Below are 288358 nucleotides of genomic sequence, written 5' to 3' on the forward strand. Positions count from 1 at the left end.
AGTTGGGAGAAAGATCTCCCTATATGATTTTCTACCTTGGTGACTTGAAACCAGTTTGTGGAAGATTGTAAACATCCTCCCATCCTCTGCATCAATATACATGTACATATACATATACATGTGTACACATGTATATGCATATATATACATACACATACATACATATGTGTATGTATATGTGTGTTTGTGTGTGTGCATATGTGTGTTTGTGTGTATGTGTGTATATATGTGTATGTGTATGTGTATGTGTATGTGTATGTGTATGTGTATGTGTATGTGTATGTGTATGTGTATGTGTATGTGTATGTGTATGTGTGTACATATGTATGTGTGTGTGTGTGTGTGTGTGTGTGTGTGTGTGTGTGTGTGTGTATTATTGCAAGGTATGCACCCTTGGTCTTTTTGTGTTGTGCGGTGCAACACTCAAGTTTGTGACATGGCTTAACCACGCCCTATGGATTCTATAAGTCTAGTGGTTGTATCAGGCATTAACAGGTCGATCTTTTGGTGCAACAGAAACCACACTTGTAACAAGTGGTATCAGAGCTTGGTCATAGGTTCAAACCCCTCGCTTGCGCTGGGGGGATTGTTGCAAGGTGTGCGCCCTTGGTCTCCTTATATTGTGTATCACAATTCTCGGGTTTGTGACATGGCTAAACCACCTCCCATGGATTCTATAAGTCTAGTGTTTGTATCGAGCATTAACATATCAATCTTTTGGTGCAATGACAACCGTACTTGTAACATGTGTGTGTGTGTGTGTGTGTGTGTGTGTGTGTGTGTGTGTGTGTGTGTGTTTGTGTTTAGAATGGGTGTCTCAAACTTACTGGTTGAAATCTCATAATATGACTGTCATGTAATAGAGCATTTAGTTTCGTTGCATTATCAATAGAACTTGAGTTTTTGGAAAAGCTATTTTAATGTTGATTTACAATTTTATGTCGATAAGAAATAGTCTTGGTGGGGACCACGACTGAGTCACTTTTCTCTTCGATGAGATATTTGCGATAAGATTGTTCAGTGTTAGATGAAAGTGTTATTGTTAGAACTTGAGTTTTTGGAAAAGCTATTTTAATACCAATTTCCAATTTTATGTCGATAAGTGATAGTCTTGGTGAGACCATGGCTATCGGTATAACTTTAGTTTTTTGGAAAAGCCATTTTAAAAGTGTGATTGACCGATATGAGACTTGTTGGTGCCCAAAACCACAAATTGGAAAACCAAAGACTTGCCTAATCCTTAGTTGATCCAATCAACCCTAGCCAACTAACAGGGATGGTCGAAGACCAAATCCCTCTACACTTTAGGCTCCACTAAACTCAGATGGGTGTACCTTACACTCTCAAGCACAAAAGAGGTTTATTTTAAGTGAATTTAAACTATGGGAATTAGCAGTTGTTGGGATGGCAAAGGTTTTCCTGGAATTATGCTAGCAAAAGTGCTTTTTATTGAATACCTTTAGAACTGATAACATAAGTGTGAATATAGTTGTGATATGTAAAAGATTACTGTTAGGACTTTAAGCCATTATGAAAAAGAGAAGTACTGATAGAAATTAGAAGATTTTTTTCTTTGATAAGGACCTAATGCATACAAACCTATTCAACAAAGATTAATAACAGAGTAGTGCCTTTATCTGACCATTAATGAATAACTCTGTGGACAAGAATCACTATCACCTCAAGAGACAATTATAAAACCATCACTGTGAAAGTTTCATTATGTGTTGCATGAACAATAAAAACCCAATTTAACATTCAATACAACATCATGTGATGGCACATCACAACAAATCTAAAAGATTTATCAAGAGGGCATATGATTCCATCAAACACAAAACTACACACAATAGTCTGAAGATAGAAGCATGAAATCTTGTATATTAACTTTTGGAATAAGAATGTACACAAAAAATGCACTTGCAAATACTCCAATACATTCAATTTGCACAAAATAAACTCTTCATTCCTATTAGAATTCTCTAAAATGTAACACTTGTAGCCCAGCCAACGACACAATATTATCTATCTCGTGATACAAAAATGACTGACTACATGTATGTGAGCCAAATGATTCAAATGAAAGGACACACCCTTTCATCTTGTTAAACTAAACTTAACTAAAACCTAATACCTAACTGCCTAACTGACAGACATAAAACATAATTACAAACTAAGAAGTCAATTTTGGTCATCCCATAATGTGTTACATTTTTTAATATGTTCCAAATACTTGTTGTCCTGGTGAGTGTTGGTGTTGAATATAGTATCCTTGACAACGATCTCCACGGTAACCATTCTCTCCATCTTCTCACCTGTCTCCTTCATATCCAAAACATTTGCCCGGGCAACATTAAGGGCTGTGTTGAGTATATTCTGGCATTCTGCAATCCAAATCCCTTTATCCTTTAACTACTCTGCCTCATCCAAAATATCTAGTATACCATATCTGATAATATCCTTACAATCGGTAAATTCCTGCTCGATGTCCACACCAAATTCCTTATGCTTGTTCAACCTTCTCTGGATCTTCTCAACAATTTTCTTCTTGGCACTCTTCTCTTTTAATGATGCCTTCATCTTCTTCAAAATTCTTTCATGAGAAGACATATTATCCTGAGTCTTCTGACAGTTGGTCTAGAATTCTTTGAGAACTTCCAACAAATGCTCAAACCTGGTGGTCAACAAAACACAAGCAACAACGACCCTGGAAGTCCTAATTTGCCTTCTCAGCTTTATATTTTCTTTCATTTGGTCCTCATATTTATTTTTCCATTGCATACCAGTATTAGTTATCTATGGTACTTCATGACCACGACTTCTTAACAAGTCTCCATATAAGTTTTTGTATTTTTTACCCTCCTTTAACACCCACTGCATTTGGGCCTTATTCAGTTTTGCAATGTCAATCCCCAAATCTATAGTGACAATTGGATTAACCTCTCCCACTTTCAGCCTCATCATATGCCCGAATGCCTTATCTACATCTATAATCTTGGGTCTTTTATTTGGGGGGTATAGGGCCCAAAGCAACATTTCCTCTTCATTTGGATCATATCTTGATCCAATAAAAATGTCATCAACTCCCTGTATGTCTAATTTTACATCTTTTCTATCTGAATGCAACAAAATGTCAAAAATGAAAGATGCACTTAAATCCCATCCCGGGAACAAAATGATGACTGCCTCACTGAGAAGTTGGCTCCCTCTCTGTGGTGTCATTGTATCCACCTCTCCATTGTTGTCTTCCTTCAATCTTTTTAGCATCTCTGCTTCATTCTCAAGGGTGACATTTGGGATTCTCTCCCTCAATCTTTTCCCTTTGTAGTGGTACAAGAAGGAATTAAACTCTTTGGACTGTACAAAAACTTCATCTACAACAAAAGTTGCATGCTCTTCCATCCTCACATTTGTGTTGGTGTTGAGTCTCACCATAGCTTGCTCCTGACTCTCTGCCACTTCTTCTAGTTCAGGTTCTCAGAGCATTGATACAGCTATATTTTCATCAGACTCACTCTTAGAGTCTCCCTCTTCTCTCAGTTCTTAGAGCTTCTATTTTTTGTTCTTCTAACTTTTGGTTCAACTCCTCTAAGACTACATCAGCCTCATCCAACTCCTTGTTCCTAAATAAATCCTCACCCTCCATGGGCATGTGCAAATATTCTCCCAGGTTATGGCTCTTCCTGTAGTGGTGAATATATCCTTCTGGATCATAATTCTTCCGAGCCTGGTGTCCATACAGATTGTACTCCTCTACCAAATTCTTTTCAATCATTTCATATGCCTTGGTAGACACAATGGTGAAGTCTTTGAAATGTAAAGTGCCAGGCATGAATGTCTGTTTTAGTGCACCACCCAAATGCTTTGCATTTGACATACTAAGTTGTCTAACAATCTCTAGATATGCAATTCTATCAGGCACTAGTGTAGGCAGCATAAATGGAGCACCTTCAAAACCATAAGCCTTGAAAAAAGTGAAATTTTGGCACACAAACCAGTCACCCCAGTTGTGGTTGACCCTAGTGTCTCCAAAAGCATGGGGTCTCAAGAATATCTTAATCTCCTATGAAATAGACCTGTCACATTCTATCCCAAACAATTTGTACAAGGGCTTGACGAAGTATTCTTCAAACAACACATAGTGTAATTTGTCGAACCTTGAGTCCCATAGGGATACCCATAATTGGATTGGTTGGTCATGTCCCTCTTTGTTCCTGGAAGTCACTTTTAATTCTCCTGGCCACAAACTATGCATCTGACCATAAAACAAAACCATATGCATTAGCAATGAGTAAAACTTGAAAGTAGGGTTAGGCTCTATTTGCAAACTCAAAAATCCTTCATGCAGCTTCTTTTCCAAGTAGGTTGCATGATCAAATGGTCTCGGCTCATGCATTTGAATGTCTGTAGCCAACACCAATGGGCCTATTCTTGTAACATCAGGAACTTCTTTCCCGCAGACCTGGTCACATGCCCAATATGTGCACTACAGGTATTGTCTGAACAAAGTAATTTCAAAAGGAGGACCATCTTGCTCCATGAGTCGTCCCTTCTCCTTTTTGTGAATTGCCAACTTCAACACTGTGTGGGAAATGTCCATTTGGGTATACTCTCCTTCTAAGTCTGTGAAAGACAGGGGCATGTAAGGTTCATATGTCATGTCGAAAACCTCCTGAATAGATCGACAGATATCTGGATGAATGGATCCCTGTTGGGAAATTGGATGTATCTTTTTTCCTTGTTGTATTTCCTTGTGAGCAATTCCAACAATTTGAGATTCAGAAAAACATTTGGTACCACCAATCTGCCCAAATTTGTCATCCAAGGGTTTGACAATGACATCTCCTTGTTTCTCCTGAGGTAGTGATATAAAAACAATTTGTGGCCCCTTATGGTTTTCCATATATCCCCAACCCCTTTGTACTTATCTTCCAATTGATCCTTGGGCAAAAAAATTTTTTTAGACCTCCTCGACTTAGCACCAGATGACTCCATCTGGTCAATCATATCCTAGTTCAACTTTCGCTTCTGCATACCTTGCATAGACTTCGCCTTCTTTTATTTAGTTGACTGTGTATCTGAAATCTCTTTGACCTTTCTCTTTCCTTCTGACCCAGAAGCCTCCATGATTAAGTGCTTGAATTCTTAATTACCCGCACTTCTTGTCTACAACTTCAATGTTAATGGCTGAAGAGACTGTGAAAAATTCCTAGCACAAGAACTCTTTCTTTATGCTAGATATGCAACGGCTAGGGTCTGTAATGATAAAAAAACTCATCAATTTTGCTTCTTGCGGATCAAATCCTCTTGATCATGAGAATTAAATAATGGATGTCATATCAAACATTCTAACGGCTAATCAGCGTAACCCCACCCGATAATTCAATTATTTGGCACCATGCATTCCTTCAATTACCCTTTTGTCTTTCTAATCGACATAGGTCATTCTAATCAATCCATTTGATTTCACCCTGGCCGCTTTACCTTTTTCCTTAAGACTTGACTTACCCCGATGGGTCCACCCTTCCTTTCTATTAGTCAACTTTCCTTTATGTATCATCGGGGTATGTCTCTCTGATGAAACTTTCCTCTATTTATTTCTCCAGTCACTCCATCGGCCTTCGAGATGAAGTCACTTAATACTTCGTCTGATGGTCCTATGACATCTACCTTTCCTTTTGATTGGCGTAACTTTCACTAATTTCTTTATCGGGCGTTGGAGTAGCTTATTTCTTTTGCTCCTGATAGTTATAGTCTCCCCGATAGATCCAGCCTCTATGGCATTCTGCCCATCGGGCATCGACACAACTCTAAAGATGTTTCTCCAGTAGCATAAGCTATCCCAATGAGTCTTCTTGCACCTTTCCCTCCTTATTGGGTTCCTTTGGTCTATCATCGTAGTCTTTCCTGATGAATTCACTTTGTTTGCACCGAGCTCATCTTCCTCATCGAGTATCGGGATGACCCAAAACGCATCTCCCCGACAATGTATGTTATCTGGATGAGTCTTGTTTCCTTTCTTGCTTGGTACCGCCTTATCAGAGAAAGTCTCTCCGATAAGGTCGCCTTCTCCACTTGGTCCATCGGGTATCGGGGTAACATAAATTAGGACCTCCTGATAACCCGATGTCATCGCTACAAATAGATCACCTTGTCGGTTATCGGCAAGAGTTCCGTCGACAACCCCATCGGGTATCGGGATAACATTTTCTCCTCTTTGTCGATAGTGTATATTATCCCGATGACTCCATCTTCCTATTATATCATTGTCGTAGCTCGCCCTGATGGATTTTCACTTAGTCGCACCTTTTCCCGCCACTCACGCTTTAGGAAACACCGTCGCCATGAATTAATCTGATCAACATACTCGTTCCTCCTTAGGCAATCTCATCGAGATGACATGTTGATAAGAAAATTTTTGCAGTTTTTTGCAAAAGAAAGCCCTCTTTATGGATGAAACTTTTAATAATCATACTGAGGGGTTTCTCCTACACCCTTTACCTCTTTGCACATGCTTACAACCCTGCTCTATGTTGACCTTCCAAAAATTACTCTTGCAATGAGACTAACTGTGAAGATGAGGATTGCTAGAATGCCATCATACTCAACACTTCCCTTGAATATGCCCAAGTGATGCCTTTTTATGAAGACACTGCAACACATCACCTGCACATACAATCCAACAATAAGTGCTCTTATGATGAAACTATATGCAAAAGCCTCCATATATAGCACAAAAATATTTTGTAAAAATATGTGCTAACAAGACTTGTGAGGGGCCCATTGACACAACACTATTGGGGATCGAAGATCAGGTGGAACAAAGCATGATGACAATGAGAACTAATTATTTACACTTTCATTGGGTGGCAATAAGCCGATAAGCTTTGAGATGGCCTTGGTGGGGACCATGGTTGACTTGGTTTCATCTATTGAGTTGGAAGCTAGTGATTGGTGTGCTATGCTCAAATTCATCATTACAAAATAGGAAATAAGGAAAATCATGAATCCCTTAACTATCTAAGCAATTCGAACACAAAACCAATGAAATAGATGCAAAACAAAATGAAATTAAACAATGCAAAACTCCCTATTGTGCATCATGGCTTCCATTGTTCTTCTCGTCTTTGTGATATGGTGGCTCTTAGATATCATGTTGGCAACCTACAATTGACACAAAGATTCAAAGTTCGTGATTGTTGAAAATGGAGATTGAATGCTCAATTTATAGATTTTTGGAGGAGATTGATTGAAAGGTGGAACAGATTGATCAAAAGGTGGAACTCAGGTGAGCTCACATGAAGATTAATAGTTGAACTGTTGATTTGGAGGTGAAACTGAATAGATTGAATAGATTAATTAAGTCAACTGATTGCGAAAAAGCTGACTGAAAGAAGAAAAAGGGTGATTGGAGGAAAATAAAGAGGATGACAACGCTAACTAGAAGATGGAAATAGAGATTGCAGAGATAATTAATTAATTAATTGAATTAATTAATTTAGCATGTGCTTGCACTTTAACTTAGATTTTCAATTTAATCTTTGCATGAGATTTAATTCAAATAATTGAATTTATTTCAAATTCAAATTATTATTTGAATATATTTAGAACTTGACTTTGATTTTCAATTTGATTTTTGAAATCATGCACATGTATTTGAATTTAGAAGAAAATAGAAGAATTTGAAATTTGAATGAAATTATAATTTGGGGATTTGGAAATGGAATTAGAAGAATTAATTAGTTAATTAAATAATTTAAAGAAACTATTTAATTATGTAGAAATGGACTTTAATTAAATAATAAAGATTATTTAAATTAAAGGATTAAAATCATAATTAATTAAATAATAAATATTTAATTAATATTTAGAAAAGGGTTAATGATTAATTGATTAGAGATAGAAATTGAAAATAGAAGTAATTTATTTAAATAATAAAAATTATTTAAATTGGGGAATTAATCAGAATTAATTAAATAATAAATATTTAATTAACATTAGAAAATGGTTTAAATGATTAAATGGTGAAAGAATAGGAAATAGAATAATTAGTAAGATTATGAGGAAATATGAAATTAGAAGAATAAGATTAATTAACTTAATTAAATAATTAAAGAATTATTTAACTAATTAGACGAATAATTAGCACATGATCAATGAGACATTTTTAGGTGTCTACAATTGGTCCGAATGGGAACATTAGTCGATAATCTTTAGGATTCAATGGGGGCCATGTCCGACTAGTTTTTATGGTTTAATTGGATGCCAATAATTGGTCCAAGTTTGAGTCTAAGGAGTGTGGTTGGAATTCAATGTAGATTACACACCATTTTTTTGACGACTAAAGAGTCCCACAATTGAGCCATATAGAAATTGATTCAAACCGTTTTCTGACTGAGATATAAAACGTCTGAATAAACGGTTGTAGAGGTTTTTAGAAGTTGACAATTGTTTATCAGTTTGTCGGAGAAGTTAGTTTGTTGTTTGGTTCATGTTTTTGTTGGGAGTTGAATTGCAGAATCTATTGTGCTTGTAATCTGTGTGATCTAATTGGATCTGATGTTGTATGTTGCTTGAATAGAGATTGATTCAGAGTGATTAATCTATAACTTGTATGTAAATTTGATTTACTATAATACAAGAGATATTGCTTTGGTGTGGGTTTTTCACCCGTAAGGGTTTTCCCACGTGAAATCTGGTGTTCACTCTGTGTTTGCAAATCTTTCATGTTTGATATGTTTTTTCTGTTATGTGCATCTTAATGACTATAATTGGAATTAAAAGACACCCCTACTTCTCTCCCCTTTGAATTTAACATTTTGGAAGGCATTTTTCACACTATGCTTTCCTTACAAGTGGTATCAAAGCTTGGCCAGTTGTGTTATCCTTGTGGGTAGGATGGGTTTTTGTGTTAATTCTGTAGTGGGAGTTTTGTAGAGAACTGGTGATTGAATTTGCAGGTTGAGATGGTGAGCACATCAAGTATAGTAGACATTGATAAATTCAATGGTGGCAACTATGAGTTATGGAAACTCAAAATGGAAGACCTATTGGTGGATAGAGACCTTAAGGTTGTAGTGTCCGGAGTTAAACCATTAGGCATGAAACAAGAAGATTGGGATCTCACAGATAGGAAAGCCAAAGGATTGATTAAACTATGTCTTGCAGATTTTGTTATGTTGAATGTTCATGAGGAGAAGACAACAACTACTCAGTGGAAGAAACTTGGTGACATTTATCAGGGAAAGTCTCTAGTAAATAAGTTATTCCCGAGGAAAAAGTTGTACTCCTTGAAAATGAGCAAAGGTACATTTGTGGCAGACCATCTTAATAATTTCAACATGATTGTTGCACAGTTAACTTCTATGGGTGTGAAGATTGATGACACGAATTGTTGTATGCTTTTGTTATGTCCCTTGCCTAACACATGGGATCATTTTGTGATGTCCATTGGAAGTACAACAACCACCTTCAAAATGGAAGATGTGGTTGCTTCGTTGTTGTTAGAAGAGGCACGAAGTAAATTTTTTGAGATAGCAAAGGAGGCTCTTGTTGTTTGAGGCAGATCAAAGGAAAGAGGCAAGCAAAAGGACAAGAAGTCCAAATCCAAGTCAAAGGAGAAATTAAAGTCACTTGGAAAGAAGTCCAAGGTGAAGTGCTAGAATTATGGGCAGTTTGGTCATATCCAAAAGGAATGCAAGGAGGAGAAAAAGAAGAACAAGAATTCTTTTGACACCGAGTCTTCTCAGAGTGATGTTGATGCCTTCATTGTTGCCTCTGAATCTCAAATAATTGATAATGTCTGGTTGTTTGATTCTCTAGAAATGAGGAATATGATATGAGAAATATGATGGTCGAAAGGTGCATCTAGCTAGTGATTCATCTCTTGAAATTGTTGGTCGAGGAAGAGTCAAAATTCAGTTTCCTGATGGAAGAATTAAGGGAATTGATGGCATAACGCACATACCAGGTCTGAACTAGAATTTTCTTTATGTTGGTAAGTTGAATGATATTGGTGTACAAGTTACATTCTTGGTTGGTGGCTGTAAAATGACTAGAGGCTCAATTGTGCTGGCTAAGGGTGCACAAATTGGTAATTTGTTCAAGCTGGATGCACATTTAGTTCAATGTAACAATGCCTTTGGAAAGTCAGAGAAGGCTCCCTGGAAGGAGAACCTTGGAGGCTCTATGGAGGTCAAACTTCCTATAGAGAAAACAATGTTATGGCATCATAGACTTGGTCACATTGGAGAAAAGGGCTTAAAAGCTTTGAAAAATAAAAACTTGGTAGAGGGGCTCAATGATTGTAATTTTGAGTTTGAATTCTACGAACATTGCATATATGGAAAGCAACACCATGTTTCATTTTATTCTATTCCTCATAGATCTTCTGGTTTGTTGGATTAAGTTCACTCTGATGTATTTGGTCTAGTTAATGTTCCTTCGTTATCAAAATCTAGATACTATATTTCCTTTATAGATGATTATTCAAGAGGGGTATTTGTATACTTTCTGAAAAGTAAATTAGAAGTGTTCAATAGGTTCAAAGAGTTTAAAAACTTGGTTGAAAACCAGAGTGATATGAAAATTAAGTGCTTAAGGATTGATAATGGTGGTGAGTTTTGTTCTGCAGATTTGGAACAGTATTGTAAAGACCATGGAATTAAGAGGCATAAAAATACTCCTTACACTCCACAACAAAGTGGAGTTGTTGAAAGGTTGAATCAAACTCTGATGGAAAATGAGAGAAGCATGTTGAGTGGTGCTGGCTTGGAGCAAAAAATCTGGGCTGAGGCTGTATCCACGACGTGTTATCTACAAAATAGATCTCCCACTTCAGTGTTGGTAGACAAAACGCCTATGGAAGCATGGTCTAGTAAGAAGCCCTTTCTGAGACATATTCATGTCTTTGGCTATGAGGCATATGTGTATGCACCTGATGTAAATAGATCCAAGTTGGGGAACAAATCTTTCAAGTGTATCTTCATTGGCTATGGCATTGGTGTGAAAGGATACAAGCTTTGGAATATTGTCATTGATAAGGTGTTGTAAAATAGAAGTGTGATCTTCCAAGAGCTGAAACCTATCTCAGTAGATCTACAACCTAGAAAGACATAGAAAGAGGAAGCAACAGTTGAAATTCCTCTAACTCCAGAAAAGGAGGGACTGCGAACTCCATGTGTATCTGAAAGAGAGGAGAGATCAAGTGGCTCTGAGAGTTTTGATGAAGAGGAAGAGCAAGAACCTCCACCTCAACCATTATGGGGGTCTACACATGAGAGGAAGCAACCTGATAGGTATGGATATTCAATGTTGGATTCAAATTGTGCCTATGCTTTGATTATTAACACTGATGAACCTAGGACTGTGAAAGAGGCAATCAAAATGTCTGATTTAGATTCCTAGTTGGGGGCCATGAATGAAGAAATGACATCATTGAAGAAGAATGAAACCTGGGATCTTGTGCCCTTGTCAGAAGCTCAAAAACTAGTTGGCTACAAATGGGTATTTAAGAAGAAAATTGGTCTGGATGGCAGTGTGGAAAAGTATAAAGATAGGTTGGTTGCGAAGGGTTATTCCCAAGTTGAGGGAATTGATTATGGGGAAATATTTTCTCCTGTAGAAAAGCTGACATCTACCAGCTTTTTTTCGTCACTTGCAGCAACATACGACTTTGAGGTCAAGCAGATGGATGTGAAGACAACATTTCTTCATGGAGATTTGGAGGAAGAGATTTATATGTCCCAACCTAAGCACTTTGTTGAAAAAGGTAAAGAACCCTCGGTTTGCAAATTAAAGAAATCTCTTTATGGTTTGAAACAATCACCTAGAATGTGGTACCATAAGTTTGATACCTTTATGTTGTCATTGGGATTTGTAAGATCAAAATCAGATCATTGTGTATATTTCAAGACTGAAAATGGTCTTTTACTTATCATTTCTCAGTATCTGGATTACATGATATTTATTGGGAATGATAAGGGTATGATTTTTAATTTAAAATCTCAGTTGTTGGCTCATTCTGAAATGAAAGATTTAGGTGTAGCTAGCTAATTTTTGGTGATGGAAATTAGAAGGGATGGGAAGAGTATGAACTTTGGCTCAGCCAAACTAAGTACATTAGTACTGTCCTTTAGAGGTTTAATATGTCAGATTGCTAGCAGCTAGTTGTTCCAGTATTGCAGGGAATGAAACTTTCTATTGAGGATTTCCCAAAATATTCTACCGAGAAGGGGGACATGACCAAGGTGCCTTATGCAAGTATTGTTGGCAGCCTAATCCATGCAATGGTCTATACTAGGCCAGATACTGCCCAAGCAGTGGGAGTAATAAGCCGGTTTAAGAAAAATTCAGGAAGGCCGCATTGGGATGCTATGAAAAGAGTGTTTAGATATCTGAGAGGTACTTCTCAATATTCTTTGTGTTACCATGGGAATTTGGTTGGATCATAGAAGACTATCACCATTCAAGGATATGTGTTCTGATTGGGTAGGAGACATTGACAATAGAAGATCCACTAATGGATATGTATTCACATTGAATGGTGGTGCAATCAGTTGGATGAGCAAGTGACAAGTTGTAGTCACTTTGTCCACTATAGAGGTAGAGTACATGGTAGCAACTCATGTGTATCAAGAGGTTGTTTGGCTTAAGCATTTATATTCTGATGTTGGTTTTAATACAAGACAGATTACTATCTGTTGTGACCGTCAGAGTTCCATTTATTTGGCAAAAAATCCCACTTTCCATGCCAAGACGAAACATGTTGATGTGCAATATCACTTTGTTTGTGACATGGTGGAAGATGGAAAGGTTAGTCTAGAAAAGGTGGATACTTTGAAGAATTTTGCAGATGCATTGACAAAACCTATGGGAATGACTAATTTCAAATGGTGTGCTAACTCTATGGGCCTTGGAGCCCATGATTCTCTTTAGTCTCGAATGTTCTAGAGATACCAGTAAGTTCTTCGTCAAGTGGGAGAATGTTGAGAATGGGTGTCTCAAAGTTACTGGTTGAAATCTCGTAATGTAACTAAGTCATGTAATTAGGCATTTGGTTTCATTGCATTTGGTGTCAGACGAAAGTGTTATCAGTAGAACCTAAGTTTTCAGAAAAGCTATTTTAATGTTGATTTTTGATTTTATATCGATAAGAGATAGTCTTGGTGGGGACCACGACTAAGTCACTTTTCTCTCTTATGACATCTTTGCAATAAGATTGTTCCATGTTACACGAAAGTGTTATCGATAGAACTTGAGTTTTCAAAAAATCTATTTGAATGTCAATTTTCGATTCGATGTCGATAAGCTATAGTCTTGGTGAGGACCACGACTATCAGTAGAACTTGAGTTTTTTTGGAAAAGCCAGTTTAAAAGTGTGATCGACTGATATGAGACTTGTGAGGGGCCCATTGACACAACACTATCGGGGATCAAAGATCGAGTGGAATAAAGCTTAATGAAAATGAGAACTAACGAGTTACACCTCCATCGGGTAGCAATAAGCTAATATGTTTTGAGATGGTCTTGGTGGGGACCACGACTAACTTGGTTTCATCTACTGAGTTGGAAGTTGGTGATTGGTTTGAATGGGAACATTAGCCGATAGTCTTTAGGATTCAGTAGGGGCCATGTCCGACTAGTTTTTTCTTGCTGAATTGGATGCCAATAATTGGTCCAAGCTGGAGTCTGAGAACCATAGTTGGAATTCGGTGTAGATTACACACAATCTTTTTGACAAATGTAGAGTCCGACAGTTGAGACGTATGGAAACTGAATCGAACCATTTTCTAACAGATATAAAACATCTTAAGAAATGGTTGCAGGGTTTTTTTAGAAGTTGATGATTATTGATCAATCTATTGGAGAAGTTAGTTTGTTGGTTGGTTGATGTTTTTGTTGGGAGACGAATTGCAGAATCTGTTGTGCCTGTAATATATGTGATCTAATTTTATCTGATGTTGTATGTTTCCTGAACAAAGACTGATTCAGAGCGATTAATCTGTAACTTGTATGTAAATTTGATTTACTATAATACAAGAGATATTGCTTTGGTGTGTGGGTTTTTCACCTGTAAGGGTCTTCCCACGTGAAATCTAGTGTTCACTTTGTGTTTAAAAATCTTTCATGTTTTCTCTATTTTCTATTATGTGCATCTTAATGTCTGTAATTGGAATTAAAAAACACCCTTACTTCTCTCCCCTTTGAATTTAACATTTTGGAAGGCGTTTTTCGCACTTTGCTTTCCTTAATATACATAGATATAAGACACCATTCTGGTGATGCTTCGGTAAAGATTGATGATGTCTGGTGTATGATATTTCTTAGGAGTTGTCATTGATGGCAACTCAGCCTATTGATCTTATTTGGTATGGAGTTTGGGATGTCCAGATGTCTTGAGTAAGCTTTTGTATAAGTCTGTCGGTGATACTCAATGTACAGTCTCAATAAGCATTTCTCATTTTCGGTGATGTGTTTTTGGCTTCACTAATCTAAGTTAAGTTTATTGAGTATGAGAAGTAGATTATCACACAATCCTATCCTTCGGTGTTGTCTCTTAAGCATGTTAAAAGGTTTGATATTTGGTAGAGCACTATAACAGGGTTATCTTAATTATTGGTGGTGTATCGCGTGGAATGGATTCTTTGAGGGGATTCGAGTGGTTGGTTGTAAGTTCGAGGTAATTGGATCGACTTATGGGAAGTGTGTGATCATATCTTTTGGATCCAGAATATGGTCTTGTGAAGATTTGAGCCAACTTGAAGCTACACGTTTCATATTTTGATATTTTGAGAAGTCGATTTGTGGGAGATCAAATTTGTTAATGCAGATATAAGATCAAATTGGTTAATGCATTTGTGTGTGGATATGATGTGTGAGATGATTTCAGGAGCGATTGAGCATAGTTTCATGTGTGCACCCTAAGTTTTGTTGATCTAGTAATCAGTAGCAGAGCAATTTATCAGAGCAACAACAACGAATCACTTTGTGCCTAACCCGAACTGTTATTTGGCATAATTAGATGTTTTTCTTCAGTTCATTACTCGTTGAAATCATTCTAAATTAGCCTATAAGGCAGTGAGCCTTCCTCCAGGTTGTAGCCCTATTGTAATTGAGCTATGAGCTCTAAGGAGTGTGCTTGAATGCATGTGCATTCCAACTTTTGTAATATTGTTCTATTACTTGCCATAGTATAATAATATTGTGGGTACTCAATCCCATCGTGGTTGTTCCCTTTCTAGGTTTCCACATAAAAATATTGGTGTTATGTTTATGTGCTTATTTACTTTGTGTTTTTGCATTTTTGTTTCTTGTGCATCCGGTGGATAAACAATTAGATTAATAAATTTGTAATTACCGGAACACCGATTCACCCCCCCTCTCAGTGTTCATTGATTCCAACAATTGGTATCAAATCCTAGTTCCTTCAAGGAAGCCTAACAACTTGATGAAGATCTATAAGATTGAATCAACACTCTGGTTTGCAGAGACAACTTAGTGCGACACTTGAAGATCTTGATGCAACAATGAAGGAAAAGAGCAGCTTGAAAAGAAAATGTAGCTGAAGTCTTCATTAAAACCCTGAAAGATCAATTGAAAACTTCTTCAAAAAAGAGAAAGGAGTTGATGGACAAGCTGAAGGAGAAAGAAGAGAAAAGCATTGAAAATCAAGACAAGACTGATGAATGTGAGAAGCTGGCCAGGGAGAATGCAGTTTTGAATAATGAAATGCAATCTATTGTGATGAAACTAACTAAAGAGATTGAAGACCGAAAGAAGAATGAAGAAAGCTTGAATCAATCCTTGAAGGAAAGATCAGATGAATGTAGCAGACTAACCCATGAGAATGACCAATTGAAGCTTGAGTTGATGCAAACAAAGAATGATGGGCAAGAACTTGAAAGACAAATCATAATTCTGAGAGATGAGCTAACTACTGCTAATGAATACAAAGAGAATCTCAAAACTAGTTCAACCTGATTGGATGAGATGTTGGATAGTCAGAGACATGGAAAAGACATAAGAGGACTTGGATATGTGATGCAAGAGCACCGATGTAGTTCTTATCGGTTGGACAACTAGCAGTGAAGTTGCTTGGAGATCGTGGAATTTCTTCATGTTTGAGAGTTAGTGTTGTGGATTTGGATTTATTCCCTTGAGTTTGTTGTCTTTGTCGTGTTCAAGTTTCATGGCATTTGGATTTGATTCTGGTGAGATATTGATTCTGGTATTGGCCCGGTTGATATGTGGTTGATCTCCATGACTTGCAGATCATTGATTTATGTTCCTTGTATCTTTTCTGATGTTCCCGAAAGACTGCGTGATGTTTTATGCATTGGAAGTTGTTCTTAATGATTTGAGTTGACTTGTTATTGTTTACACGTTTCATGAACCGGTTGGTCTTTGGGCCAACTTGATCAAGTTATTACTATTTGTGGATGATATAAATAGAAGTTTGCGAATCATTTGAGAAGATAGAAGATAGAAGACAAAGTTAAGAGATCGAGCGAAGATGTAGAACCAGCAAGATTCTGGTCCGGTAGACTGAAGCTGGAAGGGCTGAAGTTCGGATTAGGGTTGAACTGACAGATTGTTTTCGGAGGGCGATTCGATATGTGGATGATTTGCAGATCTTATGTTTGTGTTGTAAGCATTATTTGTATCTTGGACTGCCTTCCAACATGTGGCATATGTAATTCATCAAATTGTTATAAGATTTGTTCATACTGTTCAATCTGTTATAAGAATTATTCATATTGTTTATTGATTGTGTATTTTGTGTTGTTACTGGTTGTTATTTCTGCTTTATCTGGTGTTGTGATACCGATTACCAATATATTTTGCATGGTGTTTGTGTTAGGCTGCAAGGATGGATTGTCCTTCATTAGATCTCCCTACTTTGACTGCATCAAATCATATCAAACCTAGTTTATGAACTTGTTGTTGGAGGAAGACCCGGTCATGCACTGGTTGGTTGGAGAGGAAGTTGCGGCAACTTGTGGACTTCTTTAGATCGTTGAACATGAGGCAGGGCAAGGTTTGCAGGTAGACCATCGATCCTAGAGCTTGAGGTATTTAGTAGGTGGAGACTTGAAGAGATCGCCACTTGAGGCAAGTTGCAGAGTGGACTGATAGATCATCATGGAGAGGCAACCGAAAGTTGTACTCAGATCACTGAACCCCCTGAGGTAGTTGCAAGTACCTACTGATAGATCATCGAACCAGATCAAGTTATGGGACTCACTTTTCAATTAACCCCAAGAGTCTGATGCAGGAGCACCCAGCTAGTTCTTACTGGTTGGACAATTAGCAGTGGAATTGCTTGGAGATCGTGGCATTTCTTCGTGTTTGAGAGTTTAGAGTTGTGGATTTGGATTTATTCCATTGAGTTTGTTGTCTTTGTCATGTTTGAGTTTTATGGCATTTGGATTTGATTCCGGTGAGATATTGATTCCTGTATTGGCTCGGTTGATATCTGGTTGATCTTCATGACTTGTGGGTCATTGATTTATGTTCCTTATGTATTTTTTTATGTTCTCATAAGACCACATGATGTTTTCTGCATTATAAGTTGTTCTTAATGATTTGAGCCGACTTGTTATTGTTTACATGTTTCATGAACCGATTGGTCTTTGGGTCGACTTGATCAAGTTATTATTATTTGCGGACGGTATAAATAGAAGTTTGTGAATTATTTGAGAAGATAAAAGATAGAAGACAAAGCTTAGAGATTGAGTGAAGATGTAGAAACAACGAGATTCTGGTCCGGTGGACTGAAGTCGAAAGGGCTGATGTTCGGATTAGGGTTGAACTGATAGATTGTTTCCAGAGGCTGATTCGATATGTGGATGATCTGCGGATTTTATGTTTGTGTTGTAAGCATTGTTTGTATCTGGGATTGTGATCCAACATGTGGCTTATGTAATTCTTCAAGTTGTTATAAGATTTGTTCATACTATTCAATCTGTTATAAGAGTTGTTCATATTGTTTACCGGTTGTGTATTTTGTGTTGTTACCGATTGTTCTTTCTGCATTATCTGGTGTTGTGATACCGGTTACTGATATATCTTGCATGGTGTTTGTGTTAGGCTGTAAGGATGGGTTGTCCTTCATTGGATCTCCCTACTTGATTGCATCAATACGAGAAAGGATAATCCTCCGGTCCTGGACTGAGAAATACAAAATCTAATCATCAACAGAACAAGAAACCTCCGATAAGATAACCTAATGCCTATAAATTCAATGGTAGATGTTTTACTTGAAATAAATTTAGTCGTATGGTAAATCAATGCAGAAGTAGGATTAATAATGGGATGATGAATAATGTGATGAATAATGGTCCTACCTTTACCAGTCAATATTTCAAATGCAACAATTTTGAACATAAGTCAAATATGTCCAGAATGATGATCGATTTCTAGAATAAGAGATGTTTTGCATGTGGGATGTTTGGACATATCCAACCAATGCAGGATGAGACCAAATGAAATGAACTTTAGGCCTATGTAGAGGAATATTGTTTGTAACAAAGTAGGTCATATTGCAAGGCATTGCAGAAACAAGAATGCACTGGTGAACAAGATCAAATTTGATGAGAAAGGCAAAGCAAAGGTAGATGAAATAAGAGATCAACATAAGAATATGTGGGTAAAGAAAGAAGATCAAAATGTGCAAAATGGCTCCACACCTGAATTCGGTGATTGAACATCATCCGGTAAATAGGGCATTTTTCCTTAGGGGGCAGATCATCATGCAGATCATTAAAACCCCATTTGTGGAGATCTGTAACCGACTCCAGAAGGTTGCAGAAGATCTATATCTGGTATATAGATGATATCCAGAAGATTTGTGACAGTTTAGTAATCCCTTGAATGAAATAATGAAAATTAGTGCAATCAGAAGCCTTCGTAGTTGAGCATTTATTACAACTGGAAATTAGGTTAAAAAGGGCATTTCAGTCATTCATTTCTCACACTACGAATGAAGAGTAAAGGAAGAAGAGCAAGGTGACCAAGTTTAGGCTGAGATAATCAAGCTTGAGGTGATCATTCAGAGATTTCTTGCGTCTAGTTAAGATCGAAAGAGGCATTTATCCATTTGCGAGCAATATTTTCATGTCCTAAATTCGTCATGGCATCTGCATCTGGCATTGCTACCCCTTTGGTTGTGGAAATTTCTGAAAGAGAGAGCCCTGTATTCAAGAGGCATCCTTTTAAATCTATTGAAGATGATTCAGAAGGAGCATTTTCTTCAGTTTCATACAGTGTCTTCATAATGAAGATGTTAGGGCTTATATCCATTGTAGCTTTGAAGAACTAGGTAATGTTGATATGTTAAAAATTTACAACAAGCATCTATAGGATAGTTTGGGCAATCTGAAGCCGAAATTCAAGGTACTTCAAGATAAGGGTTTCGTGCAATTTATCCACTTTCCGGTACTCACTGATGCAGAATGGGTCCGCTATGTTCCGAGCAAAGTCCATGATGAGTTCATGTGGCTATACCATCCTTACAAGATAACCAAACAATCTATTGAAGTAGTCACTTGTCTGAAAGCAATCGGTGAAGTTCCCGGATTAAAGAAAATTCAGAATACAACGCTGACAAAGATTACCAATTCTCAATTTGATAGCCAATTAATGACAATCAATGATATTATTGACCATGATGTCAAATTTGCCTCAATGGTGATTGGATACAAGGTATATCAATTGAGCAGGCTAAATTTTTTCTCCGGTATGACCATCTTTGCAGCCTATGAGATGTTGAAGGAAGATAAAAGGTATGATTTGTGTATGATAATCCTCAATGAATTAATGAACTTGAAGAAAATAAAATAGGATAAGAAACATGTCTTCAAGTTTGGATCCTTAATTGTGTGCTTAGCTCTCTATTTCATGAACAAGATCCCCAGAACTGGTAAAGTCCAATGGGCTTATGATAAACCGGTGGCAATGCAAATCAAGGAAGGATTGATGGGTTTGGGCGATAATGTAGTGCAAAAATTGGCCTTATGGGATTATTTAAAAACTCTCCAAGCCTTTATGAAAAACAGAGAGAGAATTCTCAAAGAGATAGTGGAGAAGTATGAGAAGAATATATGTTTCATGATTGCCAAGGATCAATGTCACATGGAGGCAGTTGAGCCCAAAACTGTGTGGATCATGCCCATGGGGTATGAGGTAGATGCAGTCACACTTGATGCATATGCCCAACACCTGTTAAGTAAACCAGTGGATTAGAAGGAAGAAAGGTTTGGAACTTTCCAGGAGGACTTAGACTTGCACAAGAAGTTCACTAGGCATAGAAGGAAAAGGAAAGTGAGAAAAGAGGTTGAGGAACTTGTTGAGTGGTAGGGAGGCAACCTAGTTTGCCATCAATTTGGTTTCTTTGATGGTTTTCTTCTATCCCTTTCTGGGTTCCAAGTCTACCCCTCTAGACTTCTAAGGGCTTCCCCACCATTTGTTTGGTTATCTCACCTTCCTCAAGCTCACAAAGTAAGCTTGTTCACTAAATCCTTGCAGGGGTTTAGGACACACACACATTCGCTCTCTTTTTGCAAAACCACCCATCTTGTTTGGTTTAGCAAACTTTTCCCTATGGTTACACAATGTCTCATTTTCAGGCTTGTAGCCTTCTGGATCTTTTCCCAGTTTTCAACAGTTTCCTTCCGCTGCAAGTTTCTCCTTCAAATTAATGATACCTAGTCGGACTATCACCAAGATCGCCTAGGCTCAGTATGCAGAAATGGCGATTGCCATTTCCTGGTCTCTTTCAAATGAAAACCTACTGTACATATCTGGCTCTGCTTGACAATCTCCAATGATATTGTGGAGTTTCAAGTCAGAGCAAAATGATTATTGAAAACAGGGAACAAAATTTGAAAGGGAAAGCTTTATTTACAGTTCCTGAATTTATTCACGGGTTCAAACTAGGAACTCACAAAATAGAGAAAAGAAGCATTTACATTAACAACATACGTGAACTTAAAGACTCTAAAACATTATTTGCAATTCACGAACATAAATTCAACTCTGAATTGGAAACTAGAAAATAGACTTCTCTTTTGCTATTCGGAAAAACAGATTTGTTCTCCGAGGTCATCAACCTCTTACAGATGCCCGTTGGGTCTTTTTATACATTCCATCCTCTATTGGGAACTCCTCCTATTGGACGAGATAAATCTCGTTACCAACAGTTTCCATTTGCAACCATTTCATAGGTTCCATCGGAACATTGGGGTAACATACAAACAAGGTTACCAATGTCCGATGACAACCTCCAACTCTTCGTACTTCCTATCGGGTCTTCGGTGAGACATCAAAATGGGGCTACCGATGACCAATGACAACACACATCGCTTCACATTTTCCATCGGGTCATTGGGGAGACTTCAAAACCTGTCTTTCGCGCTCTGCCACATGGCACCCCCTGATTGGCTCCGGGGTCCCTACCCTGCCACCTTAGCACGATCTCACTAATTGCCCAGAATGAAGCTCTTTTGCCATGCCCCACCTTGGTCGCCAAGTCGTGAAGGATAACCTTCGTACATCTCGCCATAGCGGTATAGCGACAATTGTCCGATCATCTCGGACTTGCTCACTCGTTAACTCGCCTGAGCTATTAACTTGTCGGGCCCCACCACTTGGTCGCCAAGCCGCTATGGATAATGTTCATGCATCTCCATCATGCGATATAGCGACAGTCGTTGATCCACCTTCAACCTGCACACTCTTTAACTCACCTCTTTTTTTTTTGCACGTGCTTTGTCGCCAAGTCATGAGGATTATCTGACGATCATCTTCCCATCGTGGTATAGCAACAACCATAGGATCATCCGTGAGCACCGTCCGAATACAGGTCAAGTTAAACATCGGGGTAAGACTTTTAGATCGGGGGTAGATCTTGCCGATAAGAGAAATTTTTAAAAACCGCAATTAAACTCACCATACAATTGGACTAGAGCCAGTCCTTATGTATTTGCATGACCACTCGAAGGTCTCACAAGCCAAAATTGGTTAAGGGCATTTCAACCCTTATGTGCTCCTGCACCATTGAGTAAATGGGCATTACCAGAGAAGCAATGCAAAGATCAGGAGAGAAAAAATTCTAAAGGAGGAAGATGTGGTGAAGCCACAAGCTAAACCGACTCCTCCCAAGTAGTCTGAAGCCAAGCCCAACAAATCTGCACCTACCTCCAGTGTGCAGAAGCCGGTATCTCCACCCAAGCCTAAACCAACAACATCTACAAGTGGAGCTAGGAGAGCCATCCAAAAGGACAAGGGCGAGCAAGAAGAAATTTGAGATAGTCGAGCTCTTAAGTCCAGTAAGCTTGAAGATCCATATGAAATTGTGCCTCCTACGACTTTGCAGTAGTTAATTAATGAGATTTTGAAAGATGAAAATTTGAAAAATGTCTCTATATATTATGAGAACTTTGAGGAAAAAAATCAGCGAGCTGTTGAAGAAGCAATTGTAGAATATATGGATAAAGTTAGTAAGGTCTTGATAGAATTATCATCTATGATCCCCAAGAGCCTGTATGACATTTTGGATGCAAGGAGACATACAACTTCAATTGAGGATGACAGAATAAAAGAATATGTGTTAGTAAATCTATCTTCTGTTATTTCTAGAGATGAAGTCACTCGGTCACTGAAACTTGCCAAGGATAGATTCTGAAGCAAGGGAAGGGTAAATAAACTGATGACAGGGAAGAAAGATGAGGTGATAAAGGAAACTGAAATAATTTTGAGACAACTTTTGATTGATCAGAAGGTTGATGTGAATTTGGGAGACTCTTCTCAAGAAAAATCTATTCCGAACAAGCAAGCAACAGTCTCCGAGCCTAACGATACTCCATCTATCCCAACTGCACCTGCAGATGTTCTCGGTGGACAACAAGATCAGTCATATGTGGATCCGGTTGGACAGGAAGCTCTAGTTGATTCCTCTGATAATCAAGCAATGGATAACTCTGATGAAGCTACTCAAGATCCTCCAGAGATTGAGATCATAGCAGAGATGATAGCTAAGGAGATGGGTGAAGTAGGAAAGGGTGATGGGAATGGGGAGAAAGGTCAAGAGGATGTAAATACATAAGAAGTTGTGAAGGAGAAGGGTGAAGAGCAAATTGTTGAGCCTCTGGTAATCATGACAAAAGATATTGTTCATGATAAAGGAAAGCGGATTGCAGTTGAAGATGATCTTTCTCATGGTCTGTTAGAGAAAGAGGTAATATCTTTGGCAACTGCAGTTTTGGAGAAAGTTTTGCTTAACCTTAAGTAGATTTACAATGAATCACCCTCTGGTGAGCTTAAGGATATGTTAAATAAAGTAGAATCTGATTTTATATCACTAGAGAAAGCTACAGATATAAAGGTTTTGAATAAGTTCAATGAGATGAGGCTTCAAACCTATTTGAAAACAATTGAAGCTGATAGAGAAGTTTTGAAGTCAGTGGTAAAAAGTGTAGAAGATGTATTAGATGAAAGTGACAAAATATTCAAATCATGTCTCTTTTTGCCCAAGTTTGTTGCTGATATTGATAAGCAAATAAGAGATCTTGAAGGGAAACTAGCTAGTATTGGTCATTCATTTGCCCCTCATTCAGTTTTTCCAAGTTCCCTTGAAGATCAAATAATGGATCTCACTGACAAAATAAAGGGTTTGAATAAAGAAAAAGAGCAAATGTTAAGCAAAGTGGGAGAATTGAGAAGTCTGATCGCTCCCTGGATGGACACCTTACTTGGAGCTCAACAGGATGCAGTCAGTGCTTTAGGTAAATCAGTGCCCTCAGATCTCAAAGGCATTGAAGTTCATGCGTACATGTTTAGTTCTCTGATTAACATTTTAGATTGTTTCCAGAGACGATGGAATGCCTACTTGAAATCCTTGAAGGTCACTTATGTGGACATTTTTAAATTCATGTAAATTATTGCATTCATTTGTACATTAGTTTTGGCGGATTCCTACCCTTTGCCATCGAGGAGAGAGTGGGAAGAGAGAAGTGAAAAATGATGCTCATTCTTAGGGTGAGTCAATTGAGTGTACAAATTTTAGATTGTTGGATTGCTTGTAGTTTTTGGAGTTTTGGAACACTTATCATTTTGCATAGTGTTGCCATCAATGCCAAAGAGGGAGATTGTTTGCATAAGACACTATTTTGGTGATGCTCCGATAAAGATCGATGATGTCTGGTGCATGAGATTTCTTAGGATTTGTCATTGATGGCAACTAATCCTATTGATCTTATCTGGTATGGAGTTTGGGATATCCAGATGTCTTGAGTAAGCTTTTGTATAAGTTTGTCAGTGATACTCAGTGTACAGTCTAGTTAAGCATTTCTCATTTTCGGTGATGTGTTTTTGGCTTCAGTGATCTTAGTTAGTTGATTGAGTATGAGAAGAATATTATCACACATTCCTATCCTCCGGTGTTGTCTCTTAAGCATGTGAAAAGGTCCGATATCTGGTAGAGCAGTTAAACAGGGTTATCTTCATTATTGGCGGTGTATTGTGTGGGCTAGATTCTTTGAGGTGATTCCAGTAATTGTTGGTAAGTTCAAGGTAATTGGATAGACTTATGGGAAGTATGTGATCATATATTTTGGATCCGGAATATGCTCTTATGAAGAATTGAGCCGTCTTGAAGCTACACGTTTCATATTTTGATATTTTGAGAAGCCAACCCGTGGGAAATCAATTTTGTTGGTGCGGATATATAAGATCGACTTGGTTAATGCATTTGTGTGTGGATATGATATGTGAGATGATTTTGGGAGCGATTGAGCACAGTTTCATGTGTGCACCCTCAATTTTGTTGATCCGGTAATTAATAACAGAGTAGAATAGAGCAGTTTATCAGAACAACAACAACAGATCACTTTGTGCCTAACCAGAACTGCTATTTGACATAATTAGATACTTTTATTCAATTCATTTCTCATTGAAATCATTTTGAATTAGCCTTTAAGGTAATGAGCCTTCTTCTGGGTTGTAGTGCTTTTGTAATTGAGCAGTGAGCTTTAGGTAGTGTGCCTGAATGCATGTGCATTCCAACTTTTGTAATATTGTTCTACTACTAGCCGTAGTATAATAATATTATGGGTACTCAATCCCACCGTAGTTTTTCCCTTTCCGGGTTTCCACGTAAAAATATTGGTTTTGTGGTTATGTGCTTATTTACTTTGTGTTTCTGCATTTTAGTTTCTTACTTGTGCATCCAATGGATAAAGAATCAGATTAATAAATTTGTAATTACTGAAACACTGATTCAACCCCCCTCTCAATGTTAATTGATTCCAACTATATATATATATGGTGAAAAGTGAATAATGGAAACAATAATATTGAAAGACTAACAAAGATCCAACCACAAAACCCTAGCCTAACAATGAAAATGATCCACCATACACAAATGAAGATACATAAGACCATGCAAATCAACAAAATAAAACAAAGTATACCATTCACATGTAAAGTAGGGTTTCAATCTCCATTGGTTCCTATCTCCATTTATCTTGTTTGATATATTTGCTCTCAGATTTTATGTGTGCACAAGAGCTCAACAAAGAATGAATCGTGGTTGATAGTTTGATCGCAAGAAGCCTTGATTGCATAAGATCGATTAGACACACCGATTAGCTAGTTGGATTGATTAAACACATTGATTGGGTGATTATACGATTATGGTTGATAATGAAGAGGGCATCCTCTTATACAGAGAACACTGTAAGAAATGAAATGATAAGATTAAAAGTTGTAAAGATAAATGGTCAGCTAGGATTAAAGGGTAGGTAGAAGAAATAGTTAAATGATAAAGGGGGTAAGCAAGAGAAGAATCAAGAGATGAATGCCATGTGTCATGGGTAGAAAAGGCTAATGAATCAATTAAATAAATAAAATATTTAATAAATAAAATAAATAAATAAAATATTTATTTAATTTAGGAAAAAGATAATTTAAATAAATAAAGGTATTTATTTAAATGAGGAAAGGCTTAGAAGAGGATTAACGAATTAATTAAATAAATAAAATTTATTTAATTAATAGAAGACTTAGGATAAAATAATTAAATAAATAAAATATTTATTTAATTTAGGAAAAAGATAATTTAAATAAATAAAGGTATTTATTTAAATGAGGAAAGGCTTAGAAGAGGATTAACGAATTAATTAAATAAATAAAATTTATTTAATTAATAGAAGACTTAGGATAAAATAATTAAATAAATAAAATATTTATTTAATTAGACAAGACAATTTTAAGTGTCTACTATATATATAAAAGGTGTAGTAGAGTGAGAATCGTGAATATATTTTTTTCTAAGTAAATGGTATTATGTATAATAATTAGAACATGAATCAAATTATTATGACATAAAGATTCATCAACCATATCACAAGAAGATAATAAATTTTATTATTCTCATCACTGAGCATATCATTAATGGACCAAAAATCACAAGGTAATGAACTACCACTAGTTACATGGGGGTAACAACTTTGTGAAGGTGAACCTAAACTTGAGGTGTATCATGTACAGGCACATCACTAGTAATAAAAGAAATACAATCATCATAAAAATGTCACTAAGATAACAATAATAATCTAGATATGTATTCCAAAATTAATAAGTATATCACTAGGCATGGAAAAAGGTGCACTATCTTCAAATGCAAATGAGCCTATGAAATGCATGTACATCTATCAAGCACACAACATTAAGCTCCCCAAGGAAAGACAAATGGTATCTATCATGAGAAGTTAGGGCTAATGTATCATCAATATGGGTCAAAGCGTGGGAAGAAAAAGTGTGCAGAAGTAAAACATTGCTATGCTCATGTACATTAATGTCATAATAATAGTAAAATTAAAACGAGGCTTGTGGACTAGTAAAAAAGTGTATGCAAGAGGAAAGGGAAAGTGCTAACCAACTCTATGGAGGAGGAAAAATAACAAACAATATGAAATAAAACCTCCATTGAAAAGACATCCCTACCCATAGGATGAAAAAGCATGGGAGTATCAAGAATGGAAGAATAGTATGTTACAAAGCATGCAAGTATATCCAAATCTATAACATAGGCATGGATAATAGGCTAAGGGCAATGAATTATGATAGTACATAATGTAATATGTATCACTGAGACACAAACCATGGGTGAGTGGATGCAATCAAGATAGATTAAATAATACAAGCCTAAGCCCTAGTAAAAATAAGTCAATGAAACACAAAAGGGCTGATTAAAACCCTAATCAAATATAGAATAAAAGATATAAAAAATAAAAATGTCAAATTTGAAATCCCAATGTAGAAGGACAAACTCTAAGGACAAAGCCCAAGGAATTATAGGAAAGGTGGGTCACCAAAATTGCAAAGGGATAAATCACCTCTATGTAAATTTATTTAGGCTATTTAAAATAGATACACCTAATAAATAAACATTTAACTTAAATAAATGATCTAGGATTGATAATTGAAATCATTCAAATTACATGCAAAAATCAAATAAATTAAATGCAAATATTTGATGTTGGAGATACATTGATATGGATGCTAGAAATTGATTCATAATAGTATTAGAGTTTTAAGGATTGGTTGAACAAAGATCTTAATGTTCGCAAATTAACTTTTTATTGCTCAACAAATGTAGATTTGATCTCTACAAATGTAAAATTGAATTGTAACTCATGGATTTAAATTGACAAAATGTGAATTGTTGAAATTCACTTGCCTTGTTTTTTAATGTTTAAATTGTTTTGACGATTGGTGGTGCACCTTTGGAGAATCTATTGTATTGTGAAAGTCAAGTTCTCCTTAGTTAGACACCTGGTTGGACCTATTCAATGATAATGAAGCAAGATAAGGGACAAGAAGTAAGTGTACACCATACCTATATGATGATGTGCTTTAACAATGCTATAATAAATGCTTCTAGGGTGTCCCTATAAATGTTGTAAATCTTAGAATGCTCGTATTGCGATGATCCTCAATATTTTCAAATGAGTGGAGGAATGCCTTTAAATACAACACACACAAAACACACAAAACAACTTTTTTTTGTTAAATTAGCTCATAACAACTAGTGAAATGGTTGACAATGTTTAAACTTGAATTTTGAAATTTAAAAGTTCAAGGTTAAGAGAATTGAGTTAAATTTTTGCCCATATATTTGATTAAAGATGATGAATAATGATCTAGGAAAAAAAACGAGAGTCAATGATAATAATATAAAGATATGATAATGTCATAAATTGAACTCAAACAAAAATATGCTACATATAAACTAATTATTACAATTAAAATGTTCTAATTAAAATTGTTTCAAAACATTAAATAAACCTCAAACATACAATCTTCACCATTACACTTATATGTTCTAAACATAAAAAACACTTAATTGTTTAAAAAAATCTAATCCAAAATCAATTAAATTTTTTCAAAAATACAAATAAAGTGAAGGATGGAGACAAAAAGAATCATTTTTGCAATTTAAAAATGAGGGAAGTGGCGAAGGAGGGAAAAGAATAAAATAAAGACGAAAAGAAAAGAAAGATGTCGAACATGTTGAAGAATAAAGCGGGTGGCATTCTCATAGTCAGATGGAGTAACAGTAAGGCACATGCACAGGAAGGAGTAACAGTAAGGCACAGGCAGCCGCAGGCATTGCTGAATGCGTTTCAATATGGATGTGGGTGAAGTTATCGTGCTTATATTGTGTGGAAGTATTATGTCTTCAGTTGCTCAGAAGCCAGGTAAATTGTAACATTTCTTTCCTCATCATATCACATTATATTTCAGAGCAGATCGGGGTTTATTTATTCTACTTCTTCTGTGAGATTTCATGTTATAATTAGCCACATCTGTATTCTAGTCCAGGTAAATAATCTAGTACAATTTTGTCTGGAAGAGTTTATGGAAAATTGCATGTATTCGGTAGTCGTAAACAGCTGGTGGAGTGTGGTATTTTGGGGATGTAGGTTCTTGCAGTATTGATTACAAAGCATTGGTCGTATTAGTTCTTTCTCTGTATTCTGTCAATCATTAATATTAAAAACACATCTAATAGTCTTATCCCCAAAATGAAATAATTTTGACAGCACAAAACATTCGTTTTATTCAAATTGCTAGACAGCAAACACAAAACATTCTTTTTATTCAAATTGCTAGCCTATGTAATAGTTTCTATATGCATTCATTCTATCATTGTTGCCCATCTAAACACGCACATTTTTTTGTGCTTGTATAAAAATGTTGTCTTTAGCTAGCTTAGCTTGTTGTAAGGGAGACTTGCATCGTGAAGTTACTATTGTAGGGTCTTTTTAGTTTCTCTCAAGGCCTCTAAATAATGAAGTACAACATTTTAATGAATAGTTTTTAGGAAAAAGCCGTGAATTCCGTTAATCATTAAAGTTGAAGTTTTCGATTACACTACTTGATCTATTGTCAAGAAAAAAGCAACTTTGACAATAAAATTATTATATTTGCAGTGCATTCTTTTTATTCAGCTTGCTAGGCTATGTGATAATTACTATACCCATTCATTCCATCGTTGTATGTGCTTGTACAAGAGCGACAGCCAACTTTGCCATTCGGGAGTCCTGCATCCAGAACTTACTATTGGAGGGTCTCTTTAAGTTTATTTTTTTCTCAACCTCTCCAAACATGTTATACGATGATGCAATGTTGGAACAGTTTGCTTATGTAGCAAATCACAAACTCAAAGTTTTGGAAGATATTGTTTACCCTCTCGGGTGAATAACTTAAAGTACGCAGATAAAACACGGAATGCAGAATAATAATGCCATAGATATCAGATGCAATATAAGAGATGTTATTCCATTCCTAGTCGTTCTTTGTCACAAGTTATATTCGGAAGTATATAAAGATACCGAGGGGGTGCGAGCAGCAACCGTCGCACCGCAACTACCACCCCACGGTTGCCAACTACCCAAGACAATTACAACTTAATTAACTAGTTTTATTTTCATGTACAATATTGCCGCCAACATCATCCCCCCCCAAAGAAAAGAAGTCGTCTCCGGACGACTTAATACAAAATAGAGATGACATTAAACAGAACTGCTGATGCCAGTCGAGCTTGGAACTTATACACCTGCTGCGTCCTCGCCTGAAAACCCTTTTCTGCTACCATCCGATACTCAAGTGCGGATTTCACCATTATTGCTTCCTTCGACATCACAGTCCTCCTGTGCCTAAACCAAACTTGTCTGCAAAACACGCATTTCAGTCTTAGCCTCCACCAACTGCTACTCAAATGATACTATCTCCCTAGCCAATTTGTCCTTGATAGCCACCCGCGCTGCCCTCTCGGCATCCAACACCTGGGTATGCTGAGCCGAGTCTCATGCTACTACTGTGCCTCCAACTTGGTGGTCAGCTCCTCCCGAGCCCTCTATGCATCCACCAAGGCAACCTCACGTCCAGCCGAGACATAATCCGAGTTCCTCAAAGTGTATCATTCATGCCTGGAGGTGCCCACAACCCTCTATCACAAAGGCTACGAGACACCTCAAATCCTCCATCACACTCCCCAAAGGCTGCTAACTGAACTGAATAACTCTCTGGTGTCATACGATTGCGCGAACCCGCAACGCCTTCCCTCACCAATGCTTAGCTTTAGGCTTCCTTCTCACAGTACGGACAACCACAACACTTACTGTGACATCTCTAATGCCCTTCGCCCAACTCCAACAAGTGTACTGTGGCACAAAAATAAACTGGGGGTCTGGGGGCAGCGCCCCAGCGGGGTCAAGGGGCAGTGCCCCCGCGGGGTCTAGGGCAGCGCCCCAGCGAGGTCGAGGGGTAGCGCCCCTCGCGGAGTCCGGGGGCAGCACCCCAGGTGCGCTCCCTGTCGCAATATAGGGCGGGGTCGAGGGGTAGCGCCCCCGTTGCCAACACCAATTTACAACCCTCAGAACCATACGAAAGTCCATGGCGCACATCATTTTCTGTGATATTTTAAGATGCAAAAACCCTTCTTCTCCACTCTAAATTTCCAGTGTCCTGGCTCCAAACTCCATCGAATGATTTTAAATCTGGTCGCCTTTTTTTTTTTGTTTTCCACTGTAATGTCCCCGATGGCACCCCAACCATACAACCTCCCCGTACGGTCAACAACAACACTGACACCTCCAATCGTACGGCCACCTTCCCGTGCGGTCAACACCCCTCCATCGTACGGCTATGTGTTTGTTTGTGCGGGGGTTGCGTGGTGCGGGGTTCCCTTCTTGCGTGCGTTGCGCGTTTTGTGTTTGCGGGGCTGTGCGGCCTTGTTTTTATTTATTTCTTTTAGTTTGCGTGGCTTTAACCCGCGGCGGTGTCCACCGCACGACGGTGGTGCCCATCGCTGGTGGTCCACGTACGGTGGTCCCACTGTACAGTGTTCTGCCGTGACTTTTTATTTTTATTTTTTTATTTCAAGCCGTACAGTCAACTGCCGTACGGACCTATATAGCCGTAATATTTTTTCTTTTTTATAATTTCCTAATTTAGTTGTCTAGAGAGTCTTCGGCTCGGGTCCCCTGTATCTGGGATCGCCCTTCATCCTTCTCGGTTTTCCTCGCCCAAGAGTCTCCCGCATTGGTCCCGTGCCTCTCAAGTCACCTGCCCAGCCTCTTCGGTCTCCTTCCATCCTATCGGGTTCCCCTTCGGACTCTCGGGTGTCCTTCCGGCCTCTCGGGTCCCCTGCGCGCTTCTCGTGGTAGGGTTTCAATTTGGACCCGTTGGTGGCAAGTCTATTTTCGATGGCCATCCGAAGACCTGGAACCACAAATTCTACAGGGACCACGGTCTCCTTCCCGTACATAAGAAGAAGAAAAATAATAAAGATTTTGAAGGCTGCGACCTTCCACACAGGGTTCCAATTGTTGCCCACACAAATGATCTTGGGATTATCTACGTCATCGAGGTTTGGGGCGTCTCCCTTCCAATATTCTTTGTATTCTGGTAGGTACACCTCCTTTGTTACTTGCTCTGGTTCCTCTACTTCGAACCTGTAGCTTTGGAACATTTCGTAATCCTCCATCTGCTAGTGGAAGAGCCCATTCAATGACCCTGTCTCATCTTCGGTGCACTCTCCTAGTTTGAGAATCCCTTCGTCGTTGGGCTCCCTGCAGCCCCGTCCTTCGTTCCTCAGGTTGCCTTCTCCTTCACCCTCCGATTCCGAAGATGATGCCAGTTCCTCACTAACCAACTGTGTCCCGAGGTCTATGATAAACTTCCTTCCTCCATTCTCCATAGACAGAGTGTTCTTCTTCCAGTTGTGGGTGGCCTTGGCTGCCACCAGCCACCCTCTCCCTAAGATCGCATCATACCCTTTTTTCTTTAGTGGGATTACCACGAAGTCCAGTATGAAGGGTTGCGTCCCGATGGTAACTTGTTGGCCCATCAGTGTCCCGATGGGTTTGATTCCATGCTGGTCTACTCCGAGCAGATTGAATGTAGATGGCCACAACGTTGGCTTCCCCAGCTTCCGCTAGGTTTCTTCTGGAAGAACATTCACTCTTGATCCACCATCGACGATGGCATCGGTTAGAATGGTGCCAAGGATACCCATCTCCACAATGGCCGGGTTCCTTCCAGTGTTAACTGGCAGCAGCATGGGGTCTATTGTAGACCCCCCAGGAACATCTGTGCGGTGGTTGGTATTGGTGCGTGGTTGGGAGAGATTATTTAGCAACGTCGTTCGTAATTGAGGCATCGTCTGGAGGAGGTCGTGTACCTTCACAGGCACCTCCAGTTTTAATTTTAAAATTTGATTTAGTATAGCATCCTCCGCCTCCGGTCGGCTGGAAGTACTCGCCGTACCCTTCGCCTTCGCCCTTTCTCGTATCTCTTTCTCAGTTTCTTCCCGTGCTTCTCGTGCCCTTCGCTTCTCCATCTTCAGGTCTGGGCACATTGTGTGTCTGGCTTGGGCGCGGGTTACGGCCAACACTTCCTCTTCTTTGGTTTCCTCGACATTGAGCAAGTTGACGCCGGACTTCAGGCAGGTGGCCTCTTCGTGGTCTCCCGGTCCACACCATTTGCACAAATATTGTGTGGCCTCTCCCTTCGGGCAGTCTCGGGCAAAGTGCCCCCACTGGCTGCATGCTCTGCATTGTACCATCGGTCGACCTTTGGAGTCGTATTGGATCCGGCTCCTTGTGTTGTTATTGTTGTTATTGTTGTTTCGTCCTCCCCACCGGTTATCTCAGTAGTCTCTTGAGGTTGCATTGTTGTTCGCTTGTTGGCCCGTACCCGCTGGTGCGGACGTTGTGGCCTACTTGGTGAACAACACCTGGTTCATTTGCGTATTCCGGGTTTTCATGTTGTATGGGCACTCCTTGGTGGAGTGTCCAATCACTTGGCAAATCTCGCAGAATGCCTTCTTCGGGCAAGTACGCTTTGTGTGCCCCTCCTCTTTGCACTCAGTGCACCATATGTCCCCTTCGGTCCGACCGGTGCTTCTCATTGTTTTTAATTCCCTCCTCATTCGCTTCATGTCTTTCTGGAGCGCTTGCACCCGTTTGCCAGCCTCGCTGTCGCTGCTGCTTTCCTGTGACGAGTCATCCTCCTCGGACGAGCTATCCTTCTTCTTTTTCTTCGATGTCTTGGTCTCGTTCTTGAGATCCATCACTCTATTGTATGCGCCTTCGTACGATGTAGGTGGAACAATTTTTATCTTCTTTCGGAGGGAATGCTTTAGTCCCTCCACGAACCATCGCTTTTTCAACCCATCTGCTGGTTGACTCTCCATTTTTCCCAATAGTTCCTTCAGCCGTCGACTATAGGCTCGAACAGTCTCGTTCTTGTTCTGCTTCATTCCATAGATCTCGGTGACTATTTTGTTGTCATCTCTCAGGAGGCGGAACTCTATCCCAAACTCCTTCTTCAGGTCGGGCCATGTGTCGACTTTGGCCTTGTCCATATCTGAGTACCAGTCTATGGCCACTCCTCTCAAGGTTGCTGGGAATTGTGTTACCCATTCGTCTTGGTCGGTAACACCGTTCGCTGACCATATGGTTTCGCACGTTCGACAGTGGCGGACGGGATCTTCCTTCCGGTCGCCATTGAACTTCGGCAGTTTTTGTTTACTCCCCATCGATGGGGGTCGTCTTCCTGGAGGTGGCTGTGGCTGTGTCTGGGCCCCTGCGCCGGTCCCTTCGGTCCCTCCGGTCCCTTCGGTCCCTCCGGTCCCTCCGATGCCGATGGTGTGTCCTGCGTGGGTGACTGGAGGTACGGTGTTTTGCCTGCCGAGTGTGGCACCTACCGTACGGTTATCCTCCCCTTCGTTGTCACCCGCGCCCACTCCTGGCTCCCTTTGGTGATCCTCACTTTGTGGTGTAAGGGATAAGTTTCTGAACCGATCCCAGGTCTCTTTGACTAGATCTCTCCTTAACCTTGTTTCCTTCAGAAACTCTTCGTGGCTCTGCACCCTACGGTGTTCTGGCAACGCGTAGAAATTTCCGTAGGCTTCTGCACCCTCCGTGACACCTCCTTGGTTCCCCTCGGGCCACCCTTCGGCAGGTCGTCCTTCGGCAAGTTGCCTCAGCCTCCGTCTACGTTCTACTTGCTGCTCCAGAATCAAGGCCCTCTGCGCGGCCTCCCACTCGTCCGTTTCTGCTTTTTTTATTTCTATCTTTATTTAATATATTGGGCATAAATCATTTCCGTACATAGCAAGCACACGCCATGTACACAAAAAAAAACAAAACTTTAATTATTTTTCCTTTCGGCCACAATTTATCTCAACATTGTGTCGGGATTATTACAGGGTTCAATTTCCCCTTTGCCTCTTGCCATCACGCTCTGCGTCCCACGAAGATTGTTCCGTTTGCGCGTCGTCGGCCTCTGGGTTAATCTCACTGACGGGTAGGCCCATCGTGTCCGTGCGCCGTTCGCGTCTTCCGTTCTCGAGTACGTCTAGGCAACGGCGCCAAATGTTTACCCTCTTGGGTGAATAACTTAAAGCAAGTGTGAATAACTTAAAGTACACAAATAAAACACGGAATGCAGAATAATAATGCCATAGATATCAGATGCAATATAAGAGATGTTATTCCATTCCTAGTCGTTCTTTGTCACAAGTTACATTCGGAAGTATATAAAGATACCGAGGGGGTGTGAGCGCCAACCGTCGCACCGCAACTACCACCCCGCGGTTGCCAACTACCGAAGACAATTACAACTTAATTAACTAGTTTTATTTTCATGTACAATATTGCCGCCAACAGATATTGATCACAAATAGGAACAGAATAGTCAACCAACTTCCAAATACACTCTGCATCAAATGCTATCTATTTTTCAGAAGTGTATAACAGACAATTGACTAAGACAATATTGAAAATGAAATTTTATTTTTGTTACTTGCTAATTAAAGTTTAATTGAGAGTTCCAAATGTTGCAAAAGAAAAGCTGCAATGCCCAACTTATGATAGCATTTTATATTGAAAATTGAGATTGTATGCACATCAGGAAACTTGAACGATTTGGAGAAAACAAAATTTGGCAGCAAATTCAGAATGAGAAAAATGTTTCGATGGCAATTAATTGGCGAAACAATTTAATACAAATCAGATCAATCAAGTGAGATAAGTGGAACTGCAAGAAAAAGCTATGTTCTACTGTGTTTTTGGGACTGGGGATGGCAGGAAAACTTGAGAACATGTTTCTGGGACAGCAGGGGACAGAGGCCTTTTTTTGGGATAGTAGGGAACAACAATTAGAAAAATAGATAAAATATAAAAATATTTTAAATTATCCATGTTATAAGGCATTGATCACATTCATTGTAAAACCATGGTCCATATCACTTAACAATAGAGTTGAATTGAGAATTCACATATGAATCGACACACAACTTAACAAAATTTAGTGGTTTTCATTTCCAATATACATATAAAATTAGAAACAGAAAAAAAAGGCCCAAAGGCTACAACAACAAAATGAGCATATTTTTAGTGAGTAGATAGTTCAGCTGTAGATAGTTTAGACAGCTGAAAGGTGCTTGACTGCACTTAGTATATAGTTGAGCACCAGGAATACCAAGCCTGATAAAGTTGATTAACATATTATAATTAAGTATTTTATCATATTGAGTGGCTAGAAAGATGTGGATTAAGCTGGTTCAAAGAATGGCATGATATCTACTTCAGTTTATGTTTAAAGGTTACGATCCAGAGTGATTTCTTTGATATAATAAAGATATTATGATCTGCTAAAGCAAAATGCAAAGATAACACTTATGCCACACAAAAATAGTTTCCATTTGAAGAATTTTTTTTGATCCGTAAGAAGTTGTGGACATGGGGTCCACTCCCATATAAAATAATGATAAAATAAGAAAAGCATCAGCTCTCTAATAGGGGTGCAACCAGATGGTTTCCAGCTGGGGATTTATTACATAAAAGGTCAATTAGGGCCAAATTAAAATGGTTACTGTTGCCAATAACAAGAACAAAACCTATGCTATGCTAAAGGCAAGCGGAAAAATGCTTGCTGCGACAAAGAACGAATCTACCAACCATCCTATGTGGCTGTGCTGGTTTGATTACATTTTTGTATTCTTTCCCTTCATGGCCAATCTTAGTGTCATTTGAGGGGAAGGTTTCTTTTTCTTCCTCTTAACTTCAGTCCACTCTTGGTTAGAAAGAGGAGGTGTCTCAAAAATTTGTTTTGGTGTCTCATTTGAATTGGCTACAAAGTAGCTTGAGTCAGCATTTACAAGAAGACTCAAGGGCTCAGAAGAATCTGTAATAATGTCTCTCTTGCTGGACTTGTTGGACTGCTGAGGAGAACTTGCCGCTGCTGAAATCTGAGATAGAACTATTATCAATGAGATTTGCACCCTGCTGAACTTGAAGAGTTCCACAATCACTTGAAACATGGGAATGATCTCCAGAGCGTGGGCGCTGATAATTGAGTTCAGACCTCTAGTATATTCCCTTCCATGATGTCATTTGCATGGGAGTCTTTGGCATATTCCGCAATAATGGAGTGCTTCCAATCTGCTGAGATATCTATTAGGGTACATAAATAGGGCCTTCTAGACAATGCATCAACTACTATATTATTCTTCCCTTCAACATATTCTCTGTCAAAATTGTAAGCTTGTAGTTTGCTTACCCACTTTTGTTGACGATCGTTAAGATCTCTTTGTTTCAAAAAGAATTGCAAGCTGTTATGATCTGTTTTGACCAAAAACTTTCCACAAACCAAGTATTGCCTATATTTTACTAAGGCATGAATGATAGCCAACATCTCTTTGTCATAGATGGAGTCTTTGTCATAGATGGAGTAGAACCTTTCGGAAGTAATGAGTTTTTTGCTTTCAAAGGCAATTGGGTGTTTATTCTGCATGAGGACTGCACCAATGCCCTCCCCGGATGCATCACATTGAAGTTCAAATGGTAAGGAGAAGTCGGGAATGGCCAAAACGGGACATGGGCTCATTACAACTTTAAGGATTTCAAAGGCTTGTTGAGCTTGTTCATTCCATCCAAACACTCCCTTTTTGGTTAGATCCGTGAGGCGGGTTGCAATTTTTGAAAATCCTTTCAAAAACCTTCGGTAATAACTGCATAGTCCAACGAATCCTCTTAGTTGAGTTAAGGTTGTGGGTCCAGGCCATTCCTTAATAGCCTTGATTTTCTCTTCGTCCACACTTACACCCTGCTCACCGATCTTGTGACCTAAGTATAGAATTCATTTTAGTCCAAATTCAGACTTTGAAGCTTTGGCATGTAATGATTCTTGCTCAAGAATCCCTAATACTTTGTAAATATGCTTAAGATGATCCTCCCATGTTTTACTGTAAATCAAGATGTCATCGTAGAATATTAACAAAAAATTTCTTAGTTGCTTCTTGAAGGTAAGATTCATACAAGACTGAAATGTAGCTGGGGCATTTGTTAATCTGAAGGGCAGAACTAGAAATTCAAAATGTCCATAGTGGTATCTGAAAGTTGTTTTTGGAACATCTTTCTCTCTCATTCTTATTTGGTGATACCCTGACCTTAAGTCGATCTTAGAGAAATACTTGGCCCCATGAAGTTCATCTATAAGTTCATCCACTCTAGGAATAGGATATCGATTCTTAATAGTCTTTTTATTCAAGGCCCTGTAATCTATACACATGCTCATTGTTCCGTCCTTTTTTACAAGTACAATTCATGATGCAAATGGGCTTGAACTAGGTTGAATGTGGTCCATTTTGAGTAATTCATTTATATTTTTGTCTATTTCCTCCTTAATTTTTTGTGGATGTCTATAGGGAGTGGTGATTACAGATTGTGCTTCCTTCTCCAATTCTATGATGTGCTCAAATCCCCTTTTGGGGGGTAGCCCTGGAGGAATGTCATTAAAAACCCTTTTATGCTTCATAAGAATGAGTATTATATCAATGTGTGTGGCCTTCTCCTGTGGAGTCGACTTGTCAAGGATCATACACTGAGCTGCCCATTCTCCTTGACCCTTCCTAAAAATTCTTTCCATTCTATTGCAAGAAACTACTTTTGGAGATCAGTTGGGAAGCCCTTTTAATGTAACTTCTTGCCCTTCATGTTGGAAGCGGATTGTTAAGTTTGGTAGATCGAACATGAAACATCCCAAGGAGTATATCCACGGGGTGCCCAATATTATATCAGTATCCAAGGGTACTGTTGTGCTCGCACATCACGCCTTGTTCGAGGGACCCCCCTCGCTCTACTCGATAGAGAGAGAAAGGCCTATGTCCATGATCGCATCGAAAAATCCCATTAGTGTTGGTTGAAAATTTTGTACACCTGGGGAATGTGCAAAATTGTGGTTTCAGCCACAGTGTGTGAGTATGATACTCTCCTAATTTAGGGAAGACTCCCCCTATCTATTAACTAATCTAATCTAATATGGGTGAGACAACAGTCTTTCTTCTTCTTTCAAGAAAAACTATATTCTTTTCTCTTCACAGAAATGTAATAGCAATTGGAAATAAATAAAACAATAATTTATAAAGCAAAATGAGAGAGGAAATAAAGTTTCCTCAAAGCACAAAGACTTCCGTCACTTCCTCTGGGACGGGAAAACAATAACAAGCACAAAGTCTTGAATATCTGAAATCCTATCTACCCTTTTATAATAATAGCTTCTAAGAACAAGAGCAACGTATAGTAGCGCAAAGTCTGCAAATATAGTGCACTTTGGAGACTAAAATGGGAATTATCACAAGCACAAAGTGTTGCAATATTTCTCAACTTTCAAATTACGATCTAAAACTAATTTCACCCTTGATATCTTCAACACAAAGTCTGCAATTATTTGGAGTGAAGCTCTTTTCAACAGCCTTCTACAATTTCAAGTAAGCACAAAGATACATCCTACAATGACACAAGAACACAATGGGAATCAAATAAGATCTCGACACAAAGTCTGAAATCCCACACTTCTTTATATTACTCAAAAGATGACAATTTACAACTATAAAGCTCAAAGTCTTGATGGGTATTAAAACCTACAGAATTTACTTGCTTGCAAAAAATATGAGAAATACAATAGACTCCCTCAAGTATATATAGGAGAGGGACTTTGAGAAAAAGGTGGGAGGATCCTAACCAACTTGAGAAATTCTCTCAACCACTATGACTTATTCCAACTACAGTCATAATCTAACTCAACTTGTAGTCGCTCAACATGTAATTACATTTTTCAAAAGTGCAAGTAAAAGATACACTTGCAATCACAAAAATCATCTTTACATGTAACTTGTCAAAAGCAAAATGCATAAAATAAAAACTATGTCCTAAGACACTCTTTATTCCTTTTCATTCCTAACCATGAAAGATTGGAAGTTGTTGATCGATCTTCGCAATTTATCTGGATTGGGCCTTGAAGTATTCTTGGCAACTGCAACAGTCTTGATAATCACATCATAATACCTCACTGTTGCTTCTTTATGTTCTTCAAGAACAACTTGCGTTTTATCATAAAATACCTGATAACTCAGAAACCTATGACTTGAATCCACAGTAATCTGTTATGCTTCTAGTTCCTTGCGGAGTCTTGAAACCATCTCTACAAGTTCCTCATCTACTGCAAGCAACTCTCCATCTGAATTTAGAATCTTACAAGACATTTTATCAAAATTAGAAAGCAAATCTTGTTCAACCTCGCCACTCATCTCAAGTGTTACCTGAACATCTTTGATGAGTTCTTTGACAACCAACGATTTGGTTGTCAAAAGTTCATCAAATTCTATGTATTGTTTTCTATTAGATATAATCATATTGTTGTATAGTACCTCTAACTTAATTTGATCCATTTGATGCCAGATCTTCAAATCTTCTTCAATTGAGCTAAGACTCTGCTCAAAAACTTCCAAAATCTCATTCAATTTGGTTCTTGTTACTCTAACGCTGCTCAAAACATGCAACGCCTTCTTCACTACTTGGGTACTTTGATCAATCAACTGATCAACCCAGGTATCAACTGCTCTAGCCTTCTGAGCAACCTTTTCTAATTGTTTAATGGATTCTTCAGAAGTAGAGGAGGTCAATGGATCAACTTGCTCTGAAGAACTCATTATCTTCTGAATTACTATAATGAGCTGTGAATTCCTCTCTTTAAGCTCATTCTTCTTTGTCAGTAATTCATCATAATTCTGAACCAAGAGAGCTACTGAATCCGTGGCATCATGCATGACATCTGTATGTGTCTGTTTACCAAGTTCTATCCTGGTGAGCCTACAGTCTGGCAGCTGCATCTCATCCGGTGGCTTCTCAACTAGTGGCTTTGCTACTTCTGCCTACTTCATCTTATCCTTGTCTACCATCACTCGCGTGACTGTTTTTGCTTTCTTTGCAGCTTTGGGCTTAAGTTTTGTAACTTTCTGAAAATCAAAGATATCAGGAGAAATTTCCTGCTTCTTCCTCTTAGGTGTGATTGAACTCAGCCAAGGGGATAATTCTAATGAGCTCGTATTTGAGACAACAATTGTGGTTTCTGAAGGAACATGTTCTACCTGTACCATAGTTGTGACTCGAGGAGAAGTTTCTGTTTGAACATCAACAATTCTTTGCTCAGGTGATAACTCATGACTTGCCTTTGTCATGAACTTCTCAAAGTTCAAAGCAAAAGTTCAAAGCAAAAGTATCAACCTCCAGAAGAGAAACATTGGACATGGCCACATAAGAGGGATTTATCTCAAAAATATTCTCAAGGCTGCCATGAGACATTTCAGCAGATAACCTTGTGTTAACACCAGTAGATGTACTCGGTTCTACAGGGTTTACATATACAGTGGAAAAAGAATCCACATCTGTGTCAACTGGAGACATAGGAACATCCAATGACAACTGGGGAAGGGTTGTACGAGGAGATTCTGAACCTACAAAAGGAAGTGATCTTGCAATGTTCTCCTCACGAGTATCATTGTTGGCATCTTCGATGACATGAATCTGTACTTCTAGTTTTTCCTTCCCTTTAAGTGATACTTCTAGAGGAGGGATAACCAAAGCTCTACTGACTCTCAACTTGATTCTCGTGCCGGAAGAAGAGGCACCTTCTTTGGACTTAATCCTGACCTCGGATCTTCATCCAATAGGTCCAGCTGAATCAGCTTCCGCTCCGCCTTTGATCTTGATAGTTCTGACATTGTTGTTTTTCAGCCAAGCATTGGTATTGGCGAGAATGGGCTGAAATCTATCAAAAATAGAGTCCCATTCCTTCTTGGACCACTGAGGAGAAGGAAGAGGAGCTTCAACAACTCTTTGTTCTACGTATTCTGGATCAAGGATCTTTCTATCATCTACCATGCCTTCTAGAATCCGAGTAAAATCTAGATCAATGATTTGCTCCATGGTGAGCCGACTGTAATCCATTCTTCTGATTTCCTCTTTAGTGCGAAGATCAACCCAGATGTCTTCTAGATGATGGTCGTGAGTGAAAGCCCTTTTGATCTTATCTTTCATTCCTCGGTAATCAAAATCTTTCCTCACAACGAACTTCTTCAATTCGATCTCTTGAGGTTCAGTCTCCATCGCTTTGGCTCTTGATGAAGTATTCAAAGAGTATTGACCAATCTGCAATGGATTGTGTGAAGAAATGTTGATTCCCAGCTTATGGTTGGCAAGTTGTACTGCAGGAACTACCATCAACTGTCTCGCCAACTCCATCAGAATGATTTTATCTGTAGGGTATCTTGGTAGCATGTAAGGTTGGCCTTCAAAACATCCGACTCTCATGTAGGTGAAAGTCGGGAACTGTAGGAACAGGCAACCATACTCACACCTTCTTCCAGGCTGCCTTAGAGACTCTCCTGTTCTTGAGGGTCTTATCAAAGAGACACATGAAGTGTCCAAAGAACGCATCCTACACTCTTCTATAATGAATTCTGTTGGGAATAAGAGTCAACTGATCATAATATTTCCATACAAGCACCAACGATCTGTCACCCTTGGTGGAAAGACTAGGAAACTGTCCGAGTGACGTTGCAATATATGCCAGATATGAATTCATATAGAAGGTGAGGGTTTTAGGAACTTGTGACAGCTGCTCACACAAGTTGTCGCTGATAATCTCTCCCCAGAAAATGTGAGATTGCCCCTTCCGCATGATCGCGATATATTTATACATCCAGATCTTGAACACATTAGAGTGTCTCAAACCCATAATCCTGCTGAGAAGGGTGATCATGTCACTAACTTCTTCAATGAAGTCGTAGCGATAAAGCTTAGGCCATCTGGAAAAGCAAGTCCTAGGATTCTTCAACCACTTAGCATTAATGTACCTGATACAATCTGATCTCCTCTGATTATAGTGATTTAGGGCACTCTTCATTGTGATATCTGCATGCACGGGGACCGCAAGGACTCTAAAAATCTTATCATTAGATTCTGCATTTTAACTTGATAATGACGTTCCCATCGTCATCTCTAATCGTTCTGGTTTCTTTATCAAAGTGGGATGCACATGCCAGCACAAATTCAAGTTCTAGGGCAGCCACCAGAGAAGATGAAACCAGATGAATATGGCTGCTCAAGAGCAGCTGCATCCTGTGGGTAGGTGTACCTTCTGTCCTTTCCAAGAATTCAGACATATCAACGTGTCCGATCTCCGTGTCTCGGATCTCATCAATGGGAGAGACCACTTGAGTGGGAGGAATCTCATTCTGATATTTGTTGTATTTGTATTTCATCTTTTTGTTAGGTGGAGATGCCGACTCTTTTGACATCGAGCAAGAATCTGCAACACTGTGATGAAAATTCAAAAGGGTAAGAACATCTTCAGTAGCAACTGGAGATTCCATAGTCTTCAAACCTTGAAAATTAATGCTCATAACACAACTTGGGAAGGATTTCATTATGAAACAACTTGGACTGACTCAAAGATGCTTTATGGATGAACTTGGACAGCAATAGGAAAGCAAATCGGATCTCGTGTGGGTGACTGCAAGTGAAATAACTTACACAGTTTGCACTTGTAATCATAACTTGCATTTATCGTTTTGAAAACCGATTTCAAGCAAACTGCGGGAGGGAAAAATAAAATGCAAAAGCATGCTTGTAGTCCAGTCTATAAGACTCGACTGCAAGCATGTTTGCACATATTTGCTTGCAACCATAATAACAATACCCAATTTGGAACAATACGTTACTTGTAGTCGGGTATTTGATACTTGACTACAAATCTTTTTGTAATTGAAGACTTACGGTGGAAGAGGAATGACCTGACTGATAAATGCAACGCATGAACACATGCTTGAATGCGTGGGATGGAAGAACACAAACTTAAGGATTGAGTGGAAAGGAAAACTCACAACGGAAGCTACATTCAGACGCTATCATGGCTCGATAGGGAAAACCGATGCTTATAGTTTTTGCCTTCACTAAGCCGATAAAGGCCTTTACTTGGCAAATTTCACTCAAACGCAATAAAAGGGGGGCCAATTAAAGTTTGAAATGTGTTAAGGCAAATCGCCTCCCCATGCCCTCATTCACCGACAAAATACCGAAATGAACAAGTTGCCTAAACAAAGGGAAAGTCGATAGAAAATGAAGTAAAGGGAGGATCAAATTTCTTTTTTAAATCAAGTCCCTTGCAATCCCCTTTCGTATACTGAAGTTTCCCCTTTAGATGAGCAATAAAAAAAAAATATAAAGAAAAGAAGGGGGCGTTTCAAAATGTCAAGCAAAATGAAAGCTTGCACTTTGCCTCTGAAGGCCGAAATTTTCCCTTATTAGGCAAACTGAAGAATTAAAATGGAAGGGAACTTTTTGCATTTTGCCTCAAAAAGCCTAAGTTTTCCCTTTAAAGTGACAAATGTTAAGTGAAAAGGGAACTTTTTGCATTTTGCCGCAAAAGCCCTAAGTTTTCCCTTTAAAGTGACAAACGTCAAGTGAAAAGGGAACTTTTTGCATTTTGCCTCAAAAGCCCTAAGTTTTCCCTTTAAAGTGACAAACGTCAAGTGAAAAGGGAACTTTTTGCATTTTACCTCAAAAAGCCTAAGTGTTCCCTTTAAAATGGCAAATGTTAAGTGAAATCATAAAAAGGGAACTTTTTTAGCACTTTGCCTCTCAAAGCCTAACTCTTCCCTTTAAGTGGCGCAATTTTATATCAAAAAGTGAAATAAGGAAAAGGGGATTCAAATTGTTTTAAAAAGTGAACATCTTTCATTTTTCCCTCGTTCGCCTAAACGAAGCCCAACATCACCTTGAAAATGTTTAATATTTGTTGAAATTACTTGAATTTTTCAAGGTGATTAAGTTAGGTTGAACTTGTTTTTGTAGATCAACGTCGCTAGAAAGAGCTGAGGGAAAGCTTAAAACGCATATTGAAGACATGATCGCGATTGAGGCTGGGAAGTGTAGATGCAGTGCGTAGGATCAAGATGGTCATTGTAGAACATTGAAGAGGGCACCATAAAATTAGCACCAAAGTGATGATGCTCCAAATTTTTGGAAGGCATCAATGAGAACAATCAAAATGGTACAAGATATGCAGATTCAGGAAATTACATAGCAAGAAAATCATTTTGTAAAAACTGAATTGCATTATTGTAAATAGCTACCTGTGGGCCCTATTTAATGCATTTAAAACAAGGGGACATAGGTCAGTTATTCCTCAGCTACTTGATTGACCAAATTGATGTCAAATAGTTGTCGGTAGCTGAGAAAGTGGTTGAATGTGGCGGTTGGGAAATTATAAGAAGTTACTTGGCATGGGCTAAATCAGCCAAGCTTCTAGAAGGCAGATTGCAGCCCTTGGATGCAGTCAATCTTGGCCTTTGATTCAAATTGTAAAATCTATAAAAGGCAGTGCCTCTCTTTTGTAAAGGGTTAGACCTTAGTAGTTAGATTCTAGAGTTTCTAGGTAGTTAGATTTTTTTTAGAAGTTAGAAGTAGCCATAATTAGGAGTAGAATATAACTGTTGGAAGGAGTTGTTGTAATGGCAGTTGAAATCAATATATGAACATTGAAGTATGGTGTTTGTGACTTTGTTTTCTTCTGCTTGCATGGTTTTCCTTCAGCTACTTAAGTAGAGTTAAGTGATTTTAATGGCGAAATGTGGGGGGTATTTGATGCATTTCAGGTTCATACCATTGGGGGCATGTTGATTGTAGGCCACCGTGTTTGGTTAGTCTGAACCCAAAACTGTGCTTAGTTCAACCGTAGGTACTTGCCTTAGGCTATGCCAGAATTGGGTGCCTAAATGAGTACCTCCAGTCTGAAAATCCTTCATTTCCTTGGAGCTTGCACTATCCTTGTTAAGTTGTGAGTATATCTCTGGCAAAGCAAGGGTTAGTTTATGGAAATCTGTCTACCCACAACACCAACCATTACTACCATTGCACTTAGGATCCCTAAACCCTTCTCTTTTGCTTTTATTTTCCGTAGTTTGAGAATCACAACATTGTCAGATGTAGGTTAGCTTGTTGTAAAGGTAAGCCCCCTTGTGTTACCAATAAAACACATCACCGCTGAGTTATCCCGTAGTCATGACCTGACATTTGGAACCTTGAGGTTATCCCCTTTGATCATCGAGAACAACATTAGAGATTTCCTTATTCAAGAGAGAATAGGATACTCAACTTTCTATTCTGTGTTGACCGGAGAGAGTTGATAATCCGACCTCAGACGCATCAACAGGTACTACATAAAAGTCTTCCTTGATGGGGTGTTCCCCTAGAAGCATTTCTACTTGAGGAACAATTTTGTGCATTGGACCATGGCTCCTATTGCTGTTGTTGTTGTAAATCCTTTAAAATTTTTAGTTTCCAACTTCCTTTTTGCCATCAATTTTTCATCTATGAAATTGTGAGAAGCTCCGCTACCCACTAAGTTGATGACTTTTTGTCCTCAGAGGGTGCTCTTAATGTGAAAAGGGCGGTTTTTGGAGGTGTGAGTGATAGTGGCTAGAATTACTTGTTCTTCTTCATCATACTTAGCCTTCTTGTTAGGTTTCTCTTCACTCTCTTCCTCAGAAGTTGCCTCCAATTGATGGGCTTGGCTTTTGCATTTATGGCCAGGTTCCCATTTCTCCTTGCATCTATAGCATGGTCTTTTCTTATCTGAGCCTCCTTTATGACAGCTGTGCCCTTTCTCCCAAGGTTCTTGACATTTGAAGCACAAGTTTTTCCTTTTAAGCTCCTTAATGTTTGTGGGACTCTTGTGGTGTTTGTCCTTTTTGTGGAAGGTTTTTGTATGATCATAGGGAGCCTTGTTATTAGGGGTTGATGGTTCCAATCTCAAAGCCTTTTCAATAGCATCATCTAGAGACATTGGATTGAGGGCACCCACTAATCCTCTTAATGATTCTTTCAGCCCTTCCACAAATAGGTAGGTTAACCTGTCTTCATCTATCCCTGCAACTCTTACTGCAACTCTTACTGCAATTTTTTGGAATTGGGTGACATATTCATCCACTGTCCCTAGCTGTTTTAGCTGAGTCAAATCCTTGAAGTCTTTTTGGGGATGCTTACGGTCAAACCTTTTAATTAATTTCTGTGAGAATTCTTCATAAGAAGTTATATTTTGATGCCCTTGTGTGAGGATCCCATGGTGGCATCATTCGTGGGCTAAGCCTTCCAAGTGTAGGATGGTGAACTGGACTGCATCCTCTTCCGTCACAGGGCTGAGAGACAAATAAGTATTTAATTTCTGCAACCAAGCATGGGCTGTGATTTTGTTTGACCCATCAAAGTTTGGGAGGGTTACCTTGTTTATCTTATGCTTCAAGTCCCCTTTTCTATCCTAGGGGTCTCATGTCTCTTTGCTTCACAAAACTCCCTGAATGGTACAACCCTTCTTATTTCAGGATTTAAGTTTGTGTATCCTTCTGCCAATTCCTCTGTGCTGTTATGGAGAGGATAATTTCTTCTTCCTCCCCTAGTTTATCATTTCTTGGTAGGAAGGATGGCTTTGGGATCCTAGGTGTAGATGATCTACTATTATTTTCTGAGTGATTTGTACTAATGTCCCTTCCACTAGAATTTGATTTAAGATCATTGATTGAGGTGTTCATATTTTGTAAGGCTTTCATGAGTACTTGGGTTCTTTCATTTTGTTCCATTAATGTCTGGGTTGTTATCTCCATAAATGGCCTCATCTCCTCACCTATTGGTTCAACCATTTTATTGTTTTGTCTAGGATTGGAGTTTGCTACAAGTTTCCTCCTTTCCCTTTCTAAAGCTCTTTGTGCCCTTTGGCTAGTTTGCATCAACCTAACCTCTCACAGGATGGCAAGATATGGCTTTGATACCAATTGTAATGTCCCCTGTTTAATCATATTTAATCTTATTTCAATATGACTTAGATTAGTTAAAATAAGAAACTGGTTCAGCAAAAATAATCAAATGTGTGTCATTCCATATTCTATTGATTTGATTGATTGATAAGTAAATTGTTCATTAATTAATTTAAGATGATTAACTTCAACAAATATGACCTTTAACCCTTGCATTACTCCAGTCTAAGAGGAAGAAAATGACTATGTTGCCAAGCCCTTTGATACCAATTTCAATAGGCTTCCCTCACAGTTTACAGATCCAAGCCCTTACCCCATTTTGGACCCTGTCCTCAAGGTTCTCGGGTCGCTGATCCCCACCCTCTCTTGGGAAACAACCAATTGACTGGATTTAGACTGCCCCTCTTGGAAACCAGTCCATCACGTATCCTTAGTTACTGGTAGTAATGGCAAGTATATATCAAAGTAATTCCACTATTATACTGATTGAAAGCAATTTCTCTTACTGTTATATAACTTAACTGTTATCATAATTAATTTTAAATATCCAGTTCTATTATTATGTATCCGACTGTATTTATGTTTGTAAATACCCAGTATAACATTGTATATTTTACTGCTATTCTATTATTAGATAACCAGTTAGTTTCTCTTCTAAGATATATATATTTTTTATTATATCGCATTTATTCTGAAATGTGATATTCATTATTCACTACATTCTATTCCTATCCTGGAACATGATTGTCATTGAACAATATTTAATAATATTAATAATTTATCATATGTTAAGATTTCCATTCTAACATCGGGTAGGAATACATACCACTGCAGACAGTCTTTCTGACATTCTGATTCCTTGTCTGCTGATCCTCTATCCCCCCCCTGGCTAGTGGTGAAAGTTCCTCTATACAATCCATGGTAGATGAGAGTCATGACTTCCTTTGTGAAGAGTCACGACCTATTGTGGCCAACAGTTTGTGCCTTATCGGGAATAATCTCCCCTCGATCAATATTAACAATATTGAAGGTTAATATTAAATTAATATTTAAACAAAGATTAATATATATATATATATCAAATATTAGTGACTGTTATTAAATATGAAAAATTAAACATTATAAATTAATATATAGACATGGATTATATAAAAGTATATAAGATAGAAATTATAAAATAATATTAATAATAGTACAATTAATTAATTGTATATTAATATGATTTTGGTGGGGCTTTGACACAGCAAATGATTTATTTGATATTTCTTCATCAAATTGCCTCTGTGAAAGCTAGTACTCGGCTTGAGTATGAGTTGAATGGTCATAATGCAAATTTTAGATGAAATTTGATGGTTGCTGTGCAAGTTTAAAGTCAATCAGATCTGTATCACCCTTTTATGAAAGTTTGAAAGTGCCTTCTATCAAAATATGCATTTATCCCTGTTTGTGCAAGCCTTATTAAGCTCCAGCAGTAATATGATGTTGATGTATTGAAGTTTGAAGTCTGTTCCCAAGGTCTGAAGGCTGCAAAATAATTCTGAGTGCCCATAATGATTATCTCAAATCTGGGATTGACATTTGATCCCATCCCATTCTTGGATTCTGAGTGGATGTCTTTGCTGCTGTTTGCATACTCTCATTATCAGAGGGTAATTTTCAGAACTGCATTCTTCAGGAAAGCTGTCCATTCAAGGTACTCTTTGATGTTTGCACTTTCTAGACTTATATCAAGTCATTCATTTTGTATTTGTCATTTTAAGCAATGAACATGCTTCAAGCTTTGCAAAGGAATTTATAACTGAATGCAATCTCTGTTTAAAACTTTAAAGAGACATGCAATAAACTTATCCCCTTCAGCAAGAACATCTTCACAATTGGAAAAATAAAAATAAAAATTGGGGTTAGATATTACAATAAATTTGCTACCAAATGGAAAATCCAAGTATGGGAACTGAATTTTTTAAGTCAAAACTGTAAATGAATAGAAATTTTACTTATCTTGGAAATCAGGTTTTGGAATGTCTTCCATACGTGTTGTGCTTTCATGAGGCTTGAAAAGTCCTTTGACACTACCATTGTGAGCTCTTAGTCTACTCAAATGTAACTTTATACACTATTGTAAATCTTAAATCTTAAACCAAAGTTCAGAATTAAACGGTGAAATATAAAATCGCTGAAACCTTTGTAAGTCTGAAATATAAAATTCATATAAAAATACTCTGAAATCTTTCTCTATCTTCCTCTATCTCTCTGAAGTGGTCTCTTGAAACTTGCCTTCACCTTGCTGATATTTTGTCTTTGGCTCCATGACTAGGGTTTGAAATCAACTTTAAAACCCTACATACTGTCTCTGAATACTTTTATAGCTTTAATTGATTGTAATTTTATGTATGCTGAGAGTGTAAATGAAATTCTGTTGAACTTAATTTTGAATATATGTGGTCTGCTTTAATCCTTTTTTATGATTGAATTACAATATAGAAAATATCTATATTTAACAATGTTAATGCTTCACACCTAAATATTCAACAGATAATTTGAGTCCGTAGGATAGAAGTACTGGGAAAAATGGCTTTGATCAAGTTAAAATTAATTGTAACTTTCTTCCTAGAAGCGTGTTTATGCTATTAAGAATTGTAGCTCTCTTGTTTGAATATATTTTAGTACTTGAATCTTGAATCCAATATAAGGTGTAGATTCATTCCTAAGAACTTGAACTGTGTGTACACCATCCTGTACACCAGTATTTGAGCCTCTTTGGGGAATTTCTTCTTAATGTTCATCATGAGCAATCACATATAACATATACACTGGGAAATCACATTATCAATGAAGCTTACATCGAGAAAGATGCTTTAGTTTTAGGCATTTAGTTTAAAATACTCACTACTGAAACTCACTTATTTCTTCTTGCACTATCATCTGTGGTGGAGCAGATTTTGTCAGTGTAGACTGTGGAGGTGAAGGTTATTTCACTGATAATATTACAGGGCTCCAGTGGATTCCTGATGGTGTATTCATAAGTAGTGGTAAAATTGTCAAACTTAATATTTTAAATGAAAATCGGCGACAGTACCAGAGCTTAAGATATTTTCCAGCAGATGATAAGAAGTATTGTTACACCTTGAGAACAATAGAGAGGATGCGGTACCTTGTTAGAGCAACATTTCTCTATAGCAATTTTGATAATAGCAGTGCATATCCAAAGTTTAAACTCTATCTTGATACCACCAGCTGGGCAACAATAACAATTACAGATCCAAGACAATTATATGTTGAAGAAATGATTGTGAGGGCATCTTCTTCTGCAATCAGTGTATGTGTTTTGGATGCTTCAACGAGCAATCCTTTCATATCCACCTTGGAGCTGCGTCCTCTGAATGGTTCTATGTATGCAACAGATTTTGAGGAGGATTTCTTCCTGAAGGTTACTGCAAGGATAAACTTTGGAGCTGGCAGTAGGGAACCCATAAGGTAAGTTCTTTTTCACGAGTTTTGAAATTTTGTTCTATTGTTGGAAGTCATGTCCCATGTTTTATTAAAAGCAATATTAGGAATGGATTCCCTGGGTATTTTGATCTCTCTCCCACTCTCTAAGACACACATTGTCTTCTGTTTTCCTGTTTTAAATTTGAACTAAGATTGGACTTTGTATTGTTTGCTTGTAATACATTTCTCCTAAGGCTATAAGTTATGAGGTGTAAATATAAATCAAATAACCTTTTTTTGCTACTCCATCTCTGGTTGAACATTTTCATATTAATATTTGTTGATTTTAAGATTCTAAGAAAGTAAAATCCCTTGTAATATTTCCTAGAGTTTAACTGTGCAATATGTGTAATCTCGAGGGATCCTTATTTATAAAATGATTTGGCAGCTAATCTATGAATGCATGCCTCACACTTGAGATATTTGCATTCTAGCATGGCTCTGTAGGCATGCAAATTTGCTAGGATCGCAAAAGTGAGGCCCTTCTTCTCCCAGTAATTGCTGGTGGTGTTTACTATCCACACCATCTTCAAAATCTGTTTTCTGTGCACAAATTATTATAGCTTCCATGTATGTTGGAGAACCATCAAACATGGAATATTATTGTCAAATGCTGGAAAAGAAAGTGTTTAACATAAACTTTTGTATATCTAAGAGTATTTTATCTTCCCGAGTCCAACTTATATCCTCCTTGTTTTCAATTAATTGGAAATCTTGATCTGCAACTGATGATATAATATTCTGTGTGTACAAAATTTGAAAATTGGTTTCTCGTAAGATGAAGTTGATAGTAGATGTTGATGTTTCAATAAATATTATAACAATGTATTGGCTTATGATATCTTGTAAAAGATTGCTTATGCTGGCTCTCTTTTTGTTGTATGTTTAAAAATAGACCAGACTTTACTAGGGGAAAGTCAAAAGAGCACTTTAAACACAGAATCAATGTGCTCCTGCTCTTGACTTTAACATCTTCAATGTAATATTTGGAAATCCCAAGACAAGTTTGTAAACATGATAAATCCTCTTAAGATTCGTGCTATCTTAACCTTGAGCCGACCTTTAGTTGTGGTCGTTTAGCGTTTTGTAGTGTTTGTGTTTTTTTCTATATGTGCACATCTTGTTCACATCTAAGGAGTTTTAGGTTTGGGCTTTCTAATTAATTGCGAGTTCTTGCATGAGTTTGGCTTTAAAATTCGTAATTTGCCCACTATATACAAGTGGCAAAATTTTACTGCAGAAACTCGGCAACCCAAAAAAGTATTTCTAGTACTTGGTAACTTGGTGACTAGTTGAACTATGATTGATATTGCCTTTACTTTTAAAGTTTATGCTCTTTCCAAAAGAAATAAATTATTAGTTACCTGTAAAAGGCATTTTGGGTGGTCTGCTTTGTATATTTTGGGCTAACTCTAAATGTATCGTGCCAAAGTCTGACATCGCCAGATTCAAATTTTCATAATTCATATTTGCATGTCTGAGAATTTCCAGCTCTAGCCTTTGGATGTTTTTCCTGGCCTCAATATTCTTCTTCCCTATGATGTGTGTGTCATGTATTAGTGATAAAGTGAGGTGATGAATGGGAAAAAAAAAATGGTATTCTAAGCTTTGGTAAAAGCTCATCCCTTGAAGGGCCAATTTAGAATTTGAGAAAACATGCCCTAAAACAGAAAAATGGTTGGGGAATGTTGTGGCGAGAAGAGAATTGGAGAGGGAAATACCCAAAGAACTAATAAACTAGAGAAAGATTTTGTAAACCAATGCATGCATTGGTTCAGCATCATAGCATGAGGGCTTGGTTGTAGGACTATTTTTCTATGGTAGACTGACAACGAGATGCTTCTGTTGACGCAGTGACCAATAATTTTGTGCAGGAACCTGGCCACACCTCTGTTAGAAGAAATTTTTATGATATATCATTAAACAGTTTCACTAATGTCATCATTGCCCTCAATCCTCTCATTGCTAATATTTGAATAAGCTAAGAGGTTGTGGAGAATTCTGAGAGGTTTTAATCATGTGATTTATTTCATTTTCTTAAGAGGAAAATTGTTTGAATAAAGTATACGAAAACTGTTAGTGTTAATTCATTAGGCTGTTAGTTAAGGTGGTAGTTAGTTAGTTTGCCAGTTATGCAACCACCCTTACGGTGTGTTTTCCATCAGATGCTGTTCTATTTTTTTGCCTTGTTCTGTTTCTCAAATCACTGCAATACAAACATTTCTTTCTGCAATTTCATTTGGTATCAGAGCAAGCAAGGGAACAGTGCACTGAAGGAAGGTGATTCTGTTCTGAGTCTTTGGTGCGTACAAAAGAAGCAAGTTTTGCAGTCGTTGGCTTGGCGAGCAGTGAATGTCGACAACACCTGAAGATGCATTAGTGTGGAGAGTAATCATGGAGCACAACAAGCTGTGAATGATAGCACAGGCTTCTATTTCGCTTTGCTTGATTCTCTTCGAAATACTGGAAACCTTGCGTTTGATGAATTAATCCGCAACGGACTCCTTGAATACTTTCTGTTTGATGTTCGTTGCCAAGCCAGACAGATTAATGTGCAACTTGAAGCCGGTTATGATGCAAATGATGAAGAAGAGGTAGAACGCTCACCAAAGCGTCCCCCTCTCACTGCATGTGCTTACCGTTCTCATTTTGCCTCTTGTCGTCTTTAAATAAGACTATTTTTCATACATGTATGTGGACTCTTCGTCCCTAAAATCAATACCAGCATAATAAAGCATTGTTGTGTTTGCTCTTTGTTATTATTGTTTTTTGTCATGTCTGCCCCCAAGATTCTTTTGTCCGACACTCAGCTTCTTAAAGGATCTAATTATGCTGCCTGGAAAACAAAGATGAGGACCATTCTTCAATTTGAAGAACTATGGGAGATTATCTCTGGTACTATCACATGACACAAAACTGATGCTGATGAACAAAAGAAGTTTGATAAAGTTGATAATAAAGCACTGATGCTTATCACTCTCAGCATCTTCGACGAGGTTCAACCTTATATTCGAGATGCAACTACATCCAAGGCAGCCTGGGATGCACTTTCCACCATCTTTGAAGCAAAGAATCAGACTAAAATTCTTCATTTGCAGTCTCAACTGCATACTCTTCTTATGTCAGCCGGTGAAAAGGTTGCTGATTTTCTCTGTCGTGTGTCTATTCTTCGAGCGGAACTGGCGGCTCTTGGTGAAATAGTGGAGGATAAGATGATCATTCCCATCACTTTACGTGCTCTTCCTTCCAAGTTTCGGACTTTTGTTACCACTTTAAATATCACCAAACAACATGTATCTTTTGAAGAGCTTGTCAATTTGCTTCAACAAGAAGAGGCTGTTCACTCATTGCATGAGGAATTTGAGGAAAAAGCTCTTGACTCTTGCCGACACCGACGATGATCTTCACAGTCTCAGATACAGTCATCACCACCTATGCCACCAACAAAGTCTTCCACTCGATGGTGTTTTATTTGTAATGCTCCTACTCATGATACTGATCGTTGTTGGTACAATGGTCTTACTCAAGGTGCATCCAGTAAAGAAGGTACATCTGGCCATAGTCATTCTCGTTCATCTCGTGGTCGACAACATCAGCAAGGAAATGTTGCTACTCACCAAGATGACATCTTTGATGGGCCCTTTGATGAAGATACGTCTGCTCCTGCTCCTACTTCTGCTGTGCATCCGAATCTAGTCTTGGTTTCTCAAACATCTCCCTCTTCACGGGATGTTTGGTTAATTGATTCTGGTGCTAGTAAACACATGACTGGAGATAAAGGTTTGTTTGATAGTTTGAATTCCACTCCAACTGGTGATCTCATTCGTATTGCTGATGATAAGGAATATGTTGCTGAAGGCATTGGTACTGTTACTATCCCTCTTACTGAAGGCAGTTGTTCTCTTTCCAATGTACTTTATGTTCCTGGTTTTACTAGCAATCTTTTGTCTGTTAGTCAACTTCTAAATCACAGACTTAAGGTAGAATTTCAAGTTCAAGATGGTATTAAGTCCTGTCTTATTTCTCGCGATGGTGAGATCATTGCTCGTGGTTTCAAACGGGGTCATCTCTTTGCACTTGATATTGCCTCTTCTCATGGAATTGCTCTTTGTGCTTCTACTGTTGAGTCCACTTCTCTTTGGCATTACCGATATGGTCATCTTCCTGCCCGCTCTCTCTCTCTTTTGCAATCCCATGCCATGGTTATGGGCCCACCACGCTTCCGTTGGCCCTATTTCGTGGATGAGTAAGAAACAGAATGTCACATCTCTCTCATCCACTGAAGCTGAATATCGAGCTGCCCGGGAAGCTGTCTGCGAGGTGGTTTGGCTCCGTCGCATTTTCTCCGATATGGATATTTCAGATGATCGTCCACCCGTACTGTTCTATGACAATCAAGGTGTTTTAAAACTTGTTAAGAATCCTGTCTTTCATGAACGCACCAAACACATTGAGGTGGATTGTCACTATATTCGGGAATAGGTTCTCGAGCACGGTATTCAACTCAAGTTTTGTCCTTCCTCTTCCCAGGTTGCAAATGTACTCACTAAGCCTCTTGGCAAAGTGCAGTTTGTATTTTTTTGTAGCTTTATTTGTAACCCTAATGTATTAAGGGGGGAATGTTAGCGTTAATTCATTAGGCTGTTAGTTAAGGTGGTAGTTAGTTAGTTTGCCAGTTATGCAACCACCCTTACGGTGTGTTTTCCATCAGATGCTATTCTATTTATTTGCCTTGTTCTGTTTCTCAAATCACTGCAATACAAACATTTCTTTCTGCAATTTCAAAAATATCATCAATTAGATTAAAAAAAATAATATTCTCTGAATTTTGAATGAGGAGTAGAAGACTTGAAGGGAATACAATATAAGTTCCAAACTTCCCCCTCCTTTCTCCTCAAGTCAGTATGAGCTGTTCCATGGGTGTAAACAAATCTTTTCTTTGTAATGCAATCAGGAGAGAGCATATTAGGAGAGAGTCGAGTGCAAACCAGAAAAGTGTGCAAATTCAGTTTACTGCTTCTGATTATATGAGAGGGAATGGGTTCATCTCAAATATGGAATGAAAAATTTACTTAGAATTTAATTTTTATTCTGATTTTTCTTTCATTAGCATGTGAAATCAGTGCATTGGTTCTTCTTTGAGGGCTCAAAGAATTCTCAAGCTTCATGTCAACTTCTCATAATCATTCTTTTTGTCTCACCAGCGACAATGTAGTTCTTCATTGGCCTAGGGTGTGATTAATAGACATTTTGTAAATATTCAAATTCCTGTTGTCCTCATTTTTTTTTCCAAAAATGAAGGACCATTACATAAAAGTTTTGTGAAAAATGAAAATTTTTACTCTATGGCATGCTTCCCGAGGCAGAATTTCAACTGATCTTTGGACTGGCTTAATCCTCAGCCCATCCTCGAACTATGTTTTGAATTTCGTCGCATTCTGGGTTCGTTTGCTATGTCTTTCCTTCAATTTCGGGTTTTAAAATCTCGACTGCAGGTGGAGAATTTTCTTCAAACTGCAAATTTTAATGATGTCCATTGTTTGGGTCTTTGTAGGGAAATTTTTAGCTTATTACATGTGCATTTCTATTAAAAGATGAATACTTGTAATTTGTTTTAAAATCTCCCCTTTTTTGTTTTTATTGTTTTTTGGCTTTTTTAGTTAAAATAGGGATTTTTTGGTTAAGTTACAAGTAAACTTGTAGTTCTCTCCAAAAACCCCTACTTTAATGGTTTTTACATGTAATAGGGATTTTAAACCCCTATTACATATGTGCAAGTTATAACTTGTTGTAGGGGTTTTATTTCCCCTGTACAAGTGCATAAAACTTGCATCTCTCTCCAAAAATCCCGATTTTGACTTGTAAGTGAAAAAGTGACAATTTAAAACTTGCACTTTGGTCTAAAAAACCTGATTTTGCTCATAAAGTGCATTTTTGACAATTTTAAACTTGCAATTCATTCCCAAAAACCCGAATTTGGCTTTGTTGAGGAAAAAGTGAAAATTAGAATTTGTCATATCTTCTAAAAAACCCGATTTTCACATACTTGTGCAAATTCGAACTTGTCTTTGTCTCCCAAAAACCCGATTTTCATTTGGAAGCAAATTTGATGAAGTTTTCAAGCGATTTTTGTGGAGATCTTCTAGGAAGGAGAGGCATTTTGGATTTCACCCTATTCTTATGCATTTGTAAACACTTATCATGCCATTTGGGGTTTGCATTTACTGATTTTTTGGTCTAAATCAGCAACCACGTGTTTCTTTGAAGCCACATTTTGGGGGATCAAGACTCCACGAAGTTGCAATCTCCTAGTTCGTTTTTACCTCTCTTAGCTAGGCGTGGAGTTTGTGACAAGTTTTCAGTCATTTAATGAGCCATTCAAGAAGGTTTTAATTCCACGTTTTTCTCCACGTGACCCTCCTTTGGCTGCATTTTGAAAGGATTAGACGCCATTTCTCCATCTCCTCCTTAGGCGTTTTGCTTTAACTCTCAAGGGTGTGCTCTCTCATTGGCATTTTGGCCCTCCAAATTTGGGATTGCTACCACGTTTTTCAGTTTGTGGCATTTTTGCAAAAACGTTACAAGGGTTTAGCATTGCGGATTGCTTCTATTTATTGGTTTGTCTTCTTCTTTCCAAAGATTGGTTGCATCTTTTGGAGAAGCATTTTCAGTTTCATTCAAGGTATGTTCTCCTTTCTTTCTTGTTTCATTTTATTATTTTCTTATTTTCTTAGTTTTCCTTCTTAGTTTTTCTAAATATATTGTTCTTCCCCCAAAAATCTGTTTTGTGAGAGAGATCTTCCCCTTGGTATGCAATTTTTGAATTGCATTGTTCTTCCCATATTCCCTCTTTACTTTGTATTCGGGATTTTTAATCCCGATTACAAGTTCGCTGGAAATTCTTGTTCTTCCCTTACGGTTAAGGAATTTAACCATTTTTGGTTAAAATTCCAAGTTGAAAAGTGTGAAATACCCCCCCTTTTCAAATTCGGGTTTTAAAAACCGGATTACATGTTGAAAAGTTCTTCCCATTTTCATGAAAATGACATTTCTGGATTTTCCCATTTCTATCCATTCATGTTTCCCATATCCGTACTTTTCATTTCCGTCATTTTCCGCAAGTCAAATTCTCATTTTCCATCCATTTCTCCATTTGCAAATTTACAAGTGTACTTGCATTCGGGTTTTAAAACCCCGATTGCATGTATGTTCTTTCCAACTTGTATACTTGCAAAAATTTCCCCAAGATCCGAAATTGGTCAAAGTCAAGATTTTCCCATTTCTACATATTTCCCCTCCTCTCACAAAATCGTGAAGTTCAAGAATCGAAGTTTTTCCCATTTGAATTCCCATTTGAAGAAGGAAGAATGATATTTGCAGTAATTACTTTTTACAAAAAATGCAAGTAAAGTGACAATTACAATTACAAATTTGACATTACATGTAATTTGTCAAAACAAAAATACAAATGCATAATTAATCTAACTGTCCAAAGACACGACTCCAACTTCATCATCCTTTGTTTGTGATGATCTTCATGCCGCTTCAGGATGCTAGAACTTGAAGTATTCTGAATTGGTGAAGACATCTTGAACTAGAACGGGAATTTGCATCCTTAATGATCTTTGTGTCCTTGGCCAACGAACTTCAACCTTATCTTCTTGCTTGGGGTATTACTGGCTTTTTAGGAGGGAAGTTCTTTGCAAGGCTGAAGTAAGAAGCCTATCTCTGTCTTGAAAGCATTCATATCACTTATCCATCTCCTTGTGTGGCTCCATCATGTTATTGTTCTTTCTTTGTATCATCTTCCAATCTTGGAATCTGCTTGCAAAATAAGGTCCATGCCTTAATTTATTGATTTGGTAGGGTGTGTGTGCAAACATGATTGACAAGGGAAGGGATAAATTGATGCAAAAATGGGCTCACAAGTGAATTTCGAGTTCTGGAAATTGCCTTACATGTGTGGTAAAACAAGAGCATTAACATGCAATTGTGGAGAACAAACATGCAACTTCATATGTGTAATGGGTAACTACAAGTTTGCACTTGTAATTGGACATTTAAGACTCATTTTCAAGTGTTTTTTGAGTGCATTTTGGACCAATTTCGGGTTCTGGAAGGCTGACTGCAAGTGAAGACACACCTGCAATCGGGTTTTAAAATTCAGACTGCAAGTAGACTTTAAATGGGAAAAATGGATGAAAGTGAAATGAATGGATGAAATGGTGAGAAAGGGATTTTGACATGAAGGAGAAGATGGCAAATTTGGATGACCATGTACATGTATGGGAAGGAATATTTTCAGCTTGACAACTTGGAAAAAGGGAAAAACTTCAACTTGTAATTAGATTTGTAAAACCCGAAATCAAATGAATAAGTCTCATGGCAATTCTTCAAAATTTGTAAATTTTGTAAAAAGAAGATTAACTCTTTTTACCAAAGGGGAAGGTCAACATTACCACAGTTACTTGTAATCGGGTTTTGAAAACCCGAATACAAGTAAATAGGAAAAATGAAAGAGAGGAAAATCTGGCACATTTACAACTTGCATTCAATGAACCTTGCTTGAAGAATGCCCTAGACCAAAACAAATGAGCTTGGGAAGAACCGAAATGCTCTATAAATAGATGAAGAAGCCACCACATTATGACTACAATCAGCAAACAAAATCGGTTTTGCCTTTAAACCTTTCCACCAAAAATGGCTTAGAAGGAGAAGTATTTTTGACTTCAAACACTCATCAATGGAGGAAAAATGCAAGACATGTTTGCAATGTGGCAACAAGGGCGAACTTCATGCTCCAAAACGTGGCAAGAACCAACAAAAAATGGATCCAAAAACGTCTTCAACAATGCCTTGAAAAATGCGAAACGTGTTTGCCAAAACCGTTGAATCTCAAAAACTTGGCACCAACCATCGATCTCCAGCAGCATAGCAAGAATGTGGGATGGATTCTGAAAGATCCCAAATGGATCCTTTTGCTGTTGCTGCTGTAAATTCTTAATTAAACATACTATATTTTTGTAATTTTCCGATGATCTTATAGAATAGACAGAAGTTGCAGAAAGGGATTGTTTCTTTTTGGGTTCTGATGTTATAAGTAAAGTAATTGATAAATAGCAACAACTGTGAAATAAAACAGTAAACAATGTTCATATGTAAGAACACTTAAGCAATCTGAAAATACTGCAAATCATACCAGGCAAATAACCTAGTTTTGTATTCAGCAAGAATCCATACATTTATTTGGAGCTGTTCTCAATTTGGATTGAAGCCAGATGGAGGAATATTACTGGCAACGAACAAGGAAGACCAAATAAGCTGAATACAACCCTTCAAGCCAACATACAAACAAGGCGTGGTTGCAAAGGAGGCGTGGAAGCTGCTGCAAATCACGTGCTAGCTGAAATAGACCAGCCGCCTTGTTGAAACCCCCAATATGCACGCTGAATCTTTAGGTCAAGAAGATGTGCCTTCTACCTCTGACAATCTCTGTGCAATCCTAGATAAATCCACTGTCAACTCCTGTTGAGGGCTACGTCCCAACAAGCTCAGACTTGGGGTTTGCGTCCCAGACCAAAATCACTCTTCTAGAGCAATTCCCAAATTCGCAAGTTTCAAAATGATCAAAGATGCTATCAATTAGGTTTTCATCTCCTTATAACTCCTTTCCCTTTGCAAGTCGAACCCTAAAGAATAATAAAGCTTGCGCTTTATAATTAAAGTGACACTTTCCCAATTATGGCGTCAAACTATAGAAAAATATCACTTTATTGGGAATAAATAGCTTCAAGCATCCAAAAAGACTCCGAGAGGTGAGAATCATGTAGCAAAGTTCAAGACCTTTCCAATGAGCTATAACACATAGGCATATCAAACCAGATGAAGCCAAAAACCCCTTATTACTCCGAAATGGCTATATACATAGCCTTATTTTAATTTATTTAATCGCTAACTTAGGAAATATTTAAATATATTAAAATATTTCCATAGATCCAATAATAGCCCAAAATAACCAACCAAACATGAATCTGATTTTGTCACCTGTCTGTGACTGATGCCGGACAAGATGGGCCAACTGGCAGTCCCATCCCTAAAATCTAGGGATACTCCTAGAAACTAGGAAACACACCCAATCTTCCTGAAACTGAAACCATGGTATGGTCCCGTGGAACCTCAAATATGGAAACTGCCACAACCTCGTAAAAAGTAGGGAATTGCCCTAAAAAGTAGGAACCTCTCTCCAAACACCTGTAACTGCTCAAAAGGATCCTGCTCTACTCCTTGGTCCCCCAGGTGGTCATTCAGTCAACTGCCAGTTCTCCCTAAAAAATAGGAACCGTCGTGTGCACATAGGGATGATGTATGTAGAAGAAATTCCACTGTTTGTGGTCTTATCTTCTTGTTATGATCCACCTCTTGTGGATTATTTTATTATTTCTTCTACCTACCCTCACCTACTCTTGTTTCTCATTGAGCCACATGTCGTGATCGTGTGCTCACATATCCATATGGCATTGCCTTTATAAGCAGATTCATTTACATTGTACTACGGGAACTCGAATGGTAGGTCAACCCTTGCTCATCTCATGTCACCTAGAAAAGGGGACATTACAGATTCAAGGGAATAATGCCACAAAAATCGGATTTGTGAGAGCAAGAATGTAGATCGGGTTCTTCCTCTCCAACTTCAAGCAAAACGTGCCCTCCAAAGATGCAATCGGGTTTCTAAAACCCCTTTGCAAGTTTTAAATTGCATCACTTTTACTTCACTTGGGCAAATTTGGGTTTCAAGGGAACAAAAGCACAAAAATAAAGAACAAAACAACTCATAATGGGTAAATAAAACCCCCATTATAACTAAAAGGAATAAAAAATAAAAACATGTAATAGGGAAATAAAATCCCCATTACAACTAAAGACATAAGACATAAAAAGACTTGTAATAGGGAAATAAAATCCCTGTTACAACTAAAAGCACAAAGTAGGAACTTTTATGAGAACTTACAAGTTTTCATTGAACTTGTAATTTTAAATTCACTTGCAATTTGTCCAAAAAGTTCCTACAAACAACTTAAAAGACAAAAAGGGGAAAGGGAAATAAAAAGCAAGTTACAAGTTACAAGTCTTTTATAAAGTTCACTTGTAATTGCTAAAAAAAAAAAAACAGAAAAACAAAAGAAAACTCCTAACTTGCAAAAGAAGGAAAATTTTCCACTCACAGTCAATAGGAAAAAACCCGAATTTGAAGGAAAGACATAGCAAACGAACTCGAAATGCGATGAAATTTGAAACATGGATCAAAGATGAACCAATGATCAGTCCAGTTCAACAAGAAGCAAAATTTTTGCCCCGGGAAGCGTGCCTTAAGAGTAAAATGTCCAACTTGCAGTGACTGCTCTGAAACCCGAAATTACACAAAAAGATAGGAAAATGAAGACCAAAACTCACCAAAACTTGGACAATGATGGAAAAGACACCCCCCAATGATTTGAAACTAACAAATGTGAGTTTTGCACCTCGTAAAACATGCCTTGGAAACAAAAATGACACATTTTGAGCAAAAAATTTTAAGGGTTGTCATATTTTTGAAAATTCAAAAATGAGGACAACAAGAAGAACTTAGATAAATGGAAAGAGGAGTTAAGTGAGGATGCATTGTTTCAAAGACATAAAAATCATAGCCACTAGATAAATGGAAAGAGGAGTTAAGTGAGGATGCATTGTTTTAAAGACATAAAAATTATAGCCACTAGATAAATGGAAAAAGGAGTTAATTGAGGATGCATTGTTTCAAAGACATAAAAATCATAGCCACTAGATAAATGGAAAGAGGAGTTAAGTGAGGATGCATTGTTTCAAAGACATAAAAATTATAGCCACTAGAAGTCATTAACAAAGAGATAGACTGCAGACTCAATGAAGAAGATTGCCTTAGATTTGTAGTGAAGAGTTTTATGACAGATTATATGAGAATGTGTCGAATTCTATGACAGCCTTATGAGGAGGTTGTAAACTGATTTGAGGCAGATTGCAAAGAAGAGATTGTGATCTCTTTGTATCAGACTTGAGACCAAATCCATAGCAGCTTCAAAGCATCAATGTATAACATTGAGGCATATATCTCAAATATACAAATCAGTAAAAGCTATCAAGAAGTTAAAAATGTTGTTTCAAGACTAAATGATGGTAAATCCCAAGAGGGGACATTACACACCATTAAAGATTGTAATTGATTTGATCTGTGAGGCTGGATTAGGACAGTAGATCCTAGCGGCATTATTCATCGTGGTTTTTCCCATCTTGGGTTTCCACGTCAAATCTTTTGTTGTTGTTCCATGTGTGATTGATTTGCATTGTTATTTCAATTTCAGTTTAAAAGCAATTTTACAAAAGGATTTAATTGATCAAAAAGTTTTAAGATTCATTTACTACTGATTCACACCACCCCCCCCCCCCCCCTCCCCCTCTCAGTAGTAAAACTGTGTTCTACAAGGAGATGTTGTTCATTCCAATTTAGTTATTTGTTTCTCTGCCGGAAGATAGTGAGTCTCTTGCCCTGAAATAGTGAGTTTCACTCTTGCAAGTCATTTGTATCTTGCGCTAAGGTTGTGCGCCTTAGTTCAGCAAGTCCTCTCAGGAGGCAACATTGTAACAAATTATATTTATATTGTGAGTTTGATTCTTACCATGGTTTTTTTCCTAATTGGGTTTTCCATGTAAATTTGCTGTTCATGTGTTTGTTGTGCTTCATACTTTCATAATTTGTTATTGCTGAGATTATATGTTTATGATTCAAAGTTTGAAGATCAGTATTTAAGTATTTGAAGGTTTGGACTGATTCAACCCCCCTCTCAGTCTTGTTGTGTGTTCAACAAGATTGAGATTTTCTACTTAAGCTTCCATAGAGGGTATCTCCAAGAAAGGATGTTGGGAGGCCATTACTGGTTGATGATTTGTGGGTAAAGTTATTATATTTTTCTTTATAGACTGACGAGCTCTTAATTTTGCTCTCTCTACCATACTATCAACTTCTTGTTCTCTAATTAATCCCGCTATTTGTGTGGCAGACAACCCCTTTTCATTTGGCTCTTCACACATTTTAATCCCTTTCCCAAGAGGGCCACAAAAGTGAAGTTTCACACTATAATAGAAGCACCTATAATTTGTTTTCCAATAATTACAATTCCAAATATATCCCCCACCTCCTAGAAGTTGTTCAAGCATTGTAGTATGATTCCATAAAGGAGATCCTTCATCCATTTTAAATTTTTGGTTTGGACCCCCACCACTAAACTCGAACTAGTTGCCATTCTTTACTATTATAACAATTTACATAATTTTAAATTAGAGAGAAATAAAAATGAATGGAAGCTTACACTATGTACAAGCTAATGAAAGTATAAAAAAACATTATAACAAATAGTAAAACATGTTTCTCTTTTTCTAAAAAAACAAAAAAACTTGAAACAATTCATCAAAAGCTTGAAAAAATTCATCAAAATCTTGAAAAATTTCATTAAAAGACTAGAGAATAGGGTTAAATGTTTAACTTAGATGAATCTCCTTTATGCAAGCTTTCGTCCTTCCTTAGGCACTCCATGATTGATCTCCTTTGAAAATAACTAGCTGCCCATCAAAATGCCAAAATGAGAAAAAGAGAGAGTGAAGCTACAAAATGAGAAAAAGAAAGAGAGTGAAATGATGCTTTAGGGGTCGGATTAGGGTTTACAAGGCAAAAAAAAGTTTTAAAAATTGCTTTTTAATAGAAAAAGTCACTTTTTAAGTGAGTAATTTGCTAGGACTGTGGGTTTGTGCTCAAGGTTGCCCGATTGTGCCCTAGGTGCACCAAGGTGTACCTTGGGCACACCCGGTGTGTGTGAGGTGTACCTTGGGTGCCCCCAGGTGAACTCAGTTCAGGTGCACAGACCAAAACCGGTGAACCTGGTAAAGTAGGTTATATCATCTTATTGTTATATCATATATCTACTATTGGTGCTTTAAGACTCAACAACATTCCATAGTATTCTAATATTTCTTTGCATTCTTGTTCTCATGTTTGCCTTTATGTCACAACGAATAGACTAGAAGTTTTTTTTGAGAATTACAACATGGCTTTTATCATTTCACAAACAAATGTCATTATGTTAAAAAATATCTAAAAACAAATGCTGTTATACACCTTTGCTATAAGGAGAAATATGCCCTAATTAAATATATCATTTATATCTATTTTAGCTTGAATTTCTTGTTATCCACTGGAGATTTATAATCTACAGTAAAGTGAAAATATTAGCAAAATGTAGAAGGCACCCATCAATCATTTCAAATACTCATTAACACAGCTACCATAAAATCTAATTTTTTACTGTTTTTTAGTTTGTTCATTAATGTGGCTATGATTGCATTTCACCCTTGTTTACTTTTTTGAGAGAGGGACAATGCTCAAAGGTTTTAGCTTTTGTTCATAGATTTATAATTAAAAACTCTCAAAATTATTTAGCAATGCAGAAAAGAAATAGTTATATCTACTATTACATGTAGTGGAAAGTCTATGATCTAATGAAGCTTTTTTTTATGACAGATATCCTGATGACCCTTATGACCGTATTTGGGACTCGGATGCAATTGAGCCAAACTATCTTGTTGGTGTGGCACCTGGAACAGCGGTAGTTAGTACAACGAGGAACATTTTTAGTAGCACACACGAGCAACCTCCAAACAAAGTGATGCAAACTGCTGTTGTTGGCACTAGTGGCAGTCTTACTTATCGACTAAATCTTGAAGATTTCCCAGCTAATGCTCGGGCTTATGCATACCTTGCTGAGATTGAGGATTTAGGTCAAACTGAAACTCGAAAGTTTACTTTGCAGAAGCCATATGTGCCTGGTTACAGTACTATAGTGCTTAACATTGAGGAGAATGTTGGCAGCTATAGTCTTTATGAGCCAAGCTATAAAAATATTTCATTACCATTTGTTTTGTCATTTGCTTTCATTAAAACAAGAGATTCTACACGTGGTCCAATACTAAATGCACTTGAGATTGGCAGATATGTTAGAAGGGCTTCCAAAACAAGCAATCGGGATAGTAAGTAAATCTTGTATCTCAATGTCATAGCATTCTAACTGGATTGCACCTCTTGTGTCCATTGATTGAATCTGGCAACAATTGGTTTTGCAGCTATTGCACTGATGAAATTCAAGGCCATGTCGCCAACAAGTGATTGGGCAAATGAAGGTGGAGATCCTTGCCTTCCAATTAAATGGGATTGGGTTGAATGCAGCTCAGATTTGCCGCCAAGAATCACAAAACTGTAATGCTAACTAATAGCCTATGATGTTATGCTGATAGCACTTTCTTTGCTGCTTGGTATATTTCAATTTCAATAATGTATCTGTCATTGTTGCATGTAAGACTTTATGCTAAAGTTTGCCATGCTGACATCTAGAAATGATCAATGATTATATGTAACACCTTAGTGATTTGAGGGGCTTTTCAAAATGTTGTTGGTCTTAAAATTTTGAATTAATAAGTATGTCAACTGTAAATTCTACAGTATGAAACCATGAGTCACAATACAGAAGTGCAATTGAAATTGCATTTGATAAACAATCAACAACATACAGAAAATATAGAACATAATGTTTTTATACCATAAATAATATTCAGCATGCTAAATAATATGCAGTACAATAATTAGCCAATACAGAGAGGGTCTGTCACAAATCTTTGTTATTCTTACACCAGCTAATCTCAAATGAGCTCATGACAATATCAACCTTATAAGTTACTCTATCCACTCCAATGCAAACTTATCATCATAAGACTTTTGTTGTTGGACTCAGCTTGTCCATTGCCTTGGGGAGATCAGAAGTTGAGAAAACTAAGACATAGTGTCATATTCAGTGCAGAATTTTGAAACTATGGCGTTCAGCAATCTTTTTGTTGGATTCTTCTTGATTCGAGCACTTGAGTAGCAGTCCACTAGGGTCTCTCCACATCAAACAATCATAGACCAACCCATATCTTTGGGATTGTAGCCTTAAAGTTTTTTGCTGATGTTTATTCATTCCAACAGGGTAGTTCATATTCAATAGGTAGAAAATAATATCCTTGTACCAACAACCATTTTTTAAAGGACAACAAATAGGCACAAGATTTTCACCATTTCCATTTATCTCTGTTGCTTTCAAGTTAGTACTTGTCATCATTTTGCTAGACCTTGATTTCTCACTAGTTTTGTTGCATGAACTTAAATATATACTCTTGGATTTTATTTATCCACCCACATACTCTCCCTAAAGCAATGTTACTGCTCCATCCAGAAAATACCTTGAGTCTTGGTTTGGTTCGAACCCATTTCAAGGTTTGGATTTGGTCCTCTCTGGGTTTGGACAGGGTTTTTCCCATAGACTGTGGGTTTGACTTGAACAAACCCGAACGAACCTAGGATGTATTTCGCCTAGTCACTTGCCATTCTGCCAAATTTGGAGACTTTTTTAATTTTGATAGTTGTGCATGAGATTTGCCCATTTTGTTTTGCAAATTCCTGTTGTCCTCTCATACGCACTCAAAACATTGCCTTGCAGAGAGTGGGCGATTTGGTGCCAAGCCTCACTTTTATTTCGCTAAGCTTGGCTAATAGTGGGTCAAAATGTGCGTGGTTTTGAACAAGCACTTTAATCTCTTCCTTGCTCCATTTTGGAGACCTACTCTTTCGTTTCCACTATGAAAGGGAATGACGCATGTAATAATGCTTTCTCCATCACTGCCCTTGTCTGATTCCATTGCTTCTACCAAAACTGATATGCTTTCTTTACTGAGCCCAAACAATTTTTACTATTGTGGACCAACTTCAAAATTGAAATTTTACCAACTTCAAATTTTTATATCAATATGGAAAAATTAATATGGTATGTTAGTAAAATTAATTATTAAAATATATATATATATATATATATATTATTAATAATAAAGATTTATTTAAATAAATTATTAATGTTACTATCAATAAAAAAAGATTAATGTATATGTAAATCAATTTTTAATATTAATTTAAATATTTTATTATTATTTGTTAATATTTTATATTATAATTAATTCTATTAAATATTATAAATATTATTATACATTAAAAACTAAGTTACCAATTCGGATACGGATTCCAGTTTGGGTTCGAGATGTTGTCCTCATTTTTGTTTTCAAAAATGAAGGACCATTACATAAAATTTTTGTGAAAAAAAGAAAATTTTACTCTATGGCACGCTTCCCGAGGCAGAATTTAGACTAATACTTGGACTGGCTTAATCCTCAGTCCATCCTCGAACTACGTTTTGAATTTCGTCACGTTCTGGATTCGTTTGCTATGTCTTTCCTTCAAAATTGGGTTTTTTCTCCTTGACTGCAGGTGGAGAATTTTCCTTGAACTGCAAGTTTTAATGATTTCCATTGTTTTGGTCTTTGTAGGGAAATTTTTAGCTTATTACATGTGCACTTTATTGAAAAATAAAAACTTGTAATTTGCTTTTTATTTCGCCTTTGTTGTTTTTGTTGTTTTTTGGCTTTTTCAGTTAAAATAGGGATTTTTTGGTTAAGTTACAAGTAAACTTGTAGTTCTTTTCTAAAACCCCTACTTTAATGGTTTTTACATGTAATAGGGATTTTAAACCCCTATTACATGTGTGCAAGTGAATTATAACTTGTAGGGATTCTATTTTCCCTTTACAAGTGATTTTAAACTTGCACATCTCTCTCCAAAACCCGATTTTGCCTTGGAATGAATAAAGTGACATTTTAAACTTGCTATTTGGTCTAAAAAACCCGATTTTGCCTATAAAGTGCATTTTTGACAATTTTAAACTTGCTATTTGGTCTAAAAATCCCGATTTTTGCCTTATAGTTGAAAAAGTGAAATTTTAAACTTGTTATTTCCTCTAAAAAACCCGATTTTCATTGTTTCATGCAATTCAAACTTGCTATTTGTTCCCAAAAACCCGATTTGCAAGGAAAAAAACGTTTTTTTGAGGATTTTTAGCAAATTTTTGTGGAGAATTTTTTGGAAGAGGAAGGCGTTTAAGATTCCTTCCTATTTTCATGCATTGGTAGACACCTTTCACACCATTTGGAGGTTAAAGTTGCTGGTTTCTTGGTTTATGACAGCAAACACTTTTTTACCAAAAACCACGTTTTTCTCCATTAAAGATGCCACGAATCAGCAATCTTATGAATTGTTTTGGCTTGGTATGCTAAGGCATTGAGGGTAGAAGGAGATTCAAACATCTTTCACACCATTTCTCTTGCATTTGCTGCCACGTTTTTCAGTTTTTGTCATTTTTGCAAAAACGTGGTTAGGGTTTGGCATTTTGGATTGTCTCTATTTATTGGGTTGTCTTCTTCAACACAAAGATTGATCATCTTTTGGAGAGGTATTTTCAGTTTGAACCAAGGTATGTTTTTTCTTCTTTTCTTGTTTCATTTTCTTGTTTTCTTGTTTTCTTAGTTTTCCTTTCTAGTTGTAATTTTATAAATATGTTGTTCTTCCCCCAAAAATCGGTTTTGTGAGAGAGATTTTCCCTTTGATATGCAATTTTTGAATTGCAATGTTCTTCCCCATTTTCCCTCTTTACTTGTATTCGGGATTTTAAATCCTGATTACAAGTTGGCTGGAAATCTTTGTTCTTCCCTTACGGTTAAAGAATTTAACAATTTTTGGTGAAAATTCCAAGTTGAAAAGATGTGAAATACCCTCCCTTTCAAAATCGGGTTTTAAAAACCGGATTACATGTTGAAAAGTTCTTCCCATTTTCATGAAAATGACATTCTTGGATCTTCCCCTTTTTATCCATTCATGTCACCCATATCCGTACTTTCCATTTTCATCATTTTCCGCAAGTCTAATTCTCATTTTCCATCCATTTCTCCATTTGCAAATTTACAAGTGTACTTGCATTCGGGTTTTAAAAATCCGATTGCATGTATGCTCTTTCCAACTTGTATACTTGCAAAAATTTCCCCAAGATCCGAAATTGGTCAAAGTCAAGATTTTCCCATTTCCATTTATTTCCCCTCTTTCTCTCACAAAATCGTGAAGTTCAAGAGTCGAAGTTTTTCCCATTTGAAGAAGGAAGAATGTTACTTGCAGCTGAATATGATGTTGCCTTAACACTTTTAAGTCTGCATCACAATATTCCAAGTTTTCAATCAATGTCAGATTTGTCGTCATCTCCAATTCCAAAAAAGATGAAGTACAAATATGACAAGTATCAGAACGAAGTTGCACCTTCCCAAGTTTCTTCCCCTTTGGATCGTATCAGAGATACAGAAATAGGGCATGTGGATATGTCAGAGTTTGTCAAGAGGTTGGAAGATCCACAAGATAACAATATGCAGCGGCTGTTGGACAGCCATATCCATCATGCATCTTCTCTCCCGGTGGCTGCCCTAGAACCTGAATTTGTTCTCGCTTGCACCCATCACTTTGACAAGGAGACAAAAATCATCAAAAATGATGATAGCGAAGCAATAATCTGCCTTGACGCAGACACAATTGAGAAGGTCTTTAGAATACCTCCCGCACCTGTTTACATGGAAATCTCCAAAGAAAGTGCAGTTGAGTATTATGTAAAAAGGGAAAAAGATTGTAAACGACATATCAACAGGTGGATCCAAGAGCCACGAGCCTCCTTCTCAAGGTGGGCCAAGTTGTACCGCTGTAATTTCAAATGGGAGATAGGAGACACCATAACCCTTCTCAGCAGGATGATGGGCCTTGAGCATTCTAAATGTACTAGTTCATCATATTCATAAGGTAGTCTCATCATATATCATGGGGAGAAGTCATCAGCGATGCCTTGTGTGAACAACTTGTAGTAGTCCCTTCCACCATGACTTTCTACCAAGGGTGATTGCTCACTTATACTAGTTTGGGAATATTATGATCAGTTGCCTTTGAGACCCAGCAGACTGCATTTCAGAAGAGTCCAAGATGCATTCTTCGGTTACTTCATGTGTCAGTTTGACAGAACTCTAAGGAACAAAAGGGTATTAGATGAGGCATGGGAAAGGGTGAGCGAGTATGGATGCTTGTTTCTAGAGTTCCCCACCTTTACCTATATGAGAATCGGATGCTATAGTGGTCAACCATATTTGCTTCCTAGATACCCAACTGATAGGATCATTCTTATGGAGTTGGGAAGACAGATCATGGCTGTCCACACTCATCAGTCTGCTAGACATAAGGTTGGAATGGGGATCTCTACAACAAACCCATTAAAAATTGGCCGGTATTCTCTTGTCACATTCGTTAAAGCTAAGGCCATGGAGACTGAAATGTAGGAAATTAAGCTCAAAAGGTTTAAACCTAGAGCTGATTTTGATTACCGGGGTATGAAGGAGAAGATCAAGAAATCCTTTGTGCACGTGCATCGCATTGAAGACATCTGGGTAGATCTCCGCACAAAGGTCGAGGTTCTAAAGATAGATTACTGCAGGTTCACTGTTGAGCAAATTGTTGATTTGAACCTGGCGGATATTCCACAAGGGATGATTGACGATGGGCACGTACTTGATCCTGAATATATTTCACGAAGGGTTGAGGAAGCTCCACTTCCTTTGATCCAATGGTCACACAAGGAGTGCATATCCATTCTTGATTTCAGCCTATCCTGGCTAACACCAACGCATGGCTGAAAAGTAATGCTGTTAGACTCATAAAAATCAAGATTGGAAAAGAAGATGATTCTACGGGGCCTCTTGGACGTAAGTTTGAGATTCAGGTTGACAATAAGGAAGGTGCATCATCTTCCGGCACAAGGATCAAGTTGCGAGTTAGTCGGGCGGTAGTGCTTCCTCCTGAGGAGATGACAGTTCGTGGGAAGGAAAAATCATGATTTCATGTTCAGGTGGTTGATCTAGATAATCCAGAAGAAGGGCAACAATCTGATGATGCTCCTAAGTCTCCAGTTTCAGACTCGCCTCATGAGATCATTCCCCCAGTTTCCATTGAGACGCCCCTTTCTCCTCCTGATTTGCTTGTGGACGACTCTCCTCAGAATGCCATTCCCATTTCAGCATACGAGCCACCTCCTGATCATCAACAAGAGAGTGTGTTGGAAGTTCCTGAGGATATTCCTACTTGTATCCAGTTGTCAGAAATTGATACTTCCACTTCTGATTTTGAAGAGTTTATGAGGCAATCTTCATGCCCATTGGTAACTGAGCAAACCGTGGTCGCTGTCCAAACAAATATTCCTCTCAGGTGACCACGGTTATTCAAATAGAAACTGCTTCTCCTTTGCCTACAGCTGCTACTGAAGGGGAACATATGGCTTTACCTCCATGGCTTAGTTCTTTTAGTCCAAAAAGGAAGAAGCAAGAAATCTCACCTGATGCCTTTGATTATCAACAACTAAAACAGTCTAGATCCAAGGTTGCTAAAAAGGCCAAGACTATCTCCAGAGTAACTGTTGACAGTAACAAAATGAAGGTAGCTGAAATTGTTGAACCCATTGCAGATAAGCCACTTGAAGAAATGTCAGCTGCTGATTATAAGGTTACAAGGATAGAATTGGGTAAACAAATGCATGAGGTGATTAAACATGATGCTCAATTTTTCGTAGCTTCGCTGGTACAACGATGTGATGAACTTCTAGCAAAGAAAGACAAGCTAGAAGAGGAAAACCGACAACTTATGGCAGGTGTTCATAAAATCACAAAACTTGCTACTGAAGGGAGTAACTCCATAGGTTCTTCCGGTTCCCAAGAATCAATTCGTGGAGTGGAAAGGGCTGCTCAAAAGGTACAAGCATTGGATTCCTGGGTTGATCAGCTTCATGATCTATGTGCACAGGTGATGAAAGACATTTTTCAAATGATGTCTAAGTTGGAAACCATTGAGGAGAAACTGGATCAGACTTCCGATACTTTCAAAAATAATCTGGAAAGTGTTGAAAATAGTTTGACAATCTGGCGTACCATGCCTCAACAACAGTTGAGTGTTCTACAGGAGCATGTCATCATCTCTTCCAGGGTCATGCACTTGGAATTTGAAGAGCTTCTAGAAAACAACGCCCTTGTTCTTAAATCTCTCATTGAGGAGATCGGTGATGCAACGAGATTCCGGGGTGAAGTTTTCCGAGATATTGTCTCACATTGTGAAAGGGCCTCCGCAACATATTAAGTCAGGATGGAGAACTGATTCCAGAAGAAGAAGTTCTTGCTAATTTATAGATGAGGATTCATAATGAATGGAGGAGCGAACAATTCTCGACCGCTTCAATTCGAATGTTGATGAAACACCAAGTCTTTTTGCATGAAATCCAGTCCATCTTGGATAAAAACAACTTTGCGCTCCTCCGGTGTCATGATACTATCATGAAGACCATGGTTGTTGCCAAGAACACCCATGAACCGGATCCTGAGGAACTACAAATGATCATCCAAAAGTTTAAAGGATTCGTGTCTTCACGTGCTGCAACTTAAGTGTTTTTCAACACTTAGTTGTATTTTTTCCACTTTTGTAATCTTTAGTTGTAGTTTTCCTTTCGACAAGTTACATGTAAAAATGTTTTTGTAAAATGCAAGTTAACTCATTACTTGCACTTTTGTAATTACATGTAAGGCAACTACAGGTTCTGTTCAATTAGGACTGTAGTTGGAATAAGTCTTTGTTAGTTATTGAAGTCTTGGTTAGTTATTGAATAAGTCTAGGTGGTTGAGTGTAATGACCACCCCTATTTTCATTTTGAAAGAGACTTGCAAACTACTATGTGATATCAATTAAATTGCTTAATAATCAACATGGCATTTTATCAAACACTTGACAAACATACAACAATATATGCAAAACCCGAAACTTCTTATTTGTTGTTAAATACTGATTTACAATATAAATGTGCACATTCAACTGCCTTATGGGCTGCGACAATTATTCAGGTTTGTATTCAACAATTACAATGCTTAGTTATGAAAATATGATAAAAAGAAACTGGAATTGAATGTTGTAGTGGTCTGCAGATGTAATGGTAGCCTTCCAAACTTCTAATCAGCAGGAAAAACAAGTAAACTTCATACCAACATTGTTCATGCACTATAGCAGCACTATTCATGGCACTGTAGCATTTTTACTATTCACGCTCACTGTAGCAAAACACTATTCACGTGGGACTGTAGCAAAACACTATTCACGCGGTACTGTAGCAAAAACACTATTCATGCGGTACTGTAGCAAAATCACTATCTTCAAATCTGCACTTTCAAACCCCTGTAAAAACTTCATGCGAGAGCACCAGATGAAGCCCAATGTGTTTCCTGAATGAAAAACACCATTAATCCTCCTGATTGTGTCTTTCAACAGCGAAGAGAATGCTAGCAAAGAGGGATTCCGTCCTCCAAGCCCAATAATCAGATCTCTACGAAATCCAACAGCATAACATTAATCTCATCCAAGCATACCCCAAAAGAGAGCTCTCAACCTCAATTTATATCTTCTTCCTGGATGCAAACATTTCATTTCCTAAATGTGGGATAATACATTTTAGAATAAAATATTATTTCCCACAATGCACACATTAAAGGGAACCTTTAATATTTTAAACATTACTTCATATTCCCAACCTTATAATATAACGATAAAGTTAAATATTTAATTTAACTTAACACTTTATCGTTAAATATTAAAACATTGTTGATAATCCGTTTAAATCATTGTTGCCTTCAAATATTTTTACTGATAATTATGCCAACCAGGGAACACTAAAAATTTCAAGTTACTGCTTGGAGACTAACTTACTATAAATAGTAAGTGTCTAGAAACCCTGTCAGAGCAGCACCGATTGGCCTGAAACTGAAAACACCTAGGCCAAAACACTTCAGGATCCCACCAATGTCCTTGTTAGCCTTCGGGACCGTGTCAAAATAGGCTAACGACACCCCATATCATGTTGCGCTAAAAGGGGACATTACATTGAGAGAATCTCTCAAGTTAGTTAGGATCCTCCCACCTTTTTCTCAAGGCTCCTCTTCTATAAATACTTGAGGGGTCTATTGTAATTTTTATCTTTTGGAAAGCAAGCAAAAACTCTGCCAAATTTACAACAAAGAAGTCTTTGAGCTTTCATGTGTAAATTCAAGAATTGAAAGGAATAGAAGAAAATTGCTCAAGCTTTGAGTCTTTGTGCTACATACTTGAGTTTATGTTCTATATTATCTTTCTTGCAAGTGTTTCTTAAAGAGCTTAATCACATCTGATTTGCAGTCTTTGTGCTGCAAGTAGTTAGGTTAATATAGATTAAAATAAATATTTTGTTGAGAGAAGCTGTAAGTCTTTGTGCTTTCACTTGTTCTTAGGAGAATTTAGGAGTAGATTTTGTGAGAAATAGTTGTGAGTCTTTGAGCTTATACTACTTCCCATTGTTTTAAGTAGAAAAGAATAATATATTCCAGTTTTTGAGTTGTTATAATTTGTTCTAGATAGCATTAATATAGAAAAGGGTAGATAAGACTTCACATAATCAAGTCTTTGAGCTTGATATTGCTGTCCCGTCCCGAAGGAAGTGACGGAAGTCTTTGAGCTTTCAAGAAACTTCATTTCCTTTCTCTCATTTCATTTTGAAAGTGGTTACTGCTGTTTATATCAAATCGCTATCCTTTTCTATGAAGAGAAACGGATATTGGCTTTCTTGAAAGAAGAAAGATTGTTGTCCCATCCCATTTTATTTTCAAAGTTGTAGTTAGATAGGGGGAGCCTTCCCTTAATTAGGAGAGTTTTACTCACATGCTGTGGTTGAAACCACAATTTTGTATATTTCCCCAAGTGTACAAAATTTTCAACCAACAGTTTTTTGGCGACTCTGCTGTGGACACGAACGCATTCGGAAGCCTCACGCTTTCGTTTGAAGACTAGTGTCTTGCTGATTTTAAAAGAAGAAATAATTTTTCTTGGGTTTCCTATTGATAAGAGCTTAAAAATATTTTTATTTTTCTAAGCTAGAAGGTTTGCGTGTTTACGTTCGTCGAAGGAAAGGTGAACAGATTGAAGAGATATCTCCTGCTGAACGAGCTAGATTCCATTTGCTTACTATTACATCCTCCCTTTCACGAACCACAAGTTACCCTCCATCAAGGAAAAAGAAGTCTATCCCAAGTGAAAATTCCTCTTTCTTTTTCAAACCGTTGATATCTTCATCATCTAGTATGGCTAATCCACCTCCACCTCCTCCTCCCGGTCCGTGGGGAGTAGCTTTTGGTCCTTTGGCTTTAACCCCACCTCTTCATCCACTTTCACAAGGTTCTCGTAAAAATCTTCCCAAGTTCTATGGAGATGGAAAGCAGCATCCCGATGAACATGTCAAGTCTTTCTATATGGCATGTGGTGTTCTTGGAGTTGAACATCAAGATGTTGCTGTTCGTTTGTTCATAGAGACTCTTCAAGGTATTGCAGCCATTTTTTTCAATCTTGCTGCTGGTTCAATCGTTTCTTGGAACTCGTTGAGAGAAAGGTTTGAAGAACGTTTCAAGCTTGCAGAAGATGAACACGGCTTGCTGGCCCAATTAACTCAAATGAAGAAGGATACACATGAAGGCATGCGTGAATTCATTGCTAAGTTCAATAAACTAGCAAATAGAATTCCTATCAATTCTAAACCTACTCTTGAGAATCTCAAGTGCTTTTTCATTAATACTCAGTTGCTCGAGGTCAGTTTCTTCTTGAGGCGAGCATCTCCCACTGATTTAGAAGTTGCTCAATCAATGGCTACTGAAATTGAAGATGATTTGATCCTAGCTGGTAAAATAAAAAAGGATTCTAATCGGTCTAAAGGAGGTTCTCATATGGAGGGTTCGTTTTCTAGTTCTACCAATCCAATGGTGCAGAAATTAGCAAATGAGCTTCTTGCTTTAAAGAAGCAAGTATCTCAGAATTCCTATCCTGCACCATACAAGGATATCCCAAGACGGACGTATCCTAATACTGCTGCCAATTATGCTGCTAAGAATCAACCCAAGTTACCACCGCCTCCCGAGAGGCTTGCACTTGAACCACCTCCTTCAAAGGCAGCAGTTGGCTATTATGAGACGGATCAAAATGAGTCTTCTTATTTTGATTATCAGTCTGATGACGTTGCTCTTCCTCAACAAGAAGAAGAAGAAGATGTAACTAGCGACTCTACTATACGCTATGATGATTCTAATGCTGCTGAAAGGACTCATAGTCAAGCATTTGCCGTGATGAAAAGATCCCATATTCGGTTGGCTCAACAAGATGAAGCTGCAAAAGTTGCAAATGATTTATAAACACCTATTACTGTTGCTAAAAGGGGAACACCGCTGCTCTGCATTCCAAAGGATGCAGCAAAAATTCAAGTAAGTAACAAAAATCCTCCTTTTGCTTCATCTATTGATTCCAAGCCCAGTATGCCTAACCCCAAACCACAATTGGACAATGTTAATCCCTCTCTAGCTAGTCCGTTTCAAGCTTTCGATATCATTGACCATGCTAGGAAGACCAAAATTGAAATGTCCGAAGTTGAATACTTACAAGCTAATCCTGATCAATTTGATAGGTTAGCTGACTTTGTTAAAAGTAAGGAAATTTGTCCTATACTTGAAAATACTGCCCCTCAAGAACCCAAGAATTTGCCCAATCATTTGGTGACCATTCCATCTACTACCCAAGGAAAGATAGAACCTTTTTACATTTCCCTATTGATCAATGGTTTTCAATTGAGCAATTGTGTCTTGGATTCTGGTGCTTCTGATAACGTCATGCCCGCAAAAGTTGCTCAAGCTTTGGGGCTGACCTTGACCAAAACTTTTGGTCATTGTTAGATAGGGGGAGCCTTCCCTTAATGAGGAGAGTTTTACTCACACGCTGTGGTTGAAACCACAATTTTGTATATTTCCCCATGTGTACAAAATTTTCAACCAACACGAGAACTTGCTTCGTTGGTACGACAAAATTTTGAAAAGGGGTTTGGGTTCGTTAGTACAAAAACAATATAAAAATTATATATATATATATATATATATATATATATATAATATAATATAATATAATACAATATTCTATTCTATTCTATTCTATTATATAATAACAATAAAATATTAAATAAAATCATTCAATGTAAATAAACCTCGCTCTCATAAATATCATATAAAATCGTCATCGTTCGCTAAGCTTATATGTAGTTGAATAAATTATTAATGGCAACCATTTAACATTGTATTTTATTTTCCCGACTGACAACTTCAAAATTTTAAATGGACAAACCGGACTGCACCTAGAGCGGACCTGGACCAAAGTCGAACCCAAACTAGTATCTGGGTGTGAAGGTAGCAAACCCGGTAACTTAGATTAAAAATATTAAGAAATATCAAATATGTATATTATATCTTATATTCTTGATTTGAAGCTCAGAATATGTATATATTTTTATATGGACGAATCCAAAGCGAACCCAAACCCGAATTTTTTTAACCGAATGTGCGAACTGAACCCTCAAACCTGAACCCATACTAGGACCGGTATCTTATCCCTAAAGGCTCCTATTTAGTTAAAATATCCTTGACAACTATATGTGGTACATAAGCAATAACTTTTGCACCTATTAGATATTGTCTATAAATTTTAACAACTTTTACTAGGGTGTAGGTGTGCTTTTCCATCATTGAATATTTTGGCTTTGTCGCTTGTAAGTATTTTCTAAAATGTGTTATGTGTTGTTCATAACCTTCTTCATTCTCTAGGAGTAACACACCAATAGTATGAAATGAAGCAAAAGAGAACAGCTAGAAAGTTTGAGTATTCTAGACTTACTAGAACAAAAGCATCTTTGATGGCTACTTGATCTCAACAAATGCTTCAGCAAGTTATTTACTCAACGTAATTGTCTGCACTTTCTTTAGCATGCTGGACTAACTTGCTGAATTGGGTACGGGAATGGGAATGGGTACGTGGGTACAAAATGTCAGTGCGACATGAATTGTTTTGGGGGTTGGGTATGTTTTCCGATGTTCATACAAAAATAAAATATATGTATATATACATACATACATATGTATATATATATTGTGTCACAGGGTTCACCGAATTTCATGTATGAAATTCGAAATTCGGCAAATTCTAATAAAACTTAAAAAATTTGTTCTAATTCGCCCTAAATTTGTATGGAACAAGGCTAGGGTTTTTTTGGCCATCTATTACACATTTTGGAGGAAGAAGTGAGAATCTCAGGTGGAAATGAAGAAACCTATCAATGAGGTTTTTGACTTCGGTCCTCCTCTGACGCCATGCTGGAACACGGGCTTTTCCCCACAAATCCGATGAAAATGGTCGCAGACAATGTCGTGATTGCAGGATATACCCAAAGTGTAAGAAGTAGCCATTGACCTAACAAAAACTGTCGCAAATGATGCATTATGAGGCGATACACTGTTGTTGTCAAAGCCCAACCCGCAGAGGAATTTTTATGAACTTTGGCGCCTTGTATTTATGTTAAATAATAAATATATTATAAGGTCACGATGGAGTTTCTGAGCTTACAATATATTTATTATTTAAAATATAATAGTTAACATGCTTATTTATATGTTATTAAATTAAAATTAAAATTTTAAACACAATTATATAATAATGATTTTTAAATTTATTATAATGTATCCAAAATTTGAAAAAACATTGTTTTATTTTTAATTATTTTAATTTGATTAATATAAAATATTTATACTAATTTTCAATTTAGTATAATAACATTTTATTTTAATCAATAATAAATTTGATCATTTTATTTCAAATCTATTATATTTTATACAGATATATTTTATAATATTATTTCAATGCTATTTTTTAAAAAAAAAAAACGTAAGTGCTATCATTAATGGGGATAGCTCCCTATATTGCATAAATCTTGGAAAAATTACATATTTTTTAGACAAGAGAAGCCTTGTCGACCTTACACTTCTTGCACATATTCATCATACTAATAGCTACACGATGTCATCCTAAACAGCCCCAAAATTACATCTGCCCACCAATGGCTTGATAGATCACAGCTGCGTATTCACCAATGTTGATCGCATTGCGGGTGGAGTTCTCAGGGAGCCACCAATCATCTGACTCAGTCAATCTTCGAAAAGGTTCCATGTTTCCATTGAATACTGCACATCTAAATACCTCCCATGCATCCTCTCCAAATGTCTTCAGTCGCTCACGTTCCTCCTTCCAAACTTCCCTGCGGGCCATCTCTCGAATGGTGTCACTGTCGGCTGATTCATCATCCTCGACAGAGTCATCGCTATCCTCATCTTCAGGATCTTCCTCTGTTTCTGAGGGTAGGTAGTTATCGAACTGAAAGTAGACTTTTAGTATGCTTACTTTGACAGCCTCCTCCAGACTTAAAATTACATTGGCAACGCTGTCCGCAATGAATGGTTTTATAAACCTTGCAAATAGTTCAATTGCGCGCTCCCCAGAGTCGATGATATCCACCAAAGGCAAGAGGACAACTTCCAGCACCACTGCGTCACACCAATGCCTTTCAAAGTTTAGAGTGATGCCCACAAGCCCTCTAACAGAATCATACACATGGACATCCGTGTGGAACAGGTTTCTCAATTGCATATTCAGCGTGCCTTCGCAATTGACGCAGCTGATCATTCCAAAATATGCCATGGCTCAACTCTGTCTCTGCAATGCTCCCAAAATGGCACTTGCTCTCTCTTATTTAGCCTTCACTGGGACGGTCTTCTTAAAAGGACTCGTTTTGGAGATAGTCATCAATTATGCCCTGTCCATATCCTGGTAGGATCTCCATTCTGCACTGAAGCATGGCTGATGTGGTGGATATTTCCAGGGATCATGATGAGCTGTTCAAGGGCCATGTGATCCTACCGCCAAAGAGCTTGTATTTGTCTGTTCAAGTTTTCAGTGTCGTACTCCTCCAATGTTTACCAAGGTGCCACCACAATGTCTCGGCAGGCAGGTAGATCCAAAAAACGCAGGCATGCTACCCGATACCCTGTCGTGGATATCTTTGGCAGTCCTTCACACATTGTCCTTTGATATCCTCCGTAGCAGATACCTGGCTAAAATAAACAGGTTTATCATTTCCTCCAACTCCAAGGTTCGCATTATTTCAATGCTATTTAGCAATGTTAAATTATTTTTATAATTTAATAAACTTATTATTTGCATATTTTAAAAAATTCAAATTTATATAAAGCGAATTTGATTTCGAATTTTTGCGGAACTTGAATTTGAATTCGAACCTTGTGACTTGGTATATGTATATGTACGTACATGTATATGTATATGCATATGTATATCTATATATGTATATATGTACACACACACACACACATATATAGCTAAAAAACAATTATAAATTTAGAATGTCATATATCAATACATATGCTAAACAAAACCATTACAAATTTCAAATTTTAAAACATAACATACTAATTTAAATTCAGTTTTCAATATCAAAAAGATCAAACTAGAATCACTAAACATTTCGGAAACATTTCGACATTTGAAAACATGAACCTTGGACGCACCCACAAAAGATTTGTTTCAAAATCCGATTCCGGTACGTTTCGTACCCGGTATTGCCAGAAAAATCCCACGATTTAGCAACTTAGATGCTAGAGATAGGCTTGGTCTTTTCACTGAAGTTTGATACATATCTCCTCAAGAAATTTATCTTTTTGAAAAAGCATTGGACATCTTTGACAATTTTGGGCTTAGGAATGAGGTCTATTGCTTTGAATCTTTTTGGATCAATCCTTATTTCATTCCTTGGACTCAATATGTCTCGACAACTTGCCTTCTTCTAGATCGAAAATTCATTTTTTGGGGTTCAAAGACTTTCCATTATTAAGGCACCTATTAAAATCTGCTCTAAATGTTTAGAATGGTCCCTTCTAGTTTTGGAACAAGTAGTTAGATTATATTTAAAAATAATCACGATGTTGTCTATTAGACCTGCAAATACTACATCCGTAGCCCTCTGAAATGTTGACAACATTTTTGAGTCCAAATGTAATATACACCCTTATATCTCCTATCTTCTTTTTTTTTTAATGTTTGTTTGCAATAGTTTCGTTTTGACTAAATATGCAGAGTATATATATTGACTTGCAACTAATAGAGAATGCGAATTTAAGCATTAAACAATACAATCTATTGTGAAACACAAATCTGAAATGAAACCAGTATTATTCAATCAAAATGTGTCATTACAGCTCATTATATTGGGGTTGACAACATACCCATTAACTGCTGTTACAGAATACATGAAGCTGTTCATCGAAATCAGTCAGAACCATCACAACCCTGCAGCAACTCCAGACAATCTGCTGATGAAATGTCAATAACACCTCTAGTCGACCTTACAGTAGCTCATATAAGTGTGCTCTAACCCAAAACGCAGTCCTTGTAAACTCTTGCACAGGTACAACCAGATATGACTCAGCTACAGCACTCAGACTTAAGATATTTCCAGAATATTACCAGCATTACATGGAGTGGCTAGTCTGACTGGGACGGCCTGTGAATAAGATCAGCTCCAGCAATAAACACGGCCCTGTTGGAATGTTAGCAGCAGCAAAGAAAGACTTCAGACATCTTTAAATGCCTCTTCCAATCCCCGCGTCCCTTGAATTCAAACTCCAGCAATATGAAGGGCGGCCAAAATGGTTTTGGGATGGCTAGCAATAGAGTTGCAGCTACAGAAGGAGGTATGGCCCAAGTATGCGAGGTACAGCTCCAATAGTAAATGGTACAACCAGTGATGAACAGGAAAACCGTTCCTCCTCCTTTACCCTTAGTAAATCATGCCACCAATCGAATCTGAAAATACAACGATGAAACTGAAAGATGGCAAACTGAACTCCAATATGTCACCTGAATATTGAAATGGTACGAATGCCCAGACTGTGTATTGCAACAACGCAGAGATTGTTAGCAAAGAGGGGTTTTGTCCTCAAAGCCCTTAAAGCCCTTTAACAATTGAACCTCCGAAGATTCCAGAAATTAACGAAACTCTAACCAAGCATGAGAAATGAACTCCACTAAGTTGCTTTTATAACATTGTCAAGAGGCTCCACTCTCTTTACCAGTTCATGTGGGATAAAACATTTCTTTGTAAATAAGCCTTGCATTAGGATATAAAAGGGCCCCCTTTTAAAAACAATGTCGTGCAACTAGGCCAAGGGGTACAATTCATTTAAGTTGTAAAGTAACAATATAATAGACTTAACTAAAAATCAAAATATATTTCTTTTAACACAATTAAACTTCACCCAACATCCAAGAATGACATATTTCACTGCTAGGAAAACAGAGGCCGACTCATTGCAAAAACTAAACTCTTATTAAAAATAGCAACGGCTAAAAATAGTAAGTGTGTCCAAATACCAAACAGGTCCAATCTAGGATGCACTAAAACTTATTATAAATAGTAAGTGCTAAAAATGGGCATTACTAAAAGTAGAAAGTCTCGGACAAGTTGTTTGAAATCACTCCAGAAGGTGTAATTCATCTCCATTAATCCATTTGAACTCATTGGTGCATCAGAAAACCCCCAAAGCCAACACCAATTGCACTATGACAACCCTGAAAAATGGGGACATTACAGTCCGCCCTTCCCAAAGATTGCTTGTCCTCAAGCAATGTCAATGCAATACACAATTAAATGACTGATTTAAATTGAAACCAAGAATGATCCCAGGATCCCAAGTCAACCTAGGAAAATTGCAGCATCATCTTCTTGAAACACTATCCTGTCGAACACCTGTACAAGAGACCTCCCGAACTCCACCTGAAAGGAGAGCAACCAAAAACTGCAAAAATTCAGTCAACTCCTCCGAGAGTCGCCCTTTGAAGATCCCAATTCTAGGCATGATAGGAGGAAGATTGAAAAATTCGTCATAAACTATCCCATTCCCAATACCCCGCATTCATCCAAAACAACTGATACTGAATACCAATATGTTGTTCTAAAGATGAGTACAATTTGAAATCAAGTAGTAATAATAATTGGGTGCCCAAACATCCAACCAACACTCAAATTGATTAACCAAATTAGTCATCATCCTCATTTGAGGTGCAAAAATGGCTGTGTCATTAAGCTGATTGGACTGAAAGTGCTCAAATCTGTAGCTGTGCAAGTCTGAATTTTCAAGTCGCAACATCTGCAAAGAAAAACTGTCACTGCACGACCGAAAAATCTTGGCCAAAATTAAATTTTTGCTTGTACACCTGGCTAAAAGTGTCTTTCCAAAGGTTACCAACTCAATACGAGACCATATCCTATTCACAATCTCCCTCCAATCCACCTGTAATAACTGAAATGGGCTATGTATTCTGAAATAAGGGGTAGGAGCAACAACAATATTAATTTTAGTGTCCCTGACTTCCCATTGAATGTTTCTTCCATCATCATTAATCATCAACAACCCTTGTGTGTAAGTACCAACACAAAGAGTAACTCCACCATGCTGATGCTGCACTATTTTGATTCCCATATGATGTCCACCAAGAGTGTAGTTGATGATGTTTGTAGAATCAACGTCAATGGTATTTACTCTATCATTTTGTAAACCACAAACAAGCATCGACCCTAAACAATCCAATCCACAATAGTCCACTGTAGAAAGTAAACTATAAGTAATCTTGGGTGACCCTGTATTCAACCCAACTAGATCCACCTCATTACCACAGACCACAACTAGATCTTCATAAATCATCAAAGAGGAAGGATATGCATCACACATTAAATCATCAACATCAGAAATCACATTCCAAGAATTGAAGTGACAATTTTGTGCATCTTTTCCCATGCAATCAGCTGCTAACATGTGATGTCCCCAACAAGGACCTCTTCCTTTGAGATTTAGATGACAAATAAATGGTGATGGAAAAGAGTTATAAATCGCTGTTATATACCCAAGTCTAATTTATTTTAGGGTGATATCTGAAGGCAATCATGTTATGAGATCCGATACAAATAGAGATTGGATCAAGCAATCCTCTGTTCGTAAGATATTCTAGAATGCAACAGTAAGTATCTGATACATGAAATATCTTGACAAAAGTATGTAATTTTCTAAGATGTGTAACAAATATTTATATTTAATGCTGTCAATATCTTTTGAATATACAAATTACGATATCTGTGATTAAGCAACTTCTCCAATTTATACACTGCAATTTGATATTGAAAAGTATCGTTGATTTCTAAGTATGGATTCACAGATGCGTGGTGTCGGTATCTACCGACTGATCCTTCCTTTGATTATGTATGATCCTTTCTTAATTTCTTCGACTGACAGTTTATATCCTTTTTCTCTGCTGCTGTCCCTGAGTGATTCGATTGGCTTCTTATATTTTGCAAGTGGAATAGTCACCTTGTTTAGTTCTAACCATCTTCTCCTTCATACGCATCCTTCTATTAATGTTTGTTTCGTTTTTAAATTTATGCCTTTAGCGAATCATTAACAGAAGTCAAGGGATGACACGACTCTAATGATTCGGTTCCCGAGAGTCAACATTCATGCTTGCTGATGATCGTCTTCTCCTCTATTCGCCTTATCCATAGTTGTTAGTGATCGATATGTTTATTAATTATTGGTGTGATATGTTATTCGACGGGAGTCACCAATGTTATGCTGCTTGCGTAAGACCCATCCCTCTGATATACCAGTCTGTATATTATATGATGTCCACTCTTGAGCTATCTATAATTCAGTAATCTTATCGGTACACTTCCCTGGGGATATCGCACTTCAAGTTCATATATAAGATAGTCAAGTCTGGCCGATTTATTCTCAACTTCGTCTCTTCCTAGAGACTTTACGAAGTTGAGCATTCATTCTCTGAGTGGGGATATCACATAACAACAATGAAAAGTCTGAAAACTTAATGTTCAGCATAATTAATCATCCAAATACTTGCTGAAATCCTTTCAACTGAGTCAGAAAATTCCTTAATCTACTGCACACCAATGGAATTATGCCAACTCATCAATCTAAGAGTATGTAGAATCTGACCATTAATTAGCAATGAATGACGAACAGCAAGTTCAAGTTTGGGATATATCATTGTTTCATGCTTAACCATACAATCTTGAACTAGGTGTTGCCCTTTTCCAAAGTTATCCAAATTGATTATATCCTTCATCTCATGACAAATCAAATCATATGCAGGTAAAGGATTTCTGTCCACAATCATTAAATTAGTATTTGCTTCATACCTTTCATTGCTGACATCAAAAGTCTCATGCATCTCATCATCTAGTTTTGGTTGATCATCATCAGTTGCCTATCTCTCCAATGTACCCCACTGAAATCTGCTTGGATAACCTGTTATAGCAGCTGTTTGCCACATACGGGTAAACGATTAAATGCAGAAAGTAAATGCACAGAACATAATGGAAATATATTAAATAACCAATCTCTGTATTAATTCAACAGTCCATGTACACCAAGTGCTTATAACATTAAACCCCAAATACCACTATCATGATGCCACTACGAAGGAACGGTATGCAATATATAATACCCGAAGGGGTGCGACCAACCGTTGCGTCCAACTGCCCTTCGGGACGACTAACTAACTGACTGCCGTAACTCATTATTACCGACGACAACATAAACATAATATGACAACATAACATAATGATTATTCCCAGCAACGTCACCCCCCCAAGAAAAGAAGTCGTCTCGGAACGACTTAATACAAAATAGAGATGACATTAAATAAAACCAAGGTAGAGAACTACCAAAACTGCCATCGCTAGTCGAGCGTGGAACTCATACACCTGCTGCGTCCGCGCCTGAAAACCCTTTTCTGCTACCATCCGATGCTCAAGTGCGGATTTCACCATTAGTGCTTCCTTTGACATCACAATCCTCCTATGCCTAAACCAAACTTGTCTGCAAAACACACTTTTCAGTCTTAGCCTCCACCAACTGCTACTCAAATGATACCGTCTCCCTAGCCAATTTGTCCTCGATAGCCACCCGCGTTGCCCTCTCGGCATCCAACTCCTATGTACGTTGAGCTAAGTCTCACGCTACTCCTGCCTCCAACCTGGTGGTCAGCTCCTCCCGAGCCCTCTGTGCATCCACCAAGGCAACCTCTCGTCCAGCCGAGACATACTCCGAGTTCCTCAAAGTGTATCATTCATGCCTGGAAGAGGCCACAACCTTCTGGCACAAAGGCTAGGAGACACCTCAAATCCTCCATCACACTCCCCAAAGGCTGATAACTAAACTAAATAACTCTCTGGTGCCGTATGACTTCGCGTGCCTACAATGCCTTCCCTCAGACTCTATTTGTTCGCAACCTCCAAATCCGTCTCCCTCTACGGCTTATGGCTTCCCCGCCAATGCTTAGCTTTAGGCTTCTTTCTCACAGTACGGAACAACCTCAACACTTACCATGACTTCTCGGATGCCCTTCGCCCAACTCCAAAAAGTGTATTGTAGCTCAAAAATAAACTGGGGTTTTGGGGCAACGCATCATTTCTGTGATATTTTAAGATGTCAAAACCCTTCTTCTCCACTCTAATATTTTTAGCGTCCTAGCTACAGATGTCATCAAATGATTTTTCAATCTGGTCGTCGTCGTTTTTTTTTTTTTTTTTTTCCACTGTAATGTCCCCGATGCCACCCCAGCCATACAACCTCCCCGTATGGTCAACAACAACACTGACACCTCCAATCGTACGACCACCTTCCCGTGCGGTCAACACCCCTCCACCGTACGGATCACCCCATACAGAATACACGACCAACCGTCTACCATACACACCGTACAAGCCTCCTCCTACACGCCGAATGCTTAACTACCTCCTGGATGGCTGTGTATGGCTGCGTATGCCTTGCGTGTGCCTGCCCTGTGCTTGCGTGGGCACTGTGTTGTTGGGCAGAGTGCGTTTGTGCGGGCGCTGCGTGTTTGTGCGGGGCTACGTTTATGTTTGCGGCGGTCGTATCATGCGGTTATGTCCTCGAGCGGAGTTTTTATTTCAGCAAGTATTTGGATGATTAATTATGCTGAACATTAAGTTTTCAGACTTTTCATTGTTGTTATGTGATATCCCCACTCAGAGAATGAATGCTCAACTTCGTAAAGTCTCTAGGAAGAGACGAAGTTGAGAATAAATCGGCCAGACTTGACTATCTTATATATGAACTTGAAGTGCGATATCCCCAGGGAAGTGTACCGATAAGATTACTGAATTATAGATAGCTCAAGAGTGGACATCATATAATATACAGACTGGTATATCAGAGGGATGGGTCTTACGCAAGCAGCATAACATTGGTGACTCCCGTCGAATAACATATCACACCAATAATTAATAAACATATCGATCACTAACAACTATGGATAAGGCAAATAGAGGAGAAGACGATCATCAGCAAGCATGAACGTTGACTCTCGGGAACCGAATCATTAGAGTCGTGTCATCCCTTGACTTCCGTTAATGATTTGCTAAAGGCATAAATTAAAAAACGAAACAAACATTAATAGAAGGATGCGTATGAAAGAGAAGACGGTTCGAACTAAACAAGGCGACTATTCCACTTGAAAAATATAAGAAGCCAATCGAATCACTCAGGGACAGCAGCAGAGAAAAAGGATATAAACTGTCAGTCGAAGAAATTAAGAAAGGATCATACATAATCAAAGGAAGGATCAGTCGGTAGATACCAACACCACGCATCTGTGAATCCATTCTTAGAAATCAATGATACTTTTCAATATCAAATTGCAGTGTATAAATTGGAGAAATTGCTTAATCACAGATATCGTAATTTGTATATTCAAAAGATATTGACAGCATTAAATATAAATATTTGTTACACATCTTAGAAAATTACATACTTTTGTCAAGATATTTCATGTATCAGATACTTACTGTTGCATTCTAGAATATCTTACGAACAGAGGATTGCTTGATCCAATCTCTATTTGTATCGGATCTCATAACATGATTGCCTTCAGATATCACCCTAAAATAAATTAGACTTGGGTATATAACAGCGATTTATAACTCTTTTCCATCACCATTTATTTGTCATCTAAATCTCAAAGGAAGAGGTCCCTGTTGGGGACATCACATGTTAGCAGCTGATTGCATGGGAAAAGATGCACAAAATTGTCACTTCAATTCTTGGAATGTGATTTCTGATGTTGATGATTTAATGTGTGATGCATATCCTTCATCTTTGATGATTTATGAAGATCTAGTTGTGGTCTGTGGTAATGAGGTGGATCTAGTTGGGTTGAATACAGGGTCACCCAAGATTACTTATAGTTTACTTTCTACAGTGGACTATTGTGGATTGGATTGTTTAGGGTCGATGCTTGTTTGTGGTTTACAAAATGATGGAGTAAATACCATTGACGTTGATTCTACAAACATCATTAACTACACTCTTGGTGGACATCATATGGGAATCAAAATAGTGCAGCGTCAGCATGGTGGAGTTACTCTTTGTGTTGGTACTTACACACAAGGGTTGTTGATGATTAATGATGATGGAAGAAACATTCAATGGGAAGTCAGGGACACTAAAATTAATATTGTTGTTGCTGCTATCCCTTATTTCAGAATACATAGCCCATTTCAGTTATTACAGGTGGATTTGAGGGAGATTGTGAATAGGATATGGTCTCCTATTGAGTTGGTAACCTTTGGAAAGACACTTCTAGCCAGGTGTACAAGCAAAAATTTAATTTTGGCCAAGATTTTTCGGTCGTGCAGTGACAGTTTTTCTTTGCAGATGTTGCGACTTGAAAATTCAGACTTGCACAGTTACAGATTTGAGCACTTTCAGTCCAATCAGCTTGATGACAGAGCCATTTTTGCACCTCAAATGAGGATGATGACTAATTTGGTTAATCAATTTTAGCGTTGGTTGGATGTTTGGGCACCCAATTATTATTACTGCTTGATTTCAAATTGTACTCATCTTTAGAACAACATATTGGTATTCAGTATCAGTTGTTTTTGATGAATGCGGGGTATTGGGAATGGGATAGTTTATGATGAAAGCTTTAGATTTTGAATACTTAAAATTGAATGAAACAAAATTAACTTGGAAATGGCAAACACTTATTGGCTAAATTCAGGGACTGGTAAGTCAACATACTTGAAAAAGGGATGAATAAACTACTTTTGACACACATCAGCAACACACAATTTCATTAATTGAATATAGATGCATATAAAGATACAACTAAGATAACAAAAATAGTGTTAATACAAAGCATATTACTATTCTCTGCTTTTGATTGAACCCATGGAAACCGAACACACTAATCACACTTAATTTGAAATTCAAAACTTGGGTGATATTTCAGCAACATCAATATAACTTACACCACGATTCAAAATGTTTGTGCCCAAGGGACTAGTTACATTGAATAAATTCTAGGGATTTGAGAATAATAATTAATTATCCTAAAAATAAAAATTTTAAAGAAACCTTTGCTACACTAGGAAAAAGGTGGAAAGAAATATCTTATGGCTCAACTAAAGATAACGTGCAGCATCCATGGATGGACACTCTAGCACAACTCTTGGTGGGATTATCTATTGCTCTTGTTACTTTTGCATTTTTAAAACCATGGCCAACTAAGCCTTGGTGTATGTTGTAAGACGAAATCTAAAGTAGCATAAATCATCAAAAAGCAACCACAAAACCTTCCAATTTATGTAAAAAATCTAATCTACCAATGAAGAATGTAAAATGGATGCAAGAAATAAGAAAACACAAAATAAATGTATACCTTCAAAGACCCATTTTGATTCTCTGCATTGTTCTTGTGTAACATGCAATTGCCTATGCTAATTTGAAATAACAACTTATACATCTTTGTTGTAGAAAAGGAGGGAAAAACTACCTTTTTTTTTAAACATCATATAACTGAAAAGAAACTAGATCTTAGCTGGAAGCTTGAATTAAACAAAGATCTATGCTGTAGGCATGAATAAAAGGTACAAATGTAACTTTAAATATTTCTATTAAATTGAAAGGAGAGGTTTAGAAAATACATTTCTCCAGATGCCAATATTTTGAACTTTCATAACTTTATCAATAGACCAATGGGGAGGGAAAGTATCATCAGGGCGCTTTTTCGCCCAACCATGGACTTACTAGTCCCTCGTGCCATATCCTGTTGGATTGGCCCGACTGGTGCAGGAGCACCTAGTTTTTAGTGCATTTTCAAAATTTTGGTTTGATAGTCTATATTTTGGATTAGGTGTTTGAATAATGGACTACTCAGAGGTCCACATGTGTGTTTGATAGTCATTTGAAGGGTGATTGTCACCAAGGTTGTTTGTTTTCACAGATTTGGCCTATGAGCCCTTGTAAGCCTAAAAATGGCATAAATTTGCATTATGATGTGAAAAGTCTTGTAAAGCCTCATTAGGCATTTAGGCATGTCATTTTAATGTTAGGGAGTCATTCTGGGAGGTTTAGTTTGAGTAGAAAAGCATAAAATGCAAAAATGCCCATTTGAGCAAAAGTTGTCATTGTTGCTTGACAACTTTTTGCAACTTTTTGAGCAACTTTGCATTTTTGAGAAAATCGGTGGTTAGGCAATCGATGGAGAGTTGGTTATGACCAAAATGGCATATAAAATGCTTTGAGAATGATTGTACACGGGTTGGAACATTTGTGAGCAAGTTTGAATAGATTTTGAAGACAATTTCCAGATTTTACCTTGTATTTTCTCAATTGTTGGAGCAGCAGTCCGTACATCATGGATTGATCTTGCTACTGTTATTTCATGGTGGTTTTGTGTATGATATTTTATTGCTCAGAAGGTGTTTGTGTTTTTCCTTAGTGCAATTTTGAGGTGTGTTTACAAATTTGTATTGCTCTCGGCCTGAGCAAGGGTTCAAGAGCCCAGTCATGGTTCCAATTTAAAATCCCTTGAGTTTTGCTCAATGAGCCTAGGGATTCAAGTCATGGAACCCTTGTACAATGTAAATATGTTTTGTAATGGCTTGGAAGTTGTTTTGGGGCAACTTGCCATCATTTCCTAGGCGAGCTCTGTCATTGCCCGGTTAGGAAAATGATTGAAAACGTTGTATTTGCTTGCAGGGAAGAAGAGTTGTGAATGTGCCAAGTGTTTGGCTTGAAAGTGTGATGTGTGGCAGAGCCTTTGTGGAAAGGTGGAGGTGTGACAGGGTGGAGAGAGCAACAAAACCCATTGGAGAAGACTGCTAAGTCCCAAACCCTCTAAAAATGCCATTTTTGGGATCCGTACAAGTACGGATAGACCAGACTACCTAACCTAGTGGATCATAAAGTTTGCCCAAAAGGGTACTCGGATCACCAAAGTGTTGGAAGGTTCTTTGAGAGAATTTTGAGCAATTGCCCAAAAATCGGTAAGGTAGGGCTAATTGGGGCTCTAGGGCTACTAGGCCTAGAAAATAGGAGAAAGAGGAAGCGATGAGGAAATGGTGAAAAACCAGTTGAAGAATCATTTGATTGGAATTGAAACACCTACAAGACACCCCCTAAAACCCCTGTAAGTACATGTTGGAGAGTTGGATAGCATAATGGTTGGATTTACCCTTGTGAATCTCAATCATGCCTGAAGGAACTAAAGAGCACAAATTGATAGGGAGCACTCCAAGAGAGTTTGAGTGTTTGACTTGTGAAAGGACAAGTGAAGAGTGATAGGAGCACACTAAAACATCATTCAACTACCTATTGAACCAGGTGTGACTCGCTTTTTCGCCCAACCACGGACTTACTAGTCCCTTGTGCCGTATCCAATTGGATTGGCCCGACCCTTCGCATGGAGGTAATAAAAAGTCTAACTCAAGCCATCTGAACTGGAGGGTAATCCTACACAGATCCCTAGTCGGTCATACAGTATAGGCTACCCCTAACTAGTATGACCTTTGACTGGAATGTGTATCTAGATTAACAAACTAGTTGATGCTCACAGAAGTAACATCACCTTGACTAAGGGTTTCTATGTCATTGCAAACACACTAATTCATGAAGTCAATTGTTCATCAACCTGCTTGGTTGGATTAAATTTCTGACGATATTCAAGTCCTCATGTCTGTCTCTATGCTACTGCATTCTGATTCTATGAGACTCATTGGCTGTCATTTATGTTTGGACCCAATTTCACATGCTGGTCAACAAACTTGAGGTGACTTATACTCTTAAGGTGTAACCTATTTTTTGTCAAAACCCTAGATTAATTTAATACGGAGTTATACTTGTGCTCTTGAGCTAGCAACCTGCCCTCTCATGTGTACAATAGTTGAACAGTTCATAGTGCACGCAGTCTCTTACACAATAGAAGTAACCCATACTTCGCCTTTATTAACTGGTATCTGCCATTAAGTTGCAAATGATTAACATATGATGCCCTTTTTCACACATGAATATTACATGAAATACAAAACAGTCAATACTTCTCCATAGTCTGGCATGTTTGATTGTATTGGCCAATACTTGACCTCATCCCGAGGTTAAAGATCTTATTTTATTTTAGAAGTAAATTGTTCCATTCTAGTTTTATTGTAGCATGGTTTAAACCGATAATCTTACCTTAGTATTATTCTATGTTCTGTATGTATTATGAGCATTTGTGTTGCTACTGTACCATCTAGTGAAACTATATATTTTGTAGGAATGCCAATTGCATTAGGAAGCAATGAAGCAATGTATTTTTATACATATGACTATCTGCATTAAGAAGTGCTATAAGCTCCCTTGTCTATCAAATCTTTTCGCACTAAGGTATTGTTTACTAAATGTCTAAATGCACCTGTATTTATTATGCCCAATTGCATTAATGAGTACTGAAATACTACACTTGTCTGCCGTTCTTACCACTTTGAAGATAAATTGACCATCTTGACTAATGCTCGAGTATGAGCACCTCCTTGGCCCAAAGGTTTTCAAATAACTGCAATCACACTTGAGTGTGAAAACAAGTTCCTCCCTTCTCGGCTGCAACTTAAGGTTCTCGGCATAGGTTTGTTTTAGGGTTTTAAGTTTTTGGTTGATCATTATCACACCCACTTAGTGACCAATTGCCACTCATGAACAAAATAGAAATTAAGTTGACGTACTTTAGCTCTTAAGCAGTTTCCTAATTTGTTCCTTTCTCTGTTTATGGTAACATGAGTTTAATTTACAATAATGCCTTAGTTGTAAAAAGGTAAGATAGGCTATAGAGATATCAGCTCTCTTGTGCCCCTATTATTCAAAAATTTATCATTCATGCCATGATTCTACTGTCACTGCAATGTCTGTGCTCTGTTATACTGATATGCTAACTACATTTTTGAGTACTAAAAAGCTACTCTTGCCTACCTTCCCTTTTTCCGACTAAGGAGAAAATTAGCCATCTTATCAGGCAAGGTTAAACTCAAGTTTTAGAACAGCTTCTTAGCTGAAGATTAGTATTCACGTGTTGTATTCCATACAGTCAGAGCTAAGAAAGGAATCTAAACAGCTTATTCATTTCCTTCTTGCATAAATTTAAGTATTATAACAACCTCAATGATTATAAATGCTTAATTTGAGAACCCAACCGGGGTTTCTTATTACAAGAGTACATGACTAGTTTTTCATATTAGGCAAATATCTTTCCCTATCCATCTAAGAAATAAAATTCTACCATATTGCAAAAATGCAGTCATACTGTAAGTGTACAGCCATACTGTACATACCCAGCCATATTGCAAACTCACGGCCATACTGTATCTACATAGGGTGTATTATTTTCTCCTAATAAGGTTGCTCACAGCTGTTCATTATAAGCACAAAATTTTATATTTTCCAGCTAACAAAGAAGAACTTCACAACCATAACTCACAATGTCTAGTGTAAACATTCTTTTATTTACAAAATTATACCCTATAGCGAGACATTATGCCATATGGGGTGAGTAATATTTCTTTTTCCTGATTACCAGAATACAAAACCTCAGCATCACTGAATAATCCACTTGGAGATTAGTTTCTAGTCTTGAGAGCAGCTTCACAGTTGTATGGGAATTTCCACTTTCTGATTAACTTAATAGCTGGGTTAAAATGAGCTGTCTTAACAGCTAATCTATTGCCTTATAGTGAACACCTAAGGTAGTTTTTGCACCCCAAATGATAAAGGATTTGTTACAGACTTGATTTCAGTCTTCGAGGCAACCCTAGGGTGATTGAGTGAGTATTGTATGCTTACACTTATCCCACTAAATCGTAGGATTTATCCATCTCATGAAACTAAATAGCGGAGTCTACCAATTTTCCCTACTGCCCTTATGATTTCATCACAGTCGTTTTAACCTTACGTCTAGTGTAACATAACTAATTAACAGGGTTTTCGCTACAGTCAAACATAACACTATATACTGTGGTAAGGAGTTCTTTTAACACAATACAGATAACTACAACATTTTTGCTATTTACGCAATGAATATGCATTTATTTTAACAAGAATGGTTTAACAGCTAAGTTTAGCAAAGTGCAGATACGTATTCTCATTCTTTTAACCTCCAGCATACACAATTACACAGTCTTACTGCATTGGATAAACAATATGGATCCATAATGCTTTCTTTAAACTTTTTTTTGTTTTTAATTTCATATTCAGAAAGAAAGAATATATGCTCAAACTTATCTACGTAGGTTAATGCTACATGACCTGGTATAACTGGTGAAACACGACTTGATTAAGTTCTCAGTGCAGCTCTATGATATATATACATATAGTCGTTTTGCAAAAAGAAGGCAATAATTTTGTTGTAGAGGTTCATCTTTTCCAGACTTTCCAGAATCCTCTGTATCGCTATCCAAGAGAGAATAAAATACTTTTCTCCAAAACCCCAAACTCTCGTGAATCATGCGATTTTACCCTTCAAAAATAGAATGACTATCTGCTTCACGATATCCATTTTTCCATTCCATTCCGCCCTAATACAATGTATTTTTCCCCCAATTCCGTTGCCAGGAAGAATCACGCCCAACATGATTCCTTCACGGGGAAGATAGAGGAGTCACGCAAAAACTCTTTCTTCCTTCGAACCTTCCAGAAGTAGTGAATACTTTTTCCTTTGATTTTTATTCATTCCTCTATTTTTTTAAAAAAAATAATGCCTACTAAACTTTTTAACATGACCGGCGACGCTAGCATGACACGCCCTCCGGCTCCACGTGAAACGCTTTTGACCCGGAGCTATGAACCGGTGAGGCCACAACCGGGGGACCTCATCCCCACACTTCACTTGTTCAAACCCGCGAGCACAACGGCCGAACGAAGACACAAGGCCTACGAGCACAATGGCCCAACAGGGGTTTGAACCTTGGTGGCCGCTTCATGAACGAAGTGTTTTAATCGCGACACTACATGTCCTCTATTAAATGAAACTCAAAATTATCGATTAAATATATGCCAAGGGTTCATTGCACATATTTCCTATTATCATGCTTGATAAAATATTACAAGGACATTGCATTGAGCGTTGATTAATACCCATAGTGTTAAGAATATGATTGGTGTTTTAATTCGATACCTTTGCTTTGCCACGATATGCTTTTTGGCGGCTTTAGGAATGATTTAAAAATTAATTCAAATATCTAGGCCCCCTTTATTTTATATACTTGGTTGTATTTTAAAATAGCCAAAATAGAATGGGCCAATGCTTTGCACGAAAGGAACTTACGTTGCAAGAACATTAATATAATATATTCACACACACACACACACATATATATATGAATTTATATATTTACATTACTAAACATGAGCCAATGCATTAAGAATAATAAGAATAATAATAATCAACTAACTCGGAAACCAATCGATGACTTAGGGTAGTGAAACCCTAAAACCTCTAAACAAACCAATTAGGGTTACCTGATGCAACAAGTTGACGAAAATAACATGGTCAATCATGAGACAACCTGACTCATGGTTAGGGTTTCCAGATGGCATGAGTTCCCTTTCATTTACCTCCGACCTGATGATACTTCCCCTCCCTTCTTGGAGGACGATGAACTCCTGCACACACTTGGCCAGTTCAAACAATTAGCTTGAAATCTTGTCATAATTCTGACATTTCAAAAATATTATTAAAAATAAAACATCTTAAATATCATCATGCTAAATAGCGAAACATCAATTTAAAAGTCGCGAGTCATCATTTCATTGTACTGAGCACAAATACCATATAGGGCATCATCACTCAGTTGTAATATAACATCTAGGACATGATTAACATCGCGTAAATATCGTATAAAACAACTAGGGCATAAATGGGATGTAACATCTTGAGTCCTCTTCAAATTTTGTTTAATATGTTGCTCTTAGAAATCTGCAAGCACAAATGATAATAGATAAAAGAAAAGCTCAAGTATTCATGGTTAAAGAGTAAATGGAGATGGAGCTTCAAATTTATAAAAAATGGAGGGAGATAGATCAACGGTCTAGTTTGAATTCATTCCAGAAGGGACTAATGGCTTAGACTGTGTAGGAGAAATAGAGGCTAAAGATAGAGAAAATGGTGAAAGGGTAATAGAAGAGGAGTGGACAAATGGTTGGAGAGTGGAAGGCATTAAATAAATTTAATTATTTAATTCACATGTGAGGAAAAATAATAAATAAATTGTAAATTTATTCACTATTGATAGAGGCGAATAATTAAACAAATTGAAACAATTTATTTAATTATAAAAGAACTTTAGCTAATTAAATAATTGAAATAATTATTTAATTATAATGAACTAGAAAATAAAGGATAGAAGATAGATTAATTAAATAATAAAAAAATATTTAATTGATGAAAATGGATACGTTAATTAAATAATTTTTTTTTTAATTAATGTTGGAAGAAAAGGAATAATTAATTAGAGAAGAAATGACAAGAATGAAGAAGTTAATTTTCAATGTCTACACATGCCTATTAACTTATTGCCACCATTTTTGATGTTTAAAAAAAATAGTCAATGGTCAAACCAACTAAAAAATGTGCCCAAACATAATTTATGATTGTCATGTGATTTCTTAAATCCCTTGGTGGAGATCTATGTGGTCTTTAACATCAACTTAACCTTGTTTATAGTTGAACTAGAGTAGGTTGGCTTTGCTTGAACCAAATTTCATGACTTTGGTGGAATTTTTGAAGAGTTAAACCTTTGCAAATGTGATTGGTGGAGCTTTTTATCACTTGAGCCACTTTTCCTCATGAGTGGAACTTTGTGTTGTCTTAGCCTTGCTTAAAGCAAGTGGATAAGTTTTCAATTTTGTCACCATCCAATCCCATTTGGAGATCTTCAACTTGTTCTTAGTAATCTAGTCTTTCTGCATATACTCCCACCATAAGGTGGCACACTCCTTCAACTTGGTGGTGGCATACTTGACACTTTTAGGATTTTCCACAAATTCAATTTCAAAATACTTTTCTAGATTGTTGATCCTTTCCAATAGATATTTAGAAATCAAGCTTCCTAAATAACATGGTTTACAATGAATGTATGTCTTCATTATGTACTCCCAAGGTGCCAAATAGAAAATCAAACTTCAAAAAGGCTAGATGAAATGAAGAAACACCTCACATTCCAACCCCAGTCTTCACTGCGATGAATTTACTACTTACACTAGAGGTTGATTCCAAAGTGTGGTGGTTGAGTTGTTTTTGACACTTCTGCCAAGGTGTAATATGCTGACCCAATTTTCTATACCAATTTTTGCAATTTTTATAGTGCCCTTGGCACATCCATTTCGTCAAAAAATTTGCATGTCTGTTGATTCTGATTTGTTTCCACTTGTATTGGAGAAATATTTCAAATATTCATTGTAGAAATATTCCCATTCTTCATAATAATTAAAACATCATTTGCTCTATATTGATTGCATAGTAATACTTAATAGAGAATTTTATATTTTCATATATATTGTTGTTACAGACAATATTCCCAGTAGTTTTCATACAACAGTTACATTATTGTCTATTTCTCATTGTTTTAATACAAAATATGCTAATTTGTAAATGAGAATATCAGAAATCCCATCCAACACCTTCACAATTTCAATCAGTTGTACGACTTATCCCAATTGGTACGACTGTTGGCGGCAATATTGTACACGGAAATAAAACTAGTTAATTAAGTTGTAATTGTGTTGGTTAGTTGGCAACCGAGGGGTGGCAGTTGCGGTGCGATGGTTGGCGCTCGCACCCCCTCGGTATCTTTATATACTTCCGAATGTAACTTGTGAAGGGGGAACAATTATGAATGGAATAACATCTCTTATACTTGTTTGATATCTATGGCGTTATCATTTTGCATTACGTGCTTTATGTTTTAAGTTATTCACCTGAGAGGGTAAACATTTGGCGCCGTTGCCTAGACGTACTCGGGAACGGAAGACGTGGATGGCGCACGGACACGATGGGCCTACCCGTTGGTGAGATAAACCCAGAGGCCGACGATGCGCGAACATAACTTTTCACAGGAGAAGACACTGCAATGAGAGAATTTTCAATTCTGCTCCAGGTAGCCATCCAGACCTACGTCCGATGAGAGGCGACGGAGGCGGAAATTCCACCAAGTGCCGTGTGGACAGCGTTGGAGGTGAGCCCGACAGTAAATCGGTTGATGAACCATCTTCCCCGGTTGCTTGCACAGGCATCGCTGGCACAACAAGCTCGCTTGGAGGAGATTGCCCAGGAAGAGCGACGCCAACAGATCCTTCAACAGTATGAAGATAACGGCCGACGGGAAGCAGAACAGGATGGTGCCAGGCCAGGAAGGAATTGAACCTTGAATCTTCTATATTCAAATAAAAGTGTCATTGACACGAGTTGTATTTGAGGAAATGAATTAATAAAGACGTGTTTTGATTTATGTATTGTGAGTTATGGAAATGTGCGGCAATTAATGCCCAACCTATTGAATAAAGATAGAAATAAAAAAGCAGAAACGGACGAGTGGGAGGCCGCGCAGAGGGCCTTGATTCTGGAGCAGCGAGTAGAAGGGAGACGGACGTTGAGGCAACTTGCCGAAGGACGACCTGCCGAAGGGTGGCCTGAAGGGAACCACGGAGGTGTCACGGAGGGTGCAGAAGCCGAGGGAAATTTCTACGCGTCGCCAGAACACCGTAGGGAGCGGAGCCACGAAGAGTTTCTGGAAGAAACAAGGTTACAGCGAAATCTAGTCGACGAGACTCGAGACCAGTTTAGAAACTTATCCCTTACACCACGGAGTGAGGATCACCAAGGAGAGCAAGGAGTGGGCGTGGGTGAGAACGAGGGGGAGGGCAACCGTACGGCTGTAGGTGCGACGCACGCAAGTAGAACACCGTACCACCAGTCACCCACGCAGGACACACCACGGGCGCTGGAGGGAGCGGCGCAGGGGCTCAGACACAACAACAACCACCTCAGGGGAGATGACCCCCATCAATGGCGAGCAAACAAAAACTACTGAAGTTCAACGACGACGGGAAGGAAGATCCTGTCCGCCATTGTCGAACGTGCGAAACGATATGGTCAGCAAACGGTGTTACTGATCAAGATGAATGGGTAACACAATTCCCAGCAACCTTGAGGGGAGTGGCCATAGATTGGTACTCAGATATGGACAAGGCCAAAGTCGGCACATGGCCCAACCTGAAGGAGTTTGGGATAGAGTTCCGCCTCCTGAGAGATGACAACGAAATAGTCGCCGAGATCTATGGAACGAAGCAGAATAAGAATGAGACAGTGCGAGCTTATAGTCGGCGGCTGAAGGAACTACTGGGAAAAATGGAGAGTCAACCAGCAAATGGGTTGAAAAAGCGATGGTTCGTGGAGGGACTAAAACATTCCCTCCGAAAGAAGATGAAAATCGTTCCACCTACATCGTACGAAGACGCATACAATAGAGCGATGGATCTCGAGAGCGAGACCAAGACATCGAAGAAAAAGAAGGATAGCTCGTCCAAGGAGGATGACTCGTCATAGGAAAGCAGCAGCGACAGCAAGGCTGGCAAGCGGGTGCAAGCGCTCCAGAAAGACATGGAGCGAATGAGGAGGGAATTCAAAACAATGAGAAGCACCGGTCGGACCGAAGGGGACATATGGTGCACTAAGTGCAAAGAGGAGGGGCACACAAAGGGTACTTGCCCGAAGAAGGCATTTTGCGAGATTTGCCAAGTGATGGGACACTCCACCAAGGAGTGCCCATCCAACATGAAAACCCGGAATAGACAAATGAACCATGTGTTGTTCACGGAGCAGGCCACAACGTCTGCACCAGCGGGTACGGGCCAACAAGCGAACAACAATGCAACCTCGGGAGGCTACCGAGATAACTGGTGGGGAGGATGAAACAACAATAACAACAATAACAACATAAGGAGCCGGATCCAATACGACTCCAAAGGTCGACCGATGGTACAATGCAGAGCGTGCAGCCAGTGGGGGCACTTCGCCCGAGACTGCTCGAAGGGAGAGGCCACACAATATTTGTGCAAATGGTGCGGACCGGGAGACCACGAAGACGCCACCTGCCCGAAGTCCGGCATCAACTTGCTCAATGTTGAGGAAACCAAAGAAGAGGAAGTGCTGGCCGTAACCCGCGCCCAAGCCAGACACGCAATGTGCCCAGACTCGGAGATGGAGAAGCAAAGGGCACGGGAAGCCCAGGAAGAAATTGAGAAAGAGATACGAGAAAGGGCGAAGGCGAAGGGTACGATGAGTACTTCCAGCCGACCGGAGGCGGAGGATGCTATACTAAATCAAATTTTAAAATTAAAACTGGAGGTGCCTGTGAAGGTACACGACCTCCTCCAGACGATGTCTCATAAACAAACGGCGTTGCTGAATAATCTCTCCCAACCACGCACCAATACCAACCACCGTACAGATGTTCCTGGGGGGTCTACAATAGACCCCATGCTACTGCCAGTTAACACTGGAAGGAACTCGACCATTGTGGAGATGGGTATCCTTGGCACCATTCTAACCGATACCATCATCGATGGTGGATCAGGAGTGAATGTTCTTCCAGAAGAAACCTGGCGGAAGCTGGGGAAGCCGACGCTATGGCCATCTATATTCAATCTGCTTGGAGCCGATCAGCATGGAATCAAACCCATCGGGACACTGATGGGCCAACAAGTTACCATCGGGACGCAACCCTTCATACTGGACTTCGTGGTAATCCCACTAAAGAAAAACGGGTATGATGCGATCTTAGGGAGAGGGTGGCTGGTGGCAGCCAAGGCCACCCACAACTGGAAGAAGAACACTCTGTCTACGGAGAATGGAGGAAGGAAGTTTATCATAGACCTCAGGACACAGTTAGTTAGTGAGAAACTGGCATCATCTTCGGTCAGAGGGTGAAGGAGAAGGCAACCTGAGGAACGAAGGACGAGGCTGCAGGGAGCCCAACGACGAAGGGATTCTCAAACTAAGAGAGTGCTCTGAGGATGAGACAGGGTCATTGAACGGGCTCTTCCACTGGCAGATGGAGGATTGCGAAATGTTCCAGAGCTATAGGCTCGAAGTAGAGGAACCAGAGCAAGTAACAGAGGAGGTGTACCTGCCGGAATACAGAGAATATTGGAAGAGAGACGCCCCAAACCTCGGTGACGTAGATAATCCGAAGATCATTCGTGTCGGCAACGATTGGAACCCTGTGTGGAAGGCTGCAACCTTCAAAATCTTTATTCTTCTTCTTCTTCTTCTTATGTACAGGAAGGAGACCGTGGTTGCCGTAGAATTTGTGGTTCCAGGTCTTCGGATGGCCATTGAAAATAGACTTGCCACCAACGGGTCCAAATTGAAACCCTACCACAAGAAGCACACAAGGGACCCGAGAGGCCGGAAGGACACCCGAGATTCCAGAGGGGAACCCGATAGGATGGAAGGGGACCTGAGAGGCCGGGCAGGCGACTTGAGAGGCACGGGACCAACGCGGGAGATTCTTGGGCCAAGAAAACCGAGAAGGATGAAGGACGATCCCAGAGACAGGGGACCCGAGCCGAAGACTCTCTAGACAACTAAATTAGGAAATTGGAATTTTTTTATTTTTTTTTAACGGTCGTACGCGTTCGTATGGCAGTTGTCCGGCTTGAAAAAAAAAAGCCGTACGGGTCCGTACGACAGTTGACCGTACAGCTTGAAAAAGAAAATTAAAAAAAGAAAAAAAAAAAAAGAGAGAAGAAAGTCACGGTGGAACCACCGTGCGGTGGCAACACGACGGTGGGACCACCGGCGGTGGAACCATCGTACAGTGGCAACACCGACGGTGGGACCATCGTGCGGTGGAAACCACCGTTGCCGCAAGGAATAAAAGCGCGGAGCGCGGAGACATAAATGCAACACCGCACAAACAAACACAATCGTACGGTGGAGGGGTGTTGATCTCACGGGAAGGTGGCCGAATGATTGGAGGTATCAGTGTTGTTGTTGACCGTACGAGGAGGTTGTATGGCCGGGGTGCCATCGGGGACATTACAGAGGAAAAAACAAAAAACAAAAAACGAGGACGACGACCAGATTGAAAAATCATTTGATGACATTTGGAGCCAGGATGCTGAAAATATTAGAGTGGAGAAGAAGGGTTTTTACATCTTAAAATATCACATAAATGATGTGCGCGATGGACTTTCGTATGGCGTTGCCTCCGGACCCCGCGAGGGGCGCTGCCCCTCGACCCCGTTGGGGGCACTGCCCCCAAAGCCCGGTTTATTTTTGAGGTACAGTACACTTGTTGGAGTTGGGCGAAGGGCATTAGAGATGTCACGGGAAGTGTTGTGGTTGTCCGTACAGTGAGAAAGAAGCCTGCAGCTAAGCATTGGCGGGGAAGCCATAAGCCGTAGAGGGAGACGGATTTGGAGGTTGAGAACAAACAGAGTTTGAGGGAAGGCATTGCAGGTCCGTGCAGTTGTATGACACCAGGGAGTTATTCAGTTCAGTTATTAGCCTTTGGGGAGTGTGATGGAGAATTTGAGGTGTCTGCTAGCCTTTGTGCCAGCCGGTTGTGGCCACCTCCAGGCAGGAATGGTACGCTTTGAGGAACTTGGAGTATGTCTCGGCTGGACGTGAGGTTGCCTTGGTGGATGCAGAGAGGGCTTGGGAGGAGTTGACCACCAGGTTGGAGGCAGTACTAGCGTGAGACGTAGCTCAGCATACCCAGGAGTTGGATGCCAAGAGGGCAGCGCAGGTGGCTATCGAGGACAAATTGGCTAGGGAAGACAGTATCATTTGAGTAGGAGTTGGTGGAGGCTGAGACTGAAAAGCGTGTTTTGCAGACAAGTTTGGTTTAGGCACTGGAGGACTGTGATGTCAAGGACAAACAAAAAAAAAAATTCCTTGTGGAAGCAATAATGGTGAAATCCGCACTTCAGCATCAGATGGCAGCAGAAAAGGGTTTTCAGGCGAGGACGTAGCAGGTGTATAAGTTTCGGGCTCGACTGGCGTCAGTAGTTCTATTAATGTCATCTCTATTTTGTATTAAGTCGTCCGGAGATGACTTCTTTTCTTTTGGGGGGGATGATGTTGGCGGCAATATTGTACACGGAAATAAAACTAGTTAATTAAGTTGTAATTGTGTTGGTTAGTTGGCAACCGAGGGGTGGCAGTTGCGGTGCAACGGTTGGCGCTCGCACCCCCTCGGTATCTTTATATACTTCCGAATGTAACTTGTGAGGGGGGAACAATTATGAATGGAATAACATCTCTTATACTTGTTTGATATCTATGGCGTTATCATTCTGCATTACGTGCTTTATGTTTTAAGTTATTCACCCGAGAGGGTAAACAACGACAAGCTCAATAAATTATATATTTAACTTTGAAGACTGTGATCAAGCACAATAGACTGTGGCTGGGTTTTGAAGACCCCAAAAAGGGTGTGCTGAGGTTTGAATAGTCTTCCCTTGCTCCTAATGTACCACGTCCTCTTTGTTGGGCCCTCCCCAAATGATACAAGTCTCCTTTCCTTGGCAGCGACTATCATGTGAATGCATAAAGCTTTGACTTAGTCTCTTCCCTTTTGCAGCGAGAGGTTCTGACCAGGTCCCACCACCCTTTTAAGTGCCACATCACCTCTTCAAGTCTCCAACAAGGGTACTACACCACTTAATATGAAGCAGCCAACAAAGATAATAGCCTAGGAAGGCTACACGGGCATAAGGGAATCTTTTTGAAGCTTCCAACAATATAATCAGCCCACCTTGATAAAGTCTCAAACTGTATGCTTAGTCACCACATTTACCGAATTTTTGGCTTCAGGTTTGAAATTCATCGAATTTATAAAAACCTTATGAAATTTGCCTTAAATTCGCGAATGTTTTTTCTGCCAATAGTTGACCAGTTGATAATTGCCATCGAGAGGTATGAGGGTTGTCGTCAAAGTCTTTTCGGGCTGCAGGATGACGCGATGTCACTGGTAGGGTTTGTGATGGCCACGTCGGGAAAGGCCAATGCCACTATGTTTTAATTTTTAACTGCTTTTCCAAAAATACATTGTCCTCCTATTAATTTTTATGAAGCTTCTCTAAAAATATATATGAACATCAATTATATTAATTTTTCCGCAGCTTTCCCAAAAATACATTGTCCTTAATACCTTATTAATTGTTTAATATATTATATTAAGTTTTAACAAACATTTTGCTTTAATTTTTTAATATTAACATTTAATATGTTAAAAATTTAAATTTTCTAGAATATTGAATTTAGATTTTTACTATTAATATATAAAAATTAACAAATTTAAATTAAAATATTTAAATTAAATTAAACAATTAATATTATTTATTTTAATAATTTTGTAGATATATTATTTATATTTTCTAAAAAAGCAAATTTATATAAAGTGAATTTAATAACGATTTTTCTTTTCGAATTTTTTTTCATAGAATTTCATTTGAATTTTATTGTTGGTGAATTCGAACTTGAACTTGAACACGGTGGCTTAGATTGTATGGCTCCTATGGTGGGGGCTTAGAAAGCTGTAAGACTGGGTAACCAGCTGATACAAATATTATATATTTTATTTTTATTCAGTCACTGCACACACTACTCTATGATTTTTTTAATTTTTTTTTATCTTCATAGATATCAAAAAGGCAAATATATAATTTGCCTGCAAATATGACTAAATTTATACCTGGATATCTGAAACTTGCAGCTGACAACCAATTCTCTATTTTCACACAAATCGTGATCCTGAGTGAATCATGCCATATTGGCCAGGGATGATATTTCACCACCGAAACCAATCCTCTTGAGGGTTTTCGTTTTGTGAAGGTAGAAAATCTGCTCAACTCCACAACCAGGGTTTCAACCAAAATATCAAATGCTGAAAATGCCCAAATGAATCCCTTCATCAACTTTTTATTATCTTTCTGAAACTTTTTGGAAAAAAAATTAGAAATCGCTTTTAAATAATATTTCATAATTCGTTTCCCTCCACAAAAGTGACTTACTGTTTTATTTTTGGTCCCCAACTAGAGTAACTTTAATAAAATATTTATCTTTGTCTTAAATTAATTAAATTATCTCATTTCCATTCACTAAGGCCGAAAAAGGGGACATTACGCAGGGCCAATTTCATAATTGCTGCAATTGAGACAAAATCACCAATTGTTGCATTTTGCTGCCTGCTAAGACTGGTAAAAATCATACTTGTTTTTCAACAGCCTTTAGACATTTGCACTCCTATTTCAAGGCATCCTTGACATGCTTTAGATCATCCCAGACATTCCTCTGACATGAATAGTCTCTTTTGCATTAAACACACTGAACACCAATGAACTCCCGATTCCAAGGCCTAAAACAACCTTCATGACTGGAAACTGCAACTCTTGACCCCATGGTCCAGCACCTTTGATCCAATTTTTGGATTAGTTTAGATTTTTCATGTGCCACTTTAACAAACATTGTTAAAAGGCAGGACATTTCATGTGACAGAGGTTTGTCTTTTTCAAATATCAACTGATACATGGCATTCTAATAGGTCAGGAGCTTCTCCAATCTACTTTCTAGAGAGACAAGATGCCTTTTTCTGGATCATCTCTATTCTCGAAACGGTTTCCAATCTCTTTGCACAAAAGTAACCCTCTTTCTTGTAGTGGCTGGTTCTTGCTTGAGTTACTAATAATTACAAATGTCTTATGATTTTAATTTTTACTGATCGAAAACAAAAATGTCTTATGATTTTCCAGTTACAATATGATTATTGATATTGCAATGATTTCTATATAATTAGTGTTGCTTTATTTAAAGAGCAGTCGATGACTTATCAACAGTGTTTTGTCTGGAAAAAAATTGACAGGTGAAGTCCCTTCAGAAGTAAATGAAATGAAAAGCCTAGTTGAACTGTAAGTTTGTAATTCAGTCTAATTTGCTAAATGAAACAATAACCTGTACCCAGAAAGAACTGGCAATATCCTTGCTCTTCTGTAGTTTTGTTTTCTCATGATTTTCCATGTTGCTTCTCTTTTCAGGCGGCTAGATAATAATTCCTTGACTGGATATTTTCCTGACTTAAGTGCTCTTGCCAATTTGACAGTACTGTAAGTTAAAGTGTGAATTTCAATTTTTTAAAAATGACCTCAAACTCTGTTTTTTAATAATTTAATAGATATTATATTTTTGATAGAAGTGCTGATAAAAACTTGCTTATATATTGTAGGCATCTTGAAAACAACAAACTGCGAGGTCCATTACCTGCATTTCTTGCCAGTTTATCAAGTTTGAAGGAATTGTATGCCAATGAAACCTTAAACTATTATATAATCGACACTATTATTTAGCATGGAGATTTTTTTAAAGGAAATATCAGTAACAAGATCATTGAGTACAAATCTGTGGTCCTCTCACCATGCACGAAACAAATGAAGATAATACTTTGTCCTAGAATATGCTTTTCTTGAAGTAGAATACTAACAGTATATTATACTAAGTGATTTTTAAATTGCAGGTATCTGCAGAACAATCAGCTGAGAGGGAAAATACCCAAGAAACTGAAAGAAAAGAAAATCATTTTCAGGTATGGGCTCACATTATTGTAACACTGATATACTAAATAAGGCAGCTTGTATAGCCTGCTTTAAATTTGAGGAATACATACTAAGCGTGTTTATTAATTTGACGTCATATTCTATGGGGTAATTTCACTAAATAAAGGAGAATGACAACAGGAACAAAGAGAAAGAGGAATATGGGAAGGAGGGTTTTTTGTGAAAAATATTTGAAGCGCCCCATTAAAAAATAGCAAGGGAGGAATTACACTAAAGAAGAAATAAGGAATCTATGGCAATGTCCATGAATGATTGAAATGTGTCAATGGGATTATGAGATTCATAGTTCAAAAGCGTACAAAAATAGTAAAAGTAGTGCTAGAGAAACACACAAACAAGGGCACAAGCCAAAAACCGCTAATAAGAAAGGAAAGTAGAAACATAAAAGGAATTGGAGAGAATATGGATTCCCTTTAGTAATCCTCTTTGATCAGTGACAGTCAAAAGATATATTAGCACATCTTTATAATTCAGTTCTCTAGGATGTCTCTAGTAAATTTATCAAGAGAATGGCACAGGCCAATAGGAATGGTGTGCTGAAAAAGGATGATTTCATTCTTAGATAGTGAAGTTAGCTTATACTACAACAAAAAGTAATGTGAATCTACATTATATCTACTCTTAAGGAATGCTAATAAAGGCAAGAAAAGAAAACCATTGTTGCTAAAACATGTGTTGTGGCAAACGAGGATGCAGAAATTACTGTGTTCCACTAAGTTTTCAGGATGGGGACAGCAGGGAATGGGGGGATAAGTTTTGTGGATGGATTTTTTGGAGGCCATTTTAGTTTATGGCAATTAAGAAAAGGAGAAAATTTTAAAATACGGGGAAATATCAACTATTCATATGATAACATTGATAAGACATTTATAATATACATTATAGATCCTAAATACATAATGATAACATTACAATTGAATTGAGAGTTGACATGAGAGTTGAACAAATTATTATAAACAAAATTTAATTGCTTTCATAATTTATTGTCAATGTGCATATGATATATATTATATAAAATTAAAAAATATAGCAAAATTCCCAAAGGGTGCAAGTTCCAAGTACAAAATGACAAAAACATAGAAAATATGCTGCTACGCCTAAGCTCGCATGGAACTTGTGCATTCAATGAGCCTATATTGCATGTGTTAGGACTGTGGTTGTTAACACAAGTGAGAAGGTGTTCTTGACTTTGTATTGATATTGGAAAGGAGGTTGCCACGATAAGACTGAAATCTCTGCCATTATATGTTGCAAACCTGCAACTTTGTGACTGCAAAAACAATTAAAAACTGTTGCTTTTAGTGATAAAAAACCATCATCCTGGGACCGAAACACCAACTTGAGAGGTACAAATGGAGCTTGAAATCCTAGGTATGTTTTTGTTTGATAACATCTTGAAAACCTTGCTTTTTTGCCAACTGAAATGGCTGGAAACTGCTCCAAATCTTTGCAAAGTCAACCCTAACAACATGTGACTATCATACAATATAGAGGAGCTTGAAAGATGGAAATCTCTCATCCAGGGCTGAGAGTGGTGTGGGGGCCCACAAAGGAACAATAAAACATTTTTAATTCATCTTGAGCCTTTAAAAAAAAAATTCAATCTAACAGCAAGGGGATGACTAATCATTCCCAGAACAATTTGGGGATGTCATTGATATCGCTTCAGTCTCGGTGATGGCCAACTGCCCTCATGTTTCTGGGATATTTTCAGTGAAAGATCCCAAATGGATCCTTTTGTTGTTGCTGCTGTAAATTCTTAATTAAACATACTATATTTTTGTAATTTTCCGATGATCTTATAGAATAGACAAAAGTTGCAGAAAGGGATTGTTTCTTTTTGGGTTTTGATGTTATAAGTAAAGTAATTGATAAAAAGCAACAACTGTGAAAAAAACAGTAAACAATGTTCATATGTAAGAACACTTAAGCAATCTGAAAGTACTGCGAATCATACCAGGCGAATAACCTAGTTTTGTATTCAGCAAGAATCCATACATTTATTTGGATCTGTTCTCAATTTGGATTGATGCCAGATGGAGGAATATTACTGGCAACGAACAAGGAAGACCAAATAAGCTGAATACAACCCTTCAAGCCAACACACAAACAAGGCGTGGTTGTAAAGGAGGCGTGGAAGCTGCTGCAAATCACGTGCCAGCTGAAATAGACCAGCTGCCCTGTTGAAACCCCCAATATGCACGCTAAATCTTCAAGACAAGAAGATGTGTCTTCTACCTCTTACAATCTCCGTGCAATCTTGGATAAATCCACTGTCAACTCCTGCTGAGGGCTACGTCCCAGCAAGCTCAGACCTGGGGTTTGCGTCCCAGACCAAAATCACTCTTCCAGAGCAATTCCCAAATTCGCAAGTTTCAAAATGATCAAAGATGCTATCAATTAGGTTTTCATCTCCTTATAACTCCTTTCCCTTTGCAAGTCGAACCCTAAAGAATAATAAAGCTTGCGCTTTATAATTAAAGTGACACTTTCCCAATTATGGTGTCAAACTATAGAAAAATATCACTTTATTGTGAATAAATAGCTTCAAGCATCCAAAAAGACTCCGGGAGGTGAGAATCATGTAGCAAAGTTCAAGTCCTTTCCAACGAGCTATAACACATAGGCATATCAAACCAGATGAAGCCAAAAACTCCTTATTACTCCGAAATGGCTATATACATAGCCTTATTTTAATTTATTTAATCGCTAACTTAGGAAATATTTAAATATATTAAAATATTTCCATAGATCCAATAATAGCCCAAAATAACCAACCAAACATGAATCTGACTTCGTCACCTGTCTGTGACTGATGTCGAACAAGATGGGCCAACTGGCAGTCCCATCTCTAAAATCTAGGGATACTCCTAGAAACTAGGAAACACACCTAATTTTCCTGAAACTGAAACCATGGTATGGTCTTGTGGAACCTCAAATATGGAAACTGCCACAACCTCCTAAAAAGTAGGGAATCGCCCTAAAAAGTAGGAACCTCTCTCCAAACACCTGTAACTGCTCAAAAGGATCCTGCTCTACTCCTTGGTCCCCCAGGTGGTCATTCAGTCAACTGCCAGTTCTCCCTAAAAAATAGGAACTGTCGTCTGAAGGTCCAAAATGGCTCACAAAGCCCTTGCAAAGCTCCATGACCCTCAGAATGAGTCCCCTAACCATGTCATTGACCTATGAGAACTCGAATGGTAGGTCAACCCCCGCTCATCCCATGTCACCTAGAAAAGGGGACATTACATTCAGTATGTCAAGGATAAAAAAATGTGATTGGGGATGGCAGGGGGACATTTCTGAGGCATCCCTACATCGCTAGAATGTCCTTGGTATAGGGACATGCCAAAAATTGCCGGGGAAGCGTCATTAGTGAGCATAGAGAAATTACATTCCATAATTGTAGGGAATTTGAAATATTTTATTTCTGAAGTTATTGGACTTGTGTTGCCACAAGGGACCGTACAGACCTGCATGATGCTGCTCGTGCTCTTACTATTGTTAGCCTTTGTTGATGTTGACCGTGAGTTTTAGTTCTTATGCTTGGTCTTATCTATCAAATAGTAGACATTTGAAAGGGTTTTAAAGTAGTGGATATATTGTTTGGTTTTTCCTTAAACATGAAGAGACTGATGTTGGCAGTTGTCTTAGCCTTTGGTTAAGGCTTTTGCCCAATATTTGGGCCTAACAGTATCTAGACGTTTTATGTAATACTAAAGAAATCCAATTATTATTGTGGATAGAATGCAACAGGGAGTGGCTTATGTCCTGTGACCTAAAGCAGGTCAGAGATTTCTTTCAAAATCTCTGAGAATATCAGCTCTGCTTGAAAACTGCTTCCTGCTCTTGCTGAGTGAGAGAGTAATGAAGAAAGAAGTAACAAAGATAGTATTTACCATAAACTCTATAGGATCTGCACCTGAAAATTATCATAGCCTTTAGAAGTAGAGTGAGGTTTATGGTCATGGGTAACCAAATTAAATGTACAGATTAACCCATACATTCCAGCATGCTTATCAAAACCTTTCTTGGATCTCATAGTAATCTAGACATGTAAAATTAAAATGCCCCTTGGTAAGCATTTTGTTGAGAGCGCAATCATGTGAATCCAATCTTCTTGATGGATATTATAATTAGTCTCAATATGCAACTAACAAAAGTATAGCTATAGTTGGACTACTGAGAACCTAATAACTCTATATAAGGAATACTTTGGGATTGGGGTAGAATCAAACCATCAATATGTTGATAACCTTGATAATGTGATCCATCAAGTAAATTTCAACCCAAGGATTGTACTAACATTTGCCAAGGTGTATGTTGTATACACCCTTCCACAAGAGAGATTGGATCTAGCCTATCTATCAAGGGAGGAAAGGAAATAAACTGATATAGATATATATTTTAATCCTATTCTAATGGACTATGGATCTCCAACTTATCCAACAAGAGGTCCCTCCCTTGTTCAATATGAACGAGATCACCATGCCCTCATCAATCCATTAATAAGATCACGATGAAATGAAATGCAAGAGTGATATTATTATTCAATATAGAAGAGCTGCTTTTCCATTTTCTCTTAGTATTGAGTATGTTAGCATTTTAATTCACACTCTTTAGTACAACACATAATGGAAGAAATGTACAATAAAATTGTTCTACAAATATTGAGGGAAAGCTTGCATTAACTATTTATTAAATACAAAGCATTTTATATACAATGCTGTATCCACTAAAAACTAAATCCAAATTGAGGCAATCTTCAGTTAGAATCCTAGTAAAGATCAATAGATTTTCCAAAGTTCACATCTCTTTCATGTAAAGAGATCTAAAATTAGAGTTTTCTCAGAAAGCACACAATGCTAAAATAAGAGATCTAAAAATAGCTACTCAATAACCCCACAAGAATTTGTTGGTGCTAAAGCCACTTTTTGAATACTTCGAAGAAAGTAATCAACCCTAGCTTTACTTAGCATTGACACTAAATCCAACTAAACAATCTGCATTTGAAGAATGAGTTTAGCCTCAAAAATCAACGTTTCAAATATTTTTGATTCTTTAAGCCCTTTCTAAATATGAACTACGATCTTTCCCAAGCCATACACGTTGTACACATATTGAACTTTCACAAATCTTTTCTTGAATAACTACTACAATTCTACTTGCAAATCATCCAAATATGAATAAGAATAACATCAAAGGAATCAAAGTTGACGTGATATCATATCTAGGAAAATCTTTCTATAAGACTTCACAATTTTCCATCAGACATCTTCTAAAGGATAGACAGTAAGGCGGATTGTTTGATGTCAAGAGGAGAGATTGTTTTGTTGATGTGAGTGATGGAGTAAGCATGGTACCAATGACAACTCCACCAAAATATATGTGCTACTCATCTATTTGTATGTTCAAGGCTTGAGTCAAATCGACTAAGCCATATGTTTATGAGTTAACATCAAGTGGTCCATATACTTACCAAGATCATCATCAGCATAAAGCAATACACATCAAAGCCTCCATGAACAATTTGTTATAGCGAGCATGAAGTAACAAGCAAAACAAATATTAATGACATCATTATCACCGCACAAGAAAGAAGTACGTCATATGATATTAAGTAATCCTCAGTACCAATTAGTTATCCACTTAAGGTGCAATTACCAAGAGTCAAATATTCAATTGTCAAAAGGTGCGATTTAACAAGGAAGAGATACCATCTCTTATGAAGAGATATGTCTCATTCATAAGAAGATATATATTAAGGATTGAAGGAGAGTAAGCATTGTGGATTATTTCTATTTCTTATTTTCATCCATATTTGGATCGCTCTTGTTGAGTAGTAGCCTTCTTAAGGCAATCGGTTGCATATAATAAAAGACATTAATCAGGAATAGCACCAAGAAACATCACCATTTTAATCAGTATATCAGACAAGCGATTACTTTGAAGTGGAAGGTCTTATCAGACTCAAACCACATTATCATTGCATACTTCTAAAGAATTATCACGAACAACAAGTATTATATCATTGCCATAAGCGAAAAGGAGAAGATCAATTTCATAATTCTCACAGTTTTATCTGAGAATGCAAGATTAACTCCATAAACATCAAAGTGACAAAGTTTTGCATTGCAGATAGGAGTGCAGCATCCATATCAAAGATAACCATTGCATTGACATAATAATTGAATATCGATATAAGGATCCTATAGTGCAGATCTGAATATATCCATTGCATATAAATCAAGATTCTTCAAGTTAGGGTATATCAATTATAGCGTATTCAAGTTATAGCAGTTCATAAGGATAATTGATTGAGTGAAGATTATCATTATCACATAAGTGATATCATCAATAAAAGTTTTGCAAAGTATAAAAAATATTGTATTTGTTTTACAAGAAAAATATTTAATTAGAAAGAAGTCTCTTGCAATTTAAGAATTTAGACAAAACCCTAGGAATCCATAAAAGGGGACATTACACTTCTGCAAGTCATAGTTTTGTGCTCTATCACCAGTGCAAGGTCTATGTTTCGTTCTATCATTAATATAGTCCCTCAATGATATAGCAGCCTAGAACTCAGGACCTAAACTCTCCCAACCATGTTTGAACTAATTGTGCAAATCAGTTATCTGAGGCTCTTTATCTACTTGCATTGGTATCCTAGGTGGAAAGGTTGGCATAAGAGGCCTCGAGTTGATGGATGGTTCTAGCTTGCTGATTTGGATTACCACCATGAACTAAGTTCTCTCCTTGGCCATCATTGCCTCCATTATCGGCATTATTTGCGCCAATATTTATCCCCATTTGTTGATCCATAATTTCTATTAATAACTCCAAACGCTGATTTTGTTGTTGTGCCCTTTAATCAAGGCATCCAACAAATTCAGAAATCTTTCTTATCCTAGATCTCTGGCATTCCTATCAGCCATATTTTTTGTATTGTGGCATTCCAACGAGCTATAACACTAGGGTGAATGTATTGGAGAGATCTTGATTATGAATAATGATCATCGAAGCCACCTAGGCAACTTACTATAGAGAGACGGCCTCTCCAAGGTTCTTGGAGAGAACACCAAAATCCGATAATCACCCTAGAAAGTGGCATAAGTGTCCTCAAGACTAATTGAACTTTTTGGTGACATCAAATAACTCCTCAAACATTGCAAATGCACACCCAGAAGGTTAGTACAAATTGCAGTTCAAGAGAAATCGAAAATAGGGACATTACAATTTTTCACATATTGAAGTTTCATTTAAACATTATTATTAGAAGCAATTTTTTCCTCCTTTCTCTTTTATTGTTGGGAATTCGGAATAGAGGTTGTGGGTAGTTGCTTCTCTCCTTTGATTGAGCTCTTATCCCCTTCTCTTCTATGTTTGAAAGGTAATGGTGTTGCAGATTCACCCCTTTGAGTTCCAAAATTTTCATCTCACTTCTATCTTCTTTTCGTGAAAGGTTTTCTCCCCTTCTCCCTTGAATCAAAATCTTGATTTAGGGATATTCTTTGTTGAGGTTGTCTTGTTCTTCTTTTCAGAATTAGTAAAGAACATAAAAAAATCTCCTCTTGAGTCCTTTGAGTGGAGGGATCTTCCATTTTTACTTTATAAACTTGTTCTTTAGAATTAGCATAAAAATGTCTATTTGATAACCTTCTCCATTTCTATTTACTTTTTATGCTCATCCTTGGCACTTAACTCAATTATTCACTTTCTTTGTTTCCTAGTATGGGGACAAATCTCCTTAGATTTATTTATTTTTCGTTGCTATATTTTAGATTGCTATTTTACATCTAGGCTAAGTGCACACACATCAAAATCTCTTGGGTGGCTATGGAGGTCAAAATATCACGATAGGGTTTTGACCACTTGGCAAGCTCCCATGCAGCATTAACCATTGTTCTTGTCTAGGGAACAAGTTTATTGTTGAGATCTCCTCTACAAATTTGACACTTTATTTGTCTTTTATTGTCTCTTGTATATTTTGTAAGTCTCCACTTTTGAATTATCACTTTTTATTTTTGTGCACATAGAGGACTTGAGTGCAATCACACTAACATCTCCATAGGCATGTTGTCATCTTTTCATCATAATTAAAATTTCATCCAATTGCTGAACCAACTCTTTGTCCCTATTCTTAGCATATTTGCTTGTGCAATCTAATTCAGTTACCAAAACATTTTTTATTTTTTGTGAAAGCTATGATAATAAATATATTAATCAGATTATTGATTCAACTGTGTGTTTGTACATTTACTAAGGAAAGGAATCTGATTAATATTTCAATTTGTTGTTCAATTATGTTTTGCATAGTTATATTCGATGGCATTCTAATAATCTCAAGCTTAACTTTTTGATTTCCAGGTATGATGGAAATAATCTAACCCTTGGAGGTGCTGGAGGCAAGAATGTAAAACTAATCATTGGAACTGCAGTGGCGGCGTTGGTTTTATTTATCCTCATTGCTATTTCAATCTATTTTATTTTTGTCAACTACCATAATCAATCAACACTACAAGGTGATAAGAAAAGTGAGTTCCAATTGTCACCCTAACTCAATACTTCCCAGATTTTTTAAGGAATTGTAACTTCTAGTCAGCTAAGAGAAGGATTGAAAGATATGTTTGATGCTTGTGAACTATAAAGAAACCATTGGTAGGGGCTGGTCCATTTCCTTTCGGTTGACATGTTGGCTCTGTGCTAAGAGATGCAGGGACAGAAATAGCGTCTTATTTTACACTTGCAGAGCTAGAAACAGCAACTGAGTATTTTTCAAGGAAAATTGGACAAGGCAGCTTTGGACCTGTATACTACGGTAAAGCAAAAGATGGAAAGGAAATCGCTGTTAAGATCCTGGAAAGTAAATCTACTCATGGAACAAATCAATTTGTTAACGAAGTAAGTAACCATTGCCCAAGACAACTTGTGAAATTAAAGTTCTGTTTACATATTTCATTTCATGAGTAGGAAGCTCATCCATTTTGTCCTGAGAATGACAAAACCTGGAGGGAGCTTATAATATAATATTATTTAAAAATCAGATGGAACCTATTTATGTCACATGATTTGATTTCAGGGATTTCCATTTATTGATCAGAGGGTAGTTTGTGACAGTTTTTGACTTCACCTCTGCTTGTTAAATAGAACTTTCATATTAACATGCAATGCTGTTGAAAAATTAACGAGTTTTAAATAAAAAATAAAAAATTGAAAACCATTGTTGGAAAATGTACTGTGAACATTCTTGCACCTTAACTTAGGTTTTCTTCCTAGCCGAAGAATATGAGAGTGGTGAGTAGTGCGTACAAATGACATCAGATAATTACGTTGTACACAATATTTGACAATTGTATTCTGGGTAGTTAGCACAATCAAAATATCTATAAGATCACAATTATATTCTATATTCCATTTTATGTTGTGCATACTACCCAGAGTAGTGGTATTGTATTGTATGTATGATAACTATTTCTCCTATTGGACACAATTATAACTAGCGATCAATAAAAATCAGCAAAGCATATGATAGTCATCGTTTATTTTCTTAAGTATAGAAAGCATGACAACTCTTAAGTAGGCCAAACACAATATAAAAAATGCATATGGTATGCTATGTGTGAAACCATGACTAAATGATAATCATGAGAATAAAGTTCAGTTGTTTTCTGTTGCAAGTTCAAAATTTATATAGCTGCCCACATGTAAATTTGAGGCATAAAAGTTTTCGAAAAACAAAATGTTATGTGATCTATCTCCAAACATTGTAAGCTAACCTTTGAGAGTATCACCAGTTTCTCTTTCGTTCCCCAAGTTTAGTTAGGACTCTCTCTAATGTTAGTAATTGAATTAACGTGGGAGAAAATTATGAAAGCAAATCGACACACACACAAACAAGATTTCATATTAGCCATAAACCTCTTTAGTAATTGCTAGAAAAAGGTACATGTGGATGGGATTTCTTCAACAATTTTATTTTGTAAATGAAATATAAGGCTAGCATAATTGTAGCCGTGAACCGATTCCTAAGAAAATTTCAGCTTTGGCTGTAGTGTCACAACTCAATTTTTTCACAAGAGAGGAATATAATGAGTCATGTTCAGGACACATTTTTTGGGGAGATAATTCAATATTTGAAGACAATTGATTTCTCCCTTGAAGATGGACTATTTTACAAGTTGGATAAACAATGTCTACCAAAGGAACAAAGACTTCTACATAAAGTCAATCTGTCATGTTGTCATGTCCCCTTCCTTGACATTACATCACTGATATCTCACATTTTATTACAATTTTGTGAAGTCTCTAAGAGAGACGAAATTGCAAAAGTGTATTGAAAGTCATTGGCAACAAACAGTGATATGGAAGTGTTAATCGTAGCGAACTGAATAATTGTAAGCAGCAGCAACTTAGGGAAATATGAGCAAGCGTTCAAACATACTTGGCCAAGCGATCCTTATTATCAACACATAGTCTTCATGTCTAGCAACACAATCAGCAAGACTTAATATCGATAAAGCAGAAGTAACCATAACATTACATGATTCATTAAGCTCATATTGCATTTGATTACCCATCAAGCTACCATCAAAGATAAACTACCACCGTTAGCATGAGAACTAATAATATTTAATAAGGAGCAATATCGAATATCACAGTAGACCAACCTGATAAAAATTGATCATATATGAAGCAAGATACAACTGATCAAATCCAATAATTGCATTGGTGGAAAAAGAAACCATCAAATGGCTAGTAATTCATCAATAAACAATGATATTAAGTATTAAGAGTAGTAGAGGTCAGTGATTAAGGAACGAGAATCCTCAGGCAGCGATTAAAGCTAGAGAAACGTCTTGAAGAGATTACATCCTATAATAATGCTAGAGATAATCAAAAGATTGATATTATTAGTGAAAGACATTGATTTGTATAACACTAAGCAATATCGATTTAATAAGGAAAAGGATGATTAGATCGATATGATCCATCAAGCCAATATTTAATTAATTGATGATAATCCTTAATCAATAAGGAGGCTAACTGATTACATGTTTAAAGGCGTGATTAGCATCAAAGGGAAAAGAGGCGACTATGAGTGGTCATTGGACATGTCTTTTGGGACGCAACCTATCATTCCATTTTGCAGGGTATAAGGAGGCATTCAATCTCACTTCAGCAATCATCAATTTGTAAACTTGTTTATCTCTTATCCTTGATTGGATCTGCTCTCGTGAGCATTGGCCTCCTTGGCTAAAAAGGTTGCAAGTGCATAACTTTATATCTGAGTCAGCACCATTGATTGCAAGGGAGAATAGCATATATCTGACACATCATCAGCATTGTTGTTGCAAGTTAATATATCTAAATCAGACACAGCAACTATATTGCTATAGGCAATAATACATATCAAGCCACTGCATAATTTAAGAGTTCTTATCAGAAACGGCAATCAATATTGCTACAAGCAATATTACCGTACATTTCATTGAATAAATGACATCGACATATTAGGAAAAGCACCTATCTCTTATTGGAGATCGGAATATAATAAATTGGCATAATTCATAAGATCACATCAGATACAGCATTATCTTATCATCCAATCTTTATCCCTTATCAATATAGGTGAAAGGGAAAGTTTATTGGCTTATCATTCACTTAGCATATTCCTAATTGCATAAATCAGAAATAGTAAGTGGCATTGATATTTGTCATTTACAATATATTTGTCTTTATATAATCAATTTTATAAGGTCATAGAAAAATCAGAAATTGAAATTCATATAAGGAATTCAAGTATTTGTCCCATAATTCCTAATTATCCTAAAACGGGACATTACAAGTGGTATTAGAGTTTATAATCCTACCAGTTTGTGAGAAAAATATTCCAGATGAGCCAAAGATGAAGATCATTTGAAGATTGATACAAACTATGACGCAATACAGCAGCACTAAAGAAAAATGAAACCTATTGTTGAGCAATCTAACACTAGTATACAATAATGGCAACAAAAGAGACGATAGAAATCAATTCATTCAAACTCCAACTAAATACATGTCTACAACTAATTCAAGATCAATAACACCAACCTTTCCATCATGATATGTCTGTAGAAGACTACATAGACCTAAGAGTAAAATACTCACCTAAAGGTCATCAACTTGAGCTAAAGAGGAAAGGTCAAAGGCATGAGCACTTGGAGAAGAATTGCAATATGGCATCAAATAGTTCACAAACACACTCACCAATCCACAAACCAAAGCTAATATCATTAGAGGTTACTACACCAAGAGGAAGCTTAGAAAGCCATCATCAAACACTACAGATTCAGAATATGATCTCTACGCAATTCAAGGAGCCTAAGATACAAGAAATCATTTGCAAAACTTTGAAAGAAATAGAAGAGATTAATTCTTCATGTGTTCCTTCCATCACAAGTAAATCAAGTACATGGATTCATTTGAATGGTGAGATTGACCTTACATCATCTCAAGGATCGTGCACTAAAAATGACATTATAGGGACTAGACCTAATTCAGATCATGGGGAGTTGCTTATTGATGATGGTGTCAATCAAAGTTCTCTTTCACTTCTCAAAGGCTTGACATCCACTAACAAGTCAATGGTTGTGGATGAGGAGGACAACTTTTCCAATGACACTAAGGCAAAGGCTACACCCTGTAACGAACCCAAGCGCATTGAAGAAGATAAGCAAGGCAAGGTGACCTCAAAGGATAAGGATGAACAAATGAGACAACTCTTCTTTAAAGCAATGTCAAGCAAGCGATCCGGGCAATTAATGGATATTGTTGAGGGCGTGGAAAGAACTCTTTGCTTATGTAAATGGTGGAGCGAGATGGCTAGGCATGCCAAGATGGTCACTTCATGAGCAAAAGAGAATTTGCAAAAGATAAAGCTAAGGCATGGACAACTAGATGAACAAGAGACACATAGCATGACCGAAAGAGATGACTCAACTACTTCATCAATAATATCACACATTCCTAATCAAGAATCTCCATCCACGACCTTGAGGACTTTGAAGGATGATTCACCCAAAGAAGTAAGTTTGAAGGAAGATAAATTTGGGAGCAAGGTTACATGTCAACTTATTAATAATCCCTTGTTTGAAATGGAAGTGGACAAAAATTATGACAACCCACTCTTCGAATTGAATGAAGAGGCTATTTTATACTCACACAATAGCGAAAATGAACACAAAACTTGGACTTCGATGCAATTCCTATCAGAGATGTATGGAAACAAGTTTGGAGCAAAGGGACAAATCGTAAACTACAAGAGGTGGCAATTTAGAATAGGACACCATCCTTCAGACAAAGATCAAATATTGAATGCTTAAGTTTGGTTGAGATAAGCAACATTCCAAATATATCTCCTACACACGAGTTATTGTTGCCATCAATTCTTCATAGTAATGGCACACTTTAAAGAAAAAGTGATTATTCAACCTGTTGACGTGTATTTTGTACACAATCATACACAGAATAAAATACCCAAGGGTACCTTATCCTCTCTTGAATAAAGTCTCTGATTGCTGAAGATGTCCCAAAAAGGATCAATCAGGGTGACTCCAATGTTCTTTTATGTAGGGTCTCTACGTGTGGATAAGCACCAGTGGTTGTTGTGATTGCTGTTTCATCAAGCGGACTTACGTATCCGAATTGCAGGAACAAGATTTCCTAATACTAATGAATTCCAAAAAAGATCAAAAGGGTAAGGCTTGCAAGAGATAAACTCTAATCTAATCCTAAGAATGACTCAATGTAGGCTAGACTTGGCAAGATTCTACCAACTTCAGTATTGCCAAGGAATTACAACTTTACTGAAACTGATGCTATCTTCTACGGTGAATAATGATTTTCAAATCATCAAGAATCATAGGCACTACCATGAAGGTACATATCAATGACTCAATAATGAATGAAGGTTTATGCAATCCAAATATTTCCAGTCGACCACACAAGGCGTCCTTACAATCAGTAAGAAGCTAGTGGTTTGGAGTATGAATCTCACCAAAGATCAAGCCCAACACTTAGTCCTTCAAACTTAAATACTACTTTGACTGAGAATGATTCAAGAGAATAAACAACCATGAAGATAACCACAAGAATTGCAATAAAACACCATAACTTCAATATTTTATTGATCTCAAAGCCATCATAAACAACAATTGTTTGAAATTCTTTCTTCAAAGCTCAATCTTGCTACAAAATAACTTGCTTCTCAAAACTCTAACTATTTCTTATTGCTCTCTCTGAATTCTATATCTATCTATCTATCAAAATGAAAATGAATGAGGGTATAAATAGCATCCTCAATTACAATGAACGGTCCAGATCAAAAGAAGATCAATGGCCAAGATTATGACACCTAAACCCTAATTAGGGTTTTATTACAAAAGTTCCCTTTTTATTGCACAACATTAAATGCATAGCCAAATATTAAATTTGGCACAAAAATCTAGGAAACATAGACCAATGACAATTAAGGTGCCACATCATCTATAACAACCTTTCTTCTAGAATCTTATTCCCTTTCCAATGCTCCTTTTTAGCATATGCAATGAATCTAGACACGATTCCTTCGATCTCAGCAATTGGAATCTCAGGAAGATTCCTCATTCGTTCCTCCAAGTGTATGACCTGATCGAAAGCCTTGAGCAGAGCAGTGTCCCATCCAGGTTCAAGTTCTTTGATTTTCTCAATCAAGAACATGGTGGCAAACATCTGATCCCGTTGCTCATCTGTAATAACATTCTCATCTTTGCAAAAGATGACCTTGACTCTATCTTCTAATTCTTGCAAATCCACATCTGTCTCAACTGCAATCCTCCTGCCAAGAATAGTACATAATACTTCAAACATCTTGTCCTGGATCGGGTGGATAATCTCTTCAACTTGATTGCATTTGTTACTGATATCCTCAAAAAGAACTTCCTTCATCTGGAGTAAAGTTGACCATTGGAGTAAACTATGAGGTCCTCCATCTATTATCTTTTCTTGTGCTAAGACCTTCCTTGATGTTTGTCTGATTACTTGCAGGACAGGAATGATAACATCCTTAGTATGAGCAAAAGCAGCTACAGTTATCATTAGGTTGTGGATGAGCTCAAGAACCTGAATAGCTTGGTGAATGGTCTGCATCATCCTTGTTGCAAATTCAATAGCAACTGTATGGGATTTGTCAATCCAAGAGCTCATAAGCTGAACCAAACTCCTGACTCTCTCTGCCTCGCCAACTGATTCAAGGGGAAGTGCCTGTGCAGGAGATACCGCTGGATCCTGACGCCTCAAAGGCTGATTGAGATGGCTAAAGTAGCCTCTCCAAGCACTGACCTCTCGCTCAAGCTTCCTATTCTTTTCCATTTCTTCTCTAAGCTTGTCCTTAAGTGCCTCAAATGAATTAGTGGCATCATCCAACGTCTGCTCGGCTGTGAGTGGACCAAGCTCAAATGTCTCTACATCATATTCCTCTGCGAGGATCTCACCTTCATACTTGTCCACTGCTGGTGTAGCCATCTGCAATTTCCTGGATCCTGTCTCATCTCTGATCATCTTGGACATCTTAGTAGCCTTCCTCCTTTCTGTCACTTCCTGAGAATTTCCAACAAGGCTCTCTAAATCAATCACATTATCCTCGTCCTCGATCACAATCACCCTTGTTAGTCTCTCTTTTAACCAATCTGGAATGGCAGATCTTGTTTCTCTAACCTGTATCTCCTTAAGCAATGTTTCTTCTTCTCTGAGAGGAGATGTCACTTCGTCATCGTTCTTGTCTTCATGTAACTCATTAACTCGGAGAGATTGGCTTGATGAACGTTGAGGTGCCTGTCCTTCTTCCTGTTTATCGTTCTGTACCATTGATTCCATAGATTCCTCCATTTCAAGTGTCCTCTTCTCCTGTCGAGAAGATGTGCCGGATGAACGATCTCTGTTGGCTTCTTGCTTCTTCTTGGAGGATTCTCTTTTCTCGGGTCTCTCTTTTCTCTTTGAGCCTCTAGGATGGGGGTTGCCTTCACTTACGCTTCGAAGGTTGCCTTCACTTGTGTTTCTGGGATTAGGATTACCTTCACTTACACTTGCTCCTCCTTCGGATGGCCTTTCCTCCAAAGTAAAAGTCATAGATATGCCTTGCTCTCTCAACTTTTGATGTTGCACATCAACCCATCTGCGAGTACAAGACAAAACTGGAGCCATCAAGGCATCTAGATCCAAAATTTCAGGTTCATTCCAATCTAGCTTGACTGCTTTGCTTTCTCGGTCACAAGATGATTGGAGATGTCTGCCACTGTCCTGAGCTTGGTCGGCCACTCTGTAAATTTTGCATTTCCTGATGAAGTCTAAAGGCAATCTGGAATGCATCTTTCTTTTCACTTCAAGATCATCTGAGAGATTCATCATAAAGTCCTCTATCTGAAACTCATGCTTGTATTTTCTTCCGACTGTCTCTTCTATATACCCATAAGGATCGAAACTCTCTCTCATGGCAAAGAATGAAAATGAATATAAAGCTAACTCCTTTTCTGCATCATCCATGGCTAGAGCATTAGGACATACCTCAACTGAATTTCCTAGTATGATAGGCACAGGAACTCCATTTCCATGTCTGTGTCTGAATGCCTTTGCATACGCTGCCAACTGTCTAGTTACCTCAAGTAACACTATTCTGTCTGTCGGATATCTTGGCAACATGTAGGGAGGTGAAGGACATCCATGAACTCTAATATATGTAAACTTCTGAAATTGGATGAACCAAGCACCGTACCTCTTCACAAGCTCTTGTGCATCTTGAGATAGCCGATTGTGAATCCCGCCTTGCAATGTCCTGGTGATGTTCATCGTGAAGGTATCATTGACCAACTTGTAGTCACTTCCTGGAGGATGATGCAAATGAACATAGGAATCACAAACTTTGACTTCCCCGGGCCCTCTCTCGATCACTCCTCTGTGAGGTAATCCTGCATATTCAAAACTCCTGATCAAGGCATATATGATGTATGAACTCATGTGGAAGGACTTGGTAGCCTTCAGTCTTCTTAACTGCACGTCCAAGCAATGGCTAATCATTCTAGCCCAATGAATTGTTCCTTTTCCTTGAACTATCACTTGGATGAAGTAGAACATCCACTTCTCAAAATAGAAGGCTTGAGGAGCCCCTATAACTTGGTTGAGTAATGTTATCAAATCTCTGTACTCCTCCTGGAAGTCGATCCTATGTGGTGTGTTCGGAATCTTGCTCAGGCGAGGACGACTCTTGAGTAACCAATTCTTGTTGATGATGCTCAAGCAAGTGTCTTGATCATCTTCATACATGGACCTGGCTCCTTCTAAGCTTTTATAAATCATATCTTTATGTTCTGGCAGGTGAAGAGCTTCACTGATAGCCTCCTCTGAAAGATAAGCAAAAGTGTCTCCCTCCTTGGACACGATCGATCTGGACTGTGGATCATAATGGTGAGCACACTTGATCATCAACTCATGGCACTGGATTGCTGGAGGGAAGCCGGCCGCCTTGATAATGCCACTTTCAATTATTCTTCTCGCGACAGGTGATGGCTTGCCAATGTAAGGGACCTCTCGAAACTTCTTCACACTGAAGTTTCCCAAGTTGGTATCTCCAATGTTGCTCCATTTAGACACGATCTTGGTCTCCAATTCTTCGTTCTTTTGATCTTCCTTCATGAGGGCTGGACGACTGGTAGATGCTCCTGCCTTCCGGGTCGCCATCGTGACACCTACACAACATTTCATAATGAGTAATAGATTTTGCAATATAGAAATATAGACTAGATGAAAGATAGAATTTAGGAAACTTCATGATAAGTCTTTGAGTTATCATTTCCTAAATACGATTGAGCTACTGGAAATTCAAAATTTCAAAATTCAAAATTCGAGACTGAGACTAGGACGATTAAAATTCAAAATTTGAACAAGGGAATTTCACCATACCTCACTTTGAGAGCTAACTCTAACAAAGGGATGCAAAATTAGGAAATTCGCCTAGGCAAAATGAAGATTGAAGTCTTCAACGTGAGCTTCCTCTAGCAAATGCGTCTCCTTTATTAACTTCACCACCTTGAGGGCAAATTCGCTCCACCATAAACAAAGTTCGCACTCCTCTTGATGAGATCTCGCACTTCCTTATTCGCCTCTCCAAATCGCATATGAACAATGATTGAATGATGGTTAAAACATGCTCACATACCTTCATTATATAGGCGCTCACCTCTTTGCAATCCCTATAGGCCGACTTGGAAATAAGGCAAATAATAACAAAATTTAAATAAAAAGAGGAGGCCGACTTTTGCAAAAACATTAAAATAAAACCCAAGCGCTCTCTTTTTATTTAATTTAATAATTAATTAATTTTAATGCCTTTGTATTTAATAATTTCGATTTTTAAAAGGGCTAAATTAATCATTAAATGCCTCATGCGCTATTTTTAAATGCTAATTCAATTAAATATTTCAAGTTTTATCGATTTTTAGCATTTAATGCATTTCGAAAATATTGGCGCCTAATGATGGGAGGATTTTGGAATATTAACAATATCGCTCTGGTCCCTGGGAGAGGGACAGGAGCGAACTTTGTGTTTGAGCTCAAAATTGTTGACTTTCGACGTTAACCCTTGTTCATCATCTTCCTAAAGACATTTTCGATCTTGCATGTCCTTGCCTTGACGTGGTCTAGGAAGGAAATGATTGTTTCAATGAATATCGCCCTGGTCCTCCAGTGAAGGACAGGAGCGAACTTTTGTTCCTTGTGCTAATCCTTGATCATATCAACTTTCAATTGCTTTCAAAATGTAAAATAGTGTCTCTTACTCCTTCTTGAACGTTTGAAACGGAAGTGACACCTCAAAATTGGACACACTTGCATATTTCGCTCTAGTCCCTTGGAGAGGGACAGGAGCGCCTTAGTCATTTCTCATCACTTTTCGTGGTCTCTGTAACCTTGCTTTCCTTCGAAGCACCTCCAACATCTTTGCCACCTTGTGCCTTGGCTTGGATCCGACCAAACTTGGAAGGGACGACTTGATAATCTATATTTCGCCCTGGTCCCTGGCAGAGGGATAGGAGTGATCTTACCTCTATAGGCTAAGTCATTCATTGCCAATGTTTAAAACTATCTTCAATGGATTCATTATGCTCCCCTTCACTCATCTCCAACATGAAACTTGTTCTAACTTTGTGGGAAATTTGCTTCATGAGGAAATCGCTCTGGTCCCTTGGAGAGGGACAGGAGCGCCTAGGACAAAATATGCTTCACTTTGCGTCTTGCAACCTTCAAAATTATCTTAAATGGAACGACTACGCCTTCTTTTATTTGCCTCAAACTTAAAACTTTCTTCCTCTTCGCCAAAAACTTGTCTTCTAAGAAAATCGCTCTAGTCCCTTGGAGAGGGACAGGAGCGCCTTGGGCAATTTCATCAAGTTCTCGAGTTATTTACAACTTCGTTCTTTTTTGAGGCATTCCAAACATCTTTACCATCATGCCCTTTGGCCTGGACTTAACCAAATTCGGAAGGGAATGCTAGATAATGTATATTTCGCCCTGGTCCTTGACTGAAGGACAGGAGCGATTTTGTATTTATTAGCTCAATTGTGTTTCGCCAACTTTCAAAATTCATCTTTGACGGATTGGTTGGGTCGCCCTTCATTCATCTCTAGCTTGAAATTCGCTTTTCCTTGGTCCAAAACTTGTCCTTTGAGAAAATCGCTCTGGTCCCTTGGAGAGGGACAGGAGCTATCTTTAAAATTCGCCTTGGTCCCTGACAGAGGGACAGGAGCGAACTTGACTTTTTGGGTAAATTTTCTCTTTCAGGATCCATTCAAGTTATATTCAATAGGCAAAACGCACCTTCCTTGATCTCTTCCACATTGCGAAATCATTTAATCCTGCAAGAATAAGGCAAACTTGGTGTTCGAGCTCCGGTCCTTCAGTGAGGGACAGGAGCGATTTTGTCATTTTAGCATATTTCCTTGCTTGCAAATTACTTCAAACTATATTCAATGGACAAAAGATGCCCTCCTTGATCTCTTCCAATCCAAAAATCGTCTTGGTCCTGCAAAGACAGTGCAATTTTGAGAAACAAGCTCCGGTCCTTCAGTGAGGGACAGGAGCGATTTTTGTCCTTAAGGTCAAAACTTCAACTTTTTACTGCAAACGACTAAGTCTAAATACTCCATCATGTTGATTTCACCCCTTATTGCGTCCTTGACACTTCAATTTGATCAAGTAAGGCCAAAAATGCCCTAAGTAAGCTATTTCGCCCTGGTCCCTAGGAGAGGGACAGGAGCGATTTGGTCTTAAACCTTAAAAATTTGCCATTTTGAGTCTCAAAAAATCTTCAAAACCTTCAATTCATGCTCGATTGCATCTCCTGGCGACCCTGCACAAGACAAATGAAACAAGTCAATGACCAAGATGCATAAAATACTAATTTCGCCCTGGTCCTTGACTGAAGGACAGGAGCGATTTTGCCTCTATAGGCCAAAATATCAAGAATTTAGGCTTTCAGTCACTTCACAAGGCATAATTAGGTCATCTCCAAGGCCAGGGGTCACTTATCAAACTTTCCAAAATTTGGTCAAAATTCACCCGGACAAAATCTTATAATTCCATCATTGACACTTAGGCAAAATTTGGACTGGCTTTCAAAATTCCAACTAGACCTAGATAGACACACTTGACATCCTGACAGACTCATCCTATTTCAAAATTCCAATTCACGCGAGGATGCTCAATAATCTTCAAAATTTGACTGGACTTCGGCTTGAAAATATCAACAGGAAACCCTAAGGCTTAGCCCTAGTCTAGACGACTCACTCACTTACCCAAAACCCTAAAAGCAGAGAGAAGAACAGGCAAAACCGAGCAAAAAAGAGGGGGTCCCCATTTCAATGGGGTGATGTGTGAAATGGTCACAACACAACCATATCTAAGTTCATGGAGGTTAATAACTATAATATTCCCCTTAATTTTTTGTTTTTGTTTTAGCAATAAGAGTTACAAGCAAACACCATAACCTGTTAAGGTTAGAGAAATAATCCAAACTGCTGAAAGGGAACCCTTCCACCTTTTGTTCACCGAGAGCCCAATCTGGGAGGGTGAGAGCATACAGTGTTCTGAGGATTGTTAGCACCATAAATCAAACTGAAATTACAATGCACGGGCGGCAAGCCAACCCCTTCTGCTTATCCAGCAGGATAGAAACTGAACTCTTGGCGGTAAACCAGCCAAGGGAAATAACAAGATACTAAAACTCAATCACTCTACTGTGTATTTCAGCGGGAGGACAATACATTAAGCTATCACTCTACCGCATATTTCAGCGGGAGGACAATTGCATAAAACTTATCACTCGACCACTTATTTAGTGGGAGGACTGAGTACATAAACTGAATTACAAAGCAAGAAGGTGGCTAAGCCAGCCTCTTCCACTTATGCAGTGGGAATTACAAATAAGAACAACAAGAATGATTGATCAGTACTACTGAAACAATCTTACAAAATAGAGATATGAGATAAGATAAGAAGCTTAATGCTGATCTCAAACAATCCACTATCAAAATCACACCACACTCGAACACTACTGCTGTTCTAATTCTGCAAGCTAGAAAACACACTATCCAACCACTACCGGAAACACCAAAACACTCATAACTTTCTCAAAACTAACCGGAATCACACCAAATAAAATGCAAATGACTAATATAACATAGGCAACCAATCCAATACCTCAAACTCGCAACTTGGAAGCCCCGAATGTGTTGCACACATCCCAAGGTAAGTCTGAAAATGGCGCTACAGCAGCAAACTTTGATTTGCAACCAAAAATTGTGATGACCACCAAAAGCCATGCCAAGATAGGAGAATGATTGTCTTCCCAATACGCTTCCAAAGAGCCGATACCCAGAATGATGCAATCACTTGGTCAAGAGGTATGAACAAAATATGGTTTCAGCAACTCCGCGACCAGCAACAAGGAAACACTCCAAAATCCACACAAAACTCTCCACAATTTGTAGAACAGTCACAGACAACACTGGAATTACAGGAACACAGCTAGGTACTATCTTCCAAGTACAAAACTGAGACTTAGCTAGGAAGCCACACTTCGAAGCTCAGATTTTCAATCGCCAAACTGGCAACATAACAATGCGATTTCACAAGATGTCCAAATGGGAGGCCAAGCACCTGTATTTATAGTTTTTTCCCTCTAAAATTCAAATGTTAATGCTCTCAAATTCACCTCTCCAAATTTCATTTCATTTCACTATCATATGGCATCCAAATGACATTTCATTTCATTTACCAAGGTGGGCGCCCAAGTTGCATTTTAACCAATAATTAAGCAAGTTCAAACTTGCCTAAGTCTTCAACAATAACTTAATGTATTCTTCAAATTTCAACACCTTAGGAAAATATAACATTGATATTAGATATAAATATGTCTTTTCCTAAGTCGCCCAATAAATCATTAATTAGTAATAAAATAATTAAATATTAAACCTTAGGATAAGGAAATAATATTTAATTAAATCACTTATGACTCCAATACTGATTATCAACAAAATCCAGAATGAAGCTGAGCAATGAAGACCACTGAACTGCTACAGGAACAGGACCCTGTCAAAACTACTAAAATAGAATTGCTCAATACTGCCACTTACTAAAAATAGTAAGTCATGGACTACTCCTCCGAAAAACATGATCTTCACACCCGGAGAATGTAATATCCCCTAATAAGTCTAAGTCTAATTAATTAATAAATGATTTTGTAATATTAATTATTTTATATTATCACCCATTTGTTAATATAAATTAATTAATAAGTGCCTAAACTATTGGTTAGTTTATCATTAGTTCTAAATAATGGGAGTTGGTTCGATTCAGTTCGGAAACTACCCCCGGGATTGATTTAAGGAGGAAGAGTTCTGGGAATGGGGGGGGAAAGGAAAGATTTGATACTTGTGTGTTAATACACATTTCAAAATTAATTTGCCTTTCGTCAGTCATTGACTGGCCTATCGGTCGCATGATTCTGGAGTAGAATCGTTATTGATTGAAGCAGCGTGAAGGTCTTTACAGGAAGATCCCTTGGTGTATGATGCGGGTGCGTGTGTGTTCTTACACGCAAGACTGCAAATACGATCAGCGAAGGTGTGGTGAATGAGACACGACGTCAACGCACACCATCATCCCGTGCCTCTGTAACCCAATATCGGGTTTGTAGCGTGAGGATTGTCATTACCATGGTGTGGTGTGGAGACTGCAGTTATCGTGAAGAGAAGTGGTTTGATATTGCCGCGGTGTGGTGTAGAGGTTGTAGTCATCGCATGGAGGATTTGGAAGCGCTTCCCAAAATTTCGCATACCGTGAAAATTCAGTGTTTCAAACCCATCGTATACAATGCTTGTTCCAGTAGTACAAAGCTTTGGTAAAATGTCTGCAACCAGGGGTGTCTCCTTCTGGCTTATCCATTGAAGAGTTTATGAAGATCCTTGGGTAGTGTTCTGCAACAAGTTTGGCATCAACGTGAAGTCTATAACCGGCAGTCACAGCTTACCTATCAGGTGCATCATGAAAAGAAATTCTCTTTCTTGTTTCTTGATGGAATATTTAATAAACTGATATCAATGTCTGTGAGTAATGATTGTTCAAGTTTGCTATGTTTATCAGTGATTATAAAAATAGAATTAGAGTCACTGTGCATTGAACAAATAAGGAAGACTCCAAATAAAAATATTGTATAAAGATGTTCATTTCCACCATTGGCTGTGTTGTACAAACAAGTTTCTGTTATATCCTGGTTATACAACTAACTGCAATCAAATCCTAGCTAGGGAATTTTATAGTGGTATCAGAGCCTTTGAATCTTGCCAGCCTGTAGGGTGTTGTTGAGTTGAAAGTTCTATGTATAGCTGAGTATGCACCAGGGAAATTATAACCTTCAGAATACTAGGGTCCGACAAAACAAAGATCAAAACTTGCCTTTAGCACCAAGTAGCTCTTCTATTCAGTTTGAAATTGAGGACAGCCATACGGTGATTGACGAAGAGATTATTTTTGAAACAAACAGTATGGGAGAACCTGAAAACAATAGGGATCTCATAGCAGCTTTAATCAAAAGTCAACAAGATATGCAGGACAATGTCAACAGAATGACTAATTTAATGACCCAATTTATTAATCAGCATCAAAATAATGGAAATAATCAACATCATAATGCTGGGGTAAATAACGGGGGTAGAGATGAGCATTCTGTCAATAATAATCAGCCGGAAAGAATAGGAATAGCCAGACCCTTTATGCCAACTTTCACTGTTAGGAATGTGCAACCAGAAAACGAACCGACAATTAGAGAATTACAGGATGAGATACACCAGGATTGGTTATTATCAGGGGATGATTTTAGGTCAACGATGACATTTAGAGAGTACTTGGATGTCAGAATGAAACATAGGCCAACAGGACAACGAGGGAATAACAGTGAATTACAGAGGAAAATCGGTAAGACGTCTATTCCTTACTTTAATGGGTCAGGGAAAACCCCAGCTAGGGCTTGGGTGCAAAAACTTGACACCTACTTTCAATTAAATCCTATGTTGGAAGATGAAGCAATCAAATATGCAGCATTACATCTTGATGGTGTAGCACACGAATGGTGGCACCATGGGCAAGTAACTTTGGGTCATAATTAGATTATTACATATGTTGAATTCACTGAAAAACTTATGGACAGATTTGATTCTAAAGATCCTGAACTTCATCTTAAAGAGTTAACTCAGCTTAAGCAATCTGGAACCGTTGAGCAATACATTTCCGAATTTGAAAAATTGGCCGTTTTAGTAACTGAAATTTTAGAGAGACACAAAATTGTTATATTCATAGATGGATTGTCTGATTCTCTCAAAGGGTGGGTTAAATCCTTAAATCCTCCTACTTTACAGACAACTATTAAAAGAGCAAGGGAATTGGAACCTTCTTCAAAAGGGAAAACTTTTAATAAAGGACCGCCACTTAAGCTAGATAAAGACAAACAATCCTTTAACAAGGAAAATTTCCCTAATAACAGGTTAGATAAAGAAGAAAGGGAAGAACTCAGAAGGAAAAAACTATGTTTCAGCTGTAGAGAGTCATGGCAACCAGGACATAGATGTCTGGGTAAGGGAAAAATTCACTACATTGAGGTTATGTCAGATAGTGATGATGAAGAAAATGTTGATCCTAACATAGAACTTGCATCAAAAAACACAGAATCGGAGACAGTAAAACATGGTGAAGGGGTAATAGCATCTATGACAGGAACACCACATTATAATATTTTCAGAGTTAGAGGAGTTTTGAATGGGTTGCGTGTGGTTGTTATGCTTGATAGTGGGTCTACTCATAATTTTATAGATGCAGCTCTTGTAGTAAAGCGTGGTTTGCAAACTGAGAAACATGAAGGTTTTGATGTTAGAGTAGCAGGTGGAACTAATTTATCTAGTGCTCATAAAGTGCCCAAATTAAGTATTACCCTTGGTAATTATACTGTTATTGATGATTTTTATGTGATTGATTTGGCTGCTACTAATGTTGTTTTGGGTATTCAATGGATGGAAACCCTAGATGAGTACACTCGTAGTTTCAAAAGATTGGAATTTTCTTTCAAAATTGATGATAAGAAAGTAGTACTTCGTGGAATATCTAACGGTGGTCCCAGGATCGTTAGTGCTAAAAGAATGGAGGCTATATTCAAACATGGAGATGTGGCATGGTTAGCACAATGTTTAATCTTTAACAAGGTACCAGGATTTGAATCTAAATCTTATCAAGAAGATTTGTTAGAAGTATTAGATTCACATCATGTGGTTTTCAGTGATATCCCTCCAGGAGTCCCACCTGATAGAGGATTTGAAGATACCATTGAATTAGAAGAAGGTGCGAAACCAGTTATCACAACTCCTTACAGACATCCTAAAACATTCAAGGATGAAATAGAAAAGGCAATTAAAGAATTGTTGGATATGGGGCATATCAGGCCTAGTTCTAGCCCTTTTGCATCATCAGTAGCACTGGTCAAAAAGAAGGATGGAACTCTTCATATGTGTATTGATTATCGGGCTCTTAACAAGAAGACAATCAAAAACAAGTATCCAGTTCCTCGTATTGATGAGTTGTTAGATGAATTACATGGTGCTGTTTATTTTTCTAAAATCGATTTGAGGTCCGGATATCATCAGATTAAGTTAAGAGATCAAGATATTCATAAAACGGCTTTTCGCTGTCATTATGGTCATTATGAATTGTTGGTTATGCCGTTTGGTTTAACAAATGCTCCGGCAACATTTCAGTCTTGTATGAATCATATCTTTAGCAAACAGTTGAGGAAATTTTTGCTAGTTTTCTTTGATGATATATTGATTTATAGTAAAACCTGGGAAGATCACTTAAAACACATTGATATAGTTATTGGTATTATGGAATCTCAATCACTTTATGCAAAGGCTTCTAAATGTGAATTTGGAATGACAAAAATTTTGTATTTAGGGCATATGATCAGTGCTACAGGTGTACAGGTTCATTAGGAAAAGATAAGAGCCATTTTGGATTGGCCACCGCCACAGAATCTTACTGAGTTAAGAGGATTTTTTGGTTTATGCAGTTATTACAGGCGATTTGTCAAAGGCTTTTCACAGCTTGGGGCATCGTTGACAGATCTTACCAAAAAGGGGGCATTCCGATGGACTGAAGAAGCACAATTAGTTTTTGAGAAACTTAGAGAGGTAATGAGTTCTTGCCCAGTACTTGCACTCCCTAATTTTAATCAACCTTTTGTTTTGGAATGTGATGCTTCCGAGGAGGGAATAGGAGCAGTTTTAATGCAAAATAAACATCCTGTAGCTTATGAAAGCAAGAAACTTAGTAACCTTGAGAGATTATATTCCATTTATGACAAGGAAATGTTGGCAATCATGCATGCAGTGACAAAATTTAGACAATATTTGGTTGGTGGCAAATTTGTAGTAAGAACTGACCATAACAGTTTGAGATATTTCTTGGGACAAAAAGATTTAAATGACAGGCAGTAGAAATGGTTCAGTAAGATCCAAGCTTATGATTTTGAAATTGAATATGTGAAGGGTAAAAACAATGTTGTTGTAGATGCCTTGTCTAGGAAGCCTGAAATAAATGCATTATCTGTAGTAACAGCAGATTGGAAATATCTATTGCTGGTTGAATACTCTAAGGATTCTTTTGCATGTGATTTGCTAGATGGAAATGTGCAGGATGACAAATATAAGGTTGTAAATGATGTTATCGATTACAAGGACAAAATTTACTTGGTTCCCGGTTCAAAGCTGAAAGAGAAAATCCTCCAATTAGTGCATGTTATTCCTTTAGCAGAGCATCCCAGATACTTTAAAACTTATCGACAGATAAGAGACAGGTTCACATGGAAAGGATTAAAAAATGATATCCTTCGTTATGTCAAGGAATGCACCACTTGCCAGCAAAATAAAGCAGAGCACACTTACCCTGCAGGTTTATTACAACCACTGCCAATACTTGAACAGAAATGGGAAAGTATATCTATGGATTTCATTACAGGTTTACCAAGGTCCCAAGGTAAAGATTGTATTTTTGTTGTGGTTGATAGATTAACTAAATTTGCACACTTCTTTTCTATCACTACTGGATTTACAACTGTTCAGATCGTAGACCTATTCTTTAGAGACATTTTTTGTTTACATGGATTACCGAAGAATATAATCAGTGATCGAGATAGCAGATTTTTGAGTATATTTTGGGAAGAACTTTTCAGATTGACAGGTACCGAATTGAATCACAGTACTAGTTATCATCCACAAACTGACGGACAAACGAAAATAGTGAATAAGTGGATAGAAGGTTACCTTCGCAACTATGTAGCAGGACATCAGAAAGCTTGGGTTCGTTGGTTGTATTTGGGTGAATATTGCTATAATACCACATTTCATATGTCAATTGGTATGACTCCTTTCAGGGCATTATATGGATATGATGCACTCTCCTTCCTTAATCTTGCTTTTGATCAGAGCAATGTTCCCAAATCTCGTGATTTGCTTCAGGATTGCCAGGATATTTTGACAACACTTAAGGAGAATTTGCAATGTGCACAGAATCAACAGAAAATTTATGTTGATAAAAAGCGAGTCAAGTGACATTTTGAAGTGGGTGACTTGGTATTTCTAAGGTTACAGCCCTACCGGCAATCATCTCTTAAGCGTAGTGGTATTGAAAAATTAAAGCCTCGGTTTTATGGACCATATCCGGTTGTTCGGAAAGTTGGCACAATAGCTTATGAACTTGATTTACCAATAGCTGGCAAGATACACAACGTCTTTCATGTATCTTGTCTCAAAAAGGCTTTGGGACAGCAAATGACCGTGTTAGAGGAACTACCCCCCATGAATGATGTAGGGAAATTGGAAATGATTCTTGATGTGATTTTAGAGTTCTGGGACAGGCAATTGCGGAACAGGACTATCCGAGAATATCTAATTAAATGGAAGAATTTGCCTTTAGATGATGCTACATGGGAAAATGAGCATATCCTCCAACATTCTAATTTACAGTTGCTTCTGGGCAAGCAACAAGAGGCAGGGGAGACTGTAATATCCCCTAATAAGTCTAAGTCTAATTAATTAATAATGATTTTTGCAATATTAATTACTTTATATTATCACCCATTTGTTAATATAAATTAATTAATAAGTGCCTAAACTATTGGTTAGTTTATCATTAGTTCTAAATAATGGGAGTTGGTTCGATTTAGTTCGGAAACTACCCCCGGGATTGATTTAAGGAAGAAGAGTTATGGGAATGGGGAGGAAAGGAAAGATTTGATACCTATGTGTTAATACACATTTCGAAATTAATTTGCCTTTCGTTAGTCATTGACTGGCCTATTGGTCACATTATTTTGGAGTAGAATCGTTATTAATTGATGCAGCGTGAAGGTCTTTACGGGAAGATCCCTTGGTGTATGATGTGGGTGTGTGCGTTTTCTTACATGCAAGACTGCAAATACAATCAGTGAAGGTGTGGTGAATGAGACACGACGTCAACGCACACCATCATCCCGTGCCTCTGTAACCCGATATCGGGTTTGTAGCGTGAGGATTTTCATTACCGCGGTGTGGTGTGGAGCCTGCAGTTATCGCGAAGCGAAGTGGTTTGATAATGCCACGGTGTGGTGTGGAGGTTGTAGTCATCGCGTGGAGGATTTGGAAGCGCTTCCCAACATTTCGCATACCGTGAAAATTCAGTGTTTCAAACCTGTCGTATACAATGCTTGTTCCAGTAGTACAAAGCTCTGGCAAAATGTTTGCAACCGGGGGTGTCTCCTTCTGGCTTATCCATTGAAGAGTTTATGAAGATCCTTGGGTAGCATTCTACAACAAGTTTGGCATCAACGTGAAGTCTATAACCGACAGTCACAGCTTACCTATCAGGTGCATCATGAAAATAAATTCTCTTTCCTATTTCTTGATGGAATATTTAATAAACTGATATAAATTTCTGTGAGTAATGATTGTTCAAGTTTGCTATGTTTATCAGTGATTATAAAAATAAAATTAGAGTCACTGTGCATTGAACAAATAAGGAAGACTCCAAATAAAAATACTGTATAAAGATGTTCATTTCCACCATTGGCTGTGATGTACAAAGAAGTTTCCGTTATATCCTGGTTATACAACTAATTGCAATAAAATCCTAGCTAGCTTGGAAAGCTCAGTAAGACGGCATCATCCAAACAGCCAAACCCTAACTTAAAGTTCTCACTTCACCAAAGAATCAAATGCATGTTATGCCACCCTGGAGCTCATGAAAAACCTAGAAGGAAACCATAGACAAAACTGAGGAATTCCCTCCTGGTAAACCCTAAAAAGCTCGAGCAAAACTCCACAAAAGTTGGAAACCCTAATTCACCTTTCCAAATAGCTTACGAGTCTCCAAAATAGGCCAATGGACCACTGAACTAATCACTGCGGAGAAGGGGACATTGCAATCCGCCGTTCCCAAAATTGCTTGTCCTCAAGCAATGCCACCACAATTCCATAAAATTTTAAACTGGTCCACACCCAAGCAAGTACAAGCCCAGGGTCCCATGTCCGTCTCAAGAAGAACCCACCATGCCGATGATGTGCCATTCTAATCACATCAATGAAAACATCACGCCAAAACTGCACTAACCTCCCTTGTAACTCCAAAATGTTACCATCCATGATACTGAAACTGAAAATCCTTGAAGGATTGAAATCAATATCATGCAGCATCTCGTGCCCATAAGGCTCTAATTAATCAATATCAACAGTGCCACTGTCTATCACAAGCTTGGGCAATAGAAAATAAGGTCTACTCAACTCACGATCAAACTCTACAACACATCTCCATATGGTATCTAACAGAGCCACGACTGTCAATGTGACTTCTCCAAATCTCCTTGCGAGGAGGAAAACAATCCTTTGCAGGAGCTCAACAAACTCATTCTCATAAATCCACATGAATCTACTAGGCCTCAATTGAATTATTCTGATACAACCATGGAGACTTCTGAAACCTCTTACAATTCCCACTCCAAGCACCTCAGAATGATGAATCAAAGAAAGCAAAGATTCGCTTTCCCAATCATAAGTAGAAGAGAAGGCATAAAGAGAACCACTAGTTAGAGCTTGAACACTTCCCATACACAGATACCGATTGCCCCAACTCGCCATACCTCTCATCTGAGACCATAAACCCATCCTTCCAAGAGACTGTGAAATCTGAAAGAGCGTACACCAGCAGTCGACCAATTCTGAAATGATTGACTTGAGATCTGATTTCAGAAAAATCAGCATCCAAGAAGATGAGCAGCTGCTGCAACACAGGAAATCGTCATCCAAAACAACACATTTGCTCACGTCCAAGGCTGGAAATATCTTCTCTAGTGACTCCAACTCCGCATGGAACCATCCTTTGCTCAAAATATTTTCCCAATCCACTAGTTGATGAGCAAAGGGAACCATCAAATGGTTGGTAAAGAAGGGAACAACACCATCAAGTCCGAAAATTTGTTCCTTATCCCTCCAAAGATCCTTCTTTCCACATGTAATAAGCTCCATCAGACCATGTTGACGATCTCGAGTTTGGACACCCAACCGACAGTGATCTTCAACATACTGAAAAGAAAACTCCAAACATCGCCAAGTGCTAGTAAGGGCCAAGAGTATACTTAAGAAATTGATGTCTCCTCGAGCAAACCCTTGAAGCCTAACCATGAAAGCTTCAACAACATTGGAGTATGGAACAAATGTTGTCCTCAAATCCAACTCCCAAAATGGACCTGTATGAGCCTTATTATCGTTCAACCCAAGGATTAGGTCATCAAGCATGCAATCACCACTTTTTGGTCCTTCTTTCTCCCCTACTTCATGAGTAACAAGTCTGAAATCTTCACTCCTTGCTGCTGCAACGAAACCTTGGACGGCAACTGAACTATGTTTAGACAACACCTTGATGCCAAAGCTATTGAAATCATCCATACACTGGAAACCATACTCAGTCTCATGTTTGATCACCTCAACACACGTTTTATCATCCATCACGAAGAGAGGGTTTTCATAACTTTTATCAATACCCACTTCAAAGAAAGGGTTATCAAGAACCTGGAAGCCATCACACTCATAAGAATACAGAGATGGTGTACTGTTGATGGGTTGCAAGAAAAAATCAGAACTTTGTTTCTTGCAATTGCTGCTCCCATAGCTGCTCCAAGACTCTTGTCTAACTCCACCAACTAGTTGAAAATGCTCAATATCATAAATAGGATTAGACTTCACCAATTCTTTGAGCCTTTGATTACAATAAAAATTTTCATTCTTATCTTCAACTACTCCTTGGTTGTCCCTAGTCTCGCACCCCACATCATCCACGTGATGACATTGCTCAACACCAAGATCATGATCAACACTGTGCACTAATAGATCTGATTTATGTTCAAGAACACCATCAAACCCTTCAATATCAGGAGCCTTATAGACTTTTAAATCGGCTTCCACCCCATTGTCAATTTGATCAAACGAGAAGGCAGTCCCAAGATCAAGTGTAACGTCACCATTGTTTGCTAATATAGAATCCTCATCAAGTTCCATTTCGTCATCCAGATCAAAGGGAAATTCATCCCACATGGTCTCCTCATTGTCCTTACCTGCCTTCACACCTGGATCCCAAATACTAAAAGGCTGATTACTTTGCTCAGTTAAGAAGTGCTCACCATAGCTCCAAGTATCATCCAACTTAGATCTTGAATCTTCTCTTGGTTTCCGCACATTGTTATTTTCACCAAGTGCAATGCTAGAACCAAGTGATGTTCCATCTTCCCACTCAAAAAGTGGATTGTCATATGTTTTCACTATACCCATTTCAAACAATGGGTTATCAACAATCTGAAAAGTATTTCCTTTTTCCAACTTAGACCAACTATCTTGCTGTCCTAAAGCTGAAAGTTCCAATTTAGGACACTGCTCCAAGTCAAAGACTTTCAGAATTTGTTCAAGCTCATTCTTCAAACTATGATTCTCAACCCCATTATTCTGAAATGCAATTTCCGATTGGTCCTCTAAACCTGCCCCTTGAATGTCATCATTTTGGTATATTTTAAACTCACAAAATAGGACAGCCTCTTGTTCATTAGGAACTTCATCATTAGCTGCAATATTTTTAGATTCATGACATGAATCTCCATCCAACAATCTGTTAACGTTTTTCTTTTGTTTAATATCTTTAATTTTCATCTTCTCTTCCTCTACAAGCACATGAGTGTATTCAACACTGTCACTAACTCCATAAGAAACATAAATTGATTCATCATGCACAACCTCACATACTGTTTTTTCATCTTCTTTCGGCAATGGTCTCAAGGACAAATAATTGTCCAACTTCTGAACCCATGATCTAGTAGAACTCTTATCACTACTGTCAAAGTTGGCTAGAGTAACCTTTCCAAGGGCTTGCTGATAATCTATTGGAGCATGAGGGTGATTATCATATCTTCCATCTCTTTTTATCTTTTGGTTCGTAAACCGGTCAAAGGTGAGGATATTCCGGATCTTTGCAGGGAGAGAAGCATACTCCATGTAACTATTCCTTATTTCATCCATTGTTGACAATTTGGTGCAATATGTCCAATATTCTGACATTTTAAGCAAACCACATTAAAATTCCTTAGAGGATCAAATGAATTCGGTCTAACAAAATTAATTCTTCTTCTAGACCTGATTCTACAGTTGATTGCTTTGTGACCAAAATTGTTACAAAAATTACAATAACCATAGAAAGGATAAAACCGTCTAGAATACCAATTATTCCTTCCTTCAAAATTGTTAATCTTTCTACCATGTGAACTCTCACCCCCTCAAAACCCAAACCTGATTGATTGTTAGCATTTCTCTGTTTGTCCAACATTTCTTTTAACCTATGTTACCTCAAGTTTTCGGGACGGCAAATTTTTTTGCCAAATTTGGGGACGGGGGGATGGCAAAGGGGATGGCTATATAAAACATAGGGAAAATTCTAAATGTTCATATGAAAACATGGATAAAGCATGCATATATACATTATATTCATATGAAAACATGGATATAGCATGTGTATGATAATATGAAAACATTTTAGAATGTAAACTTTGAACATACAACATTGTCAATAGACTCAATACTCAATATGCACTAATAATTCAGAATTTCAATTCATTCACATTGTCAATATGCATATCATACTAGATATTAAAGAAATAACATACAAAATGCCCAAACGCTACACTGCTGCCATATTGTTTCATTGTCAATTACGATATGAAAATCAAAATAGTACTAGGTAAATACAAAAAAGCACAATATAATGCTGGCCCTAATCTGCATCTCCTAACATTGCATCAAAATCAGAGTCCTCTGAGTCTACGCCACTGTCATGGTCCACGTCCACCTCATCGAATGGAATCCCAACCAATCCCTGTGGTGTCTCCTCCTCATCAACCTGGGCCACATCTTTGGGATTAACATCCAATCGTAAAGATGGAGTCTGACGATCCTGAAGTCGAATAGCACTATGCACAACCACTAGCTTCTCTGCTCGTCTAGAGGTAAGTCTATTCCTCTTGATAGAGTGGATAAAGCCATATGTGGACCAATTCCTCTCCGCAGCAGAGGAACTAGCAACCTGTGAAAGTAGGCGAGTGGCAAGCAATTTCAATTGTGGTGTATCCCTCCCATGCCATGTCCACCATCCAATAGGGTCTCTTTGGGATAATATAGCTATGCCCAACCTCGCCTGTGGTTTACTCAATGTAGGACCACGAAGATTTGTGAAGTCAAGGAATTGTGCACGAAGTATGGAAGCCTGCTCCTCTGTATATATCTTATCAATGGCCCGCGTGAACCCATCTAAAACCTCATTATCATCACATGGAGGCACCCTTCCATCCCTTGGTGCATACCATTTGGGATTCAATGCATAGGCTGACATATGAAGCGGAGTGTTCATTATGTTCTACCTCCATATCACAATGGGCCTAATATGTTGCTCATAGAACCCTAAAGTAGGATCCTTAGCCAAAATTGTGTTCTTAATCTTTCCAAGCATACTGTCAACTGTCTCATATATCTCTCCAAGACTAGGAGAGTTTGTATCAGCGTACCTAATGACATCAACAATAGGTGAGGTGACAGAGCAAATATATCTGCAAGTACAAAGTTCAAAATATTAAAATCAGAATTTGAAAATCAGCAATCTAATATTTAATTTTTAAAACAATCCACGATTTAATATTAAAATCAGCGATGTCTTACTTCACAGTGGACCACCAATTGTCATCAAGAATCTTTTGTTTGGCAGATTTTCCTTTAGTAGATTTTGATTCCCGCCATCTAGGCCACTCAGGATTCACCACCATCAACTGTAGAGGATCATGCACCTCAAGCATCCTCTCCAACAAGATGAAGTAAGTGGCATACCTACGTTCATTAAAATAATAAAAAAACTTAAGTGGCATATCTATATTTTATTCAAAGAGAATTAAGATAAAAACTTGGAATTTTGATACAAAATTAAGTGGAATTAGCAATTTAGCATACCTTGTTTCAACTAGTTTGAGAAACTCCTTCTTTCAAAATGATCTAATGAGAGCAAGTGAGGTGTGGTGGTTGCAAATGAACATCTGAATGTCTCTAGCTTCTGCCACCATTGTATTGTTCCCTTCTTGTTGATGACCTTCCAGTGGTCCATTAGCCTATTCCTGAGACCCGTAGACTAGGTGGAATGAAGAATGAGGGTCCAGCATTGATGAGGCGAGGACTTACTATTTTTAGTAAGTTAGGGAATGGCTATTTTGGTGATACTGTTCTACTGAGCTCTCCATGCTCTGTCACTGGGCACGAAGATCATGCTTTTCAGAGCATTAGTTCATGACTTACTATTTTTAGTAAGTGGCAGTATGGCATAATTCTATTTCTGGCAGTGGACAGGGTCCTGATCCTGCAACAGTTCAGTGGTCTTCTTGGCTCAGTTTCATCCTGATTTTGACAGTAATCAGTACGGGAGTCATATGTGACACAATTAAATATTATTTCCTTATCCTAAGGTTTAATATTTAATTAATCTGATTAATTGCTACTGATTTATTGAATTTGGGATTAATGTCTATTATTTCCTAAATGCTTGGTGAAATTTATGTCTCAAAAGGGGACGTCAAAATTATTAAGAGAGATATTTTATTTTTTATCTCTAATGTTTGCCAAGTGAAAATCGTGGTCCATGCTTTTGGCGTGAGGGTTGACTTGTAGGATGGCGCCACTCTTGGGGGCCACGTGAGTTGGAATGTAATGCAAATGAAGAGAGTTGAGTTTGAAGCAAATTTGCATTTGAATTTGATGGTGTGAAAGTTATAAATAAGAGCCTTGGGCTCCCATTCTGGCCGTCTTGAAAATTTGTAATGTTATGTTGCCGGTTTGGCGACAGAACTTTGAGGCTTCGGAGTGCGTCTCCCTAGTGCTTCCCAGTTTCATACTTGAAACATAGTACCTAACTGTGTGCTGTTATCTACTACATTCTCAGAGCATGTCATAGTCATTTTTGGTGTTGGGACGATTTTGGTGACTTGCTGGTTTGCCTGTGGCTGAAGTGCATTTTCGATCACACCTCTCTGCTGAAGCGACTGACCGTTATGGGTATTGGCTCTTTTATCCTTCCCAGTAATGGCGATATACTTTGTAAGTTTGTGGCATTTTTAATTGAGTTTTGAATTTCCTAGACCAAATCAAAATTCTTAAGCTAGGCGTGGTTTTCTGTTTTGCATTGGGATGCGTGCAAAATCAATAAGGGGGGTATGGTATCATGGCTTGGGTTGGTTGTCATTGCAGTTAATCTAGTGTGGGTTTGGGACTGATTTGGGGTGATTTGGATGTGTATTGAGAGAGTTGTGAGCTTTTTGGAATTTTCTTAGGCTGCTGGTTTTGCAATTCCAGCCTGCAGATTGGTTATTAGCATAAATTCATGTTCTTATTGGGATAATCTGCATTAGTCTCTTTCTCATATCTCTATTTTTGTAAGGTAAAGTAGTAGTACTACTAACCTGTTCTGTTTTGTAATTCTCATCCCGCTGAAAAGTGGAAGAGGCCGGCTTGCCGCCTATTATCAAGCAAAATTGTAATTTCAGTCCTCCCACTGCATAAGTGGTCGAGTGATATCTATGTGTAATGGTTCTCCCGTTGCATAAGCGGTCGAGTTGAGGTTGTTATGTAATTGTAGTCCTCTCGCTGAAATATTGCGGTTGAGTGATTCGTATTTTTGTGTATCTCACTTGGCTGGTTCACCGCCAAGTTTTCTTGCTTTCCCGCTGGATAAGCGGAAGGGGCTGGCTTGCCGTCCAAGCATTGCATTGTTTTCAGTTAATTAAGCTAATGATCCCCTCAACACCGTATGCTCTCACCTTCCCACATTGGGCACTTGGTGATCAGAAAGTGGAAGGGTTACTTTCCCAGCATGTTTCAGTTTATGATTTCTAACCTTAACGGGTTAACTTCTTGTTGAGGATTATTGTTGGCGTTGAAAAAAACAAAAAAAACAGGGATATTACAGTGGTATTAGAGCTAGTTTTCCTGCCAGCCTGTGAGTTTTAGTGGGTTTAGAAGTCTCCATGAGTGACAGAGACGTCAGATACTACAACAAAGAGCAGAAGAGACAGCAGTTTCAGATTCCAACAGTGTCGGAAGAGGACACATTTTCAGAAGTACTGAGGAACAGAGGGAAGGATTAGATTCTTCAGATTCAGTGGATTCAATGGTGGATAAGACTACAGAACCGAAAGAGGCACCCGATAAGAAGGCTGAGAGACAATTCAATGCCATGGTGGACATGATGTCTCTATTGCTGGCCAAGCTTAACTAGAACGTTGTTGGGACCCCTAACCAACCCAACAATGGACTGAAAGCCAACACTTCTAATGCTTCTGCAGGCAATGGAAGCGGGAGTAACAATGGAGGTTCAGCCCCAAGACCTTTACAACCTGTATTTCTGCCAAGAGAAGTACAACAAGCTGAAACAGAAATACCCACAGCTGATGAAATAAGAAACAACTACATGGAGTATGCTTCTCTTCTTGGTGAGATCCGAGATATCCTAACTCTGGATCAGTTTATGAATCAGAAAATGAAGAGAGGAAGGAGGAATGACTATAAGTCTGCTGCCGCAAGAGATTATCAGCAAGCTCTTGGAAGAGTGACCTTAGCACACTTTGATGGAAGCGCTAAGAGCACAACTAGAGCATGGATACAGAAGTTGGACAATTACTTGTCCTTGAGGCCTATGCCGGAGGAGGATGCCATCAAGTTTGCTACCTTGCACTTGGGTGGAGTGGCCCACGAATGGTGGTACCATGGGTTGGTCACCCTTGGTCATAACTTAATCACCACCTATGCTGATTTCACCAACAAGCTGATTGAGAGATTCGATACCAGGGATCCCGAGGTGAAGTTTAGAGAACTTGCTCAACTCAAGCAGCAAGGTTCGTTGGACAATTACATAATTGAATTCCATAACCTGTCAATTATGGTAAGTAGCATCTCGGAGAAGCGGTTGGTTGTCCATTTCACTGAAGGACTTGAGGAACCTTTGAAAGGTTGGGTCAAAGCTTTTGATCTGCCCACCTTGGTAGAAGCTATTAAAAAATCTCGAAGCATGGAGTTGGCTGCCCCAAGGAGTAAAATTCAGTCCAAGCCTTTTCCTTTCAGAAAGGATAAGAAGAAGTTCACGAATCAGACCAAGAGGTTCCCTCCGCGTGTCTGTCCCCTTTCTAGAGTGGACATCAGAGACGGAGGAGTTGGCCTATCATTGGAGTCTCGTAGGCTAGCAGAGGTTGATTGGGACTCATTCAGTGCATATAGTGACTAGATTTTGGCTTTACAGGCAGTTTGGAGCCAGTTTGGAGCAGTTCCTAGATTTTAGGGGATATCTCTAAATTTTAGGAGGTCGTGACAGTTGCCATTCGTGAGGTTATTCATGACCTTTCAAATGGTTTCAGTTTCAGGAGATTTGGGTGTGTTTCCTAGTTTCTAGGAGCATCCCTAGATTTTAGGGATGAGACTGCCAGTTGATTTATGATTTCTGACATCAGTCACAGACAGGTGACAGGTTCAGTTTTAGGCTTTTGGTGTGTTTCGAGCTTTCTGTAGCTATTTGGGTTATATTTTTAATATATTTAAATATTTCCTAAGTTAGCGTTTTAATATTTTAAATAAGGCTATGTCTATAGCCATTTTAGAGTAATAAGGGTTTTTTGGCTTCATCTGGATTCGTATGCCCATGTGTTATAGCTCGTTGGAAAGGTCTTGAACTTATATTAAAGCGCACTTTTCATATATCTTTAGGGTTTGATTTGGAAGGAAAGAGATAGAAGGAGAAGGAAACCTAATTTTTCATTATCTTTTACATATTGAAAACTTGTTTGGTGCGATAATGCTCCGGTAGAGCAATTCTTCAATCTGGGACGCAAACCCCATGATTGGTACTGGCTGGGACGTAGCCCTCAGCTATTGATTGGCAGTGGATTCTTTTGGCATTGGCATTATTGGTTAGAGTGTATGCGCTATTCCTTGTGGTGATTCAGATTGCTTGGTGAGGGTTTCAGCAGGGTGGTTGAATTTCCCAACTGGGGCGTGATTGTTTCAGCTTGATGCCTCCATTACAGCAGGTACACTTTACGCTGGAAGTGGTGAAGACTTTCATTCAGCCATAGCTGGTGTTCTTGGTTTGTGTTCATCATCTACCCTTCAATTGGCGCCATTATTGGGTGTAAGCACATCCCCAGTGCGTAGGGAATAATCTGGATATTATAAATCAGAAATCTGCTTGGTACGATTTGTATCAATTCTGATTTAATTGAATGTTCTTACTTGTTTCAGCTTCCTTCCTTATTTGTTGTTCTTTATTCATTACTTGCTTATATATTCAAAAAAATACAAAAAGAAACCAAACATTCTGCAACTTCTCTCTATTCTGTAAGACCATCAACAAAATCACAAGAAAAATATAGTTTATTATTTTAAAAATTACGGCGGATCAGCAAGGGGATCCATTAGGGATCTTTCACCGCGTATGGATGATGAGCTCCGTCAAGAGCTCCAGAGGAAGAATCTTTGCTACTCTTGCAGAGAACCTTGGGCCCTGTTGACATGTATTTTGTACACAATCATACACAGAATAAAATACCCAAAGGCATCTTATCCTCTCTTGAATAAAGTCGCTAACTGCTGAAGATTTCGCAAGAAGGATCAGTTAGGATGACTCCAATGTTCTTTTTAGTAGGGTCTCTACATGTGGATAAGCACCAGTGGTCGTTGTGATTGCTGTGTCATCAAGGGGCCTTACGTTGCCGAAGATTTTGCTAAACTAAACAAGCTTTTTCAAAAAATGACAAAAGGATAGGGTTGGCAAGAGGTCTAATCTAGTCTAACCCTAAGAATGACTTGATGTGGACAAGACTTGGTGAGATTCTACCAACTTCAATATTGCCATAAATTAACAACTCAATTGAAATTGATGCGATCTTCTAAGGTAACAAATGATTTTTCAATACATCAAAGACCAAGGACACTACCACGAAGGTACATATCCAAGATACAACAATGATTGAAGGTTTAAACGATTCAAATATCTCCAGTCGACCACGCAAGGCGTTCCTACAATCAGCAAGAAGCTAGTGGTTTGGAAAACGAATCCTACCAAAGATCAAGTCCAACACTTTGTCCTTCGAATTAACACACTACTTCGATTGAGAATGATTCAAGGAAAATGAACAACCATGAAGATAACCAAAAGAATTGCAACAAAACACCATAACTTCAATATTTCATTGATCTCAAAGCCATCATGTACAACAATTGCTTGAATTCCTTTCTCAAAGCTCAATCTTGCTACAAAAGTAAATTGCTTCTAAACTCTAATCTCTCTAATACATCAATAATTTCTAACTCTCTCTAATTTCTAGTTTTTCCTTTTTTCTTCCCTAAGCTTATCTTTCAACGCCTCAAACGAATCGGTGGCATCATCTAGTGTCTGCTCGGCTGTGGATGGACCTAGCTCAAATGTCTCTATATCATATTCCTCTGCTAGGATCTCACCTTCGTACTTGTCCACTACCGGTGTAGCTATCTGTAACTTTCTGGATCCAGTCTCATCTCTAATCATCTTGGACATCTTGGTAGCCTTCCTCTTCTCTGTCACTTCCTGAGAATGTCCAACAAGGCTCTCCAAATCAATTACATTGTCTTCGTCCTCAATCACGATCACCCTAGTTAATCTTTCCTTCAACCAATCTGGGATGGCAGATCTTGTCTCTTTAACCTGTATTTCCTTGAGCAATTCTTCTTCTCTGGGAGGAGATGTTACTTCATTATCTTCCCCATCTTCATGCAACTCATTGTCTTGAAGAGATCCACCTGGTGCCTGTCCTTCTTTATCATTCTGTACCATTGACTCCATAGAATCTTCCACTTCAAGTGTCCTCTTCTCTTGTCGAGAAGATGTGCCGGATGAACGATCTCGGTTGGCCCCTTGCTTCTTCTTGGAAGATTCTTTCTTCTCAGGTCTCTCTTTTCTCTTCGAGCCTCTTGGATGGAGATCGCCTTCACTTGCGCTTCAAAGGTTGCCTTCACTTGCATTTCTGGGATTAGGATTACCTTCGCTTACACTAGCTCCACCTTCGGCTGGTTTCTCTTCCAAAGTGAAAGTCATAGCTATGCCCTGTTCTCTCAACTTCTGATGCTGCACATCAACCCATCTGCGAGTACAAGACAAGACTGAAGCCATCAAAGCATCTAGATCCACGACCTCGGGCTCATTCCAATCTAACCTTATTGATTTGCTTTCTCGGTCATAGGATGACTGGAGATGTCTGCCACTGTCCTGAGCTTGGTCGGCCACTCTGTAAATCTTGCATTTCCTGATGAAATCCAAAGGCAATCTAGAATGCATCTTTTTTTTCACTTCAAGATCGTCTAGGAGATTCATCATAAAATCTTCTATCTGAAATTCATGCTTAAACTTCCTACCGACTGTCTCCTCTATATATCCATGTGGATCAAAGCTTTCTCTCAAAGCAAAGAATGAAAAAGAATACAAAGCTAACTCCTTTGCGTCATCCATGGCTAAAGCATTAGGACATACCTCAACTGAATTGCCTAAGATGATAGGTACAGGAACTCCATTTCCATGTCTGTGTCTGAATGCCTTCGCATAAGCTGCCAACTGTCTTGTTACCTCAAGTAACACTATTCTGTCTGTCGGATATCTCGGCAACATGTATGGAGGTGAAGGACATCCATGAACTCTGATATAAGTAAACTTTGGAAATTGGATAAACCAAGCACCGTACCTCTTTACTAGTTCCTGTGCATCCTGAGATAATCTGTTGTGAATCCCGCCTTGCAACGTCCTCGTGATGTTCATAGTGAAGGTATCATTAACTAACTTGTAGTTGCTTCCTGGCGGATGATGCAAATGAACATAGGAATCACAAACCCTGACCTCGCCGGGTCCTCTTCCAATCACTCCTCTGTGAGGTAGTCCTGCGTACTCAAAGCTCCTGATTAAGGCATATATGACGTATGAACTCATGTGGAAGGACTTGGTAGCCTTGAGTCTCCTCAACTGTACGTCCAAGCAATGGCTAATCATTCTAGCCCAATGAATTGTTCCTTTTCCCTGAACTATCACCTGGATAAAGTAGAACATCCACCTCTCAAAGTAGAAGGCTTGAGGAGCTCCCGTGACTCGGTTGAGCATTGTAATCAAATCTCTGTACTCCTCCTGGAAATCGATCCTATGTGGTGTGTTTGGGGTCTTGCTCAGGCGAGGACGACTCTTGAGTAACCAGTTCTTGTTGATGATGCTTAAGCAAGCATCTGGATCATCTTCGTACATGGACCTGGCTCCTTCTATGCTCTTGTAGACCATATCTCTGTGCTCTGGAAGATGGAAAGCCTCACTTATAGCTTCCTCTGAAAGATACGCCAAAGTGTTTCCTTCCTTGGACACGATCGTTCTGGATTGAGGATCATAATGACGAGCACACTTGATCATCAACTCATGGCACTGTACTGCTGGAGGGAAGCCGGCTGCCTTGATGATGCCACTTTCAATTATCCTCCGGGCGACAGGTGATGGCTTGCCAATGTAAGGGACCTCTCGAAACTTCTTCGTACTGAAGTTACCCAAGTTGGTATCTCCAATGTTGCTCCACTTAGACACGATCTTGGTCTCCACTTCTTCGGTCTTTTGATCTTCCTTCATGAGAGCTGGACGACTGGTGGATGCTCCCGCCTTCGGGGTCGCGATACCTACACAACATTTCATAATAAGAAACTAGATTTTGCAATGTATAACATAGATTAGATTAATTTTAGGAAACTTCATGATAAGTCCTTGAGTTATCATTTCCTAAAAAACGATTGAGCCACTGAAATTCAAAATTTCAAAATTCAAAATTTAAGGCAATGACGATCAATATTCAAAATAAGGAATCACATCGCCATACCTTATTTGAGAGCTAACTCTAAAATGCAAAATAAAGAGAATCGCCTAGGCAAAATTAATGCTTGAAAGATTTCAACGTGATCCTTCTTCAAACGAACATCCACCTAACAATTCGCCACCTTTGGGGGGGGTCTTTGACGTAGTCTTTTGCAATTTCGCTCAACTCTAATCAAGGTTCGCACTCCCCTTGGAAGATGTTCGCACCACTTCCTTTGCTAAATTCGCACCTTGCTTGGAATGGAAATTCGCTCCAATTTGAACACAATTCGCACCACTCCAAATCGCATGTGAAGGATGTTTGAATAATGATTTGAAAATGAAATAAACACCCCCCCTTTATAGGCGCTTACCCCTACAACTACCTCAAGGCCGACTTGGTAAAAACAAAGATAATTAAAAGCAATTTTAATAAAAACCAATGGCCGACTTTTGTAAATATTTAAATCCAAGCGCTCCAATTTGATTTTTTATTTAAAATAATAATTAATTCATTTAATGCCTTTGCAATTAATTAATTCGATTTTTAAAGGCAAAAAATAATTGATTAAATGTCCATGCGCAATTTTTAAATGCTATCTTTAATTAAATTTATCGATTTTAGCATTTAATAAAATTCAAAAAAAATGTGTTTTAGCGCCACAACTGGAAAGGTGGAAAGATACAAACCGTATCGCTCTGGTCCCTGAGAGAGGGACAGGAGCGAATTGTCATTTTAGCTTGGATTCTTGCCTTCGACGTTTAAAATCACCATCTCCATGTTGAAACTGACATTTTTGCTAGAAACCTCGAGTTTGATCAACTTGATTTTGTGGATGAGTGCCTCCTGAGGTTGATATCGCCCTGGTCCCCTGGTGAGGGACAGGAGCGAACCTTGTATTTTCTCCTTGATGCTAGCTTCTTCGATCACCAATCTTCATCATGTGGCAAGCAATGTCGTTATCCCTTCGTTCCAAGTTTACCTTATTCGTCCTTAACAAGGCACATTTGATGTTTAAATGGTTTTCGCCCTGGTCCCTGACAGAGGGACAGGAGCGAATTTTGTGCTCTAGCCAAAATTCATCATCTTTTAATCTTAGCCTCTTATTTGTCGCCTTCCAAATGGCGTTTTCAACCTTATGCAACTTTGCTTTGACATGATCTTTGGAGGATAATGAGTGATTTAATGAAAATCGCCCTGGTCCTTGCCTGAAGGACAGGAGCGATTTAGCTTCTTGGCTTAATTTGATCACCTTTTGACGTTTAACTTCCTCGCATATCATCTTCTTAAGAACACTTTGACGCTTTGCAACCTTGCACGACCTTGGTTTGACGTAGTTTTCGAAAGAAATGGCCAATATAGTGAATATCGCCCTGGTCCTTGCCTGAAGGACAGGAGCGATTCTTGGTGTCTTGAGCGATTCTTTGTTCTTGCCAACCTGCAATTGCCTTCACAATGTAGAATGAGGTCATTTGATCCCTCCTGAACGTACGAAATGTGATTATCATTCAAAACTTAAGCCTCCATAGAAATTTCGCTCTGGTCCCTGACTGAGGGACAGGAGCGAACTTGGGCATTTGGCGCAAATCGTTCATCATATTAACTTGTAATTGTCTTCAAAGTGCAAAACGATGCCCCTTACTTCCTTTCAAACATTTAAAATGTGAATGGCAACTTAAATTTGGCCTCATTTGAACATTTCGCTCTGGTCCCTGACTGAGGGACAGGAGCGAACTTAAGCATATAGTGCAATTCCTTCATCTTTGGCGGTCCTTGCAACTTCGTTCTTCGTCGATACACCTCAAAATGTCCTTGCCAGCTTGTATCCTGACTTAGAGTGGTTTAAACTTGGGAGGAAGGCAAGATAAATACCATTTCGCCCTGGTCCTTGACTGAGGGACAGGAGCGAATTTGATGCTCTAGGCTCCATCACACTTTGCTAACTTCCAAAATTATCTTCAATGGTCTTGATGTGGATCCTTTCACCTATTCTTGACATGAAATTCGTTCTAATTTGGTGAAAAATTGACCTAAGGCAAAAATCGCTCTGGTCCCTGACTGAGGGACAGGAGCGCCTAGGCCAATTTGGGCTTCACTTTGGTATCTTGTAATCTTCAATTTGTCTTCAACGAGTTCATTACGCCACCTTTACTTGCCTCAAACTTAATGTTCACTTGATCTTTTCTCAAATTTTGCCTTATGAGGAATTTCGCTCTAGTCCCTAGGAGAGGGACGAGAGCTACCACTGAATTTCGCCCTGGTCCCTGACTGAGGGACAGGAGCGAATTAGCTTCTAGGTCCAATTTTCTTCACTAAGGCACTTCCAAATTATATTCAACGGAAAGAACATGCCTCCCCTTATCACTTCCAATTCGAAATCCATCTTGATCCTGCAGAGATAGTAAGATTTTGAAAAACAAGCTCCGGTCCTCCACTGAGGGACAGGAGCGATTTTGCTCCTACAGGCCAAAATATCAAGATTTTGGGAGTTTAATCACTTCACAAGGCAAAAACAAGTCATTTCCAATGCCCGGGATCAATTATCAAAATTTTCAAAATTTGGTCAAAATTACTCAATTGGACAAAAAAATCCAAAATCTCATCATTCACACTTAGACAAATTTGGACTCTGTATTCAAAATTCCAATTGAAACTAGACCAACTCACTTAGCCTCTGGCGAATTTACTTTATTCAAAATTGCATTCCACGAGAGGAAGCTCAACAGCTCAAAATTAGACTGGACTCTGGCCTGAAAACACAGTAACAGAAACCCTAAGGCTTGACCCTAGTCCAGACAACTGGCACACTAAACCAAAATCCTAAAAAGCAAAGCGAAAGGCGAGCAAAAACGAGCAAAAAGAGGGGGTCCCCATTTAAATGGGGCGATGTGTGAAATGGTCACAACAGGCCCCCAGACATAAGTGTCATGGAAAGGGGGATTTGCATCAGATGGAGTGCTATTCTGCAGATGGATCAGATTCTGAAATTTCAGAACAGCAAACTGAAGTTGAGGACAGCGAGTATGAAGAGGCTCCTGAAGGGCCTGAATTTGGGTGAGAAGATAGGGGAGTGGTTGCTCAACTCTCGAGCATTCACAAAAATGAGTCCTTTAGAGTTCGGGGTGTGATTGGAGAGCATCGTGTCATTGCTCTCATTGACACAGGTGCAACACACAACTTCATTGATGAGAGGATTGTTGCAAAAAGGGGATTAGTGGCAGAGGAAGTTGAAGGCTTCAAAGTCATGGTAGCAAATGGCTACACTATATCCTGTAACCGAATGATTTCCAAAATGTCTCTGAAGTTGGGAAATCATGAAATCAGAGATGATTTTTTTGTGGTGAGCATTGGTGGGACTGATGATGTAGTCTTCCGAATTCAATGGCTGAGATCTCTTGGTGAGATCACACTGAACTTGCAAACCATGGAGCTGAAATTCATGTCTGAAGGAAAGAAGGTAGTGTTGAGAGGAATGTTGCATGGTAGACTTAAAGTTGTATCTTTGAAAATAATGGAAAGGCTGATCCGCCATAATCAGGTGGAGTGGGCAGCAAAGTGTTTGATAATGCCTTCAAATCCATTGGTAGACAAGGGCAGCTATTCCCTAGACATTCAAGCAATGATCACAGATGGAAGTAAGGTCATGGTCATGCCCTCAGAACCACAAAAAGAAAATCAGAATTATCCTGAAGACATTCAAGCCTTGATAACTAAGAGAAGTAAGGTGTTTGAAAACCCACCTCCTGGCAGACCTCCTGAGAGAGGCGCCGAACACATTATTGAGCTTGAAGAAGGAGCTAAGACAGTTATGACTACTCGTTACTGATATCCTGAGAAGCAGAAAGATGAAATGAGAAAGCAATTCAGGAATTGCTTGACATGGGTTACATACGGCCTAGCAAAAGCCCCTTTGCTTCGGCTGTTGTTTTGGTGAGAAAGAAGGATGGGACCATGCGCATGTGTGTGGATTACAGAGCCTTGAATCAAAAAACCAGCAAGAATCGATATCCTATTTCGAGAATTGATGAGCTCATTGACGAGCTACATGGGGCAGTGTTCTTCTCCAAGATTGACCTCAGGTTGGGGTATCATCAGATTAGAATGAGAGCATCAGATGTGGAGAAGACCGCTTTCAGATGCCACTTTGGGTATTTTGAGTTCCTATTCATGCCCTTTGGCTTGACTAATGCACCCGCTACATTTCAATCATGCATGAACAAAATCTTCCAAGAACAACTAAGGAAGTTTGTTTTGATATTCTTTGATGACATACTCATATTCAGCAAGCCTTGGAAAGAACATTTACAGTAGTTGGATGAAGTGTTAAGCATATTAGAATCCGAATCCTTGTTTGCCAAGGAGTCCAAATGTGAGTTTGGGATGGAAGAGTTGCTCTACCTTGGTCACATTATCAGTGCAGGTGGTGTGAAGGTGGATCCTGAAAAAATTAGAGCCATCATTGATTGGCCTACTCCTGAGAACATAACACATTTAAGGGGATTTTTGGGATTGTGTGGGTTTTATCGGAGGTTTGTGAAGGGGTATTCTTAGTTGGTTGCCCCCCTCACAGATCTTACAAAGAAAGGAGCTTTTGAATGGTCCGAAAAGGCACAGACAATATTTGAGCAGTTTAAAGGGATCATGAGTTCCTGCCCTGTTTTAGCATTGCCTGATTTCACCAAGCCGTTTGAGCTACAGTGTGATGCATTTGGAGAAGGTGTTGGTGCAATCCTCATGCAGGATAGCATCCTATAGTCTTTGAGAGTAGGAAATTGAGAGGTCCTGAAAGACTGTATTCAATTTATGACAAGGAAATGCTCGCCATAATGCATGCCCTTACAAAGTTCAGGCAGTATCTGGTTGGGAGTAAATTCATTGTTAAGACTGATCACAATAGTCTTAAACACTTCATGCATCAGAAAGATTTGAATGAGAGACAACAGAAGTGGGTGAGTAAGATGCAGGCTTACAATTTCGATATTGAGTATGTTAAGGGTAAAAACAATGTTGTGGCGGATGCCTTATCCAGAAGGCCCCATTTAAGCTCAATATGCGAGCTTACTGCTGATTGGAGAGTTGTTGCTTGCTGATTATGCCAAAAATCAGTTTGCAACCAACCTTATAGAAGGTACTTTTCATGATGAAAGGTACAAATTGGTTGAGGGATTGATACTGTATAAGGGAAGAATCTTCATAGTGGCTAAATCTAGGTTAAAAGAGAAGATTTTGAAGACTTTCCATGACATCCCCCTTGCTGGTCACCAAGGTTATTTCAAAACATACAGGCAGATCCGGGAGAGATTTTCTTGGAAGGGACTTAAAAATGATCTTTTGAAGTACATTAAGGAGTGTCATACATGTCAAAGGAACAAAGATCAGCACACTCTACCAGCTGGTTTGTTACAACCTTTGCCTATTCCCGGTCAAAAATGGGAAAGTATTTCCATGGATTTCATCACTGGGTTGCCTCGGGCTCAAGGGAAGGATAGTATCTATGTAGTGGTGGACAGACTTACAAAGTTTGCTCATTTCTTTGCCATCATCAGTTCTTTTACAACAGCTCAAGTTGCTGAAGTGTTCTTTTGGGAGGTGTTCAGATTACATGGGTTACCAAAGAACATTGTGAGTGATAGGGACAACAAGTTCCTAAGTGCTTTCTGGCAGGAGATTTTCAGATTGTGTGATACTGTGCTCACTCCAAGCACCAGTTATCACCCCCAAACTGATGGGTAGACTGAGATAGTGAATAAGTGGTTGGAAGGTTATCTTAGAAACTATGTCTCGGAGCAGCAGAATACATGGGTGAGATGGCTTCACCTAGGAGAGTATTGTTACAATTCCTCCTAGCACATGTCAATCCGGATGTCACCATTCATGGCACTATATGGTTATGAAGCTCCTAGCTTCACGGACTTGGTATTTGGTGATAGCAGAACCCCTCAGGATAGGGATATGATGCAACAAAGCCAAGATATTCTGAGGATTCTGAGGGACAATCTCCAGCATGCACAAAATCAGCAGAAGTTGTATGCTGATCAGCACCTTTGAGGTGGGCGACATGGTTTATTTGAGGCTCCAACCCTACAGACAGTCTACTCTCAAGAAGAGTGGACTGAGATAGTGAATAAGTGGTTGGAAGGTTATCTTAGAAACTATGTCTCGAAGCAGCAGAATACATGGGTGAGATGGCTTCACCTAGGAGAGTATTGTTACAATTCCTCCTATCACATGTCCATCCGGATGTCACCATTCATGGCACTATATGGTTATGAAGCTCCTAGCTTCGCGGACTTGGTATTTGGTGATGGCAGAACCCCTCAGGATAGGGATATGATGCAACAAAGCCAAGATATTCTGAGGATTCTGAGGGATAATCTCCAGCATGCACAGAATCAACAGAAGTTGTATGCTGATCAGCACCTTTGAGGTGGGCGACATGGTTTATTTGAGGCTCCAGCCCTATAGATAGTCTACTCTCAAGAAGAGTGGGGTTGAGAGATTGAAGCCACGGTTCTATGGGCCTTTCAGAGTCAGCAGGAGGATTGGAGAAGTGGCGTATGAGTTGGAATTACCAGCAAGCAGAGCGATCCATAATGTATTTCATGTGTCTCGCCTTAAGAAGGCTCTGGGACATAATGTTGTTGCTTCAGCTGAGTTACCTCCGCTTGATAAGGAGGGAGAGTTGGTTCTGGTTCCTGAAGCTATCCTTGGTTTCAGGGAACGATCTTTGAGGAGAAGAGTGATCAGGGAATACTTGATCAAATGGAAAAATCTACCAGCAGAGGATGCTACGTGGGAAAATGAGGAGATTTTACTGTATCCAGCCTTATAGTTGCTTGAGGACAAGCAATTTTGGGGAGGGCGGATTGTAATGTCCCCTTCTCGTTGATGACCTTCCAGTGGTCCATTAACCTATTCTTGAGACCCGTAGGCTAGGTGGAATGAAGAATGAGGTTCCAACATTGATGAGGCAAGGACTTACTATTTTTAGTAAGTCAGGGAATGGCTATTTTGGTGATACTGTCCTACTGAGCTCTCCATGCTCTGTCATTGGGCGCGAAGATCATTCTTTTCGGAGCATTAGTTCATGACTTACTATTTTTAGTAAGTGGCAGTATGGCATAATTCTATTTCTGGCAGTGGACAGGGTCCTGATCCTACAACAGTTCAGTGGTCTTCATGGCTCAGTTTCATCCTGGTTTTGACAGTAATCAGTACGGGAGTCATATGTGACACAATTAAATATTATTTCCTTATCCTAAGGTTTAATATTTAATTAATCTGATTAATTGCTACTGATTTATTGAATTTGGGATTAATGCCTATTATTTCCTAAATGCTTGGCGAAATCTATGTCTCAAAAGGGGACATCAAAATTATTAAGAGAGATACTATTTTAGTTTTTATCTCTAATGTTTGCCAAGTGAAAATCGTGATCCATGCTTTTGGCGCGAGGGTTGACTTGTAGGATGGCGCCACTCTTGGGGGCCACGTGAGTTGGAATGAAATGCAAATGAAGAGAGTTGAGTTTGAAGCAAATTTGCATTTGAATTTGATGGTGTGAAAGTTATAAATAAGATCCTTGGGCTCCCATTCTGGCCATCTTGAAAATTTGTAATGTTATGTTGCCGGTTTGGCGACAAAACTTTGAGGCTTCGGAGTGCGTCTCCCTAGTGCTTCCTGGTTTCGTACTTGAAACTGTAATGTCCCCTTTTCTAGGTGACATGAGATGAGCAGGGGTTGACCTACCATTCGAGTTCCCGTAGGTCAACGACATGGTTAGGGGACTCATTCTAAGGGTCATGGAGCTTTGCAGGGGCTCTGTGAGCCGTTTCGGACCTTCAGACGAGGTTTCCTATTTTATAGGGAGAACTGGCAGTTGACTGAATGACCACCTGGGGGACCAAGGAGTAGAGCAGGATCCTTTTGAGCAGTTACAGGTGTTTGAAGAGAGGTTCCTATTTTTTGGGAGATTCCCTACCTTTTAGGAGGTTGTGGCAGTTTCCATATTTGAGGTTCCACGGGCCCATATTATGGTTTCAGTTTCAGGAAGATTGGGTGTGTTTCCTAGTTTCTAGGAGCATCCCTAGATTTTAGGGATGGGACTACCAGTTAGCTCAGCTTTTCCGGCATCGGTCACAGATAGGTGACAAAGTTATATTCATGATTGTTTGGTTATTTTGGGCTGCTATTGGATATCTGGAGATATTTTAATATATTTAAATATTTCCTAAGTTAGCGATTAAATAAATTAAAATAAGGCTATGTATTTAGTCATTTCGGAGTAATAAGGGGTTTCTGGCTTCATCTGGGTTGATATGCCTATGTGTTATAGCTCGTTGGAAAGGTCTTGAACTTTGCTGCATGATTCTCACCTTCCGGAGTCTTTTTGGATGCCTGAAGCTATTTATTTGCAATTTAGTGTTATTTTCCTATAGTTGACGCCATAATTAGAAAATAACACTCTTTTCATAATGCGCCAACTTTACTCCCTTTTAGGGTTTGGCTTGGAAAGGAAAGGAGATATAAGGAGACAAAGACCAAATTGTTCATTATTATCTTTTTACACAATAAAACTTATTTTGTGAATTTGCTCTGAGTGAGTGATTCTTCATCTGGGATGCAAACCCCAAGATCTGGACTGGCTGGGACGTAGCCCTCAGCAGTTATTGGCATTGGATTCTTCAGGCAGAGTGCATAGTTGATAGAGATTGAGTACACCATTCTTCATTGTGAATTCAGGCTGCAGAGTAAGGGTTTCAGCATGGCAAATTGATTCTTCAGCTTGGGCGTGATCCTTGCAGCCTTAGGGCCGCCATTTGCAGCAAGTACATCCCACGTGGAATGTAAGGAATGCATGTATTCAGCCTTAGAGGTATTCTTGATTCATGATATATTATTTTGTGAAGAACTTGGAAGTTGCAGGTCTACAATTTACAACAGCAAGCAGGTTTGAGACGGAAACCTTAGATTTGGTCTTCAGGAGGACGGAATCCCTTCTACAGGAGGCACGTGGAACACATCAGAAGCTTGTTTCAGGCATATTAAGGGTCATTTCAACAAGCAAACTCAGTAATCATTAGCAGCAAGGTCATTACATCAGATCTGAGCAAGAATACATTCAATTTCAGTGCATTACTTATTTCTTTTGACAGTTGTACTGTTTCCTAAGGGGGCTGTACCATTACAGATGGCTGTGGAGTGATAATAAATAAAATCGAGGGTTTTAACTCCATTTCTCATTCTTAACTTCATTGTTAGGATCATCAAGGACTGTGTAGAAGAAATCACAGTCATCAGGCTTGAATTGAGATCAGGGTGAGCAAAACAGTGAGGATTTAAGGCTAAAATTGTATAATTTTGCCTAGCAGAATTTGGATTTCCAGCTGGTAATTGGGTTTTTGGCCCAATTTGTTATTGGTAATTCATTTGGAGGTAGTATAAGTGTATTGGTAGATCTGGACTGCCCTTGTACCTTCAACTCATGCCTGTATCCATTTCTGGATAGCAAATCAACAACAAACCCCAGCGCTGGATCCGTGGTATGTTTCTAACTGTTTTCATGAATGTATCTTCACTCCTAGTTGAATGTAATCTGCTGTTATAAATAATATCAGAAGTTGATATCTTATTTTGGGTTGAATTCTATGTTATTATTGGTTAATGGTTGCAATCCCCATCACCAAAAAAATAAACAACACTTTCTGCATCTTCTGTCTAGTCTCTAAGAACACCAAAAGGCTCTGAAAGATAGTTTATTAATTAAAACTTATCCAGGGCAGCAAAGAACCCATTTAGGGATCTTTCAGTGGTATCAGAGCTTTGATCTTGCCAGCCTGTTGGGTGAAGATCAAGAGTTCTAATTCAGATTTGAGTACCTAGCTATGTGCTGTTATTTACTACATTCTCAGAGCATGTCATAGTCATTTTTGGTGTTGGGACGATTTTGGTGACTTGCTGGTTTGCCTGTGGCTGAAGTGCATTTTCGATCACATCTCTCTGTTGAAGCGACTGACTGTTATGGGTATTGGCACTTTTATCCTTCCCAGTAATGGCGATATACTTTGTAAGTTTGTGGCATTTTTAATTTGCACCACACTAAAAATTTGCAAATGCACACTAAAATCGAACCACACATTCAGAAGATCCAATCACAGCTAGGAGTGATATCTCACACTCGAAGTCTGTCAAGAGCCCTAGGAGGTATTCACCCTCGAAGATTGTCTCTAGTCATTCCGACAGCATAACAATATATTTTCTCTGGATACCAAAATGAGAGCCCAAGTCACTTACTTATAACTTTTTGCCAGCCAAATTCAAATTCAAATGCACTCCAAATACGCCCAAACCAAATGCCATTCCATTTCATCCACATTTGGCATTGCATTTCATTTCACTTCCTTGCACAAGTTCGCCCAATTCACATTCACCCAAAATTGCCCTTTTTAATAAATATAAGTGTCATAAAATAAAGTGTAAAGTGGGCGCCCAACTATGACTTCCAAATTAAAAATATTACTAAGGCAATATACTTAGAAAATCGCCCCATTTGCCTTGAGTTATAATTTAATTATTAACACCATGACGCCCCCCTTGAAGTCATGCAAATTTCGCCCAAATAGACTTAGGATAAAATTAATATTTTCTCCCTTCCTAAGTCGTCCATTCATAAAATAATCAAATATTAATACCTCATACCTAAGGTATTAATATATTACAAATACCTTCTCCTCAAATGTTGATTATTGCCAAATTGAGCCGGAGACTGAAGTGCTTGAAATCACCAAAACTAATCTGAGTCGGGGCTCTGAACTGAACTGCTAAAAATAGTCATCTGAGTGAATACAGGATCCTGCCAAAATAATACTACTAGATATAGCCAATGAGCTGAGCTGCAGAATCCTTGCCAAGAATAGCACCAACAAATGCTAAAAGACCAACTGCTCAAACTGACCTTCCGGAAATAGCCATCTGAACAAGCCTGCTAAAAATAGAACTGCTAAAAATGGTACTCACTAAAAATAGCATACTGCTAAAAATAGTAAGTGTTTCCAAAGTGATTTTAACCACATTCTGAGCAGCCGTCGCAGTTACTAAAAATAGTAAGTTTGGAAAAAGTCACCCGATGCAAATGCATGTCAAACCATCCTGAAGCTCTCTGAAAACCTTGAAGGAATCTAGAATCCAAACTGTCAAACTCCCACATATACCCCTTGAAAACACCAAAGAATCCTCCTAGAAAATAGGAAACCCTAATTTCTGCTCCCGACTAGCCTACGGGCCTCCAAACTAGACTAACGGCCAACTGAACTAATCACTGCAGAGAAGGGGACATTACAAGTTGTGACCCCATGGCTTGGAACACCCAAGAAGTGAGATTTTACCCTTGTGTAGCTGCCCCTAAATTCTTTGAAACAAACATGACAATCCCACACCCTACTCCCTCCAGATTTTTTTTTCCCTTCACCCCTAGGCCTAGGTGTAACATATTGGAGAAGAGGTTTGTCTTTATTCAAAGGGCCCTTTGCATATGTTCCCATAATGGCATTTAAATATGTTAGGTTGCTGCCCACTACTTCTCTCAACACTTCCACTTGTATTTTTACCTACCACTTCCACTTCATTGTCACTACTACTGTCACCCCCACTGCTGCTCATTGTTTTTTATTTTGATTCTTTGAATGAACTGATAAAATACAAAAAAAAAAAAAAAAGTTCAGACACTTCTCTCATATTATATCAAATGCTAAAAGATTCATTAAGTATAAAAAATTAACAATATATGCCCTAAAGGCTAGAAATTTAAAAACAGTAAAACTAGATTCTCAGAAATTAGTAATTAGATAATGAATCATGATAAAAATTGAGAATCTAGTTTTTTAATACCTAGCCTCTACAACATGTATTTTAAATTTTTAAGTTTTATTAAAAATTTAAGACAGATAAAACTTAAAACTATAAATTAAAATAATAAATTTTAAATTTTTAAGTCTTTAGAAAACAATGGTGAATGGACACAAAATTAAAAGCCTTCAAAAAAAAATCACATACCTTTCACAACAGCCTGAAGACCAAACAAATTTGAAATTTCCTTAACCCTAATCGATGCAAAGTGCAAACAAAGTATTTGATACTTCAAATCCGCCTTGCAGCTCCCTGAATATTTGGTCAAAACCCTGCGAATTGCTGTGAAAGAGCGATTTATATCGCTCAAACCCTACAGACCTCCATCGTTTTTTTCTTCCTCCGGCGAACGCACAGAGACAGCGATAAAATTAAAACATAAAACTTTAAAAGTTTTAGTTATATGATTATATATGATATAATCATATATGATATATATAATATACGATATATATCATATATGATTATATCGTGTATGATATAATCATATAAGTTTATAAATTATATCGCAAAGTTTTAAGTTTTTCATTTTTATTTTTTAACTTACGAATTAATATTTTATTATTTTCATTTTCTATTTATAAATTTATAATTTATTATTTATTACTTTTAAATTTTTAAGTGTTTAACAATTAATTTAATAATTTAATATTTTCTATTTATAATATGAATTAATTTTAAATGTTTGATATATTTATATTATGAATTAATAAATTTAAAATTTAATTAATGTTGTCTTTTAATTTTTTTAATAGCAATTTGAATTAATGGGGGCCCATGTTAGAAAATTATTAAATTGAAAATAAGACAATTTATTATTTTTTTAATATTTTTTAATAGCCCTAGATAAGGGGGACGTCTGGCCATCCCCGGGACGGATTGGGGACGTTCCAGTCGTCCCCGGGACGTATGACCATTCCCCAGAGCTAGGGCAGACGTCCCCTCTAAATTTTAACAATTTGGGGACGGGGGGGACGTCCCTTGGCCGTCCCCAAGTCCCCAAAACTTCCCCGGGACCAGAACAGGGGGTTTTCAGGCCGGGGATGCGTCCCCGGGTTTCAATAGCTTTTAACATATCTGAACTGTTGCCAAAATTAGTTTGTTTTTCTAACATTTTATTCATTTTCTCAATTTCTTGTTTCAAAGAAACTATTTCATTTTCTAATTTTGAACAAAATTCATGCTTTAAAGAAAGTTCAGAATTTATCATTTATGTTTGTCTTTTACCTTCCTCAAGTTCAACTCCCAGTTTGTGATTATCAAATTTTTGGCTTCTATATCTTTCAATTGTTGAGACCTTTCTTTCTTTAACTTGCCAATCTCATCTAAAGCACACATCAATTCACCTTCAAGATCTACTTCACTTTCTGCATCACTACACAAGTTATCATCAAATCTAATTTGAAGGAGAAGATCCTAAGGCCATAAACAAAGTTGCACAATCATCAGAATCAGAAACCTTTCTAGTATCAGAATTAGAATTTTCTTCTTTAACACATAATTTTTTCTTTTTCTTAGAAAATGAACATTGCTTGTAAGAAAAAATTTCCTTATTTTTCTTCTTAAAGCCTTCATCTTCATCACTATTAGCATATGGACACCTGGCTGCAAAATGCCCACTTTTCCCACAATTAAAACATTTAAGGGAAGTTTTTCCTTTAAGTTTACCAGCCCTTTTGAATTTTCTAACTAAGTTAGCCAATTGTTCCTCTAAATCATTTTTTGAACTTGTGCTCTCATCCTTTACCTTTTTGCCAGTTTTAAAAGCAACTTCTTTTCTAGCATCTTCAACACCTGTCATCGTTTTTTTCATAGGCTGTTGGTATTCCATGAATATCATCTAATTTGACTTTAGTAAGATCCCTTGCCTCCTCTATAGCAGAAATTTTTGCATTATATCTAGAGGGTAAAGATCGCAATACCTTTTGAACAACTATTGCTTCAGGCACTTTCTTGCCTAAACCCTTCATTGCATTGACTATCTCGTCGACTTTGAGAAGATAATCTGCATTATGCTCTTCCTCTTTCATTTTCAATTCTTCAAATCTGGCTTTATAGGTCTGCAACTTTGCTTGCTTTGCCTTGTCATTGCCTTCATAAATACCTTTTAACTTATCCCAAATCTCCTTAGCTGTTCTACAATGCATAACTTTAACAAATTCATTTTTAGATAAACCACATAAAATTGCATTTTTAGCTTTTGCATTTTTTTCAGACTCTCTCTTATCTGCAGGATCAGTTAAAGGATGACTAGGCTTAGTATAACCATTTTCAACAGACATCCATACATCAAAACCAATTGAAGCCAAATAACTTTCCATCCTAATACTCCAAAATGCATAATCAGACACATCAAAAAGTGGTGCTTTATTAGAAGATGCTCCTTCCTAGCATGCCATGTGTTCTAATTACCAGAATCAACTTAGACTTGTTAGATCTTTTGCAAGTACTGGCTCTGATACCAATTGTAGAACACTTACCTACTACTGAGAGGGGGGGGTGAATCAGTAGTAGACTTAGATCTTTAATACCTTTATCTTCAAAACTTTTCATCGATTGTAAACTAAAAGATGAAAGATAAAGGAAATTGAAACAAAAAGAGACGCAACCACAAAAACACTCAACACAAGGTTTTTACATGGAAACCCAATGTGGGAAAACCATGGTGAGAAATGCCACTAGGATCTACTGTCCTAATCTGGCCTCACAGTTGAAAAGTTTACAATGCTTTGGGCACCAACCCAATCTATCCTTCAGAATAAGAGCAACAACTCTTACAACAAATCCACTTCTCTTTTGACCAACTCAAATACAAAACTCAAAAGAGTACAAATTGAAACAATGATCAATATCTTTTCTTGAACACAAAATAATCTGAATATTGTGTCAACCTGTAAATGAACTTTTGCAGTTTCACAGTATTACAAAAATATATTAGTTACAAAGCATGCTGAAAGTCAAGATGCCTATGAATTTCTGAGACAAATCTGCACAGTAAAAAGTTCTGAAGCTGAGGCAAATCTGTATCGAAGCATACCCTGATCAAAATCAACATAAATTGATAAAACCTGAATGCTGCCGATGAAGTTCATCGAACATACAAACCTTTTTCTGACTAAAAAATCACCAGATCATTGAATAATAACAGCCAGTTACTATAAAATGAAAAATCACATACCATCCAATGTTCAACTGCTTTCCCCATAACAGAAATTCCTTTACTGTAGATTCATTTCTCTCAAATCACGTGCTCAGAAAATATCCAGAATTACTCCCAGAACAGAAGTCATGTATTCTTCTCACACATTAATCATTTTATACAGTCAAATAGAAATTCTCCTGAATAAAATATTCGTATTCCTCTCACTCATATAGAGTTCTCCTCAGTACACACGTTTGTCTTTTTCACATCACATCAACCATAGGCTTTATCGAAACACATATATATAAAAATATGCTGACCCACAAACCAAATATGTTTCAGTTCGAACTTATTAACTGTTTTGATAACAGTTATGATTAGTTTGAGGATTAGTTGACAACTGTCAACTAACGATTAATTAGTTTCAAACTGTTTTGTCTTTACCGAATTAGAGAGAGCAGTTATACAACTAAGTTATAACCACTAGTAAATTGCTTATCCAAAATAATAATCGAACTAGTCATCTTTAACACAAACCCGTTGGAGATGATGGTTATAAAGCTCTCTTTAAAATTCAGGACAATCATGTTTTGAGAAAATTTGTCTTCAACCAAAACCATAAGACAATAATGTGAACAATATTATTACCACAACCTGGAAGATTCACTGGTAATAACAAAATCAACCTGCAAATCAAGCATATTGTGCACATCCATTCACTGTGTAATGCCCAGTCAAAATCAACCGGCAGATCAAGCATACCGTGCACATCCATTAACTGTGCAATGCCCAGGTATAAAAGCAGTTTGTGCATAACCGAAAGACCAAACAACCATTTTGACTTCCTGTATTCCTATATTCATTCTTTGTGCATAATTATGATAGTATATCAGAACTTACTGATAGGGTTTTGTGTTTAATTGTGGCATCAATGACAATAAAAAGTAACAAACAGGACATTACAAATGTCCCCAATTTTGCGCCTTCCTTAGTGTGAGTGTTTTTAGCAGGGTTAGCCTATCAACAGTGGTTCCCATAGGCTAATACAGTGGATAGGGAACCCATCAAGGGACTGGTGGACCTTGTAGGTTTTTTTTTTGGCATTTCAAGAGCTCAGAGCCAACTTCCTATTTTTTAGGAGGTACTACTATTTTTAGGCCTCACTAGTGGGCCATAGGTGTAGCATATGTTGTGAGTTTTATTGGCCAGGAAATGATTATGAATAAATATTTAAATAAAATTAACTTTAATGTTGTATTTGAAGAAATTAAAGTTACTTTATTATAAAGTTACTTTTTAAATAAATTATAAAGTTACTTTATAAAGTCAAATAAATTGTCAATAAAATGGTGCCCACTTTGTAAAAGTTTAATAAAGTCAATAAAATAGTAAATTTAATGATTTCAGGAGAATAAAAAAGTTTATTTTGGAGAGCTATTATTCATTATTCTTTAACACACAAAATTGGAGCTTGAGGAGAAACAAGGGTTTCTAAAGAACTTTCAATCTTTGAGAACGAAAACTCTCATTGATTTGTGCATCTACAGGTGTGCATGATCACCTATGGACATCGTTGTAGGTAGCCTCAATCAGAGGTTGCATTTGAGCTTTCAAATAAAGATTTTGGTGGAAGATTCAGAGAATTTACAAAGGTTGCATTTGAGCTTTCAATTACAGGTTTTGGTTCATATCTTTCCTAGGCTCTTTTTGGTTTTGGGTATTGTTTCTATCATCTTTCTACAATTGGGCGATAGAGATTGATATATAATATGCAAGGTTATAGTGCTACTTGAATTTATTTAAAGGGTTGCTAGGCAAGATTGCGGATTCATTAAAAAGACAATTTATCTGATTTTTACAAGGGTTTATAGGCAAATTATGGATTCCATTAATTACAGATTTTGGTGAAGTATTTTGGAGGGTTTTATCAGCTGATTGGAAAGGCATTGGGAAAGGCAGATTTATGTCATTTATTGTTTTCCCAGACCAATTGTACTATCCCTAGGGCTAGTCGTACTAGTGTAGAGGTGTTGTCGTGTTTTTTGTACACAATCATACACAGAATAAAATACCAATAGGCATCTTATCCTCTCTTGAGAAAATAGTCTCTAACTGCTGAAGATTCGCGTAAAGGATCAGTTAGGTAGACTCCAAGGTTCTTTGATGTAGGGTCTCTACGTGTGGACAAGCTCCAGTGGTATGATGTGATTTGCTGGGATCACAAGGGGACTTACATGTGATGATTGAACTTCCGATCTGCTTTGCTGGACACAGGCTCTTACATAACTTAGAATTGAAAAAAATGGAAAAAGGGATAAGGGCGAAGAGAAGATCTAATCCTAATACTAAGAATGTAGGAGTAATGATTTGATTTTTGACGAAACTCTAACTAGATCTTGTTTTGACATCAATGGAACATCTACACAAGGCTAGTGCGATCTTCTAGGGAAGCTTTATGATGTTCAAATCATCACCGCAGGCATAGATACCATCCAAGTTGATGCATATCAATGAAGAGGCGACAATTTGAAATTGAGCTTAAGCTTAACGATTCCAGTTGACTACACAAGGCAAGTTTGCAATCAACAAACTGCTAGTAGTATGGATATACGAATTCCACCATCAATCAATCACATTTCCTCCATTCATCTAATCATCTACCATCTAAGATTGAAGACTCAACAAGAAACCATGCAAATTGCAAGAAAACGACATATTTCACCATTACTTCAATGAAAATGGAGTTTGTTTACAATCAATGGCAACAATTTCTTGCCTTGTCCTCCTATTCTACTCTCTATCTACTAACTACTTTCAACTATTTACAACTCTCTCTCTAACTTATTGCTAATTTATTGCTTTACAAATGAAATGTCAGGGCTTATATAGTGCCCACAATACAATTTGATGGCCTAGATCAATTCAAGATCAATGGCCAAGATTTTACAATGAAAACCCTAATTAGGGTTTGTTACAACCATTACATAACATTTAATGCTTGACCAATGATAAAATTGTATTGCTTGGACACATGTCCTCTCTAGAAAAATCGACCAATGGATAGCCAGGGTAGGTACATCGGAGTTTGTGCCACCTTCCATGAGTTAGGAACATTGAATCTGGACATGCTGAGGTGGACCACACTGACTGGAGGAGTGATGACTGGGATGCCACCTCATCTGACACTTGTAGCTTACTAGATATTCAATTTGATGTTGTTGAGAGGCTATCTTTAATTAACTCTTGTTCTAACTCCTTTTGTCCTTGATGTGCAAGACGATGATGTACCTCGCCTTGGAACGTTGGATTGAAAGAGGTTGCCCATGTCCTTACTTGATCGTCCTGGCGAAGACCGTCCTGGATCCGGCTTGATTTTCCTTGAAGAGATCTCCATTTGATGCCTACACAACATTTCAAAATTAGTACCATGATTTTGCAATACATAACATAAATTAGAGAGCAAATTTTAGGAAACTTAATGATAAGTCCTTTATTAATCATTTCCTAAAAAAGACTGAGCTTATTGAAATTCAAAATTTCAAAATTCAAAATTTAAGCTATGACGATCAACAATCAAAATCAAAACAATAAATCCATATCGCCATACCTCACTTGAGAGCTTAACTCTAAAATGCCAAAATAAAGGAAATCGCCTAGGCAAAAATCAAAATTTGATGGCCTCAACGTGATCTCCCTTCAAAATAGCAATTTCGCCACCTTTCAAGTTTTTGACGTGATCTTCAAGCCTTGGCAAATTCGCTCAAATGAAAACTTTAAGTTCACACCACCTTGCTTTGAAACAAAATTCGCTCCTTTGAATACAACTTCGCACTTCTCCTTTTAATCGCATTTGAATGATAAAATGGTGATGTAAAAATGAAATCTTTCACCCTCCTTATATAAGCGCTTACACCATCAATTCATTAAGGCCGACTTGGTAATTAACAAGGCAATTTGAACGATTTTAAAACAAATAACAAAGCCGACCTTTAAAATACCAAGCGCTCCATTCAATTTTAATTAAAATAATTAATTATTATTTGCCAACGTTTTTTAATTTAACAATTTCGATTTTTTAGAAGGCAAAAACAATTAATTAATATCAAGTGCAATATTTAAATGCCAATTTTTAATTAAATTTTCAAAATTATCGATTTTAGCATTCAAAATAAATCCAAAAATGTGTTTGAGCGCCAAAATATTTTGAAGATGGAAAGATACGTACCTCATCGCCCTGGTCCCTTGGAGAGGGACAGGAGCGATCCATCAACTGGGTCATGATTCTTGCAATTTTAACGTTCAAAGTCTTGATCTCCACGTTGAATTTGCCATTTTCGCTAGGATCTTCGAACTTGAGTATCTTGCTTGTGCGAATGAATGTCCTTTATGACCATTATCGCTTTGGTCCCTTGGAGAGGGACAGGAGCGATCCATGTGTTTTCTCCATGATCTTGCATCTTTATTCTCAAATTTCCATCATAAGGCGAACATTAGTGTTATTTCTTCATTCCATGCTTGTTTCGCTCGAATTCAACGAGGCGTATTTGATGTTAGGAGGAATATCGCCCTTGTCCCTTGGAGAGGGACAGGAGCGATCCTGAAGCTCTAGCCAAAACGTGTCATCTTTCATCCTTGGTTCCTCGTTCATTGCCTCTTAAAGGACGTCCTTGACCTTAGCTATCCTTGCATTGTCTTGATTTTGTCGGAACATGAGTGTTTTAGTAAAATCGCCTTGGTCCTTGTCCAAAGGACAGGAGCGATATGAGTTCCTTAGCTTAATTGATAGCATTTTGACGTTTGGAACCTTTGTAAATCATCTTCAAATGACACCTTATACCTTGTATGACCTTGCAAAACATTGACTCAACGTGATTTTTGCATGAATTAGCAAATATATTCAACATCGCTCTGGTCCCTTCCTGAGGGACAGGAGCGAACTTCATGATGTTGAGCTTGTCATTGCCTCGTTCAACTTGTCATCGCTATCATCGTGCAAAATAAAGTTCCTTGATCCTTCGTGATCACTTGATGCTTGATAAACTTTCAAATTTTATGCCTTTATGCAAATTTCGCTCTGGTCCCTTCCTGAGGGACAGGAGCGAACTGGGATATTTGGGTCGCTTGTTGATGTTTGGCAATCTTCAATTTATCTTCAATAGGTTCAACTTGCCCTCTTTCTTGCCTTCAAACATAAAACTTGCTTGATCTTTGCCGAGATCGTACCTTGTGAAGAATTTCGCTCTGGTCCTTCAGTGAGGGACAGGAGCGAATTTGACCCTCTAGGCAAAAACTTCATCATTTCATTGTTTTTGATCAAGTCTGGATGCTCTATCATGCTCATTTCGTCCTTCACCATGCCTTTGATGTCTCGATTTGTCCAAACAAGGTCAGGAATGGCTCAACTAAGCATTTTCGCTCTGGTCCCTTGGTGAGGGACACGAGCGATTCGCCTTGGTCCCTTGGAGAGGGACAGGAGCGCTTTTCGCTCTGGACCCTTGGAGAAGGACACGAGCGAAATTTGACTTTTGGCACTCTCTATCAGGATAATTTTTATGGAATATAACATTTAAGACATTTCCTTCTATGTTTCTTCTTTCTTATACTTTAAGTTATATTCCATATATACTTTCAGGATGTTTGAGAGTGGTTTCAGACCTCTAGGAGTTATATTGCAAAATCTAGTTTTTGGAGGTTTTTCAGTTTCCAGACTTAGTCAAATTCAGGATCAGGACATTCCAGACTTAGCCAAATTTCAGGATCAGGACCTTACTCAAGCCGGACTTGCTTATCCATGAGATCCTCGGGCGATACTCAAAATGCAAAGGCTAGCTAACAAAACCCTAAAAAACCTAAAGAACAAACCCTAAAAAGCAAAAAAAAACATGGGTCCCCATTTGCAATGGGGCGATGTGTGAAAACGTCACAACAAGAGGCCAAAAGGACAACTACAGGGGCCTGTGTGAGAGCTAAGGGCAGAATTTGGAAGGCTTTCAGATACAAATCAGAGCGCATAGATTTATTCCAGCTGGCCGTCCCAACTTTAACCTACAATCTTTGCATCTCCAGTTGGTGCGTGGAATCTGGAGTTGCCAATTGTAGTCACAGCGTGTGTTTTGCATTGGACCAATTTTTTTTCATGAATTTTGACTATTGCCTGTAGCTGATCAAGATTATTTCGAACTTTTGTATTGACTCCAATATTATCTATCAAACTTGGTATGCTTAATAATTTAAATATTGCACTTGGCAGTCAAAGGTTTGGAATTGTTAAAAGGGTGTTTAATTATAGTTTGCAATTTCTTTTTGATAATTATTTCTATGTCTTTGTATTTTCAATCCAAAACCAGAAGACACAAGCAAAAAATTAGGGAAAAGCAAAAAGAAAAGAACAAATAAAAGATATCCCAAATTTGGAAATTTAAAAAATTCAGATCAGGGGAAGGGGGGGATATTTTAGTGGTATCAAAGCACAAGTTTTCCCTTCCATCTTGTTGGGTAATGGTTTCTTGGTTTGCATAAATATGGCTAGAAGAATCAATTCAAGGTGTTCATTGATAGCCTATTGTTTGAGATGGGTGATGAGAAGACATATGGCAATCCAATTTTTGAGGTGGACAATGGTGATACTCCTAGTTGTAGCATTGCACTTGATGGCATTAGTAAGGTATGGGATCCTTAGACTTGAGTTGGAGGTTTCCAACTTGGTGTTGATCTTAGTTCATATTATGAAGTAATTGGTTACCCTCTAGGAGACCTCTAGATATGAAATGTGCTAAGGAGGAGATAAATGAAGATTGCATAGGGAGTGTTATGATTCTAGGAGATGTAGTATACCTTCATGGGACGAATTGATTCTTTCTAGTATCACCAACAACTTTTTTTAATTTTTCAACAAGATTAGAAGCACAACAACACCCGTTAAGGTTGGAGAAATGAAAGCCAAACAAACTGGAAAGAACCCTACACCTTTTGATCACCGAGAGCCCAAACTGGGAGGGTGAGAGCATACGGTAGCAGGGGATCATTAGATATAAACTGCTGAAAGTACTAATTACAATAATGGGCGGCAAGACAGCCCCTTCCACTTTCCAACGGGAATAGAAAACTAGAAAGCTTGGCGGTAAACCAGCCAAGGAGAACAAGAACAAAACCAAGCACAAATCACTCTACCGCAATATTTCAGTGGGAGGACCGAACACTTACAACAAAGCTCAACTCAACCGGTTATGTAGTGGAAGGACCATTATAAACAAAAATATCACTCTACCACTTATGCAACGGGAGGACCATTACAAACAAAAATATCACTCTACCACTTATGCAGCGGGAGGACAAAATTACAAATATCAAATGTAGGCGGCAAGCCAACCTCTTCCACTTTTCAGCAAGGTAAGCTTTACAGTCCAGAAGTGGTTGATAGTACTACTATTCAACCTTACAATATAGAGAGAAATGATTAGAATAGAAGAACAATGAGATCACAAATGAAAGCTACCTCTAAAACCAACTCAAACATTAAGCAACTATTGCTGTTCTTAATTCTGAAAGTGCATAACACGCAGACCAGCCACTACCGGAAACACCAAAATGCTCATAACACAAATCCACTCCAAATCACACCAAATCAAAAGCAAATGACTAATATGGCATAAGCGACCATTTCTGAACCTCAAACCTGCAACTCTGAAGTCCACGACCAGCTGCACGCATCCCAAGGCAGATAGGGAAGGGGCGTCCCAGTAGAAAAATTCGATCAACAATATATAATTCAAAACAGAAAACTATCATCTCCCCTTTGGAGGACATCATCGCCTATGGGGTAGAGAAAATCAGAGCCAATACCCATGTCGATACGCTCAGCAGACAAGGAGGTACGGTCAAAATATTGGTTCAGCCACTATACGCCCAGCACACACCAAAAACACAGCAGCAATCGGAAAACTGAAAATGTAATAGCAAACTCCATCATTTTGAAGCTCAATCTACTCCTCTGAATGAGAAATAGGCTCTCTCACAACTAGGTGCTATCTCTCAAGCATGAAACTAGTACAAGCTAGGAAGCATGCAACTTTGAAGCAAAGGTCTGACACAATTTTGGCAGCACTTCGTTATGAAAATGTTCAAAGATGACAAATGAGAGACCAAACTCTCATATTTATAGATTGTGAGACCCCAAATTCACCTCCAAATGGCGTCCAAATTACACTTCCTCATTTGCATTTCATTTCAAGCATGACTTTGCCTTGGCTTCCCCCCTTCCTAGGCACAAAGTTCGAACTTTTCCTTGGTCTCAACTTGCAACAAAAAAGAACATTATACATGAATGTATATTTCACCCTTGGGCGCTTGACTTGGGAGAATAAATAAATTTTGGATAAAATGCTCCTTTCATTTCCTAAGTCGTCTAGCAATATAATTAAATATTAAACTTTAAAGTCAAGTATTAATATTTAATAAATCACTAGTGAAACAAGTACTGATTAGTACCAAATTGAGCTATGCACTGAAGTGTTGAAAACAATCAAACTGAGTTGGGTTTGAACTCACAATTGAGCTGCTAAAAATAGAACTGTTTGAAATTACACTTACTAAAAATAGTAAGTCTTGAAAACAACTCCAAAAAGATTGTTCTTCGAACCCTGTAGCTCAACTCGAGAAACCCAAGAAAACCCAGTAATCAAGACAACTGACATCAACTTACTAAAAATAGTAAGTTCTGCAAACTCCCCTGAATTGATTGCATGTCATACCACTGTGAAGCTTACAGAAAACCCAGAAGGAAACTTTGATTCATTCTTCCAAACTCCAATCAAAACATCCCTGAAAATTGCGAAGAATCCTCCTATAAAATAGGAAACCCTAATTCCTCATTCCAAATAGCCTACGGGTCTCTGGAATAGGCCATTGGACCTCTGATTACTCCTTACTAAGAAGGGGACATTACATTCTTGTAGACTTTTTTATTTTTTATTTTTTATTTTGAATGGTTACAAAAAATGCTCTTGAGCTTGCTAGAATTTTCAAAACCGTAGCAAGGAAGGTTATTAATGATTTCATGGATGGGTTACATGAGACTTCCAATAAGGACACAAAATCCCATGTTGAGTATGATGTTTTTGTTTTTTTATGACACTTGAGTTATGAAGTTTTTGTTTTTTAAGGCACTTGGACTTTTGATGTGTACCTTTCTAGATATGTTGGAGATTATTCTTGGTTGGGTATCCATGCTTGGGATTCTCAACAAGGATTGACAGAGATTAATGGAAGTCATAGGAATGATCTATGGATAAGGATCAAAATTTCAGACTTAAAGGTGTTGTTCTTTTTCTTACCAGCCACTATGCGATTCCATTGCTTCATCTACAAGTTGATTGGAGAGAGATTCTAAGTAAGGATTGGAGCATTGATCAAATGATACTCTTCGGAGTTTTCCTTGGCAAATAATGGCTTAGATGTTTAGTTGTGAGCTTGCTGATTGGTTGCAGGTTAGTCACTTAACATCAGTTGGCACACTGTTCTTTGTCAAGGTAGTGAGGATTTTTCAATTGGTGATTGCTTGGAGGTGTTTTCCAAGAACTTATGAGTTGATTTGGTGCAGCTCAATGCTTTTCATGCATGCTTATACTTGGGAAATTCATCGGTACTGCTATTGTCCTTTGCTTAGAGCATTAAAATTAGATTGTACATTGCTGATTTCAGTTGAACAGCAGCGATTACTGTTTACTTTAGACCTTCCAGACTCAGAGAATTCATCACATGGAGATTTGTGGTGCAAACTCTGGCAGTTTACTCTCAGTGTTGGTTTTGGACAGCGAACTTCAGCATGTTTTGGTTCAATATTCCGAGGCCTTAGAGATGGAACAGTAAGAGTCTTCATGTTTGGTATAGGGATTGCAATTATGGATCTTTCTAGGATGTTTCAGAAGATGTTTTGTAGTATAAGTTTGAGCTCTTACCAATGTTTCAGCTCGTCTCTTGATGGTGATTACTTTATTGGATTCCTGGAGAGGAGAGTACAATCTAGGCAAAATGGATTTACACTAGTGATTAGAGTTGCACAGCGTCAACATGGCGGTCCTTCTCTGAGGTTGACTTGGGACCCCAAGATATTATTTGGTTTCGATCCAGTTCGGACTGGTCTTTCTGGTGTTGTGCAAGCATTGCTTGATGACAAGCAATCTTTGGGCAGGGTGGACTGTAATGCCCCCATTTTTGTGCCTTTCTTAGTGTGAGTGTTTTTAGCAGGGTTAGCCTATCAACAGTAGTTCCCATAGGCTAATATAGTGGATAGGGAATCCATCCAGGGACTGGTGGACCTTGCAGTGGGTTTTGTTTGACGTTTCAGGAGCTCAAAGCCGACTTCCTATTTTTTAGGAGGTATTGCTATTTTTAGGCATCACCAATGGGCCACAAGTGTAGCATATGTTGTCAGTTTCAGTGTCTAGGAGATGATTATGAATAAATATTTAAATATTGAAGTTAATATAAAGTTAACTTTAATGTTTTATTCAAATAAATTAAAGTTACTTTATTATAAAGTGACTTTATAAAGTCACATAAATTGTCAATAAAATGGTGCCCATTTTGTAGAAGTTTAATAAAGTCAATAAAATAATAAATTTAATGATTTGTGCATGGGTTTTGAAGAGAATATAAAAGTTCAAATTGGAAATCTATTATTCATTATTCTTGAACACATAAAATTGGAGCTTGAGGAGAGACAAGGGTTTCTACAGAACTTTCAATCTTTGAGAACGAAAACTCTCATTGATTTGTGTGTCTACAGGTGTGCAAGATTCAGAGAATTTTCAAAGGTTGCATTTGAGCTTTCAATTATAAATTTTGGTTCATATCTTTTGGAGGAAGCTCTTTTTGGTATTGGGTATTGTTTCTATCACCTTTCTATAGCTGGGTGATAGAGATTGATATATAATATGCAGGGTTATAGTACTGTTTGAATATATTTAAAGGGTTGCCAGGCAAGATTGTGAAGTCATTAAAATGACAATTTATCTATTTTTTACAAGGGTTTACAGGCAAATTATGGATGCCATTAATTGCAGATTTTGGTGAAGTATTTTAGAGGTTTTTATCAGCTGATGGGAAAGGCAGATTTATGTCCTTTTTTTTTTTTTTTAAACTATGCCTGGTAAACTTTTTAACGTGACTGGTGACGCTGGCACGACACACCCTCCGGCTCCACGTGAACGCTTTTGACCCGGAGCTATGAACCGGTGAGGCCACAAACGGGGGACCTCATCCCCACACTTCACTTGTTCAAATCCGCGAGCACAATGGCCCAGCGAAGGCACAAGGCCTTGTGAGCACAATGGCCTAGCAAGGATTTGAACTGTGGTGGCCGCTTCACCAACAAAGTGTTTAAACCGCGACACTACATGTCCGAAGACATACCAATTAAATAATTAACACAAGCTGTTCTTTTAATTTTTTGGTTTTTAGACAACTTAACCTTTAATCATTTAATTATTAAAATATTTGCCATGACCATAAGATTACAAAAAGATATAAAAATTGCTTCACAAATGCGTCAAGGGACCAAAAATTGAACCGCTCTCCAAGAAAGTTAGAGCTATCAAAGATATTGGAATTACCATACATGGAGACATTACACTTAGGCTCACACTCATAGTTAGTATACATAAGACCCTTAGTTTATCATTTTGTCTTCTATATATACAAGGAGCCAAACTTGATAAAAATCATCCTCTTTGTGTTGTCAAAAATCCTCTTTCTTATGAGCCTTGCACTCAGCAAGACTTGAATTTGGCGGAATGGATACCCCTCAGTCCTTGGCTCTTAACCGAAGAGGTTCAGCCTATTGGCTCGTGCCCCCGTATGGGGTGGCAAAAATTAATTCGTGAAGGCCCTCGCTGGACTGGCAGCTCACGGGCTTCATGGACCTCCATCAAAAAAAAAAAAAAATTCCTCTTTCTTGAAGATGAACATATAGTGTTCATCGTTGGCTAAATGGTGAAAACCCTCTTGATTTGTGGATTGGATTTAGGAATGAAAATCATCATATTTAATAGAGACAATTCTCAGGATTGCATTTGTGTAGAAAGATTTATATTTACTCTAAGATAATTTAATGGTCGAAACTCCAAATTAATCTGTGGAGTCATTACGGCAAAGTTTGAGTAATGTTGAGGATCTCTATTGCATGCCCATTTCTGAGCCTGTTTGTTTACTGTAAAGAGAAACAACAAAGTAATGGAGGCCTAATTTGAGAGGATGGCGACCTTTTTTTCCTTCGCTTCTCTGAAAACTTTTGAACTTTCATCGAGCATTTTTGGATCATATTGTTTTTTCAACACTTGTTTGGATAATATTTCATCATCTTAATTTTCAGGTTGCATTGCTATCAAGGATACATCACAGGAATTTAGTTCCCTTGGTTGGATATTGTGAAGATCGAGGCCAGAGTATTTTGGTTTATGAATATATGCACAATGGGACATTGCGAGATCAGTTGCACGGTAGGTGTTTATTCTATTTTCAAGACTGATAATAAATACTTCCATTTTATTAGAACTGCGAGTCGTATTTTGATATGGCCACCCTAAGCGATATCCATACATTAGAATAAGTATCATAATAGTAATGATATGAAATTAAATTTGTTGATTATCTTGATATTCAAAAATGCATTTTGCAGGCTCTAGCAGTGAAAGAAAAGCACTAGACTGGAGTACTCGACTGCTAATTGCATATGATGCAGCAAAAGGTTGCAGCTGATGCTGTGTTTCTCTTTCCTTTTTTAAATCAGAAATGCAGTGTTGTGGACATTTTACGATTTGACAAACTATGCAAAAATTTTAAATAAACAAGGATTGTTGTTTCATAGGAATTGAATATCTCCACAATGGCTGTAACCCAAGCATCATTCATAGAGACATTAAGAGTAGTAACATACTTCTTGATATCAACATGAGGGCAAGGGTGTCAGACTTTGGGCTATCTATACTTGTTGATGAAGAGAGGACTCATGTATCAAGTGCTGTCCGTGGAACTGTGGGCTATCTGGATCCTGAGTAAGTCAAATATTCATTTTCTCCTCTTTCTCAATAGTAAAATTTTAAAATATATATCTAGTGGTGATTTTTTTAGGTTAATAATTGCAAATTTCTAACAAAGAAATTGCTCTGCAGGTATCATGCAACTCAACAGCTGACAGAAAAGAGTGATGTTTATAGTTTTGGAGTGCTTCTACTGGAACTGGTTTCAGGGCGAAAGCCTGTCTCTGCTCAAGAATATGGTGCTGACTGGAACATAGTTCATTGGGTCGGTATCTCCTTACCTTTAACTATAGTAGCATTACACTTCGAAAACCTGCTACTAATTATATTTGACCAGAAATGATAAAATTAAGATTTTTTCCTGTTTTTACGATCAATATATTATTATTTAACTCTATTTAAGAAAAAAAAGAAAAAAAAACCAAAAAACCTCCCCATTTCAAATATAGACAATTAAATCCTATTGGTACTTTTACGATGCTGTGACTGCTGTGTAAATGGAATGATACCATACTGTTAACAATTTTAAGTTGGACCAAAAAACATAGTTGTTCTCCATATTGGTCAGTGTTACTGTTTCTTTATTCATTATATTCTGATTCACTGTTTTGTTTTTAGCAATTCAAATATACATTTTCTTATTCACTTTTTAAAAATTTACTATAGGCAAGATCCTTGATTCGGAAAGGAGACATCCATGCCATTATTGATCCGGCTCTTGGAAGCAATTTCAATGTAGAGTCTGTATGGCAGATTGTAGAAGCTGCAATCCTTAGTGTTGAACCATCTGGAGCTGCCCGACCACAGATGCAAGACATAGTTCAAACAATAAAGGAAGCCATTGAAATTGAGAAAGGAAATGAAACCGCACAAGGGCATTCGGAACCAGTGACACAAAGTTCATCACAAATATCTGTTAGACCTCGCAATAATTTACCCGGTGATTTCTCATCATCTTTTTCTGCGCGACACCTCTTGCCAACTGTGAGATAAGGGGGCTACCTTCCTTCTCTACTAGTGATATTTTACTGTTGACATTTGCTACCAAAAAATTTGGTAATGCCATATTTTGAGTTCTTGTCCAGTAATACCTTAAGAAAGTCACATCTTATACTCTATATTCATTTTCATTTTTCAATTATTTAATAGAACTTATATTATATGATCGGACAATGATACTTAATATACTCATGTACATTTGCTACCTTCCTTTTCTACTAGTGATATTTTACTGTTGACATTTTCTACCACAAAGAATGGTAATGCCATATTTTGAGTTCTTGTCCAGTAATATCTTAAGAAAGTCACGTCTTATACTCTATATTCATTTTCATTTTTCAATTATTTAATAGAACTTATATTATATGATCGGACAATGATACTTAATATACTAATGTACAAGTGTCTCGAAAAATATAAATCTTAATCTCGACAGAATGAAAGGAAGTTTCGTTTCTTTCAGTTCTATGACAAGGCTAAAGCCTTGAGAATTTTTTTTTTTTGTGGTTAAGTCAAAGGAATCAAATTTGCAGTGTCTAAAACTTTAAATTCTATCGATCTCTTTCATGAAAAAACCAGGCAGATTTTTGTGTTAAAAGTATCAATTAAATCTCAAGTTCTATTGATTTTTTTCAAGAGTTTGAGAGGTGTTAATTTGTTTAGTAATTGGCTTAATTGACTTTCAATTCAAAATTTTTGTTATATATTTGAATGTAAAGAGAATTAATAATATAGTATATTTATATAGTTTTTAGGAATTGGTATAACTTTAGCATATAGAATTGATATCAAATTGATATATGGATTGAAGTGCTGCAAAGATTGTCTTATATGAGTGAAAAGAAATCATATAATAATAAAGGTCATATAAGTACAAGGAAGCCACTAGAAGAATTTTCAAAGTTATAAACAAGCAAGTTACCATTCTAAATATCAGATATTAGACAAGAGATATGGGACAACATAACTACTCTTTAAGATTATAGTCTCATTTAATCTATTTGTCAGCACAAAGAATGGTAATGTCATATGTTGAGCTATGTGGGACAGCATAACTACTCTTTAAGATTACATAGTCTCATTTAATGCCATTTGCCACCACAAAGAATGGTAATGCCATATGTTGAGCTCTTGTCTAGTAATACCTTAAGAAAGTATGTTTCTTTCACATCTTTCTTATACACTATTCATTTTCATCTTTCAATTAATTAATAGAGCTTGTCCTATAGGATAACATAAGGTGATGATACTAATGTCCACAAGTGTCCCAAAAAACAGAGATCTTAATTTTGACAGAATGAAATGAAGGTTTTTTACTTCTTTCCATTACATGACAAAAGTGAATATTTTAGGAAAAAGCCTTGGGAAACCGTTTGTAATCTCATATTTCTATGTTTAAATTAAGAAATCAAAATTTGCAATTTCTAAATCTTTAAGTTCTATTGATCTCTTTCATAAGAAAACATTTTGTAATGATAGACTCTTATGTTTAAATTAGGTAATCAAAATATACAATGTTTCAACTAAATCTTAAATTCTATTGATCTCTTTCATGAGCTTGAGAGGTTTTTAATGTGTCTAGTAATTGAGTTAATTGACTTTCAATTCAAAAAAATTGTTATATATTTGAATGTAAAGAGAATTAATAATATAGTATTTTAATATAGTTTTAAAGGAATTGGTATAACTTTAGCATATAGAGTTGGCATCAAATAGATATATGGATTGAAGTGTTGTGGAAATCATCTTATATGAGTGAAAAGAAATCATATAATAATAAAGGTCATATAAGTACAAGGAAGACACTTGAAGAATTTGCAAATTTATAAACAAGAAGTTACCATCCTAAATATTAGATATTAGGCAAGAGATATGGGACAACATAACTACTCTCTAAAATTATAGACTCCCATTTAAAGCACAAATACTTGAATAGAAAGGCACAAAAACCTTGAATACATTATCTTTAATGAATCTTCATTGTAACATATGATTATAAGTACAAATTTGGAGTATTTTATGTTTCAATTTTCTAAATATTTTTTATTTAAAATTTATATCAATTTATTGCAGTATTTATTATTTAACATTGATAAAGATCAATAAATCATAATTAGCATTTACTTTTTGAAACTGAAAAGCATCATATAGATAGAAATGAAATATGTGATGTGCACAAGTGTTGCAATGTGCAATGCTACCTTAAATACTAAAGAGGTGTCTCAACAGATATGCAAGGAAAAAGGAAAGAAAAAACAAACAATGATGAACAAAAGGTTGGTGCACCACAAAAAATAAAATAGGAGATGATAAAGCATCAATACAAGTGAACCCAAGGTGACAATGTCTTCATGATGACTACTCTACAAAGATACTAGATAAGGAGAGGGAAAACTACACAATCCCTCACATTAACTAAAATAATTCATTCACAATTATGGGTAAATCCATTCACCTACTTAACCTTTTCCCCTTCCAATAATATTTAAATGACATGGAATAAGAGAAGAGGTATCAAATTCATCTTTCACTTGTTTTAGCCCATTGTTATATAATATGGAAGCATTTACTGAATCACACTTTTTCTTTCCATAATCAAATTAAAAAACATGGCATGATCGTTCCATGTTAGCCTATTGTCTAAGCATAAAATAAGTGATGGAAGAACATAATGAAGAACAATTTCGTCTCTAAGGCATAACATTCTTTTCACATTTAAATACTCGAATAATCGTTCCAAATTTCAATCACAAATAGAGACATTTATTTTCCCTTCAAGAGCATAATAGATATGAAATGTAGAGTGATTTTATTTACTTTCAACATATTTTCTTGGTGATTAGAGATACAAAAAGAATTTATAAATTGATGGAGTGTCTTAGATTAGCACAAAACGATTTAATAAACCTTCATAAATACAATAGACAGATAGGGAAGACATTAAAAATATAACAATATATACAAAAGTATTAGTAATATTTATTATTTACACATAAGAAACAAGCCAAACTTAAGTCTTGGTTACCATCTCCAAAAACTACCTCGAACTCCTTTCCTCTTCAATTTAAAATCCTCATTTGCTCACAAGATCTCTCTCACTCAACTCTCTATGCTTAGCGATTATGTACATATGTTCCTCAATAGATCGAGCCATTAAAACTCTTCTAAATTTAGCAAATACAATTCGGCAAACTTCATAATTCCAATGGAATCAGTTTTTCATGCTTCTTGATTATGAGGAATTAATTGATCATGCCTCCTAATTTAAAGGAGTTAGTTTGCATTGTTCACCCTTTCTTTTCAAAATATTGAACCTCTTGGTTTAAAGTTAATTTATATGAAAATAACTCCAACAAAGTTAACACACTAAGGAACAACCCAACTATTACATTTTTTTTGTGATGTAGGATTACTTTTATTTTAGGATGGCTAGCTCCTTTTGGTACTCTCCTAAAACTACTTGACTTTTCTAGGAAAGGGGTAGAATTGCTTAGAAATGAAAACCTATTCTATTTTTGGTGATGCACCTAGTTGAATCGGACTTAAACTTGTTGTTTAGACTCACAATGACTCAATAAAAACTCATCTATATGCACAAACTATGATTTCAACATTTACATCAATATTTCATAAGAAGGGCGTGTAGCAACATTATTTTGAAAGAAAAGAAAGAGTTTGTCAAAATAAAACAACCCTGAAAGCTATGTTATCATGAAGGATTGCGTCGTGTTGCTAAGTTGGGAGCTCAACAATCTCGTGAAACATGGAATGATCCTCAGACCTGTGGGTTGCCTATCTTGAGGATCAATCTCTAGAGTGAGTTGGTTCTCCTGATGAATACCTCCTGAAACTAACTTGATGGGAAAAGGGATCAAAAGAATTGCCTGAATTGAAACCTATCCTAGGAGGAGGTGATGCATCAAAGCTAATTGATATCTACAACTTGTTTAACTCACAAAACCTTTCAACAAATAGCTCTGAATATTTCACAACTAAACTAAACATGTGATGCATAAGTATTTCTTTATAAAAGGTTGAACCCAATGCTTGCTTGAAGGAAAACAACTGGTTTTCACAACTACAAGCTATCAAAATCAACTAACACAATCTAAGACCTACAACTATCATGTATCTCCTTACATCAAATGCTGATTGAATGAGACAAAAATGGAGGATTTCATACATAAATCACGGAAAATTCATCAAATCATTCATTCATCACATAATGCAAGCAGTATCAAGAAGGAATCCAGTATTATTTTATTGAAAAATAAAGGATTGTTGATGTTACAAACTCGGAAAATGAGCTATAGGTCGGCCATTAAGCATGAAAGAGACCAAATTAGTCTACAATACATGCTAAAAGGAAGAAAGAACTAGATGAAAGATAGAAAAGAAGAAGACTTATAGGAAAGAAGTCCTAAAATCAACTCAAGGTGAACTGGTTGTGCCTCCTTGAAGTTGGCTCCAACTAATGGTCCTAACTCGGTCTTCTTTCTTGAAATCTCCACCAACTTGCATGATTCTATCCTCTTGGGTCGAATTTGATCAAAAAGCATGAAGAAAGGAGGTCAAAATTGCTCCTAACTGAAGTTTAAGTGCTCTAAAAGTTATCCAACTCATAACTAATTAATGAGGGGCCTTGAACTGCACTTGTACTGTTGTATCTGCCCTAAAACTCCTTCTTTTCAGACCTCAAACTGATGCTTTCTATTGTTACTCCACCTCTGACCTTCTAACTCGCTATTGAACTGCTGCAAATTCTTCAAAACCCCCTCCTTTTAGGCTTTAATTGTTGAATCTAGCCTCTTGTCTCATGTGACTCATCCTTGAACTGATTGTATGATGACCTATCTTTTTGCATATTGAAAAGACTAATGACTTGACTCTACACTTTGATTGTATTTTGATGCACTATCAGAAGCTTTTTTGTTAGGACTGTAAGAGATGTTCCTTTATACAGACTTTGATTCATGTGATTGAGGCATACCATTTTTAGGACTCAGACAATCTTAGGATTGTATGCGGATTTTGGGAAGACATCTTTTATCATTTTGATTTGATTTTATGGTGCAGGAGCACCTAGTGAAGCTCATGGAGCACTTCATCATATTTTGGTTTGAAATGGTTTATGTTGGTCTCAATTGAATAATGGACTTTTTGTATGTCCAAAGGGTGTTTTTAGTGTGTCTTAGTTTTGTTGTTTGTTGAGTTTTTGGTCTATTTTTGTCATTTTATGCTTTGTAAGCCTGGAATGGGCAAAATGTGGAAAAATGGTCAAAACGCCTTATAAAGCCTTGTTAGGCATTGAAATATGTTTGTGTGGTTATATTAAACCATTTCACATGGTGGAGTTAATTCTATTTGGCTCACAAGTCAAAAATGCTCATTGTACTAAAAATTGTCAAAGTTGTCAAGCAACATTTTGACAATTTTTGAAAAATTTGTAAAAATAAGGCAAAAGGTGGTTATTGGTCCATTCCTGGGCATGATTTGGGTTGTGAGTGTCTATTTAAATCCTCAAATAACTTTGTATCAGGTTGGCATTTGAAGAAAAGAAGATTTCAATACAAAAACTCAAGATTTTGTCATTTTTCTTACACTTTTTTGCTCCAAATGGTATAGCAGTCCGTACTTCCTGAGCATTTGGTTGTACTGTTTTCATTTGGGTAGTTGTGTAATGTTTTTTTAAATCTTTCTCACCTAGGTTTGTGTGCTGGTGTAAAGTTTTAGCATTGTAGCAAAATTATTTTGTTTTTGCCCTGTTCTCGGTTGAGTAAGGGTTTGGCTTCAATATTGGAAGCAACTTGATTTTCTTTGGCTCTTTCTCCATGGCCTCTAAGATTCAAGTTGTTGTACATAGCCTTCTTGTACATACAAGTTTTTTTTCATTGGCAATGGCAAAGAAAGTGGTTTTTGTTGCTAACTAGGCGAGCTACCATAGCCCGACTAGTGAACTTTCATGGTGAAAACAAAGTTGCTCTACAAACCCACACCAAGTGAACCTTATTTTGGTTTCCCAAGGTGGAATTAATTTTTATCAGAGCTTGTAATCCATATGGAAGAGTGTTCCAATGAATAATTAGTTGAGAAATGCATTTTGAGCAGCCAAAGTATTGAAATACAATGGTTTTTTAGCACTTTTCCTCTTGAAACTTGGTTGCACATCAAGTGTTTGTCTTTATGATTGTAGGGCAGGAATTTGGAAGGCTTCATAATGATTGTACAGACCTTCTCAAAATATTTGGTGGTCTGAATAAGAGTTTGGAATGGTGATAAGGTATTTGAAGACTTAAAACCCTTGAAAACCCTTGTTTTTAGGCACATTTATAGGACATTAGTTGTACGGTCCTTTTAGACCTCCTCATAGCACAATTTTGAAATATCTCCATAAAGGGTACTATAAATGCAAATTTTTCATGAGGTGTTTTGGTAGTTTGTGGAGTTATAAGCATTTTAGCAGTTTTGGAGGGCTAATTGGGGCTCTTTTCTTGTAGCCCTGTTTTGAGCTTTTCCTCAAATCGGGTAAGAAGACAAATTGAAAGACCATCAAACCAAGTTGAATTAAGCCTAAGAGGATGTTAGACAATTTCCTAAACCTCCTGCAACTCTTGGTGAGTGATCTTAGTGTTTGGAGCTAAGAAGCTAAGTTTCATTTTTTAAGACTTGAGAGCAAGTTTGAGTGAAAACAAGAACTAACATGGTAGGAAGATCTCAGGGTTGATATGAAGCTTAGAGAAGGAGAGACATCAAAGAAAGAGTACCTAAACAAGTGACAAAACCTTCAACAATTACCTTTGAGGGAACTTGCAAGCCAAATTGATTGCAAACACACAAATTGAGCCAATTCTTGAGTATCTCCCTATCATTTTAGAAGCTTTATGTCAAAGGCATAAGGGTCTGCTCTTCAATAATGACAATGCCTTTGTTTAATCTTACTCTCCATATTTCTTGGATTGGAATGCATCCTTGGTCTAAAAACTCTATAATCTTCTTATTTTGGGTTGTCATTGTTTCTTGACTTAGGACTGCTCTGTATTTATTTTGTGGTGGTTGTCTTTTGTCACTATAGATGTGTTAAATCATGAATTTGACAATTACCGCTCTAATCCTTTTGCTACTGTACTCACTGCCTTCTTGGTGAATGACTATGTCAGGGTCTTTGTCTCACTATTTTGAAATCTTGTCCTTATGCTTGGAGTTTGCTATGCCTTCAAACTTCTAGGACTACATTTTGCTCTTGTAAGTAATAGACTGTCATTTTGTGTACCCTAGCTATGGATTGTATCTTCTCTATATGTCATAACAATCACTGCCTTGTATTAACTAATTTGTACTATGGTGCTAAGGTTCTATCACTATCTTCTTTCTTGATACCTTGATTACATGAGAGCTTTTCATTGTTTGTAAGCCTCTGTTACTGTTCCTCTTACAAATTGAAGCAAAAAATTATTTGACTGTCACACAAAACTCTTTTGTTTCTGATTCAGAATCTATCCATTGTTCTCATCTTTCTTTGAAAGTATCCTTTGGGCTGTTATATGAAACAAAAGATCTACTCTGTTTGAGACCTCATTGTTCTTTTGGATCACCATTTATCATTTCTGTATTGTATGAGCATGAAGCGAGTTAAGTTTACTATATCATTTAGCCCAATATAAGACCTTTGCAATATGTCATAGCCTTCAAATGTATTTCTTTTCCATACCATTCCTCTTTCTAACATCTTTCAAGGTCTACTCTTGACCTAAGTGGTTGCTTTATTAATCATTGTATTCTCAGCTATTTCCTCTATTTAGGCTGCAATATTTGTTCTTTAGGTCTAAGGTCATCTTTTGAAGTGCCATGATTGTTTTAAACCTTTGTTTCTCTTTATGGCTCTATACTAAACCCTGCAACACACTTAGTCATGACTGATCCATGCTCTTTCACTATAAAGAGTCAAGACTTGTTTTATGTTATGACTGTCAAGGTTTACATGGGAATACTTTTGCAAACAGACTTATTGCATTGATTAGAGATTCTTTTATACTATCATTTTTAACATTCCTTTTACTGTGACTAGCTTCCATGAATGATTTTTGGCCTTGACTATTTGGGGAGTACCCCTAGTGACTTCTTCACTTGTTCTTTCAGACTATCAACAACTTGTGATTGCACTTGCTTTTGTTTCTATGACTGTATTGTTATTGTGAAAGTTTGTCATGATTGTCCCTGCATTCATTGGTTACTCTTTAGGGTTTCAAACAAACCTTTTTTCATTTTTCCATTACACCTTGGGACTGCTATTACAGTGTCGGTAATAGATATCTTTCATTGTTCTGTGGTTTGAGAACTTTGATTAAATCTTTCTATTACTGTCCTTTTTCCCTATATGTGTTCATGCAAGGGTTGCTCTGATCTTTTATTGGCTGTGATATTGGCTTTTGCCTTACGCTCTGCTTTTTGTCTTCAACTATCCTATGGTGACTTTTCTCTTTTGACAGTGTTTATTATCAATGTTCCTCTTTTAGGAGGATTGTCCTTTGTCAAATGTCTATGAACTACATTTTGACACGTTTGAAGATATTTAGTATAGAGGAAAAGGTAATCAATATAAATCTTGGGATTTGGTTGCTTTCTATTCCTCTTGAATTTTGACATGTTTGACTCTTAAGAGTCCTTTCTTATCTATTGTAGAATGCCCTTTACTTCTTGGATAGAGAATTAATCTGCCTCTAATTCATGATTGTTCTATGGGCTTGCATTCACTTATCATCCTTCCTTGAATCTTGTCGTTTGATATTGATTATTCATCCTTGGAATTCATTGTTTCCTTGTGATCTTTCCTCTCATGGATGCCTTTACTATCATTATAGTTTTGAAGACCTCGGGTCATTATGTGTTGACAGTGCTAGATTCTTTTGACCGTGCTTCCTTTAAGCTTTTGTGTCCTCTTATAGATTTCACAGTGTTGTCCTGGTCTATTTTTGTACCATCATGATACTACACATGCATTCTTGTTTTGCAGAATGTAAGGACTGTGATCATTTTTCTTATTTTGAAAGTGAATCTTAACCCAAGCTATGCAATATATCATAAAAATGACCTTGTTTTGCCAAAAAGATTTGATATCATGTAATGAATAGAATGTCAAAAGCTTTCTTTGTAGTGTAGAGCCTCAAAAACCCTACCTCAACATGAGTCTTTGCTTAAGTGGTCCTTTAACATTGCTTTTGACTGCTCCTGTAAAATTTATCACTGCTCTTTCATATATGGATTCTTGCATGACTCCTGAAGACTTTATGTTGGTGATGAAACAAAGGTGATGAGAGATTTGCATGAACCCTTATTTGTAGAGAATCCCATTTGCACTATGGAAGAACAAAATAGATGGGAGGAACTCCATGTAAAATTCATGTGAAGCTCAAGACAAACCCTAGATGCACCGCAAACAACAAAACCTTCATTTTTTCCTCAAAACATTGAAATAACCTTTGCTTTGACCCCATTCACATGGTTAGAAAGACTTTTTGAAAATTTTGACCCAATTTAAGAGATATATAATGCTCTAATACTCTTCCCCGTCTAAACCAGGGTATTTACTTAAAGTTTGGACTCTCTTAATATTTAAAACCCCTCTTATTGTTTTGAATAATAATAGGTCAAGGAGGCTATTTTTGACCTGGAGGTAAAAAATAGGTAACATTCCAGCGACCTATCTGTTAGAGTAAAAGGTTTTATTTACTTAATTAATTTAATCATATTGATTAATTAATTAAGTCACATTTTTCTTTTTTCACTTAAGCTAAATTTAGGAAGCTTTTTAGGCATTTAATAATCATTTAATATGCATGCATCCCTTAGGTATATTATTAATTAATTCATTATTAATTTTTATTTTTTTTTAGGGTTTCTATCTTTAGAATTAGATTTCTTTATAAGGATGTCATATCCTTCATTGTAAATCAAGCAATACAAGCAATATTCAATCAAGCATTCAGTTCTTGTTATTATCTTCAATATTCTCGTTTGTTGTGCAATTTCTCCTTTGTATATAATATGTATTCTTGCAGAAGATAACTGGGCTTGTGGGATTCAACAATCATGAATTCTAATATGGTATCAGAGCTCAGATCTGAAGACCATGTTTGCCTTTCTTCGAGATATTCGTGATTTCCAGCAATCAGAGCACCTTGGGCTCAAACCGACATTGCTATTGGACTCAGAACGTCAAAAAACCCTAAGATCGCATGTCCATTCGCTCAGATCGAACACTGTTTGCTTGGGAGAGAAAATTTCCCCTCCTTAGCTATTACAGACGCAATTACAGTACAAGTATTTTTGGGGTTTTTTCAAAAATCAAAATAAAAGGAATTTTTTTATTAAAAAAAAAAATTTAAATTTGGGGGTGTTGGTTCCCAAAACCACAGATTGAAAATTCAAGAGCTTTGCCAAATCTCTTACCGATTCCTCAATCAACCTTGGCCAACGAACAAGAATGGTCGAAGACCAAATTCCTCTGCACTTTAGGCTCCACTAGACCTAGGTGGGTATACTCCAATCTCCAAAGCAAAAAGAGATTTCTTTATAGTGAATTTAAATTGTTTAATCTAGTTGTTTACAGGACTAGCAAACAATTTCCTGCAACTATGCTTTATTGATATGGTTTTAACTTGTTTTAATTTGAAAATTTGAGTATAATTGAATATGAATAAAAGTTGTAACAGAATGTTGTTGGAACTAAGAGTAATTATGAAAGAACAAGGCAAGTAAAAACTAGTAAGATATTTCTCTAGTGAGGATTTGTGCACACTCAATCTATTCACAAGAAACCAAAAATAGACCAATGCCTTATCTGACAATTTACATGTCATTTAATGGACAAATACTTGTAATCTTTGGAGACAGTGTGAAGAAACAAACTATCACTGCAATATCCACAATGTATGCTATGAGAACAACAAAAACAATTCTGCTATCTCTATACCAACAGATGATAAAACATTGCAACAAATCTTCTTTAGATTTATCCGAAAGATTTTAAATCATTAATATCATATGACACGAAATGATCTGAAGATGAAAAAAGCAGACCTTGTATATTGATTTCTAGGAACAATTGGTGTACAAAAACTACAGACTCACAGATACTTCATGATTACAGTTGTTTGCACAAAAGAGATTTCATTTCTACGGACTTATCTTACATAACACTATAAATTCCAACAGACAATCTGAAAAGATCATAATCTTACTTATCTCCCCCCTTGGTAGCCCGCATCTCATTCGTTACATCGGGTCACCTTATCAGGTATCAGGACAACTTATTTTATGTTTCCTCGATGACCCGATGACATTTACTTCATGCTTGTGCTTCCCTTTCACTTCTCCGGTCTATCGGCATATGATTTCCCGATGAAACCTCCCTCTTGGTCATCGTGTTACAAAGCTTATCGGGTGTCGGGACAACTGTTCCTGTGTTTCTCCGATGACCCGATGACATCGGGCTCCAGCCTATTTGTTTACAAATCCATTGGCTTATGCTCCCCCGATGTGGTCTCCTTCTCGATAACCGCTTCAGATTCCTCATCGGGTATCGACGTAGCAGAAAATGTCTTCCTCCGAAGGGCCAATGTCATCCCGATGACTTTACCTTGTCGCTCTTTTAGTCACTTACTTCGGTGTAGGCTATCCCGATGAAACCTCATTTCCATCCATCATGATATATACCCTATCGGGTATTGGGGTAGCTTTTTCTTACGTAGTCCGATATCCCGATGATTTCAAAATATATGCTCCGCATTCTACTCAGTCGGTGTAAGTCATACCGATAACCTCATCGGCTATCGACACAACATTTTTCTCCTGCCTCCGATAATGAATGTTATGTCGATGAGCACCTTCTTCTAAACTTCCTTTTGGTTCTCCTTCGGAGTGATCAGTCTAGGTCATGCCGATAAGTTTTCTCATTATTTATTCCAATCGGTCTTATCGGGGTAACTTACACTGATAGTTCAAACTTGACAATTATGCAAATTAATCTCTTCTTCATATATCACTCGCACTTGTAACCTTTTATGGAAACTCTGCATGTGCTAATAGATGACAGAGACTATCACATAGGCCCAGAGAATCTTCCAATGTTGTCATGCTGAAACTTTCTCATGTAGTTCATACGTAGTGCCAACCCTTAGCATGCCCTAGCGGTGCTTGTCCAATTCTGAAAAACAGGGTCTTAGAGGGATTTTTTCTGACATATCCTGCATATACAATCCAGCAATAAATGTTCTTATGTTTAAATGTACATATAAAACATCAAAGAAATAGCACATAATATTTGATAAAAATGTGTGCTAACAAGGGGCGTGAGTTTTATTTTATTTTTTTATTAGATTTTTTTTTTTAAATCTTTTCTTTTTAATTAGTTTTTTAATAAAAACTTTTCATGCCTTTTATTTTTTAAAATAAAATGTTTCCATGTTTTTTTATTAGTTTTTTTTAATTAAACAACTTTTTTTTTTATTAGTTTTTATTTTTTAATCTTTTCTTTTTTATTGGTTTTTTATTAAAACTTTTCATGCCTTTTATTTTTTTAAATAAAATGTTTGCATTTTTTTTATTAGTTTTTTAATTAAAAAAACTTTTATTTTTTTATTATTTAAAAAAAAAATCTTCTTTTTATTATTTTTTCATAAAAACTTTTCATGCATTTTTTTCAATAAAATGTTTGTATGTTTTTTATTAGTTTTTTTAACTAAAAAAACTTTCTTTGATTGTATGTGTTTTTTGATTTTTTAAATCATTTTTTTAATACATGCGGTTTTTTAATTAAAAAAACAAATTATTTTTTTCTTTTTTCAAAAAGTTTTTTTGCATGTGCTTTTTTGGTTTTTTAATCAATTTTTTTTGCATGCATTTTAAAATTAAAAAAACTTTTATTTTTTAATCAATTTTTTTTTGCATGCATTTTAAAATAAAGAACTTTTATTTTTTATTAGTTTTTTTAAGGGGCATTTTTTTGTGATTTTTTAATAAAAAAATTAATTTTGCCCTAATAAGCAAAATTGGGAACATGTTTTATTTTCACCTAACCTGTATGCAGTGTTCTCCAACCAACAATTTTTTTATTTTTTTTTGTGGGGGAGCAGTTTTGGCTTCTTTAATTTCACTCTTGGCTATATTCCAACCAGAGGGCATATCATCTAGATAGATTTCTACAAGGCATCATTCGGTGGCAACCTCATCTGCATGTTTTCCAGTTTTGCACACTTGCATTTCATGTTGGATCTTCTTCTTTGAGCTATGTTGTACACGCACTATCATAAAGTACCACACCTCTTTGTCCTTCATCTTTTTATGACACATATGATGCAATCTTTCTGTATTGTAGATTACGATTTCGATATCAGACCTTTGACATGTCTCCTATATTGAGCATGTCAGTATGTTTATGTAATTGATGGTTCTCAAACCTAGTCTGTGTGCATGATCTTTATCATCTGTAGTGAGTGATTCATCATCATCGACATTGGTACATGGTTTTGTCACACTTTGATGTTTTTTGGTGCAACATTAGTTCTCATTCTTTCTGTGGAAAAATATTTACAGGAGATTCTACATTTTTGGAGGGCTTCATGGTCTTTCTTCATTTCTTTTTGGAGAGGAGTTTTGTTCCCACTCGGTTTTCTCCTTTTCTCCACTTTACAGAGATTTTCATGTTGTGATTGGGTACCTCATTAGGCCTTGTTGTCGGGACCCAGATTTGCATGTAGTTGCATTCATGCACTTAGTTTTTTAGCTACTCCCTAAATTCATCTTAATGGGGGGTGTTAGAGTAAAAGGTTTTATTTACTTAATTAATTTAATCATATTGATTAATTAATTAAGTCACCTTTTTATTTTTTCACTTAAGCTAAATTTAGGAAGCTTTTTAGGCATTTAATAATCATTTAATATGCATGCATCCCTTAGGTATATTAATAATATATCATTATTAATTATTAATTGCTTTTTAGGGTTTCTATCTTTAGAATTAGATTTTTTTATAAGGATGTCATATCCTTCATTGTAAATCAAGCAATACAAGCAATATTCAATCAAGCATTCCGTTCTTGTTATTGTCTTCAATATTCTCATTTGTTGTGCAATTTCTCATTTGTATGTAACAGGTATTCTTGCAGAAGATAATTAGGCTTGTGGGATTCAACAATCATGAATTCTAACACTCTCAAGGGTGTTTGCTTGCTAAACATGAAGGACCAGTAGCCTTAGTATCCATTGGGTATAGAGTCAAAATTTGACTTGGGAAACTCAGATTCGGTCCTTGACTCAGATGTTAGAAACATTGAATAGAAACAAAAACCTACAAACTAAGCTGAAAAAATTGTACAAACAACACTTAGGGAAAGAAAAAACTTAGCTAAATCATGTGCAACAGCACTTAGAGGAATAATAAATCTACTCTACTCCTAAACTAAAGACAAGGTGATGACTCAAACAAAACCATTCATTGGTTTTTGGAAATAAGACCCTTTTCTTCCCCATTTGGGATGCCTTACATGTTGATGAAAAACTGAGAAATTTTGAAAAAAGAAGAGACGCTTTACAAGAAATTGCAATGTTGCTTTTAGAATGAAGACACAATAGATTGCCTTTGAAAGAGCATAGGCAGACTAAGAATGATGTCCTTCCATCAAAGCTTCATGCTTGGGCGTAAGCTTGTCTTGTGTTGTCTTCTTGGCATCCAAATGGACTAGATGCCTTATAGGACACCCCCTTGTGTGAATGAAACGTGAGCTCTCCTTTCTGGTCTCGAGTTGATTGACTGCTTCTTCAACCTCATTCTGTTGATTGGAAAGAATTGGCTCATGTGGTTCAATCAAAACCACAATTTCTTGCTCATCCTTCTCTCGCTGGTCATGCATTGCCTTTTCAAAAGGTGTTACCTTAACATCCAAGGTTGAACAAAAACCTTCCAAATCATCCCAAAAGGCATATTCCTCCAAATCCTCTTCACTTTTTAATAAAATAGTACTAATTTTTATGTCATTGCAGCTCCTCTCCATATTTAATGAATCTTTTAGAATCATTTTCTTTGATTTGGGAACTTGTTCAATTTGAACAACAACCTTTTGCATAAGAGAATCATCATTTTCTTCTTCATACTGCTCAAGTAATTGATTTGTTATTGATGGGGGCATGATTTCTTCATGTTAGTCATAAAAACAAAGGAGTTCATCAAATAGGAAATTGAAAACTTGATCATTAATACCTTCAACATTATCTTCCTTTATATCTTCATTTTGCTATTCCAACTAATTTGTTGGCATTAAACATTGTACAACCTCCTGCTCTTCAAAGAAAAGTAGAAATTCATTGAACAAATTAGGTAAAACCTCATGTAGATCACCAATTTATTGCTCTATAACTCGCTGCTCCAGCTTGTTATGCTCAATATAACAGCTCTCTTGGGATATAATAGGACTAACTGGATTGAAGAAGTTGAGAAATACAACTTCAAAGATCCCAAGAACACCTGCAAGAAAAATACCTATCACAAGAGAAGAATGGAGGCAAAAAACAATAATGGCTCTGAAGAGGAAAATTATCATTCAGAGAGGGAATCGAATAGAAAAATACAATACAAACCTTCAAAAGGATAATAGCAACCCTAAAGAAACCTTAATGTGTATTTAATAATTAGAACTACAATATTAGTAAATGCCTAAGTTTAGCTTAAGCGTAGAGTATAATAGACTAATAATTAAATAAATAATTATTAGCTAATACAAGATAACTCTAACATCCCCCTTTAAGATGAACTTAGGGAGTAGCTAAAAAACTAAATGCGGGAAAGCAAAATACAACTATATGAAGAAGGCGAAAAATTTGGGTCCCGGCAACAAAGTTTGATGAGGTACCCATTCACAACCAAATCTCTATGAACCAGAGAAATAGAGAAAACCACGTGGGAAAAAAACTCTACTCCAAAAGAGATGGAAAAAGAAAGTGAAGGACTGAAGAAGCTTCCAAACAAGAATATTCCAAAAAGATAGGAACAAGAGAAGAGCAGAAGAATCACTGAAGCATGAAGAGCCTACAAACATTTTCGAAGAATAATTGTCGATCTAAAGAACCTCCACTGAAATAGAAGATGATAAGGTAGAGAAGATTGTAATCTACATGAGTGCCCTCAAATAACACTACTTGAATCAGATGGAAAACAAAGACAAACAATTGAACTCGAAGATACAGATGGCATAAAACACCAAAGCTTGAAGAGTTAATCCAACAAACCAAGGAAGCATTAGAACAACAGGAGAAACCGCCCCATAATGTGGACAAGGGTGAGGGACAGGTACACTGAAAAGGATGGCCAACAAGAACTGCATGACGAAGAACTAGGAACATCGAAGGTGCAGAGAAAGTACATAGTGTCGTGGAAGGAACACTCACTTGACACACATCATGAGGCTAATGTCGTGGAAGGAACACTCACATGACAAAGGTAGATGAAAAACAAAGGAAAACATCAACCCCCTCATGTCACTTTATAATGTAGTGCATGTACAATAAGGCACAAGATGTGCAAGATCCCAAGTATACAATGCATATTGGCACTTTATCTCAGTGTGTTTGCATAAATAAAATGCTTCCAAAAAAATGTCTACAATGATCAGAAGAGACATAAGGCTGGAAATACAGAAAGAACAACCAAATATGAGACATCCTACTCAAAGGAAGAGATCCCAAGACCTGAAACATCTAAGATATTCACCAAACTGCTGAAAAGAAAAAATTTGAATAAAATGTACCTAGAGCATTATTTGGAAATAAAACTCATATGAATGGAAAGTGCACAAAACAAGATTTCCAACGATATAAATTTTTCAAAAAATGAAGTTCGGATACTCAAGTTATGTCTCCCAGAGTGCAAAAAGGAACTTTTGGCTTTGACAGAAAAAAAAAACACCATCAAAAAAGAAAAATCAGAAGATCAAACCTCCAGATCTGAAGAGAGCTTGAAAAGACCTTTCCGATGATATAAAGTTTTTTAAAAAACGCCTTCGTATGACCAAGTTACGACCAAAAGAAAAAAAACCTCTCGTTTAGGGCATAAAGAGGGTTAAAAAAAAAAAAAAAAATTGACTAAAATTTTCTAAAGCGTTTGCAGGTACAACCGTATAGATTTTTGTGCTCCGTAAAGCATGCCAATGCAAAAATCATGGCCTAGATGCCCTTGTCATCGAAATAGGTCGAATTATATATCAAAATGATTGGAAATGCCCTTCGGAAGCCAACAATGAGGTCTTTTTTTGGCCCAAACTGCTCTAAATTTTTTTTAATGATTTCTTCACAAATTTCTCGAAATTCGTGCCAAAAATATCCAGAACCCAAATTTGTCAAAATTTGACAAATTTTATATGAAAATGAGGGGTTTTGGGGAATTTTGAGCTCAACGGTGAGGTTTGTTTGAGCCTAAAATGATCAGAAACAAAATAGCTACCCCATATCCAATAAAAAAGCTCTCAAAAAACTGAAACCCTAACCTCCAAAAATCTTTTGAAAAATTCGAGAACAAGTAGCAGCAGATGTAGACTCTGATACCATGAAGAAGTTGAGAAATACAACTTCAAAGATCCCAAGAACACCTGCAAGCAAAATACCTATCACAAGAGAAAAATGGAGGCAAAAAACAATAATGGCTCTGAAGAAGATTATCATTCAGAGAGGGAATCGAATAGAAAAATACAATATAATCCTTATAAAAGGATAATAGCAACCCTAAAGAAACCCTGATAATGTATATTTAATAATTAGAATAATTATTAAATACCTACAATATTATTAAATGCCTAAGTTTAGCTTAAGTGTAGAGTATAATAGACTAGTAATTAAATAAATAATTATTAGCTAATACAAGATAATCAGGAAAAACCTCATGTTGATCACCAATTTATTGCTCTATAACTCGTCGCTCCATCTTGTTATATGCTCAATATAATAGCTCTCTTAGGATATAATAGGACTAACTAGATAAACTTGTGTAGTCTCTTGGGTTGTTAGAGGACAAATGGGCTCTTCAAGAAGCTTCTCTTGGGGAATTATAGGATGAACCTGCTCTTGTATGGGCTCATTTTGCATGAAGCATATGGTGTTGAACAAAGGAATCTCTTTACAAAAGAATGGGTTTGGAAAGGTAATAGGTGGATGAACTTCTTGTTGAAGTACAAATTCTTGCAATGAAGGAGGAGAAATTAATTGTGCTTCTAAAATTGCAAGCCTCTCCTCATATCTCTCTTTTTGTGCAATTAACTCTCTTGCAAAAAGATTTGCAAACTATCTACCTTGTGTCTCCAATTCTTGCCTATGAAGTTGGGCTTGAAAATCCAACTCCTCCTATTCATGAAGATAGGCTTGATGAGCCCACTCATCCTACTATTCATTCAAATAAGCTTGAAAGGCTAAATCACTTTGTTCATGTTGTCTTTTGATCTCATCCATCTGCTCGGTGAAGCCTTGTAATATACTTTTAATTTTCTTAACCCCAAAATTTTCACTTTGGCGCTGGTTAAGAATGTGATCTTCCTAATCTGGGAAAAAATAGTCTTCTTGAGACTAGTTATAAAATTTTCACTTTGGTGTTGTTGGTTAAGAATGTGATCTTGTTGATCTGAGAAAAAATAGTCTTCTTAAGACCGGTTGTAAGCTTGGTTAGGCTGCCAAGAAGACTAAGTAGGGGTGGGTGGGTGGCAAGCATGATGGGCATGTTGGTTCACTTCTATAACATGGCTATTTGGACTAAAACCAGCATTGTGGTTACTCGGATATGGTTGATAAGGAGCCTCATGGACAACATTTTCATGATATGGTAGGAAATAATATGTATTTCCATGAAAATTTGACATCTGTATTCATTCAAAGTGCTAGAAATCATAATTAAAGGATTTGATCTAGAACATACTAGCACTTAGACTACTGAAACAAGTAGATTTGAGTTCAAAGCCGCCAGGTGTGTGTGGATCTTGCCTCCAAAGGCTGGAAATACTAACTTTCACACCAAAAATCAGAATTGGGTAGAAAAGCTTTGGACTAAAATAGTCCAAACAGTCCCATCGGGCGTGCCAAAAATTGTTGTCACGAAGGATTACACCCTAATGCTAAGTATGAAACTCAACAATTCTGTGAAACATGGGTTGATTAGCTCAACCACACTTTATAACCTGCTTGTGATTGTTCTAAAATTGTTTATGCATGCTTGTGTAATCATATTTCAAAGGTTTTGAAACTTAAAACATAGAAAAATATGCCTGGAAATCACTAAACCATAACATGAAGGCAAATATTTGAATTTTATTGAATAAAAGAATCATACAATATTATAAATCTGAAAATGATACTCTTTTGTTTTGAAAATTTGAATTTATAATGACATAACAATCACTAAGTGACTGAAAATGAGTTACAAGTCTAATCCTTTTTCCTATAGAGAGTTGGAAGCTACAATACTTTGCAAAAGAAAGCAAGAACTGACTAAGAGATTTAGCATAAGCCATCTTAAATGTCTCTAAACATGTGAGGGAGAGAAGTAAAGAAGAAAAATGAATGGCAATAACCTATTCCAACCCCTTGTCTTCAATGCTTGACTTTATTTTCAAGTCTCCACTTGATGGCCTTGCTAATTTGTCTTGCAATTGCTGCTACATCCTTGGAAGGTGGTTGAAAATTGGTGAAATGCCTCCAAACTGCTCCTAGATTTACTCCTCCAACTCCTATTTTCATGCTCTAGCTTGATGAAGTGTTCAAACAACCCCTAGAATCTTGCAAACATCCCCTCAATTGCCTTGGATCAGATGGAATTGGTTTCTTGCATTTAAAATATTTATAACCGCTCCAAAAAATCCCCTAGCAACATCAAACTGCTCCTCGAACGCTTATTTATCCATTGGGCACATTTGCACATGCAAAAAAGACACCCATGAGTCTCAAAACTGCTCGTTACCACTATATACCTTTGACTTTTTTCAACCTTAGGATAGTCTCTTTCATTTTGAATATGATTGTTCATACTTTAACATTTGTTGCAACATGCCCTTAAAGGTTGTCATTTTGTCATATGGAACTACAACATTCCTTCATCTATACTACATCCACCCAAAAGGTTACTTTCCTACTAATTTGTAAGTCATTGTCATGTATTTGGAACACATCATGACTATGACTCTTCATCTAACAATCTAACCGTCATTCCTTCTTCAATGCCTTGACTATGATTTTGTGATGAGCATTACTCCTTCAATGGTTGTCTCCTTTAATGCTACCAAATCACTTGTCATTGAACTTGTGGCATTTAATGGAAACCTTTTAAAGCACCACCTCATGGGGCTCTTGGACTCTTCATGACTATCATTCACAATTAGGCTCCTTGAACTATGATTGTTATCACTAAAACTACTCTCACCTTGCTTGTGACTATCCTCATGTCTATCTTTTACATCGGTCACTATTCATTGTGAATATTTTCCATCCCCAAAACCCTGTTATACTACCCTCCAAAGATCCTTCTATGCATTGACTTATCATGACTATCTCCATATGCATATGACATAGTTCATTGTTCACTATTGAAATCCCACCACCTTGTCATTATCACTTCACATGCTACCTCGTTGTCTTTTCTTGTGTGTGGAGTGTCATCAACTCAGTATGCCTTATTAACTCGGTCACTATCTTATAAAGATTTAAGTAACATAGAATGTTCTTTATTTGCACATGTTTGTAGGGAAGTATAAAGATTGAATTTGTATGTTTTTAACCTTCCTCGTGAGACATAGAGACCCTTCAACCACATTCAACCTACTATTCATGTAAACTAAATTCTTTTGTCATCTTTGCTACAGTAGGTGTCCTTGGAAGATCATCATCTCGTGACTGAATTTTAACGAAAATTGTCACTATATCTCTCAAGTTAAAATACCTACTATTGCTCACAGACATTTGCATTGTGTTTTACAACAATCCTCCATATTCTGACACTATTTGGCACCATGTGTCAATATTACTCTTATTATGAAAGAGACTATCACCTTAATCTTCCATTTTCTTTTGAATCTGCCCATTAGAATTTCCCTATCATCTATAATTGTGAATTATTTTCAACGTAGATGTTAACATAGGTACCTCTTTCCCATTTGACCACATATGCATGTTGTCCTTGTTGGAAATGTTGTCCTCGATGTCAAAGTTCTAAGGACAAGATAGTCATTGATGTCAATGCTATTATGAAAGGAATTCATGTTGTCTCAGTTTAATGTTGAAGGTCGTCAATATGTTTATATTGATAAACATAAAGGTGATCATATGATTAAGAGTAAAATAGTGACTCAAAAGATTAGCATGATAAGAACAATGGGAACATCTTCTTGAAACGGATTTTGATAATATCAAGCAGGAACAAACTCAGATGTAATGCACAACAATACAATCAAGTATCATGGTTAATAATCAGCTATGTACTTGGGAGGAATTGTGTTGTAAGTATGACATCCCATCATCTCACAAGAAGACCTTTTCTTTGATTAGCAAGGCCACCGATTCCTCTTTTCCGGCGAAGATTCTCAATACTAAGCAGTTTTTGGATCAGCTGAAGTGGAAAGATGGTTAATGAGGTCAAGGTGAAGTTGATTTACCTGATGCTTAGAGGTGAAGCCCAAATTATTGCATGGATTAATGCATCTTGGGGTTGTCACTAGTCTGAGTCTAAGTGGTATTTTGATCTGAATAGGATGTGGAAGAGTCCGTGTGAACCAAAGAAAATTTGTTTTAGATGGCAAATTTGTCTTTAAAAGGTAGTTGTTGGTGATGTATTAACTTCCCTTGGTTGTGAGTCAGTCTATTGTTCCTTGTGTAATGTTCCTGAGTCTGTGAGTCATATGATCTTTGAATGTTCCTTTGCCTCTCGGGTGTGGTATCTTTTCCTTGGTCAGCCAGTGGTATGGAACACATCTCCTAGGTTGTCATGGGTTGAAGTTTTGGCTGGATTTGTGGACATTTTTCATGATGATCTTAACTTGTTTTGGTCTGCTTTATTTTGTGAGATACTTAGGTTCTTGTGGTCGAAAAGGAATGTGGAAATATTTCGAAATAAGAGGAGAAGTCTTACTGAGTTTAATGATAAACTCACATATCTTTTTATTATGACATAGGTATCTGCAGTGATTGAAAAGAGGGTTGTGTGCAATAGATTTACTGACCTATTACATTCAAAAGAGGGTTGAATCCAATAGATTTAGTCACAAACCAGCAAAGATAAGGACTGAAAATACTAATTGTATTCAAGGGGTGAATTTGTTTAACACCCTCTTTTATGAGTTGAATTGTTGAAATTAGGGTAAAGTGTTGAAAATGAAGATAAAAAGACAAAAACAGTGAGTTACAGATGCGGGAATGAGACACACACCTAGATATGAGGATTATAAGCTTATTCAAATCTTATCACTAAAAAGCTCCAAAAATGTCAGGATCAAAATGCTCATCGCTCTGGTTCTCTGAACTTTTTGCACGCCAATTAAAGGGGTTAATTCCTATATGCAAATAATCCCTATTTTGAAGATCACAGCTCCGTATTTGTTTCCTGCATACAGAAAGAAAGGGAAATAGGTTGGGAATAGGGGCTTACTTAAGTCAAACCCTGGTATAGGAATTAACCTTGATTGAAATATTGCAAATACTAAAATAAATAGTGGAAGGATATACCTGTTACCCCCTTTTTTTTTTTTAAATACCAATTCTTATTAAATTAACATTTTCTTCCTATTGGTCACACCCTATTGGAGAAACCTTAGCGCGTCAAGAGTATGTTATGGAATTGTTGAATTCTAAATTCACCTGATGTCGTGATCCCAAAGGAAGAACTGATCGAGTGATTGAGTGACAACCAAAAATCCACACTATTCTACATTCATTTTTATTCTTAATGACTGATACTCCCTTATACACCGATATCAGAGGTGTCAGAGGATTCAAATTCCTTTGCATGCTTGAAAGTCAGCTTGTAATAGCACATCACACAACTCCCAAGAAACAAATCAAGTCAGGATTCGCAAGTACCCTCATTAATGGTTGATTAAACGGCTAAAGGCACGTAAAGGTGGCGGCATGAGTCGTAGCATTTGATATTATTATTTTTTGCAGATGAAATTTAATAAACCACCATTTGAAACTAGTTGAAGTAATGCATACTATCATGAGCCTCCTCTAACAAAATGGTTTGGCCTTATGATAACCAATCGTTGGTTGTTAATCCTGACCTAAATTGGTCGAAAAGTGAACAAGGGAATATTATCTAAGGGCTACGATCTCTTGCATGGAAACAACAAATTGATTTTGTTGGATTTAGAAAGACCATCACCTTATTAGAAAAAATTGCGGAGCAAGTTGAAAATCATGAAAAGCGTTTGCAAGGAGAAATAATTGTGGGGAGAAATCCTGGTAACTAGTTCTTTTAGACAACCAAGAAGATGGTGCTCAAGGGTAAAGCTCTAGTGATACAACCAGATGTTGATGACATGTAGGACAAAATCCTCTTCCATTTGATTGACTTTCCTCAAGAGTACATACAGGGTGAAAATGAATTTTCAACGGTTCTCTAGGTGTTAATCGATGTAGAAACAAAGACTGAAATGATTGACAATCAAATCGCAAGCAAGAATCCAATACCTGAAGAAGGGGTAGAAAAATATGGTTATTTGTGGTATGGGTTCATGCTAATGTTTCGTGATGAATTTTGTTTTGTTTAGGGTGATGTTGTAACAGTCATTTTCAAGACCGTTACTCTTCAAGAACCATTACTTCAAAACCCTAAATAGGTATTAGTGGTTATAAAAGGGGTACAAAAGTAACGAGAAAGGGGGGGAATTTTTGGAAAAGCAGATTTTGTGTTGATTTCTAAAAGACAAGTAGAAAATGGATTTGATTTGTTTTGGTTTTTGTTATTTTGATATCAAGTAAGGAGATTTATGAGAAGTTTATCTATATGATTAGACTTTGTGTTGTAGTGGATAAAATCTCATTTGTCTTATGTGGATGCTTTATGTTCAAATTTCTATATGATGAATTGTTAAAATACTTGTTTTTCTCGACTATTCATTGTTATATAATGTTTATCTTTGAATAAATGTTGTGTAACAGTGACTAGTTGATAATTACCCGAAAAATTTCTTTCACTATTTGCATGATTATTTTCTTTCCCTTTAGGGCTTTCTGGTTAAAAGCATACGCAAGAAAAACCTAAATTTATATCATAAGAGGGAGTTGTACCTCTCAAAATCAGAGGAAAGTTGCAAAGTAATTGCAACTTCTCCAATTGTTGTTAATAGTTTGTTCTCTTGTCCCGGTGCTAGGAGTCAACATTGTTATATTTTGAAGAGAACAAAATCTGTTAACCAACAAATTTTTGGCGACTCTGTTAGGGAAAGATAAATTATGGTCATATGTAATTAGATATTTTGGGAATCGAACCAAAAGGACAAGCATCTTTATCCCAAGTATCTATTAGTTCTTCCCCAATAATGGAGGCGTGCAACTCTGTTTGATTAAAATATCTCAGAAAAATGGCCCAGTGTCAGGCAAATGCAAAAAACTAGTTTAAATCTAAAAGATGGCCTACACCAACAATTGAGGAAATACTGGCCAAAAATTGTAAGGTACTTCATTCCTTTTGGAATTCTTGCAAAGAAAGTATATCTGAGGCTGAAAGATCAAAGTTATGCCCATCTAAAGATTACAAATCTACTTTGCTGTTGAAAAGCATACATCAGAGGTATTCTTATTTTAAGAGTCTTGAAAGAAAGATTCATCAATCACGAACTTCGATGAAGGGAGTAGAATCATTAGAAGAAGATAAAGGATTGGTGTCTTATAATTTCTCTGTTCTTGGTGAACAAAATATTGTGCAAACATTAGTGGAACCATCAATACCTTGGGGCCACATTCAGCAACATAATAAATTTGTGTACCAAGTTGAAGATGAAGAACCTGAATCTTTTCCATCATGCATGCAGATGGAGAAAAGAGAACAATCATTTATCTCTTTTGAAGAAAAGGTGTTACCAAATGAAGATAAGATTGCCTTTGTTCCGCGTTGGTTCTTGGAAAATTCACAAGATGAATTTTGGTGTAGAGTTGAGGACAAAAGTGGTTGTGTTACCAAAGTAGAGATAGAGGCTCTCACTCGCAACTCCGAGAACATCGAAAGAGGTATGAATACGCCATTGTTTGAATCTCTTGATAAAAAGTCTGAGGAGTTAAAATTATTAAAAGAAGAAATGCATGCATGTAAAAATAGTTTTGTTGAACCTGTCGAAGGCATGGATGGTTTACACTCTTAGCTTACATGTATCCTTAATAAAGATTTTGTTTGTGTTCCCAATGATAATTTCCTTTGTGTGAAAGAAGAGGGAGTGTTTTCTGTAAGATTTGATCCCATGCTGGTAGAATGTGAATCAACATTAGCATTAGCCACATTCCTAGAGGTTGATTCATCTTATGATCCGCAAAAAGAATCTTTAATTTCTAAAGCTCCCTCTATGTGTTTAAATGAAATCATAATAGATGTTGCGCCTAAAAAAAATGTTATAGCAGTGATGAAAATAGAGAAATAATTAGAAAATTTTGAGAATAAAAATAGTTGGACTAGATTCAATGTATTATATTTGCCAACCAAATTTTGTAAAGATTCAAAGGTTAGGGAGAATCTCCTCTTTGAATTATATGATTTTGAATCAGCCGATGATTTCTCTTCTCGTGATAGAAACGACCTCAAGGGATGTGTTTTGGGAAGCAATTCTGCAAGTAATGGCATAATCATACACAAACAAGAAAGGAAAACTCAGATTTTTTACTGATGATTGTTTGTTTAAGGATGAAGTTGTTGATTTTTCAGCCGATGAAGATGAGGGTATGGAGTTGGTGCTCAAAGAAGATAAACTAGTTGAATTGGTTGTTGAGGAGCATGAAAATGTTTCTTCAGTAAGTAATAATCTTGTGATCGACAATGTTGATGACAATGATAGCACTTTTGATCTTTATCAAGGGAATGTTGATTTGAAGCAAAGCAAACAATTTGTGTTCTTTCAAGCGGATGGTTCTCAGTTATCTGAAGCAGATTGTAAAGGTATGGTTGTTTATGTCTGAGAGGTGTATCATGAAGAATGGTTATTTGGGCATGAATGCATGTACAAGAAATTTTTGCATTCCATTAATCTAAGATTTGGCATTGGAACTAAATTGCCAGGTGGCAGTTGTTTTTTATAACATCTTATGGCCATAGTCCACTGTTAAAGGGTCACTTTTCTCTCAATCTATTAATGGTTTTGCATGAGTCACTTGGTGCATTTCTTGAGGAAAGGGGCTCCCACCCCTACACATATTTGTAAATAGTGTTGGTGTGTTTTGAGTTTGTCTTCAGTTTTGGCTTCCTGGTTTTGGTGTGCCCAGTTCCCCTCCACCCTCCTACAAGCAGCTCCTTGTGCTTAGTTCTCCTTGACTCTATAGCCCAATGGATAAGGCATTGATCTTGCTTGAAATTTTGGGCTCCTTGTTGCATCCTTCTAGTCCTTGTCCCTAGTCAGATTCATTTGTTAACCCCTTTTTATTTTTCAAAATACCCATTCTTATTAAATTAACAGTTTCTCCCTATCGGTCACACCCTATCAGAGAGACCTTAGCGCGTCGGGACTATCTTATGGAATTGTTGAATTCTAATTTCACCTATTGTCACGGTCCCAAAGGAAGAACTGATTAGGTGATCGAGTGACAACTAGAAATCCACATTGTTCTACATTCCTTTTTATTCCTGATGACCGATACTCCCTTATAGACCGATATCGGAGGTATTGGAGGATTCAAATTCCTTTGCATGCTTCCAAGTTAGCCTGTAACCGTACGTCACACAACTCCCAAGAAACAAATCAAGTGAGGATTTGCAAGTACCCTCATTAATGGTTGATTAAATGGCTAAAGGCACGTAAAGGTGGCGACATGAGTCATAGCATTTGATATTATTACTTTTTACAAATGAAATTTAATACACCGCCCTTTGAAACTAGCCGAAGTAATGCATGTTATCATGATCCTCCTCTATCAAAATAGTTTTGCCTTATGATAACCATCTGTCGATTGTTAATCCTAACCTAAATTGGCCAGCAAGTGAAAAAGAGAATATTATCCAAGGGCTAAGATTTCTTGCATGGAAACAAAAAACTGATTTTGCCAATATATAAAGACCATCACCTTATTAGAAAAAATTACGGAGCAAGCTGAAAATCATGAACAATGTTTGCAGGGAGAAATAATTGTGGGGACAAATCCTGGTAACTAGTTCTTTCAGACGACCAAGAAGATGGTGCTCAAGGGGAAAACTCTAGTGATACAACCAGATATTGATGACATGCAGGACGACATCCTCTTCCATTTGACTGACTTTGTTCGAGAGTACATAAAGGATGAAGATGAATTTTCAACGGTTCTCTATGTAATACCCTAAAAATGGTCACCTAAACCATGGGCCCCTAAACTCGACAACATCGCCAAGGTCCTAACCAAAGGCAATTAAATCAACTTTTAGCACCTAATTAATTAATTATTTAATCATTAATGTTAGATGGCAAGTTAATCACTTAATATTAATTAAATATTTATTTAATTAATTAATCATTCCAAGTAAATCATTTTGATCAATTATCCTATTTTATTTAATTAAATATCGTAGTATATTTAATTAATAAATAAATTTGTCATTTAATTTACAAAAAAAAGAGAATTATTTTACAAAAAAAGAGAATTAATTTACAAAGAGAGATTAATCACAAAAAGAGGAATTAATCTGCAAAAGAAAGAGTTAAATTGAAAACAAAAGAAGAGAATTAAATTGAGAGAAGAAATCAAACTTAAGATATTTCATTTTTTAATTTCTAAAATTGAGATAACTTGAAAATCAGAAAAGCAATTAAATTGAATTAATTATTTTCTCTAAAAATAAAACTTAAAGCTTTTCTTGAGGAAAGAGGTTCAGTTATATTGAAAAGCCTTTTTCTAAATAAAAATCTTGAGCAAATTAAAGAAAAGTTCATGGAATCACCTATTTTTATCTCAAGTACATGGAATCAACTAAATTTATCTCCAATGCAAACCCAGACTTATAATCTGAATGCATTCAATCAAGCTATAATTGGAATCCATCTCAAGATTAACTTTATATGATCTTTCAATTATTTCAATTATCCTGAAATGTATTTTTTATAGAGGAATCTCAACCGCTCATTGTTAATCGATCTTGACCGTTGGTCTCTATTTTGAGTCTCTATAAATTCAGCCTTCATCTCTCATTCAAAACACCCTCGAGATTTATTGTTATTGTGCAGTTTTTGCTCTGGAGTCATTGAAGATATTGTGCTTTGAGATTATTGCATCTTAGTTTAGCTTTTTGCATACTTAGTTTAATCATTATTGCTTCCATTCATCTAGCTTAATCTTGCATATCTAGCTTAATATTGCATACATTTAGCTTATTCGTGTGCTCATATATATTAAATCCTTCGCCTTGGTGTAGTCTAGTCACTGGTATTGCTTAGACAAATCTGAGAGTAAGTCTATACTCGCATCTTTTAGATGGCAATAGGTCGATTTGTTATGGTTTTTATATTCATGATTATATATGTCTAACCATGCATGCAATGACTTAATTGAATTGTTGTGTCTTGCAGCTTGTAGACTTTATCCACTTTTAACACACATTTTTTGTGCCCACCGTGAGGCAGAAAACTACATCTTTTGGCCTCATAGATTAGCTCACTTTTATTGTTCAGATTTATTTTTTGGATTTTTTCCTTACAGTTTCTGCAAAAACTCATACGAGTTTTCACAGAGGTCCGAATGACAAATTGTAGGTATCGTACGATCTGTCACGAATTATTGTACGGCTCGGTGAGAATACTTATACAGTATTCTGGATTTTGGTATTAAAAATAGACTACATTTTTAGGGTTTTTCTTGTTGAATTTTTACGGTACTAATGCTAACCTTGGCTTGTTGTCTATTTGCCTAAGAGATTTTGACAGCTTAACCAGTTTTTGCAGAACGCTTGTCGAACAAAATGCTTGTCGCACAAAAACAATATGACTACTAATTCATTGTTTTTGCAAGTTGCCTGAGGAGATTCAGCTGAACATCGTTTATTCTTTAAATTCATTTTTTTTAGGCACTTAAATTTCTATCTAGTTAATGAAAAAATTTGTCTTTTGTGTTTTAAGAAAAATCTAAGAGGTAGGAGAGTATGCTCTTATCTGCACAGACAATAAAAAATCTAGACCCTCGAAGCTTTTTCTAAGTTTTGAGATTTGTGTACCTTTAGCATGCCTGTCATAGTGGGTAAAAGTAATCACCCTGTGAGAACGACCCAAGTGAGTATAGCTAGACCTGAGCATTCCAACTCACTATAATAAATAGGCCTCTCATGATTAAAGTCTTAGAGGACGCAATTATTTGAGTTTTCTCTTTGAGATCTCTCATATCGAGCATTTTGTAGGGCCTCGCAGTCTCAATCATGTTTACATGACTACAACTTGTTTCGGTACCTTGTTGGGATATAGGCCTCAATCATGCTTGTGTGACTTCAAGGGGTAATTTCGAACAAAATTCCTTACTAAGAACTATAAGATAGAGGCTACCCGATTCACTTCCAAAAGGAGGATAATCTTTGTGCAAGAGAGATAGTAACTCTCCCAAGATACTTGTCATTTCATGCCCCCATTAGCATTTGGAGTCGGCTAATACGACATTGAGAATCCATTGCGTGAGACTCAACAGTCATATTCTGAATAGCTATTGGGTGTGTACCTGAGTCTGCAAGCAAAGGTTTTCTTCTCTAAGCCAACTTTCGTAGGGTTAGCATGTTGTGATTGAAGTCATTATACATCTTGCATGTTTTCTCTATTTTCATCCTTGAAACTGAAACTAAAATACTGAAACTGGAGAAAACAATCAACAACTCAGTGATCAAAACTTTGTCCTAGTCAAAAACTAGTCTCTGTCGGTCATCAAAAAACTTTGTCCTAGTCAAAATCTAGTCTCTGTCAGTCATCAAAACTTTGTTTGTGTCAGAATCTTGTCTCTATCCAATCCAATGCCGTACGAGTTTACTAAAATATCATCTGGCTATATACAATATGTTGTACGATTTTTAATTGGTCCTGTCAGTTTATCGTTGGGTCTTGTCATAATTGTCGTTCCAGTTTATAGAATTGTCGTTTTGTTACTAGGGAATTATTGCCTAGTTTTTCATCTACTGTCATATGAATAAACATCATACTCATCATATTATCATCTGTAGAGCACTAAACTGTCATGCGAGTTTAGACAACAACTCGTACGAGAAACTATCTCTATCGTCTAGGAACTGTTAAATTATCGTCTGGGTCATAAAAATTTGTCGTACGAATTCCTGATTTTTTCAGTCCAGAAACTTGTCTATCTACACACTTTTCTAGAATAGTCATACTTGCCTAATCAATCTACAATGAGCATAAAACTGGTCATCATAATTCTATGCATAAACAATCTTGATAATGTACCCTTGTCGTTGTGTTGTACGATTTTGTCGATCATCTTTCAGTTAGTTCAATCAACTACTTATTAAACTAAGTTACTTAGATCATGTCTTATATAGGATAGATCGTTCCTGAAACCAGACTAAGTCTTAGTCACTTCTCTCAAATCACTACATTAAATGAACAACTAGCTTCAATTTGATCTTGACTTCTGCATCACATCCAGATCTCAATCATATTAGTTATAAATGCCTACTCAAACTAGAAGTTCTTGCAAGAAAGCTGACAAAGGTAAAGTACCATCCTTTTCATTACAGAATAATCGATTCTTCGTAGAGGACCCCATCTCTAAGAAACCTTCATCATCAAATATACCAATTTTTTATCAATCGTTATCTCCCACCATGTCTGGAGAAAGGCAAGAAAGACAAGTTGTTAAACACGATACTTATGATAATATTAGCACCCATATTAATGACAGTGATTCCTCATCTAGCGAGTCTGAAGCCTCTAAACCTATAGAAGCTATTGTAAATAGTTGTCAAAAAGATAAAGATTTCCAAAAAATGATGAAGATTATCATGGCTAGAGAAATTGAAGATTATTTTATAAAGCTAGCAAAACAAGGCGCTAAAACTCCTACTGATTATAATGTTGAAACCCTTATGACTAAAGAGGAAGAGACACCCTTAGTGTTGGTAAACAAACAATTGCAAGCGTTACAGACTGAAATTACAGAAATGAAAAACAAGTCTAAATCATCAAATTAATATCCTCTGGACAATATGCCCGTTCCCATTTGACAAAAACCTTTGCATGCCTCCATTTCCTTCAAGAGTGGAGATTCCTAAGTTTGACAAATATGACGGTAATGCAAATCCTCAAGACCATGTCAGATAATTTTGCACTTTATGTATGGAGTTCATGCACGAACAAATGTATCTCATGTGCCTTTTCCCGAGGAGTCTAGGAGGACAAGCTATGGAATGGTTTTCGAGCCTACCTATGGGAATTAAAACTTTAGAGGAATTAGTCGAATTGTTTCTCCAACAATACTCTTATAACATTCGTCATACAGTCACTATGATCAAACTTTGCAATACCAAACAGAAGACAAAAGAACCTTTTCTCACTTTTCTTCAATGTTGGAGAAAGATGTTCTCTAGATATTCATGGCCTATTCCAAATTCTGAGAAGATGGATATCTTTGTCAATAACCTGATCCCTTAATTGAAATACAATATCCAAATACAAGTGTACCCTTCATTCAACAAAATGGTAGATAATTCCCTCAAAATGGAAGATGTGCTTGTAAAGAAAGGAGATATATCACTTTGGAAAGAAACACAACAAGGTTCTAGTTCCAAAGAAAAGAACAAATAATGGAAATACGGCAAAGATAACAACAGAAACGTTGTTAATGATGGAGTGGTGGACACTATTAAAACAAAATCAAAACCCACAATATTTAATCTGGCTAGCAGCACATAAGCACTTAAAGCAGTTGAAACTGCGGCGAAAAACCCTCCGAAGAAATCAAAAGAGTGGTTTAAAGAGAAACCTTGGCTTTCAAAGCCTAAACATGATTTCACTCCTCTGGAAGAATCATACGAGTTAGCTCTTAAAATGTTATTAGCAAATGATTTGATAGCATTGCCAGACAACTCTAGACCATATGATCTAGAAGTTAAACCCAAATGGTGGAGGGAAAACGAGTACTGTGAATATCATCGAAACAAGGTTCATACAACAACCAACTGCATGAAACTCAAACATTAGATTCAAGACCTCATCGATGCTGGAAAAATTATTGTTGGAAAACACATGACTAATATTGATCACAAAGCTTTTAAAGATCCCTTGCCTACTTATGAACAAGGTGATTCCTCAAAATCCAAGGGAGGTGCCAAATTTAATTACACCTATGCTAACAATGAAAATGTGATCAAAATGATTGAATCTTCCCAATCTAAGTATTGCAACGTGATCCTAATCAAAGATAAACAACATAAAACATAAATTGCAAATGTTGTAACCCGTGCTCAAAAGGAGGTTACTCTCAAAGGAGCTAGTTCCTCAACTCCTGATCAAACAACATCAAACCTACTGACTTCTTCAAACAGACAACCAGATATGATCACGGATAAATCTAAATAGCTAGCTTCATCATCCTCTCCTGGTTACAACATTTTCGAACAATTAAAATGAACCACTGCTCAAATCTCCATTTTTGAACTGCTTAAGATCTCTTATGTTCATAGAGAGATCCTGGACAAATCTTTGCTCACTACTAATGTCCCCAAAGATATAGATGTAGATCGGTTTCAATCTATGGTGGGTCACCAAACTTTGCCTCATTACCTCACCTTCTCTGAAGAAGATGACGATTCACTGAATCACCCACATAACCAACCATTACACATCGAAGCTATGATCCATAAACACGGAGTCAAGCGTGTTTTGATAAATGGAGGCGTTGGGTTGAATATTTGTAGCTACAGTTTACTAACACAATTGGGATTTTCTAAACATGTCATTGATCCAACAAATAAAATAACAATCAAAGCTTATGATGAAGAAGAAAGAACCTCTAAAGGTCTGGTACTATTACCGATCAGGGTAGGACCTGTGGAGAGAGATGTTATTTTCTAGGTGCTTGACCTTCCTCTTTCATACAACATCTTGTTGGGTAGGCCATGGATTCACGAAATGCAAGTAGTACCATCTACCTATCATCAGTGACTGAAATTTCCTTATAATGGAGTTGAAGTCAGTATTCCCTCTGATACAAGTTACACCTGTAGTGCATTAAAATAGTATACTGATACCTGTGTTCCTCATAATAGAGCAGCCTCTACAGTTGAAAGTTTAGAAACCTTGATGAAGGATTTAGAAAAGAAATTGAAAATCACAAATACTAAAATGGATGGATACAAGATAGAACCTGTACTTTCACTAATGTCTCTTCCTCTATTGCCAAGATAGTCTGGAAAACCATCGGAGGCTATGAAGCCAAAAATTTCAACTCCAAATATCATTTATGATGGTATTTTCATACAGTCCTCTACTTCCCTTGCAGATGAAATAGAAGAGGAGGTTGTTCTCAAATGGATTTTCAAATAAGATAGTGAGAAAAAAGAAGTGTAACACTGTGAGATTTCCCTTGAACAATATGGTCCAGGCTATAAGATGATTCAACACATTGGACATTCAAGTACTGGTCCTCTGGGCAAGCATCAAGAAGGTATTGTTGAACCTATTCAGCTACAAACTAAGTTTACAAATGATAAAGCTGGACTTGGATACAATTTAGAGGAGTCATCAAATCAAAAACATACTTCTCATCATCATTCTAAGTGGAGGGAAAAGATACTACCTTCAACATCACAGGAAGTAAATACTCAGGAAACTCAGGAAGAGTATGCAAATGAACAAGAAAAATTGGCAATCAAGAGAGAAGAAGCAATTGGTAATCAAGTTCCAATTGTATCGGCAGTGATACTGCAAGGAGTAGAAATCCAAGAAGATATGAGAGAATAAATCAAAGAAATTAAAGAGTTGTTTGCACCACTGAACATTCTGGTCACATGCACAGGTAGAATGCAAATAGATAATTCAAAAACTGAGTCAAATGAGTATGAATGGGGTCCAGATCTTCTCTCAGATACATCTACTGAAGAAACTCCTGAAGAGTCTAGTGCTATCATAGATGAAGCACAAGAGATAGTGCGCTTGAAACTACAAAAGGAAATAGAGGAAATCGGACTAAAAAGACAAGAAGACTATGAACAACAACTGAAAGAAGAAAGAGCACAAGAAAATTATTCACCTACTATATCTCCCTCTAATGAGATATAGAAAATCAGGTATGGGAATACAAATGAAGAATTGGAGGCTACAAAAGCAGGGCCAGTCATTAGTCCAGAGGAAGCTGAATGGAAAAGACGACAGAGATTAACAGAGTCATCAAGGTTATGTCAACAGGTATGTCAAATACAAGTGATCATTGAGCCAAATCACGAAGGAACTTGCAGCATCAAAGATGTAGATATTGATACTATACATGCTTTCACTAAGCCACTTGAAGAAGAGTCAGAGAATTCATCTTCTGACTCTGATCACTCTAACATAAGCTCTATTTATGACATTACCTACTCAAAACCAAACTATGACTACTTCATCATTAATGTCGAAACTTTGTTTGTTGAACCTGTTACTGTTGAACCATGATATGTAGTCTAGTCTGAAGTAGAAGACGATGCTAGTGGTAGGTATGTTGGGTTAGGTTCCCTACATACTAACATAAATTTTGATAATTGTGTTCCAACTCTTCCTGGTCTCGAGACGCTTACGCAAGGTAGTCTTCTAGAGCTCAACTTGTCAGTCCCTGGTTGTGCTGATAATACCATGAATTCCCTTGAACCTGTTAAATCTTTATCCCTGATACATCCTGAGCTAATTGACTGTACTCTTCAAGATCAATCTTTGAATATACCTACCTTTTCCAATGACTATACATTAGCATGTTATCATAATGCAGTTGAACAAATGGACTCTTCCACTAGTGAACAAAGTGAATACATGACAACAGAAAATGTCAAGTATCTTAGTCACAAAAGTCATAAATAGAAAATCAGGTATGGGACTACAAGTGAAGAATTGGAGGCTACAAAAGCAGGGCGAGTCATTAGTCTAGAGGAAGTTGAATGGAAAAGACGACAGAGATTAATAGAGTCATCAAGGTTATGTCAACAAGTATGTCAAATACAAGTGATCATTGAACCAAATCACGAAGGAACTTGCAGCATCAAAGATGTAGATATTGATACTATACATGCTTTCACTAAGCCACTTGAAGAAGAGTCAGAGACTTCATCTTCTGACTCTGATCACTCTAACATAAGCTCTATTTATAACATTACCTACTCAACACCAAACTATGACTACTTCGTCATTAATGTCAAAACTTTGTCTATTGAACCTGTTACTGTTGAACCATGATATGTAGTCCAGTCTGAAGTAGAAGACGATGCTAGTGGTAGGTATGTTGGGTTAGGTTCCCTACATACTAACATAAATTTTTATAACCGTGTTCCAACTCTTCCTGGTCTTGAGATGCTTACGCAAGGTAGTCTTCTAGAGCTCGACTTGTTGGTCCCTAGTTGTGCTGATAATACCATGAATTCCCTTGAACCTGTTAAATCTTTATCTCTGGTACATCCTGAGCTAATTGACTGTACTCTTCAAGATCAACCTTTGAATATACCTACCTTTTCCAATGACTATACATTAGCATGTTATCTTAATGTAGTTGAACAAATGGACTCTTCCACCAGTGAACAAAGTGAAAACATGACAACAAAAAATGTCAAGTATCTTAGTCACAAAAATCAAAAAAAGAAAAATAAGAGTTCTGATGGCAAAAACCACATTGCGGCTGTGTCAGAATCAAAAATAGTAAAAATAAAGGACGTACCTAACGGTGAAAACCTCTCTGAGGCACCTGAAGGCAAGATACTTGATATTTTGTCTGATCAAATTCAAGAGCGATCATCGGTGCTAATTGAACCTACACAACCAGTAAACATTGGAATAGAAGAATCTCAGCACACCATACATGTAGCTCAATCCTTGTCAGTCGAAGAACTAAAAGAATTTGTTGATTTATTCATAGAAAAGAAGATCAATTTTGCATGGACATATGCTGATATGTCGGGTCTGGATCCTGACCTCATAATGCATCATCTTTCTATCACTACCGGAATTAAACCCTGTTATGAAAAAACTCCAAAAAATGCATCCTCATGTTGCATTACTTGTTAAGGCTGAATTAGAAAAATTACTGAAAGTTGGATTCATCAGAGCAATTGATTATGTTGAATGGATATCTAATATTGTACCTATTTCCAAACCTGGCAAATCAATATGTGTTTGCACAGATTTCAGAGATTTAAACAAAGCTTGTCCAAAAGATGATTTTTCATTACCCAACATAGACATGATCATGGACATGACTGCTGGCTATGAAATGTACTCTTTGATGGATGGTTTTTCCGGATACAATCAGATCAAAATTGCACCTAAGGATCAAGAGAAAATAGCATTCACTTGTGCATGGGGAACCTTTTGCTGGAATGTAATGCCCTTCGGTTTAAACAATGCAGGCGCTACTTATCAAAGAGTTGTAACAACAATTTATCATGATATGATGCACAAAAACATGGAGGATTATGTTGATGACACTCTAGTTAAATCCATGAAAAGATCAACACATCTATAAGAACTAGGTCCAATATTAAACAGGATGGAAAAATTCAAACTCAAGTTAAATCCTAAGAAATGTGCATTTGGGGTTACATTTGGTAAGCTCCTAAGATATATTGTTTCAGTGAAAGGAATTGAAGTGGATCCAGAAAAAGTTAAGGCTATCATGAAAATGCCACCTCCAAAGAATGTCAGTCAAATGAGAGTTTTACAAGGGCGACTCCAATCAATAAGACACTTTATTTTTCTGTTAGCAGATAAGGCTCAACCATTCACAAAGGCATTATGGAAAGGAGTTATATATAACTAGGACAAATATTGTGAACAACACCTAAAATAAATTAAGGAATATCTTTCTAATTCACCTATATTGATGCCACCAATTAAAGGCAAGCCATTGATACTCTACATATCAGCTACTGATATATCATTGGGGGCACTTTTGGCACAACATGATGAGAATAAAAAGGAAAGAGCTATATATTATATCAGCAGGACCTTGGTGTCCTATGAGATGAACTATACTATCATAGAGAAAGATTGTTTGGCATTAGTTTTTGCATCATGGAAATTAAGACACTACATGCTAGCACATTCTATCAAGCTAGTGGCTAAGATTGATCCGCTCAAATACCTTCTCAGCAAAGCAACGCTTATAGGAAGATTGGCTAAATGGGTCATGGTTCTTACAGAATTTTATATTGAATATATAGAACACAAAGCTATCAAAGGATAGGTCATTGCAGATCAACTTGTTGATGCTCTACTTGAAGACAATCAACCTTTGCACATAGAATTTTCGGATGAATCCATCATGCACCTTACTCAGCGATCATGGAAAATGTTCTTTGATGGGTCTTTCACTCAACAAGGTTCTGGTGCTGGAATACTTTTATATCACTCCTCAAAGATATTCAATCCCAAAGGCTTACAAAATTCTCTTTCCATGCACAAACAATATTGCAAAATATGAAGCTTTGGTAAATGGAATCAAGCTAGCTATTGAATGGAAGGTTGTTGAGTTACACATCTATGGAGACTCTCAGCTAATTATCAACCAAATCAACGATATATATCAAACTCGGGATGAGAAACTGGTGCCCTATAAAAGAATGGTTGATGATCTCAAGAAACACTTTACCTTTGTATCATTTCAGCAGATTCCTAAATCAACAAACAAAGCAGCAGATGCTATGGCTAAATTGGCATCTATACCACAGCTACAAGAATCTGAGTTCTACTATGAATTCCTGGTGGAAGAGCTACATTATCATGCTTATGATTCTCCTAAGTCCCAGATGGTCTATTCTATTATTGGGCATGGTTCATCTTGTTATAGCCACATTTAATCTTACTTGTGTGACCAAATTATTCCTGCTAATCTTACCCGTAATGAGAAAAGACACCTAATCTGAAATGCTTCACGATATGCCATCATCGCAAACGATCTATATAGTCAAGGTTTGGATAGTACATTTCTTAGGTGTCTAGAAACTGAAGAGTCCCAATGTACATTATCTAAAGTGCATGAAGGTATTTGTGGATCTCATTCAAATGGTCTAACTTTAGCTCAAAAAATGCTAAGGGTTGGCTGCTACTGGCCAGATATGGAGAAAGATGCTATGAAATTCACTAAAACTTGTGAGAAGTGTCAGCTACATGGAAATCTCATACATGCTCCAGCAAGGGATCTAATACCTTTTATCAGACATTGGCCTTTTCAACAATGGGCATTTGACCTCATTGGCCAAATCTATCCTGCATCATCTAATGGACACAAGTTTATCATAATTTCCACTGAGTACTTCACTAAGTGGGTTTAAGCGGTTCTACTAATCAAAGCAACCAGTAAACAAGTAGTTATGTTCATCCTTAACTATATCATCTACAAGTATGGGATACCTTCTTCAATTGTGACTGGCAATGGAGGGCAGTTCTAAAACAAAGATCTAGATGAGCTCTTTGAAAATTTCAAAATCAAACAGCACTGGTCATCCATATACTACACTCAAGGTAATGGACAGGCTAAAGCATCTAACAAAAATCTATTGACTATCTTGCACAAAACGCTAAACAAATCTGGGAAGGATTGGCATCTGCAGCTCAATCCTAAACTATGGGCTTATAGAACAAGTATCAGAACACCTACTGTGGCTACATCTTTTTATTTGGTGTATGGATCTGAAGCAGTCTTTCTTGCTGAGGTGAAAATACCTTCTTTGAGAGTTTCTTTGCAAGGTCTTGTTACTGATGAAGACTACAAAATATCTAGATTGCAAGAACTTGGGTTGTTGGATGAACATCAGCAAGTGGTGTTTGATCATCTGAGAGCATACCAAAAGAGAATGTCTAGAGATTATAACAAGAAAGTTTGACAAAGAGAATTCCAAGTTGGTGAACTTGTTTTGAGAGAAAATCCTAAAAATCAACAGTTTCGAGACAACAAAGGGAAGTTTGAACCCAACTGGTTGGGTCCCTACATTGTTACTGTAATCTTTGGCTCTGGTGCCTATCAACTCTCAATATCGAAAGGAGAACAGCTCCGTGAACCAATCAACACCATCCACTTTGTTGGGAAAAATGGTGTCTCAACCTTGCATTTATGTGAGGTTACTATTTATAGTAAGTTTTCATTTGAGCATGAAATGGTGCAAAACTCTCCCTGAAGCTTCTGGTTGGTTAGATAAGCATTCCGGTAAAGTTGCGTCGCAAGGTCACAGCTAGTTTTGAAGATATTAAAGTTTTCGTCTTGGAGGGGTGCAATAAAATGTTTAAACTTAATTTTGGGGACTTTAGAGGCTCCGAAACACCCTGAAAAGTTGCCGTAACCGGCAAAGCTAGTTACGAAGTGATAGAGCACTTCGCGAGCTTTCCGGCGCTTCAAACGGTTCGTCAATCGGACACCCGGTTCTCAAATTATGGCCTCCGGAAGTTTGTACTCCTGAAATAGGAAAAATAATTTGTATCGGATACATAAATGAGCTGTAAAAGGGAGCGACACATGTTGATGTGTGCTTTAACATGTCATAGAAGGGAGATAAGGTCGGCTACACCTTATTGGGTGGTTTTAGCCCATGGTTTTGTAATACCGTTTGACGGTTTCTTGTGTTGTATCTCCTATTTATGAGGTGTGTGAGATAGAGGTTGTGTGTAAGAGTCTTATGGCTATTGAGTTGCCTCTGAATCTCTGATTAGTGGTATTCCTGCGAAGAGCTTGCTCTGCAAGTATGTTGTAATCTGTTTTTGATTGCTGAATAAAATATTGAGCTGCTTTTGGAGGGTGGGGTTTTTCTCCCGAAAGGGTTTTCCCCACGTAAATCACTGTGTTATGGTATGAATGCTATTATATCTATTTCTATTTTCTGTAACTGTTGTAACGATCTGAAAAAGTTTTGCATTACCCTCCTCTCAAGGTTAGTGTAGGAAGTTGTTTCCGCTACTTAACTTCCTTACACACTTGAAGAAATTCTTCACTTAGTATTCTCTACTCTAGCAACCTGTACAACTAAAAAGTCCTGAAAAAAAAATCAACAAAAATCAACCAAAAAAAAAATCAAATGCCTTGGTGAAAACCTGGTAAACAGGCACCTTGGTAAAAAAAAAGAAGAAAGGATCTTTTCCAAGTAGGTGAAAACCTGGTAAATAGGTGCCTCTTGTACTCAAGCGCTCTATCTATCAACGCAAATTTGGCATTTTTCATTTTCATTACCGCTTTCCTGCATCTTTGATTTTGCTTGTACATATCTTTTAGTCACTTTTGTGACATCTAGTTCTTTTGGAACTCTCATGGCTTGAAACCGATCAATGTCCTAGTCTTAGGGTAATTGACTGATCAATCTGCATGTCCTAAGCAATATCAACCAAGTCATCTTTATGTCGGTAGTACCAGGTCATCCAATCCATGTCAGTCACCTATCTCCTACCCACTACTAAAGAGTTTTATCATTGAGTAAACAAGCAAAACAAGACTACTAAAAACAATCACTAAATTGTTTGAGATATGATTGAAATTTTCTTTGTGTGTTGTCTTTTACATTGGTTTTCAATTATTATTCCCTCTAAGTAACTCGATGAAGTCTATCTTGACTAAGAGGAGCAAGGATTGAGGGCATAATACTTTTCTTTGTTTTCTGCTTGTAAGAATTATTTCGATGATCTGGAAACATCAAATCAGCTGGGTGTCTGTGATAAGTGCCTTCACATCAAGGTGAAATTGCCACACATACCTCGACTCCACTTATTTGTATGCTACAGGGAGGTTGGAGTCATTTCTTTGTCTGTTTTGAGGGAATTTCTTTATTGTGCAATTAGGATACATGTGTAATGTGTCCAAGGATATGAACGATAAAAGGGTCACTACGGACAAGATAATTAATATTGCATATGAAAAGGAAGGAACTCTATTTTTCCTATTGTGTTTGTAAAACACACGCTGATGAAAATTAAGCATACAAAATCCAATGACTAAGTTTAGGTTGCATTCATTCTAAATTTTATGCTTTTTAAGTGACTTCGACATGATAACAATGATCTCTTTATCTTTTGAATGAGTTTGAAGCAATCGTCATTTCTCAGCTAAGTGGTCTCTTTTTCATCATCATTTCTTCGATCGAGTGCTTGTGTATTTTATATGTTAGCTGCATACATGAACATCTTTTATAGATCCATACATTTCATTATATATTTATTGGCATTCATATTACTGCATAAAAAAACTAAACATTTGCATTACTAGTTACTCATTTTTCATCATTTATTGCATATGAAAAAGAAACAAAAAATCAAACATCCATATTCATCTACATTGCATACATCCATACTGAAAATATATGCATACATACAGAATAAAGAATATAGAAAGACATCTCATAATCAATCAACACAAGTACGCTGAAATCAAATCAAGAGCTCGTATATCTCGTCATAATCTCAGTGTCTAAGAGTACAAATGATATCAATTGTCAAATACAATGTCTCATCTGAGCAAGAATCGTATAGGCTACAAAAATGGGGTATATAACAAAATCTAGGAGATATAACAAATCTAGCTCTCTGCCTCTCCCTCATCATCGGGTGGAGGAGGTGGTTCCTGTTGACCGACATCTTGTTTGGGTGCCCTAGCTCCCTCAAATCGAGCCATATACTGAGAATACAGAACAACCTGTTGTGCTACTGGGACCGCTACACTATAAGTTGCAACATAATAAGTTGCACGGCTCATCTGATGCAAAACCTCTCATTGAAGAGCATCACGCTCTGCTCTCACATCTGCAAGTTGTCGATCTTGCTTTGCTCTCACCTCTGCAAGCTGTTGATCGTGCTTAGCTCTAATCTCAATGAGTTGTCTGTCTTGCTCTGCCAGCTGCATCTGCGCCACTGTCAACTGTGATTGCAAACCTGTCAACCTCTATCTCAAAGACCATACTACATCAAGTACTCCCTGCTCTCTCCCAACATCCCGCTCTCTACCTTTTTGCTCATCTCTCCGCTACCTAACCTTCCTAGGAGCTGCTCTGTCCTCATCACCTCCAACCTCTGTTGCCCTAGCACTACCAGCCTCAACCCGAACAACTCCTAAGGATCCACCCTCCCCTCTCTATCATTGTCTACCTCTCGTTGGTACCCTACTGCTACTAGCACCAGGATCACCTCCTGTCTGCCTAGGTACATCCGCTCTCTCTCCCTGTACCTTCCCTCATCCTTGTACCTAACCTGGTACCTATGCCTGTCTTGGTGCATCCTCCTCAACTTCCTCTATAAGAGGTGCATTCTCTCCTAGATCTGCAAACCAAGGAAAGGATGTCTCTGAAACCAATCTCTATACTGGGGCAATGCCCCCGCGTCTGCTACATCCTCTAGATAATCCCATCTTTGCGGTTGTAAACCCGCTAACTCCTGCATGCTCAGCGCATATGACAGTCTCGGTGCCCATCCTTGTCTCTCCCCCTCCTCATATCGAGCATATATTGTGAACTCTTGGGATATACTCTGCGGTCTCTCATATTGTCTCATCGCCCTAGATACTACAAATTGCTCGATGATAGACACCAATCTACCAATAAGAGGTTGAGTTATGAACATATCCTTCCTCTATGCTCTCCAATCATCCCACAGCTCTAGACCCTTATACGGTCTCCATACTACAACAATCAAATCATCCAACTACCTCCTCCAATAGTTAGTCTTACCTAGGTGGGGTTGAGTAACATAACCTGAATAACAACATACAATAGGCTATTGTGCCTCCTGTGAATCATCTACAATAGGTCTACATACTAGGATATGCTCCCATGCCCATATCTGTAGAACTAAAACACCTGCTGCCATGTTCTTCCCCTCCCTATACACAATCTCATGCATCTCATGATACATATGAGAGAGTAAACATGATCCCTACCCTAATCTCATGGGATGAGTCAACAACCTCTCAAGCATCCTGCCCCAACCACATAGAAATCCCTGTTGTCCCCTATCAGGCATCACAAAGCAACCAATCATACCTGCCAAAACACAAGCCAGGGGTACTGCGCACCATATCTGCTCATCAAATCATCCCACGTAATAGCACGCTCAAGAATATTCTCATCATGGAATATCCGTCTCAATTCCAAAATACTAGGTCGTAGAGTAGAATCATAATCAACCTTATCTCCAACAAACGGAATCCTCAAAATCCTATATATATATCCTCCGACGTGATGGTCATCTCTCCAACTGATAAATGAAAGGCGTTATACTCTTAATGAAAACGCTTGACTAAAGCAGTCAATAGACCATGATTCACATGGATATCAAGCATCTGTAATAGGTATCTGAATCCACACAAACCAATATGACCTCTCTTTGCATCTGATAACTCATGAACCAGCCTCATCGTCGTCGGAAATGTACACCGAAAAAGAATATCAAGAAACTGAATCTGCAAAATCAAACATATAAATCGTCAGTACGTGATCAAATTTGTGCAAAGAATGTGATAAACATGCTATAGAATTCAAATATACAACATTCAAAATAAAAAAATTGTTGTTTACAGCTTCAAAAATACTTGTTGTTTTCCATACGAGTTTCCACAGACAAGCAAAAACCCGTACGAGCAAACAATAGGCCCCGCATGAGTAAACACTATCATACAACAAATTAATACTTGTCACACGATAAAATGGTTAATCAAGAACATTTTTGTATGAAGCAAGGGTATACCTCAGATGATAAACCCTACTTGCTTAAACGACAAAACACAAAAGGACAGATACTTGTACGAGAAATGGTATCGAACCGCATGACAAAACGACATAAACGACTTTGAACGAAATTAAAAATGCAAAAAATCAACAAAAATTCAAAAATTAAGAAATGCAAAGGCTAAAGGTCGATCACTTACTGTTGGGTCGACGTCTCTGGTGCTCGAATCTATGCTCTTGAATCGGAATTGTCATTTTTCTTCGCAAGAGATTTTTCAAATTTTAAACTTTGAGAGGTAAAAAGGAATTGACAATGACACATTGAACCCCTTATATAGACTAAACCCTAATTTTTAAACTTGCTCCGATGGACATAAAACTTGTACCCTAAGCTAAATCGGCTGTACAGTCCATTTTCGGGATCGAAATCAAAATTTGACGTCAATTTTCTAGTCAAAATTTCACGACGTTGACCACTTAGCACTTTCATCCTCAAGTCAATTATCGAATCATTTTGTGCTCAATTCTAAATCTCAATTTAAATTTTCAAATCAACTTTGATTTTAATCTTTAACATCAATCTTCGTACTCAAATAATTATCATCGCTAAAAATTGCCTAAAATTGTTGTACCCTAGCTAAGATTTTGATTTCACTCCCGAGGGGGTATACTCATTACACCTTTTCAGTGATCATCATCATCAAAAGTCGAGAAATTTTTCAAATCCTCTTCACAAAGTCGAGAAAAAATCTATTCAGTTACTAGGGGCATCTTAACTAAATCACGTCGTATCAAGTTGAGATTCTTCGATGTCAAATAAAGCAATCTCTAGGTGCATATCAATCTTCGTCCTTATCTGAATCAATCTTCAAATCGATGTTCAGTTTCATCACATCAAATCAAGTTGGACATTTTCTCTCGCTCAATCAGTTCTTGTTGAATCAAGTTCGGAATCGGTTCGCTTTGCTCAGTCAATTCTTGTTCAATCAAGTTCGGAATCAGTTTTTCATCTCTTCGCTCAATCTAGTTCAATCAAGTTCTAGATCGGTGCTCGTTTCTTGATCAACCAAGTTAAAGAATGGTATCTCGCTCTTTGTCGATTCTTGTTCAATCAAGTTCAGGATCAGTATCTCTTTAATCAACTTTGTTTAGTTTCATCACTTCAAATTAAGTTGAACATCTCGCTCTTTATCGATTTGTGATCCATCTAGTTCAGAACTGATGTCTATTTGACATCAACTATTCTTTGAACCAACGTGTTGCTCGCATAATAATTCAAAGAGGGGAAAATGTAATACCCTAAAAATGGTCACCTAAACCATGGGCCCCTAATCTCGACAACATCACCAAGGTCCTAACCAAAGGCAATTAAATCAACCTTGAGCACCTAATTAATTAATTCTTTAATCATTAATGTTAGATGGCAAGTTAATCACTCAATATTAATTAAATATTTATTTAATTTATTAATCATTCCAAATAAATCATTTTGATCAATTATCCTATTTTGTTTAATTAAATATCCTGGCATATTTAATTAATAAATAAATTTGCCATTTAATTTATTAAAAAAAAAAAAGAGAATTAATTTACAAAAAAAGAGAATTAATTTACAAAGAGAGATTAATCACAAAAAGAGGAATTAATCTACAAAAGAAAGAGATAAATTGAAAAGAAAAGAAAAGAATTAAATTGAGAGAAGAAATCAAACTTGAGATATTTCTTTTTCTAATTTATAAAATTGAGATAACTTGAAAATAAGAAAAGCAATTAAATTGAATTAATTATTTTCTCTAAAAATAAAACTTAAAGCTTTTCTTGAGGAAAGAGGTTCAGTTATATTGAAAAGCCTTTTTCTAAATAAAAATCTTGAGCAAATTAAAGAAAAGTGCATGGAATCACCTATTTTTATCTCAAGTGCATGGAATCAACTAAATTTATCTCCAATGCAAACCCAGACTTATAATCTGAATGCATTCAATCAAGCTATAATTGGAATCCATCTCAAGATTAACTTTATCTGATCTCTCAATTATTTCAATTATCCTGAAATGTGCTTTTTATTGAGGAATCTCAACCGCTCATTGTTAATCAATCTTGACCGTTGGTCTCTCTTTTGAGTCTCTATAAATTCAGCCTTCATCTCTCATTCCAAACACCCTGGAGATTTATTGTTATTGTGCATTTTTTGCTCTGGAATCATTGAAGATATTTTGCTTTGAGATTATTGCATCTTAGTTTAGATTTTTGCATACTTAGTTTAATCGTTATTGCTTCCATTCATCTAGCTTAATCTTGCATATCTAGCTTAATATTGCATACATTTAGCTTATTTGTGTGCTCATATAGATTAAATCCTTCGTCTTGGTGTAGTCTAGTCACTGGTATTTCTTAGACAAATATGAGAGCAAGTCTATACTCGCATCTTTTAGAAGGAAATAGGTCGATTTGTTATGGTTTTTATATTCATGATCATATTTGTTTAACCATACATGCAATGACTTAATTGAAGTGTTGTGTCTTACAACTTGCAGACTTTATCCACTTTTCACACACTCACTCTGGGTGTTGATCAAGGAAGAAACAAAGGTCGAAATTATTGACAATCAAATCACAGGTAGGAATCCAATACCTGAAGAGGAGGTAGAAAATCAGGGTTATTTATGGTATGGATTCATGTTAATGTTTCTTGATGAATTTTGTTTTTTTTAGGGTGATGTTGTAATGGTCATTTTCAAGACCATTACTCTTCAAGAACCGTTACTTCAAAACCACAAATAGTTATTAGTGGTTATAGAAGGGGTAGGAAAGTAATGAGAAAGGGGAGGGATTTTTGGAAAATTAGACTCTGTGTTGTTTTCTGAAAGACAAGTAGAAGATGGATTTGATTTGTTTTGGTTTTTTTTATTTTGATATCAAGTAAGGAAATTTCTAAGAAGTTTATCTATATGATTAGACTTTGTGTTGCAGTGGATAAAATCACATTCGTCTTATGTGGATGTTTTTTGTTCAAATTTCTATATGATGAATTGTTAAAATACTTGTTTTTCTCCATTGTTCATTGTTATATAGTGTTTATCTTTGAATGAATGTTGTGTAACATTGACTAGTTGATAATTACCCACAAATGTTCTTTCACTATTTGCATGATTATTTCCTTTCCCTTTAGGGCTCTCTGGTTAAAAATCTCACCTTTCCGACTTTCTGGTTAAAAGCATACCTAGGAAAAACCTAAATTTATATCATAAGAAGGAGTTGAACCTCTCAAATTCAGAGGAAATTTCCAAAGTAATTGCAACTTCTCCAATTGTTGTTAATAGTTTGTTCTCTTGTCTCAGGGCTAGGAGTCAACATTTTTATATTTTGAAGAGAACAAAATATGTTAACCAACAATACCTCATATCTACAATGACTAATAATGGTGCTTTGCTTCTTGAATTTAATCACATATGTTGTATGAAATGGCATGAACATGACAAAACCCTAATCACACACATGCTTGCATATAAAAGATGTAATGTTGCTCCACAATTGATGAATGAAGAATGTAGCCTTGAAGACCTCTAGAGTTGGTTAATGAAGAATAATTCAATGCTCGAACACTTGAATGCTTGATGATTATAATTTCTCCCTTGTACCCTTGTATCTGTATATCCAAATGAGAGGGGGAAAACTCCTTATATACTTGCTCGTCAAAAAAACATGTTAATTTTCTAACATAGGCCAACACGGGGCTAGGTTTCCCACTCAAATTTGAAAATGCCTAAAGGGTTCAAAATGGGGCCCAAATAGGAAGGACCAAGGCATGGCACCCTGGTCCCAATGAGGACCAAGGTGCCACGCCCTGGTCCTACCCCATTTTAGGGCTAGGAAAAGGGGGGCATGTGGTGTATGAAATGAAAGCAAAGCCATATTTGCATGATGTAAGCATAATTAGATCTTAATTAAGCATTGGGGGACAAACACTAAAGTGAGGGCCCAAAATGTGAACTAAATTTTAAGGGAGTACAATTTAGGATGTTATAGCTTTGCCATGAGGTCTTAATACTATTGTTTAGTCCCTATGAAAGTGTAATTTAACTATAAAAAGTAAAGATGAATGTAATAGTAAACATAATCCACACAGTATATTAATAAGAAAACATCCACATATGACCAGAATGATATAAATTTATTTCCCATATATATAATATGTGTACAACATATTTCACTCAATTCCTGATACAAACAAGAAATATATATTTTTCAACAGCTGGTTAAGAGTGCAAACCGTCGACAACTACCAGCTACCCAAGGACAATTATTTATTACATTGATAACTATTTCTAATCAAAACATTATTTATCTACTTGGAAAAATTGTTGTCAACATCAGCCCCCCAAAAAAGAAGTTGTCTTCCAAACAATGGAAACAGAATGAGGTTGATTAAATACAAAATCTACTAAGAAGTAGGGGGATGAGGGGGCGTCTTTAGATTGGTTGAGGACATTGGCCTAGGTTCTCCTTAGGGTGTGGAGAGTTGTTGACAAAGGTGTTGCACCTTCTTAACCTGCAGTCATAGTTCTTGCTCAATTGCATTCTGGTGCTCATGTGTTATCTTCACCATTTGTACTGCCTCCATCAGGTCCTTTGTACTCCCCAACAGCCCTATTACTACTACAAGGTGTTCCTTTGTCTCTCCTAGCTACACATCTTTCTTTTTCATGTCCACCCTATGATGCTCCAATTATTCCTCTAGAGCCACTCTTTGTTCCCTCTCAACGATGGTAAGGCTCTACTTCTTGACCAACTATTTTGAGCAGCTACTACCTACTCCAATGCAGCCATTATCCCTACCTCAGCCTCACCTATTGAGTGGGTTGCCTTTTGCAACTGGTAAAATATATCCATGAACATTCCCTCCATGCTATGTAGGGTGCCTAACATGCCACCCTGTCTAGGATCTAGATGTGGCTGATGCCATCCCTCCATCATCTTTCGCGTCTTCATGGCTAGCCAACCTTGGGCTATGAAGTGTTGGGAAAACTCCTGCTCATAGTCGCTCCTCATGAAGGTGAGGAGTCTCTTAGCCTCTACGGGTACAACGCCAATGTCAACCTACTTGGTGAGCTCTTCCATTGCTCAGGTGACCACAATGATGTCCTCCAGCTCAAATAGATACCTCAGTATGGTCCCAAGGGCATCCTGAGGGTTGGGTTTTGAAACCCTGATATAACTATCATGTATTTGACTCCAACTAGACTCATTAGACACCATTTTCAACTATGGGAAGCATTACCCTCACTGTAATGTGTGCTCCCCTCTTCAATCTCAATAACCTCCTCAATGGCTGGTCACTCCTTCGGTGTGGTGGGCTCTCTCCATGGCTTCCCTAAAGTAAATTCATGATGTGCATCCCCTTCCTATTTTTGGAACTGAGTGCCCCACCATGAGACTTGGTGATGGTAGTGGAATCTCAGTAGTGCTCACCTCAAATTTCTCTTAGAATCTATTGATCGTAGCATCTACCTCTGATGCCACCACCCTCTCGGAAGCTGGTGTGGTACTTTCAAGATCTATTGTAGCACTCTAAAGAGTACTTAATAGAGTTATGGTCAACTTCTACAATGCTAAAGTAGCAATGGGAGTAGCATCCTATGCTCCGCATGATGAAGAGTTGCGGACTATGTTGGGTGCCACTAGATGTGTCATTGGAGACAGTCATGTTAGTGCAAACCTAACTTCCTCTGTCACCCTCTTTGTTGTAGCCCTCTTAGTGGCCCCTTTGATAATTGTCACCTTCGATGCAAGTATGATTCTTTTGACCATTGTCCTCTTGGTAACCCCTTCGACAATTATTACCTTCAATGAAGGTACGACTCTCTTGGCCACTGTCACCTCCATGGTTGATGGTTCTTTGTCCTCCATGTCATCCTACTCAGTGTCATGGAGGGCCATTCTGAATGTGTTGTCTCCACTTTCACTCCCAAAGGATGATGCCTCCATTGTGTCATTCTCCTCATCCTAGTTGTCCTCATTGTCTACACTTGGTTCCATGTCACCTTGCAACACATGTCTTCTTTTCTTCCTCGCCAACACTTGCTCACCTACACCTGTGAACGTATCAAATTGTGCCAAATAGAATATGGTAGGTTTTGTTGGGTCCACTTAGGGGAGTGGTTGGAAGTGTCCCCACTTGTCTGGCGGTACCTACATTCTCAGTGCCTCCAAAAAAAGGCCAATGGTATGATGGCACATATAAAATGTTTTGTACTCATGAGAAAGGAACTCCTAGATACATTAAGAAAGTACCTTCACCCAATTATACACCTTATCATTCATAATTCCATTCATGACATATTATATCCAAACAGTTATGTCCAAAGCTCTGTTGGCCCCCATAAGGTGATTTTTTATCAAGTCCATGATACATCACCACGTTGTTGTGACTATAAAGGTCTTCTTGACCCCTCAGATGTTCCTACGATTTCACAAGCTCTCCCACTACTTATGTGATAGGTCACTATGACACACTAGATTCATCAACCTGGTTCTCTCTTCCTTTGTCATCTTTGCTAAGAGTTTGGCTACCCTGGCCCCATTGAAAGGAACTCATATATGTGTTTAGAAAGTACATATATAATATTTTGTGCTCGAGAGAAAGGAACTCCTAGATGCGTTCAGAAAGTACCTTCACCTAGTTATACACCTTACCTATCATAATTCCATTCATGGCATATATCATCCAAACGGTTATGTCCAAAGCTCTGTTGGCCCCCATAAGGTGATTTTTTTTAGGTCCATGATACATCACCACTTTGTTGTGACTATAAAGGTCTTCTTGACCCCTTAGATGTTACTACTATTTCACAGGATCTCCCACTACTTCTATGATAGGTCACTACGACACACTAGATTCAACAACCTGGTTCTCTCTTCCTTCATCATCTTTTCCAAGAGTTTGGCCACCCTGACCCCATTGAAGGGAATGTCAAAAACCCTCTTGAACTCCCCTAGCTGGTATGAAATTATAATCATACTCCCTTGAAATTGAACGATAGACCTTTGGGAATGGTGGCCATACCTTGCTACTAAGGTCTATAGAATTGGCTCAAACTCTTTGACATTGAAGATAGGAATCAAGATTGCTTTGTCCACTTCTACCTTTCTCAATGAAGCCTTCACCAAATGATCTTTCGGAATTCTCTCTCACCATGTGTGGCACTCAATGCCACTTACACTCTTGAATGTGAGAATATGTACTATCACTCACTCATCCTTCTGGACCCTTGATTGAACCTTCCTTTTTCACTGCTACTTGCTGTTATTGTCATCATTAAGTGATGTGATGTCTTGCCTTTATCCTTTTTTATGTTGTCCCTTTTGGAATGATTGTTGTCACTAGGGGTTCTATAACTGATTTTGACCATCTCTTCATGTCAGTATTTCTGGTACAACCACATGTATGGTTCCTTTGGTGCCTACTGTAATACCCTAAAAATGGTCACCTAAACCATGGGCCCCTAATCTCGACAACATCACCAAGGTCCTAACCAAAGGCAACTAAATCAACCTTGAGCACCTAATTAATTAATTCTTCAATCATTAATGTTACATGGCAAATAAATCACTCTATAAATTAAATATTTATTTAATTAATTAATCATTCCAAGTAAATCATTTTGATCAATTATTCTATTTATTTAATTCAATATCCTAGCATATTTAATTAATAAAGAAATTTGTCATTTAATCATAGAAAAAAGAATTAATTTAAAAGAAAAAGAGGAATTAATTTACAAAAAGAGATTAATCACAAAAAGAGGAATTAATTTACAAAAAGAGATTAATCACAAAAAAAGGAATTAATCTACAAAAGAAAGAGTTAAATTGAAAACAAAAGAAAGGAATTAAATTGAGAGAAGAAACCAAACTTAAGATATTTCTTTTTTTTAAATTGAGATAACTTGAAATTTCACAAAAGCAATTTAATTGAATTAATCATTTTCTCTAAAATTAAAACTCAAAGCTTTTCTTGAGGAAAGAGGTTCAGTTACATTGAAAAGGCTTTTTCTAAATAAAAATCTTGAGCTAATTTTATCTCATGTGCATGGATTCAACTAATTTTATCTCAAGTGCATGGAATCAACTAATTTTATCTCCAATGCAAACTCAAACTTATTATCTAAATGCATTGAATCAAGCTATAATTGGAATCTATCTCAAGATTAACTTAATCTGATGTCTCAATTATTTCAATTAACCTGGATTGTGTTTTTTCTTGAAGAATCTCAACCGCTCATTGTTAATTGATCTTGACCGTTGATCTCTCTTTTGAGTCTCTATAAATTCAGCCTTCATCTCTCATTCAAGACACCCTGGAGATTTATTGTTATTGTGTAGTTTTTGCTTTGGAGTCATTGAAAATATTGTGCTTTGAGATTATTGCATCTTAATTTAGCTTTTTGCATACTTAGTTTAATCATAATTGCTTGAATTCATCTAGCTTAATATTCATTCATCTAGCTTAATCTTGCATACATTTAGCTTAATTCTTGTGCTCATATAGATTAAATCCTTCGTCTTGGTGTAATCTAGTCATTGGTATTTCTTAGACAAATCTGAGAGCAAGTCTATTCTCGCATCTTTTAGAAGGCAATAGGTCGATTTGTTATGGTTTTTATATTCATGATTATATCTATCTAACCATGCATGCAATGATTTATTGAAGTGTTGTGTCTTACAACTTCCAGATATTACCCACTTTTCACAAACACACTTTTGGCACCCACCGTGGGGCAGAAGACTACAATTTTCAGCCTCGCAAATCAATTTATTTTTATTTTTCAGATTTTTTTTCGTACAGTTACTAGTAAAACTCGTATGAGTTTTCACAAAGGCTCGAACAACAATTTGCAGGTCTCATATGGTCCGTGGTAAATTATCATACGACTGGGTGAGAATACTCGTACGATTTTTTGATTTTTTGGTATTAAAATAGATTGCATTTTTAGGGTTTTCCTGATTGGATTTTGATGGTACTAATGCTAAACCTGGCTCATTTTTTGTCTGCCTGAGAGATTTTTTTATAGCCTAACCAATTTTTTTGTAGAACGTTTGTCGAAGAACACGCCTGTCACACAAAATCAATATGACTACCTATTCATTGTTTTTGTAGGTTGCCTGAGGATATTCAAGTGAATATCATGTATTCTTTAAATTCATTTTTAGGCACTTAAATTTCTATATGCTTAATGAACAAATTTTTCTTTTGTATTTTAAATAAAAATCTTAGAGGTAGGAGAGTATGCTCTTGTCTACACAGACAATCAGAAATCTAGACACTCAAAGCTTTTTCTAAGTTTTGAGATTTGTGTACCTTTAGCGGGCCTGTCACAGTGGGAAAAAGTAATCACCCTGTGAGAATGACCCAAGTAAGTACAGTTGGGCATAAGTATTCCAACTCACTATAATAAATAGACCTCTGGTGTTTAAAGTCTCAGAGAACGGGATTATTTGAGTTTTCTCTTTGAGATCTCTCATATCGAATATTTTGTAGGGCCTCGCGGTCTCAATCACGTTATGTGATTACATCTTGTTTTGGTACCTTGTCAGGCTATAGGCCTCAATCATGCTTGCGTGACTTCAAGGGGTAATTTTGAACAAAATTCCTTACTAAGAACTATAAGATAGAGGCTACCTGATTCACCTCCGAAAGCGAGATAATCTGTGTGCAAGAGAGATAGTAACTCTCCCAAGATACTTGCCATTTTGTGCCCCCATTAGTGTTTGGAGTCAGATAATACAGCATTGGGAACCCATTGTGTGAGACTCAACGGTCGTATTCTAATTAGATATTGGGTGTGTACTTGAGTCTTCAAGCAAAGGTTTTCTTCTCTAAGCCAACTTTCATAGGGTTAGCGTGTTGTACTTGAAGTCATTATACATCTTGCATGTTTATTATGTTTTCATCCATGAAATTGAAACCGAAATACTAAAACTGGAGAAAACAATCAACAACGTCAAAAACTCAGTGATCAAAATTTTGTCCATGTTGAAAACTAGTCTCTGTCCAATCCTCTATCGTACGAGCCTTCTATTTTGTCATCCTTCTCTCTATGAATTATCATCTGACTATATACCTATTATCGTACGATTCTAAATTCATCCTATGAGTTTGTCGTTCAGTTCTGTCAAAATTGTCGTCCTGGTCCTCGGAATTGTCATCTGACCTTAGATAAATTGTCGTACGAGTAATCATTATCCTCATTAAATTGTCGTCAGGAGAACTTTAAACTATCGTGGGAGTATAAATAGCAACTCGTACGAGAAACTGTCTGTATCGTCTAGGACATGCTAAATTGTCGTCTGGGTCTGAATACACTGTCATATAAATTTCTGATTTTGTCAGTCCAGAAACTTGTTTGTTTGTACACTTTTCTAGAATTGTCATACTTGCCTAATTAGTCTACAGTGAGCATAAATCTAGTCATCATAATTCTGAGCATAAACAATCTTGATAGTGTACCCCTGTCGTTGTGTTTCACGATTTTGTCGATCATCTTTCAGCTAGTACAATCCACTACTTATCAAACTTAAGTTACTTAGATCACGTCTTATACAGGATAGATCATTCTTGAAACCAAACTGAGTCTTAGTCACTTCTCTCAAATCACTACGTCAAACGAACAACTAGCCTCAATTTGATCTTGACATCTGCATCGCTTCTAGCTCTCGGTCACATCAGTTATAAATGCCTATTCAAACCAGAAGTTCTCGTAAGAAAGCTGCCAAAGGTAAAGGACAGTCCTTTTCATTACAAACTAATCCATTCTTTGTAGAAGAACCTGTATCTGACAAACCTTCATGTTAGAATTATCATGTATTAGCTAATAATTATTTATTTAATTACTAGTCTATTATACTCTATGCTTAAGCTAAACTTAGGCATTTAATAATATGGTGGGTATTTAATTCTAATTATTAAATACACATTATCCCTTTAGGGTTTCTTTAGGGTTGCACATATTTAGGGTTGCTAATATCCTTTTATAAAGATTGTATTGTACTTTTTCATTAATTGATTCCCTCTCGGAATGATAATAGTATTCTTCAAAGCCATTATTATGTTTTTGCCTCCAATCTTCTCTTGTGACAGGTATTTTGCTAATAGGTGTTCTTGGGATCTCTGTGATGATATGATGAATCAATAAGGATTCGGACAACTACTAAGAGGGGGGGTGAATCAGTAGAAAGAAAATTGACTTAAGTTTCACCAAACTCAAAAACAATCTCTGGACTAAGTAGTTCAAACACTGAACTACAAACTGCAATAGCACTGTTAGTTTACCGGTTGACTGGCATATTAAAATAACAATATAACAGCTCTGAAACTCCCAAACCATTTAGCCAAAACATCAAAATACTTTACTAGCAATAGTAAAATCACATTTCAGATTATTGTCGGTCATCTTAACATAACTAAGTGGATTTAACAGTTAAGCAAATTAACCATATCAAAACATAACCACAAAAACCATTCACCACTTGACACAATGGTTTTTGACGTGGAAATCCAAATGGGAAAAATAATGGTGGGGATGAATACCCACAAGTATTTTGAACTCTTCTGAAGTTCACCCTGTTAGGAGCCAAGTCTGTTAAAGCTTTACAAAATGTCCTGTTAGGGACCACCCGGTTAAGGGATTGACTACAATGCCCTGTTAGAAGCAATACCCTATTAGGAGTAACCTCGATAGAGGATTTAAAATCCAAGGCAATGGATCACCTGGTTAGAGGATTTAGATAGCACTAAGCATGTTAAATCTTACCCGATTAAGGGATTTAACTATTGTAATTCTTAGAGAACAACATGGTTTTGTTGATCTGGTAAATAGCACTACTCTGCTTGATCAGATCCTCTTCATGCTCCTATCTACCTTCACACATATAGCAGATACTCCTTCTGGTTTGGCAATCAACCACACTGACACTTAACCAAAATTGTTAACACTACAACAAAACAACTCATCGACCTTATAAGAAAAACAATAGGTCGGTAACACATCACAAATCTAAGATCTCATAGAGATTACAAACAAATCGGTTCAAGTATAATCGCTAGATTACATAGCAATCATCAGCACATTATTCAAGACAACTTTGACCACTCCTCAATTGCTTCTCATCGATTCTTGTAACTCATCACATGGTTTCCTCTACATGCAATGTATTCACTCATTCCCAAGATAAAATCATTATCTCTATGTGCCAAATACCACTTGAAACTCATCACATACAACATGTATATGTGGCATAATCATTACCGATCACCATTTGATCATAAATCAATACAACCAATTCACTAAGCTCCATTGGTTAGGGTTTAGCATATCAACAGGTAGGGTTACCGATTGATCTCACTGATTCTAGAGTAATATCGGTTTCCTTCACTTTCTCAACTACCGGTTACAAAACAACATCATTACCGGTTACAATTGACATCAATGACAACACAATAGTTCATCAATGCAATCTTCAATCAAATGCCAACAATCTCCCCCTTTGGAGTTGATGGTAATACAAATATCAATACCCTTGATTGTGATGATTGAGAGTAATGCACATACATGGGTATAGGAATCTCGGTTTACATTTTACCATGTACTATCCTTAAACTGAGTCTCCATGTCTTTAGTTGGTAACTGGCTATAGTTCTTCTCCCTATCAATCATACAATTCTTCTCCCCCATAATCATATAGTTCTTCTCCCCCTTTGACAATAATGCCAAAGTGAAAGTAAAACATGCAGTGTCATACTTCTTTGTTATGCATCAAGTTGCTCCCCTTGTGGTGTAGCTCCACTCTACACCAATCCTACTTCAAGATTCTTCAATTTTCTCTGGGACTGATGTCTTCCACATCTATTCAATTGACCTCATGTAGGGGCACAACCCCTATCTGACTTCTAAGATACTCAAAAGTAGTCTTAGGCAAAGGTTTAGTAAAGATATCTACTAGTTTCTCCTTAGTAGATACATGCTCCAATAACACATCTTTACTCTGCACTTTCTCCCTCAAGAAATGATATTTTAGCTCAATGTGCTTGGTTCTATCATGCAACACTGGGTTCTTTGAGATATTTATTGTACTGGTGTTATCACATAAAATCTTTACCAATTCTGTGATCTTCAACTTGAATCCTTCGAGAATGTATTTCATCTAGATCACCTGGGTACATTTCATATACGCTGCAACATATTTAGCTTTAGCAATGAATTGTGATATACAACTTTGCTTCTTGCTGCTCCAAGATACAAGTCTTCCTCCAAGAAAGAATGCACCACCGATTGTGCTCTTCCCGTCATCAACATTTCTTGCCCAATCTGCATTTGTATAAACCTTCAAATCAAAGTTACCTGCACATGATACCATAATCCATAATCAATATTACCTTTCAAATATTTGAATATCCTTTTAGTTGCAATCATGTGTGTCTCCTTTGGGTTCTTCTGAAATCTGGAAACTAATCCAACTGCATGAGAAATATCTGGTATGTTATGAACAATATAATGCAGTTTCCCTATCATACTGTACTCCTTTTCATCAACGGATGCGGCATCGTCCTCCTTAGATAGTTTACAACCTATAACCTATTGGCTTAATGATGATTATAATGAATGACTTCATATGTTTTCATTGATGGAACATGTACACACACACATTTGTTCACATTGTCTACCGATATTACTTCTAAAGTTACTTGTATTACAACCAGTATTGGAAGTTTAGTTTATGATGGTTTAAAGAGTGTCAAACTGGTACATGTAGACAACCAGTATATAGAGAGAATGACTTGACACCAACCTAAAGATTGAGCGGAGACTATCAAAGAAGCAATGGAGGACAATCGGTATACATGTTGACAGTGGTTGACTCTAATTGGTATCATTGTTCCAACCGGTATTCATTGATTGTGTGATGAGTTATCACCGGTCGTTATGAGTTACCCCTAACCGACAATTTTTTGGCAGTAATTTGTGAGATTTATGTTTGATTGTCCAGATACACTGCACCTAGGAAATTGTGATATAATTTCTAAGCCGACATGAAATCTAAATGTCTATATAATGATATTATGATGATCTATTTCATATGAGATTATTTGATGCAAAGATAGTAGTGTTAAGTTGTTAAAGGCATTGCAGAATATGTTGGTGATGCAGTTTTGAATGCGCAGAAGAGGATCTATTCAAGCAAGTTGTGCTACTTCTAGATCACACCACATGTTGTTTTCTAATCACTACAATAGTCAAATCCCCCAACCGGGTAATCTCTAACAAGCTTCATTGTACAAATATTTTAACAAGGTGATCCATTAGTTTGGATTCTGAAATCCTCTACTGAGGTTACTCCTAACAGGGTACTACCTTTAACAGGGTATAACTCCTAACAAAGCTTTGGGATCTTTAACAAGATTCGCTCCTAGCAGAGCACTTTTGTAGACCTTAATCGGTCAGTTACCTATTACTGCAGATAGTTAACTTTTGAGTCCCATCTCATCGTGGTTTTTCCCATTTGGGTTTTCCACGTATAAACACTTGTGTTATGGTGGATGTTTTACTTATTGTGGATGATTTAATATCATTTTGGATTGCATGTATAGTATTTAGTAAACTTGTTAAGTATCTCAACCGGTCAGTGTTTAAAGTAGTATTGTTTTTTATGTCACTGATTCACCCCCCCCCCCCTCTTAGTGCTTTATAAGTCTATCATAACCATTGGTGTCCCAACTGATTTAAAATCTCACATACCAAATGTCTTCAATACCTCTTTCACATATTTGGACTATGTGTTAAAAATACCATTCTTCATCTGTTAAATTTGCAAATCTATGAATAATTTTATTTCTCCTACCAGAGACATTTCAAATTCACTTTTCATCTCATTTGCAAAGTCATAACTCATGTCATCATTGCCTCGAAAAATGATATCATCCACAAACACTTCACTAACCAGTATCTTATCTCCTTCAGTCTTAAGATATATATTGTTGTCTTCACTGGTTCTTTGGAAACCTATCTTCATCAGGTGTGAATGTGGTCTTTCATACCATGCTCTCGATGCTTGCTTCAAACTATATACTGCCTTGTGTAGTTTACATATCCTTTGCATCAGTCAAAGCATAACCGTCTGGTTGTTTAATGTATACTTCCTCTTCCAGTATTCCATTTAAAAATGTTGACTTCACATCCATCTAATATACTTTAAATCCCCTATATGTTGCAAATGAAATTAGAGTCCTAACACCTTCCAATCTAGCAACTGGTGCAAATGTCTCACCATAGTCTTCTCCTTCTTCCTATGCATAACCTTTGCATACCAATCTTGCTTTGTTTCTGACTACTACTCCATCTTCATTCAGTTTAATTTTGAATACCCATTTAGTACCTATCACATTTTTATTCACCGGGATGGGTATTAGGGTCCATGTATTATTCTTTTCAATATGGTCAAGATCCTCTTCCATAGCCTTGATCCAGTGATCATCTCCAAAGGCTTCCTTAGCAGTTCTAGGCTCAGTAGTGGAGATCATGCAAGAATTCTCTCTAATTCTTCTTCTGGTCAACACACCAGCATCTTTATCTCCAATAATCTGGTCAGGATTATGATTGAGTCTCACATACCTTGGAATGACATGATCATTATCTTCAAGTTCTTTTTCCTCACTATATTCATCTTCTACAGATTCTACCTGTTTCGGTTGAACTGGTACTACAACATTCACTTCACCAACGTTTGGTTTCACTGGTTTTGGTTCCAAAATCAGAATGTAAGGTTCATCTTCCTTCTTCTCCTCACTGGTTTCTCCTGGAACTTCAGGACACTCATCTACTCGGACATCAACACTTTCAATGATTTCCTTTGTCCAATTGTTGTAATATTTGTAGGCTTTACTCTTGGTGGAGTACCCAAGAAATATGCCTTCATCACTCTTAGCATCAAACTTCCCAACATATTCACCTCTCTTGATAAAACATTTACTACCAAAAATCTTAAAATAACTGACATTAGGTGATCTACCATGCCAGTATTCATAAGGATTTTTATTCTTACCTCTCTTTACCAATATTTGGTTCATAGTGTAGACAGTTGTGCTGACAGCTTCTCTCCAGAAATTTTTTGCTACACCTTTTATTAGCTTCGTTCTAGCAGCTTCAACAAATGACCAGTTGTTCCTCTCTACAATACCATTTTGTTGTGGTGTCCTAGGTGCAGAAAGTTGCCTCTTAATTCCATTGTCTTCATAATATCTAGTGAAGTCCTCTAAAGTAAATTCACCTCCTTGATCAGTTATCAGACACTTTATCTTCTTACCACTTTCCTTTTCAGGTAAGGCCCTGAATGCCTTAAACTTTCCAAAGGCTTATGTTTTGTCCTTCAAGAATGTGACCCACATCATTCTTGAGCAATCATCAGTGAAGATCATAAAATATCTACCACCTTGAATACTTTTAGTCCTTATTGGTCCATAGAGGTTTGTATGAACCAAATCTAACAAATGTTCTGCTGAGAAAGATTTGCTCTTAAAAGTTGAGGATGTCATATTCCCTAACGAACATTCCGTACACAAAGCATTCACCGGTTTGTCCAACTGAGGCAAATCTCTTACTGACTTGGACTTACTGACTTTGACAATGTTATCAAAATTTATATGACAAAATCTCTAATGCCAAAGCCAACTATCATCTACTTTAGCAATTAAACAGTTGTTGACTTTAGGATTTAGGTGAAACGGGTTACCTTTTGTTTGCTTGTCGGTTGCAATCAGTTCTCCTTTTCTCCCATAGATTTTGCACATTCCATTCTTAAATTCCAATGGATAACCTATGTCATTGAGTTTAGCTACACTTAACAGATTGTGCTTTAATCCTTCAACCCAATAGACATCATTTGCACTGCTCTTCCCATTAAGAGAAATGGTTCCCTTTCCTGTTACCATGTAGGGTGAGTCATTTCCAAATCTCACAGCTCCTCCATCAAATTCCTTCAAAGTAAGAAATTTACTCTGGTCACTAGTCATGTGGTGTGAACAACCACTATCTATGATCCAATCATCAGAACTATCCATGCAAGAAACTAATGCCTTCTGATCATATGTCTCCTCTTTAATGGCAACAAAAAAAATGTCTTCATTTGCATCTCCCTCAGATTCCTCATCAGTGATTCCACCATCAACTGCAATGAGGCAATCTCTTTTGCCTTTTCCTTTGTACTTCTTATACTTATCATGCTTATGCTCATTGTCACCATTAGGACAGTTAGCTGCAATATGTCCAATCTTGTTACATGCAAAACACTTCAAAGGTAATTTACCTATGCACTTACCGGTACCTCTGGGTAACCACTTGGCCAACAATACTTCAAGATCGATCAGACTGTCTTCATCATCAACTTCTTTGTTGGATCTAGACTCATAGTTGTGACTGGCTTCTCTGCTTTTCCTCACAGATAGGTTATAAACAAAAGCTCTAAATGCAGATTCGGATTTTTGAGCACTACCATCATAACCATTTATCTCAAATGCAATAAGTTTACCAATGATGGAGTCAAGAGTTGCCTTTGTTTTATCAAAAGACTTTAGGACCTGAATGGTTGTAACTCAGAAAGCGTAGACCGATAGAAGAGTTCTCAACACCTTACTAACCACTGTGGCATCCTCCACCTTACCACCAGCACTCTTGATCTCACCGACTGTCTCCTTGATCCTCTGACCATACTGTTGAATATTCTTACCTTTAGCCATCTTTATGCCATCAAATTTACCTATCAGACTCTCTTCTTTGGTAATCTTCACATGCTCATCACCGATATAGATATCCTCAAGTTTCTTCCACACATCATAAGAAGTCTCCAGACCATGGACATCAACATAATCTGAATCAGACAAAGAAATGATAATGGCCTCCAATGCTTGATTATTCTCTTGTTGCTCTTTCCTTTGATCATCAGACAGAATCCCACTAGGTGCAGTATATTTGGTAACATGTTCCCAGTATTGACTTCCTAGACTCTTGATATAGATTTTCATCCTATCACTCCATATTGTGTAGTTTTCCCTATTAAACTTCGGACCTTCTTTCTTCATCATGTTCTTCTAGATCTTTACCTCAAGTTGTTAGGCTTAGACACTAGAGGACATGAAATGATCTGATACCAATTGATGATATGATGAATCAACAAAGATTCGGACAACTACTGAGAGGGGGGGTGAATCAGTAGATAGAAAACTGACTTAACTTTCACCAAACTCAAAAACAATCTCTGGACTAACTAGTTCAAACACTGAACTACAAACTGCAATAGCACTAATAGTTTACCAGTTGACTAGCATATCAAAATAACAGTATAACACCTCTAAAACTCCCAAACCATTTAACCAAAACATAAAAATACTTTAATAACAATAGTAAAAGCACATTTCATATTATTGTCTGTCATCTTAACATAACTAAGTGGATTTAATAGTTAAGAAAATTAACCATATCAAAACATAACCACAAAAACCATTTCATATTACTGTCGGTCGTCTTAACATAACTAAGTGGATTTAACAGTTAAGCAAATTAACCATATCAAAACATAACCACAAAAACCATTCACCACTTGACACAATAATTTTTGACGTGGAAACCCAAATGGGAAAAACCATGGTGGGAATGAATACCCACAAGTATTCTAAACTCTTTTGAAGTTCGCCTTGTTAGGAGCCAAGCTTGTTAAAGCTTTATAAAATGTCCCATTAGGAATAGATCCTATTAGGGACCACCCGGTTAAGGGATTGACTATAATGCCCTGTTAGAAGCAATACCCTATTAGGAGTAACCTCGATAGAGGATTTGAAATCCAAGCTAATGGATCACCTAGTTAGAGGATTTAGATAGCACTAAGCATGTTAAAGCTTACCCAGTTAAGGGATTTAATTATTGTAATTGTTAGAGAACAACAGGGTTTTGTTGATCTGGTAAATAGCACTACTCTGCTTGATCAGATCTTTTTCATGCTCCTATATGCCTTCACATATACTGCAGATACTCCTTCTGGTTTAATAATCAATCACACTAACACTTAACCAAAATTGCCAACACTACAACAAAACAACTCATCGACCTTATAAGTGAAACAATAGGTCGGTAACACATCAAGTACCTAAGATCTCATAGAGGTTCAAGTATGACCGTTAGATTACATAGCAATCATTAGCATATTATTCAAGACAACCTCGACTGCTCCTTGATCACCGCTCATTGATTCTTGTAACTCATCACACGGTTTCCTCTTCATGCAATGTATTCACTCATCCCAAGATAAAATTGTTATCTCTACATGCCAAAAACCACTTGAAACTCATCACATACAACATGCATACGTGGCATAATCATTATCGGGCACCATTTGATCATAAATCAATACAACTAATTCACCAAGCTCCATCGGTTAGGGTTTGGCATATCAACAGGTAGGGTTACCGGTTGATCTCACTGCTTCTAGCATAATATTGGTTTCCTTCACTTGCTCAACTACCGGTTGCAAAATAACATCATAACAACATCATTACCGGTTACAATTGACATCAATGACAATACAATAGTTAATCAATGCAATCTTCAATCAAATGCCAACAGTCTGAAGTTGTATTTTCTCAACTTCTTCATGGTATCACAGCCTACATCTGCTGCTACTTGTTATTGAATTTTTTAGAAGATTTTTGGAGGTTAGGGTTTCAGTTTTTTCAGAGCTTTTTTATTGGATCTGGGGTGTTTTTTTTGTTTTTGATCATTTGGGACTCAAACAAACCTCACCATTGAGCTCAAAACGCCCAAAAACCCCCCATTTCCATATAAAATTTATCAAATTTTGACAAATTTGGGTTTTGGACTTTTTTGTTTTGCCTTTTTTTGGCACAAATTTCAAGAAATTCGTTAGGAAAATCATTAAAAAAATTTAGAGCAGTTTGGGCCCAAAAAATACCTCACCATTGGCTTCCAAAGGGCATTTCCAGTCATTTTGATATATAATGATGACTCTAAACAATGGCTTTACTTTTATAAATTTTTGATATAATACTCCTACTTAGGCCTTATAATTAGATGACATTTGGATCATAATGTTTTCCTAAGATGATACCTTCAAAGTGTTTTTGAAACCGGTTTAACCTATACCTAAGTGTGTCATATAGTGGTTTAAAATGATCTGTCTATGCAAATATCTAAAGTTAAGTATAAATATGGTTTATGATATATCATGTTAGCATTAGTATATACACATGTTGTGCGTGTTAACATCTTGATGTAGGGTCAGCAAAGGTTAGGAAAAGACAGAAGGCAGTTCAAAAGATCATCAAGTGTGTAACCGCAATGCAGACCCAATCAAGGAAATGCAGTTATGATTAGGATTACTGGACCGGTTCTTCAACAGATTGATTAATGAAAACATTTATAACTACTCTTAGTGGATCTTAGATCTAGGAGGTGGTCATGCTATATTTTCTCAGCTATAGGACAAATGTTGTTCCACTATCCTGTGTTGTCTTCTTCTTCTTCTTCTTTTGTTAAATAAATTATGTTCACCTATTCCATAATAATGTGGGCAGTTAGTTAGAAGTTTGTTATAAGCTTTCCTATAAATAAAAGGGATCTCTCTCCTCTCGGGGATAGCAAAGAAAAAGATAGTATTTTGTAATACACAGTTTTCTGGTGTTATGTATGTATTTTCCAAAAAAGATGAAATAAAAGAGATCAAGTAATTTTGGATGATTAGATAAGTGTAATCTGAAGTTCTGGAAATACTCACTCAAGGGGGCCCACTTGGTGAGTAATCCTTGGTATGTTTTAAACTAGTTTTCATACTTCTGTTATAGTTGTTTTCTACAGTTGTTTGTTCCTGCAGCCATAGGAAACAATTACTGTGTCTGTTCCTACAGCCACGTCAGCAAAGTAGTTCTTGTTGCTCGCCAAAACTTTATCTTTTAACAGTAATCGTTTAAGGCAATTTCCAGTTGTAGGATTAAGTATTAGTTTATTAGAGATTTTGTGTGCGTACTTTAAGAAGAATTCCTTTCCTGCAGTTATATAAAATGGTTGCAATATGAACTTGGTGCACATACAGTGCTGGCCCATTTCAAGTTTACGTTCCTGGTTGATAACTAAATGAGCCTTTGCCACAGGAAAAGTTAGCTAATTAAGGATATTCAATCTCTGAATTGTGTTTTATCACTTAGTTACCATTCCAGTTGTGAGGACCAACATTTTTGGCACCATTGTCAGGGATGGTGCCAAGCTAAGAATCTGTTGTAAACCATGAGCTTTAAGTTTTTTTAGCTTTATGAATTTATTTCATTAATCTGCATGCATAGAAGGAGAAGGGATGCATTAGGAATATTTCTTCCCTCGCACTCTACTCAAGATATAAGATCAGATCAAGCACCTAAAATAAACCCTTTTGCAGAAACCTATGTGCTACTTGGTAGTGACTTTAATTTGTCAGAAGGAGATCTAGATTTCCTGAACGAACCCCTTGAAGAAAACATTTTACCTTTAGTCATTTATCAGGGACCAATTGCAGCAAATCCTCCACCTCCACCTGTAAATCCAACATTTGAGTTTCCCATTCCTGACTTGCATGATAATGAAAATTTAAAGAATATACTAGCCTCTTCACTTCCAAAATTTCATGGGTTGGTAACAGAGGATCCAGACACCTTTTTGTTTGAATTTGATATTACGTGCAGAAGTTATGATTATACCTTCGATGCTCATAAACTCAAGTTATTCCCTGCTACTTTCAAACAAGTTGCTTTAAGAAGGTTTATGATTTTAGGAAGAAATGTAATCACTACCTAGGATGTAATGAAGGCAAACTTCTTGGATAAATATAAAGATTATTGCAGAGGAATGGACTGACATTGTAACGATATCTTCAGAATGACACAAAAAGAAGATGAAAGCCTAGAAGACTATTTGGAAAGGTTTTTATTTAGTGTCAGTAAATCTAAACATAGTAATAGAAGTGAAGACTCTATGAAGTTGACATTTCTGAGGGGGAACAATGATGACTGTGTTGACTCCTTAGATCTAATGAGAGGAGGAGACATTACTCAAGTTCAATAGGATGACATCAGACAAATCTATCAAAAATATTCACGAGCTGTAGCAAAAAGGGGAAGACACTATAGGCCTGGTTCTTCAATTGCTAAATCATCTTCAACAGTCTCAAGAATGAAAATAACTCATCTGTTGAAGGAATTTAAAGAAGATATAATTAATAATATGGCTACCCAATTGGATACATTGCAGGCAAAGAAGAAGCATGAGGAGGCAAAGGCTATACTTGCTAAATTTTGTCCTCACTGTCGGCAAAAGAAGGACTATAGATGCAAAATGTTAGCTAAAATTGATAGCCAGTAGAGTTCCTTGGATTTCAAGCCTGTTTATGGAGATGATAAACAATTTTTTTATGTTGCACAACGAAGGCCTTGGCCTCCAAGACAAGCTATACCACAGGATCCATTGTCATTTTCTAATCCTTATATGAACTTCAATGCACAAAACAATCATTGGCAACCACCATATTCCCAAAATTTTGGAAATTATACTCCTCAGTCTTGGAATAACTCTCAGAAACCTTGGCCCAATTATCATAATTCCTCATCTCAATGGCAACAGCCACAAGGGAATTGGTCTCCCCCTCAAGGTAACTAGAAGCAGTCACCACAATGGAGAGAAGGACAGCAATGGGTAAACCAGTCACCAGGTTTCCTATAGCCACAACAACCATCCCAGCAGCCAGCTTTAATGTCGCCAACTCCTAATTCTGCTCCACCCAAGCCAACCCAATTGCCAACTCAGCTTGTTCCAAATCCAAATAATAAACCACAACATCAACAGCAAGTTTTTTCAACTGGTCCTCATAACTATCCTGCATATTCTCTCAATATAAGTGATATTCATTTGAGATCAGGGATAACATTGCCTACTCCATCTCCTCCAATCATAACAGAGTTACCAGCAGAGGAAACTGCTCAAGAAAGCATGCCTGATAAAGCGGGAAATCTTGAGCAAGTTCACCAGTCAGCAACCCCAAATATCCCTATAAGAACTCCCCCATTTCCTCAAAGGTTACAATTAGAAGTATCTAAGCAGCGAGATGATATAGCCTTTGATCTTATTGATCAGTTAAAACATACATGTGTTAAAATTCCACTATTCCAAGCTATTAAAGATATTCCCATATATGGCAAAGCTATTAAAGAAGCCTATTTGAAGAAACCTGAGAGAAAGAAAAAAGATCCAACAACCATGCATGTAGTAGGATAGTTGGCTGATATTATGTTAGGGAAAATAACAGTTCCTAAATACTTTGATCCAGGTAGCCCTATTGTCAAGATAGTTATTAATGGAACTCAAATCAAAAATGTCTTGATAGACTTGGGAGCAGCAATAAATGTGATGACTAAGGATGTCATGCAGCAACTCAACATTACTAATCTCAAATCAACTCCAACAGTCCTGCAGCTTGCTAATAGCTCAACTATTCGGCCTAAAGGAATGGTTGAAGATATTGTTATCACATTAGATTCTTGGGAATATCCTGCTGATTTTATAATTCTCTCTCCCAAGGCAACATTAGGGGGATATCCAATTATTTTGGGAAGACCTTGGCTGGCAACAGGTGATACATGTATAGGTTGTAGGTCTGGAGATATGACAATTTTAGATTGTATTACTACTAAAACACTTGCACTCTATTCTCCAGCACAACCTCAACTTGACCAAGACTGAGTAGTGTGGCCAGATATAGGAGAAGAAGCAGAGGAAATTAACTTTGTTCAACAACTAATGATGTTATCAAGGGATCCATTCATATCCCTTCAAGAGGATGATACAGTACTTTCTAACATCATAAGGAATTATTATGGAATAGCTCCGCAGTCAGTGGGTATATCAGTAAGTCCTTTGCATACCCTTCTTCCATCTGAGGTCTTATTAAATTCTCCTACAGCCACCGATATGTTTCACACATTGTTACCACAGGAGATTCAAACCTCTTGTCTGTCTGGAATATCTAATGCAAAATTAGTAATTCCAATAGAAGTTGTTGCAGGGAGAAATCTAAATATAAATGGTCAATTGCCAGCAGATCAAAGATTGTCATTGATAGAACTACTCAAAGCCCAACAACAAGATTTTGCATGGGATTATCAAGATATGAAAGGATTAAACCCTACATTGTGTACCCATAGAATTTATATCAAAGAGGATTGTAAACCAATTAGACAACCTCAGAGAAGGATTAATCATGCTTCAAGGGAAATAGTTAAAGAGGAACTGCAAAAATTGCTTCATGCAGGATTCATCTATCCTATTTCAGATAGTCAATGGGTTTCTCCTCTAGTTATAGTTCCCAAGAAAGGAGGAAAATGGAGAGTTTGTGTGGACTATAGGGAACTTAATACTCCTACTAAAAAGGATAATTTCCCACTGCCATTTATAGATCAAGTGTTAGACTCTCTAGCAGTTAAGCAATACTTTTCATTTTTTGATGGATTTAGTGTTTATAGCCATATCAGAATAGCTCCAGAAGACTAGGAGAAAACCACCTTTACCTGCCCTTGGGGCACATATGCCTATTCAGTCCTTCCTTTTGGTTTATGTAATGCTCCTACAACCTTTCAAAGGGTAGTTCTCAGTATATTTTTCAGACATACCCCATGATTGTATGGAAATTTACATGGATGACTTTACTACATATGGAACTACATTTAAGGAGGCATTACAAAATCTGACAAAAGTATTGCAGTGATGTGAAGATCACAATCTATCCCTCAATAGTGAAAAATGTTTTATGATGACGCAAGAGGGAATAGTGTTGGGGCATCGAATCTCTCAAACAGGTATTCAAGTAGATCCAGCTAAAATTGAGGTAATACTTAATCTTCCTGCCCCTGTTCTGATTGATTGAAAAATAGGTTTTAAAGACTCGAAACCATTACAACATAGTTAAAATAAAAAGATGAGAAAATAGAGTCCTCATACAAAGCGACTGGTCCAAAAAAAAAGCAAACAGAAAAAACAACTAAACAACAAAAAACAACAAAGAACCCAAGGAGACACTACATAGTAATTTTCTTTAGCAGATCCTCTATCTTAGTCACCAGCTCATCATAGGTCGCCCCAACTACTTTTAGCTCCTCCAGGTCCTTATTCACTTTCTTTTCCTTCCTCTTTCCACGGGTGCGAGTTCTGGGACCTTGGGCTTCCCCGGTTCCTTCTGCATCCAGATCAATTTCTTGGGTTTCCTTTTCATCATCGAGCTTGCTGATGAGGGTATGGGTGTTGTTGGCTGAGATTTTCAGAATACTGAGAATCTGCTCCGCAATGTTCTTGAGGCACTCCTCTATCTTTTCCACTTTGGCAACTGTATCCGAGAGCATTTTTTCGCTAGTTTCCTCCAGGGTTTTTCTATCCTGTATCTCCTTTTCAATTTTCTCAAACCAGGGATTAAAGGCATCTCTGATGTCTTCTGCTTTGGCAATTGTGTTCTTCAAATCTTCGATATAATTGGCCATAGTGTTCCCCTCTCCAATGTTAATGGTCTCCAAGATCATGACTCTGTTGCAAAGTTTTTTGTATTCATCCACAGTATTCTTATTCTCGTCAATAAGCCATTCAATGGTTTTCATAAAACCCTTCAAGGCCTCAGGGTGAGGACCAGGAGAAGGAGTAACTTTACCAGGGGTTATCTGTTCATCTTTAGCAATATGGAGGGCAGAAATAGTGTTAGCGGCCCTGAGGGTCTCCTCCATAGTCTCCATCTCCAGGCTTTGTTCAGCTTCCAAGGTTTTTGTTTGCTTGTCCTCTTCCGGTTCCTTGCTTGTGTCCTCTGGATCTTTGCCAGTCTCCTCTGTTTTCTTTTGCTTCTTCCTGTGTTGGACTTGGATTTTGCTTTTTTCCTTCAGCACTCCCTTAGGGTTCTTCTTCTCCTCAAGGAAATCAGAGTCCTCTTCTTCCAAAGAAATACTAATCAAGGGTTTGCTTTGGGGTTTTTTACTCTTAGAAGAAGAGGGTCTTGATTTCCTCTTCTTGCTTCTCTCATACTCTGAGTCGTCAGAGCTTTCCTCATTTTCGGTCAAGGAATCATTATCTGAATCCTCCTCCTCCGAGAAATCAGAATCAGACATTTATTCTTTCAAATCCACAGAGAGCTGCATTCGATTGATTTTACTGGCCTTTAGATGATCATAAATGAGGACCATAAGTCCCTGGTGCATTGCAGTGTCACCCCGAGGATTTTCTTTATATGCTTTTAGGGATGCATTCATAGAACAGAGCAAGAAGTAAGGGAAATTCACCTTATTGTTATGCCTAAAATGATTTAAGAGGACAAAGTGATATCCATATACTTTCATAAACCTGCCATCTAGAGTTATATACCTCATTAAAACAAAGAGAATTTCCCGCCAAGGCTTTGCAAAAGCCCTAGGTGGGTAATAGGTTTTGCTCAACTTTACTAGTCTTTTCTTCTCTTTCTCTGTGACCGGGTACCTTTCAATGGCTTCCCTGCTGACCTTCCTGTCTCTGTAGAAATTGCAACTCTCCCTTTTGAGTCTCGTAGCTTTAGCTATTAACTCTTCATCAATTTCCACCAGTTGGTCGCCCATTTTAAGCTTGCCCTTCTTCCAATTTTTGCAGAAGAAGCTGGTTATCTTTCCATCATGGCCATGGAGTCTCTCAAGGAAGCTCGAAAGACCACCCTTCTGCAAAATTTCCCACACCTCTTCTTTCTATTTCCACTCCTTGCAACTTCCTAGCTCATATCTTCTCCTATTTCCGCCCATGGTGTCATTTCTCACAGCCAAGTTCAGGTTACAGAGCTGGTGAAACAGAAAGCTTTTTGAAACTAAAACAAAAGCCCAGAAAGCGTGCGTAGCATTAATGATTTGACAAGTTATAATGCACGTTCTGCTAACTTTGATGTTATAATGAGTAATTCCCTCATTATCGAAGTAACTCGAAGTGCTTACTTCAGTACATATCATAATTGCCTTGTCAATCAAGATTCTTTGGGGTACTTTGATATCTTTCATTTATTATGATTTGTCTTACATCTCCGGGAAGACCGCTCTCACCTGTCCACGTGGTAATTGTATCATTCTTCATCGCCACGTTTGCAGCCCAATCAGCAGAACAATTGGCCTCCTGATATATATGGGATATGTGGCATTTTTTAAGGTTCTGATGATGTCAATGGCAGAAAAAATTATATTGTGGATCGACCAAGAGGGCTGAGAGGTCCCATTGAGACACTTAATAATATTATTGGAATCCCCTTTGATCCAGAGATGGGTACAGTTCCATTTTTTGGCTAGAATAATGCCTTGAAGGGCTACCATAGCTTCCACCTTATTATTGGTTTGAATGCCAATAGGGACAGCAACCATACCTTTGCAAATGCCTCTGTCGTCTCTGAGAATAGCTCCACAGCCTAAAGGACCTGGATTTCCTTTGGCTACTCCATCAAAATTGATTTTAAGCCAACCATGGGGAGGGGTTTGCCATTTAACTTCAAGCCTTTTATTGTGGCTGATATTATGACCATCAGTGATCTTCATATTCCAGGCTCTTAAGATATTTGACTCCAAAGAGTTGTTTGAGTAACAAGAGACCTCCATAGTTCCCATATTCTCCTAAATAGCCCTTTGAATTTTTTGAAAAACAATGTCTTGATTTAAGGACACGTCCCTGAAAATTCGGTTGTTTCTTTCTTTCTAGAGACCCCACAGAATGTGAGGCAGAGAGAGCTGCCACATACACCTCAGAAAAGAGTTGGTCCAATGAATTTGCCAGGAAGAGAACAAATCTCTGATGTTGCTAGGAAACACCCAAGCAAGACTAAAGCTTTTGAGGAAGCTTTCCCAAACAAAGGTTGAGAAAGAATAGTGGAGGGCAAGATGGTCCACTGACTCTTCCTCTTGAAAGCATAGCACACACCTATTTGGAAGGGCAAAACCTCTTCATTTAAGGTTGTCAACAGTAAGGATCTTATTCTGGAGAATAGTCCAGAAGAACATATTGATTTTAGGAGTTAGCCCTTTTAACCAAGCTTTAGACCAGAAAGGATTCATAGGAGGGGAGGGGGAGAGGATACAATACATCAAAGATACAATAAAGGTACCTTTGGGGTTATATCTCCAGATCAAGGAATCCTCTTCCTTATTCAACCAGATAGCAGACAGTTGGGTTTTGAGCTTGGAGAGACTGGGATGAATACTATCAATGTTCTGCCAGTTGTTCCCATCCCAGTAATCTACCACTAAGGTACCAAAAGAGCCAATACAAGAGGGGGCATGGGAAGCCCACTCATAGAAATCCATTAGGGGTTTGTCAAAAAGCCAGGGATCCTCCCAAAATCTCACTTTTCTACCATTTCCAAGTTTCCATGTCACACCTTTAGCAATCACCTCTTTACATTTAGAAACATGGTTCCAAATATGAGATCCATTTATACTAAGATCTGATTTAAGAAAGGAAGATAGAAAAGAGGACAGAAGAGAATACTTACTTCTCCAAATTTTGCACCATTCATAATTAGAGTTAAACCATCTCCAAACTTGTTTTGACAAGAGAGCTTCATTTAAAGTGCGAATCCTCCTAAGCCCCAGACTACCTTTTCTTTTTGGCTTGCAGACCTGATCCCATGCCACCAAGGACATTCTTTGCTTTTCCTCCACCCCAGACCATAGGAATCTTCTTTGAATTTTCTCAATAGCTTCAGCATACTTGACTGGAATTCTGAATAAGCTAAGAGCATAAATGGGGATACTTTGAAGAGTAGCCTTAAGAAGAAGGAGCTTACCAGCTTGACTTAAGAGAGCCCCTTTCCAACTTGCAAGTTTTTTGTGAAATTTATCAACCAGCGAACTCCAATAGGAGTCAGGAGGGGCAATCCCCATGGGGAGACCAAGGTAGGTATCATGAAGATCAGCAATCTTACACTCTAGAATTCTATTGATCATTTGTTGTCTTCTCTCTGGAGTGTTAATGAAAAAGACATCACTTTTGGCCCAGTTAATAAGCTGCCATGTTGCAGAAGCATATTTACACAAGGTATTCTTCAAAACTTTAGCTTTTGAGATGCTTGAATCCCCCATAATTATTGTATCATCAACAAATTGTTGGTGTGAACAAATAAGGTCAGCAGAAGAAGGTTGGAGACCCTTAAAGGATCCTATATGCACCAAATTTTTCATGGTCCATCCAAAGCATTCTGCCATAATAATGAATAGGATGGGGGAGATAGGATCTCCTTTCCTAAGACCTCTCGAAGCTTGGAAAAAGGTTGAAGGAGAACCATTGACAAGAACAGCAAAGGACGCAGTAGTGGTAAGTTGGGATAAAAGATCCACAACTCTTGGGGCAAACCCAAAAGTAGTGAGGACTTTCTATAGAAGAGACCAGTCCACCCTATCATAGGCTTTGGAGAGATCTAGCTTAAGGATGAGACCCTACTTCTTTGCTTTAACAAGAGAGTGAATATTCTCATGAACAGTAATAATGGAATCGAGTATTTATCTTCTAGGAACAAATCCATTCCGCTGGTGTTTAATAAAAGTCAGGAGAATAGACAAGAGTCTCAAGGTCAAGACCTTAGATATGATCTTGTAAAAGGAATTGCAGAGGCTAATAGGTCTGAACTTGTCCAGAGAATCAGCACCTTGAATCTTGGGGATAAGAGCAATAAAAGTACCATTTATTTCCTTCAAGAGTTTTCTAGCCCCAAAGAATTCCTTAACCCCATTAGCAACATCAGTCCCGATAATGTCCCAAAACTCTTGAAAAAAGAGCATTAGGAAGCCGTCAAGACCAGGAGCTTTGTTTCCATCAAAGGAGAAAACAGCATTTTTAATTTCTAAGGTGGAAGGAATGGAAGAGAGAAAAACATTATTTTGGGCATCAATGAGACAAGGAATGTTCTGAAGAAAAGAGGACTGAGCTTCAGCATCCAGACTTTGATCCCTCGAAAGGAGGTCTGAGAAATACCTCTTAGCTTCATTCCTTATTTCATCTCCTTAACCAACTCCCCACTGTCCACAACTAACTTGTTCATCCTGTTGGCAGCTTTATGTTTGATAGTTGACACATGGAATAATCTTGTATTCCTGTCTCCTTCCTTGAGCCATTTGCATCTCGATCTCTGCTTCCAAAACATTTCCTCTTTAGTAATAATATCATGGTATTTATTAAGAATCTCATTCTCCTCAGCAATAGAAATAGTACTAAAACCATCCTTCTGGATCTGGTCCTGTATCTCTTTTAGGTTTTCCTGAATTTTACTCCTAGCCTCAAATATATTCCCAAAGTTATTCTTATTCTAGATTCGGATGTTGTCCTTCACACTTTTGAGCTTCTTAACCACTTTGAACATTGCCATTCCCTCAACTTGGATACTCCACCATTTTTTAATATACTTTTTAATATTAGGGTGAAGAGTCCACATTTTTTCAAATCTAAAGGGATAGTTTTTTCTTTTGTTGATCAAATCAGCATTAAAAGTAATTGGAAAGTGATCGGAACCAACTCGAATATGTGCAGATAAAGAACAGAAATACTGACTATACCAATCATCAGATATAAGAGTTCGGTCAAGGCGCACTTGAATAAGGTCATTACCATTTCTTCTATTTGTCCATGTGAAATTACAACCTTGTATCTCCAAATCATTAAGAGCTAGAGAATTAATAAAATCCATGAGAGCCATTCTACTTTCCAACTGAGGCGGGTTGCCTCCAAATTTTTCGTCCTCTTTTAAAGGCATATTGAAATCCCCAATAACCATCCAACTTAGATTTTTGAAACTTTCCCTAGCCTGTTTTATCCTTTTCCAAAAAGAGTTTCTAGCCTTTAAGGTATTAGGAGCATAAATGTTTGTGAGAACCCATGAAAAACCATCTTTAAGATGCTCAAATTTAATACAAGAAAAATTACCTTCCTGAATAATGACCTAGCCTTTAACAGTGTTAAGATTCCAGATGGTTGCAATGCCTCCAGAAGCACCCTCAGAACTTCCCCCACTAATTTTACCATTTTTGAAAAACTTCAAAGATTCAACTTTTTCTCTACTCATTTTGGTTTCTTGAATGAGAAAAATGTCAGGATTGCTATCTCTTATCATATTCCTAATAATATCATGTTTATGGGGATTGTTTAGACCCCTTAAATTCCAAGAGATTATCTTCATAGTTACTTACCAATTCCCAGCTCCTTGAGAGTTTTCTGAGTTCCATCTGCTATGTTCTTGCTAGCCTCCATGTTTCTAACTTTGTGATTAGATGGTCGCCCTGCGGAAGAGGAGACGTATCCCACATCAACTTGAGCTATTCTGCTGGATTTCCTAATCAAGGATATCAAGGGTGTTGTTGCTTTCTTACTCCTGTGTTTAGGCTTCTTCCATTCCGTTTCTGACACAGGAGCCACTTTCAGATTGGTTAGGATTTTGGAAATTTCATCTTCACTACCCCATTTAGGAGTTCTGGACTCAGTTGAAATAATGTTTGCTATTGTTGAATGTTGATCCAAATCTGAAAGACTCAATCCCAAAATTGCACACTTTTGGGCTTCTTGTATTTCAAAACTAGGTATGGCTACAAAAGAGTCTGTCCTTTCAACTTGTGGATCTGGGATCTCACCTTCCTCCAGTTGATAGTCTCTAGCTTCTACTGCCTGATTTTCATATGTGTCATCCACCACTTCATCTTTTTCTTTTGGAGGATCATTCTGATCATTCAAATCCATTTTCTACGTAATTTTTATGGGACTAGCTTTGGTTGTTTCATTCCTATCTGTCTCCTGAACAGTGGGACTGAGGATAGAGTTTGAGGCTTCCTTTTGTTCCCCCAAAGGAGAAAAGCGATTTGGATTTTTTTCCTTATTTTCTATGTTTTTAACTTGCCACACCCTTTTCTCTGGCATATTATGGCTTTCAATCTGAGGTTTTAACTGATTAGGCTCTGCCTTTTGCTTTTTCGGACAAGATTTTGCCCAATGACCTACCTTCTTACAATGGAAACAAGCAAAAGGAATAGTTTCATATTCTATATGTTGCTTCCAGGTTCCCAATTTTGAAACTAGATCAATCTATTCCAGCATATCTGCCTCAGGGGCTACTCCAACACAGAACCTAGCATGGGTTAATCTTCTTTTTGAAGCAGTGACTGGGTCAATAGAGAGCAGCTCACCAAAAGAACTTGCTATTCTAGAGAAGATGCTTTCTAGCCAATACTTGAGAGGCAATCCTGGGAATTTATCCACACTGGAACCTGTGCCAAAATAGAATCATTCATATTTAATTTCGAATGCCATTTTCTTAGAACCAGGGTTGTCTTTCCCACCATCCAGGGACTCTCGCACAAGATCTTAACCTTATCTTCTTCACACAAAAAAGAGAAAGACAGAAGACCTTTGGGAAGAGCCAAGACCTCTACATTTCCTTTAAGTACCCATTTTCGATTAACAAAGGCCCTAACAACTTCAATATTTGGGCGCGGACCCATAAACTTTCCTACCAAGGAGTTTGACATACTTTGATATTATGGTCCAGAACCTGGTCAGGGATGGAGATAGAAAACTTACCACTAGAAGGGTCAGAAATGTTCTTAACAGGAGGAAGGGAGGATTTACCAATTGGTCTAGATCCAAAAAGGGAAGACCATTTTTTTCCCTCCCTCCCGTTATCCATGGAGTCTACAAGTAGCATAGGCCCCCCATTGGACCCTACCCCCAGATGCCCTGAAGAATTCGTTGTCACGGCAAATAGAGTACCACCAGACTATGAGTCAGCAACCAGAACTAGGAGGTCCGGGGGCTTGTCCTTATCATCCATAGGACCAACACCATTGATCTGGCCGCTCTCACCATTGGAACCAGGGTTCCCGCCTTGATGGAAATTTGAAATTTGAGCTCTTGCTCCTCCCGCTTCTCCCATGAACATGTTACAATCTTCTCAATGGAGATTCCAATATCTTCTTGCCCCTGTTAAACAAAAGGATGTGAGAAGTTTTCTAGGCCATGCAGGGTACTATATGATATTTATCAAAAGCTTTAGTCAAATAGCAGGGCCATTGTATTCTTTATTAACAAAGGGTGTTGAGTTTGAATGGACAGTTCAATGTGAAGATGCATTTTCTAAACTAAAAGAAGCCTTAACTCAAGCCCCTGTACTTAAAGGACCTAATTGGTCAGTTCCTTTTCACATTCATACTGATGCATCTGATTTTGCAATAGGAGCAGTTTTGGGGCAAAAGCAAGGAATTTTGGAAAATGCAATTTATTACATTAGTAAAAATTTGCAAGGACCAGAACTGAATTATACTGTTACAGAAAAAGAGATGTTAGTTGTCATCTATACCCTTAATAAATTCAGGCACTATATAACAGGATATCAAATATTTGTGCATACTGATCATGCACCATCAGGTACCTCATGAACAAAAGCTCCATTATAGGTAGATTAGCAAGATGGTTGTTACTAATGCAAGAATTTGATATTACTATTATTGATAAACCTGGAAAAGCAAATGTGGTGGCAGATTTTTTGTCAAGGATTCCAATAGCAGACAATAGTGACATAATTGATGATGCATTCCCAGATGAGCATCTAATTTCCATTATTTCCAATAGCCCATGGTATGCTGACAGAGCCAACTATCTTGCAGCTAACAAGACACCCCCACATTTCTCACCTAAAGAAAAGAGACTGCTTGTGGAAAAAAGTTTTAATTTATCTTGGATTTCAGATTGCTTATTTTACATAGGTCCAGATCAGGTTATGAGGTGTTGTGTAAGGGAAGATGAGACATATGACATACTTCATGCTTGTCATGATGAACCTTGTGGAGGTCATTTTGCAGCCAAGAGAACAGCTTTTAAGATATTAACTACAGGGTACTATTGGCCAACCTTGCACAAGGATACAACTCACTACACCAGGAAATGTGGCAGGTGCCAAAGAATGGGCAGACCAACTCGGTCTGATGAAATGCCTCTATACCCTCAGGTGGTTTTTAAGCCATTTGATAAATGGGGATTAGACTTTGTTGGACCAATCAATCCACCATCCAATGGTCGCTCCTATATCCTTGTTTGTACTGATTATGTTACTAAATGGGTAGAGGTCAAAGCCTTCAAGAATGCCTAAGATAATAAAGTGGTGGAGTTCTTATATGAAGAAATTTTCACTTGGTATGGCGTTCCTAGAGAAATAGTAATAGATCAAGGGGCATAGTTTACTTCTACTCTAATCACAACCCTAGTTAATGAATACAATGTTAGGCATAGGAAATCCACTCCTTATCATCCACGGGCCAATGGATAGGCAGAGGTTACTAACAGGGAGCTTGAATCATTATTAATGAAAACAATAGCCCTTAACAGAAAATATTGGTGTAGCAGACTCTTTGAGGCTATATGGGCTTATAGAACCACCTGGAAAACTACCAAAAGGTTTACACCATTTCAAATGGTGTATGGAACAAAAGCAATGATGCCTATTGAGTTTGAACATAAAACTTTGAGAACGGCTATTTCCTTAGATATGACACTTTCTACAGCACAAGAAGAAAAGATCTTGCAGCTTAATGCTTTGGATGAAATACAAAAATCTACCCTGCAACATACTGAATATGTTCAGAATCAGCACATGAAATGGCATGATCGCTATGTCAGGGATAAATCACTCAAGGAAGGTGATTGGGATCTTCTCTACGATTCTAGGTACAAAGATAACTTCGGCAAATTACAGACCAAATGGTTAGGCCCTTATGAAATAGTTGAGACATTTCCCAATGGTGTTGTTAGATTATCTACCATAGATCCTGTTAGGTTTAAATTGTTAGTTAACGGTCATCGGCTATGTCAATACCGTAAACCTCTGAGCAAAGATGACTTCCTACAACAGTTTTCCACTTCTTCGCATGCCGAGATTCCTACAACCATTGATGATGGATTGGTCGTCACCACTCCATCTTAATATCTATCTTGCATGATCATAATAAATGCTTTCGCATCTCGAGGAAGCACTTTTCTACATAATAAATATCTCCTTCTATATTCACTCATTTCTTTCCTTTCACTTCACTCGTTATCACATCACTCTCCATGCATGGCGACATCATATCTTCAAGTTGCATCCATTCTCACGTGATATCAGGTACGCTCATGTGTTATTATTTTTGATTCATATGTATAATTAAACCATATTACTTTTCATTATGATATTTTGTATATGATCATTTAAGTTAATCCTCCTCCGCATGTGTGGACACCTGTCAAGCCTTAGATTGGGGGGGAAGTACACTGATAATTATTCTGCTAGATAATTGTGATGTCCTCTCGAATTGCGTTGTATTTGTTAAAAATTTATAGTTTGAGGTAATATCTTTTGTTTTGTTTTGTCTGTCTGTTTGGAGTTATTTTTGAGAATGTAGCTAGATTCTGACCAAGGAAAGGCACATTGAGTACATTACAGTGTGAAACTTAGTGCAGTGTCTGAATAGATTTATGCCATTATAAAATTGAAAGTGTTATCACTGCGATGGGTGGTCCGCCTGTTCGACATGAGCCAACAATCCATGAAGTTCTCCTTCAGGACCAGGATTGTGAACCAATATTCGGGAACAGTGGATGGCTTGATTATTTCTTAAAGTTGACAGAGTTTGATGAAGAAATTGTGAGGGAATTTACCCGCACACTGTCAAATGGAGAAGCTCTGGTAAAAGGTTTAAGAGTAGTGGCTACAGAGGAAAGGACAGTAGAGGTAACTGGGCTACCAACAGATGGGGAGAAGTACTCAAAGTCCAAGGATGCACGCAGTGCAAGGGCAGAATTTACACATCTAGAAGACCCCCATTAGTAGTAGATAGGCAAAGAGCTAGGCGATAATCCCTTCCGCCTGAATGGAGAGCAGTGGCATTGTATGTCTTAAAATATTTAACCTGCGAAGGAAGTTTTCATGTCTGCATTCTCATCACTTCAAGCTCCTAAGTCATCTATGCCATGGAAGAAGGATGAATGTTCCAAGCTTATTGTACAACTTTCTTTCTATAAGTGCAATAGAGACCCAAAAAGGTAGGCCTCACTCTGTTTCTCACCATTGTCTAATTAAGATTTTAGTTGAAAAATCCTTGAGAGATGTTTCTCCAATGCTCTGGAATGAATTTGTTGAAACCAAAATGTTTAGGGTAGAGCACATAGTTATAGTGGAACCACTTCCATCACGGGAATAAGAAAACCTTGTAGAACCTAGTTCCCCTCGTGAACCCTCATCCTCTTTGAAACCCTCAGAACAAAATCTTCCTACAGCAAAGGAACCCTTACAAAAAGAAATTGAAACAGGGGTTCCTCCTCAAGGTTTAAGAAAAACTAGGGTTGTTGCACGGAAGGAAAAGGGCAAATAAAAACAAGTTGATATAGAGAAAGAGGACACAGATAGTAAAAATGAGAATGTACCCCTTCCTGTGGCCAAGAAGAGAAGAATTGTAAAACCAGTTCCAGCAAAAACTGTTAATATAGTTGAGGAGGTGGCTACAGGAAATAGTCCTACAACAGGAAAAGGGAAAGTTCGAAGAAGTAGTGGTAGGCTTCGTAAGAAGTATAAAAACCAAGAATAATCAACCGAGCCAAAAATTACCGTCTTGATCGACTCTCCAGAATGAGATCAATACAGTCCACTTCAACATGATATTCCTCCTTCTCCATCCAATGAACCTCAAATGGAACATGAAGAGGAGGAAGAACTGCAAAATCGGGGGGAAAAGTAGGAACTGCAGCTTCAGAAAGAAGAGGAGCTTCCAAATATAGAGCAGCCACAGGAAGGAGTAGATTTTGAGAGATTAAACAGTTTAGCATTTGTTGTAGAGTAGGTTATTGAATCAGGGAGTAAAACAAAAATGAAGAAACCTAGGGTGCCTACTCATAGACCACCTACCTCTCTTACTAGTCATGCGGTAGGACTTGCTCTTTATGAGTATTGGGAACTAGAGAAAGTAAAGATGCAGATGATAATCGACTGGGAGAAGAAGGTTATTGAGTAGAAGGACAAGGAAATAGCCTAGCTTAAAGCTAAGGTGGAAACAATAGCCACCATGGTTCCACAGCTAATGCAATGTCGAGCTCCTCCTTGTGTCTACTCTCTATATTTAAAAGAACAACACATCAGTTTCCAAATGATGAGGATTGTTAGGGATTTGAGTCCTTCATTGCAAACACCAGAACAATTTTATAGTGCTTTTCAGACGTCTCCTACGGCAATCAAAAACTTACTCTGTGAATTGTATGTCCATAACTATGTTGTCCCTGATGATGTTAATTGGAACCCTCTCCTTTACATTGGAGATATTCAATTGAGGGCTCTTATGTCATGGATGTAGAATGAAATATCAAGGGGAGAGAAGTTGCAGGTGCATCACAGGGAAGAACTTGAGCTTTCATTACCCTTAAGGGATGAATCAAGAGAATCCAAGCGATTTTATTTTGATTGGCAAAAGATGGTTTATGAACCAATCTATGCAAAGGAAATCCTACCCCTTAGGGAAGCAGTGTATAAAGAATATGAACAGATGGCTCCAAGGGAAGGACATGAAGCAAAAGAACATATAGTCCAATGTTGGGATAGCCTAACAGATGAATTAAAGCAATCTGAGCCACTCTGTGCAAAATTACTATGCAACATTAAACAGAGCACCCAAGTACATGCACTTGGGAAGGACAAAGGGACGACATTGGCTTCCTCTCAGTTTTTAGCCTCCAATCCTCCTATGGCCACTGATGGGATGTAGAGACAGTGACCCACCATACAGTGAAGAAGCAGAACGTAACAGGTGGAAGATATTGGAGAAAATGAAAGGATTCTTCTTGAGCTTAAAGAATGGCGGTTCTAGGCAGGTGACCCCAGGCAATTTCCGAATTAATGCCAGAATCTGAAATTTTCTTGTTGCTGGAGGATCAGCAAGAAGTTAGGTTAGGGGGAGATGATGAGTCTAAACAATGGCTCTACTTTTATAAGTTTTTGATATAATACTCCTACTTAGGCCTTATAATTAGATGGCATTTGGATCATAATGTTTTCCTAAGATGATACCTTTAAAGTGTTTTTGAAACTGGTTTAACCTATACCTAAGGGTGTCATATAGTGGTTTTAAATGATCTGTCTATGCAAATATCTAAAGTTAATTATAAATATGGTTTATGATTGTAGATAGGAATTCGGAAATCATCAAAGTAAATAGGAATTAGCCTAGCTCAATCATGAAAACTAAAATGCAGTGATAACAATCCTAAAAACATTCAATGAAAACATGAAAACAAGACATTTAAAATGGAATCTAAGCAAACCAAATGCAGATGTCTCCTTCATGTGGCTCCATTGTCCTTCTTTCTCCTTCAAATAGCTTTGTTTTGTGGATCTCATCTTCAAGTGCACAAACCTAATGTGAAAGCAAGATTGACAATACAAGACGACAGCATAAGGGTACTAGAAGCGTGATTGATTTGACCTCTTGATTGAAGAAATTCATCCAATTTATCGAAAAATTGGAGAAAAGACAAGATTAGCATGAAATTGATATTAGAGGCAATTGATTTCAAAATGGCAAAATTGAGTTGAAGGAAGAAGGTTATGACACCTTCTATGTTATGAATTATGACATATTGCCAATGCAAAGGTTAGAGGACTAAAAGCTTATGACATCTTACTATGCCAATAGTATGACGCATGAGAAATTCATGCTTCCACCGAAGCACAAAAATAGGGAAAGACTAGAGAGAAATTAATTAGGTGGAAATTGAATTTTGACAAATTAGAAAATTAGGTAGAAATTAGGAATTAGGAAAATTAGAAAAATAAGTGAATTAATTAACAATTTTTCATTCATTAATTAATTCACAAAAAGAGGGGGAATTAATTAGCCAATTAAATAAATATCTAATTGTGACAAGAAGACTTAGGATAAATAAATAAATTATTTAACCTAGAGAGAAAATGACAATCAAGATTAAATGAATAAATCATAAAATCCTAGAAGATGAATTAGAAATGCAAGGACGACAATTAAGTCTTGACAAAAGATAATTGATGTAGGGTCGATTTGATCATCATTCTGACTTGATAAATGATTTGATTGATAAACAATTGAGATTGGTTGACAAATTGACCAATATTGATAAAGAGACCAAATTGATATACGCCAATTGACATGATTGAAGAGGACAAGGATCGATGACAAATCGAATGCAAAATTGACGAGATTGACAAGGACGAGGATCGATGACAAATACATCACAAAATGACAAGATTGATAAGAGGACAAAACCCTAATTCCATCATCGATTAGGATTGACGATGTCCAAAATAATGATAAAAGAGCACGCACATTGATGCGACAGGATAAGATCAACCAAAATCATGACTGAAGATTATTATCGACAAGACCAAATTCGAAAGCGAGATAAATGAAGAATGCAAAAGGACTCAATGCTTGCAAATGATAAAGACCAAGTGCGTGACATAGAAGAAATGTTAATGCGATGCAAAAAAACCTAAAATAAGGCAATGCGCCAATGTTAAAGTATGACTCCGCAAGCGTTGACCATTTTTAGATGTCTACAATGATATATCATGTTAGCATTAGTATATACACATGTTGTTGTGCATGTTAACATCTTGATGCAGGGTCAACAAAGGTTAGGAAAAGATAGATGGTGGTTCAAAAGATCATCAAGTGTGTAACCGCAATGCAGACCCAGTCAAGGAAATACAGTTATGATTAGGATTACTGAACCGATTCTTCAGCAGATTGATTAATGAAAACATTTATAACTGCTCTTAGTGGATCTTAGATCTAGGAGGTGGCCATGCTATATTTTCTTAGCTGCAGGACAGATGTTTTTCCACTGTCCTGTGTTGACTTCTTCTTCTTGTTTTGTTAAATAAATTATGTTCACCTATTCCATAGGAATGTGGGCAATTAGTTAGATGTTTGTTATAATCTTTCCTATAAATAAAAGGGATCTCTCTCCTCTTGGGGATAGCAAAGAAAAGATAGTATTTTGTAATACACAGTTTTCTAGTGCTATGTATGTATTTTCTAGAAAAGATGAAATAAAAGAGATCAAGTAATTTTGGATGATTAGATAAGTGTAATCTGAAGTTCTGGAAATACTCACTCAAGGGGGCCCACTTGGTGAGTAATCCTTGGTATGTTTTAAACTAGTTTTCATACTTCTGTTATAGTTGTTTTTGGCAGTTGTGTGTTCCTACAGCCATAGGAAACTATTCATGTGTTTGTTCCTGCAGCCACGGCAGCAGAGTAGTTCCTGTTGCTTGCCAGATGTTTATATTTTAACAGTAATCGTTTAAGGAAATTTCTTGTTGTAGGATTAAGTATTAGTTTATTAGAGATTTCATGTGTTTACTTTAAGAAGATTTCCTTTCCTACAGTTATATAAAATGGTTGTAATATGAACTTGGTGCACATACAGTGTTGGCCCATTTCAAGTTTACGTCCCTGGTTGATAACTAAATGAGCCTTTGCCACAGGAAAAGTTAGCTAATTAAGGATATTCAATCTCTGAATTGTGTTTTATCACTTAGTTACCATTCCAATTGTGAGGACCAACATATAATTCGATCTATTTCGGTGACAAGGGTATTTGGGCCATGATTTTTTTATTGGCATGCTTTACGAAGCACAAAAATCCATACTGTTGTACCTACAAATGCGTAAGAAAATTTTCATCAAAAAAAAAAAAAAAATACCCTCTTTATGTCCTAAAAGAGGGTTTTTTTTTCTTCTTTTGGCTGTAACTTGGTCATACGAAGGCACTTTTTCAAAAACATTATATCATCAGAAAGCTCTTTTTGATCTCTCTTCATATCTGGAGGTTTGATCTTCTGATTTTTCTTTTTTGATGGTGTTTTTTTGTTGTCAAAGCCAGAAGTTCCTTTTTGCACTCCAGGAGACATAACTTGAGCATTCGAACTCCATTTTTTGAAAACTATATATCGTTGGAAAGCTTATTCTGTGCACTTTCCATCTTTATGATTTTTCTTTCTAGATTCTACTCTAGGTACATTTTATTCAATTTTTTACTTTTCAGCACTCTGGTGAATATCTTGGATGTTTCAAGTCCTGGGATCTCTTTCTTTGAGTAGGTTGTCTCATCTTTGGCTGTTCTTTCTATATTTCCAGCCTTATGTCTCTTCTGATCACTATAGACATTTTTTTGTAAGCATTTTCTTTATGCAAATGCATTGAGATAAAGTGTCACTATGCATTGTATACATGGGATGTTGCACATTTTTTGCCTTATTGTACATGCACTACATTATAAAGTGCCATGGGGGGTTGATGTTTATCTTTGTTTGTCATCTACCTTTGTCATGTGAGTGTTCCTTCCATGACATTAGCCTCATGATGTGTATCAAGTGAGTGTTCTTTGCACGACACTATGTACTTTCTCTTCACCTTTGATGTTCCTGGTTCTTCATCATGCAGTTCTTGTTGGCCGTCATTTTCAGTGAATGTGTCCCTCACCCTTGTCTGCATTATGGGGGGGTTTCTCCTCCTGTTCCAATGATTCTTTGGTTCGTTGGATTATCTCTTCAGGCTTTGGTGTTTTATGCCATATGTATCTTCAAGTTCAGTTGTTTACCTTTGTTTGTCATTTGACTCGAGTAGTGTTATTTGAGGGCACTCATGCAGATTACAGTCTTCTCTACCTGATCATCTTCTATTTTAGAGGAGTTTCTTCAAATCAACAGTTACTCTTCGATAGTGTTTGCAGGTTCTTCATGCTTTAGTGATTCTTTTGCTCTTGTCTTGTTCCTATCTTTTGGAGCATTTTTGTTTGGAGGCTTCTTCAGTCCTTCTCTTGTTGTTTCCATCTCTTTTTGGAGTAGAGTTTTTTCCCACGTGGTTTTCTCTATTTATCCGGTTCATAGAGATTTGTTGCTTGGGTACCTCATCAGGCATTGTTGTCAAGACCCAAATTTGCCTTCTTCACGTAGTTGTATTTTGCTTTCATGCATTTAGTTTTTTAGCTACTCCCTAAGTTCATGTTAAGGGGGGGTATTAGAGTTATCATGTATTAGCTAATAATTATTTATTTTATTATTAGTCTATTATACTCTACGCTTAAACTAAACTTAGGCATTTAATAATATGATAGGTATTTAATTCTAATTATTAAATACACATTATCCCTTTAGGGTTTCTTTAGGGTTGCTAATATCCTTTTATAAGGATTGTATTGTACTTTTTCATTAATTGATTCCCTCTCTGAATGATATTCTTCTTCTTCAAAGCCATTATTGTGTTTTTGCCTCCAATCTTCTCTTGTGATAGGTATTTTCCTAACAGGTGTTCTTGGGATCTCTGAAGTTGTATCACGTCTTATACAGGATAGATCGTTCTTGAAACCAGACTGAGTCTTAGTCACTTCTCTCAAATCACTACGTCAAAAGAAGAACTAGCTTCAATTTGATCTTGACATCTGCATCACTTCTAGCTCTCGGTCACATCAGTTATAAATGCCTATTCAAACCAAAAGTTCTTGTAAGAAAGTTGCCAAAGGTAAAGGATAGTCCTTTTCATTACAAACTAATCCATTCTTTGTAGAAGAACCTGTATCTAACAAACCTTTGTCATCAAATATACCAATTTTTTATCAACCCTTATCTCCCACCATGTCTAGAGAAAGGCAAGAAAGAGAAGCTTCTAAACACGATACTTATGACAATATCAGTACCCATGCTAATAACAGTGATTTCTCATCTAGCAAGTCTGAAGCTTCCCAACCTACACAAGCTGTTATAAATAGCTGTCAAAATGATAAAGATTTCTGAAAAATGATGAAAATCATCATGGCTAGAGAAAAAGAAGAGCATTTTCTAGATCTATCAAAACAAGGCGCTAAACTTCCCATTGATTATAACATTACAACACTTATCACTAAAGAGAAAGATACACCATTAGCATTGGTAAACAAACAATTGCAAGCGTTATAGACTGAAATGAAAAAAATGAAAAACAAGGATAAATCATCTACACAATATTCTTTAGACATGATATTCCCGTTCCCATTTGACAAGAACCTTCACATGCCTCCATTTCCTTCAAGAGTGGAAATTCCTAAGTTTGACAAATATGATGGTAACGTTGATCCTCAAGACCATGTCAGAGAATTTTGTGCTTTATGTATGGAGTTCATGCATGAACAGACATATCTCATGCGCCTTTTCTCGAGGAGTTTAGTAGGACAAGCTATGGAATGGTTTTCAAGCCTACCTATGGGAATTAAATATTTTGAGGAATTAATCAAATTGTTTCTCCAACAATACTCCTATAATATTCGTTATCTAGTCACTATGATCAAGCTTTGCAATACCAAACAGAAAACAAGAGAACCTTTTCTCACTTTTCTTCAATGTTGGAGAAAGATGTTCTCTAGATATTCACGGCCTATCCCAGATTCTGAGAAGATGGACATTTTTGTCAATAACCTGATCCCTGAATTAAAATACAATATCCAAATGCAAGTGTACCCTTCATTCAACAAAATGGTAGATAGTTCCCTCAGAATGGAAGATGTGCTTATAAACAAAGGAGATATATCACTTTGGAAAGAAACACAGCAAGGCCCTAGTTCTAAAGAAAAGAACAAATATAGGAAATATGGAAAAGATAACAACAAAAATGTTGTTAATGATAGAGTGGTGGACACTGTTAAACCAAAATCAAAACCTGCAATATTTAATCTGGCTAGCAGCACACAAGTCCTCAAAGCAGCTGAAACTACTACAGAAACCCCTACTAAGAAATCAAAAGAGTGGTTTAAAGAGAAGCCTTTGCTTTCAAAGCCTAAAAGTGATTTCACTCCTTTGGAAGAATCATATTAATCAGCTCTTAATACTCTATTTGCAAATGATCTGATCACATTGCCTGACAACTCTAGACCATATGATCCAGAAGGTAAACCCAAATGGTGGAGGGAAAATGAGTATTATGAATATCATCAAAACAAGGGTCATACAACAAACAACTGTATGAAACTCAAACACAATATTCAAGACCTCATCGATGCTGGCAAAATTGTTGATGGAAACCACACGACTAAAGCTGATCACAAAGCCTTCAAAGATCCTTTACCTGCTTATGAACAAGGTGATTCCTCAAAATCCAAGGGAGGTGCCAAAGTCAATTACACCTACGCCAACAATGACAATGTGATCAACATGATTGAATCTTCTCAATCTGAGTATTGCAACGTGATCATAGTCAAAGATAAACAACATAAAACACAAACTACAAATATTGTATCCCACTCAAAAGAAAGTTACTCTAAAAGCAGATAGTACCTCAACTCCTGATCAAACAACATCAAACCTACCGACTTCTTCAAATAGACAACCAAATACGATCACGGCTAAATCTAAGCAGCTGGATTCATCATCCTCTCCTGGTTACAGCATTGTCAAATAATTAAAATGAACCACCGCTCAAATCTCCATTTTTGAACTGCTTAAGATCTCTCCTACTCATAGAGAGATCTTGGACAAACCTTTGCTCACTACTAATTTCCCCAAAGGTTTAGATGTAGATTGGTTTCAATATATGGTGGGTCACCAAACTTTGCCTTATTACCTCACCTTCTCTGAAGAAGATGACAATTCACTGAATCATCCTCATAACCAACCATTACACATTGAAGCTATGATCCATAAACACCGAGTCAAACGTGTTTTGATAGATGGAGGCGTTGGGTTGAATATTTGTACCTATAGTTTACTGACACGGTATTTTCTAAACATGTCATTGATCCAACAAAGAAAATAACAATCAAAGCTTACGATGAAGAAGAGAGAACCTCTAAAGGTCTAGTACTTTTACCAATCAGGGTAGGACCTATGGAGAGAGATGTTATTTTTTAGGTGCTTGACCTTCCTCTTTCCTACAACATCTTGCTAGGCGGAACATGGATTCACAAAATGCAAGCAATACCATCTACCTATCATCAATGCTTGAAATTTCCTTATAATGGGGTTGAAGTCAATATTTTTGATGATACAAGCTACACTTGTAGTGCATTGAAACGGTGTACAGATACATTTGTTCCTCATAATAGAGTAGCCTCTTCAGCTGACAATTCAGAAACTTTGATGAAAGACTTAGAAAATAAATTGAAAATTATAGGTACTGGCATGGATGGATACAAGATAGAACATGTACTTTCACTAATGTCTCTTCCTCCATCGCCAAGACAGTTTGGGAAAACCATCTGAGGCTATGAAACCACAAACTTCAACTCCAAATATCATTTATGATGGTATTTTTGTATAGTCCTCTATTTCCCTTGTAGATGAAACATAAGAGGGGGTTGTTCTCAAATGGATTTTTAGGGAATAAAGTGAAAACAAAGAAGTGCAACACTGTGAGATTTCCCCTGAACAATATGGTTCAGGCTATAAGATGATTCAACGCATGGGATATTCGGGCACCAGTCCTCTAGGAAAGCATCAAGAAGGTATTGTTGAACCTATTCAGCTACAAACTAAGTCTACAAATGATAAAGTTGGACTTGGATACCATTTACAGGAGTCATCAGATCAAAAACATACTTCTCATCATCAGTCTAAGTGGAGGAAAAAGATACTACATTCAACATCACAGGAAGTAAATACTAAGCAAACTCAGGAAGAGTATGAGAAAAAACAAAAATAAATGGCAATCAAGAGAGAAGAAGTAGCTTGTAATCAAGTTCCAACTGTATCAGTAGTAACACTACAAGGAGTAGAAATCCCAGAATATATGAGAGAAGAGATAGAAGGAATTAAAGAATTGTTTGCACCACTGAACATTCTGGTCACATATATAGGAAGAATACAAGTAGATGATTCAGAAACAGACTCTAATGAGTATGAATGGGGTCCATAACCTTTATCAAATGCATCTACTAAAGAAAATCTTGAAGAACCTAGTGATCTTATAGATGAAGCACAAGAGATAGTGTGCTTGAAGTTGCAAAAGGAAATAGAGGAAATCAGACTAAAAAGACAAGAAGACTATGAACAATAGCTGAAAGAAGAAAGAGCACAAGAAAATTCTTCATGTACTATATCTCCCTCTAATGAGATAGAGAAAATCAGGTATGGGACTACAAATGAAGAATTGGAGGCTACAGAAGCAGGGTCGGTCATTAGTCCAGAGGAAGCTGAATGGAAAAGATGACAGAGACTAACAAAGTCATCAAGGTTATGTCAACATCTATGTCAACTATAAGTGATCATTGAACCAAATCACGAAAGAACTTGCAGCATCAAAGATGTAAATATTGATACTATACATGCTTTCACTAAGCCACTTGAAGAAGAGTCAGAGGCTTCATCTTCTGACTCTGATCACTCTGAAATAAGATCTATTTATGACATTACCTATTCGACACCAAACTATGACTACTTCATCATGAATGTCAAAACTCTCTCTGTTGAACCCGTTACTGTCGAACCGCGATATGTAGTCTAGTCTGAAGTAGAGGACGGTGCTAGTGGTAGGTCTGTTGGATTAGGTCCCTTAAATACTAACGTAAACTTCAATAATCATGTTCTAACTATTCCCGGTCTCGAGACGCTTGCGCAAGGTAGTCTTCTAGAAGTTGACTTGTTAGTCCAAGGTTGTGATAACAATACCATGAATTCCCTTGAACCTGTTAAATATTTATCCTTGGTACATCCTGAGCTTATTGAATGTACTCTCCAAGATCAAGCTTTGAATATAACTACCTTTGCCAATGACTATACATTAGCCTGTTATCTTAATGCAGTTGAATAAATGGAATCTTCCACCAATGAACAAAGTGAGAACATGACAACAACAAATGTCAAGTATCTTAGTTGCAAAAAAAAAAAATTTAAAATGAGAGTTATGATGGTGAAAACCACATTGTAGCAGTGTCAAAATAAAAAAATGTAAAAATAAAGGACGTACCTAATGGTGAAAACCTCTCTGAGGCACTTGAAGGTGAGATACTTGACATTTTGCCTTATCACTTTCAAGAGTGATCATCAGTGCTAATTGAACCTACATAGCCAGCAAACATTGGAATAGAAGAAGCTCAGCACACCATACATGTAGCTCAATCCTTGTCAGCCGAAGAACTGAAAGAATTTGTTGATTTCTTCATGGAAAAGAAGATCAGTTTTGCATGGACACATGCTGATATGTTGGGTCTGGATCCTGACCTCATAATGCATCATCTTTTTATCACTCCTAGAGTTAAACCTGTTAAGCAAAAACTCCAAAAAATGTATCCTCATGTTGCATTACTTGTTAAAGTTGAGTTAGAAAAATTACTAAAAGTTGGATTCATCAGAGCAATTGATTATGCCGAGTGGATATCTAATATTGTACCTATTTCCAAACCTGACAAATCAATACATGTTTGCATAGATTTCAGAGATTTAAACAAAGCTTGTCCAAAAGATGATTTTCCACTGCCCAACATAACTATGATAGTGGACATGACTGCTAGCTAAGAAAAGTACTCTTTAATGGATGGTTTTTCTGGATACAATCAGATCAAAATTGCACCTGAGGATCAAGAGAAAACAACATACACTTGTGCATGGGGAACCTTCTACTAGAATGTAATACCCTTCGGCTTAAAGAATGCAAGTGATACTTATCAAAGAGTTGTAACAACAATTTTTCATGATATGATGCACAAAAACATGGAGGATTATGTTGATGATACTCTAGTTAAATCTATGAAAAGATCAACACATCTATCAAAACTAGGTCCAAAATTACACAGGATGGAAAAATTAAAACTCAGATTAAATCCCAAGAAATGTGCATTTGGGGTTACATCTGGTAAGCTCCTAGGATATATTGTTTCAGAGAAAGGAATTGAAGTGGATCCAAAAAAAGTTAAAGGTATCATGGAAATGCAACCTCCAAAGAATGTCAGTCAAATTAGAAGTTTACAAGGGTGGCTCCAATCAATAAGATGTTTCATCTCTCAGCTAGAAGATAAGTCTCAACCATTCACAAAGGCATTACAAAAAGGAGTTACATACAACTGGGATGAAGATTGTGAACAACATCTAAATAAAATCAAGGAATATTTTCTAATCCACCTATATTGATGCCACCAATTCAAGGCAAGCCCTTGATTTTCTACATATCAACTACCGATACATCACTGGGGGCACTTCTGGCACAACAGGATGAGAACAAAGGAGAAAGAGATATATACTATATCAGTAGGACCTTAGTGTCCTATGAGATGAACTATACTATCATAGAAAAAGCTTGTTTGGCATTAGTCTTTGCATCACAGAAATTAAGGCACTACATGCTAGCACATTCTATCAAACTGGTGGCTAAGAGTGATCCGCTCAAATACCTTCTAAGCAGAGCAACACTTATAGGGAGATTGGCTAAATGGGTGATGGTTCTTATAGAATTTGATATTAAATATATAGAACACAAAGCTATCAAAGGATAGGTCATTGCAGATAAACTTGTTGATGCTCTGCTTGAAGACAATCAACCTTTGCACATAGAATTTCTGGATGAATCCATCATGCACCTTACTCAGCGATCCTGGAAATTGTTATTTGATGGGTCTTTCACTCAACAAGGTTTTGGTGCCGGAATACTTTTTATCACTCCTCAGATATATTCAATCCCAAAATCATACAAGATTCTCTTTCCTTGTACCAACAATATTGCAGAATATGAAGCCTTGATAAATGTAATCAAGTTGGCTATTGAATGGAAGGTTGTTGAGTTATACATCTATGGAGACTCTCAGCTAATTATCAATCAGATCAATGATATATCAACTCAGGATGAAAAACTGATGCACTATAAAATAATGGTTGATGACCTCAAGAAATACTTTACCTTTGTATCATTTCAGCAAATTCCTAGATCAGCAAACAGAGCAGCAGATGTTATGGCTACCTTGGCATTTATACCACAGCTACAAGAATCTGAGTTCTGCTATGAATTCCTGGTGGAAGAGTTACATTATCCTGCTTATGATTCCCCTGAGTCCCAGATGGTCTATTCTATCATTGGACATGATTCATCTCGCTATAGCCACATCTACTCTTACTTGTGTGACCAAATTATCCCTGCTAATCTTACCCGTAATGAGAAAAGAAACCTAATTTGAAATGCTTCACAGTATGTCATCATAGCTAATTATCTATATAGGCGAGGTTTGGATAATACTTTGCTTAGGTGTCTAGAAATTGAAGAGTCCCAACGTGCGTTATCTGAATTCCATGCAGGTATTAGAGGATCTCATTCAAACGATCTAACTTTAGCTCAAAAACTGCTAAGGGTTGGCTACTACTAGCTAGATATGGAGAAAGAGCTATAAAATTTGCTAAAACTTGTGAGAAGTGTCAGCTACATGGAAATCTCATACATGCTCCAGCAAGGGATCTAATATGTTTCATCACACATTGGCCTTTTCAACAATGGGTGTTTGACCTCATTGGCCAAATCTATCCTGCGTCATCTAATAGACACAAGTTTATCATAACTGCCACTGAGTACTTCACTAAGTGGGTTGAAGAGGTTCCACTAATCAAAGCAACTGGTAAACAAGTAGCTATGTTCATCCTTAACTATATCATCTGCAGGTATGGAATACCTTCTTCAATTGTGACTAACAATGGAGGGCAGTTCAAAAATAATGATCTAGATGAGCTCTGTGAAAAGTTCAAAATCAAACAACACTGATCATCCATATACTACTCGCAAGGTAATGGACAAGCTGAAGCATCTAACAAAAATCTGCTGACTATCTTGCACATAGTGGTAAACAAATTTGAAAAGGTTTGGCATCTACAGCTTAATCCTGCACTATGGGCTTATAGAATAAATATCAGAACACCTACTGGGGCTACACCTTTTGCTTTGGTGTATGGATCTGAAGTAGTCTTTCCTATTGAGATGGAAATACCTTCTTTGAGAGTTTCTTTGCAAGGTCTTGTTACTGATGAAGACTACATAATATCTAGATTGCAAGAGCTCGAATTGTTGGATGAACGCCAGCAAGTGGCATTTGATCATTTGAGAGCGTACCAAAAGAGAATGTCTAGAGGTTATAACAAGAAAGTTCGACAAAGAGAATTTCAGGTTGGTGACCTTGTTTTGAGAGAGAATCCTAAAAATCAACAGTTTCGAGACAACAAAGGGAAGTTTGAACCCAACTGGCTGGGTCCCTGCATTGTTACTGCAGTCTTTGGCTCTAGTGCTTATCAACTCTCAACATGGGAAGGAGAAAAGCTCCATGAACCGATCAACACCATCCACTTTAAGAAATTCTTCACTTAGTATTCTCTGCTCTAGCAACCTGTATATCGAAAAAAAAAATCAAAAAAAAAAATTTAAAAATCAAAATATGAAAAATATGAAAAATATGAAAAAAAATCAAAAGCCTTGGTGAAAACCCTGTAAACAAACACCTTGGTAGTCAAAAAAAATTAGAAAGGATCTTTGCCAAGTAGGTGAAAACCTGGTAAACAGGTGCCTCTTGTACTCAAGTGCTCCATCTATTAACGCAAATTGGGCATTTCATGTTTTCATTCCCGCTTTCCTACATCTTTGCTTTCACTTGTACATATCTTTTAGTCACTTTTGTGACATCCTAGTTCTTTTGGAACCCTGATGGCTTGAAATCGATCAATTTCCTAGTCCTACAGAAATCAACTGGTCAATCTAAATGTCATAAGCAATTCAACAAAGTTATCTTTTACCAGGTCATCCAATCCAGGTCAGTCACCTGTCTCCAAACTACTGTAGAGTTTTATCACTGAGTAAACAAGAAATAAAAGACTACTGAAAACAATCACTAAACTGTTTGAGATATGATTGAAATTTTTTTTGTGTGATGTCTTTTAAATTGGTTTTTGATTATTACTCCCTCTAAGTAACTCAAGGAAGTCTATCTTGACTAAGAGGAGCAAGCATTGGGGGCATAATACTTTTCTTTGTTTTCTGCTTGTAGGAATGATTTCGATGATCTGGAAACATCTAATCAGTTGGGTGTCTGTGATAAGTGCCTTCACATCAAGGTGAAATCGCCACACATACTATGACTCCACTTATTTGTATGCTACAGGGAGGTTGGAGTAATTTCTTTGTCTATTTTGAGGAAATTTCTTTAATGTTCAAACCGGATGCATGCGTAGTCTGTCCAAGGATATGAATGATAAAAGGGTCATTGTAGACAAGATAATTAATATTGCATATGAAAAGGAAAGAACTTTGTTTTCCTGCTCTGTTTGTAAAATGCTCAGTGATGAAAATTAATCATACCAAATCCAGTGACTAAGTTTAAGTTGCATTTATTCTAAATTTTATGCATTTCAAGTGATTTTGGCATGATAACAATGATCTCTTTATCTTTTGAATGAGAGTCTGAAGCAATTGTCATTTCTCAGCTAAGTGGTACCCTTTTTCATCATCGTTTCTCCAATCGAGTGCTTGTGTATTAAGATGTTAGCTGCATACATGAGCATCTTATATAGATCCATACATTTTATTATATACTTATTTGCATTCATATTATTGCATGAAAAATAAACATTTACATTACTAGTTACTCATCTTCATCAAAAAGAAAAAACATCCATACTGAAAGATATGCATACATATAGAATAAAGAATATAGAAAGACATCTCATAATCAATCAACATAAGTACGATGAAATCAAATCAAGAGCTCATATATCTCATCATAATCTCAATGTCTAAGAGTATAAATGATATCAATTGTCATATACAATGTCTCATTGGAGCAAGAATCGTATAAGCTACAAAATTGGGGTACATAACAAAATCTAGGGGGTATAGCTCCCTCAAATCGATCCATATATTGAGAATACAACACAACCTGTTGCGCTACTGGACCGCTATGCTATAAGCTACAACATAATAAGTTGCACGACTCGTCTGATGCAAAACCTCTCGCTGAAGGGCATCTCGCTCTTCTCTGATCTTAGCAAGTTGTCGATCTCGCTTTGTCAGCTACATCTGCGCCATTGTCAACTATGACTGCAAACCTGTCACCCTCGCCCTCAAAGACCGTACTACCTCTAGCACTGCCTTCTCTCTCCCCATCTCCCCCTCTCTACCTCCCTACTCATCCCTTTATTGCCTAGCCCACCTAGGAGTCTCTCTCTCCTCCTCATCTCCAACCTCTACTGCCCTAGAACCACTAGCCTCAACCCAAACAACTCCTAAGGATCCACTCTCCCCTCTCTATTCGTTGTCGACCTCCCGCTGGTGCCCTGCTGCTACTAGCTCCAGGATCACCTCCTGTCCATCTAGGTACATCCGCTCTCTTTCCCTATACCTGCACTCATCCCTCGTATTTGTGCCTGTGCTAATGCATCCTCCTCAACCTCATCTATAAGAGGCACATGCTCTCCAGGATCTGTAAACTGAGGAAAGGGATGTCTCTAAAACCAATCTCTATATTGAGGCAATACCCACGCATCTGCCACATCCTCCAGGTACCCCCATCTCTACGGTTGTACACCCGCTAACTCCTGCATGCTCAATGCATATGATAGTCTCAGTGCCCATCCTCGTCTCTCCTCCTCCCCATATCTAGCATACACTTTGAACTCCTTGGATATACTCTGCAGTCTCCCATACTGTCTTAAAACCCTAGATACTACAAATCACTTAATAATAGTAGTCACTCTATCAATGAGAGGTCTAGTAATGAACATATCTCTCTGTTGTTCCCTCCAATCATCCCACATCTCTAGACCCCTATATGGTCTCCATACTACAACTATCAAGTCTTCCAACTGCCTCCTCCAATAATCAATCTTGCCCAGGTGGGGTTGTATGACATAACCTGAGTAACAAAATATGATAGGCTAATGTGCCTCTCTAGAATCATCCACTATAGGTCTGCAAACTGGGATATGCTCCCATGCCCATATCTGCAAAACTAAGACACTTGTTCCCATGCTCTTCCCCTCACGATAGTCAATCTCATGCATCTCATGGTACATATGAGCGAGTAAGCATGAACCCCATCCTAATATAACTAGATGAGTCAGCAATCTCTCTAACATTCTACCCCATCCACATAAAAAACCCTATTGTCCTCTATCAGGAATAACGAAACAACCAATCATGCCAGCCAGAGGTTACTCTGCACCATACCTGCTCATCAAATCATCCCAAGTGATGGCACAATCAAGGATAGTCTCATCATGGAATATACGTCTAAGAGCCAAAATACTCGATCGTGGAGTAGAATCATAATCTACCTTATCTCCAGCAAACAGAATCCTCAATATCTTGTAAATATCCTCTGGAGTGATCATCATCTCTCCCATCAGCAAATGAAATGTGTTATGCTCACAATGGAAACGCTCAACTAATGCGGTCAACATTCTATGATTCACATGGATATCAAACATCTATAACAAATATCCAAATCAACACAACCCTATGTGACCTCTCTGTGTGTTTGATAAATCATGCACTAATCTCATCGTCGACAGAAATGTACACCAAAACTGAATATCAGGCAACTAATCTGCAAAATCGAACACACAAATCGTCAGTACATGATCAAATTTGCGCTAAGAATGTGTTAAACATGCTAAAGAATCCAAAATTACAACATTCAAAATAAAAAATTGCTCTTTTGACCTTCAAACATACTTGTTATTTTTCATACGAGTTACCACAGTCAAGCAGCAACTCGTATGAGCAAACACAACGATCTACACGAGTAAACAGACCCAAACGACAATTTCATACTTGTTGAATGATTGAATGGTATGTTAAGCACATTTTCGTATGAAAAAAGGGTAAACACCAAATGACAAACCCTACATGCCCATACGATAAAATAAAAAATTTCATAAACTTGTACGATAAAGCGCATAACACCTAACGATAAAACGACACATTCCAACTTCAAATGAAATTCAAAATGCAAAAATTCAACAAAAATGAAAAAAATGAAAAATTCAAAAAACTTAAGATCGATTACATACTATTGGGGCATAGTTATGTGGTCGATTATGTCGTCTCTGGTGCTCAAATCAATGCTCTTGAATCAGAATTGCCATTTTTCTTCACATGAGGTTTTTCCAATTTTTTAACTTTGAGAGGTAAAAATGAATTGATAATGACACATTGAACCCCTTATATAGCCCAAACCCTAATTTTCAAACTTTCTCTGATGGACATGAAATTTGTACCCTTGCCTAAATTGACTGTCTTGAGTCCATTTTCGGGATCGAAATCAAAATCTGATGTCAATTTTCTAGTCCAAAATTCACAACGTTGACCACTTAGCACTTTCATCCTTGAGTCAATTTTTGAATCTTTTTGCGCTCAATTCAATTCTAAATCTCAATTTAGTTCTCAAATCATCTTTGATCTACAAATTAATTCTTGCATCAATCTTCGTGCTCAAATTATCATCGCTAAATCTTTTTATCTTTTCAAAATTGTCTAAAATGGTTGTACCCTTGCTATCTTTCGATTTCACTCCCGAGGGGGCATACTCATTACATCTTTTCATCGATTATCATTATTCAAAGTTGAGAAATTTTTCAAATCTTCATCTTAAGTCGAGCAAAAATCTTTTCAGTCAAATAAAATCAACTAAACCTTGTTACTAGGGGCATCTTAACTCAATCACGTCGTATTAAGTCGAGATTCTTCGATGTCAAATAAAGCAATCTCTAGGGGCATAACAATTTTTGTCCTTATCTGAATCAATCTTCAAATTGGTGTTCAGTTTCATCACATCAAATCAAGCTGGACATTCTCTCTTGCTAGTCGATTCTTGTTCAATCAAGTTTAGAATTGGTTCTATCGCTTTGCTCAGTCAATTCTTGTTCAATCAAGTTCGAAATCGATTTTATCTCTCGCTCAGTCGATTCTTGTTCAATAAAGTTCGAAATTGATTTCATCTCTTCTCTCAATCTAGTTCAATCAAGTTCTAGATCAATGCTCATTTCTTGATCCATCAAGTTCAAGAATGGTATGTTGGGTCTCAAATCAATAGATTGGATAGGTTCTAAGGAAATGCCAACTCCTATGATCAAACCCTCCAATTGACTTGGCCAACTTATAGAGTGAACCTATTTGGTTACTAACTCCCTCACTTTAGGCTATGCAAGACCTAGGCGGGTATACCTATTCACTAGTGGCTTTCGATGACTAATGCTTTTTATAGCAGATTGTTTATCTTAATCTAACTTCCTCCTATCTTAGAATGGCATAGGTTCTTAGGATGGGTGGCTTTTAGATGAGTTCAGGATTGTTGTTGTGGAAGTTATTCGATCTTTGTATTTGAAATTTATAAGTATGTATACTATTGCTAACTGGTTTTATGTGTCCTACTCAACCAGTCCTATTTATTTAATGTAAAAGTAATTAATATGGTAAAGGGTGTGATTTGTGAATGACCAGTGTCTTTCCTGTTATTTGGGCTACAAAGTCTTATATTTCTCTAGGACTTAATGTGTGATTTGTGATAGTTTTTAAACCTACCCCCTTTGGTAAATCTATTCATTATTGTTTCTTATGAGATCTGCTAAATGTTTATATCATAAACTGCTTGAATGAATTTAACCTTAACCTTAAAGGGCCATCCAAGGAAGAACTACAAGGAACAATTACAATTCGCAAGTAGATCCTTTTAACCCAAGTTTATAACATAGAAACATAAACTTCACTGTAAGAATACGAATAACCTTATCTCCTTTAGATAATATCACAAACAACTGCCTACAAAAAATGAAATAACTCACAACACATATGCGAAGGAAAACAACTGATTGTATTAAAAGGTTCAAAATAGTACAATATTATCCAGAGTCTCTCCTATATTTCTCTCTCACTCCCCCCTCATATCTACATTTTTTAACCACTTATATATGTGGTTGAATGGGCACCATACCCCTTTTGGGGTGAAAAATCATTGTTTTACATTAAAATTAACAAAACCCTTTGAAATTAATATGCAAACTAGTTAGTCAATAACCTTGCTTTAAGCTATCTTTCGGGTTTTTGTTTGTTCGGCAGCCTTAAAATTCAGATACGAATCTGAAAATTTTTGTGGTGGTAGGAAACATCCACTTCTAAAATAGGTCTTCATCAGATTTGATATTTGCATACATTTTCATTCCAAGTTGAGGTCTTCTTTCATGCAGGTCAAAATAACAGGCTTTTTAGCCTTCTTACGGTCTTCTGTATGGTCTATAGCCAAAAACACATTGTACAGATCTAATATTTTTACTGGAGCTTGGAAACATGATTTTATGAAATGGGTATTTCTTATATTTTCATGTTTCATTCATTTTAATTCTTTGTTCATATCATCTTTTCTACAGATCAAAAACACTAGTCTTTCATGGGGTCCATTGGAATTAATTTATTCATATCCTCCTTTACTCTAGTTGTTCAAATTATTAATCATCCATTATGTGTCATTTCCATGAAGTGACCACCATTTTTAATAGTAGGGTGCTTGAAATTATTTAGAAATTTGAAGCCCCAACACGGTATCTCGCTCTTCAGCGGTCCTAGTTCAATCAAGTTCAGGATTGGTATCCCTTTAATCAATCTGTTCAGTTTCATTGCTTCAAATCAAGTTGAACATCTCACTCTTCATCGGTTTGTGATCCATCAAGTTCAGAACTGATATCTATTTGACATAAACTATTCTTTGAACCAACGCACTGCTCGCACATTAATTCAAAGAGGGGCAAATGTAATACCCCAAAAAATGGTCACCTAAACCATGGGCCCCTAATCTTGACAACATCACCAAGGTCCTAACCAAAGGAAATTAAATCAACCTTGAGCACCTAATTAATTAATTCTTCAATCATTGAATAACAATTGCTTTCCTTTCATCTAGGACTATCAAAAAATAGCAGATCAACCCTAGCAGAGCTTCAGATGCCATGAGGGTTTAAGATACAGCGAAGGCTTCAATGGAAAATGGCCAAGGAATAGGAATGGAAATCGTGGCCATTTCAGAGATACTCACACAGTATTCTGAGACCAATCTTGGCCATAAAAGGGTCTGGAGAATGTGCAACAAAGGAGGATGGCAGCAGGTGGTTTTAAACGTAACGACGGGCTTAAGATCAACGATAGTTTCGGAGGATATGAGGCCCTAAGCAACCATTAGATGGTGGATTTCAAGACGGTGCAGGAGAAATTTTGGAAGCAGAAGCCTTCGAGGGAAGCTGCGAAAGTGTTAGAGGTATGCCCTAACTCAACCTATAATAGAGTCCTGAACGTTGAAATCTTGAATGTTGAATGGGGTGGTAATATCAGTTTTCTTAATTCACACACTCTCTTCCTGAAATGAGGGGGCTCATGGTTGTCTCTGTCAAAAATCAGGGCATGGTGTGACTCTATTTGGGGGGAGGATGTAGAAGACAAAATAATAGAAAATGGCTTTTTCCTGGTTATATGCCCTACTAATATGGATAGGGATTGGATTCTTGACAATGGACCTTTCTTTATGGATGGAAAAGGCTTTAGCATTCTCAAATGGAAGCCCAATTTCAATCCAAATGTAGAAACCATCAATAGGGTACCAATATGGATTAAATTTCTAGGATTGCCCCGGGAATACAAGAACACATAAACCCTAAAAAAAAAAAAGGAGAAAACCTAGGTTTTTTTTCAGAAAAGTGGAGGAATTTATAGACCCTACGGATTTCAGTATGGTCTCGTGGATATGCATTGATTGGGATTTGGTGCATAACTTACCAAACACAATAGAAATCAAAACTAGTTCAGGGATCTGGGCGCAGATGGTGGTACTGGAAGAAAGGATGGAAACATGCTCGGATTGCAACTCTTTAGTCCATGCTAAAGGGGACTGCAAAATCGGAGACAAAGGAAAGTCTAAAGTCCAAGATGGACTGGCAAAGGATATAATCAGACTTTTAGAATCCAATCACTTGGAACATCAATGGGAAACATTAGATTGGGATGTTTTTCAACATTCTAGAATGAGTTATAGGTCTGATCTAGACACAATAGCATCTCTTTGTTCTAGAAAAGGACTGATTGATGATCTATTTGCATCAGAGGCATCTACAAAGGACCGGGTAACCCTAACAAACATTGTTGGATCAGATTCAGTAATGATCCAAAACCAATATAGTGATCCTCAATTGCAGAGTAAGGTGATGGATGCAATGGGAAACATCTGGGCTCCTGTCACTGGTTTAAGTCCTATGGATTTATTCTCTTCAGAGAATCATAAGCAAAATTTTGACCATACTGAAGAGGAAAGCAATGTGTCCCCACAAATTTTTCAAGTTATTTCCATGGCAGATGAGGAAGTGACTTTATTCCCTGAGACTTAGATGGAGGATATGCCTAAAGAACATAATGAGGTGCCTCAAGAAAGGACACACTCACAAGAGGACGAGCACCCCTCTACACCTCTAAAAATTGATCAGATTGTGGAGGAAATGCTCTTTAAGGATATCCAAATCTCTCCCATCCGAAACCTAGATGCATCCTTTGAAGGGGTGAAAGATAGTGGAGGTGACCTTATTTTGTCAGAATCCGAGGGAGAACTATCTAATAATCTGGAGGGAGAGGGTGATATGGGACTTTTTTCTATAGGAGGGGTTTCAAATAGGAGAACTCTGGAAATGACTCTAGCCTAAAATGCTAAGCTAAAGATAGGCAAGAGTAAGAAAAGAGGACCTAAATCCAATAGAGTTAGATTGGAGATTGCAGGTAATGTTGTTGGCCAAAGCAAACTCAGATTTAGATCAAGAAGGGACGTGATCTCTTCCCAGAAGCAATGAGGTTCCTTTCGTGGAATGTTAGGGGCTGCAATGCCCCTAACAAGGTTAGACTAATTAAGAGATGCCTTGATTAGTTTTGCCCGGATCTCGTTTGCCTACAGGAAACCAAAATTAAGTCTGCAGATTTTGAAACCTTTTATAGTAGATTCAAAAAATGGAAATGTGTCTTAGTTGAGGCTCAAGGAGCCTCGATTGGCTTAGCCATTTTATGGAATGAGTCCTTAGTGGATGTCAGCAGCATTAACCAGGGACACTGGTGGCAGTGGGTGTGAATTTACTCGAAGCAACTTTAGCTACAATTGTTTTTAATCAATGTCTATGGCCCAAATAGCCCCTCCTTAAAAAAATAGTTGTGGAATGATATCTCAAGGTGTCTTAGATCGGACATTGTAATACCTTTTCCTATAGGGGATGACTTCAATGCCTTCATTTGACCATCAGAAAAAATGGGTGGTAATGGTTGGATGAGGCAAAGTAACTTAGATTTTGGCTCTTTCATCACAGAATCAAGATTAATTGAAATCCCCTTCAAAATTGGGGAATTCACTTGGACAAATAGAAGAAGTGGATTTTTAAACATAGCAGAAAGACTGGACAAATTCTTTGTAGCTGGTGACTGGTCCTCTCCTTCATGGACATGTAGTGCTGATGTTTTACTACTCACGGGTTCTGACCACTATCCCATTGGCATCCGAATTTAGGATGAAAGATCCCCTGATAGATGCCCTTTCAAATTTGAAGCTATGTGGCTAAGGGATAACAATTTAAGATCTTTGGTGGAGACATGGTGGAACCTACCCCCTGAAAAGCGAGGTAATAAGGCTTTTATGTTCTTCAAAAAACTTCAATTTGTAAAAGAACAACTCAAAAAATGGAACAAAGAGTCTTTCAAAAACATTTTCAATGAGAAATTGAGTCTAAAGGAAGATTTAAAAACACTACACGAACAAATTATTCTACAAGGCATGGATGAATCACCTTTCTTAAGAGAGAAACATCTTACTAAGGAGTACTTTGAAGTCCTAGCAAGAGAAGAAGCCTTTTGGAGATAGAAATCTCAAGAAACATGGCTGAAGGAAGGTGACAGGAATACCAAATTTTTCCACACCTCTATAATGGTCAGGAGGAATTATAAAAAAAAATTCTCAATACACAATATGGTAGGGGAGTTATTAACTAACCAGGATTCCATTAACAACAAGGTGGTGAACTTCTTCTCGAGTGCTTTTAACGAGAAGGCAAGGGAAGGCCAAGAGTTGCATTCTATTATGGATATCTTACCCTCCTGTGTGAAGGAGCAGCATAACAAAATGTTACTCAGGGCTGTGTCGATGGAGGAAGTAAAGGCTGCAGTTTTTGACATGGGAGCTGACAAAGCTCCGGGACCGGATGGGTTCCCAGCTCTTTTCTTTCAACATTTATGGGACATTCTGGCAAATGATTTATGGGAAGTAGTGGAGGAATCTAGAACAGGTGGTTTCGTCCTTAAGGACTTTAACAATACTTTCATAGCACTAATCCCAAAAAAGGAAAACATATCTACCTTCCATGACTTCAGACCTATTTCTTTGTGCAACACGATCTATAAAGTGATCTCTAAAGTGATAGCCAAGAGGCTAAAATGTATTCTGGAAGAAGTTATTTCCCCATAACAGAGTGGTTTTGCCCCCAGTAGATCGATTTATGAAGGTATTATTTTGGCACATGAGGCAATCCATTCCATTTGTCTTTCTAAAAAGGAGAATATGATGATTAAAGTGGATATATGGAAATCCTATGATGAGGTTAATAGAGATTTCCTCTTAAAAGTTCTTGCAAAATTTGGCTTTGACCCGGTTTGGATAGCCTAGATAGAAAGTTGTGTTAAATTCCCTAGGTTCCCAATCCTTATCAATGGGAGCCCTCAGGGTTTCTTCTCTTCCAACAAGGGTTTAAGACAGGGGGACCCATTGTCCCCTTTTCTTTTCATTATTATGGCAGAAGTGTTGGGGCGTTTGATTTCGAAAGATTGTAGTGCTGGCCGGTGGAAGGGTATAAGGATTGCTGCAGGGGTGGATCCTCTGACTCATCTGCAATTCACTGATGATACTTTCCTGGCTGGAGAGGCCTCAGCAAGGGAAGCTCGGGATGTAAAACAGGTGATAGATAAATATGAACAAGTCTTAGGTCAAAAAGTGAATTGGCTAAAATCTGAGATTTTTTTCTTCAACACTCCACCTCCTAAACGGAGGGAAATTAGCAACATTCTTGGCATGAAGCTGGGAACTTTACCAAGTAATTTTCTAAGTGTTCCCTTTTTTGGAGGCGCTAATAAGTCAGCAATTTGGAAAAATTTGGTAGAAAACTGCTTCAACAAATTGGAGGGATGGAAAAGTAAATGGCTAACTTTGGCAGGCAGAATTTTGATGTTAAAAACAGTTGTCTCAGCTATCCCCATCTTCTCAATGACATGTCTAAAAATTCCAAGCAAAATCATCAGTGTGATCAAACAAAAAATGAGAAAATTCTTTTGGAATGGAGCTAATGAATAAGATAAGATCCCTCTATTGGCTTGGGAAAAAATTTGTAGTTCAAAAGTGAAGGGTGGTGTTGGGCTTAGGAATTGGCATATCATGAATGAGGCTTTGGGAGCTAAACTCTCTTGGAGAATTTATAATAAACCAAATCAATTATGGGTAAAGGTAATGAGGGCTAAATACCTGGACACAATGGAGAATCACAAAATTTTCACAATCAAAAACCCACCCAGGGGATCTGCAATTTGGAACTTTATAGTGAGCATGAAGAAAGTACTCACTTAACATCTTTCATGGCATATTGGTAATGAAAAGTCGGCTAAATTTTGGGATGATTCTTGGGCGGCGTACCCAGACATAAAACACATGGCTGATTTTTTTGAAGCAAAATCTCCTTTATGTTGGATTTGGGGTGACGAGGTCAATGGCTATTTGGTGAGAAAACAAAGCCACCTGGGAGAAGTTTGGTGCTAGAAAGACCTCTAAGGCATAGGGCTATCGGATCAATAGCAAATGTTGTTAAAACATGTCTTGGATCAGAGAAATATTTACCTCCCAAAAGGTCAGGACAAAGTAATTTGGTGTGCTTCAAAAGATGGGAACTACTCGGTTAAATTAGGTTATAGGCTTTTGGAAGGCATGGTAGGGGACTGCAAGACAGCTAATGACTTAATTTGGCATAAGCATTGTCTACCCAAAGCAGGGGCATTTGCATGGTTGGCCCTGAAAGGGATAATTCTAATTGGTGAGAGGAGGAAAAGGCTTGGATTGGCAGGACCGACCAAGTGCGTTATGTGTCGGGAAGCTGAAGAGGATCTTGACCACCTCCTGCTACAATGCAAGATAGTGCAAAAATGCTGGTACTTGGTGAAAGGTAAATTGCAATGGCAAAGCCCATTGCCAAATTCGTTGAAAGATGTGTTTGATAGTTGGCCAAGACAAAACAAGAAATCAACTTTCTCAAGCATATGGAACATATTCCCATCACTTGTGATATGGGAAATATGGAAGGAAAGAAATCGAAGGATTTTCCAAGACAAGGCTAAGGATGGTAGAAGGTTATGTAGAAGAATTGATCAAGCAATGGAGGAAACTTTAGGGGCTACAGCTTCTCAGATGGATTCAATAAAAAACCCTTTCACCATAGAGGACATGAAAATACAAAAATCATGGCCTAACATCAAAATAAGGCATGTGGCCTGGCATTCTAGGCAGAAGAGTAAGAAATGTAACTCACCCACAATATGGACTCCACCTCAACCGAGGTGGATCAAAGCCAATTTTGATGGGGCAGTTCAGCGTGGAGGGGGTCTGTCAGGGGTGGGAGTGGTTTTTCAAGATCACAGTAGCAGCATTATAAAATTGGGAGCACAGCATATCAAATAGGGCACCAACAATGAGGCGGAAGTTTATGCAGCATGGCTGGCAATTAGATGTGCTAGGAAAATGGTGAATAAAAAACTACATCTGGAAGCAGACTCATTGATCATAATCCAGGCCATAAAAAATGGCCAAATCAAAGCATGGCATCTACAAAATTTTATCTAACTAATTTTAGAGGATTTGAGTCATTTTGAAGAAGTCATGGTTAGCCACATCAAATGGGGGGGCAACACAGATGCAAATAAATTGTCTAAATGGGCATTGTCCTTTAATCAGATTGAGGATTCTGTTTTTGAAGTCTTTGATAGCAAGTTGGATTTAGAATAAGATGGGCTAAAACTTGAACTCTAAATGATGACATGATAGGGTCATATCATGTGCTCAGACAACTTAGGATTATTTCTATCTATAGAAGTACATATATGATGTGTGTGAATCACAACTTAGATGGTCATTAACTTTTGCTTTGTAATGATCGGCAGCTCACGTGTGTTACTCTTCGGCTCTTTTGTTTTTGTGAGCGTGAATGATAGCAATGACGGTAGTGATGTGAACCGTTACATGTGATTCCTTAAAACAAGCTCCTCTTTATAATGTTTCCATCTATGCGAGCGGGTGATGACGTGATATTCACAGCGTCAAGTAATAACTTTCAAAGGTCGTGGCAGAAATGTGATTAACTACTCGCACGAGCCAGATTCCTTTTTAAAGAAGCCAAACTTGGTGCATTTCATCTTTCTTCTGTTAGCTGGTGTGTGTGTGCTCTTTTTTATGCAGGTGTTGTTTAGCGAGAAGATGGAGGCTACATTCACCTTCCAAACAAAGAAGCGGCATAAAGCTCTTTACAGACCAGTGGAAAATCGAAGACTCAGACTACTGCTCAAATGCCCTTCAGAGGAAGTTATAAAAGCAGTGCAGGGGACACTAGGATTTTTCTTCCAACAAGCCACACACCAGTGGAAATGCAATATGGATATAGCTGGCATGATTTTGGCCTGGGACCTGGAATTGGGGATTTTCGA

The 288358-nt window shown here is 37.4% G+C and overlaps 1 protein-coding gene across 1 annotated transcript; it reads left to right on the plus strand.

The window, feature by feature from the left end:
• Positions 1–28561: 28561 nt before the first annotated feature.
• Positions 28562–180666, plus strand: LOC131074643 (probable LRR receptor-like serine/threonine-protein kinase At1g67720). Its single transcript, XM_058011300.2, has 15 exons — positions 28562–28760; positions 50662–51199; positions 65799–66304; positions 66398–66530; positions 107504–107575; positions 107702–107770; positions 107890–107961; positions 108178–108246; positions 116645–116811; positions 116994–117178; positions 178796–178922; positions 179102–179170; positions 179291–179477; positions 179595–179727; positions 180129–180666. The coding sequence occupies exons 1-15, from the start codon at positions 28679–28681 to the stop codon at positions 180453–180455; spliced, it is 2736 nt and encodes a 911-aa protein (XP_057867283.2). The 5' UTR covers positions 28562–28678; the 3' UTR covers positions 180456–180666.
• The last annotated feature ends 107692 nt before the right edge of the window (positions 180667–288358 follow it).

This window comes from Cryptomeria japonica, chromosome 4, assembly GCF_030272615.1.
Source record: "Cryptomeria japonica chromosome 4, Sugi_1.0, whole genome shotgun sequence".
Taxonomy (NCBI): Eukaryota; Viridiplantae; Streptophyta; class Pinopsida; order Cupressales; family Cupressaceae; genus Cryptomeria; species Cryptomeria japonica.

Excerpts from the sequence above, each read along its gene's own strand:
- LOC131074643 (XM_058011300.2), top strand. The coding sequence starts at position 28,679 with ATGCGTTTCAATATGGATGTGGGTGAAGTTATCGTGCTTATATTGTGT. Across the intron at positions 66,305-66,397 it reads CAAAACAAGCAATCGGGATA|CTATTGCACTGATGAAATTC; the intron begins GTAAGTAAATCT and ends TTGGTTTTGCAG. Across the intron at positions 107,771-107,889 it reads CTTGCCAATTTGACAGTACT|GCATCTTGAAAACAACAAAC; the intron begins GTAAGTTAAAGT and ends TATATATTGTAG.